At 34.8% G+C, this 280,226-nt stretch overlaps 38 protein-coding genes, 2 long non-coding RNA genes and 2 pseudogenes across 100 annotated transcripts; 17 read left to right on the top strand and 25 right to left on the bottom strand.

Moving 5' to 3' along the window:
* Positions 1–938: 938 nt before the first annotated feature.
* On the top strand, positions 939–2,180 carry LOC137572942 (rab-like protein 3). Its single transcript, XM_068284797.1, has 2 exons — positions 939–1,355; positions 1,422–2,180. The coding sequence occupies exons 1-2, from the start codon at positions 1,289–1,291 to the stop codon at positions 2,096–2,098; spliced, it is 744 nt and encodes a 247-aa protein (XP_068140898.1). The 5' UTR covers positions 939–1,288; the 3' UTR covers positions 2,099–2,180.
* On the bottom strand, positions 2,121–3,116 carry LOC137572943 (adenosine 5'-monophosphoramidase HINT1-like). Its single transcript, XM_068284798.1, has 3 exons — positions 3,040–3,116; positions 2,821–2,962; positions 2,121–2,496 (listed from the first exon to the last, which is right to left on the bottom strand). Exons 1-3 carry the CDS (start codon positions 3,081–3,083, stop codon positions 2,227–2,229), a joined length of 456 nt encoding a protein of 151 aa, XP_068140899.1. The 5' UTR covers positions 3,084–3,116; the 3' UTR covers positions 2,121–2,226.
* A 426-nt stretch (positions 3,117–3,542) lies between these two features.
* On the top strand, positions 3,543–4,289 carry osi (electron transfer flavoprotein regulatory factor orsai). Its single transcript, XM_068284644.1, has 2 exons — positions 3,543–3,715; positions 3,806–4,289. The coding sequence occupies exons 1-2, from the start codon at positions 3,671–3,673 to the stop codon at positions 4,019–4,021; spliced, it is 261 nt and encodes an 86-aa protein (XP_068140745.1). The 5' UTR covers positions 3,543–3,670; the 3' UTR covers positions 4,022–4,289.
* Positions 4,290–6,032: 1,743 nt separating this feature from the next.
* LOC137572940 (carbohydrate sulfotransferase 11) lies at positions 6,033–11,852 on the bottom strand. The gene is made up of 3 exons (XM_068284793.1): positions 11,413–11,852; positions 6,531–7,002; positions 6,033–6,467 (listed from the first exon to the last, which is right to left on the bottom strand). The coding sequence occupies exons 1-3, from the start codon at positions 11,710–11,712 to the stop codon at positions 6,238–6,240; spliced, it is 1,002 nt and encodes a 333-aa protein (XP_068140894.1). The 5' UTR covers positions 11,713–11,852; the 3' UTR covers positions 6,033–6,237.
* Positions 11,727–14,857, bottom strand: LOC137572941 (uncharacterized). Of its 3 annotated transcripts, none has more exons than XM_068284794.1 (4): positions 14,642–14,857; positions 13,366–13,681; positions 13,145–13,216; positions 11,727–12,149 (listed from the first exon to the last, which is right to left on the bottom strand). In XM_068284794.1, the coding sequence occupies exons 1-4, from the start codon at positions 14,680–14,682 to the stop codon at positions 11,727–11,729; spliced, it is 852 nt and encodes a 283-aa protein (XP_068140895.1). In that variant the 5' UTR covers positions 14,683–14,857. The 3 variants fall into 3 exon arrangements, with proteins under 3 accessions (XP_068140895.1, XP_068140896.1, XP_068140897.1); XM_068284795.1 differs by having other exon boundaries at positions 11,727–12,083; XM_068284796.1 differs by having other exon boundaries at positions 13,603–13,681.
* A 3,097-nt stretch (positions 14,858–17,954) lies between these two features.
* Positions 17,955–18,958, top strand: LOC137572676 (mitochondrial pyruvate carrier 2). The gene is made up of 4 exons (XM_068284438.1): positions 17,955–18,169; positions 18,243–18,283; positions 18,413–18,720; positions 18,874–18,958. Exons 1-3 carry the CDS (start codon positions 18,064–18,066, stop codon positions 18,635–18,637), a joined length of 372 nt encoding a protein of 123 aa, XP_068140539.1. The 5' UTR covers positions 17,955–18,063; the 3' UTR covers positions 18,638–18,720; positions 18,874–18,958.
* Positions 18,362–30,837, bottom strand: LOC137572677 (uncharacterized). Its single transcript, XR_011031726.1, has 2 exons — positions 29,595–30,837; positions 18,362–19,475 (listed from the first exon to the last, which is right to left on the bottom strand). It is a non-coding gene; the product is annotated as an uncharacterized lncRNA (long non-coding RNA).
* A 9,953-nt stretch (positions 30,838–40,790) lies between these two features.
* Positions 40,791–43,677, top strand: LOC137572847 (hydroxysteroid dehydrogenase-like protein 1). Its single transcript, XM_068284692.1, has 3 exons — positions 40,791–41,123; positions 42,800–42,910; positions 42,968–43,677. The coding sequence occupies exons 1-3, from the start codon at positions 40,838–40,840 to the stop codon at positions 43,504–43,506; spliced, it is 936 nt and encodes a 311-aa protein (XP_068140793.1). The 5' UTR covers positions 40,791–40,837; the 3' UTR covers positions 43,507–43,677.
* Positions 43,678–43,842: 165 nt separating this feature from the next.
* Positions 43,843–44,946, top strand: LOC137572932 (inactive hydroxysteroid dehydrogenase-like protein 1). Its single transcript, XM_068284784.1, has 3 exons — positions 43,843–44,157; positions 44,217–44,327; positions 44,392–44,946. Exons 1-3 carry the CDS (start codon positions 43,872–43,874, stop codon positions 44,925–44,927), a joined length of 933 nt encoding a protein of 310 aa, XP_068140885.1. The 5' UTR covers positions 43,843–43,871; the 3' UTR covers positions 44,928–44,946.
* Positions 44,947–45,052: 106 nt separating this feature from the next.
* LOC137572754 (inactive hydroxysteroid dehydrogenase-like protein 1) lies at positions 45,053–52,653 on the top strand. 3 transcript variants are annotated; one of them, XM_068284556.1, is made up of 6 exons: positions 45,053–45,099; positions 47,586–47,802; positions 50,435–50,557; positions 50,634–50,744; positions 51,925–52,373; positions 52,432–52,653. In XM_068284556.1, the coding sequence occupies exons 2-6, from the start codon at positions 47,625–47,627 to the stop codon at positions 52,546–52,548; spliced, it is 978 nt and encodes a 325-aa protein (XP_068140657.1). In that variant the 5' UTR covers positions 45,053–45,099; positions 47,586–47,624; the 3' UTR covers positions 52,549–52,653. The 3 variants fall into 3 exon arrangements, with proteins under 3 accessions (XP_068140657.1, XP_068140656.1, XP_068140655.1); XM_068284555.1 differs by lacking the exon at positions 45,053–45,099 and adding an exon at positions 46,179–46,308; XM_068284554.1 differs by lacking the exon at positions 45,053–45,099 and having other exon boundaries at positions 47,168–47,802.
* Positions 52,654–54,585: 1,932 nt separating this feature from the next.
* On the bottom strand, positions 54,586–59,153 carry LOC137572840 (uncharacterized). 3 transcript variants are annotated; one of them, XR_011031743.1, is made up of 5 exons: positions 59,066–59,153; positions 58,337–58,467; positions 56,683–57,009; positions 55,115–55,191; positions 54,586–55,047 (listed from the first exon to the last, which is right to left on the bottom strand). It is a non-coding gene; the product is annotated as an uncharacterized lncRNA (long non-coding RNA). The 3 variants fall into 3 exon arrangements; XR_011031745.1 differs by having other exon boundaries at positions 59,062–59,080; XR_011031744.1 differs by lacking the exons at positions 58,337–58,467; positions 59,066–59,153 and adding an exon at positions 57,101–57,219.
* Positions 59,154–61,252: 2,099 nt separating this feature from the next.
* Nepl9 (Neprilysin-like 9) lies at positions 61,253–63,167 on the top strand. The gene has a single exon (XM_068284665.1). It carries the CDS (start codon positions 61,262–61,264, stop codon positions 63,164–63,166), a length of 1,905 nt encoding a protein of 634 aa, XP_068140766.1. The 5' UTR covers positions 61,253–61,261; the 3' UTR covers position 63,167.
* A 1,956-nt stretch (positions 63,168–65,123) lies between these two features.
* Positions 65,124–66,742, top strand: LOC137572977 (phospholipase A1 member A). Its single transcript, XM_068284839.1, has 4 exons — positions 65,124–65,160; positions 65,235–65,585; positions 65,647–66,078; positions 66,147–66,742. Exons 1-4 carry the CDS (start codon positions 65,124–65,126, stop codon positions 66,740–66,742), a joined length of 1,416 nt encoding a protein of 471 aa, XP_068140940.1.
* Positions 66,743–66,842: 100 nt separating this feature from the next.
* On the bottom strand, positions 66,843–71,720 carry AspRS-m (aspartyl-tRNA synthetase, mitochondrial). Of its 2 annotated transcripts, XM_068284652.1 has the most exons (7): positions 71,561–71,720; positions 71,158–71,293; positions 70,907–71,090; positions 69,983–70,480; positions 69,743–69,921; positions 68,113–69,657; positions 66,843–68,053 (listed from the first exon to the last, which is right to left on the bottom strand). In XM_068284652.1, the coding sequence occupies exons 3-7, from the start codon at positions 71,085–71,087 to the stop codon at positions 67,232–67,234; spliced, it is 3,225 nt and encodes a 1,074-aa protein (XP_068140753.1). In that variant the 5' UTR covers positions 71,088–71,090; positions 71,158–71,293; positions 71,561–71,720; the 3' UTR covers positions 66,843–67,231. The 2 variants fall into 2 exon arrangements, with proteins under 2 accessions (XP_068140753.1, XP_068140752.1); XM_068284651.1 differs by lacking the exon at positions 71,561–71,720 and having other exon boundaries at positions 71,158–71,310.
* An 83-nt stretch (positions 71,721–71,803) lies between these two features.
* On the bottom strand, positions 71,804–82,722 carry mdy (midway). 3 transcript variants are annotated; one of them, XM_068284550.1, is made up of 10 exons: positions 82,407–82,722; positions 78,654–79,017; positions 78,304–78,432; positions 78,132–78,223; positions 78,013–78,065; positions 73,231–73,339; positions 73,033–73,176; positions 72,659–72,969; positions 72,318–72,590; positions 71,804–72,261 (listed from the first exon to the last, which is right to left on the bottom strand). In XM_068284550.1, exons 2-10 carry the CDS (start codon positions 79,004–79,006, stop codon positions 72,025–72,027), a joined length of 1,701 nt encoding a protein of 566 aa, XP_068140651.1. In that variant the 5' UTR covers positions 79,007–79,017; positions 82,407–82,722; the 3' UTR covers positions 71,804–72,024. The 3 variants fall into 3 exon arrangements, with proteins under 3 accessions (XP_068140651.1, XP_068140649.1, XP_068140650.1); XM_068284548.1 differs by having other exon boundaries at positions 82,496–82,722; XM_068284549.1 differs by having other exon boundaries at positions 82,523–82,722.
* On the top strand, positions 73,522–77,561 carry Cse1 (chromosome segregation 1). Its single transcript, XM_068284656.1, has 7 exons — positions 73,522–73,734; positions 73,964–74,823; positions 74,894–75,377; positions 75,440–75,742; positions 75,801–75,957; positions 76,028–76,331; positions 76,392–77,561. Exons 1-7 carry the CDS (start codon positions 73,650–73,652, stop codon positions 77,145–77,147), a joined length of 2,949 nt encoding a protein of 982 aa, XP_068140757.1. The 5' UTR covers positions 73,522–73,649; the 3' UTR covers positions 77,148–77,561.
* Positions 77,756–111,494, top strand: LOC137572751 (trans-1,2-dihydrobenzene-1,2-diol dehydrogenase). The gene is made up of 4 exons (XM_068284551.1): positions 77,756–77,983; positions 109,892–110,293; positions 110,358–110,884; positions 110,941–111,494. The coding sequence occupies exons 1-4, from the start codon at positions 77,920–77,922 to the stop codon at positions 111,406–111,408; spliced, it is 1,461 nt and encodes a 486-aa protein (XP_068140652.1). The 5' UTR covers positions 77,756–77,919; the 3' UTR covers positions 111,409–111,494.
* Positions 86,736–87,245, bottom strand: LOC137572967 (uncharacterized; the record flags this gene model as incomplete). The annotated part of the gene is made up of 3 exons (XM_068284830.1): positions 86,736–86,771; positions 86,872–87,119; positions 87,194–87,245. Coding segments are annotated over 3 exons (336 nt in total), but the record flags the coding sequence as incomplete, so codon positions are not given.
* LOC137572748 (uncharacterized) lies at positions 88,323–115,940 on the bottom strand. Of its 7 annotated transcripts, none has more exons than XM_068284547.1 (5): positions 115,925–115,936; positions 106,098–106,211; positions 101,698–101,962; positions 98,373–99,838; positions 97,010–98,213 (listed from the first exon to the last, which is right to left on the bottom strand). In XM_068284547.1, exons 2-5 carry the CDS (start codon positions 106,098–106,100, stop codon positions 97,218–97,220), a joined length of 2,730 nt encoding a protein of 909 aa, XP_068140648.1. In that variant the 5' UTR covers positions 106,101–106,211; positions 115,925–115,936; the 3' UTR covers positions 97,010–97,217. The 7 variants fall into 7 exon arrangements, 1 of the variants encoding a protein (XP_068140648.1); XR_011031733.1 differs by lacking the exons at positions 97,010–98,213; positions 98,373–99,838; positions 101,698–101,962; positions 106,098–106,211 and adding exons at positions 111,781–111,948; positions 112,004–112,634; positions 112,693–113,256; positions 113,318–113,535 and having other exon boundaries at positions 113,628–115,940; XR_011031734.1 differs by lacking the exons at positions 97,010–98,213; positions 98,373–99,838; positions 101,698–101,962; positions 106,098–106,211 and adding exons at positions 111,781–111,948; positions 112,004–112,634; positions 112,693–113,256; positions 113,318–114,265 and having other exon boundaries at positions 114,461–115,940.
* Positions 115,941–116,694: 754 nt separating this feature from the next.
* Ugt37D1 (UDP-glycosyltransferase family 37 member D1) lies at positions 116,695–119,032 on the bottom strand. Its single transcript, XM_068284404.1, has 4 exons — positions 118,893–119,032; positions 118,573–118,651; positions 117,774–118,504; positions 116,695–117,703 (listed from the first exon to the last, which is right to left on the bottom strand). Exons 3-4 carry the CDS (start codon positions 118,475–118,477, stop codon positions 116,797–116,799), a joined length of 1,611 nt encoding a protein of 536 aa, XP_068140505.1. The 5' UTR covers positions 118,478–118,504; positions 118,573–118,651; positions 118,893–119,032; the 3' UTR covers positions 116,695–116,796.
* A 1,307-nt stretch (positions 119,033–120,339) lies between these two features.
* Ugt37E1 (UDP-glycosyltransferase family 37 member E1) lies at positions 120,340–122,400 on the bottom strand. Its single transcript, XM_068284437.1, has 2 exons — positions 121,680–122,400; positions 120,340–121,615 (listed from the first exon to the last, which is right to left on the bottom strand). The coding sequence occupies exons 1-2, from the start codon at positions 122,381–122,383 to the stop codon at positions 120,691–120,693; spliced, it is 1,629 nt and encodes a 542-aa protein (XP_068140538.1). The 5' UTR covers positions 122,384–122,400; the 3' UTR covers positions 120,340–120,690.
* Positions 122,401–124,224: 1,824 nt separating this feature from the next.
* Positions 124,225–125,974, bottom strand: Ugt37C2 (UDP-glycosyltransferase family 37 member C2). Its single transcript, XM_068284959.1, has one exon. It carries the CDS (start codon positions 125,927–125,929, stop codon positions 124,325–124,327), a length of 1,605 nt encoding a protein of 534 aa, XP_068141060.1. The 5' UTR covers positions 125,930–125,974; the 3' UTR covers positions 124,225–124,324.
* Positions 125,975–126,782: 808 nt separating this feature from the next.
* Positions 126,783–128,517, bottom strand: LOC137573096 (cytochrome b5-related protein). Its single transcript, XM_068284960.1, has 4 exons — positions 128,266–128,517; positions 127,873–128,203; positions 127,432–127,814; positions 126,783–127,370 (listed from the first exon to the last, which is right to left on the bottom strand). Exons 1-4 carry the CDS (start codon positions 128,367–128,369, stop codon positions 126,857–126,859), a joined length of 1,332 nt encoding a protein of 443 aa, XP_068141061.1. The 5' UTR covers positions 128,370–128,517; the 3' UTR covers positions 126,783–126,856.
* A 1,877-nt stretch (positions 128,518–130,394) lies between these two features.
* On the top strand, positions 130,395–132,366 carry Cyt-b5-r (Cytochrome b5-related). The gene is made up of 3 exons (XM_068284961.1): positions 130,395–130,871; positions 131,257–131,639; positions 131,707–132,366. The coding sequence occupies exons 1-3, from the start codon at positions 130,458–130,460 to the stop codon at positions 132,212–132,214; spliced, it is 1,305 nt and encodes a 434-aa protein (XP_068141062.1). The 5' UTR covers positions 130,395–130,457; the 3' UTR covers positions 132,215–132,366.
* A 31-nt stretch (positions 132,367–132,397) lies between these two features.
* Mhc (myosin heavy chain) lies at positions 132,398–153,405 on the bottom strand. 42 transcript variants are annotated; one of them, XR_011031819.1, is made up of 19 exons: positions 153,275–153,397; positions 152,315–152,622; positions 151,609–151,752; positions 150,277–150,657; positions 150,126–150,189; positions 149,951–150,049; positions 147,767–147,870; positions 146,436–146,843; positions 145,344–145,514; positions 143,879–144,468; positions 142,624–142,741; positions 140,280–140,543; positions 138,591–138,800; positions 137,543–138,429; positions 137,333–137,411; positions 135,512–136,687; positions 134,536–135,441; positions 133,646–133,794; positions 132,398–133,156 (listed from the first exon to the last, which is right to left on the bottom strand). XR_011031819.1 is itself a non-coding variant. In XM_068284955.1 (18 exons), exons 2-18 carry the CDS (start codon positions 152,516–152,518, stop codon positions 133,073–133,075), a joined length of 5,889 nt encoding a protein of 1,962 aa, XP_068141056.1. In that variant the 5' UTR covers positions 152,519–152,622; positions 153,275–153,400; the 3' UTR covers positions 132,398–133,072. The 42 variants fall into 42 exon arrangements, 38 of the variants coding, with proteins under 38 accessions (XP_068141056.1, XP_068141055.1, XP_068141052.1 ...); XR_011031817.1 differs by lacking the exons at positions 137,333–137,411; positions 142,624–142,741; positions 147,767–147,870 and adding exons at positions 136,893–136,971; positions 141,739–141,856; positions 149,639–149,742 and having other exon boundaries at positions 153,275–153,396; XR_011031818.1 differs by lacking the exons at positions 137,333–137,411; positions 142,624–142,741; positions 147,767–147,870 and adding exons at positions 136,893–136,971; positions 141,190–141,307; positions 149,639–149,742 and having other exon boundaries at positions 153,275–153,396.
* A 5,690-nt stretch (positions 153,406–159,095) lies between these two features.
* On the top strand, positions 159,096–163,032 carry LOC137572976 (UDP-glucuronosyltransferase 1A1-like; annotated as a pseudogene).
* Positions 163,033–167,880: 4,848 nt separating this feature from the next.
* Positions 167,881–169,985, top strand: ppk17 (pickpocket 17). Its single transcript, XM_068284838.1, has 8 exons — positions 167,881–168,114; positions 168,175–168,328; positions 168,509–168,715; positions 168,776–168,924; positions 168,983–169,113; positions 169,428–169,578; positions 169,642–169,755; positions 169,818–169,985. Exons 1-8 carry the CDS (start codon positions 167,881–167,883, stop codon positions 169,983–169,985), a joined length of 1,308 nt encoding a protein of 435 aa, XP_068140939.1.
* A 58-nt stretch (positions 169,986–170,043) lies between these two features.
* Positions 170,044–173,912, bottom strand: yellow-b (L-dopachrome tautomerase yellow-b). Its single transcript, XM_068284963.1, has 3 exons — positions 173,885–173,912; positions 172,553–172,819; positions 170,044–171,147 (listed from the first exon to the last, which is right to left on the bottom strand). The coding sequence occupies exons 2-3, from the start codon at positions 172,815–172,817 to the stop codon at positions 170,069–170,071; spliced, it is 1,344 nt and encodes a 447-aa protein (XP_068141064.1). The 5' UTR covers positions 172,818–172,819; positions 173,885–173,912; the 3' UTR covers positions 170,044–170,068.
* Positions 173,913–179,415: 5,503 nt separating this feature from the next.
* Positions 179,416–189,784, bottom strand: BuGZ (Bub3 interacting GLEBS and Zinc finger domain protein). The gene is made up of 7 exons (XM_068284962.1): positions 189,630–189,784; positions 189,009–189,319; positions 188,630–188,948; positions 187,368–187,932; positions 185,774–186,100; positions 181,666–181,801; positions 179,416–180,905 (listed from the first exon to the last, which is right to left on the bottom strand). The coding sequence occupies exons 1-7, from the start codon at positions 189,668–189,670 to the stop codon at positions 180,766–180,768; spliced, it is 1,839 nt and encodes a 612-aa protein (XP_068141063.1). The 5' UTR covers positions 189,671–189,784; the 3' UTR covers positions 179,416–180,765.
* A 367-nt stretch (positions 189,785–190,151) lies between these two features.
* On the top strand, positions 190,152–190,785 carry LSm7 (U6 snRNA-associated Sm-like protein LSm7). The gene is made up of 2 exons (XM_068284628.1): positions 190,152–190,275; positions 190,341–190,785. Exons 1-2 carry the CDS (start codon positions 190,261–190,263, stop codon positions 190,656–190,658), a joined length of 333 nt encoding a protein of 110 aa, XP_068140729.1. The 5' UTR covers positions 190,152–190,260; the 3' UTR covers positions 190,659–190,785.
* A 30-nt stretch (positions 190,786–190,815) lies between these two features.
* On the bottom strand, positions 190,816–194,299 carry ChLD3 (Chitin and LDLR binding deacetylase 3). Its single transcript, XM_068284837.1, has 4 exons — positions 194,068–194,299; positions 191,833–192,616; positions 191,245–191,767; positions 190,816–191,181 (listed from the first exon to the last, which is right to left on the bottom strand). The coding sequence occupies exons 1-4, from the start codon at positions 194,297–194,299 to the stop codon at positions 190,903–190,905; spliced, it is 1,818 nt and encodes a 605-aa protein (XP_068140938.1). The 3' UTR covers positions 190,816–190,902.
* A 690-nt stretch (positions 194,300–194,989) lies between these two features.
* On the top strand, positions 194,990–196,090 carry LOC137572801 (mitochondrial inner membrane protease ATP23 homolog). The gene is made up of 2 exons (XM_068284637.1): positions 194,990–195,704; positions 195,790–196,090. The coding sequence occupies exons 1-2, from the start codon at positions 195,066–195,068 to the stop codon at positions 195,988–195,990; spliced, it is 840 nt and encodes a 279-aa protein (XP_068140738.1). The 5' UTR covers positions 194,990–195,065; the 3' UTR covers positions 195,991–196,090.
* A 1,190-nt stretch (positions 196,091–197,280) lies between these two features.
* LOC137572973 (uncharacterized) lies at positions 197,281–197,490 on the top strand. Its single transcript, XM_068284836.1, has 2 exons — positions 197,281–197,341; positions 197,438–197,490. The coding sequence occupies exons 1-2, from the start codon at positions 197,281–197,283 to the stop codon at positions 197,488–197,490; spliced, it is 114 nt and encodes a 37-aa protein (XP_068140937.1).
* A 926-nt stretch (positions 197,491–198,416) lies between these two features.
* qua (villin like protein quail) lies at positions 198,417–216,143 on the bottom strand. 3 transcript variants are annotated; one of them, XM_068284660.1, is made up of 7 exons: positions 215,643–216,143; positions 202,034–202,243; positions 201,744–201,946; positions 200,324–201,242; positions 199,226–200,260; positions 198,699–198,905; positions 198,417–198,630 (listed from the first exon to the last, which is right to left on the bottom strand). In XM_068284660.1, exons 1-7 carry the CDS (start codon positions 215,667–215,669, stop codon positions 198,517–198,519), a joined length of 2,715 nt encoding a protein of 904 aa, XP_068140761.1. In that variant the 5' UTR covers positions 215,670–216,143; the 3' UTR covers positions 198,417–198,516. The 3 variants fall into 3 exon arrangements, with proteins under 3 accessions (XP_068140761.1, XP_068140760.1, XP_068140762.1); XM_068284659.1 differs by lacking the exon at positions 215,643–216,143 and adding an exon at positions 205,387–205,677; XM_068284661.1 differs by lacking the exon at positions 215,643–216,143 and adding an exon at positions 202,297–202,433.
* Positions 206,822–209,082, bottom strand: LOC137572871 (dynein axonemal intermediate chain 2-like). The gene has a single exon (XM_068284715.1). The coding sequence runs from the start codon at positions 208,914–208,916 to the stop codon at positions 206,868–206,870; it is 2,049 nt and encodes a 682-aa protein (XP_068140816.1). The 5' UTR covers positions 208,917–209,082; the 3' UTR covers positions 206,822–206,867.
* Positions 216,144–217,097: 954 nt separating the features above from the next.
* LOC137573007 (uncharacterized) lies at positions 217,098–217,938 on the bottom strand. The gene is made up of 2 exons (XM_068284868.1): positions 217,448–217,938; positions 217,098–217,385 (listed from the first exon to the last, which is right to left on the bottom strand). The coding sequence occupies exons 1-2, from the start codon at positions 217,866–217,868 to the stop codon at positions 217,177–217,179; spliced, it is 630 nt and encodes a 209-aa protein (XP_068140969.1). The 5' UTR covers positions 217,869–217,938; the 3' UTR covers positions 217,098–217,176.
* Positions 217,939–219,062: 1,124 nt separating this feature from the next.
* Positions 219,063–221,427, bottom strand: mEFTs (elongation factor Ts, mitochondrial). Its single transcript, XM_068284378.1, has 4 exons — positions 221,326–221,427; positions 220,911–221,185; positions 219,856–220,104; positions 219,063–219,672 (listed from the first exon to the last, which is right to left on the bottom strand). The coding sequence occupies exons 2-4, from the start codon at positions 221,097–221,099 to the stop codon at positions 219,139–219,141; spliced, it is 972 nt and encodes a 323-aa protein (XP_068140479.1). The 5' UTR covers positions 221,100–221,185; positions 221,326–221,427; the 3' UTR covers positions 219,063–219,138.
* On the top strand, positions 220,978–278,268 carry Dhc36C (Dynein heavy chain at 36C). Of its 3 annotated transcripts, XR_011031719.1 has the most exons (24): positions 220,978–221,577; positions 221,638–222,188; positions 222,254–222,478; positions 251,806–251,968; positions 252,041–252,274; positions 252,369–253,948; positions 254,020–254,142; positions 254,808–254,961; positions 255,071–256,366; positions 256,428–256,874; positions 257,044–257,157; positions 257,219–258,732; positions 258,915–259,701; positions 259,819–260,001; positions 260,057–260,403; positions 260,468–261,307; positions 261,369–261,734; positions 266,581–267,284; positions 267,354–267,532; positions 269,605–270,981; positions 271,903–272,152; positions 276,735–276,886; positions 277,005–277,712; positions 277,800–278,268. XR_011031719.1 is itself a non-coding variant. In XM_068284376.1 (23 exons), the coding sequence occupies exons 2-23, from the start codon at positions 221,641–221,643 to the stop codon at positions 277,509–277,511; spliced, it is 12,090 nt and encodes a 4,029-aa protein (XP_068140477.1). In that variant the 5' UTR covers positions 220,978–221,577; positions 221,638–221,640; the 3' UTR covers positions 277,512–278,268. The 3 variants fall into 3 exon arrangements, 1 of the variants encoding a protein (XP_068140477.1); XM_068284376.1 differs by having other exon boundaries at positions 277,005–278,268; XR_011031720.1 differs by lacking the exons at positions 220,978–221,577; positions 221,638–222,188; positions 222,254–222,478; ... (4 more) ...; positions 254,808–254,961; positions 255,071–256,366 and having other exon boundaries at positions 256,801–256,874; positions 257,026–257,157.
* Positions 223,146–223,871, bottom strand: LOC137572966 (uncharacterized; annotated as a pseudogene).
* On the bottom strand, positions 224,364–225,338 carry LOC137572965 (uncharacterized). Its single transcript, XM_068284828.1, has 4 exons — positions 225,280–225,338; positions 224,804–224,948; positions 224,580–224,747; positions 224,364–224,519 (listed from the first exon to the last, which is right to left on the bottom strand). Exons 1-4 carry the CDS (start codon positions 225,336–225,338, stop codon positions 224,364–224,366), a joined length of 528 nt encoding a protein of 175 aa, XP_068140929.1.
* On the bottom strand, positions 242,494–246,146 carry LOC137572634 (uncharacterized). The gene is made up of 5 exons (XM_068284381.1): positions 246,123–246,146; positions 245,927–246,055; positions 242,932–243,087; positions 242,709–242,876; positions 242,494–242,649 (listed from the first exon to the last, which is right to left on the bottom strand). The coding sequence occupies exons 1-5, from the start codon at positions 246,144–246,146 to the stop codon at positions 242,494–242,496; spliced, it is 633 nt and encodes a 210-aa protein (XP_068140482.1).
* Positions 272,147–276,667, bottom strand: LOC137572630 (uncharacterized). The gene is made up of 4 exons (XM_068284377.1): positions 276,282–276,667; positions 275,686–275,923; positions 273,210–275,623; positions 272,147–273,010 (listed from the first exon to the last, which is right to left on the bottom strand). Exons 1-4 carry the CDS (start codon positions 276,535–276,537, stop codon positions 272,205–272,207), a joined length of 3,714 nt encoding a protein of 1,237 aa, XP_068140478.1. The 5' UTR covers positions 276,538–276,667; the 3' UTR covers positions 272,147–272,204.
* Positions 278,269–280,226: the final 1,958 nt, after the last annotated feature.

Raw genomic sequence — 280,226 nt, 5'->3', positions numbered from 1 at the left:
TGTGACAAAAAATGCCAAGGAAAAGCAACTTATTCGAACTAACCTTAATTTAATGAAGTTGTAATTTAATCAATTTTTAAAATATTTCAACCTGCATTAAAATCTCAAGAGCTCCATTAGGGAATCGATTTTCATTAGTGATGTAGGAAAATCGATACATTTGTTGTCAATTTTTCGTGCTGTTACCGTTGGTGTCGATTTTTGTGAAATCATCTCTTGTATTTACTATCACTTGCCACATTGCCAGGAAATGATGTAATGATGCCTAAGCCGATATTGGCCAAATTGAATGCTATATGTATCTATATAGAATATTGTTTTCATTCTAACAAACTTAAATTTGTGCTATAAAAGCATACAATTTTTTTCTTACATTCTAATTTATTAAGAATTGAAAACAATGCTTTGAAAACAAAATATTTGTTGATTTTTGTAGCTTTGTTTTTCAACTTTACAAATATGTAAATAAGTTTAAAAAGTTTGGACATACCCACGTACCCCCGACATACCCATTACCCAGTGGCGTAGCCAGAAAATTTTTTGGGGGGTTAACATGTTTTAGGATCAAAGATATTGAATTGGCTGAATCAATTTAATAAGAAATGAACCAATTTTCGGGGGGGTTTTATCCCCAAAACCCCCCGTTACTACGCCACTGCCATTACCCACACAGATTTCTATATTCTAAAAGAAAAAGAATTTGATAAGCTTTAGAAAAGTAATATGTAAATATTGTTTCTTAAAAAACTCGGCTCGACTCGAGTAAACAAGAAGCACATGATAAGCAAAAAGAGAAAGGGCTATAGAGAAAGACAGAGAGAGAGAGAGAGAGAGAACTCTGCTCAGCTTTTAAGCCTTTTAGTGTGACCGTATGAGCAATTCTCTCAGAAAAAAAAAATTGTAAACATTCAATCATTCGTTTCATTCGCTATCAACAAACCGAAAGGAACAGCTGTGAATTTGATCAAGTCTGTTGCTGTTGGCCTCGTTCCATTCAAAACTGAGCTTATCATTTATTAGAATGTGCTAACAATTACTGTGCTGTGAATACATTAGGATGCAGCAGAACAGCTGAAATTTGCCATCACTAAACTGATATCGAAATTAAAAACAAAAGAAACTAACTGCAGTAGGCAATGAAGTACGTGTGATTTGATCAGTTGCTCCACTCAGATACTTCTTCTAAACGGATACGAACAATTAAGGAGAAAAAGGAAAATTAAAAAAAGAATAAAATTCTTAAAAAAATCCGGAAATAGGAAATTAAATCTGAAAAGGAAAACTAAACATGAAGGAACAACAGCAACATTTCGATGATGTACCAACAGTGCGGATACTCTTAATGGGCGATAAGGGTAATTACATTAATGATTAATGCAGTGTAATTGGATAAATACTAATTTTATGGATACTTTGGATAGGTGTTGGTAAGACCAGCCTAACAAATCTTTTGGCAAGCAGTGTGAATACACCGACCCCTGAATCACGTACAGTTGGCGAGAATAGATATTGGAATATTCAGGTTCGCCTACATGAATATCCCAACTTTGAGGGTATGCCTCCATCGCCCAATTGGACTTCGTCTTCGTCGTCGTCATCACCATCATTATCATGGGCTGAATCAAATATTCGATTTCCGTCATTTCCCCGAAGTCCACAGCCGATAAGCGAAATCTTGTATTTTGTGGAATTCTATGATCTAAATACATCATTCAAAATGTCGCGTGAGAATCGCCAACGGCTATATCGTAATATTGATGGCATTATTTTAGTATATGATTGCTTAGATATGCTTTCGCACGATTCATTACACGATTGGCTTTATGAACCATTGCGTCAAATTGCAAAAAACAGAAAATGTCGCAATGTGCAGGATGTTCCCATCATGGTTGTAGGCACCAAAATGGATTTGATGAAAACCCGTAGATTACGTCGTAGTGGTAGCATTGCCAATCAATTGGATGCCGAAGAAATGCTGGTCAATTGTCTTGATGAGGATACATTTATGGACAAAACACGCAATGGCGGTAAATTGAGAAATTTTTTGAACAAAGTGGTTGATTTCAAAGAGCGTTATCCACGCAATAACATTCGTTGAATAGACTTATTCCCACTAATCCTTATCCGATTCAAAAACATTATATTTATATTTTATATATTGAATAAAATTCAAAAATATACATTTCTCTTGTTCTTTCCTCTTCAAACGAGTTTCCTGTATTTATATTAGCCAGGTGGCCATTGCATTTGACGACCACCAAGGAAATGCAAATGCAAATGGTAAACAGATTGAGCGCCGTCTTGTCCATTATTTATAACCACACGATAACCCTTCTCGAGGCCCAAATCTTTGGCCACTTTCTTTCCAACGACGAGGAGATGACCCAGTAGCTCGGCATCGCCATCTTCAGCCAGACTTAATTGAGCCAATGGCTGACGTGGTATCACTAGAAAATGCGTTGGAGCCTGTGGATTGACATCATTGAAGGCCACACACTGGAAGTGATATAAGAAGCATTAAAATAATTTCACTGTGAATGCATTTAATAGGCCTGCAATTGAGATTGTCAATTAGCAGTGATGACACTTAAGCGGTTTTTAAGCTAATTTGTTATCATTTCTCCTACTGTTAGGTTCTATTCTGATTTGTATTTAATATTGACTTGTAATAAACTGTTAACAATAACATTAATAATATTGTTAAAACTTTTTGATAATTCATTTTAATTTATGTGCCAAAGTAATTTTTTAAAAACTGCTCATCACTGCGAAATGCATCTCTTATCTTTCGGTCTACACTGCTTATTGACCGCTTCTTACCTTCTCATCTTCGTAAATGAACTTGCATGGAATTTCCTTGCGCAAAATCTTTCCAAAAATTGTATCTTCGCCTTTTGTGGCAGTTTGTGCTTTGTCCACTTCGCTCGCCATTCTAGCGCACGTTGTAGTCAGATAGCGATAACTGTAAAATTAATAACAATTTTCTACTGTATACATATATTCATTTTAATTTTTTTAGGGAAAAAGCACACCATTTACCTGCTAATATTGCGTACAAAGTTCCGGCCGGCTGACAAGAACATTGAGAACTAGCTATACGAACTGGTTCCGTGAACGATACTTTCAAATAGTGATGTGCACAGTCACGAGTATATCATTACGAGTATGTGAAAAATATGCAACGATGTTATATATTTACACATCCATTATGTGTACTTTTGTTAGACATCAAATTAAGTACATTAAATTATTATTTTATTAAATTATCATTAAATAAAATTAATTATTCAAAGAGATAGGCAATCGGTGCATGTAACATTTATGATCAACCAAAAGGAAATCAAGTGCTTAAAAGTTGCAATATGCTTAAAAAATAAAAAGAGCCGCAATTAATTAATAATTTTAAAAATTTTAACGATGATAAAACACTTCAAAGTTTTCACAACAAAATTAGTAGCAGTCGCAGTGATAGCTCACTACTGTTAATTGCCTCGCTAATTCCTACCTCTGGGGTGGGTAATAAATAAGATGGTCACACTAGTTTGAATTGTACCCCCAGAGAGGAATTTGTGAAGAGAAAAACGAAAAAAACGACAAAAGCAGCCTCAGTTGATAAATTGCATTTACCAATTCCAGAAATAACCCATAGCCACATAGACGTATACTGGTGATGTCTGCTGCGCTACGCTCTAAAGTTATAGCCCTCTACAAGCACGTGAGTGATTCTCGGCATTGCATCAGTTAGATAAAAATTGCGTAAACACCAAAAGTTATCTACACATATCCAATATCTTTGTTATTACAGTTGCAGTATTTGGGCCGGGAATATCCCGGCCTAAATGGACCCGAGAAGTTTCGCAAGCAAGTTCATGATGCCTTTATGAATCACAAGGATGAAAGCGATCCTAAAAAAATTGTGGCTCTATTAGCGCAGGGACGCTATTTGGCCAAAGAAGTGGAGGCACTATATTCGTTAAAAAAATACCGAAGTGTGAAGCAACGTTATAGCTACAATGACTAAGGCGGAAGCGATATAATGACCCAAAGTGGGAGTGAAGTGAAGGCGAAAGGCGGAATTTTAAATTGAAATTCAAGGACCGACAAGCATAAGAATAGAGAAGTGAAACAGCGATGAAGGAGGAGGAGAAGGAAACGCTTTTTGTTATAAACAAATTCGAATGTCTTGTCAAAAGTGAAACATGAAACCAGACTGAGCGAATAAATGTGAAAAGAGTAAAAAAATGAGAAAAAATACATAATTGTCATTGAGTAAGCCAAATATAACTAAACTCTAGTTTTTTAATGTTATTTGACCTTGAACGCAATTGTCCCTGGGGGCTTGTCATTAGATACCAGTAGGGTCGACTTTATAATACCCTTTACCTCTACTCGCTTTCAATACAAAGGCAAATCTGAAGCAAACATAAATTTTAGCCAGCTCTACGGGACAATTTCAATTGGAAATATGCATCTGTTGCATAGTTTTTATACATAGTGCAGTTCTGTATATTACTCTCATCATGGAACGATATATTTATATACCCTGATTTACCTGGGTCTAATTTACTATTAGAATCTTTACCTATATACATAGATGTCTGTTGTCTACATTTGACGATTTTGATGTGTGTATATATATCATATTTAGTATCATTTTATAATTGATCGTATGGGCACGAGTGTAGGGTATAAAAATATATTTCTGTTTTGTTTTTGGTTTTTTGTACTGCGTTTTAGCTTTTTTGTTGCTATTTTTGTTTGTTTTTGATGAATATTGCGTATTTAAATTATTCAGTTTGACCGTTGACCAAGTTATTTTTAATTTGCAGGAGCGGACTAGGAGTACTGAGGGAGTTTGGAGTTTAAATGATAAATCTAAGAGCTTACGATTTTTACTATTGGTATCAATTTATTAAACAAACCCTTTCCAGTAGTTTTTTCTGAAATGCAAGTTTTTAAAAATTACAAATAACATTGCATTGAAAACTGTCTAGTCTGTCGTCAATATTATCGCATAGTTTACTTATTATATAGTCATAGACCTGACTGATAAGCACCCGAAGAGTTCGGTAATGTCGAGTGTTATCAACATTCAATGGAAATGTGTAAAAATTAATTTTCGTTTGCGGCCATTGAGGCAAGTGAACTTCGTTTTTAATCTCCTATTGGTTTTCCCACTTGGTTAAGTTCATTTATGTTCCTTTCTAATTATGTTGAAATAATGAAATTCTGCCGATAATCTGTTGCCTTTAACGCATCGGGGAATAATTATAAAGCTTTTTGTTTACCAAATGGCTTAAAATCTTCATATTGTATAAAGGGGCCTATTAGTAAAGAAGTGGCTTATTTGCAAAATTATATTTTAAAATTGGATAAAAATCGTTGGTTATGACACACAGGGGACATAACTCAGTCCCAGAGTCAAAGAGTGGGTACACTAATTGAGATTGACTTTAATATCGTCAATATCGTAAGTTAAATGTGCAAAACTAATTTATAAAGTGATGAATCGAAATGTTGAGCAGTAAGTAAATTAATATCTGAATTTCTTTGCAGAACAAAAGCTGTTAATAATTTGTGTACTAGAAAGTTGTGGGCTAAAACTTTTGATCCATTTCATTTAAAAATGTTTTATGTACTACAAATATTATATTTTTTCATATGTCCACAGACTGTTTTTGAAGTTTCATTTATAATTTTAATGATGTCAGCCCTTTGATGATTGTATATTTAGATAATATACTATCAAATAATTTGATAAAAATGTATCTTAATTGTAGACATAGTCTATAACCAATTCTAGTTTAGTGCTAAAGTTTACAATTTTGCTCTTTAAGTTTGGAAAACTTGTCGCTATAATTCAACAGCAAGAAGCTTATTACTTCTGTCCACCCAAACTGAGTGAAAACAACTCTCGAAGTTTTTTTTATAGAGTTAATAAAAGCTTAAATGTTGTTAATAATATCCTTCCATATGATACTTGGCAATAATTTTCAATCTTCTAACAATTGTATCATAATGTACGGGAAATGTTTAACGATTTAAATATATTTTAACAATAGTATTACGAGTTTTGGTACAACAATTCGACAACTATTCAATAATATGTATTAATTAATATTCGCCTTGAGCTAGTTACAATTTGTTAAACTAAACTAAATAAGATGTAATGCCTAGTTCTAAATCACAAATGTTGTTTGTACGGTTTTATCGAAGAGTTAAATTTATAAGCGAGTTTTAGCCGAACTCAAAACCCAGAACATCATCCATCCCATAGTCAAATAGACGGAAATCTTCCTCATAGATCTCATATAGACGTCGTATGGCTCCGATTGGTAAGGGATCGAAATAATTACGCAAATTGGCACGAGTACTGGATGGCTTATGTCCAGTAGGGAATGTTAAATTTTGTGCTCCGGCCAGATATAAAGCCAAAGCGGAATCATCAAGTAATGTATCATATTTGCCTGGGAATAAACAAATTAGTTAGAGCAATTATACATAGTTAACAAATTCAATAGCCAACTCACCAACCACATTATACTTCATCACGCAAGGATTGCAGAGCTTAGCTATGACCTCCCAATGTTCATTGTATTCCGTTTGATTCGTTCTACTCAATTCGGGTGTAAGTAAATACTGCACAAACTCTCCGAATTGAACATCATCGCCCAGATTCAGTGATTCATTGGTCGCTCCCGGTCTCAGCTCTTTGATTATTTGCCTACCCACACGAGATTGAAAGTAACGTGCACTTGGTGCATCACCTTCCAATTTGTTCCTATATGCGGACAGTAATCGCTCGAACGGATGTCGCACCAAAATGAATCGCGTATAATCTTCACCAAGCACCTTCAGCCGCTCCTCTTCAGTTAGATCATAGAATTTGGTGAACATTCCAATCGAATGGGCCAGAGACCCGGGAATCTGTAATGGATCGGTGCCATTGTGCCATTTACCAGTGAGCAACATCAGAACACGTTTCCAGTTCGTACAGGCCACCTGAAAAAATGAAGAATTATATTGTTTAGATTTGCGGTAAATATATAAACAAATTTTTCGCAATGAATATTATTTTGTTTTTTTTTTTTTTTTTTTTTTCAATGTTTGCTCGTTTTGCCGTTGAATTATGGAGCAGAACGAAAACTATTTCATTATATTTTTTTGTACTGATTTTCGTTTGCTTTTAGATATATTAAATATCACATTGTGTACACTTTAAATTCTCGCAGTGTAGCAGTTTAACAAAAACAAAACAAAATTTCATAGGAATGATGAATGTTTATCGTTTGATTGAGGAATGTATTTGCAATCAGATTACCATTAGTTCCGGAGGAATTCAAATACATATACTTAGATCATTTTAAATCTTTATCTTTATATTGCTATGGACTAAGAAATTCATTCCTTGTGCGTCCTTGAAGCTAATTTACTTAGTCCTTGTTCTACTCGTGTGTTTCTCACGAGAGCTCCAAATAACTTAAGGCTTTGTTATGTGAAAATAGTAGAATCAATCTTTCGAGACTTAAAAGTTTGAAAATACGAAGATTGTTGAGAGAAGAATCTATAAGCAACTAAATTTCACCTTAGTTAGCAAGGACATTCTAAAAAAGATATATAAAGATAGATCAATCTATCTATCTGCATCTTCTAGACCATTAACGCATTCATATCAAGTAAGATATTTAAAAAGATTTAAAGTAAGAAGGGATCATGTATTTTAGAATACAATTAAGTGACAACAAAGCTTTACTTTTAAAATAAGTTTGTAACACAAAATATCATGAATTATCAATTAATATTAATCATTATCATAATTTAATAGTAATCATAAAATGGCGTAGTCATTAACAAGAAAAATAGACACAAAAGCTTGCTGGAACACGTACTTCTCACTTCAAAGACAATTCATCCAGGAAAACCATTTGATACCCTAAGGTCCCTTTCAAACTTCCATTCCAGTTTTTACCTTTTGTGACATAAGCTCTTTTAGTAATAAATTTTACCATGAATTTTGATAAACTAAAAACACAAGTGATGCGTCATAACCTGAATAAATACACTTTCAACGAAATGTTTGTAAAGAAAAACTAATTATGAAACATGAGTAAAAGTAAATCCCATTAAAACAATGTGACTTTTTACTCTATCTTTAACATTTTTAAAGCAATTTGCATTAGCATAAAAAAACCAAAATTTCTCTATTAAACGCTTTACCTTCTGCTTAATTGCAAACTGCAATAAATTTTAATTTCTTGAAAACAAAAATCTAGATTAATTGCCTAATGAATTACCTTAGACAAAAGTTGTACAACTACACAATACTATAGATAGCTAGATATATATACATAAGTATGAATAAACATTTAGTCAAGACCCGACAATGTCCAGCGCAATTAAATGCGGCAATAGCCCCAACAACCACAACAATAACAACAACTTAAATTACATAAGCAAATAGCTCTTTAGTTGTTGAAAGGTTAAAACCTGGGAAAAATCTCGGTGAAAATTACGAAAAAAAATTTCTTTAACAAATTAACTTTAAGATACTCTAATAATTTCTTCAGTTGATTAGTTACAACCTAGTAAAGATTTAATCTATTTAACCTTTTCACTTATGGACTTTAACAATAGTAAGCTTAAATGGCTCCTTTTTCCTTTTGTTTTAAAGCAACTTAGGAGTTGAATACTTGGAATAAAAACCTGTCTTTAAAAGTGAAGAGAACTATAAATTTTTTAAATGATGTTGCCAAAAACCATATATCATATGTTGGAACTTTCTTTGTCCATTTTAAGTTATCATATTTCAAACAATATTACCTTTCCTCTCCAAAAAAAACCGATCTATAGTCTTCAGACATATCACAACTTATGAAAATGGAAAATGAATGGTGTATGACAGCCTAATTAAATTTGGAGAACATTTAGATAGACCAATTGAAGTATAGAACAATTTCTATAAAGATGTATAAAAATTACTCTTTTAGTTGTAAGTTTTTTGATGAATTTCAGAAAATTATATAAAAAAAGGGAAAAGGATGTTAAAGACTTTCATTTTAGACACACTCAATTATTTGTACAGTATTAAACAGTATAAGGACTAACTTTTTCTTTTTTAGGATGACTTGACACAAGTTTACATCTTATGCAGCATAGGATATACGTAATGTAGGACTGCTTAGCACACTTTAGTATATTTGATATAATTCATTGATATAATGATTAAATTTCGGTGGTATTGCTTAAACTATGCTCAAAGGTGTGGAACTAAAACAAAAAATCATAAAATAGCACACGCAATGGTCGGTCACATAAAAACTCGAATGGCCACAGGTAAAGAGCCACATAAGTGTATACATAAATGTTTCACAATTTACGATTTCATGGAAGAACTGCAAAGTGTTTATGTGTGTGTGTGTGTGTGTGTGATGTGGCAAAATGAAAATTAAATTTTGTATACTCTGTATACACTATGAACGTATGTAGAGGTGGCCCCCCGCCTTCAAAGTGACGTCTCTGTCTCTCTGCAAGGGCTAGAAGATAAGAAATAACGTGTGGCACACACCTCCAACAATTAGGTGATTGGCACTTGGTGATCACTTATACATATATTTATGTATTTGTGTACATGAGGTGATATTTGACTTCTATGAGTGTTCAAATTACATTTTCTATATAAAAACATTGAAGACAACGAGTTATCTGTAAACTTTTTGTGTTATTGTAACCGGATTAGTTTTGTTCATAGATACATGAATAGAAGAATTCGGTACTTTGTCAAATGATATTGATTTATAAATATAAGTACTTAATTTGAAATCGAAAAATATATAATTATCCCCTATCCCCCCAAATCTCATATGTGTTTACGTTGTTCTCTTAAATTCATCCATCTTAGATGACAAATTTTTGCCTTATTGGCCAATAAGATAGCCCTAATTAATCTACAAGAACTTTACTTATTTTAACAATACGCACCTACCAACTAACTAAATCGACTTAAAAAAAAACTGATTGATTAGACCGCTATCATTCATTAGAAAAGGAAGGCAAACTTCTTACACGCTCATACAATAATGCTTTGAAAATGGTTCAAAGTTCGCCTATGAAACACAAAGTTATTTTTATATTTTCACACCTGAAGACTCATAGGGAAAGCAAAAAGGGGTAGGTGAGATTGAAACGGCTTTGGTAATCTAATCAAACGAGGGAAACAGAAAATAGTTTTTAATAAGTCATTGGTTCTTTTAGATAAGAAAGAATTTCCGCCTATAAGTTATAGGAGTTTTTCTATTTAATTTCCTAATTCAATTAAAAATGGTCTTCAATTTCAAAATATTTTGATTATCTCTTAATAATGGCTTTAGTAGGGGTACCGGGGAGTGTTTGATAAGCACTATGTATATGCAAATCATTCGAGTTCATTTCATCGGCTTATCAAATTATTTTTATAAATTATATATTCTCTATAGATTAAATATTCACTCAACGTATGCGAAATTTATGCAAATTGCTGGGCAATTATTCTTTAATAACAAATATTTTGATGAGCAGTTTGCTTGTTAATAATAATAACTATATAATTGCTGTACTGTGGCCTCAAAACTGCAACTTGAACTGCGATCTATGCAGCGGGTGTCTCAGCAAGAGTATTGAGTGCTTTGATTTCATTTACATCGAAAAAATAGAATAAAGTAACTGAGAGATCACCCTGTATGGGCAAATAGATAATGAATAGACATGCATTAATCAATTCGAGATAAGGTCCAAGTGGTGTAAGGTGGATTTATGATTATTATGCACTTTATATAGTCAGAAACTCAATCTCAAGGATATTCAATACAGACAGTAAGTGCATTGAGTGGCCATAACTAAGTCCGAAGGTTCTGAGGTTTTTTTTTACAAAAAGGGTTCAAAATAATGAACAATAATACATAAATGAAGCCTTATAATCTATCGATTATTTCTAAGATACATCTGAAAGAAACGCACAGAGTGGATAGGCGATCATGTCAGTATCATTTGTGGAATAAGCTTCAGTTAGTCGCTTGTGTATTTACAGTGTGGCACATTTCTTTGATTTTAACTAGATGGCCCATCAATTTGTTGATTTATTTGGCTTTCATGCCACAAATCGGACATACATACATATATACATTTATGTGTATATATGTGTATATGTATATAGAAATGTAACACATGTTGAAAGCTGATCAGTTGTCAGGCAACAGAGCAACAAGAGCAGTAAAAGAAGAAACAAGTTTTTAGTAAACAAGCACAAGAAAAAATAAAAAGAACGAAGGGAAAGAGCAAAGAAAATTTCAACAAACACTTCATTGAAATGTGCTGGGCCATCAATTTTTTTTTTTTTTTTTTGGTTTTGAGAACTTGGACTTAAAAGAATTTCATTACCTTGGGTACATAGCAATATAGTAATTTATGCTCCTGATCCACAATCATATGATCCATTTGGAATTCAGTCAAATCGTCCAGGGATTGTGATTTCTCCATATCATTTGACCAGAGATCGCATTGCCTTTGCAAATATTCCTGACGTTGTATATTGATGGTTTGTGTTAGCTCTAAACTTTGGCCATTTATCTTGACATTATTATTATTGCCGTCCTCGAATGGCAGGCATGTGGTAATTGCGGTAAGTAGACTCAAGTGAAAGTAGAGGATGCCCCAGAGCCAAACAAGTTTCATGCTCATGATGATGACAATTGTTATTGACGCCGTCTTCCAAAGTATTTAATTCGATGCACAAATTTCAATGTGGCCGCATTCTTAATACCCAATTCATGTAATTTGGTTCGGCCGTTTGCTTGATCATTGATCGGCTGATTGGTATCCACGTTGTATAAAACGAAACACCGCCATAGAAAACGCCAAGAAACGAATGCGCGATGATCGTGTCCGTTGCGCTGTCCCGAATGAACTAATTCGCCAGTGGAGCTATGTATGGCTCCATCATTCCGATCAACCTGTTGCTGCTCACGATCTTGCTGTCGCTCTTTTCCATGTGGTCTTCGTCCGCTCGAACATTGTTGTTCTGGGTGGCTCTCTTGCTGCTTCCGCTTGAGCTGAGTGAGAGAGAGTTCGGTTATAGCTTTCTTTAGCTGAGCAAGTGTGGGCTCACTTTGATGGAGCTAAAATTCAAAGGAATGATAAAGAGAGTAATGAAATGAAGAGACTGACTCTTGGAGAAATTAATTCGTGGATTAATTCGTTAAGCTATTATTGTTATTGTTCCTTTGTTCAAATAAAATCGCCTTAAAAATCTTTGAATTGCATTTATATATTCATTGCAGGAGAAATTGGAATATTTTAGTTCTAGTTTTTACAGGAGATCGAAAAGGATAATTGAAAATTAATATTTAATGGCTCATAAACCTGGAAACTAATAAAAAATTTCTTCGTGGCAATCTTAATTGGTAGATATCTAAATAGAACATGCACTTTCATAGATAGAAAATGCAATTAACGAATAAAACTAGTAGTGATTAATATATATGATATTCTACATCACAATACAAAAAATATGATTCCTAAGCTATTTATTTCTTAGTATAATGCAGAATATTTATGATTCAGTTAATGACCTGCTGCATGGAAACTTGTTGTTTTAAGGTGATCCTTGTATCCGTATTAATAAATACAGATCTTTTGCAAATTCTTTTTCATTTTCTTTCTTAACAGCGCCAACAATTTGGAAGCAAAGTTTATGATGATTTAATTAAATACTTAAAATGAGTTAGTTGATATATCGATTAGCAGAGTTAACTTTTTTCAAGATGTTAAAAAAATTAAAGACTTTTTCTATTGAAGTAATGACAAGAGAACAGATAGAAAATTCGAATGATGGATAAAGATTTCTATGATTTGTCAATATTCTAAAAAATAATGTTTGTGGAACCAAGGGAAAACATAAGAATGGTTTGATTTGACTATATCAAAGTTTTTCATAGAAAAATCTTTCTATATATCAACACCTAACGAAATATTTAAATTGTCATCAGAAAGTCTTTCCAAGCCATGATATGGACAGTAAATATAGAAAACATATATAGGCGTAAACGTTAAATAAATAAACAGAAGATTCTAGAATATATTTTGGTTAACAAAAACATTATAATTTACTTACAATTACTTTAAGTGTATCTAGACCATCGCGTTGTACATAAATCGTAGTGGCCTGACCCTTGACTAGGGCGATCTGTAGGAATTATGAAACAAAAATATAGTATCTGCATTAGCATATATCAATTAAGCTCCGTTTAACGGTAACAATTAGCATCAATATTGCCAGAGAGTAGGTCAATCCTCTTCTACAATAGGTGCTAATTGCTTAAGTAAATTTTTTACCTCGCCGAAAAGTTCCAATTGATTGCAATCGTGTGGTATATCCGAAAGTTCTTTACAATTCATCAATATATGACGTAGCTGCTCATTTGTGGCACTTAACATGGCATTATGTTCGGAACTATCGAAATCCGAATGCAAACAATTGGGCGAGGGTGTACGTGAATTGGTATTCTTTTTGGGTTGTCGTTTCTTGCGTTTCCCCAAAATCTGTTCACCGCGATTTCGAGCTTCACGTACGGCCTTTTTGCGCAAATTGAGAGGCATCTTTGACAGCATCTTGTAGGTCAGTTGAGATGTGGCAACACGTTGTTGTTGTCTGTGAATTGAAATTGGATGTCATTACATTTTTGGGCATATTCCGTTTCAGCAAAGTTTGAGGAAATTAGTACAAGAATACGAAAAGGTCTATCCTATTAAAGTCTTTTCCATTAAATTCTTTCAGTTAATCTTTTGCAAAAATATTTAAGGTTACAAGATAGGTTTTTTAATGCTACCTAAAAAAAAGCTGTCATCAATTTGTGATGACAAAAATGTAATATAAGGAGTTCCCTTTTCCCTAGTAAAGAAATAAATAAGTTATGATTGAGGTCGGAACCAGAAATTTGGCTATTCTGCGTCGATTGCTTTATCCTTGCAGCCAGTTTATAAAAAGTGGTTTCGAGAATAACGTTAAAAGCTTTTGAAAAGGTATAATATTTGTGATTTTTAAAAGAATGTGACAATAAGAGATCTGTAGCTATAATCCCATTAGATGAGCAGGTTATATGAAAAGGCTTAAATTCTGGACTAAAGAAGAGCTTTGTATATATTTGGTGATGAACAGTAGGAATTTGACTTTCTCGGCTCCCAAGTAATTTAAAGAAAACTGGGTTTAAGCGAAAATCTCCTCTTACCAGCTTGACAAAAGTTTAGCGCTGTCTTTCCAAAGTCTTAACTATTATAGTTTGACATTTGTATTCCTTGAAGAAGTTGCATATCTATTAATTCTAAGATAAACTAGTAGTTTGTAGTTCTTGGGGTCTTTTGGCTTAACGCCGTTTTATAACACCAATTTATACTAAAGTACTTTTTTCTTGATCTACATATAAAACTAAATTGAATTTCATATACATACATACATATACATATTTACATACATACATACATACAATTGGAAGTAAAAATAGTAATAAGGGCATCCATAAAAATGGATTTTGTAATTATATTATTATAGTTATTGCTACTGCGATTAAGTTCTTTTTTAAACTATTTCGAAAAAAAAGATTTGGTACATTACCCCGAATCTCTTGAATAAAGTCCACTTGTTGCACTGTCCATATTTATTTATTTTTTTATTTCAATTCATTTAATTTTATCTTGTTCGATTGGTTAACCTTCGTGAAACACGTTTTAAACGTAATTGTTGTACACAGGCACAAGGACTCTACAATGCAAGACGCGATTTTCCTATGGATACCGGTGCGAAATTTTCCTTTGTTTTGGTTTGTTTTGTTTTTTTGGCAGTGGCCAGTCGATAACCTTGTATCGGCTATCGGGAAAAATGTCTATTAAATATCGTTATCGGCGTTATCGATAACTGTGTGCCCCTTTGAAGTCCGCAATAGAAAAAATAACTGGTTCCGTTTATTTTGGCGCTTATTTTTAAAATGCTTAGCTAGAAGTTTTTCTGGTTTTTACATTGGCTAAGATACAAAGAGAATTTAATAATTTACCTATTTTAAAGCTTATTGTTAAGATAATAACTTCTCTTAAGATTGAGACAAACGATATCTCTACCATTATTGCGGAGATAGGTAAAAATAATCCAACGAACGTAAACTAAAAGATATATGTACATTTGAATAAGTTGCTTTAATTAACTACTTTTGACAGTGAAGACTTTCACAAGATTTTCCAGAAATTAATTGCATCTACAGCAAATATAGACTAAATTCCTGTAAGCATTTGCTTATAATACATAAATATTGGGAGTTGTTGTAATCTCTGAACATCCTCGAGTGGCAATTGAATTGTACAATCCAAAAGTTATTTTAAATTCTCTGGTGTACCATGTCGATCGTGACTAATATTTATAGAAAAAGATTAATAAAATTATTAAGTTATTTCCAAGAACTAAAATCGTCTTTTGAGCCGAATCAAAATTCTTTAAGGTGTAACTTGTTTCTATGTTTTCTATGCCAACAATGGAAAATTTCTCCATCTTCTTCACACTCAAATAATCGTCAAGTAATTCAGGTTTTACTTTCAAGATTGGCAAGTCTCCTTCAGTTTCGGACCTGTAATACATTTTTTGATTAGTTATAGTTCGTGATTTTATTAGTTTGCCTCAAATTTGTCGAGTCGCTTAAAACCAATGTTTGTACTCCAAAAGACACACAGCTTCGGATCAAATCATTTAAGCTATTGACATCGTCATTGCATGCAGATACCACAATAAGTTCCCCATTAGATTTAGCAGCTCTATTTTGTGGAGGAGGTCCTTGCTGGAGAGGAGTAATATTAGCTCTAGCAACAGGTTCATCATGGTTGATTGGCATTTTATTTGTTAACTTGAATTCCTCAACTCCTTCGTCTAATTGCTGTGCCGACTTGACAGCTTTTCGTTATTGACACGACAGTTTGAGTTTATCTTCATTAAAATAATAAACCGCAGTGTTTGACATGAAAGTCGCATAGGAAAGAGCTTTATAGTTATGTTTTGTATAATCCGATGAACTGTTGGCGCAATAAACCTCGGGTAAAATGTAACGAGCTTCTATATGAGGTGCCAAATTATCTTCATCCGATGTCGGCAGAGTATTTTTTAAGGGAAAATAGTTTCTAGAAATAAAATTAATTACAATTCTTTTTAATTTCTATCGATTAATTCTTCATATTTGGCCATTAGTTTTCCTACAACAAGAGCGGCGAACTGATGTACATCAAAGTTTTCCGCCTCGATAAGGGAGAAAATACATTCACAAATCATTTTAATTTCATCATCTGTGATTTCAGTATTCGTATATGCTTCGAAGATAGAATGAAGGAAAATATGAGTAACAGAAAGTAGGGACACTTGTTGATTTGGCTCCAGACCAGTTATGGACTGCAATCGCTCTATAAGGACTTTCGGATCTCGCAAAGTTTTAGATACAGTCATTTCATACAACAATGTTTTATTAAGTTGTTCATTTGGCGCAAATAATGCTGACCATAGCTGATACCTATGGGTATATTCTTGATCACCATCAACAGCCGTAACGATCATGTCCGTTCGTCCGTCCATATGAACCAGTAGATCTCGGAGACTATAAGAGCTACAGCCATCAAATTTGGTAAGTAGACTCGGAGTAGAAACACATAAAATGTATGTATAAAACTGTTTCACTAGGTGGTCCAAAAGGCCGAAGTTGGCCGTAGGCTAGTGGCGGCGCTAGAGTGCACGTGTGCTTGTAAGAGTGAGACAGCATATGGCATGATAAGACATGTAAAATAATTTAACAAACATACATTTGGTCTTCGAAATTTCAAATATTTGTTTTTCCTGGTGCATGGTATTCCAAAGTCGGCGAGATGACTTGTTTACTTCATTTTATTTTATTAAAAATCAATTCTAGTCAAAAGTAAATAGTCGGCTTGAATAGTAATGGGTAAAACGAGGTTTGTATAATCCTGAAAATTTCTCTTGCCTTAAATGTTTAAGGCGAAAAAAATTGGAAGTAAAAATTCGAATTTCTGCCAATGAACGAAAATATAACATACCAATTGATTGTATGTTTGTAAATTTTTGAAAATTTTCTGAACAAATATATTTGTAGGCCAATAGTTTCGCACGTTCGTAATATTGTCATATACTTACTAGTTATTTTTTTGACAATCGTTAAAAAATGTATCTGTTTGCAAACAATTTCTATTGAAAGAATATATGTAGATATTTTTGGTCTGGCTAAAGTCAATTCGTTTTCAAAGCTGAATGTAAATTTTATTTAAAGAATATGGTCGGCTATATTAGTTGGGTGTAAATTTTTCAAAACACACGAATTTCTCGAGAATACTTTAAATTTAAAATACAAAAGCGCAACTGTCACTTTTGAGTTAATGACAACATTTTCGATCTCTCTTATTCTTAGACAATTTTAAAACAATTTGCTAAGCTCGCTTCTTCTTTTGCTGCTGTGAAATAGAATATTGTAAATTTCTAAAACCAGAGCCAGAAATATATCCAAGTAAACATTAATTTCAAAATCCAGAATAGGTTAATCCAGTACTGTTGGTCGATGATAAGAAAAATGATTATTATTATTATTATTATGAGTATGGGGGATATAGTTGTAAACTATCAACCTAACTAATTACAAGCACTGGCAACTAAGGCCTTCGGCTTAGACTAAAAACTACATCCATACACTATCCTGGGATTTGAACCCGGATCCTCCTTGTTCAGTTGCCCGATTGACTGGGTCACTTAGACAACTCATCTACCAAGGACTGTGAAGAAAAATTAATATAACTTTATGAATTGAAAAATTTGTGTGTTTTGAGAATAACTCCTCCGCTTAGACAAGAGAATGGAGTAAGAGCAGTCTTTGCTTTCTCCGTCATCAAATTTTTAAGTCCCTTTGGAAAAAAATGTTGGAAAAATTATAACCCGTATACCAAACACATGGCACTTATGTGACAATCTAAGGAAAGCAACCAAAAAAATAAGAGATCACAAACATGTCGAAGAATCCGGGAATATTATCCAAAGTGTATAAAGGAGTTATAAGTTCAGTTGATAGATTTGTGCCTGGACTTGTAAGACCACTTTGGGAATCGCCAGCGGGTAGGTAAAACTCTATCAAGAGCACTCAATTTGTTTTCCTAGAGTATATAATTTCATCTCGAATTTTTTCAAGGACCACGTACCGTGTTCTTTTGGGCACCTATGTTCAAATGGGTAAGGTTATAAAAAGTTTCCAGTATTAGTCATCAGATATAAATAAACGGTTAAATATAACTATAAACAATTTATGGATTAGTTTTTTAATGTCAAATTGAATTTATTAATATTTGTACATCTTTTTAGGGTCTCGTCTTAGCTGGATTGGGTGACTCTTTAAGTCGTCCACCTCAAAATATATCGTTAAATCAATGCTGTGCGTTGGCTGCCACTGGAATGATTTGGTCTCGTTACTCACTTGTAATAAAACCAAAAAATTATAGTTTACTTGCGGTTAACTTAGCTGTGGCAATGATTCAACTATATTTGATCTTCAAGCATTTAAATTGGCGTGCACAAAATGCCATATAATGCTGTCTACAAGCATCCAAATTATTCCATTAGGATGGAAGATGACTAGTAGAACGATTGAAAAAGAAAAAATTCCAAAAATGGTAATCGGTTTCCTTTTTTTTTTTTTGCTGTGCCGCTGTGAAGCTTTACAAAACTTTTATTTCATTTTTTCGTTTTTTTTTTTCTAATGTTTTTGATATTTATCATATTGAAATTCTTAAATTAAGCCTCTTATTTCACTTTTTTTGATTTAGATGTTCACAAATTGAAATTAGAGGCATTGGCTTGGGCATGTGACTGAAAATAAAAGTTGAATAAACTATATAAACTAAATTACAATCAGCTTGAGGAATTTTGTTCATTTCGGCTAGGATAGTGCGCACAAACTTTGCTCTGATTGGTCGTCCTGTCGCTAGTCGGGCAAGTGTCCTGCCAATGCGACGCTTGCAAAAAGAAAGAAAAATTCCCATAATCATCGTTCGTATCCAATTCGGAAGCACCAGTTGGTTTTTTTTTGTTTTTTTGGCTGGGTCGTGCCAGCAATGCAGTTGGTAAACCTCTCATTCACACGTACAACTACATACATACAGTAGATATTTTGCTGGGCCAACAGGCGTATGCTTAATATTTCTCATGCGCATGTGAGCCAAGCAAGAAATAGTTGCCATATGCGTTGCAATTTGTTGAAAGAAGTTTACGAAATGCATTGGCTTCTTAGTCTCCTCCTTGTCATCTTGCCCAACTGGTTGCACTGCTCTACTACCATTGGTTGGTCAGGCCAAATAGGCAGAATGTTGCAGTTACTACTCCTCAATTGGCCAACGAGGCTTTCTTTTTCATCGCATTTTTTTGCAGTCTGCAATGATAAGAAGAGAAAAACGAAACAATTGAGTTATATATACAATACAATCTTTATATGGCTTAAGAGGCAAACCTTAATATATTTGACGTAAATAGTAAATGTTAAAAAATTTGACATAGTTTTGTTAATTTGTTTCATATTTTAGTTTTTGAAACAATTCAAAGGAGGTTTAATCTCCTTATTACCATTTCGTAGAGATAATATCTTTCCTACATCGTTCAACTATGATCAACAATACAAAAAAAACACTTCGAAACTATCTTTCCGAGGACTCTCAAAGTAAACATAACAACATCTTAACAAATTTCAGTACACAAAATTTTAAGATTCTACTTTTTTTATTAAATTCTTTTATATCCTAGCCTCATTTTAAAATGTGAACTTTTAATCTAGGCAAATCTTATCTAAATCTAACAAAGCATTAAAATCGAATGACTGGTTTATGTACCCATCTCATAAATTTCCTTATCTTAAAGAGAATTTTCTATTTATTTGAAAATCTTTCTACTAATTCTAATTCATATTTTAGACCACAGATGCCGCTAATTGGTGTCACATCGGTTGCTATTTAGATATATCAGTTGGGTTTTTTTAAGACTCTCATCTATCCATCAAGTTTTATAATTTAGAATTTCGATTAATATGCCTTCGTGTAGAATATGAAATCTTATAGAGACTTATTGATTACGTATAAAATCAATATACTCTTCATAAGGATGCTGTAAAGATCTGTATCATTATTATTCTAAGTTTTTAGTAATAACTTTAAGCTAGGCTTAAACGCATCATTAAGATGTTAACTATTCATTCAGATATTAATAATATCAACATAAATGTATAAAACTTGTCTAAAAATGTATTATAAAAAGTCTTTTCCAAATAGAGTAATATCTAATCGCGTTTTAAAATAATAATAACTGTTATTTAAAATTAAGAAAAATTTCATTTTGCTTTATTTTGATGTGATTGTTATTAATATTATTTTGAGTTAAGTTATGATAGATTTTCTTCTATTTACTTTTGTCCCACTGTGCCTATATAGTTCTAAGTGCTTTCGAGTTAAATGGTCTTTCTGGTCTACTGTGTTGAGGGTGAAAAAAGTGGGCCTCTGCCAAGATGATAGGTTGCCAAAATCTTGCCTTTTTTCTCACGCTCGCTTCCAAAAAGTAAAAAAAAAAAAAAAAATACGGAAAAAATCGAATAACGGCAATGAACTTTATATGTATTACGTAATGCAGCAAAATTCTTGGCAACCAGAGGGATTCCCCCGAGAAACCTAAAATATACCCATTTCCTCTTATACCGATTCTATACAAATAAAATGTAATTACCATAGCCACCTTAGTTCTTAAGGCATAAACAGAAAATTGGAAGCTGGGCCATATATGTACGTACGTACATACATATATATAATTTATGTTCCCATGGAGTTTTGCCAATAAGTTTTCCCCTGCCAGACAAACCGTCTGATCGTCAGCACTTAGTGACTACTCTTCGTCTTGGCCAGAAAGTAAGAGACAGAGATAGAGAGAGAAAGAGAGAAAGATGCAGGGGGCTATTTAAATTAACTGAGGTCAGTTTTGTGGGAAGAAACTGTGCCATTGAACGGCTGCCAATTTCAAATAAAATTTCAATTTCCAGACAATTTGCTTACGCATGTGTTAATTATGAGCATAAACGAAGAAAGAGGTGAAACATTTGGCCTTAATTGCCCATAGAACAGGCCTGACAATTTGATTTATACGGTTATTGGGAAAGTGTATTGCATCGAAAAATAATATCTATTTTGACCAACGAGTTATTTAACTCTGAAAATTCAATAAAATTTGATACGGCTGAATCCATGTTTTTACTTTTTGTTTTTACAAAAAGTTCAATATACTTACTCTAATGAAAATCCTAAAATTCGAGTAAATTATTGAAAGAGAATTTCCTAATACAATGGCAAAATTGACCTTAAAAGTATGCAATAATTGGCCCAAAAATGTGCCTTTGGAAACATTTAAAGAAATCGTCAAATGTATTGTGAATAATAAATAAATAAAATAATTAAATCTGCTAAGCAAACTTTGTTTATTGAGACTTATTAAAAATGTAAAATTTTGTTGTAAACTATAAATACTTTTTCAGTAGATTGCATACTTTAAGGGACAAACTTCTTCAGATCTGCCTACAAAATATATGGAAATAACCAAACTTCAATGAAAATAAGTTCATTACTTTGCAGATTCATTATTATTATAACTTTTTAATTCTGTGGCTTTGTCTCCATGAAAGATGCCATAAGGAAAGAGATATAATGAAAGACGATCAAAACAATGTTTGATTAAAAATTAAAAAAAAAAAATTAATCAATTTGTTGCTGCATGATCTCATGATCTTAATCTGACATCATGCATTAAATATGTCGTATAATACAAAATTTTTACCTATTACTATAGAGTCTCATAAATATCTATTTATGAATAAATAATTTTTTCATTTTCTCACCCAAACCACGGCCATAAAATGCAAAAAAAAAAAAAAAACATTTTTAATGTGTGAAAATTAAAATTGTTAAGATTATTAAATAGATTAATGTATAGGGTTTTATATACATATATAATAGGTATGTCTTTATATATAAGTAGCTTTCACGGACAACGCAAAAACTACGAAAAATCGTTTGACGTTTCGCCTTTTGGCTGCGCTCGGGCGTTTGAAAATTTTCATTTGGCTTTTATTTATTTGTTCTAGAAGCGGCTTTCGGCTATTCAGTCTTTGTTGATTTTTTCGAACACTTTTTTTTTGGGTTTTTATTTATTTATTGTATTTTTTTTTTTTTTTCGTTCATTTGCCCATTATACCTTGCTATTTTCGGACACACTTGACGCTGGTCCCCGAAGATCGACAAGCAGAAAAAATTGCGCAGAACTGTCGCCTGCCCTTATGTACAAGACATATATCTACAAAATATATATATACACCATGTACATATATGCATATAAATAGTATTTAGATCGGTCCTACATATATATGTATATATGTATGGGTATATGTAAGTCTTTTTTGACTAGCGTCTTTCGATGACGCGCAATTGACGCGGGCAAAGACGCGTTGAAAGCGTCGCCGCTGCGTCTATTTTTGTATTACAGATACAGATACGTCTGAAGATACAGACACAAATACAGATACAAATGCATCTGCTTTTGTATATTTTGTTTTCCATCTATTTCAGTTTTTTTTTTCATTTTCAAAGAAACAAGCGACTAAAAACTCTGTTCTCTTTCGATTCTATTCTATAGGGCGTATTGTAATTAGTTTTTAAGTTTTTCTTTTCTCTTAATTAGAATGTTTCACTTAATTTGTTTGCGCAAAAACCTTGAGACTAAATTAAGTGCGAAACATTTTCTTAGAAGGTTGCAAATAAGTAAATAAACTAAAGTTTCAGAAATGCTTGAAATCATTAATAACAGAATATAAAGCGACGATTTGTGAGGGCTCTCCTATGATCAATATAAATGTCTTTTAACATTTCATCCACATTAAAAAACTACATACAAATTATGAAACTGTTAATTCATTTTCAATATAATATTTCCTCATGTTATTACCAACAAATCTCTTTGAGTTTAATGTTGTTTTTCTTGAACATTAGCTGAGAATTGAAGATAACTTAAGATAAATATATGTAGCTTAACTTAATGTTAAGTTAATTTTATAAGTTCATTTATAAAATGCAATCAAACAAATAGGAAAAAACAAGCAAATTTTAAACTTTAATTATAAACTTAAAGTTTTACTTTACAATTGTTTACCTTTGTTATTCTGAAGGCCAAAATATTGACTATTATCCTTATGATTGAAAGATCACTGTTTAGGAAAGATATTTTTTCGGATCTTTTAAATTTTATGAAGTTGATTTAAAATATATGGAGGAATGTCTAAGTTTTATTTTCTTATTTATCACTTTTTATCTTTTTCTTTTTATCACAGAATAATATTTTCGTGGTGGATTTTAAAATTTGAGATTAACCTTTTACTTATAATTGATTTTTGAAATGATATTAATTAAAAAATTGGTATTAGGAATTAATTATTTTCTTATCACACAAATCAGCGAACTTTCCCTGATGAAACTTTGATGAAAACTGAAATGTCAATCAAAAAAACCGCCGAAAGAAAATTGTAAAAGAAAAAACATAAAATCAAAAACTGAAAGGAAATTGGCAAACAAAACTTTGAATATTAACTGGCTGCCAAAAAAGTACAACAAAAGCAAAACAAAAAAAATAAATACAAAAAAAAAAAAAAAAAAAAAACAACCGGCAAAAATGTTTGAATATTGGCCAATAAATTTTTACAAGACATTCAACCCCAGGAATGAAGCGGCCTTGCCAAAGGCCAATCAAACCGGGCAAAACGTGATGATAAACACATAATCATTAAATTAATAATGATAATTGGACACCTGTTGGAATGTCTGGCCAATAGAGCCCCCTCACCCACTCCTTCTCTCTCTCACTCTCTCTCTCTGTTAATCACTCTCTGTTTTGACCAATAAACAATCGACAATGTTGATGACGTCAAATTTCTTATTTGTTTCATTGGGTGCGTCAGCAATTAAAAATCATAATGAGAGTGCCAAGAGGTGGCGCCTCCACAATCGGTTGCCAGAATAGCAAAAAGGCCGATGCCACGCGACCCAGCCGGGGGCCCCTCCCATTGCCAACCCCATCCCGAATTCCACAGGATGCGTTGCCAACTTTTTGAGAAAAGTTGGCAAGCAATTCCAATCTGGCTGCGTTTGTTTATTATATGTTTATGCTTGGCTCATGCGATGACAGAGAGGAGACCAGTGAGTGCAGACCTTCCAGGCAAGTCTATAGGGGATGGGAGTGTGGAGGGGATGCTGGCACCGAGAGGTGCGTGTCTTTACTATGTGTGCCAAGAAACCAAAGGCCCGAGAGATTGAGATGAAAATGGAGGTAGAGAGTAAGAGTATTTGATGTTAAGGAAATGAATTGAAGACTAAGAAAATTCAAAGAGCAGCAATGAAAAATTGAATTTTCTAATACCCTAACAAGTTTGACTAAGAAATTTGCTATTAAACTAAAGATGTCTGCAAAGACGTTTATAATAATTATATACAAACCTAAACCTAAAACTTACGTTTCGAGTTCTAAAACTAGATATTTGCTTTTTAATTTTTCTTAGTTAGTTCTACAGACTAAATACTTAAGTGATTCTTAAAACAGACGTTTGTCGCAGTATATGATGACTATTTTATTCTCATTAGTGAGACTTCTTCATAAACCAAAGTTGTGTATCAATTTAAGGATTACAAATAGGAAGGTTGAAATCAGTCTTTAAAGATAAAAGTTTGATAAAACTTTTTTACTCTTCTGTATCTTATATCCATCAGTAATTCAGCTTAAATTTAGTTAGTTACTAACTATAGAGTAGCTAGGAGAGTACCATCTTTCTTAGGTGCTACATATATATATCAAAATTGTTGTATTCTTTTACAATATTTTGATCTCAAGACATATATGTTTTGCTGCATTAGACTTTTAGGCGCTGCCACAATGCAGCTAAAGACAACTCAAAACAAATAAGAGAGGGAGAGAGAGACGGAGAGATAGATAAAAAGAACGAAAAAAAACTCTTTGCCTCACATTAAGTATACGCGGCATGGGCATGGGACAAAAGTTGCCTGCCATGCATAACAAATAAATAACAAGGCGGCTGGCGGGACTGGACCATCGGCATCATCATTATAGAGAAGAAAGAAAAGGAAGCTGTATATATGTATATGTAAAGCTATTCCCATCAAAGGCTCGCCGGCACTAATAAGTTTTCGAGCACAAAATGAAAATGAAAAATCGTTTGTGCATTTTTATAAGTGCAAAAATATGCAAATCGAGTAAATCATTACTGCAAATACTGGACGACAAAAGGGGCAGATAAAGTTTTCTACCAATTTCTATATGTATTTTTTTTATTCTTTCTCCACCACTGAGACAGAAGGCAGAGCGAGATGAGGAAATAATAATTTGGCGATTTATTTGTTTGTTTGTTTTATATGCCATGTCTAGCTAGGTCTAGGCAAAAGAAATAACGAAAGAAAAATTATGGTTTTTGACTGAATTTGGCGGCCGAATATAATTTAACTTGACAGTGGCCAAAAGGATGATGATGATGAGGGCAAACAAGAGGGAAATAAAAACTTGAGGCACAAAGAAAAATAGTTTAAAGACAAATTGATGGCATTTTGAAAAAGATATTTTGACATTAAAACATAATTTTTTAATTGCATTCAAAACTAGAATGTTGCAGACTATTTAAACAATTGAAACAGATTTGTCACCACTTTCGAAAATATCTTAGATAATCAGAAGTGCGATTCGACTCTTTAGTCAAATGTTAGGAAAATTAATGGTTTTAAACGATCTTTAAAGCCTAAATTGGTTTTCTTTACAGCTGTTACCACAAGATAACTAATCATTTGTACCTCAAGCCCCTTAGAAATTGAAATAAAAATGTCATTCTACTAGGAAGAACCATTCAGGAACAGCCTGGCGCCACATAAATAATGTAAGAATGCACCAAACACCAAAATGACAAGAGATGTTGAAAGCTACAGCCTATGAGGGCGTTCCTACTTAACCGAAAGCCAAAAAAGCCATTCAACATACTTTCAAATACTAAATTCACACAGAATATAAGGAATTTATAGGCCGGCTCAGAGAAGATATGTTAAAGGCAGCACCCTCAAAACGCAGAGCAACAGACTCAGACATAGGCACACATCTTCTCATCTTTGCATTATCCTTTTAACCTTCAGCTCATCCTTTTTGTTGGCTTGTGGTTCATTTTGAATGGAGCTGGGGAAGGCATTTAGTCATTGCGTATGGGTCATGGTTCAATGCACAGACAACGTGGCTTTTGTTTGGGTTTCTTTCCATCCAGACACAACATTTGAAAATTATAGTAAAAATATGGCAAACATTATTATTGAGCAAAACGAAACGAGAAAAAAAAGTAAAATCACATCTTACATAGAAACATTAAGTCAATTCATTTTTTTTTTTTTTTTTGAAGGCTTTCTATTTGCTTTGTGCCGCCATAAAATTTTTGGAAATTTCAGATGTTTTCCTAATGCCTTTTAAATTTATGATCTCGGTCAAAAAGTACAACTACAAAAGTTGTTCAAAAATTAGTTTGCTACAGGCAAGAGGGTGAGAGGTACCCTGAGAGGTAGTTGGGTAATAATTTACGAGCCATTAAAACAATTAAAAATCTTTGTTCCTTTCTTGAGTTAATTGGCCAAAAAACTAAAAGAGACTACTTCCCCTTCTACAATAAGTTAAAGGAAAACTTTCGTTCAACGAAATGTGTATACTCTTACGAATTCTGTGTAAATAACCTTCAGCTCATAATAATAAATAAATCTGCTTTTATGAAAGGTTTTTGGACTTTATAAGTTAGCGAAGTTGAAAGTCTTTCTATCAAGTTTTACTTTAGAAACTATAAACTTTTAGCTATTCCAACAAGATCTGAACAACACTTACAAGAATTACAAAATATTCGATTAAATAAATGAGAATAATTATTCATTTTTATTTAAAAATCTAATCAATTCAAAACGTATAGAGTGATCTTCTCTCTCTATTCCCTTTGTTCAATGTATTGATTGAATATTTATTTCTATATAATTGAAATTTGTTCGTATTTTTATTACCTTCAATTGCTGTGATATGGTAGTCTGAACATTAGAAATTTACATGAAGATTTATGTTACTTAAACATTGCTTTACTGATCGTGTGGTATTCATTGCACAACCTCAGAAGCTGACCACCTTGTTCGCCATAAAGTGAATTTAGTATTATAAAAACTTAAAGATTTACAATTACAATTCACTTTACTATCCATGAAAGAGAGAATTTTCTTTGGTTAATGCACTTTCTGAATACAAATATGCATATATCCATATGAATATACTTATTCATATTTTTCCAGAAGGTATAAACATAAGATAAGGTTCTTAAAATAAAGCCAAATTTTATAAAACTTGTCGAAACCCGATTCCTTCATTGAGATCATCATCTTCTTTACTTAGAAATGTTTATAACATTTTTTGCAAGAGCATCAACATTAACACCAAATTTAATTGCTCGCATTTCAAGCATTGCTTAATGTTTTCACATTTATTTTCGCTTCTCCTCTTTGATTTGTTTTTTTCGTGTTTGTGTTTGTTGTCTTTTGGCGCTGAAAAGGAATTTTTTTTGTTGACACCAACAATGTTTCGGACATCCTGGCAAATAATTCTTTATCCTAGCAATTTTTCCTTTTACATTTTTTCAGGAAATTGGCAAAGGCCATTGTGTCCTTTCCTCTTGACTGGCTGCATATGTCCATGGTCAGTTTCCTTTTTCTTTCTTTCATTTAATCGCGTTTCTTTTTTCTATTTTTGTGAGTTTTTTTTTTTATCAGTTTTGCATTTGAACACGAACGGCTTGTAAGATTTATGGGGACCAGCATTGATTCTATTGATGGGCCAAAGAGAGATACAAATATCTCTGTGTATATATATTTTTTATTTAAAATAAATTAAAGTTGCCTGCCAATGCGCCAGGCAATTAAAACTAATTGATTTGCCTAAGAGAAATGTCCAAGACTAACAAAGAAAGAAACAAACAAAACTTTGTCATTTAAGATAAATTAATCTGCAGAATTGAGATAAGAAAAAATGTATTTAAAAGTTAAATGATTTATATAAGTACCCATTGATAAGAAAGATGAATTGAAAAATAAATTTTGAAATATTTTATTTATCTTTAAACAGACATTCACAATTCGCAATCTCGATCTTAAATGAATGCTCTCTTGTTCCATGCATATACATACGTTACAGTGAATTTTTAATAAGTTGGTTTTTATTTTTTAAATTTTTAAGTAAATTATGGTTTTTTTCGAATAGATATTAAATTTCATCAAAGGGTAAAGATCCAAATTATTTTAGATCAAGTTTTTTTGTTGGTAAATAAGAACAAAGTCGATGGATTTTAGTCCCCAGATATGACCCAGATTTGACCACTCTTTGATGGCATAAAATATTGACCTTCAACAGTATGTGAGTTTAATTTTTAAGGTAATCTTTTCGAAGTATATTAAAAAATTCACAAACCTTTTTTAGCGATTTTTTAAACCTATGAGGCTTTCATTTCAATTCAGGATTTTAAGACATTTTTTTAATGAAAAAATTAAGTGTTTAAATAAAGAAAGAAGAATGTTTTTTTAAAGGCCAAAGCCCAAGCGACCAAGCTTTAGCGACTTAGCTTTAGCGACTTAATTTAGGACACATATTACAATGACGTATACAAAAAAAAAGTCTGATTGAAATCACGTTCTTAGGGTTTCCATCTTGATGATAGGTTGTAGCCTATATTAACCAAATTCAAGAAGATTTATCCATAACAATTAATTTATTTCATTTACAACTGAGTACTCAAAATAAAAAAAAAAAAAAAACAGAATTTTTTTCTAAATTGAGTTGTTTGAAACGAATTCTTTAAGGTCAAGGTCATTCAAATGCATTGAAATTTGGATAGAGAAGTTTTTCAATTAGAAAACATAGGATATATATTTAGAAAAACATGTATCAACATTAATTTCTTTAATAAATAATATAGATTTAGTTCCATTTTTCAAATATTTTTGTATTTCATAAGGTTTCTCAATCTTTCTAGACGCGGAGTCGTAAACATCTTCAAAGGTCTAACTAGTTCTATAATATTTTCAGCAAGGTTATAAAAATTCAAATTTCTATCTAAACAGAAAGCATTAAATTATATAAATATATTTGGAGGCATTTAAGTTAAAATATATATTATTTTACCGATTTTACCTATAATTGAGTTGTATTTATCCAACTCAATAACACATAACTGGTAGAAAATCTATATATAAAAAAATTCATTTTATTTTCATTTCCCCATTCTGTTTATGTAGACATTTTGTTTATTATTAAAATTAAACTACATAATGTTTTGTTAGGAACTCTCAAGTTATCACTTAATGCGTATACAATTTCTGTTTAATTTATTTAATTTTTTAATTTTATGACTTACCAGTTTATAACACTTTTCCTCACTGCTGTTTTAACGGGTTGCATTTGCCTTCCATTCACTTGATTGTTGATTTAGTTGAACAAAAAATCAACTCGCGCCGATTGTGTATATAATTGTTGAATTTACGTTGAAACTAAATTGTCTACAAGTGCTTAGAATTAACACATGTATAGTATTGTAATTTATAGTGTGTTATTTAGATTATATTTAAATTTATATAACTTGTTTGCTAAATTGTTTTAAGCATTCTCAGTTATATATTTGTTTTTGATAATATTGCACTAAAAAGTTCTCATTGTTGGTTAATATTTTTGCGTAATATAAGTGATAGATATATATTTATATTGTGTATTATATTGGTTATTAGTTTCGATTATAATTGTAATTGATTTGATTAAGCACTATTAATTGTGTATTAATTAATTTCGTGGAGTTTTTATTTTTATTTTTATTTGATGCTGATCCTTTGAGGTTTGCCTAGCATGTGTCCAGTTGGTTCCAAAGCCAGAGAGTTTCCTCAACATTCTTGGCAGCTCACGTGGGGTCGGTTTGTGAGTGACCCAAACACGCACACTCACACACACACACACACACAATACACACACAGTATACAGCACACACACAACACAAAAATGGCCACTTGTTGTTGTTGATTTGCAGTTGAAATACGTTTTGTTTGTTTGTATAAAAGTTTTTTGCTGTATAATCGAGACGAACGTATCCTTCAGTTGATGTTAGTTGACTGCCAAGCTCCACTGTTTCCTGTTGCGTGTGACTGTCCCTGTGTGTTAGTGTGTGTGTGTATGTGTGTACGTTTAGCTGTCAATTGGTTTGATCTTGGCTCGCCATTTCTTTGACTTGGCTAATCAAACCAGAGTTGTTGGCCAAGAAAATTTTTGGTGTCCTGGCTGCGTTGTTGGACCTCTTCACCACCTCAAAATGATGTTGAAGTTGTTGTTTCTCTTTCTGTTGTTGTTGTTGTTGTTGCTGTTGCTGCTGTTACTGTTGGCTGGCCACTTTTCTTGGCTGGCTATGCGTCGCTCAAACTCAATTGCCAATCTGCTCGAAAAATGTAAAGAGCTTGCGGTAATGCGAAAAGAGGGGGGTGGGGTTTAGAGTTAGTGGCCAACCCGGACCCGGACACCCGGTCCGGTCCGGCTAACCGGTGACGGTTGCCAGCCTTTTGTTGGCTCCAAACACCAGACGCTACCAGTTTCTTGGCCAACTGACTGACGACTGCTCGTTTGTGCTGCCAAAAAGCGAACCAGAAGCCCTCGAAACGAAATTTGTCGTCGTCGTTGTCGTTGTCCGTCGTCGCTCCTCTGCTGGCACAACCATCGCCATAGTCATAGCCATAGCCACTGCTGCTGATGTTTCTGCTTTTTGTGTCGTCATCGTTTTGCCAGCCATTTCCCCCACCTTCACGATATGCTCATCTTTTGCTCCTCCTCCTCCTACTTCTCCACTTGTTATTTCTCCCCTTCATTGCAATTCCAACTGGCTGAGCTCCAATGTAGATCCCCCATTCTTCTCCTTTACATGGGCCAACATCCCCTTCCACTTCCACATGCACGACTCGTCTGTCGCTTCGTGTTCAATTCGTTTGCTAAGAGAGAATTTTCGCTTTGCTCTCTGTTATTTTTTATTTTCAGAGAATTTTCAGTTTTTCTTTTCATCTTTATTTTCAGTTCGCCCGCGAAAAATATTGAAAATTTCTATGGGATTTAGTATTATAGATTTATGATATCATATCGTTGAATACGTTTAGTTTGTTGTTGCCACAGACCACAGCAAATCATAATGGAAACAAAAACAAACTTAAGATTAACATTATTCTTTCGAAACTTAACGAAATTGGCCAAAATTGGATCAGATTTAAGAGAAGCAGAAAAGGAGAAAACTAAATTGGAATAGGTCTTTTTAGGAATTAAACTTTTCTAGTTTTATTTTGAGAAGTATATGTTGGTCTTGCATAAATATTTATGTATAATATATCTTAAGATTTTTCGAGATTTAAATCAAACATTCCACTTTAAACCAACCCGAAAAACTGTGTTTAACTCATATGCAGAACTTGAATTTAAAACTGAAATGAAACAAATTAAAGAACTTAAAAATGCTTCTCAAGAGCATCTTCTTCACTTAATTTATGTGTAATCCCTTGACAAATAACATTTACTTACCTTTCAGTAAGCCCCAAGACCCTTAATTGTCTAAGTCAGTCTTATCTTTAAACACTTTTTGTCAAGCACTTGAAATTGGTAACCCAAAAAAAAGAGAGGTTTTCCTAGTTGACTTTGCAATTTTCCTAAACGTTTGCCATTTATTTTAAATTTTTTTTTGGTGCCGGATTTGGTGTTAAGTTGATAATTTCCTAAACCCGCACAAAATTCTCACCCACATTATCGGAAAAGTTTTCAGGTCATTAAGTTTGCCGGCAGCAAACAGACACAGGCAGTGAGATGGCTAGCAGGCAGGACCATGTTAGACAGACATAAGGAAGAGAAAAGACACTCAGACATACACACTGAAAGGAAAGGAAAGGTAAATTAAGCCAAAGAAACCTCAAGAAGGAAGCCAATAGAAAAACAATTGAAAATTTTGTAAAGGGCAATTAAAGTCAGTTTGTTATACACTATCGACATAGTTGGATCTAATCCCTTGAACAAGAAGCAACCAACACTGGATCGGATGTTTTTATTACCTCAATCATTACTTCAAAAATCCCCAAAAAATGGTTTTAAAGAGTAGAACTCACAATTTATTATTCAATAAGTTGTTAGTTTGTTAATTGTTAAGTTCTCTAACTCGAAATTGTAAATAATTGACAGATATTAATTTAAATTGTAAACAAGACTTAAGATTTCAATGATAAACAATCCTTCTATTACTCCTTGTCAAAGGTAACATATTCTTTTGTGGAAAATATATTGAGTAGCTAAAATTTTGTAGTCTTAATATTGCTTTTAATGTGGGGACAATCGTCTAATATTCAGGCTCAACAGGAACAAAATCATATATTTATCTAGAAGATTTTACTCCTTATTCTCTGTTAATGTTAAAATTTTTTGTTTCTTCAATATTCTGAAATTTATTTTCTATTTCATCTATTATCTATAATAAATATTATCTCTTTATCCACAAAACTTACCGATCAAATTGCAAGGGTAAAAAAAACTGAGGCATAAACCCAAAGATATCTATTTCTTGTGTAAAGTTTTAGTTAAGGAAAAGATAATGCACATATGCTAAGATTTATGTTTTTCTGTGTGTTTTTTTTTTAGAAAGAATGTTGCCATTTAAATTCGGAAATTTGTCGTATCCTTTTCTTCTTCCTGTTCTCTGTTTTCTTCTTTTCATTTCCCTTGCAGGATGCCAACATTTGAATATTTTTCTGACATTTTTATTTGTTTTTCTTGTTTAGCGCCAGAAAAATGTCTGCTAAAATAAATATATCGGCCAACTAGGGGGCAAGAGAAACAAAAACGAAAGAATAAAACTAAACTTCAACTAACTCAGGTTAAATGAAACGCCGCTTGCATATTAATTTCAATTTTCTTTCAATTTGTATCTTCAATGCAATGTGCTTGTGGCCTTTGAATGCACAAAGCGTTTTTATGGCGAAAATACTTTTGCATTTTCTGCATTTGCATTCAGTGTACTGAACTGCACCTTGTTGTTGCCTTTGTTGTTGTGGAGATTTGATCAAGCTGTCCCCTTGGTCTATGGTGTTTTCCCCTCGCAGACCAGTGGCACCTTGCGAAAATCAGGGCAAATGCAAATTGAGAAAGTTTAACTGTTGCCAATGCTTTGATTTTGATTCAGTTACTGATTCTGGGGCCCTACCTTACCAACAAATTGATTGATGCAAATCCTGTTTGAAGATTTCTAGAACTTACTATAACTTACTTGATCAACCTGCAAAGAAATTTAAGAGTTAACCATTATACTCATGTATTTTCAAAATAATGTCTTCAAATATGGCTTTTTTTGTAATCTTCCATTGAAATGATCCATTGGAAAAACAGGGGTTTTAAGTTAAATGATAACTGATTATTATCTTAAAGATCGGTATTTTAAGATAAACATAGAGACAGTATGTTTTATAATACATCTGTTTAAATTTCATGATAAGAACCAAAGTAAATGATTCTGAGTGTCCTTAATAGTCCTTAGATCAATTGAATGAGAATTAAAATGACATTGCTTAGAACATTGTTTTAAATGAATATAATCTCACAATCGGGTAGAACGAAATGCTTTAGAAACGAAAGGGTATTAATTAGAAAGCTTGAATAAATATGTCCGACTGTTCCAACCAGATATCTTGATCCCTAGAATGCTAAATGATCATCAGGTCAATAATAACATGAATTACGACATTTTGTATTTCGTCCTGTCAGTTCTTTGTAAATTGTTTGCAAAACGTTTACAAATTGTATTAAGGTTAACATAATACAAATTCAAAATATTCCAACCCAACATTGAATAACTGCGTCCATACTTGGTTACTCTTCTTGAAATCTTGCGGTTATTTAGTTTCTTTTATAAGCAGAGCTAAACAAATCATTTCAATGCATTTTTTCCTGTCGTCTTTTTCCCCTTCAACTGTCCAGCAATTTGGCAAAAAGCAAGTAAAAAGCCACGTGACTAACATAACCAAATACAGTTATAGCCATGACCATTTCAGTCAGAAGCCTTGAAGGGAAGCAAGTGCTCGACAAAATGTTTTGTTTGGCAAAAATCAAGATGTGTTGCATCCTTTGGCATCGTCTCTTTTCCTTTTTTTTTTTTGTATTCGCTGGCATCAGACGAGAATGTGGATGAGAATGGAAGTGAGTGTGTGTGTTGGGGTCCTCGTATGTTTATCTTTGGCTTGGCCTTTGTCTAGTTGAAGTGGCACAGGAATTTTTTCATGTGTCTGCGGCAATGGGTGTGAGCAACGTTGTTGTCCTTTGGCGCTGTTTGAGCAATAAATAAACGTTTAGTTTTTGGAAACGGAAATACGGCGACAGCAACAGCAGTTCCTCCTAAAATGGCAACAAGAAGAAGCTTCAATCGGCTATATCAAAGGATGTGTGTGTGTGTGTGTGTGTGTAGCGGAGGAGAGGGAATGGAGGGCCGACTCTTGTTTTTTGACTGCTGGCAGCACGTGCAGCTGCGGTCAACGTGTGGCAATAGGAGCATTGTTGCCACAGTTTTTGGTTTTTGTTGTTGCTGTTGAAGGGGTTAACTAAATCCAACAACATGGCCCCATTAATGGCAACATAATCGCTAGTCAATTAACACGACTCAACGCTATGCACCTCCAAAACCGTCTACACTGTTAGAAAATTGTTAAGATGCATATGTTCAATCAAAATCGTACTGAAAAATTGTAATGGATGTTTTTTAGAGGTTTAGAAATAAATAGAAGTCAGGCGATAAAGATTCGAACTTTGGAAGTACATTTTGTAGAATTTATTCAGAACTAAGTCTGTTCTAAGACAGTTGCCTGGAATAAGGGCTTTTACAGTTATCCTTATCGAAAGTTATATACCTTTTAAAAAAAATACCCTTATAAATAAGAAAGAATGAAACTTTATAAAAAATTGTTTTCCTAATTAAACTAAGAAAAATGATTATTTCAATTATTTTTAATGCCCAATTTATCATATTGTTCAGGTCTTTATTTCGATTAATTATGAGATTTATTTGGATTATACTTAGATCGCATTTTGTTCAGTGTACTTTCAGCTTTTACATTGTGGCATTCTCTGTTTAACATGCATTTATTAGAAATTTATTAGCGCGGACGAACAAAAATTTTTACAACACAACAACATTTTTCCGCACAAAAATGCATAAAAATCATTTTTGTAAACTGGCGCCACCAGCGTTAGCAGGTCCATTGGCGGTTCCATTGGCGGCTCCACTAGCTCGACCATCGTTTCCATAACTCACACAAAGTAGTCAAGTGTTTAGTCAAGTTATGGAGCATTGGAGCACACAAGTAGTGGAAAAGTGCATCCACTTATTCTGATTGGCATCGAAACCTGTTGACCATTTGCATTCATTAGTTTTTGGTTCTCGTCCTTTTTACTGCCTCATTTGGATTCAAATTTTATGGGAACATTTATGCTTTTGTCGAAAGGAATCACATGCATATGTGCATATATAAAGGTTAAGTTATCTCACTAGATATATCTAAAGTGGCAAGGAGATTGAGCAAGTAAAGCAAGAAGATTGTCATCAGAAATAAAAAGAAAATACCTTAAATTGGATTGGTTTTTATGCATCGAAATGTCTTAGTCATGGGAATGGATAGAAATGAAAAGTATAGAATTTCCAGAGGAGACTGTTTAAATCTTAATGAAAATATTGCTTTCCTTTTTAGGAGTAATAATATTTTGTATAATTTTTATCACTTTCTGACTGAATTTATTACCAAGTCGTCCTAATCATTTTCAACTCAATGCAAAACTTTACTTTCCCCAATGCAAAGATGCGGTAACATTTTGCAACGACATATAACCAACAGGTGTAGACGCTATTTTCAAAACATGTCGCACCAGTTGGCTATATTTATATTAATAGGAAAAGGAAAGAAAAAGAAATTCAAATGACAAAAATTGCTAAAGTGAAGTGCAGCTGCATTTAAGATATACAAAGAATCATATAGCATTAGCCCAGAGTACCAAGAGGAGGAAATTTCTTCACCCCAAAATGGATAGAAAAAACCGCAACAATACTGCTACAGAGGAAAACACTTGACAGAGCAGGGAAACAAAGACAAGTGAGAGAGACAGAGAGAGAGAGAGAGAGAGCAGGGCACTTTTCCTCTTACTGGTTTTTGCTATTTGAGTTATTTTATGAGTTTTATTGGCTTTTATTGGCAACGAGAATTTGAATTTTTCAAAACGACACTTGCCTGCTGGTCCTTGTCCTCGTTAGTCATTCTTTATGGCATCCTTGGTATGATATGGCCCGTTTTTGTGTATGTTTTGCCTAAAGCTGTCTAACAGGTGTTCATAACTTTTCCCACTGATTGCAGTTTTATGGCCACAAAAAAAGTTAACTCCAGATAACAACAAACAAAACTGCTAATTAACTGTTGAATAAAAGAACCCTTTAATCCCAATTGCGAATCATCTCGCAGTTGCCATTCAAAGTGTGCCGCATAATAGCCATGGCCTCAACCGCAGACAGACAACTTGCTAATTTTCATGCACCATTTAAGGGGGGAGAACGAAAACCAAACGAAAAAAAGAAGTCCTTCTTGTCACGAATTCACTTGACAACTCTTTTTTTCACCATCTGCAGTTTTCTTAGTACATTTTTTTGCTATAGTGCCGCAGTCAGCCTCTACTTAAAATTCAGGGCCTGACGTAAACATCCTTAAGCCTCTTCCTAACCCCCAAACCTTCTAGTTGAGCACTCTTCAGTGTTCTCTTGGCAAGACAATGCCAAAAATGCGCTTTAACGATATGTCAGAGATTAGAGAGTAGTAAAAATGAATGCCCAAAAAGACAAGGGCAATTAATTCAAGTCATTAGCTAAAACGGAAAACAAAAACAGAGTCACTTGCTTAAATTTGGTTGTGCTAATGTTGCTATACTCTAAATTAGCCTCGGCTTATATTAGAGACTACTCGAAAGGAATATACCCTACCTTTTTAAGAATTAATCTATCTATTTGTTCGATTAATCTTAAAACCATATCTATCCTACATCAATTGCGCTTTAGGTTTTGTATAGTTATCCTTTGGGAATAAACTAAGACGTGTTTATATTTAACGGTAAATAACTTATTCTTAAGTTTAATTGTCTGCCTTAAAACCGACAAGTTTAGACCTCGAAATATATATGAGATCGCTCTGAGTAATAACTTAAAAGTACATTTTAAATAAGTAAGTACATAGACGTCACATAATACACATTGACTTTTTGCATTGCACACGTTTAAGAAAAATTAACATGCCCTTAAAAAGAGTACAGAAATTGGATGTGTTCCCAAAACAGATTTTTACAATTGCCTGATGAAAGAAAACTGAAAATGGAAAGTTTAGCAAATGTATAGAAAAAACGGATATAAGGAGATTTCTTAGTAGTCAAGTTTTACTGAAATTTGACACCGATTAGATATAACTATAGATATCGGGTTCAAAATCATTTTTAGCTTACAAAAAGACTCACTGATTAACAGATCATCTTTATCTGACCCTTAATGGCAAAGTCTTAATTGTTAACACTATAAAGTGTCATACCAACTATGACTTATATCTTTACCATTTAGTTATACTGATTAAATTCTAATAAGCCTAAAATACAAACCATTTTCCATAAATTTATTTTCCAGAACATCATTAAAAAGTTTGCCAAATGCAATAATAACCACAATAAAAACCGAATAATAATAAATACATACATATGTATGTACGTATATGAAATAAAGACTGCCAGAGGCATATCGAGCAAAACAAAGCAGCGAATAGCAAATAATTTCTCTCATATATATGAAAAAGAAAACAAGGACATCGTGTGGGTGGATGAGGAAGGATAAAGTCAAAACGGATGTACAAATTGCAAAACATAATTCAAATTGTTTGACTGTTGTGTGTTTTTTCTTGACAATGACTGCGCCAGTTTTGCAGTTGTTACACCCATCGAGCATCCACCTCCTCCGCCCACTTTTCTATATATATTTTTCTTGTTTTGTTTTTATTTATTTTTTGTCTTTTCTACTTGGCATATGTCTGAGTGTGTGTTTGTATGTGTGTGTGTGTGGCGCCACTTTGTATGCAATATATTTTTGCCTAGTCGCTTTATATACATATACGTATGTACTTAGTAATAGTATTTGTGGACAATTTAAGCTTTAATATCCGTCTAGGCGTGTTAGTCACATTAAAATTAAATCATTTGGTTGAAACAGTCGCGGGTAAAGTTAGCTTAAAAAGCAATTAAATGTGATTAGCATAAGTTGAAAATGAATTGCAGCCGCAGCCGCAGCAGCAGCTCTTCATATGCTCTTGCAAATGCCATTGCATACTTTTTGGCTACCAATTTTTGAGGTCCCATTTGACTTAATTAGTTGGCCAACACCAACAGGGCCAACAGCAAACCGCTGGCAACGCCCTCGCCTTGCAATGCCTCGCCTCTTCTCGTCTCGCCAGAAAACTATGAATTTATTTGACACTTGGAATAAATGCGGTTTTTATGTGTGGCCAAAGAAGGCCAAAAACTAGGAAAAATGGCAGCAAATATATTTTTCACAAAATCAACCAACAGAATTGGCGGGCGGGATTGAGCACCACACGAGGTGGAGACATTAAGTTTCAATCATATCGTCCAAGGCAAATATCCAGTAAGTATTAAGCACTGAAATATACGAAAACTTTCATTATTTCAAATTTTATTCTTATTTTCTCATTACGCTGCGCCTTTCCATAGAATCCTGTAAAAATTTATATAGGCTATATTTAATGGGTTTAATTCATCATAAAGTATAAAGAACTTAATGAAACTTTTGGCAAAAAAAATTTTTGCAAAGATCTGAAAATTAAGACAGAAGAAAGTCTTTCAACGTCAACCCAGAAGAAAGAGTAAAATCGTATATAGCTAGGCTATTTTTTTATCCGATTAGTTTGACTCAAAATATCTTATTCGACCGATAATTATCTATACTTTCTTATGCAGTAATAATAAATTAGACCGTCAAAACAAACTAGCAATGTAAAATGGCAACAAATCGATAAATTTGAAAAATAATAAGATTTTAAGTTCGTTTAGCTGTCGTTATGGCAGTTTTGGTTTATGGAATGAGCAATCCATCGTAGGATAGGACAATCTTTAATCTATCAAAATAAAAAAAAATAATAATGAAAAGCGTCTTAAGGGGTTTAATTTTTTTACTAATCCATTCTGTATCTCAAGAACTAGAGCTATAGCGAAAAAACTGAGTGCAGATTTGGGATCAGCACACTCAAATTAGTAATCATCATTAGAAAAACTCCATGCAACAGTGAACAAGCAAGATTTTGTTGTCCTGTGTAAGTAAATAATTTAATCAATCAATAAAAAACTTTATGGAAGTGTGGTTAATTAGAGTTAGAGTTTTTATTGTGTACATAGATTTTAGTAGGTACTTATCAGATAATATATTAAAAATCTCAGACACAACTAAACTATTTCAAAATGGCATCTTTGAGAGAGCATTCCAAAGATTTACAACTTTTCATTATCACCTCGCATATATATTGATATATGTATGCAGTGGCGTAGTAACGGGGGGGTTTTGGGGATAAAACCCCCCGAAAATTGGTTCATTTCTTATAAAATTGATTCAGCCAATTCAATATCTTTGATCCTAAAACATGTTAACCCCCCAAAATTTTCTGGCTACGCCACTGTATGTATGTGCTTTTGCGAGTCGTGTGTTTGCCTTTGCTGAAAAATTTCCGTTTCCTGATTTTCTTAGTTCCTGTCAGTTTATCCACCGAGGGGTGTGTGTGAGTGAGTATGTGCAAACGTGTGTGTGTGTGTTGTACTTAGCGTTTTGTAAAATCCTAAAATGGGTTTTCTGGCTCTATCTAATTTATGAATCCTGTCTTTCTAAGCATGTAAGCATGCTGTGTGTGGCTGTAATTTTGATATGTGACCATGTGTGGGGAGTGCATTTCTTTTCCTTTTTACTTTTTCGGCTGGCAAAATGACAAAAGGCAAAAGGCCATGATGTCATTGAGCCGCTAAAGTGGAATGAATTGTCTTATCGAGTAGAAGGGCGTTGAAGTTAGTTATGATTTAAATTAAAGATTTTTTAGTGCAGATTATAGTGATAACTTTAGGCGATTTTTCGTTTCACTTTTGGCTTGTTAATAAGTCAAATCATTCCTCGCTGACTTGAGCAATCGACCTTGCCACGATTCATATAGATAACTAGCACAATGTACCGATCAAACCACCCAAGTTCTGTCTATAATTTACACATTTTTATTCCAAGCACTAACAATAAACAAACCATTTCGAAAATTCCATAATAGAATATCCAAAATTAGTTGTCGCACTTCTCAATACGAATGTAATTGTCATTTAATTCATTTCGGTCGGTCTTCGGCGTCATGTCGAACACCTTTTAATTGAATTTGTGTAATTTATGCCGCGATACGTGACAAGCAAAAGTGGAAAAGTTCGATTAGCCAGAGCCCAAAGTGCCTTCATATCACACAGTTCGTTGCCGGCAGCCAAAGAAAGCAGAACTACAAAATGGTTTGCTGCGTATCAGGGTTTCTTACACTCATTGGGCTCTATGCTCTCGGTTGTTATCTCTACGAACAGCTAAGAACACCATATCGATTGCTTAAAGTACGTTGGTTTGATGATTCCCACAAAAGACAAAGTCTAAAAGACCGTTTTGGCTCATGGGCTGCCATAACCGGGAGTAGTGATGGCATAGGCAAGGAATATGCCAAGGAACTGGCCAGACAGGGCATCAATGTGGTTCTAATCGCTAGAAATGAAGAGAAACTGCAAAAGGTGGCTAAAGAAATTGGTAAGTGAGTCCAATTAATCAAGACATTGAACAAAAATAAAAGAAAAGTTAACAGTAAAGAGGTAGTTTTTAAAATCTAAGAGTGCCACTTAGGAGTCATTATGATCTGACCTGCTTAAAAATATCTTAGACCTTGGTAAACTGTTTACCTTCCTGTGATGTCTGCCATTCCACTTTATAAGACTTACCTTGAACTGGCAATGTTTATGGGACTAAAACATAATTTGTTGAGTAGTTTCTTAAACAAATGAAAATACCTTTGAGAATTCACTCTTGCAGTATTAGATTGCTAGCATTAAATTAAAAATTCAATTACTAAATTAGATAAAGCATTAAGTTATGCAGGACTAAAAAAAATGAAGTTGCAGTTGTTTAAATAAAAAAGAATTTATATATTAAACATTGTCATCATGATTTGCAAATTTATTATTATTGTTAGTTGGCTTTAGTCATAATAATTAGATTATTATTATATAATAAAACTAAAAACCAGAGGGCCGGGGCTAACTTTGACCGCGTCAAAGTTTATATACCCTTGCAACTTTTTTGGTAACTCTTTCCTTACCTATTAGCCATCAATGTGGAAGAACGTTTTATCTAAAAAGGCTTATATTTGCGAAAGAATGGCCTACAATCATAGGAAATAACGAAGATATAGATCAAAGTCACTGTTTTCCACCGATCGTTCCTATGGGAGCTATATGATATAGTCACCCGATCTTTATCAAATTCGACACAGTCATTAACAGATATATTAAATTAAGAAATGTTTAATTTGAAAACAATCACGTTAAAAGTAACGATGTTATTTACAAAAGTCACTGTTTTCGCCCGATCGTTCCTATGGGAGCTTTATGATATAGTCGCCCGATCTTGATCAAACTTTCCACAGTCATTAACAGATATACTAAACTAACAAATGTTTAATTTGAAAGCAATCGCGGTAAAAGTAACGAAGTTATTTACAAAAGTCACTGTTTTCGACCGATCGTTCCTATGGGAGCTATATGATATAGTCATCTGATCTTGATCAAATTTGGCACAATCGTTTATAAGCGTAATAAACTCTCTAATATTAAGTTTCACGATAATAACATAGAAAATAACGAAGTTATTGAGAAAAGTCACTGTTCGTGACTTTGGGGTTTGTATGGGAGCTATATGATATAGTGGTCCGATCCGGCTGAATCCGAGATATACAACGCCTGCAGTATATACAAGCCTATGTGCAAAATTCAGCTCTGTAGCTCTTACGGTCTAGGAGGAGTTTGCGTTGATCCAGACGGACGGACATGGCTAGTTGAACTCGTCTCGTCGTGCTGATCAAGAATATATATACTTTGTATGGTCGGAGATGCTTCGCTCTATGCGTTGCACACTTCTGACCAAAATTAATATACCCTTTTTGCAAGGGTATAATAATAATAGATATTTGGCAATTTTTAAATTATACTTGCAAGGACTGTGATCAATAAAAAATTACTGTAAACTTTAAAAAAAAATTCATTATAAAAGTCCTTTAATATTTGTCAAAAGAAATTTGTATAAATTATTTTTGATGTAGTAAAAAATTAAATGTTTATTTTCAGTTTTAGGTAAATCTAGATTAAGCTAAATAATTTTTTTTTTAATTTTTTTTATGTGCTAATTTTTAAAAAATTATTTTTCTATCCCAGAGAATGAATCTAAGGTGGAAACAAAGATCATAATAGCGGATTTCGCTAAGGGAATCGAAATATATGATCAATTGGAAAAGGAATTAGACCAAATTCCAATTAGCATATTTGGTAAGTAAATTTAGATCCAAAAATGTCCAGAACTTAGCATTTGATTTGTCTTTATAGTCAACAATGTGGGCATGGGCCAACCGGGTCCGGTTTTCAAATGGAATCGTGAGGATACCTCAGTAATTCTTAATACCAATGTTGTAGCTGTTTCCGAACTTTCTCGGTACTTCTTTCATCGCATGAAGGTGGCCAAAATCAAGGGAGCCATAGTGAACGTTAGCTCTGGAACAGAAAAGCAGCCAGCCCCATTTGCTGCCTTCTATGGTGCATCTAAAGCTTATACCCGTAGTTTTACAATTGCATTGCAATTCGAAGCTGCCAAATTTGGAATTCTAGTGCAATTGCTCTCCCCAAACTTTGTGGTTACCAAAATCAACAGCTACTCCAAGCGCATTATGAGAGGTGGACTCTTTATACCCTCCGCAGAGGAATATGCTCGCAGTGCAGTCAATCAATTGCGGGATGGAGTTGATGATACGCCTGGTTACATTTGGCATCATGTGCAGAATGCTGTAAGCGAGCTGTTCACATGGCGTATACGTGTTGTGGCTGCTGTGAAGGTTTTTGCTAATTTAGTAGATGCCAAAGACAAATAGATTGCCCACTTTTAGGCGCTTGCTATTTTCAAGTGAACTGTGCTAAGTTTGTAAAGAAAATAAGAATGCTAAATCTAATTAAAAATACGGATTGCCCATTATGTTGTGTTCGTTTTAATTTAATACATATATTGTAAGTAATAAATCAACTCATAATGTTTCCAAATCGAACTAAGCTTTAAGTGTGTACTCAAACTGTTTACGGATTACCTTGTCCATATATCGACGAGTCTTCCGATTCTCGAACTAATCGGAACTAAATGTTTTTCACGCTTTGTTTATACACAGCCAAAGCGTAAGTGTTTTCTGGAAATCAGTCCGATTCTGAAAGTCAAAGGCAGCAGAGCACTCTAATACAAAATAAAATGTTCGACGCCTTATCAACGATACTCTCGATCATCGGGCTTTACGCACTTGGTTGTTATCTCTACGAACAACTGAGAGCTCCATACCGACTACTCAAAATTCGTTGGTTGTCGGATCCCCAGAAAAGACTCAGTCTCAAAGAGCGTTTCGGCTCATGGGCTGCCATAACCGGGAGTAGTGATGGCATAGGCAAGGAGTATGCCAAGGAACTGGCCAGACAGGGCATCAATGTGGTTCTAATAGCTCGGAATGAGGAGAAACTACAGAAGGTGGCTAACGAAATTGGTGGGTAAAGCAAACATTATTCCTATAAGTATAAAGAAATATAATTTGTGTTTTTACAGAAAGTGAATTCAAAGTGGAAACCAAGATTATTATTACTGATTTTGCCAAAGGTTCAGAGGTGTATGATAAATTGGAAAACGAATTGGACCAATTGCCTATTGGCATATTTGGTGAGTATTCAAAAACTTAACCAAAAATAACCCTAACCAGGCTGAATTTTCTTTGCATTGATAGTCAACAATGTTGGCATGGGCCTGCCTGGTTTGGTTTGCGAGTGGACTCGTCAGGATACTTTGGAAATCCTAAATACCAATGTGGTAGCTGTATCCGAACTATCCCGCTACTTTTTTCATCGTATGAAGGTGGCCAAAATCAAGGGAGCCATAGTGAATGTTAGCTCTGGAACGGAACAACAACCGATACCGAATATTGCTTTCTATGCCGCCTCTAAAGCATATACCAGAAGCTTTACATTGGCCCTTCAATTAGAGGCAGCTCTTTTCGGAATTCAAGTCCAATTGCTGTCGCCCAATTTTGTGGTTACCAAAATCAACAGCTACTCCAAGCGCATTATGAGAGGTGGACTATTGATCCCCTCAGCGCAGGAATATGCTCGCAGTGCAGTCAATGAATTGAGAGATGGAGTTGACTGTACACCTGGTTACATTTGGCATCATGTGCAGAATGCTGCAAGTGCTTTGATACCCTGGCGCTTAAGAAGTAGAGTAGCTTTAAAAATATTTGCTAATCGAAATATTAAAGCCAAATAGCTTGCCTACTTTCAGGCGGTTCGAAACTTTGCTAAGCGAAAACATTTCGCCCTAAAAATCCGAAAAGCTTTCAAAAACTTTACAAAGAATAAAGTTTACTTACTGAATATTTTCGTTAGTCTGCAAATCAATATTGTGCTAGAAAGTCTTTCTAACAGCTGGAAGAAAATAAGTACGGAAAAATAACAAAAAATAAAAATTATTTCATCTTTGTAGGATTAAATTTCTAACTTGTTGTGTTTCCATTTTTTGTCCATGTTAATATTAGCATTTGAATAGTCAAAGTCTTTTTATTGAATGAACTTTATAATTCTCTTTCGCTGAATTTAGCTTGATTTGTATCGAAGTTTCAATTCGTCTAGTTGTTTTTTAAAGCCAAAAATAAATCCTATTCTAAAAAAATGCGCTCTATTTTAGATATATTTAAACGAAGTTAAAATATATATTCCTGCAGGAATTTTCGTTGCATTTTTTGATAAATTTGTGAAAATCGGTTGGCATTTTCAACAATCTCTATAATTGCCATTGTACATTATTGTATATTTAGTCAAATATTTACATTTTTCAAATAAATTAACTAAATTATTTGGCCTGAAGTGTCTATATGGTCTCCGAAATGACAGCTTAAAATAAATACAACTAAATGAAAATTAAGATTCAAGTCCAAGAGGAACTTAAAATAACTCAAATGTGTACAAACATTACCACAAATTGAATAAAATTAAAAATTTTTGTGCTGCCGGAAAGTGCTAATGACTTGAATAAAGTTATTGAATAATGACTAAAAGTCTATATTACATTATTTTCGAAACAAATAAACAGTTAAAGGTTGTGAATTCTAAATTTGATTAAAAAATTAAAAAAAAAAAAAATAAAAACAACGTTTTAAAAAAAAACCATAATGAGTAAAACAAATAATTGAATTGATCGTGAAAACCAACAATAAGCTGGAAAAAGGACTAACTTTCCTTCCTTAAATATTCGCAAAACAAAGATACCAATCATTAGTTTCGAATTCTTTTCAAAAGTATTGTGAAAATAAAAGACTCTTTAATAAACAAAAAATGGTTTCAACATTCATTTTTCTCACTTACTTTTAGTTCCGTGTTTTGGTCCATTACTATCATTTTTTCCGACTCATTATAGATCTTCAGTATAAATTTGCTTAATTCACTTTCGTAAATTTAAAATAAACACAGAGCACTTTGTTTAGATTGTCAAATTTAAATTTTGTAAAACAAAAAACAAAGTGAAAAATATTTATAACCGTTTTTTTGGCGTGTCAACACACAATTTCACGATTCATTTTCCCTTCGTTTCGACTTTGCTTGTACTTAATTAATTGTTTTAAATTAGTTCTACGCCATAATTTACAAAACAAGTGAGTTAATTATGCACTTAACACAGTACAAATACAGAAAGATGCCAACCACAAAGGGAGAGTAACTTGGGAAAAGTAGCATCAGCCATCATGGGGTATTAAAAATGTCAAATAAATGTTGAGATTTTGTAATTTTCACACCCAACTATTTCTTTTTTCCTAAACCTCAAGTTTATGAAATAATGAACCGTTACAGTGGACAAAAAAAATTACTACTCAGTTTGCATTAGGCGGAAGGGTCGACTTTGAAATACCCTTTAGAAACCTGAAAAACTTCGGTAAAGTCCTTAAGGTGTCGAGCGGAATATATTTTAATGGAATTGAATTTTTGAAGATTTTAAATGTTTAAATAAGGAACAATACTTAGGTTAAAAAGAATAATCAATATCCTGCCACATAGTAATAGGTAATATTTATTCCTTTTAAACGTCTGCAGAGACAAATTAATATATGCGACTTAAAAACTAAGCATTAATTTAAAAACTATACGAGTCCACAAAAGAGATCCAACTAATTTTAGTCATGTATTAGTATAATTATAAAATTAAACTACTTTAAAGTATTTCAAATGTTAACTAACGTGTAGAGTCTGCCATCTTGAGTCCAAGAAAGGTTTACCAAAAAAGATTGAGTTAAGATTCAAAGGATTGCTTTTGCCTTGTCTAGTTTACAAGCTGCTTGGATGGCATCTCTTGGGTATATACCCAGTTCTGGGTACTGGGTATAGAAACCACAACACCAACAACATCACCAACTTTTTACAATTGTTGCTTGTTGCGCTTGTTGTAAAGAAACTCGAATGAATGAAGGAGAAGAAAAATAAACGCAAAAAACGTTGTCCGAAATGGTGGCAGGCGGCTTTTGATGAAGCTCAGTTTCCCCCTTGAATGGTTCAGTCAGTGCGTGATCGACGCTCAAACTTGCAGCTTGTGCTGCCTCTGAAACCTCAAGTAAAAATACAACAAAAATAACCAGAGCGAGCGGGATAGTGTAAACGAAAAAAAGAGAGAGAAAGCTGTTACAATTAAAATATAAGAAAAAAAAAACCAAAACAATTATATGCAGAAAAGAGTGTCACTTTAGTGTAGTGTGTTTTTGAATGTTCGACTGAGTGATAAGCCGACAATCTATATATACATATAAATACATATGTATTATGTGCCTTATCAAGCAAATATAAAACAACAAAATTATAATACTCATAATCCACATATCGATATATATATACATACTTACATACTATATAAAGTGTCTAATTCGAATTCATAATCATGCAGCTAGAAAATTTGGAACTAAGCATTTATAATCTTCTACGCATGGCGTTCATATGGCAATTGATTTCTCTGGCCATCTACACGATCGGTTTATTGGCCATTCTCACATATCTCTATGACAATTTCAAGTCCTTAGTATGCATTATCAAGGCACTATTGGAACCATATTTTCAACCTAACCTGCCGCAAACTCTATTGGATAAATATGGCAAATGGGCAGGTAAGTGCAAATCAATACTCAAATTTTACAAAAAAAAAATTAACATAATTACCGCACACTTTCACATTAGTCGCAGTCATAACGAGCCTAAAACCGTGTGTGTTTTTTTTTTTTGTTAGTCTTTTATTTTATTTTGTTTTTGCGATATTTGCATATTATTTCGTTTTCCGTTTTGTGAACTTCAACGACCTGTAAACACTGTGAGTTTTGTGAGTGTTTCAAGCACGTTTTTTCGAGTGTCATTTGGAAATGTTTTAATATTGAAAAGAAGATACAGAAGCAAAGGCCAGGCTTTTGTCAACGCGTTTCGCAAAGTAAATAAAGTTAAAGCAACCAATTTAATATTATGTACAATTTACCAATTTTACATTTGAACCAGAAAACAAGTCGTTAAATAAGGGAATAAACAAGGCTATAATAAAAAGCCAAGAAAACAAATTGTTTTCAAATACATACAAATAATGCGATACATGTATATAGATTTTTTTATTTTTGGGAATATATTATTAGTCATTACCCATCTTTAATTTAGATTGACAATATATTTGATTGATATATGTATATAATATATCAAATTTCACAATGAAACAACAACTGCTGTCTGTATTTTCTTACATGTAAATAACATGTTTCATATATTATTAATAATTGATTTGCTAATATTTAATTTAGCATACAAAAAAGTCTCAAGACACTCAAAGTAAAGGTTGCCTTTATTATTTTGACCTTAAATGTAAAAATAAAATTTGATTTTCAACTTTAATTTTCGATTATTAAGCAGTAAGCAGTAAATGTAAATTTTTAGAAATTTTCACATGACTGCAAATTATTTTTAGTTTCTCTTTTTTTAAGAACAACAAGCAGTAATAATAATAGCATTAATTTGTCTTTTCACACCTCATTAGTTAGTTAATGACCAATGATTCCTTTTGCTGCACAATTATTTTATACTGCAATTACAAACTTATGCTAGATAATTTTGCAGTAAAAATGTTGGAAATTACATTTTCAATTTCGTGAGTAGTTTAAGAGAACCATTAAAGAAATTCTAAAAAAAAAAAAGAATTATAAAAATATATGATTTGGAAAGCAACTAGCTAAATGTCTTCTACATTTGATCTTTACGATAAAAACTCAACCAGACTTTGACTGATCGATCATCAAATTCATATGAAATTAAATAGGCTTTTTAGCCTGACTCATTAGTATAGAAAATTTGACCTCTAAAATTTAAAACGAAAGTCATCGTGATTACTTTAAAAAAAAATGTGCTATCAATAAGGAACGAAACATTGAGCCAATGTCTAACATATTTTTTATCAGACTGATAAGAGAAGCCTGCTTAACAATCAAAGACGCCAAAACAAACAAAACGCAACAAACATATTCTTAGCAACAGAAGAATTAAAAATATATATTTCGAAATGTTTACAAATGTCTAGGAAGTCGTTGCTTATCATAGAATGACTTGTCGCCAACAGGGTATATTCATTTTGTTAAGACTTTTGCAACCCAAAGATAGAAAATGGCTTTTAAAATCAAATTTTAAAGATAATAGATCATTTTATAGATATTGGAAAGGTTTTTAAATATATTTAGCACTATTCAAACCGACATAAGGATTGTTAGAGTATTAAAAACTTGTCATTTGCATAATTACTAAGCTCGCCTCACTGGTTTATTGCTTTGCGTTAGTAGAGCAAATATAAGTCATTCAACCCAAAGAGGGGCAAAAAACCGGCTTTCTGTTCTCTTTTCGTTTTCTATTTTTGTGTTTTTATGTTCGCCTCACTTTTGCTTTTTCTTGACCTTTAGAAATTATTACATAAATATTTGTTTCTGGTTTTCTTTTCTTAATTGAATAATGTACAAAGTTGTCATGCTTCAAATGATTGATTAAATCATTGAAATGAAAATATTTTGACTTTTTTTTTGGCAAATTTGCCACACATTCAATAATTATCGGTGAACACGCAAACAGTTGTTGACTCTTGCCAGTTGTTTGGCCAGGTTTCCGCTGCACAAATATTTGGTAACAACCAACTGGCACTTGGTTGCTTGTGGCCTATTGCAACAGAAGCAGCAGCAACAACAAAAGCCACAGAAAAAACGTCAATGAAGCAGGTTTTTCACTACTTCTACGTAAGTACCAACCAATGCTTCTTAATGGTCGTTTGGCTTTTGGGTGATTTAAACAGAGACTCGAAGAGAAGTAAATGCTTGGCTTGGTAATTAGCAAGGAAATGTTAATTTCGGTCTAAATAGCACCGGGAAGTTACCTCAAGTCATTTAACTAGCCAAACTAGCCAACTAGGTCAGAGGCATCTGCAGACAAAAAACCATAAAATAATGATTTCATTTAACCTCTTGGAAGTAGCCTATGACACCTCGAAAACTAAGATTAACTTAGTAAGATTCATAGATAGAATATAAAAGAGTTTGTGTAACTAGCAATAGTTACTAGTTTCAAAAAATTCAATAAGTATAAAAGTTCATCCTTCGCAGCGGGGGTTCATATCATTATATACCCATCATTTGACTTTTGCTTGAGTTGCTGTTGGGACAACAAGTTGTTGATCCATCCTGTTATTAAGTGTCTTACCCTTTCACTTTTTGTATTTTTCCTTTATAGTTGTCACCGGAGCTACCGATGGCATTGGCAAGGAATATGCGAGGGAGCTGGCACGTCAAGGTCTCAATCTGGTTCTGATTTCACGTACCAAGGAGAAGCTGATCCAAGTGACCAATGAGATAGGTAAAACTCTGATCTCTGATCTGCTATAATCACAATAAGCATACAAAAAAAAATCATCTTATAATTCCACATTTAGAGAGTGAATATAAAGTGAAAACAAAATGGATAGCTGTCGACTTTACCAAGGGCAGAGAGGCGTACGAAGAGGTGGAAAGGGAATTGGCTGGCATCGAAGTGGGCATATTGGGTGAGTAAATACAACATTTGTTTATATATGTAGTTGGATGGTTTGTGTGGAAGGCGTTGACTACAACTGCCAAATCGCTTACTCATTGTCAACAGTAGCCAAATGACCACATTTACCTAATGTTGTCAATGTCAGAAAGCCAACAACAATAATTGCTTGCAATTATAATGAACATTTTATACATTTTTTTTGGTCTATTGGCGAGACGAAGAGTAAGTTGTCGCTGATGGTCTATGGTTTTGGTCTATGCCGTTTTTCAAGTACAAAATATGTTTCATTTTTATTTCGGTTTGGGAGTTTTATTTGCCAAACTCATAAACGCTTTGACGCGCTTCAGCAATTTACATTTTAACCTTTGTGTGTGTTTACCTTGTTCGCTGGCTTCAAGGCATCGGCATCGGCATCGGCATCGGAGTCGTCATAGGCTATGGAATAATCATCAGCTGATAAGAGATGACATTGATCTTGAGGCAATTAAACGAGTACATAACTATTTCAATTTGTTAGCTGATAAGAATGTATACTAAAAGATCAGGAAAACGTTTCGTAGTTATATTATTATTTGCTGGGGACAAAGTCAAAACTATTTTTCATCACACTTTAACAAATAAGCATTTACTAAGGAAATAGTATGTATATTTTCTATTTTAGTTCAAAGTAATATAATTTACATGTTTAGTTAAACATTTATTTGTGTTATAAAGTATATAGTTTTCCCATTTGTTGTAAACCTAAAAACAAGTAAATACTTTGTCCAAAATGCAATTAGTAGCTATACTTAGTAGTTTTGTTTAGTAATTAGTAGTCTTGCTTAGGAATATTTTCCTTTTTTTTTTTGTTAGCTTTAAGAACACAACTTTTTATCGTCATTAATAGAATAGGTTCTTAGGTTTAATATAGATAGAGTATATTTACTCGTATAAATATAAACTAACTAAAAGATACCCAAAAGATTTTCTCATAGACAAGAACATATATGAATCATAAATTGTATTAGTAGATTGCTGATATTAGGATGACACTTTTTATAAGTTTTGAGTTAAAAGATAAAGAAATTTATATGGAAATATTACAAACCTAAGTATAACCAATTTAGTATTTGGTTATAGATATTTATGAAATTTATGAATATTCAGTCAAAGAAATTAAATTAAAAAGCATTTGAAATGTTTCTTTTTAGTTAACAATGTTGGCATGATGTATGAGCATCCCGATCATTTGGAATTAGTGCCCGAAGATGTCCTATGGAATCTGATTGTGGTGAATATTGGAGCTGTCACCATGTTGACCCGCAAAATAGTTGGACAAATGAAATCAGCCCGCAAAGGAGCCATTGTAAACATTGGCTCTGGTTCCGAACTCACTCCCTTGCCCAACATGACTGTCTATGCGGCAACTAAGAAATATGTAACCTTCTTTACGAAGGCATTGGAAATGGAATTGGCCGAACATAATGTGACAGTGCAACTGGTGATGCCAATGTTTGTGATAACCAAAATGAATGCCTACTCGAATACAGTGATGCAAGGTGGCTTCCTGATACCAAATGCCAAAAGCTATGCCAAGTGGACGGTATTCACGTTGGGTAAGACGAGCGAGACAAATGGTTTTTGGACGCATAGTTTGCAGGTGAGTGTAGAAGTGAGAAATGCATTTGACTTATTAAACTGATCATTCTTTCTTGTAGTATTTACTTATGAAATTGGTTCCGATGCGTCTGCGTATGCTGGTGGCTCACGAGATGTCAAAGCGACTGCGGATTGAGGGCCTTCAGAAGAAACAAATTGAACAGAAAATGGCGTAGTTCATAAGAAATCTTTATAAAGGGCCATAATAATTGGGGGTTACATTTGTACAAAATTATTGGTTCTAAGTTTGTATAATAAAATAAATAGTGTAACAAAGAAAAAGAAAAAACAGTTAAAACATTTCGTTGCGCTGTTTGAAAACCAGCTGAGAAAACAAAAAATCAATTTACCAACGGCATATTACATAATCTGCAAAAGAAACTGCAGTTTTTTTGGAGTCTGGTGAAGTGAAGTAACATTTTCGGTGCAGCAACTTGGAGCCGTGAAACCGGTTAGCCACAGCGCGCGAATTTAGTGACCCACAAATAATATGTACATACAATAAGCAGAAGATGAAGCAAAGTTCCTCCCTCCATTTTGGTTCGCTTCATTGCATTCACTTGGCCAAAATGCCAACTATCCATTGAAGTTTCCATTCATTCAAATGAACTTCAATAAATATGCTCGTACATACTTACCAGCACCCTTGCCTTACCGCCCCCCTTTTCCCACTCGTACAGTTCACTCACTCGTTCATATCTTGAAGAACTGCCCACAATTATGAAAAATGACATTACAATGGGGGTTTTCCTTATTTTCTTGTGCCCCATTCGTGACTCTACATTTTTGCATTTTTTGTTGGGCTTTCAGTTGGATTGTTAGTAAATCGGTTAACTTTAAACGTAACTTTGACAATAGAATTTGTTTGGCGGTCATTTGTTGATTATGCTAATTAGTTAGTGAAGCACTTGAAAAAGAAGTTAGAGACAATGGCAAAACATTTTTAACATGGGGTATCCTCCATTTTGGCCACAAATTTTGATTTATGTAGGACTTACATTTGATTTACTTTTTAGTTTCTATGTTTTAATTCTCCTTACCATTTCTCATAGGATATTTTAAAGTTTGCTATCCGGAAACAACTACAACAATTTAAAAAAATATTAATTGAGATTAAATCAAAAATTTGTTGTAATTGTTAAGGTAAAGCTACAAATTATATGTATACTTGGTGATATGGTACGAGGATCATCGAGGTGATTAGTTTCAGGTAAAAGATAGTATAACTTCCTTTTATAATATAGTTATAAAGCAAACATTTAAAGGGTTTACAATTATATAAATGATCCCAAAGGACCAAATTGATAACAAAAATTATGCCGGTCAAACTTGGGCGGAGCCATTAACAAAATATACAACTACTAAATGGGAATGGGATCCAATTGAACAATGCATAATCAAAAGACCATTTTTAATTTGATAATAACTTATGCGTAAGAGATTGTACAAAATCCATAAAAAAGAATGCCATGTTTGGGATTTATATTAAAAGACCGCATCCTACATCGAAGTTTAAATTTTTGAAGAGGTCCGAGTCCTCTGATCCGTTTTTCTGGGTGTTCGTTCGTCGACTCGAGAAATCAAACACAAATTTTTGGTGTATGAAAGAAATGGGTTGATTTTGTTCATTATCTAAGAATTAAACCGATCACGTTTAATTGACTTGCTTAAAGGACTTAGACAGACACAAATCAAGCAGACTCATATAGAGGAGGCCTCTGAATATTTGTCCATAATTTTTCAAAACTTGACAATTATTTGTGCGAATTTTCTTATAGATTGACATTCTTTTCGTAAAAATGTGCTGATAATTTTGTGGGACTTTTAATTTCAAGCTAAGAATCAAACACCAAACTTCGCTTAGAGCATATTCTTTATAATTTTCGTTCTTAGAGGCGAATACGTTTCCAGTATTATTATGGATAGTCGAAACCGTGAGTGTTTTCATAACAATGTTTGTCAGATTAGGCTAAAAATTAAAATTTTTGAAAATTTGGGATTAAAACATTTCCTTAGATTGTGCCAATTTATTACTAAGTTTTCTGCAACAGCTTGTAAACTTGTTAATTCATCTCTTCTAGGTAAATAAGAAAGGTAAATCAAAGAAATAAAATCGAACCCTTGGCAATCGATTTTAGGTTTTATTTAATAGATTTTTCAATTAAATTCATTCATTCATGGTTTTTTCTAAAATGAAACTAATTTTTTTGTGATTTGTTTTTCTTTTTGGTTTGTTTGTTGTTTTATTCCTGCAGTTTGTTTGTTGTTGTTGTTGTTAAGATAAGTTGATACATTTCTATAAATTGTTGTTGTTATTTACGAAAAATAAAATGCAGTTATTACATTAAATCCATCTTAGATATATGCATAACAAATGTCGAAAACGATTGAAATAATCTAAATCTCCAAAAATTATGACGCGTGCTGTACATCATGGTCTATATATGAGAGTTATGCAAAAATTTTGAGGTATTCGAAAATTTCATTGCAAGTCCGACAAAATATTAAAATAAAACGTAGATATATAGTATATATGTACATATATATACTTTAAGTGAAAAACAAAATTACAATTTATGATTAGAACAGATGACGGTCAGGAAGTTGCATCCATATGTATTCCAAGGAAAAGAAAACCCCGGACCGTGCACGAAATGGACAAGTGTGGCGAAATGCTAGAAAAATAAAATAGTTGAATGAGTAAAAATCAGATAATTCGTTTCCATAATTTATGAAACATACCAAATGGACCATTTGAGTTGTTTTTCGCTTGATTTGCAATCGAGCCCCCCATTTGGGGCAGCAGCCTCTGACGTCATCTGAATGAAAAGAAAAACAGAGAGAAACATTTTTTCTTAATATTTTGCAAAAATTATTCGAAAATTATCTACAAATGTGTATCATTAATTGCAAGTATTGGTTGTGCTAAAAATTGTTTTTAAAGGTAAGAAAATGGAATTGTATTTTTGTTCTTCTCTTTATTTGCATTAACAATAGACCACAATGAAAACATATTGTTTATACAGCGGTCAGGCAATAATCTCTCCGTTTTTTTGTGTTCTATTTTTAAGCGAAAAGTATTTTGGCCCCCATTGAGGGATTAGAGAATAGACAAACAAATTTATTTGCCAGTTAAAAGTGAAAGAAAAATAAATAGGACAGGCACACAAAGATTTCTAGAACTGATTATATATATGTATGTATTTGGCTTCATTCAGCCTTTTCGATATATAAGGGGGAATAGAGACCTTAACCCAGATCCATGCATATGTACATGAAAATTGTGAAGTTCAAATATTTTCGTATTCGAAACATTGTGAATGGTTTCTGTAATAATTTCGAGAAAGAATAATTATTTTTATGATTTACGTATTGGATTTATTCGTTTGAATTCTCAACCCAATTTCAATATAAATTGTTACTCCAACTTTTGTCTTTTATTGTCCTTTTTTGTAGATTTAAACAAGATGTTTTTGGAAGTGTATCAAATTCGAAAAGGGACCTACAAAAAGTTTTAGAGAAAAATGTATTTTTATCTCATTTGAAGATCTTTTCAGGATCAGTTAATATTTAGTAATAAAAACTGGAAAAATTATCAATTTGATTTTGTTAGAATATCAAAAAAAATAATTGCAAAGAAAAGTTTCATTAGTCGAAATATTTTTTATTGTGTTTATAAAACTAATTCGAATCCTTTTAATTGACAAGGTTGATTTGAAATTCAAATAGAACATCTTTCGCAAGTTCATCTGAACGAGTTTTGCACTCAAAAAAAAAAAATTCTATAAAAAACTAAATTTTTTAATCGATTTTTTTTCCATCTCTGCGTGACAAAAACCATTAATTCCAATCATTTCAGTTTGCAGCCCATAAATTAGAGCCATAAAAAATTTCTTTTTGAACTTATTTTTTTATGCTTTTTGCAACATAAAACAAGAATATTTTGTATAAGGAAAACTTTGACAAATTTCCAAAAACACAAAAACACAAAAATTATATACACATTTTTGCGTAAAACGATTTCGGATCGGTTAGTAGTGGGGGGAAGAAGGGGAGGGGCATTTAGTGGGCCATGTCGAAATGTTTGGGGTAAAAAATAGACAAAAATTTTGAAGAACAAAAAATCGAAAATCTTGGAAATTTGAAATTCTTTTTCAAATATTTTTGTTGCCACTAATTTAATTAATTAACTGACAGCCAGCCAAGGTCCAATTAAAAATAATTGCCGGCTATAATTTATAAATATAAACTATAAAAATCTATATAGTTGTATCTATGAATGTGTGTGTGTATATAGTTGTTGGACTCACCTGGCTTAGGTTACTAAATAGAAATCCATTAAATGCTAGCTGCTTAGCCTAATCAATTAATTTCATTTTTCTTCATTATTATTTGTTTTTGTATTGGAATTGAAATTCAACATGTAAGATAAATCTTTGAACAAATTTTTTTTTTAAAACATTTTATATTATTATTATATTTTTTTTTTTGTTATAATTTGCTGATGTTATCAGAAGGCGGCTTCGTAGAAGGCATAGAGCAGGAAGAGCAAAAAGGCCAGGATAAGGAAGGTGGTGAACAAACTTCTGGCCTCATTCATTTTGAATTAGTTGTTGTTGTTGGTGTTTGCTGGATTGCTATCAATTAGACAATTGAAAAATTTTGTGATATAAGTTTGATTAAGTACTATATAAGTATGTAGATTTGGCAAATTAACGTTTCACACACTTTTTGCTCGGTTTCCTTCTGGAGGCGCCAACCGTTCGTAGCTAAAGTCACGCAATAACTGAACTCGATAAAAACCTATGTTTTCTTCTCCATCGAATCAAAAGAAGAAAAAAATGGAAATCGGCCAGCAGCCAGCGAATGGAATTATGGCTATATATATGTTCCTCAAATGTATATACATAGATACATATGTATATAAATGTATTTTGTGGATATTTTTTTTGGTATTCGTGTCCAGTTGTTGTCTATATATTTGTTTTAGAACCGGCACACACTTTTCTGTAGCTCGTCAGCTATATAAATGTATATCTAGATACATTTAAAATATAGTAATATATATAAATATATATGCACCTACATATATGAATTCCATGAGATTTTCAATTCATATAAAAATACTGACTTCTCTTGTTCTCTTACTAGACAAATTGCTTTTGGACCTTGTCCATATCCGAGAGATTTATTTATGCTTGTTGTTCGCGGTTTTTGGTGTTTCTCATTTCTCCAGTTTGAAAATTGTTTATTTACTTTGGATAAAACACAAAAGCCAAAAACTCGGGATTTTCAAATATTCGAATATTACTTTTGGCCATTTAGACATTTTGCGGCACGTAGGCCATAGATCAAAACAATTTTGAATTGAACATTCTTTTTGGCATGCGCTTATACAACTTTTATTTGATGTTTTGAAAAACGATTCTTATGGTTTTTTTAATGAATATAAATCAAAAATTTATCTTGTTTATAATATTTGTAACAGAAATCTATTATCTCAATATATATGATTTGTATATCGATCAGTGGTTGTTGGTTAAATTTTCATTTAAAGTAAATATTTAAAATGATTTTTTAGTGACTTCTGTTCTTTCGGACTTTTTCTGCTGTATATGCTAATAACTGAACAATCATAGTTAAATTGAAAGCCACAACTGATATGAAGATCAGTTGAAAAATAAAGTAGAGTGTTTGTTCTGTTTGCATATAAGCTTTGACTTTCTAAGTTTCTGTTTTTCGTTGGAAAATTATAAGTCTTACAAAAGTTTCAATTATTCCTAAGCGAATATAGTTCGTTATTGTGACTTTAGCTTCAGTTGTATTCATTCACAATTTCAAAAAGCATTCTTAAATCTTTTTAAAAGTATCTCAAGAAATAAGTGGTAATGACTTAAAGTTAGTAGCTAGGTAAGTGACATAATAGTAATGTTATCAGCTCGTTAATTGCTTTAATATTCTTACCTCTTCCGCCGCGCCATGTTAGCTAGAAATCTACAATACTGCATAGATGATATACAGGGCGAATAACAAAACGGCCAAAATGCCGAAGGTGGTCATCAAATTCTTGGCTTCACTCATGGCGAATTAGTTTTCTAGAAGAACAAGTTCAAATCAAATGGAAGGATAATCAAAAAAATTGTATATGAAGATTAAGAATATCTCATATATTTAAAAAAAAAAAAAAAAATGCACAAAATATATTTTATTTTTCTTTTTTTTTTCATTTTTTGTCAGGGCGCGTGAGAAATAAAAAAATGATGGCCATAAATTTTATTAGCACATATCATTTTGTTTTAAAATTATACAACATGATTATAAAAAGAAGAAACATAATGAAAAACCAGATGGAAAATGTTTCATATTTTCTCTTTCAGTCAGACATCATAATCTGCAGCTGTAGATTGACTTTATATATATGTATATATATTTAAGATATATACGCACACATATCTATAAGTAAATATAGATGGATATATGTGGAAAATAATTCCAGGTTTTATAGATTGGAACCGATCCAAATAATTTTGAATTCTTTCTGTCGTTTTTTGTTGTTACGTGTTTGTTTTTTCTTTCTTTTTCTTTTTTTTTTTTTTTTTTTTGCACACAGACCACTCGAATGGAATCAATTTATGGAAAATGGTTTTTCAATTGATTGTAGATAACTTTTTAATATACATTTTTTTTACCTACTTTTATTTAGGGGGAGAGCGGGGTGAAAAATTTGGTTTTTGCTGCGACACAAATAATTTTTGTGCTATTAACTGGTGAAAGCCTTTGGCTCAACTAAAATGTTGAATATTCTGTTCTCGGGTTGGCCAAAAATCTTTCAAGAGGAATCACACAAACACACAAACACTTCCATATCTATGTATGTATGTATAAACACATACCATCACATCAACTGAGGCAAGAACTTGACAAGTGGCAAAAATATAGATACATGCATATATAATATTCATCTATGGATATATGGATATAACTATATGTCTACATATATATATGTATAAAAAGATATAGATGGGCTGCTGTTAGCCAAGATTTTTGGAAACTCTTGAAGAACCGCACAAAAAATCCATTGAAAATAAATAAAATAAAATAAAAGTTTTTCTACTCTGACAGTTTTCAAGCAGCCGGTGAACAGAACGAAAATTCATTTATGTGGAATATAAATATATATGTACACAGTATATTCGTATATAATCGAGATTGTACTTTAAAAAGATAATGGAACATGTTGCAGTCAAATTTATTGACAGTTTTCTTAATATTTTTGGAATCGAAACACTTTTTCTTAATTTTAGTACCTACACATAAATATATCTTGTATTGATTTATAGTATATAAAAAATGACAACGCCCTCATTTTGAGCAAAACAACTTTGCTCTTCATTCCAAAAGACAAAATGAAATTTTTCTTTAAGCTGACACTTGTCATTATCTAAAAATTTTTGGTATATGCACTGCGTAAATGCCTGGCAAATGAACTCGAAAACAAAACAATGTACGCATATATGTATCTAAGTATATATTTTGTATATAGAAGCAACTGAAACATAGCAGCAAATGGAGGATGTGACATTTCAAACATCTGCCAAACCTAATGACCAGCATAATTATCACTTCCAAAGAGAACAAAAAACAAAAACGAAACAGGGGGGCCGGGCATAAGAAAAAACTTTATCTATAATAAAATCTTGAAATTCTCTAATTCGGGCATCACTTAAAAGTTAATTTTAAAGCAAACAAAATCTCATCGATTACAATTTCCAATTTGACTTTAAACAAGAAAAAACTTTGCCCTAAATGAAATGTTCAAAATCCTTCAAAGTGTTGATTAAACATTCACTGAAATTTGATGGAACGTATAGAAACAGTTTGTTGATGAAATGTTTGTGCTTTCTATTGCAATGTGAACACCAGGCGTATGTGCAATAAAAATTACACATACGCAAGAAATAATAAAAATTTGAAATAGTTTGAACTCAAACAAGGCATTACTCAATACTTAAGTAAGTTTTGTTTGCCATTTTTAGCTGAAATCCAAACATTTCACTGTTTACAATTTGTGGATTATTCTGTTTGTTTGTGAGGAGAAAAATCAATAAAATGTTAAGTGCAAATAAGAAACGTAAATTAACAACAAAGCCATTATTGTTTGATGTTGCTCTAAGTAATATTCAAGTGATCATGTGTCTTTGTTTTGCAAATTGTCATTATCTAAACATTTCTTTTTAAATGTTTATACAATTTCTTTATGAAACCATAAAGAACATTTTATTATAATTGTTTAACAAAATGATCGTACGATTACCTCTATTTACATCAAATATTCATTTATTAGCTTTTTTTATTTATTTTTCTTTGAAAAATCTTTAAGACAAGAACTAGACGGGAAATTCCAAGGTCTGCGAGACTAATCTAGTATTATTCTAGTATTATTGTTATTATTGTAATAAGTTTCATTGGCTTTTGGCTTTCTTTGTATTATTCAAAATGATTTCTGATCCTTTTAGTATCTCATTTTATCCTTGAAGTATATTATTTTTCAGACTAGGCACCTGAAGTGGTGTTATTTACCCCAAAGCCCTGTCAATGTAAAACAAGAACTATTTGTATCAATAATTTCTATTTTCATTGAAGAAGTCTCTTATCGCAAAATATTATATTTAGTATATTGCGAAATTGCAAAATATATAAACAAGAAACAAAATGTTTAAGGTCAAGTCAATACTTCTCTCTTTCTCTCTCCATCTTTTTCTCTCTTTCTCTATCTTACTCTTCTCTCTAACCAACGACCTTATCAGCCTCTGTCTCGAGTGGGGTGGAGAAGATTTCGAAATATTTGCTCAGTTTTCACGCAACAAAACCAGGGCACACACGAAAACGATGCTCAGTGAACAAATTCTAATTTATTTATTTATACTAATACAATTAATTGTGGCACAAACCGATACGGAAAGCGATGCATTTACTTTACTTTATAAGAAAAATCTACAAGATGTTATAAAAATTCGTAATGTTTCTATTGATCCGTGTGATAATTTTTATAGACATGCTTGTGGAAATTATGAGACTAAAATTACTAATAGCAACAATAATGACGATGTTGATGAAGATGATGGCGATACTATACCACCGTTTCTATATAATAAACAAGATCGCATGGACTTCTTTCAAAGGCAAAGCATAAACTTCCAAACACTTCCTGGGCAGATGTTGTCCCAGTTGTACAAGGAATGTAGCCAAACAGAAAAGGATTATACATTCCTAGATCAAGTGCCAGGATTAAGGGAGCACAAGGAAGTTCTAGAGGCATGGCCATTCTTACGACATCAATGGGAGAGGAGGCACTTGAATGGCAAACTCAACTGGCTCTCGCTTTCAAGCCAATTGGCTAGTCAGGGTGTGCCGACATTACTGAATATATATTTTGCTGAACAAACTATATACATAACACCAATAGATAATTTACCCTGTCCCACAACACAAGAATTTCAATTGAGCTTAGTCGAGGACTTGGAGAATAGACATCATCATGTGAGTCAGGTAATAGGCAATGAAATGCGCATTCTCTGTCGCGGCATGAGAGGTGAATTACCCATGATAAGGAGTCAATTAAGAACTCTTGAAGAGAGAGTAAGCGATAATAAAGATCTCCATTTAGATGAGAATATGATGGCATATTTTGAGAATTTCTTCAGCCATTTACAATTCACCCACAGGGAGTTGCAGAGGGCCAAAAAGTTACCATTGGATGTGACAAAAATCGCACAAGCCTGGCTGGTATTAAAGGAAACGGAGCCCAGAATCATCTACAATTATATAATATGGCAGGTTAAACAGAAATTCAAAGAAATTCAGGAAAATTGCCATGATCTAACAACTGAATTTGAGAGACTTCTCTTTGCCGAATACTGGCAATGGCATATTTTTGAGCCCTACATTAAGAGAGATGTGGCCCTGGCCTCATATCATTTGCATACAACCAAGTTCTATCAGAAACGTCGTTCTCAACTGTCACGGCGTGATTGGTTGGGCTACCTCTGGCCAAAAACGATGGAAAAACAGGAATTACAATTGGCCAAAATTCTACAAACTTATGCCCAATCATATTTGAATATTAGCCAAATCAATCATCATTTTCAAGAGGTTAAATTTGAAAAGAACTCATTTTTCTACAATCTACTCCAACTTCGGCAGTCAACACTACGATTCAGTTTCCATTCACCGTATCTCGATGAGGAGGATCCTCAAATGCCAGCCTATTTTCTGCGACATTTCATGCATTTCGTCATATTGTCGCTGTATCGTCCAACATATCATTACTATGCCACACAAGGCTTGAGCTTGTGGCTACAATCTCGTCTGCTTGAGGATACAGATGGTTATTATTCGGCCCTAAATTGTCTGGAGCAGCAATCTCTACAACATTCAGATGACATGTACCGTCAATTGAGTACCAAAGAAGTTCAGAATATCTTCAATTTTTATCGTGGCTTTGTATACTCCCTAAAGGATTATCAATTTTGGTTGCAGGGCGAACGTTTTGCCTTTGCCGAGAATTTCATTCTGCAATATTTCAACTTAAATACAGAGAAAATCATGTTCTATGCAGTAGTCCAGCAGTTCTGTGGACGTCAAGATGATAGATTTTCAACGCAACTGAATCGTGTTTATATGAATATACCAGAATTTCAATATGCATTCAATTGTGACTCAAAACAAGCTATGAGTCCCAGTACAAAATGTATGATTAATCAATGTGAAATAAATGAAATTAAGAAAAAATGATTATAACAAAATTTTTGAAATTTGTTTTAGTTTTCCACTAGACGTAGTTGCCAATGGGCTATAAATAATTTTATTGGTTCTATACACACATGTCGCTCATTTTCTGTACATTTACTAATTCACATTTGTGTTTGACATTCCATAATCTGAATATCCACTTTATTTTTTATAGGGTGTTCTTAACAAAAATCTATGCTTGAATGGCATCTGATGACATTTAATAGTTTGGTGTTAATTCGATAAGGATAACTTTTCGGACCCTAAAATTCTTTTAAAGTCCTATAAAAATCATAATCTAGTTAAAGAACTTTTACGCTCACAAAATATATTTTATCAGCTCAGAAAATATGAGCGAATGTTTTAATTAGAATAACTAACGTAATAATCACAAAACTTTTCTTAGCGAGAATCAAGGATAACGCAATATAACAATCATCCAGTTGAATGGACTTGCAAATGCAGCCCAACAGCCAATTTCTTCATGAATATTTGTCATCAATTTAAATTTTCCGCTTAATTTAAAACACCCTTTAAATATAAAAATATATTTTCATCGATATATATGTATGTGGATGGAATGAATAGTTCCCCAGACACACGGTGAGGCTATAAATTTAAAAAGAATGAAGGTTGCCTTTCATCTTTCCTTCCTATAAGGTCAGTCACATGTTACTTGATTTTGGTTTGGTTTGGTTTAATTGAAACCCAGTAACCCCGATTCAACCCAAAACAAAACCCAAATCTTATTTTAGCCATCTCATCTTTATCTATGTGGAACTCTGTTGGCTTGGCCAAGTCAATAAACTGGCTATATGCAGCTTACCTATAAAAGAGCAAGATATATTTTGCCTTTGTCGCATACGTGATATACCAATCTCTTTGGCAGCAATAAAAGTACATACATACCTATATACAAAGAAAAGTTTTTCATTCAAAAAACGCAATTCGGTGACAAATTAAGGAAAACAGTCACGTTGTCAGAGAGATGAGAGAGTGCAAGTGTTTTGAGTGAGTGAGTGAATAATTGAGTGAGTGAATAATTCAATTGAATGCAATTATCAATTGTGTAAGCAAATCATCAACATGTTTGCCAAATGTTAAAAAAAAAAAGTATTTTAGTTTTAAATTATCTAATAGAACAATATTAATTGTTGATAAAGCTTTTACAAATTTTTAAAATATATGTATATATTTAAAAGTTTTACTTTTTTAAGTTCGAAAATTGATACTTTTTTTATATAGAAACGCCTATTCAAGAAATTAATAAATTAATTTGAAATGAAATGAAATCAATTCAAAATAGCAAAAATGATTATAATATAATCGAATCCATTAAAAATTATTACTTTTTCAATCAGTAATTAACATAATACAACAAATTCGTGTCTCTAAAGTCTTCCTGTATTATTTTCAAGTTCAAGTAAGATAACTACTTAACTAGATTAAATGAAAATAATTGAAATTACTCCAATCAAAATTATTAAATAGAATAATTTTCCAATTCTTATTCAGTTATTCACATGATACAAAACATTCATAGATCTGATAAGTATTTCCCAATATTTTTTACAAGTCCAAGTAATGTAAGTACTTAACAAGTTTTAGCGTATTCGGAAGTTGAATTAATTACAAACTACTTACGATTTATACATTTCTTACCCAAAGGTAATTTCCAATTCGTTCAAATCCATTTTTATTTAAATTAAATATTCTCATTACGGTTTCACTTTTCCGCTACCCCCTCGGCAACTCTCACTTTATGGGTCTCCCTCAAAGACTCACTCATTCACTTACTCACTTTGTCCACTCAGAGTACCTCATTCCATACCTACTTATTACATTTGGCCAAAAACTGTTGCGACTTGACCAGCCGGCGGCACTTCAGTTTCTCCAAGGTTTTCAAACAATTCGCTACATGCAAAATAGCTGAATGACAAATATTATTTACTAGGAAAAGATGCAGTTTAGTTGCCTATTAATAGGCCTACTAATTGGTAGGTGGTACCTTTAATTATTTGAAAACCAACAACGGAAAGAAAAGGAAAGTTTCAATGTCCAAAATTTGCAGTTGGCCCATGCCATGGAGACTCTATATTTGAATTTGTCACAGGGAAACCGTTGCCCTATCAAGATGACAATGAAACTACAACTACATTAGCTCCCATGGCTTCATCGAATCGTGATATAACCATCGGTCCCTGCAAATGGGCCATTGGACGGAAGTGTCCGGATCCGGACGTTAAATATTATATCTACACACGTCACAATCCAATGGATCGTCAATGCCTGCAGATCGATGAAACGGCCGAGAAGTCTAATTTGACTAACTCCTACTTTAATCCCAGATATCCCACAAAGATTATAATCCATGGTTATAACTCGGATATGTTCCTCCATCCCCTGCAGCAAATGAGAGATGGTAAGCTTGATGGTGACATTCAATTCAGTTGGAACTCAGTAGGGGTCTTTTTTTTCTGCAGAATATCTGGCCAAATCGGACTATAACATCATCTATGTGGATTGGAGTATTCTATCCCCAGGTCCTTGTTATATAAGTGCTGTGCATAATACACGTCACGCTGGCACTTGTACGGCCCAATTGGTGGAACGTTTGGTGGAAACAGGCAATACGGATATTCATATCATTGGCTTCTCCTTGGGCGCCCAATTGCCCAATTATATTGCAAGAAATTTAAATAATTATACTTTGCCCCGTATAACCGGCTTGGATCCAGCGATGCCTTTGTTTATCACAGCCGGAATCAATGATAAATTGGATCCAAGTGATGCCAATTATGTGGACGTGATACACACAAATGCCATGGTCCAGGGCAAGTTGGAAAGATGTGGGCATGCTGATTTCTATATGAATGGTGGCATTATGCAACCAGGCTGCAATGGACAAAAGATAAGTGAGTTGAATAGAACAATTCTTAGAGATTGAGTTGTTTGCTTGACGTTTGGTTTTTTTTTTTGTCAGATTCTTTTGCCTGCAGTCATCAACGTGCTCCGGCCTACTTTCTCGAATCGATACGCTCTTCCAAAGGCTTTTGGGGTTGGGCCTGCAGTGGTTATATTTCCTATCTACTTGGCATGTGTCCACCAACAAATTTTCTACTCGAAGCCGGCGATAACATACGTCCAAGTACACGTGGAATGTTTATGATCGATACGAATGATACGTCACCCTTTGCTTTGGGTAAATGGACAGATCTGCCCACTCTGGGTGCCAAATGGCAGACCCAACAACAGCTTAAGCGTCCGCATCACTATCAAAATGTTGATCCACTGATGCAACACATCGATCAGTTTGGTAAATTGGCTTCAAATTTTAATAATTTGGATACATTTGGCTATGATTCGGCAAATGCTTATGACAATTGGACTAGCTATAGTCCAGCTAGTACAGAACAGGATGATTCAGTGGAGGAGCAGGAGACGGAGGAATTTATTGATGGTGCAAGGGATGAGGAGTCTCATCATCAGACGACACATTTAAATTGGTGGGCATATAGACGAAATTTAACAAATGGTTATGTCGATAATGATATTTTTAGATTACCAAAAATGGATTAAAATAGAAAGCATTCCCTTGCCCAGCACTCCTCTCCTCCTTTATAAGTTTATCATCCTTTATGAAAATTCCATAAATTTTGTATTAAATTTAGTCTTTAAGTTTTGGTTTTAATATTTATATTATTTTTCAAGCATTTCGTTAATTTATATATGAAACAATTCTTGTGAATACAATTAGCACTTTTGTTTGTATGCAATGTGTAATTATATAAGTTATGGTAAAATGGTATATATATGTTTAATCAATAAATATATACCTATGTATACATATATATATTGAAATCGGGGTTTATGCGAGCTGTTGAAATAATTCAGAATTTCGATGCGTGACTTGATCCTTTGAGTTTTCTTTTGCTGCTAGCTGCCAACTGCAACTGCCACGCCTCCATTTTGCTCTCTGACCTTAATATTAAAATGTGTGTGTATTTATTTGTGTTTTACTGATCTTGTGGGGGTTTAACTATTTCCTGAGCATTCTTAACCATCTATTTAGATCTTCTTTTTGACAGTTCTTTTAGAGGGAGTCGCTGTAGCTGTTGGAGCAGTTTTAACATTGCCAGATTCATCATATTCCTGCTTAATTTCGATATCCATATCAGCACTGTGCTGCTGCTGCTGCTCCGTATCGCTAACGCCCGACATGGGTGAGGGTGGAGCTCTCTCAGCATCTGGATCATCGTCTTCCTGGCCATTATTCGTGCTGTTTGCCTCTGCTGCTCGCTCGGCTGCCTCCTCTTCTTCGGTAGCCTCGACAACAGCCAAATGATAGAGCTTCATTTCCTCATCGGAAATGGGTATGGGTGCATTTGACAACGGATCGCGTCCATTTAAGGATTTGGGGAATGCAATTACATCTCTTATGGATCGAGCCCGACACAATATGGCTATAAGCCGATCGAGTCCCAAAGCAATGCCACCGTGTGGTGGACAACCTGACTCGAGGGCGCTCAACAAATGTGACAAATGCTCGTGGGGTATTTTAAGGACTTGATCCAATATGAAATGCTGCATATCACGATCGTGTAGGCGTATAGAACCTCCGCCAACTTCTTGGCCATTTAACACCAAATCGTAGGCCTGAGACCGTATGCTCTCCAAATTGTCACACTGGTTGGCAAAATTATCCAAATCCTCAGGATGCGGTGCGGTAAATGGATGATGAACACTCTCCAGCTGATTGGTCTGACTATTTCGTTCGAAAAGTGGAAAATCGATGACCCAAAGGAAACGATATTCATGCGGTTTCTTTGTCTTTGCATTCTCAACCAGAAAGTCATGATAATCCAAGCGAATGCGTCCCAATAAACTGCGCTGTAGAGTTCAAGATACAAATGAGTTATATTCGAATAAAATTCAGACTAGAAACTTACCGTTTCCTCTTTGGGACCAATGCCCAAGAATAGTAAATCATTTTCCTCCAAATCAAATTTCTCAATGACCTCCTTTGCGACTTCTTCGCCCAGCAATTTAGTAAGACGCTCCTCCACATCCTTCGAATACATGAATTTTCGGACAAATAGTGTGCCCTTAAAGTCTTTTCCCAAGCCTTCATAGTGCTTACGAGCAGCCCCATTCCAGAAGGCTTCACTGGCTCGCACCACAATGGCATAGGCCCCAAAATCATCGTATTTCTCTTTGAATTCATCAGATTTTTCAATAATATCGGTGACATTGTTCAAGAGAAAACCGAATCGTGTATCTGGCTTATCGCAGCCATATTTTTCTAAAGCCTCCTCATAGGTAATCCGACGGAAAGGTGTCTGCAACTTGGATAAATGTTTGGGCCACGAGTATCTCAAAGTTTCCTCAATTAACTGCATTATATCATCACGGCTGGTAAATGATAATTCAATATCGAGCTGTGTGAATTCCGGTTGACGATCCGGTCTTGTGGACTCATCCCGATAGCAGCGAGCTACTTGGAAATAGCGATCCATGCCACCCGACATGAGCATCTGTTTGAATTGCTGTGGACTCTGGACCAGGGAATAGAAATGTCCTGCCTTACGAGTGGGCACTACAAACTCTTGCGCACCGCCAGGTGTGCGGCGAAATAGCGTGGGTGTCTCCACCTCAACGAATCCTAAATAATTAATAAGATATTCTCGCATTTTCATGATGACCGATGAACGCAGTCGTAAATTATGTTGCATATCATTAAACCTCAGATCAAGATAGCGATGAGTTAGACGTAAACGCTCGCCAGCTCGATTAAATTTACGTATTTCGAAAGGTAAATTCTTTTTAGCTGGATTCAAGACTGTGACATTATCAGCCTCGACTTCAACGTGACCGGTTTGCATTTTGGGATTGATGGTAGCTGCCGGTCGAGGTATAACTGTTCCCTCCACTCTTACAATCGACTCAATTGGCACTCCAGTATCCACATATTCCTCCAGTCCCTTGGTTTTGGGCGACAACAAGACCTGGGTCTGGCCATAGGCATCGCGTAAAATGAAAAACTTATTCATCCTTTGGAATTCAAGCCAACCGCAGATAACAACCTTATCGTTTATCTCATTGGAAGTGAGTTCCCCACAATTATGTGTACGATCGGCAAATTTATTAGTATCAGCGATTTTCTCAATCTGTCCTGAAGAGGTTGTACCATTTTTGGCGTCCGATTCGGTTTGATGTTCTGCATTCTCACCATTATTGCCCAAAGCTGAAGCCAAGCTAGACACAGCAGCCTCTTCATTTTCCAAATCATCAATCGATAACTTTTGCTGCTTTTCCTTGGCCTTAATGGGACCTTCGTAGGGATCATCGGGATTAAGAATTTTCACACTTGTCACACTAACTTCCACTTCGCCAGTATCATATTTTAAGTTAATGTTTGCCTTGGGCCTGCCCAGAACTTTGCCAACGATTTGGAGAACTGTTTGATCCGGCGTCGAAAGGAATGTGTCCATTAACTAAAGCAAATTAAATGTGTTATTATGGGTTCAGATTGTCTGGGTAATAGGTTTGTACTTGCTGACTTCATTGTCTTCTACTCACCGATTGATCTTCAATCATTAATTGTGTCTGGCCATAACCATCTTTAAGTTGTAGAAATTTGTTATTTTTTGTAGACGGTATCCAACCCACAAGTGTCACCGATTTACCCACATCGTCGCGTCTCAAATCGTTGCAGGTTAAATCCCGATTCTCAAAGTATTTCAAAATGTTCTCATTCTCTAGAAAATTGAATAAGTAGTAATCGAGGTTTTTAAATTGTTTTCATCCCATTTGACTTACTGGCTATCTTGTATTCGGTACTGGTGATGCCCAAAGTGCTCTGCTGTTGCACCATAGTGCTATAGGTCCGCTTATCTCCAGCTCGTTTTGTGCCGCTTGTGGGAAAATGTATGTTTAGAATATCCTGGACTTCCACTTCGATTTCACCAGTGGGCATGGTTTGATTGCACGAATTGTGTGGTCTGCGCATTACTTGACCCACAATGGTTAAGGTGGTATTTTCTGGCATATTGTTCATACGACGGGCCACACGTGGATGTTTATCCTCCAGAACGACCAGTTGACAGGCGCCTCCATTACGATCTCGCAGCTCGGCGAATCGATTGACACGTTTTTTAATCAATCGTCCGGACAATTCCACAAATAGGCCACAATGATGATTACGCAATTCACCACAGCTTTGGCGCATAGGTTGAGGTGGTTGAGAGTTCATACTAAAGTTACTGGCCATGGCACTCATCAATTGCATTAGATCGTTGCCTGAGATATTTGGACCCACTTAATAAAGAAATAAAAAAGTGATATAATACCAAAGACACTAATTATGGAATAATTTTCCAATTTTAAGGGTTATCATTGGTTTTAATTTCTGTTGAATAAGGAAAACTAGTCTAATATGTTTTAAGACTACACAGAATCGGACAAGATATCATAGATATATTTTAAGAAATCACAAGATTAATAAATTTCATAAACTTTGAATTAACTCAAAAGACAATATCAATTAATGAAAAAACAGGTTTTCCATGAAACTTCTACCCTGTTATCTATTGAGTATTTAAGTATTACATAAATAAAACAAGAAAAAAAAAGTAACATGGGAACAAACTAACAAGTAACAATTGTCCAACAGAAGCTCCATGTCAAACAGACAACATAATCTTTCGGAGAAATTCCCATCTGATCTCTATTTAAGCAACTTACTGTTAAAGGGATTTGGTCCTGGTCCTGGTCCATAATTATCATTATAGCCACCACCGCCTCGATAATTATCAAAGTCATTATAGCCACCACCACCGCCACCATAGCCTCCTCCGCCACCCGGGCCACCACTATAACGTCCGCCTCCACCACCGCCACCACTTCCACGATATCTTCCACTCATAATCTAAAAGGAATAAAAAAAAACCAATTAAATTATACTCGTTCATTCCAGGAAGACATTCATCACTTACGTGACCACAATCGGCCGCCGGCTGGCGCTCTGGGTTTTCACTTGGCAAACTGTGGGAACTCTTCTTCTTACTTACTACGGCAAATCCTTTGACCAATTGTTGTAGCTGCAATTGCTGCTGACTACGCCAAATGTTTCTAGAAATCAATAACATTATTTTTTATTTTAGCAATTTGCTCTACAATATTTCATGATTCAGTTAAAAAAAAAATATTTTTCTGGCGCACCACGAGCCCCATACAACACACACAAATGCACTGGCACACACACACACACACACACCCACACAGGCACAAAATTATATACATAAAACTTTTCCCTGTGTGTGTGAGTTAGTCTGCAATTGCCGGGCGTCGCGAAAAATGCCGACGATACAATGAACATAATTCTTATCGCCGATTTACCTTAGCAAGACAAGCGATTGAAGTGCCAGTATTCTCTTTTTGATTTTCGAATGCAAAACTACAAACTTTTTAAAACACAATAGGAAAATAACAACTTTATATTAAACAGATCCAAAATTATTTTTTCTGTTTTGGCTTGGTAAGTGTTTAGTGTGACCAGTAATTTTCCCAAGAAAAATCCCACAGTCAAATTTGTCAACTATTATCGATAACTTGACTATCGACATCGAATTAGACTACAAATACGTTATTTTCAAATTTCATAAAAATGTTTATTTTCATGTTGTACAAATATATTTACAATGTCTTCTTAAATTCATTAACAAATGCATGTTATAACAATTTTTGTTGTTGGTGTTTGTTTTTGATATTGGCAATCACAAGTTTTGCTTGCATTTTAGGGCAACTAAATTCTAATAGAGTGAAGGGAAGTTCTAAAAAAATTTAAATGTGATGGAAACATTTTAACTCTGATAGTCAGTAGTAGAATTGAGGGAGTTTTGGAAATGTGTAACCACATAGTCATGGTAATACATCATTATGCACAATGGTTGACCCAAAATAATCGATGCCCAGACAATAATATTGCCCATGCGAGGACCCAGATTACGTTCAACATATTTGGAAATGGCCGATAATGGAATCTGTCCCATCATGCCCAAAAAAGCCCAGATTTTGTACGTTTGCAACGGCACAGATACCTACAATGTTTTGAAAATTAATAAATGCGAAAGAACTGAAGTTAACTAAAACTCACCAAATATTCATGGAAAAATGCACTGAAAAGAAAAACTATGGTGGATGCCTGTCTAGACGAATAACCCATTTGAACTACTGGAATATATAGATGTCTCACACACCAACGGTGGACTGGCATATTCCACGTACGCCAAAAAGTATCAATATTATTGGCATTCCACCAATCACAATAAAAGTTGCGATCAGCAAAATTAAGCATCTCGCCAGCGGCATTCAAAAACGAATGGAACATTAGATAGAAAAAGCACAGCCAGCACAAGTGATTGGGTAGCTGAAGAAGGAACATACAATTATTGAATTCAATAATTAAAATTCTCGCGATTTTAGTTTTATACTTACCGCAAGCTTCAAGAGTCTTTCAGTGGCCAAAGCCACATCCATATTGGAGAAGGGTATCAAAGAGTTCCTTACCGATGGAATAATCCATTGTTGGAACAATGCCATTACCATATTTACGCCAATGATTACTTCCATCAGACGTTTGAGCAAGAAACGCTTGCGAACTCTTGTTGTTTTTGGGAAGTTCAATTCATAACATAAAGTTGGAGCACACAAAAAGTACAATAGATCGCGATAACTTAAATTATCTGGATATTGTACCAATTTGGGAATGGCCTCATCGTCGTCACCATCACCCAAATGCCCATTCTCTAAAAAATTAATTCAAATATTAACCTTTACATATATGTACTTGGTTAAATTAAAAAACTTACTTAATTCAGCTAAAGTAATGCTGGGACGACGTTCACGTGGATTTTTCTGATAGTAAGTCTGACGGCACCACATATTGGTTTGAACATAAGACCAAAGCTTTAAGAATAGTACCGAATAATAGAAACAAACTGTCATAGCTCCCACTAAAAAAGACAATAGTTTTTTATGAATATTTCTTGATTTTATTGTAGACTTACTTAAACTGAAGGCATGTCCTTTGAGATGAATAATTACTACAGGCAAACATACTAAGACAATTATGTTAACGATTTGTATAAACATTCCAAGAGCCTCGGAAATGATTTCCTATAAAGAAATAAGGAAAAACCAGAATTTCAATTACTATGAGAAACTATGAGAAAATTTAAAATGATACGTTATTCTTTTAACAGTTTTCCAAACTATCGATTTAAGTCATTCTGTTAGTTAACATAACAGAGTCTGAACAGAGAATCACGGTCTTATCGACTGCTTTGCCCATCTCTTATTCTAATTCTTCGTGTGCGAAAAAAGAGTAAAGACGCAGAAAATTTAATTCAATTTCGTTATTTGTTGTAAAAGTCGAATTTTCAAACTGTTGTGATATATATAAAACTTAGTTTATTAATTATCTAAAATGGAGGTCACCGAAGCAAATTTGCAATTACTGGCTGGTTATTTGCAACAGACGCTTAGCGCCGATCCCAATGTACGCCGGCCGGGTGAGTATGCAATGTGGTTGATCATGGGAAGGGAGGGAGGTTGAAAAGATTGGCAAAGAGGGTAAAGGGGGCGCTTGAAATGCATATGGCGTGTGCGTGTGATGCGCGGGAAATGTATGAGTCGAGGTATTTGCAACAATACATGAGATTGAGAAATACCGTAACAAGACTTAAATTAAATATTACTTTCCACATTCTTTTTAGTAATTAATTCATTTTATTTTCATAGCCGAAAAACTCTTGGAGTCCACGGAATTGCAACAGAATTACGCCGTTCTCTTGCTTAATCTGATCGATAAGGCGGAAATGGATATGACTATACGTATAGCGGGAGCCATTGCCTTTAAGAACTATGTGAAACGTAATTGGGCAGCCCATGAGGATAGCAATGAACCCGATCGCATACATGAAAGCGACAGGAATACAATTAAAACATTAATAGTCACCCTGATGCTGCATTCACCGATTGCTTTGCAAAAGCAATTGAGTGACACTGTGAGCATCATTGGCAAACATGATTTTCCCAAGAAATGGCCACAGTTGATCGTTGAAATGGTTAATAAATTTGCCTCGGGTGATTTTAATGTTATCAATGGAGTACTACAGACAGCTCATTCGTTATTCAAGCGTTATCGCTATGAATTTAAATCACAAGAATTGTGGGAAGAAATCAAATTTGTGCTGGATCGCATGTCAAAACCGTTGACGGATTTGCTACAGGCCACCATGGAATTGACGAAAGTACATGAACAGAATGCCGAGGCCCTGAAAGTAATCTATGGGTCACTGGTGCTGGTGAATAAAGTGTTTTATTCACTCAATGTCCAGGACTTACCCGAATTCTTTGAGGACAATATGAATATATGGATGGGTGCATTTATACAACAATTGGCTGCCGATGTACCACTGCTCACCTCGAATGACGATGAGGATGCTGGTGTATTGGAGCATTTGCGGTCGCAGGTCTGTGAAAATATATGTTTATATGCCCGCAAATACGATGAGGAATTCAAGCCATATATGGAACAATTTGTGACAGCCGTTTGGGAATTGTTGGTCAAAACCAGTCTGCATACCAAATACGATGCAGTAAGTGAGCACTAGAAATCCCTTCTCTATTGAGTCGTAAACATTATATTTCGCTGCCTTTTTCTTTTAGCTCGTCTCCAATGCATTACAGTTCCTTTCGGGGGTGGCTGAACGAAAGCATAATCAGAGTATTTTTGAAAATCCCGAAATACTGGCAAGAATTTGTGATAAAGTGGTCATACCCAATCTGGACATACGACCATCTGATGAAGAACTTTTCGAAGATAGTCCCGATGAGTATATAAAGCGTGATATTGAAGGATCCGACATAGATACCAGACGCCGAGCGGCATGTGATCTGGTCAAGACACTCTCAGTTAATTTCGAACAGAAAATATTTGGCATTTTTGGGCAATATTTGGAAATATTATTAAGTAAATATAAAGAGAATCCCGCTGCGAATTGGAGATCAAAAGATACGGCCATCTATTTGGTAACCTCATGGGCAGCACGTGGTGGCACTCAGAAACATGGAATCACTCAAACATCGGAGCTGGTGCCACTGCCGCAATTTTGTGCCCAACAAATTATACCCGAATTGGAGAGACCAAATGGTGAGAGAGAGACGATCCATCTATCAGTTGTTTGCACATTAATAATTAAAATTTATTTTCAGTCAATGAGTTGCCCGTATTAAAGGCAGCTGCCATCAAGTATGTGATGGTCTTTCGCACTCTTCTCGGACCGCAGATAGTGAACCAATGTTTGCCACAGTTGATTAGACATTTGCCAGCCGAGAGCATAGTGGTTCATAGCTATGCGGCCTGTGCATTGGAAAAAATTCTAACAATGCGGGATGCAGCTAGCAATGTTATGTTTGGACCTCAAATATTATCACAACATTCCAATGAATTGGTCAGTGGACTATTCTCTACCCTGTCCTTATCTGGATCCAATGAAAATGAATATGTTATGAAAGGTAATTGAAGACAATTTTTAAAATACTCGAAAAGTTTATTCAACTTTTCTCATTTCAGCTATAATGCGTTCATTCCATACTCTACAAGGAGCCGCTATGCCATACATGGGAGTGGCTCTACCACGACTCACTGAAATTCTTACCCAGGTGGCCAAGAATCCCTCAAGACCGAATTTTAATCACTATCTCTTCGAAACTCTGGCTATATCCATCAAGTAAGGAGACTAATACATAATAAGTACAAAAGTACCGTTGACTCTAAATTAATTTCCATTCCTATTTCAGAATTGTATGCCAAACGGATGCCTCGGCTGTTAGTTCCTTCGAGGAGGCTCTTTTCCCCGTATTCCAGGGAATTTTACAACAGGATATTGTTGAATTTGTGCCCTATGTATTCCAATTACTTTCGGTGTTGTTAGAAGTGCGTGAAACAAGTGGTTCACCCATACCGGAACCATATTGGGCATTATTTCCCTGCCTACTATCACCCGCTTTGTGGGATCGTTCGGGCAATGTGACGCCGTTAATACGTCTCTTATCCGCTTTTATTAAGCGAGGATCAGCACAGATACAGGCCACAGGAAAATTGGTATGCTATTTTCAAAATGGTCTCGTTTTCATTATTAATTTAAATACTTTCCATTTTCAGAATGGCATTTTGGGCATCTTTCAGAAAATGATCGCTTCCAAAGCTAATGATCACGAGGGTTTCTATTTGCTGCAAACTCTGATCTTTCATTATCCCACCCCTGAAATGCAGACGAGTATGCGTCAAATTTTTGGTCTGTTATTCCAACGTTTGTCGGTGGCAAAGACACCAAAATATTTGAGTGGCATAATTGTATTTTTCTCGTACTATATTGTCAAATTCGGTGGCAGTGCATTGGTGCAATTAATCGATGATATACAACCTGGAATGTTTGGCATGGTATTGGAGCGTGTTCTAATCACAGATCTGAATAAGGTTACCAAGGCCATAGAACGGAAAGCTGTTTCTGTGGGCATCACAAAACTACTAACCGAATGCCCAGAAATGTGTTCACCACACTACAATCAGTTCTGGCCAAGATTGTTACATGCTTTGATTGATGTTTTCGAGCGTCCCGCAGAGAAATTGGCACCCTTTGAAGGTGCTGCAACTGATACTGGCAATGTTTTCAGTCTGGAAGATGAAGGCGAGGGTGGTGGATATCAAGTGGCATTTGCTCAACTTAGCCATGCCCAGCCAACGCGACAAGATTATGTCGCCGAAGTGACCGATACCCGACAATTTTTAGCCACTTCATTAAGTAAATTTTCACAGAGTCGTCCCGGTGAGTTGGCCACACTTTTGGGATCTCTCCAACCGGACTATAAGCAAATGGTTCAGAAATATTGTGATCAAGCAGGAGTGGGTATTGTTTGAGAGGCACCTCCAAGCCATACATTCACACACACACAGACCTATGCTAATGCTCTAATACTTCTTCGTTGTCAATTTAAAAACTTGTTTATGTTTAAAGTAAAATATTTTTCTACATTTAAAAGACAATGCTGTTAAAAATTCATACATCACCTTGTTGATCATAATTGATAATCATTTGGAAATCATATATTACACACAATTTCTCTTAAGGTTAAACAAATATTAAACAAATTTTACTTCGTCTAACAGTTCAAAATGGCATGTAAAATCAAGAAAAACTAAGTAAAATATGTTGCAAAAAAAAGAAGCGAAATGCATTATACACTAACTATTTGTATTAAGAAATAAAGTTATAAAAAAAATTAATAAATCCGATTGTCTTAAGAAATAAAGTTATAAAAAAAGATTTGCAAATTTGATTGTTTTATATATGCGATTCAGTGTGTTAAAGTATAATAGATTTTGATTAATAATTTCAAAACCAATTACATTTTTTGAGAAAATTGAAATTGATAAAAATTGATTTGTTTTGCAAATCTACTAAGATTATTGTCAGACTAATATTTATGTTTTCTCAATCTTTCTATTCTGCTTATCTGGCTTTGTTTTACCTGTCCACAAAATTAATTTTTGGGTTCAATTTGTAAAGTAGTTTTTCTGGATATCGTAATAATATTTCAAAATTATACAGTAAAGTGATATATTTCTGAACAACTTCATATTCATTAAGCCAAAAACAAACTGCCTGGACGAACTATCTTGATCCTATAAAATGCTAAAACGCCTCCAACCCATTGATTTGCTGATGGCCAGATCTACTGCCAGGTATATTCAAAGTAAGTCACATTAATTTACATTGACTTACCATAGCGAGACCCTTTTCCACAGCCAAGCACAGAGATATATGAACCAGAGAGTCTGCAAAGATTTTTGTGTGTTCGTCTTATTATAAATAGACTTAAAAATTGATTTAAATAGACTTACATGTAATCAGTATGAGGGCATTGTGTCCCTCGCCCTCATTGCGACCGCTCAAAAAGAAAAACCAATCCAGGGGATTTATGCGTATGCCGTATCTAGAAACAAAAACAGAATATCACCAGAGTTAGTTTCATGAAATTATAGGATATACTTTCGCATATGTATGTATACACACTTGAGTAAGTTTTCCAGTCCCAAACGCAGGCCTCCAATGCAGAGTAGCAGAAAACCCCAATTCACGAGGCCCGAAAAGTTCGTGAAGCCTGAACTCCACGAGAACAATGAATCGCGGGGTCGATGGATACTAAACAGAAGAATGAAAGGGATAAATATTACTGACAACAAAGCCAACTTTAAGTCGGTATAACAAGGCATTTTCTAAACAGGTTAACATCTGATTTAGTTAATCAGCTTGTTTAGAAACATTGTGTTTGATCTTGAACCTCAGTTCTTACTATTAGTATTTCTATATTGGTGAAAGCTTTAAGCATTATCCAGATAGATATATTAATTTGGCATACTCACGGTCTACCTGGTTGAGCTTTGCGCTGTTTCTCCTCCTTTGTGGAGATCTCTTCAGCTCTGGTGACACTTTGTGTCCGTCTGTAGCGCATTTTCTTCTCAGAATTGCCATTCGATGTGCCATTACCATTTTCATCTTTATCCAATACTTTGCGATATTGACGTAAATCAATTGGATTGCCATGTTGGTCGAATAAATTCTGAGTGGATTTGCGATTTCTCAAGCTGCTCAAATTATGCTCGGTGGCCGAGGCAGAGCGTCTTAGACGTTTCATTATACCACCAGCCATGCCGCCATTACTTTTTTCCTGCGTTTCAGTTCCTCCTTTCCCTTTGGGATCTTTGGTTGTGGTCATGTTGATGGTAACTTTGGTGGAAGGAAAACAATAAGAAGGGGGGTAAAATAAGGTTCGCTTTTTATTAAGAGCCCATTTGTGGCAATCTTATCAAACATTTTTTGATTCGGGTGGCTCTAAAAATGCAATATGAATTTTTTTTTTGATAAGATTTGTTTTGGCCAATTTGTCTTGGTTATCAATTGGCTGGTGGCCCCCAAATGTGGTGAAGGAAATACCATAAAAATAGCTTTAACTGGGTGATTAGCATTGGAACAAGTGTTATTTATCAGTTTTTGTTTGCCTAATCCGACAGATTCGAAGCCACGATTGCATGTCATAACTTTTTTTGTTTTCTGATTTGAACGCACGCACTTTACTAGCCACCTTAGTAACTTCATTTATAAACTGAAAGTTCAGGTTTATGTGCTCAAAGTTCATTGCGGTTAACTGATATTTTTTGCATAGGTAAAAACCAGTTGCAAACTTGCGATGACAATCATCGTCAAGATCGTCTAGCATGTTAAATTGTTGATATTAAAATGCAATCAGACGGGAGGCGTCTACTATTAAGTACACTCGTAAAAATTGACTTAATTATAGATCACTGAGCGATATCAACAAATTGTTGCTGACCAAATTGCACTGCAAAGTTAGTACCTTAAGGAGCTACAAAATTTAATTCTTTTAGCTTATATTAAGTATTTAATAGGTTAAAAGGAACTCCTTTAGCTTATTTTAAAAATAATCATTTAGCAATGCCAAAATACCAGTTAAACGTTCGTTTGTTGCATACCTAAAGGAGCTAAAACCTCAAAACTTTAAAGCAAACAAGTTGTTTACTTAAATACTTTTAAATTTTTCTTGCCTTCCTTTTGAAATTCTAAAGTATGATTACATTTAACAACATTTTGTTGTGACTGTGAAAATATGTTAAATTATTGATTGTTTTTTCTCACAAAATTCTGAATTTCCTTAGGTTAACTTAAGGAATATCATTGAATGGATTAAAAAATTATATTTTCGCTTTCATTCTTTCAACTATTCTCATTTTTCAATTCGTCTGTAGCAATTTGTTTAAAATAAAAGACATTTCGTCAATTTGGTTTTTACATCACCTTCATATTTGATTCTTTATATGACGCATGCCGATTCCATTCATCTCTTAAAATTTTTTTTAATTATCATGCTATACTAGAAGTAATTCTATTTTAAATTTGGATTTTAGTTTTTGCATAACTTGTTGATGTGCGAAAAAAATAGCATATTTGATTAAACAAAGCAAGCAACAGCATCAGCAACAGAAACAAACAGATTCTATATAATGAAATTTCAGGGTTATCAAAAATGCTTGATTAACCTAACCTAAATACCTATATCTACGTCACATATTCCACATTTTTTGTTTTGTTATGAAACTACTTAATAATACTTATATTTACATACATATATATATGCACATACATACGTATATGCACGTTGAATTGGTAGTAATTCACTTTATCGATATCGTAATTATAAAATCAATAGTTGGCTTATCAAAGGCGACTAAAGCAGATAAGACCAGAGTTTCCGAGTTTATATAACTTGACTCTGTCCAGAGCATTGAACTACTACCCAACACTCTCCGATGTTTGCCTGGATTGATATGGCAGTATTTATTTCTCCATCTGTCTGATTGCAGTCCCTAAATGACGACTCATCATGATGCGACTGTCTACGTCATTAACAGCGAGGCAAAAGTAAATGAAGTGTATCAAAAGTAAGAGGAAGAACCCCCCCATCCATGACTCTGAGTAATATTTAATGAATGTGGGTGGGTGGTGATGACAAGCGGGAAAGTCTCCCGCATGAAGAACGTGTAGTTTAATGAACTTACTGACTGATACGTCTGTTTTCATCTTTATGCATATTATATTTGAGCTTCACTGTACCTACGGTGTGTAAATTAAAAATGCATTGTGTTGTATGACCTTTTTTGTAGAGTGAAACCGGTCGGTAAACTATTTATGCAGTCTAATTATAAGTAGAGACACCAAAGGAATCACCAAGTAAGTAGGTCAGTAATTCAAGTAATTTCATTTTTAAGTTTCTGTTGTTTTTTTTACAACAATTACGAAAATTCTCAATTTGTTATCAACAAAAAAAAAAAAAGAGCCAGACATGTCTGGACATCATAATAATTCCATTCGATCCTCTATCATTATGTTTGGCCTTTACATTGTAAGCGGATGTTCTATGTTTCGGCTCATAGAACATTTTTGCCGGCTCTTATCAAAAGTCGGTGAAGTGTTATCAGTGTCTGTCTCTCTGTCTCTGACTTTTGGCTGATAAACTCTGGTATACAACAAATGTTGTCCAACTAAATGAAAAAACACAAAAGTTTTGTGTTTGAAATTGTATCTCTCTTACTCTCTATCTCATACTTTCTCTCTCTCTCAAAAAATAAAACTATCTCTCAGTTTATATCTCTGTGTATATAGTAAAGACAAATATCGGCTCTCTGTTTTGGCTTTTGTCTGAACCGGTTTTTTATTTTGTTGGCATCAAAGTTTGTTTAGATTTTTGGAATAAGACGACGCCAAATAAAAATTTGCACACTCTTTTTCAATAGGAGTGTGTTTATTTTTCGATATACCTGTAAAATATTATTGATCATCATGACTAATTAAAAGATAAAGCCACTCTATATATGTATGTGGCTCCTTCTCTATGAGTCATCGAAACTTTATTAACTGACATAGTTTATAAGATTACTAAAATAGCAACGATTTATTATATAAGTTTTCCAGTTTTTCAGGATATATAGCTTTAATTTGATTATTATATATTGTTTCAAGTAAACTGCTTATATTGCATGATATTAATTCGATCCTTTTGCGTTTCTTTTATGAACTTTTTTGAATCCTTTCTTTTTTTTCTAGTAGGAGTTCTCATTCAATGATCCGAAACCTTCAAAAGTTTCCCAAAATCGTTTGTTTCTAATGTTTATTTTCATTAGTGTAAAAGTTGTTTAAAGTTGCAAGAGTATTAAATTTGCGGTGTTGTTGTTAGTCTGGCCTAAAACACCTTTTTGTCGTTGCTGTTTGAAAAATAAACAGTTTGTTTGCAATGTCAAACCTGAGCAGGCCAAGGTTAAAAGTTAATAAGGTTAATAATAACATATAGTAAATTTTCTATATAGTATATATGTATATACATATGATATATCGTCGGCTTATCACTTGGTTAACTTTTGAGTCATATAAACGCAATCTAATTGACAGTTATTCCAGTTGCACGTGTTTCATTCGGCTTTTGCAGTGAGAGAAACATTTGTCCGATGTGTTTTAAAATTCAAACAAAAGCGAAAGCGTAGTAAAAGAAGAATAACAAAAAATTATTATAAATAAACTAAAAACAAAAGGCTAAAAATTCTCACACTTTGTTTTTGTTTGTTTTGTGTTTCGAAGTTCACTAGACTTAATAAATTGCTTTATTTTGTTTTGTTTTTTTATCACATTTAATTACATTTTATTTACTCTTTCTCGCACTCACTCTCGTTCTCTCTTTGTGCTTGTCTCTCCGTATTAGACACCTTTCATTCACTTTAATTGAACTTTTTTATTTGATTTTTTTTCTGTTCCACCCACGAAAATGCTAAAGAGAGATCTTTATTTATATTCTTGGTTCCCGCGATCTTTGGATTTTGTCGCACTGGAAGCGATTCTTTTTTTACCATTCGCTTCAACGTCAAATTCTCAACTGCCGCTTGGAAAATCCAATCAGAAAAGAAAGAAACAAAAGCAACAGTGTATGAAATATACTGCCAATGAGAGTTAATTGCTCCACACCGAAGCATAAATACTCTTACTTTAAAACTAGAAGATGAAATATGACTTTTCTGTTAGTTTTTTATAGTTCGAAATACATATATAAAAATTATTTCCCAACTTAAATTTTTTTTTACTTGATTGACATAATCGTCTAGAAAAGTAGTTAAATTGCTATTTGTTTCAAGAAATTTAGATAATATATAATTGCATTATGTGTATCTATTGTACAAAAACAGAATTGCATTCTATTACAATTTGTAGACTAATAACCAACTAATAGACAACTTTAGAAACCTTGCAACATTATAAACGTGCGTTTTGTAAGTGTATAAATGACAAGCATAAAAGAGAAAAGTCAGAGAGAGAGAGAGCGAGTCAACGATCAGTTCGACACCAGAGATACCAGTTCTCTGCACTAGAGGGCTTCCGAACATAGGGGCGCTGAGCCGTTTTTTGAGCACTTAATTCAAAAATGTATGCTTAACAATAATTTTCAGTCTCATTGCATTGCGTGAGGTAATAAATATATTTTGCAATTATTTTTAGAGGAAATGGGCGTGGCATCTCACCTCCACGGTCAGAAAACCGTATTTTGCCCAAAAAAGTATGCAAAGTATTTTAATATACAACCGTTGTGATTTTAATAATTTCTTTAAATTTATTTGGAAGCTTTTTTCTAAGTAAATCAAGGGATCTGAATATCCATTTTTATGCGGAAAGTGTTTTCTTGGCGTGTAATATTACATATTACAAAAGCTATATACCTTACCTTACATTGTAATATACCTTACCGCTTTTAGTAGTTAACCTTGTTTTCTGATTCGTACTACTCTTCGTGGATGCATATTCGAAAGGTCGTATGCATCTGCCATCTAAAAGATTGAACTTAAAAACATTCAAACTGGTCCTATATGTTTTGGTGCTCACCAACTCACCTGGAGTAGAGTACACTACATGCGCCTGCAACCTATGAACATTAACTCGACTTTATTCCTAAATCGTTTTTCCCTGATATATTGAAATCTCGTCGATATGCAGGAATATGAGGTTATAAGCCTTTTATATTTTACAAAGAATTGATTATTCTATCCAATAGTAAAAGTCTTAGACTGGACACTGGGAGACTTTTTTTTTATAACTCTACTTAAAGTTGAGATTTCGTTAGAAGTTTTGTTTGTGAGAGTTGCTTAGAATGACACAAATTTTAAGGCACACACCTAAATATGTAACAATTTATACTTACCCATAGTAAATATCCTGCTTTTTCAATAGCATCTACAGTTTTATCAATAACGTTTTTCTTTTAAAAGTTATATACACTCAAAGTCAAGCAACAATTTGCAATAAACAGAAGGAACTTCATTTCATTCTGTTCTTAACACTGGTTTTCAACAACGATTTTCGCGCCATTGTTGGAAAAATTTGAAAAAGCAAGTATGCAGAAATGTGCATTGAAGTTTTATCTATAAACATTTCGATTTCATTAACTTTTAAAAATTGACTTAAGTGCTCAAAAAACGGCTCGGCACCCCTATGGGCTATGTGCAGTGGCGCCAGTCGTCTACGTTGACTTTAAGAATATTAAGCTAATTTTTATATTGCCTAATTTTAGGCGTTGGTTAGGAAACTAAGCAAATTGCAAAGTTTGAAAATTATAAAGGGGTCAAGAATACATTATCGGTAGGGTCGGATCAAAAAATTAAGTTTATTGGCTTTTTAATAAAAATTTAACAAATTAAAGGAATCGTTTTGCCAATTTAGCTCAATTTTCTACAAAAGTGAAATAATATTTAGCCACAAACGACAGTTCCCGATTGAAATACCACTTTGTCTCAACTAAATAGTCGCCGGTGGGATAAGGAAGTCGAACAATCTCAGGCCTTAAATACCAATCTTGTACGTACACAATACCCTAAAAAAAGATTAAACATGATTTTATACATTTATGACTGATTTAAGCTTTGTAACTTACCTTATACGGACATGAATGATTGAAATTGGAAAAATCCACAACATTGTTAAGTAAAACTATAGCTATTGGATTATAGGGTTTTTCAAGGTATCGACAGGCATCGATATCGATCTTATACAGCCATGGCTTATAGCCATTTGCTTTTTTGAATAGTTGCCCCTTTAGACGCATTGAATGGGTCGATTCTACTAATGTCGCATTGAAATTAAGGGTAACAATATCCCGCTTGACTGCCTTTAACCGACATTGGTGTACCTGAATGATACTTGTATTAAGGCTTTCGCAAACATAGTTGGTAAATTTCATAATGACAGCATTCTGTAAAAATAAGTATAATACAATTTTTATTTAAAGTCGTGTTTCAACTTACATTCAGGGGAGTATTATGGATTAGCCAAATTGCTACAAATACTTCAAAGAAAATGCCGAACCTTAGGCTGGTAATGTCCATTTTAGATTAGTTACTAAAAAACTAGTTGTAGTAAAACTTTTCGAACGTTTAATCGTAAATCATCTTCACGTTTGACTTAACAAATTTATTGAATTTTTATATAGTCAGTCATATTATAATACAATTAACAAAGCTGAATTCGTAAACATAACTGAATGAATATGAATACAAAAATAAATTACCACGAATGCTTTGAAAAACTAAAAACAAGTAGGCCCATAATATCCATCCTAAAAAAGGCCTGAAATTGCATATGTGCTTGGGTTAACTTATTAATTCTTTTTAAATTATGGTTCTATAAAATTATTTATTTATATATTTGGATTTCATACTAAAACTAGTGAAACATTTACCAATATGTATAAGTCATGAAGTAATAAATATAAAAATACGTATACGCCCCGCACTAAAATTAACGATAAAATAATAAAACTACTAAATTGTTAAATAAAATTTAATAATAAAATTTAATAATTCAGTTACCAACTATCGCATAAATAAGGCCTTAAGCTGTGTATCCACACTCAAATTTGTATGACAAACGTGTTGCGTTTGAAGCAAATTCGAACGTGGATAGTGTTGTTTGCAGTAATATTCGTGTTTGAATTGCGTGTTTGACGAAAATAAAAGTGGTTCTATCTTCGACGTGTTTGACATATTGTTTGACAATGGATAGTAGTGTTTGAACGAACATCATTTTTAAAAGCTAGTTGCAGAGAGAGCACGTGGACAAAATGGACAAGAAATTTCTGGAAGAGTTCATTGATTCTTATAGAAATGAGCCCACACTGTGGCAAAATAAATGTGAGGAGTATAAAAACAAAAATCTAAGGAATAAAGCGTGGGAAAATCTTCTCATGATGTATAAAAAATATGACGAAAGCGCCACTGTTGATATTGTGAAAAGAAAAGTGAATTCACTGCGCACTTCGTACCGGCGCGAGCTAGCAAAAATAAGAAGAAGCGAGAAGTCAGGTACGGATGATGTGTACAAGCCAAGCATTTGGTATTATAATTCACTGAGCTTCTTGCATGATCAAGAGTCAATGGTGGAGGGGCTCAATACTTACGACGATACGTCGGAATCATTTTTGGAACAAGAACCAGTAAGTATTAAGAGTAGAAAATTTTTATTTTTATTGTTTATATTTTTATTATTAAAGCTGTGTACCCACACTCAAATTTGTATGACAAACGTGTTGCGTTTGAAGCAAATTCGAACGTGGATAGTGTTGTTTGCAGAAATTTTCGTGTTTGAAGTGCGCGTTTGACGAAAATAGAACCGGTTTTATCTTCGACATGTTTGACGAAACTGATTTGTTTGTCATACAAATTTGAGTGTGGATACACAGCTTTAGTGGAATATAAAATATAAACGATCATTTTGCCAAGCAACTGCTCCACTTGTATTAAAATATTCACAAAATTTATTGCGAATATTTTTGGCATTTTCCGTAGAATTGCCTCTAGCAGGCTGTAAATTATCCAGACGCAGTTCAGACTGTGCGCCATCTAAATTGTCAGAATCAATGGAGCCTCGAAGATATACTGCAGAGTTTTTCTTCGATACATAATTGTGCAAATAACAACAACATAGCAGAATAATAGATGCTTTTTCTGGTTGTAAAGATATGGTGGTTAAAAGCACTCTAAATCTGTTGGCTAAAATGCCACGCCTTGTCCTTGAAAGACGATAATTAAATATTAACTCTTCTTTTGTTAAGTTACGGCGACTGAATGGCTTCATTAAGTTTGTTGAAAGAGGAAATGCATCGTCCTCTACCAACACATATGGGAGCTCGTACTCAGTCATAGTCAAAGATTCCTCATCGTATCTTTTTTTATACTCGGATTGAGCAAATACTTCCGAATCAGATGACCTTCCATTCGCTCCGACTTCCACACACATAAATTCATAATTTGAATTGAATTGAATTGAACTATTGCCATCCGAACAATGCTGAATGAACCCGAGCAATAGGGCTTCTTTATGTGCACATGTTTTCCATCAATTGCACCTATGCATTTGATGAAATTTTATTGTCTTTGAAAATCAAATGCTACATCTTTCCATTCAACCTCATGCGTTGGAAGCTGAAATACCAATTGACACATTTTTATTTCTTTCAATTCCAGGTGTCAAAGAAGTTTATGAAGAACGACAATAGTTTTTCCTCCCAAAAAGCTGTGCAGCATTTAGATAATGTTAGCAACAAAAAGAAAGACAATGCAGAAGTGTATGGAGAATCTTGGGCTGCAACGTTCAGGCAGCTGTCGGCGGAGCAGCAGATTTATGCCAAAATTAGCATTGAGCAAATTCTTGCTCAAGGTCAACTGGGGATGTTGACCTTAAATGCTGCACCGATATACGATCCAATGGTCCGGGCAGCACCCATAGTGCATGGGCGATTGAAGTTGGAAGAAGGTGAAATCTCTTCAAATTTTTGTAGTAATGACAATATAAACGTTTAGTAAATATAGACGGGCATTAATGTCGATTCATTACATAACCAAGGCTTAAATACATTTGTATTTTATATATGCTTTGGGTTGAGTTAGGGCATCCTTATTTATGACTTATGTGCATGAACAAGATTATTTTGTTTAAAAAAGACCTAAAGCTTTGGAAAATCCAAGCATTTTGTATATTTTATTTGACTATACATATAATTGTGAAAATAAAAGCATTATGTACATATATGCGTATTAGTAAGATCACAGAAAATACTTCAATCGAAAACAAACTGTAAGATCATAAATTTTATAATTGCTAAGTTCATAAACTGTTTGCATTTTGACAAAGTAATGTTAAAGAAGGTAACTTCTGTCATTCCATTTTGACCTTAAACCTTTGTATTTATCTTATTATGTTTAAAACTGTTTTTTCTGTAAGTCACTCATAGCCATTGAAAAACGAATATTGTCATTACTAATGAAGCAAGTAAGTCGACTCGTCGACTCGGGTATACCATACACCAGGTGAAACAAATTTTTTTAAATTTCGAAAACCAAATGTACATATGTATGTCTATTAAATTGTTTTTACATGTTTCATAGTATGTGCTATCTCGCTCACTCTACGAACACACGAGCACTCTAGCGCCGCTACTAGCCAACGGCCAATTCTGGCCTTGTGGACCGCGTAGTAAAATACGTTCATACGCATATTTTGCATGTTTCTAGTCCGATTTCAATAAAATTTGGTAGTTTTGTAGAAATAGATAAGATTAATTAGTCTGCCGAATTTGAATGCGATAGTCAAAAAACTACAGGAGAAAATCGGTTTTTTCTTAATTATGAAGGCGGAAGTGGGCGTGGCAAAATATGAAAATATATATACTCTGCGCGAATACTAAGCCAGTATACATACTAAATTTGGTGACTTTAGCTTTGTTTGTTTTTGATAAAATCAGTTTTGTTTGATTTGCGGGAGCGGAAGTGGGCGTGGCAAAATTTTTAAATAGCCAGTTTCTGCGCGTCTATTAAACTAGTCTGCATACCAAATTTGATGTCGGTAGCTGTCATAGTTTTTAAGAAAATCAGTTTTATGTAAATTCCGGGGGCGGAAGGGGGCGTGGCAAAAAGTTTAAACAATTAGTTTCTGCGCGCCAACTAAACGAGTATATAAACCAAATTTGATGTGTCTAGCTGTTATACTTTTTAAGAAAAACAGTTTTGTGTGATTCCTGGGGGCGTAAGGGGGCGTGGCAAAAAGTTTGAACAGTTAATTTCTGCGCACTAACTAATCGGGTATAGAAACTAAATTTGATGTCTCTAGCTGTCATACTTTTTAAGAAAAACAGCTTTATGTGATTCCTGGGGGCGTAAGGGGGCGTGGCCGAAATTCCAATTAACTCTGAACATGTGCATACTACACGAGTATACATACCAAATTTGGTGGCTCTAGCTCTTATAGTCTCCGAGATCTGCGTGTTCATACGGACGGACGGACGGACGGACGGACGGACGGACGGACGGACGGACGGACGGACGGACGGACGGACGGACGGACAGACGGACATGGCTAGATCGACTCGGCTATTCATCCTGATCAAGAATATATATACTTTATAGGGTCGGAGAAGCTTCCTTCTGCCTGTTACATACATTTTGGCGACTTTAATATACCATTTCACCCTATGGGTGTATGGTATAAAAAGTACAGTCAGTCTAATGACTAAACACACAAAACGTTTGAGATGAACATTCTATTCAAATTATGTATATAAACAATATATTAGTTTATTAAGTAATATGTAGTAAATGTTTACAACACTTTTGATTTGTATTGGATTTACAAATCCTCAACAACTGTAAAATAAAACTTTCCTATAATAGCAAATTTTTTATTGATATACCATTTTGTGTCAACTAAATAGTCACCAGTGGGAAAAGGCAATAGTCGGTAAGACTCGGGTTTTAAAAACCAACCTTGAACAAACATTAGTCCCTAGAAATGTAGTGATCTATTAGGATTTAATACTGAAGCTATCGATGCTCTTACCTTAAAGGGACATGAATGATTAAAACTTGAATATTGTAGAACATCGCCCAACAATACAATGGCAATTGGATTATAAGCTTTGCGTACAAATCGACAGAGTTCAATGTCGATTTTATAGAGCCATGGCTTATAACCATTCGCTTTCTTGAATAGTTGCGCTTCTAAGCGTACACTATGGGCCGGTTCGAGTAATGTTGAATTAAAATTTAGGGTAACAACATCTCGTTTTATAGCCTTCAGACGACATTGGTGTATCTCAACGATTTTTAAATCGATGTTCTCGCACTTATAATTTGTAAATTTCATAATGACAGCATCCTGGAAAATGTTCATGAATTATTTATAAATTTAACCCAATATATTTACCTACTGTAAGTGAAATATTATGCAAAACACAAACTACCTCCCATACTTGGAGAAGAAAAACCAACTTTAGAGCTTTAATGTCCATTATGAAATGCTAAAAGTTCAGAAAGCGGGGTTATTAAAAGAAATCGTAATCATCTTCTCGTTTCAGTTGACGAATTAATTGCATTTGGAAATAAACAATAGGCGAAATTCACAGAATGATGATGACACATTGAAATTTAGGGTAACCATTTCTAGTTTGGCTGCTTTTAACCCACAATAGTGTGCGATATTTATTTGGAGGCTTTATTTTCGGGAATATTTCGATGAGAATAGGCTTTTGGTATAGTTACTTATAGTTATAGTTGTAGTTAATATTCGAAAAGCTTAGTCGTAAATTTATTATTATTTTTTTTTTTGAAGGCCAACCGACAATTGACATAATTCGTAACAGATTTTTGAAAATTTGAATTCCAAGGCAGAGGTTTTTTGTATAATACAATTTACAATGTTTTTTTTAGATGAATTTTTGATACATTTTTTGGCGTACTTTTTACAGATCCTCCACAAATGTAAAATAGTATTTTGATATACCGGAAAATTTTTTTTTAATGTACCACGTTGCCTCAACCAAATAGTCGCCAGTGGGTAAAGGGAGTACAATATAAGACTCAGGTCTCAAATACCAACCTTGAAATAAGATTGGGCCCTAGAATTTTTTATAATGTATAATAATTTTTATACTGGAATTTGGTTTCTTACCTCATATGGACAGGAATGATTGAGGTTTGAAAATCGTAGGGCATCGCCCACTAAAGCTATAGCAATCGGATTATAAGCTTTTCGGAAAAATCGACAGACATCTACTTCTATTTTATATAGCCATGGCTTGTATCCATTTGCTCTCTTAAATAGAGCCAATTCGACTCGTATCTTTTGGGCCGACTCCAGTAAAGTCGCATTAAAATTTAGAGTAACAATATCCCTTTTCACTGCTTTTAGCCGACATTGGTGTACGTGTAGGATACTTGTATTCATATCCTCACACTTAAAATTGGTAAATTTCATAATTATGCCATCCTAAGAAAATTGTATTATATAGAACGATTTAAGTTTAATTAAAGTAAACAGAAATACTTACGGCTAATGAAACGTTTTTAATGAGCCAAATTGCCGAAAGTGTTTTGAACAGAAAAACCAACTTTAAATGCATGATCATTTTAGCATACTAGATATTTTTCTGAGTGCCACGTTTAAAATATTTTTTTAAATCGTAAATGAACTCATTTAAAGTGACTAACTAATTGCATTTTATTCAAAAATCAGAGGCCCGGGGCTAACTACGACCGCGTCAAAGTTTGTATACCCTTGCAACTGTTTTGGTAACTCTTTCCTTACCCGTAGCCATCAAAGTAGAAAAACTTTTTATCTAAAAAGGCTTATGTTTGCGAATGAATGGCCTACAATCGTAGCATAGGAAATAACGAAGATATTGAACCGATCGTTCCTATGAGAGCTATATGATATAGTCACCCGATCTTTATCAAATTTGGCGCAGTCTCTTGTAGGTGTAATTGACTCACCAATATTAAATTTTGATAATAGCTCAGAAAAAACGAAATTATTGAGAAAAGTCACTGGTCTTGACTTTGCTGTTTGTATGGGAGCTATATGACATCGTGTTCCGATCCGGCTAAATCCAAAGTATACAACACCTGCAGTATATATGTACAAGCCTACGTGCAAAAGTTCAACCCTGTAGCTCGATCCAGACGGACGCGCTATATGAACTCGTCTCGTCGTGCTGATCAAGAATATATATACTTTGTATGGTCGAAGATGCTTCCTTCTATGCGTTGCACACTTCTGACCAAAATTAGTATACCCTTTTTGTAAGGGTCTAAAAAAAAAAAAAATCAGCATTTTGTGATCTAAATGGTTTGGTACCGTTGTCACTTTATTTCATAAATTATAAATTTAACTGAACAAAGTATAAATTAGTTTTCACTACTGACACATAGAGATACATATGTCAAAAGTTTGCAACATATTTAAAGGTTTAAAATACTTTGGGATTTCATTTCAAAACAACAAAAAAATAAATTACCCTCAAAATCCATTCTAACTTTCACCGAGTCGCCGTTTGTATACACTTCCAAGTTTCGTATTCTCCATCGCTATCCATGAGTACGATGTCAAAATGGAAATGGAATTTTATCTTAAATTCAAACTTCTTTCAAAAAACAACCTACAATGATAACCCGATTTGGTTAATGGAATTTCAGCCGACTATATGTTCCTTTTAAGTTTGATTAAAACAAAAAATTAGTTTATTACTTTGCTATTAAACGAAATAGTTTAGTTACTAACATCTCACAAGGGCAAACCGACACTTGGAAAAAAGTTGACACAGAATGCGTGATATTTAGCCAAATCATAGCAGATCCTTTTTATAGATCACCCATAACCGTAAAATAGTACTCTCCAGTACCGGCAAGTTTTTGATTCACGTACCACTTTGCCACAACCAAATAGTCACCATAGGGAAAGGGCAATCGTAAATAGGCCTCCGGTCTTAGATACCAGCCTTGCACAAACACAATACCCTTGAAACAAATATAAACTTTGGTATGCTATAGTCTCGATTCTTACCTTATTATATGGGCATGAATGGTTAAAACTGGAATATCGTAGAACTTCGCCTATTAAAGCTAAAGCAATCGGATTATAGGCTCTTTTTAAAAATCGACAGACATCTATATCTATTTTATATAGCCATGGCTTATATCCATTCGCTTTCTTAAATAGAGCCAATTCGGCTCTTACCTTTTGGGCCGTCTCCAGTAATGTCGCATTAAAGTTTAAAGTAACAACATCCCGTTTCACTGCTTTTAACCGACATTGGTGTACCTGTACGATACTTGTATCCACCTTCTCACACTTATAATTTGTGAATTTTATAATTACACCGTCCTACAGAAAAAATGTAGAATGTTTAAAGTTAAATTAAAGTAAAAAGAAGTACTTACAGTAAATAAAGAATCTGGAATGAGCCAAATTGTTACAAAAATTTTGAGCACAAACCCCAACTTTAGGGATATCATGATGATTTTGATATACTGAAAATATGCAGAATGAGGTGTTTATAATAGTTTTTTTTTATCGCAAATGATCTTCTCAACTGAATTCACAAATTAATTGGACTAACTAAAATCTCCCTTTTGTTGATGTAAGCGGTTTTAGAGTATTTTATAAATGTTTTGTTAAATCTATTAGTTTTTGGTAGAGGTACGGTGTTTAAACTTATGATTATCATCTGTGATATTGTAAACGCTTATAGTTAATAGTGATTTGTATGTGGAGGTGACATGTTTTCATAAAAATTGAGAAAAACCTTTTGCTTTTTAAACTAATTTAAAAAATTGTTAAGTCGCTAGGAAAACGCCCTTTTTTTTGTAAACTTTTGCTGGGGTTCATTTTGATTTTCCATTTATAGTAGAATAACTCAAGGGAATCTAGCTCTGTTTGAAGAGTGGATTTGATGTCCACATATTATGCGCTTGCACAGTGTCATCCGCGAACAAGGACAGCTCACAATTGGGTGTTTTGGAGATATTATGAACATAGATATTAAGGATTGGTCCCAAAACTTAACTTTGGGGTTGCTCCAGCAGATACTTGTCGTTTTGAAGATTGACTACGATCCAGAACTGTGTAGAAAAAACGATAATTTAAAAGATTTGAGGGGTCTTAAGCTTATGGATAACTGCTGAATGCCAAACAGTGTCAAATGCAGCCTCGATGTCTAATAGAACTAAACCCACAGACTTCTTGTCTGCCAAAGAAGAACCTACAATCATAACCCGATTTGGTTAATGGAAATTCGGCCGACTTTATGTTCCTTTCCAGTTTGATTCGTTGCCGTTGAACGAAATAGTTTAGTCACTAACAACTCACAAGGGTAAACCGACACTTGGAAAAAAGTTGACACTAATTTTTGGAAAGTTATTTAACTTGGAATTTTCCAAGGTTAAATTTTGATTTTAGTTTGTCTCTTATTTGGCTAACAACAAACTCTTTATTCACTTTTATAAAATCTATAATATTTATGTAGTTTAAAAAAATAAAAAACTAGTTCAATACCAATACAGAGTAGATGCCTTTTATAGGTCCTCCACAACCGTAAAATAGTACTTTCCAATACCGGCAAGTTTTTGATTCACGTACCACTTTGCCACAACTAAATAGTCACCAGTGGGAAAAGGCATTCGTAAATAGGCCTCCGGTCTTAGATACCAGCCTTGCACAAACACAATACCCTTGAAACAAATATAAACTTTGGTATGCTATAGTCTCGATTCTTACCTTATTATATGGGCATGAATGGTTAAAACTGGAATATCGTAGAATTTCGCCAATTAAAGCTAAAGCGATCGGATTATAGGCTCTTTTTAAAAATCGACAGACATCTACATCTATTTTATATAGCCATGGCTTATATCCATTTGCTCTCTTGAAAAGTTCCGCTTCTACTCGTACCGCCTTGGCCGACTCGAGTAATGTCGCATTAAAATTTAGGGTAACAATATCCCTTTTGCTTTTAACCGACATTGGTATATCTGAACGATACTTGTGTTTATATCCTCGCATTTGTAATTTGTGAATTTCATAATTACACTGTCCTAGAGAACAAATTTAGAACGATTTAAGTTCAGTTAAAATAAAAAGAAGTACTTACAGTAAACAAAGAATCTGGAATGAGCCAAATAGCTACAAATATTTTAAGCACAAAACCCAACTTTAGGAATGTCATGACGGTTTTAATATACTGGACATATGCAGAATGAAGTGTTTAAAATATTTTTTATCGAAAATAATCTTTTCATTTGAATTCACAAAGTAATTGCAATTGATTGTAAAAATAAACGCCGAAATCGCCCTTTAGTGATGTAGTTATTTTTATATAATTTTAAGTTATTTTCATACCATGCACCGATAGGGTGAAATGGTATATTAAACTTGCCAAAATGTATGTAATCGGCAGAAGAAAGCTTTTCCACCCCCATATCAAGTATATACATACAATCGTCCGTCCATATGAACACATAGATCTTAGAGATATAGAGCCACCAAATTTAGTATATAGACTCGTGTAGTAAATTCAGTGATCGAGTTTATTTTTTTATTTTTTTCCCAAATTAAATAAAACCCATTTTCTCTAAAACTAACAAGGTTAAAGTCACAAAATTTGGTACTTTGATCTGTTTGATTATTTAAAATGTTTGCTACGCCCGCCTTCGCTTTGGCGGTTCATTAGTCTGGAGTTTACTTGAACAAGAACAAGTTCTTTAGTGTAGCTTCGAACCTTTTTTCACTTTTTGTTTATACCGAAAACTATGATATATATCTATTCGACCTTGTATGTAGTTTTTCTATTAAGACAAATTATTTTTAAGATTCTGTGATGTTGAAAATTTTCCAAAATACATGCATTGAAAAGCATTTTGGAAAATTTTCGATTAATCTAGTCTACGGTTTTTTGATGCAAGTTTCTCATATTTATTTCCAGGATAATTGCGTAGAATGATCTTAATTTTTTCGTTTAGCTCTTGTTTTCGAAATATTCAGAAAACCCTATTTTTTCAAGCAGCTACAGATAGCTTCAAAAATGTTTTCATTACATGCCACCAGAAACCCGAATGATTTGCATAGGTTTTCTGATTCCAAATTCAAAAAGGTGTTAATTGAAAACCCATAAAGTATTTATTATTACTTTGGTTTTTTATCGTTTGTGTTTTATTTATTATTTAACCTGCAAAAAGCTCACCAATTCGATTTATTTGTAATTTATAACAAACGCGTTTGCATTAATTTAAAAATTCTCCACAAACTCAAAATAATATTTGGCAACAACTGAGAGTTGCTTATTGAAATACCATTTTGAATCAATTAAATAGTCGCCAGTGAGAAAAGGAAGATATATTGTATCGGATCGCAAACTAAAATCTTGTATAAGTAAGAATCCCTGGAAAGAAAAATAGTATATAATTATCTTGTCATAGTTATTAACCAATATGAAATACCACCTCGAATGGACATGTATGGTTAAAGTTGGAAAACTTGGCAAATTGGTCAAAAAGTAATATAGCTAGTGGATTATATGCCTTCTCTAGAAATCGACAGCCATCGATATTGAATTTGTATTGCCATGGCTTGTAGATATTGTCTTTTTTAAAACATTTCCATTTCGACACGTAAATGATAGATCGGTTTCAGCAGTGTCGCATTGAAATTTAAGGTAGCCACATGCCTTCTGACTGCCTTCAGACGACATTGATGTATCTGGAGCATTGGCTTGTTCATATTCTCGCATATATAATTTGTGAATTTCATTATGACAGCATCCTGAAAGTATCTTTTAGATTATTTTTGGGCATTAAATCTTATTTTTACTTACAATGTGGCCAAGATTGTCTATTAGGCAAATTGCTGCAAATATTTCGATGAGAAGAATCAACTTCATGGCAACAAAGTTCAATTTGGCATTAACAATCTATATAAGTTAAAAATTGTTTTGTGCAAATGAATAAATTTTCTTAATGACTTCGAAATTAGTTTTAAAATCTCATATAATCATGTCATTAAAAATAAATTAACAGTACTAACCGAAAATATTTAATGTTGAAAGTGACAAAAATTGAAAAAAAAAATAACTGTACCGATATATTTTACAGCATTTGCTGGACTTGGCACCCCATTTGATATAGAGAATAGAGTATGAGAAAGCCGCTCTTTTGAAAATGTTATGTTTTAAATAATTAAAAACAGATTTATTTTACATTTTTAATAAACATTTTGTTTTGTTTTTGTTTTCTGTTTAATAAAATTACAATACATTATTTGATCGGTGTCTAGTCACATTGTGACCTTGCCACGGAGCATTCTAAAAACAATAAAATAAATACAAAAATATCTCCCTCACTTGCCCCATTGTTGTCTCTTTCTTCATTTCCTTTTCTTTTTTAAAGCTGACTTATTTACAACACAAATTTTTAAGTTTAAAGTTTAAATAAAAAAAGTTGTTTCTCTTTTGTGATAGATTTGGTATAGAGCGCAGTATAAGAAAAATATAATAACTTATGCTAATGCTGATGATGTCGTCTCTCGAGTGATGCGTCTGCCTCTTCATCTTCGTCCTCGTCTTGTTCGTCATCAAGGTTCTCGATAAGATCGTCTAAATCATCATCGCCATCATCTACATCATCGACAAATTGATCGATGCGTTTAAGTAAATTATGTTCACTGTCTTCGGCTTGTTCCCCATCCTCATTCTCATTCTCCGACTCTTCATCCACTTCATCGTCCTGTCCATCGTCCACCATACTGTCAGTGTCTAGATCTGCTTCACCCATTTCTTCAGCCTCCTCCAGCTCATCCATATAATCAACGGCTGCTGTGAGTCCATCCTTCTTGTCTTTGATTCGAGATTCGGGTAATTGATCATAGTCAAAGACCTGACGCGTTGCGCGTAGAGGCTGCTCAGTGCTGGTTATGATCTTTGACCTCTTATCATCTTCATCGTCATCATCATCTTGATCATCTTCGTCGTCTAGGCTGAATATACTATTTGCCGCCTGGCTTTTAATGCGTGGTTCAGGTTGTTGCGGCAACAATTTGGTGCTGCTGCTCACCGGTTTCAGTATGGTGCTCATCGTGCTGGTCACATAATTAATGGGGACCATTGTGCTGGACAGCGATTGCAATGTAGACGGAGACCCAGAGGCTGGAAAGGTATTTGGAGAGACAATTTCATGTGCATCCGCGAACATGTTGTCCAGTAGGCTGAGTAGATCATGTACACCACCAACGGTTGTTGCTGCTGTTGTTGTTGTTGTTAGTGTCGCTGGCGAGGGAGTTGTTGTTGATGTGGCTGATGTAGTCCTTGGGGTTGACCGGGTCGTGGAGCTAATTGACGGTTTAACGGTGGTTTTTGAAGGTTTCGATGTTGTTGTCGTTGCTGTTGTTGTTTTTGGCGAAGGTTTCGCCGTTGTCGTCGGTTTTTTCGTTGCTATTGTTGTTGTCGTCGTCGTCGTCGTCATCGTTGCCATTGGCGTTGTTTTGGTATGCAAATGCTTCACCTAAATGGTCATAAAGAGAAAATGTGAAAAATAATTCAATTGAAAGTTAATACAAACGATTGGAAGAAGTTTGTTAACCCATTATATCAATTGACTATTGCGATAATCAATCACTCGAAATGAAAAAATGAATAAATTTTCCTATTTCTCTCAACTTACCTCAAATGTTTCGACAGTTCCGCGTTTCGGTTCATTGGGATCGGCTCGTCGTACGACAGGTTCACGTTTCGATATGACTGGCACAATTTTCGGGCTATGTGGATCCAATTCATTTTGGCCATAGGTCTTAACCTTGGAATGTCCTTCGATAATCAGATATGCAGGACCAAGTAGAGCCTTTTGTGGCTGCTTATAATGCGAGAATAAGGAATCGGTGGTTTGGGTAGCTGCATCACTATCGAAGGCAGTGGCCACGGTGGGGCGTTCAGCTAGATTTGAGGTTTGTGGTATCAAGAGACGTGTGCCAGTGTAACCAGTGTTACTTGCTGTAGCCATGCTATTGGAGACAGTTGTCGGACGTTGATAGATGGGCATGGGAGTTGTTGTTGTCGTTGTCGTTGTTGTTGTTGTCGTCGTGGGTGTAGCAGTTATCATTGTCGATAACATCATGGGTCGAAATTCAGAGCCAACTTGATTTTCACTGGGACTAACCACGGTAGGACCAGCTATTGTCGGTGGTCCTGGCACAAAGCTAACCGGAGTGTATGCCATGGTAAATGGTTTAATAGTTCCCATTAGATATTTAGTAGCTGGCATAGTTGGTTTAACTTTCGGTTTAACAAGCTCCTTTTGCAAAAGTTCATGTAACCAAGGTTTTCGATGAGCACTACTCACTGGCTTTGAGTGATGTGTCTGCAGTGAGTTGGGTGAATAACTAACCGAATTGGTCTGTGGACGGGAATAACTGAATTGTTGCATAGATTCGTGATGATATGCATCCGGGGAGTAGGTCATCCGATGCGGAGTCACCCAATTGGAGGTTGAAGGACTTGAATAATAATGATGTGTTGCTGTCGAAGTCGAAGACATCGGCTGCTTAGATGACGAACTCGTGTGGCTCATACTCATGTGGTAAGGTGATGATGAACCAGAACCAGTGCGATATTCCAATCCCTTCATCATCATTGCCATCGGTGGTGGTGGCATTAAATGGGTATGAGGCATATATTGTTGTTGTTGCTGCTGTTGTTGTTGCAGTTGATGTTGAAGTTGCATTTGCTGCTGATGCTGTTGTTGCTGTGGAGCATAATAACTTCTTCTAATAGGTGGATATTTAGACTGCTGCTGCATTGCATTGGAATAACTGCTATGACGCTGCTGATAATGCTGTTGATGTTGCTGCTGTTGATGTAGCTGCTGGTGTTGTCCCGTTCTAGTAGCCCTTTCTCTCTCACTGGCCACACCCAAGAGCAATATCTCGCTTTTCGTTTTGTTACGCAAAACCTCTGGTGGCAATTCCTTTTTCCTTGCCTCTGGATTAGTCTGACCGCTGGCATTATTCTCCGCCCAATAACGTACTCTCTCCAATGCTGGCGGGCTATAGTCATAGGTGGGATCTTTCTGCAATGGATCACCATGGCCCAATGGTCGCCATTCGTTGTTGTTATTGGGATCCAGACGAGGTGCTGCAAGTAAATGAAATGATTAAGTGTCGTATCAATTTTTGTTGTTGGCCTTGGAACATGTGCAACTTTAATTGCTGCAACACCAAACAAAATGGCCTTCGGGCACAAGGCTCGAGACAGAGGCACGGGATGACCAGCTCTTTCAATTGGTTCCCCATCCCGCCTCTTCAGATCAAAACTCGTTAAAGTGATAACAAATGTTTTTCTTTTATATATATTGTCGACTTCTCCGGGTTGCCAATTAAACGAGGTGTGAATAAAAAGAAAAACCTTTTCTGTATGCACTTAACGAAATAACAGAAATCAATCTTTAAAAACAAATTTGGAAGTTCCAAACTTTAGAACTAATTAAGCAATGTTATCTTCATTTTCGGATAGGGCTATGATTTTTAAGGCTTTTTTATTCCATATTTCCCATCAAAAAGGCCGCAATTTTTGGTTTTAGGATTTTGTTATGAACACTAAAGTCAAAGAGTTACCAAAAGCATTTAAAATTAGTTAAATTCGGTGACCCTGTATGAGAATAGTCTTAAGACTTTTCTAGTTTCTAGTACATTCTCCTTTTCTTGTATTTTTCTCAAGAGAGAATGATTATGTCTTATGTGATACTAATTTTCTAAGCCAATCGACTAGCTAAGCATTACCTACACTCTAGATTTGTAATATTAAAAGTAGTTAGTTTGACTTAGTCGATAGACGGTTTATTCAAATAAGTTTAAATTAAGTGCTGACGAAAAGAATCAATGATCAATGAACATGTTTGCTTATCGGTTACTTAGAATGGATTACTTCTTAAGATAATCAAAGGTGCAATTGTTGGTAAGTTCAATTTATAAAGATCTGTGAAGTGTGCGAAAACTATTTGATAAGGAAATATGTACATGATTTGTAGAATTGAACCAATAAAAACAGTTTAAAATCAGCTTTCCTTATTTTTTTCGCGGAATATGCCAATAGCTTTCCCAAATCTCAACACACACATACACAGTCTAATTAAGCCAAGTCATCGAAAAGGCCAAACCGCAGACAACGAACCTAGCGCCCACCGTCTGACAGAGTTGGCTGGCGCAGGTAGAAAAAAAAACACTTTAAAGATCACCTGGAGGCCATGGCCAGGCAATCAACACAACAAACATTGTCGACTCCCCACTACCGGCGATACCCGCAATTTTCCTTTACTCCACTTGCCACTTGCCGCTTGCCACATCCCACTCCGCCTTATTGCACTCTTCGTTCATCGTTTGCTGCCTGAGATTGACTGATCAACATTGAGTTGAGGCTATACGGACACACGACGAATGCGAAGGCCCCGGATAAATTATTAGCTAAAACCAGACAAATCGCTTTCCATTTGCGCAAAACCAAAGGCAAAAACAAAAAGAAAAACATACTAAAATCTAGGAAAAAAGAGCAGCCAAAGATCAACGTGAGGACAAGTGAGCGGAAATGGCAAAAGCAGCGTTAGGCCAATTTAAGTTTTGGGTGGGCGCATGTATCCCATTCCCATTTATCCTTGCATAATTGCTTTTAGCCACGAATAGAAGTCCATATATGTATAAGAGTCCGAGACCAATTCCATGACCAAAGTCGTTTTCACTTTCATACACATTAAAATGCCTTGCATGATTGCGTTAAAATTGTTTGATCTCCTAATGCTGGCCATTAAAAAATAGCCAACTATACAAAAGACACGAAAGACACACAGGTGCCTGAATCTCCCCAATGCCCTCGTCACACCTCTCTCTCTCTCTTTTTATCTGCCTGCTCTTTCAATTATGTCGGCCGAAACAAAATCATATTTCTGTTTTTTTTTTTTTTTTTTTTTTCTTGCGGTTCATTTGTTGGCAGTATCAGCTCACCTGTTGTCACATCGGGCGTTAGTGCCAAGCCATTCACTTCATCCTGATTGGCATTTGTCTTCGTCGTGATCACCGTCGCCGACGCCGACGTCGCCGTTGCCGTTGTCGATGTCGATGTCGTTGTCCCATTCCCATTAGCCTGGCCCACCAGCAGACAGCACCAGAGACAGCAAAATAATGTAACCAAATTGTTACTTTTGTGGCGATCACTAATCATCATGATCGAAGCGATTAATGCAGGTCGATTGGTTTTCGTCTTTTTCATCTGGAATGTTTTGGTTTTGAAAATTGTTTTGAGGTTTGTTTAACTGGTTAGGCTTCAATGATTTAATATGTACAAGTTTAAAAATGGCATTATGTAAGAACTTGGCAATGACTCAAAGATATTGTATACAGGAGAAAATTAATATATTTCTTAAAATTCCCACAATATTATTATAAATCAACATATGTAATAATAATTAAAGTCTTAATAATTTTTGAATTCTTGCGTTAGTAATAAATTATTAAATAAATTGAAACCTTTTAATCATTTTTTTTCGATTTTAAAAGATGGAAATGAGGCTAATAAAACTAAATTTCCCTTTATGTTCTCAATCTTGAGATCCGATCGTGAAAAATCGAAATGTTAATGGATCATGAAATGCAGGTACTCATTGAAAAGCGGTCAGTCTAACAAAATAATGAGAAAACTCAGAACATTTTTAGTTTTCCTAAATGGTTGAACTTTCTGATAAGAACTCTTGATTTTTATACAACTTCATTAAATACCAAAATATAGGGTACCAAACCGTCTGATAGAGATCTGTTATCAATTCCTATTTTGTAATTTGGTTACTCAGAAACATCCAAAAGAAATCTTATAAAACTCTAAGAATCTAGAGTCTAGAGTCCAATAAATTTTAAAATAAAAAATAAATCAACAATAATATAATTTAAATCGGACTTTATCTACTGCTTTAGAACTCATTTGATGACTCATCTTTACATACATATGTATCTCTTAAAATCTTATTTTTATCATACTTTCGTTTATTTTTTCTTGCTATCAATTCAAGATGAAATCTGACAATTTTATTTCATAATTTTTTTTTTTTTTTTGGCCCAGATCAGCTGTGAATGAAACAGGTCTCCTTGTCCAGCAATTCAAAGGCAAAAACAATCTCTGGGTGGCCGGCCCTCTGCCTTCTTTTTGTATTTTTTCCTCATTCATGGACACATGTCCTAAGGGTCTACTCGTGGAGATTACATTTGGACCTTTTTTCGGCTCTGTCTTTCCTCTTTTCATCATGTCATGTTCCCATTGAAAGTGAAATTTTGTTGTACAAAAAAAAAAAATTTGCATTTATGTATTTTGCAGTGAGTTGTTGTCTCGTTGTTGTTGCTGTTGTCATTGTTGATTGGTTGGTTAGTTGTTTGTTGGCCTCAGTCGGCGGCGGCAATCGTAAAAATTAACTTGATTACTACACGCATAAATAAAGCCATTAAATAGCAACAAAATTAAGAAGAAGATAAAGAGAAGCAACGTCTTACTCGGACGGCAATTGAAGTCAAATAAAATGCAAAGAAATATTAGAAAATTTTCTAGCATAATGATAGATTAAATTTCCCTAGCTAAATTTATTCATAATCCCAATTTGCAATCAATAAAAACTGTCAACACAATTTATTATTTCTGTGATTTAATTACTTAATAATTATCTCTTCATTTTGCATAAGTTTTTATAGTTTATTTAATTCGAGTTTATTGAGTTTTATTGTGCTTACATGACAATATGAGGACATGTAATATGGCTCACTAGATTATGTAGATTATGAGTGTGTGAATACATAACTGGTTGGAGTAAAGTGGCTTTGATTAGTTTGTGTTTTTTTTACTTTAATTTTTGTATTTAATTTGTTCACACTTTCGATTGGGTTATCTAACTATTTATTTATTTATTTCCAAGTAATTTTAATTACAATTTAATTCAAGTCATAGCTTGATTTAATATATTTAGTTGTAGTTTTAAAAAAGTTGTTGAAAATGAATGTTTTATAGTATGTTCGACAAACTTTTAATATGATTCTATAAAGCCTCATAAAATACGAAAAATCGTATAAAACTTTTAATATAAAGTTCAGATAAGATGTATATCCCCTTTTTCCATATGGAAATGCTTTCAACTTAATATAACTTTTAAATCTGTGTAACCTTGTCAAATGAAACCAAAACATTCTATATTTCCTTAATATCGACTTAAATTTAACTCTTCTTCCTGATTCTAATAAGTATTATTATCTTAATTTATTAATTAAAGTCTTTTGTTTATTTCATCGCTAAATAAATTGCCAAAAAAGATTACTTTTACTTTAAATATTTTGTTAAATTATTCGACAATCGCACATTGCAATCGATTAAAAACTCACGAGGCTTTGCTAAGCTAAAATCTACATTTTACTAAATATAATGATTAACTCTTTTGTAATTCGATTTGAACTGCTTAAGTTAAAACAACAAATATTAAACCTAAGAAGTTTCAGATGTACATTAATTTTAGATGAATACTGGAATTGGAATTTAAGCTAATCTTATACAGTAAGATATTTTTCACAACTGCCTGTCACACTCTCTCTTTCCATTAAATAAGTACGAGTATCTCTAAATCATTTGGGTCTATTAAAATGCATCGAAACCCAAATGCCATATCAAACTATGTATATCATAAATGCATACCAAGCACTCTCAATACTCGTAACTATGCGCCTTAAAGTCACTTAAAAGCCTGCCCACCACTTGCACCAAATCCCAAAATCCCCTTGCAATCGACCGACAGCTGTTAAGTGGCATAGACAGAGACAGAAACAGAAACCGAGACAGAGGCAGCAAAAAAAAAAAAAAGTGGCCAAGTGAACAAACAGACCAATAAATAGACAAACAACCGAAGCAAAGGCTGAGGCAACAGAAGAAAAAAAAGAAACAAAACTTGCGATTCATTCAAGTGTGCGACACTTTTTATGCGTAAACTCGAAAACTGGTCAGCAGCAGCAGTGGCAGCTGAAGGAGATGCATACCAACATGGCAGCGTATTAGCCAAAGACAAATACTAATTGCAGCCAAAGCATCAACATCAACTGCAGCAGCAACAAAAGCAGCAGCGACTGCAACAAAGATGCTGCTGCCTCTCAGCACTTGTTGCTTGCAGTTGACTTTTTGTTGCCGGCAGTTAATTTCATTTAAAGAATGTCATCTTCACTTTAAGTGAAAGATAAATGCTCATAGCCAACACCAGAAGACTCACAAACTGACAGACAGACAGACGAGCTGACTCACTGGCTGTCTGACTGACTCCACCTTTGTGGTTCAAATGTTTTTTTTTTTGTTTGTGTCCCACCCAAGCCAAAGTTTATTCTATGCAATTGAATATTGAATTGATGTCTTTAACATCCGCGCAGTTTGATTGATTTGAAAAGTCTTGGAAATCGAGAAGAAGGCGGCATTTGTGGGGTGTTTTGAAGAGCTAGTCATGGGGAGAGTGTTTAATAGGTGTGGCTGAAACTGAAACTGACAAGTGAAATCTTTAGAAAAGATGATGCAACTCTCATTCTGATGAAATAGCCAAGAAATTTCTTGTTATTAAGAATTGTAGATGCAATACCGATATTAAGTGGATAAAAAAGTCAGCTGATATTTGATGTAAGGCACAAAGTGAGGCTGAATTTAAATTTTCAGTTAACTATTAAATATGAAATCGGTATTTGTCGATTATCATCTTAATAGGACGAAAGGCTTGAAATTCTAAAAATTATTACTCTTGATCAAAATAAAAAAAATTTTATAAAATTTTGTCGCTGAGGTTGAGCTTTCTGAGCTTCATGTCGAAACTAGTCAAAGGGTGATTATAGAGTTAACTTCAATAACCATAATAAAATAATGTTAGCCAACAAAACGAAGATTCAAGAAATTAACTTACATATGTAGTTTATAGCATTAAGAAAGTATAAATGTATTTGTTAAAAACAAAAATTATTAAAGGAACTAACAAAATACCGTATTACATTAAAATTATAAGTTTTTAAAAGAAGGATATTTAATTTCGACTACAAAAACTTTCATAAAACTTATTATAACTATTTTTTTTTTTTTTTTTTTTTGTAGTTTTGAGGCTTTGTGCGATAGTTGAAATTATCGATTCTTATCGTTAGAGAGATCATTTTTATTTATATTTATATTTTTTATATGTTTTTTTTTCAAAAACATATTAAATTTTTATGGTGTTTAATAAGTCATTACATTATTTCTTTCTTATACATATTTGTAGCTGGCTATTTACTATGTTTATTAGAATAACGAATTTTAACCTTTCACCAATTTCTTGATCAATAAATGATTGATATTACATCATCATTCTCAGACTTACCATTCAATGTAAACTGGAGCTTGGGAACAAATTTAATCCTGATTTGTCTTTAAAAGTTTGAATTTTTCAATATTGCCTTTTATTTTCTAAATAATTTGCTGTAATTTCCTTTTCCTGGTCAATAAATTGTTATAAATCATTTAAAGCTCACATATGTTTAAGCCACGATCATTCAATAATAATAATGCCAATGCATTATATGTCGTTTTATTTCATTCAGTAAATTTCACTTTTAAGGCGGCTCATCTTAAGGCACTTTTTCACATACAAATACACACACACGCACACAGACACACACGAAAGGGAGGAGGTTGGAGGAGTGCGAAATTTGTTTGTTGCTGCAGTATTGCATCCGTTTCAAAACGCGTCCGTTTGTTAACTGATTTCGCGTGGCCAAAACTCAAATTCGAAAACTGTTAAAAAGAGTCGGAGAGTCAGCACAACACTCGGTTAACGTCGCAGTTAACGGTGGCAGCGATTGCAGGTTTAACGAACCAGACGAAGACCTGCAGACAGAAATCCGAAGTCGCCGAGAAGACCTGCACACTTGCCTGGTCGTCATCGACAACATCGTCATCATCGCCATAGCCACCGACCAAAGCGAATCAATAAACATGCGTCGTCGTCACCAAAGCCAAAGCCTTAAGTTGTTGGCTTTTCGCTTTTGTTGTTTACAAAACTCACTTTTCACTAGCTTCGCGGCAACATGTTGCCAACAACATGTCTTATACATCAGCAACATGTTGCCTTAGAACAAGACGAAAAGTGATTTTTTTTTTTTTTGTTTTTGAGGTACATACTTTCGCTTTTGGTAAAAATATGTTAAAAGCTTTGGGCAACAGTTGGAACAACAAAAACAATTGCCAATTGTCATGACATGACAGACTGTCAATTGTTTGTTGTCGTTGTTGTTGTTGTCGCTGCTGGGCGTGTGCGTATTTGTATTTGAAAAAAAAAAAAAAAAAAAATGAAGAGACATGCATAAAACTTGTAAAGACCATTAAAAATGCTTACTTATCCGTTCCAACATCCTCACTTTTTACTCATCCCCCATCTAGTCTTATCGCCATTTTCTCTTACCTCAGTAACCCCTTTGTTGAAGGTACTAATTAAAGCGCAATGCTGCAAAAATTACAAAAACAACAGCAAAAAAAAAACAATTTCCATAAGCAAAAATCGAAAGACTTAGGCAACGAACTTGAGTTGGGTCATTACTTTCACAAATCAATAGAATCGACAAATATGTATGACAAACAAAATAATTGGTAAGCTATGTTTCCCTCAAACTTATTGTCATTCTACTACAACAATTAATAAAAAGATTTAAGGAATGATGTCGACTCAAAAAAAGGTTTTCGGTTTCGGATTCTTCTAAGTATTGAATCGGTTTCGAACATGTTCGGTTTTCGGCTAGTGACCAAAAAAATTCAAATTTCGATATCAAATTGTTAATCCAAAAATAATAAGCTTTAGGTGAAGGTCACTTTCAAATGTAAAAATTAGCACACGAGTGAAAAACAGTCAAGACGATTCGAAAAAGTGTTTCTTCCTCTTTATTTCGTTTTGTTTAATCACAATTTACTATATTTTAAAATATTGTAGCTTATATTAAGTTGTTATTTGTTATGGTGACACGTTTATCAATTTCCTGAAGTTTGGTGCTTTGTTAAGGGTTTTTAAAGTCTTTAAGGGCTTACTCGACCCATAGTAAATCGGGTTTTTGACAAAGGCCACGCCCACTTTACTACTGCTACTACTTGTCTTAATCGGTTAGGCAGTTAGTTGGTTGGTCGGTTACTTGGTTAACTTGTTTGAGCTTGCACTATGGCAAGGCCATCTCCATGAGCATTTCCACCCCACACCTCATCCGCAAAACACCCCACGCCCCCTCTTAATTAGTGCATGTTGCGTGTGTGTTGCATGTTGCAAGGCATCGCCATCGTTTTTCTGCTGTTGTCTTTCAGCTTTAGCTCCATCGCCTTGTAAATTGTATCAATAAATTTATTGATTTCAACTGTTGCTGCTGACTTGTTTAATATTTTGCCACGATTTATGTTGCAGTCATGCAAATTTTAGTATTTATTTGCTTTGTCGGTTGCTCGCCTGGCAAGTCTAATGAACATGTTGCTGGCTTTTGGCATTGCTGCTGCAAAAGAGAGTCATCAGCGACACACGCATGGCAAATTTGTTGGCAGCTGTTGCTGATGTTGCTGCTGCTGCTGCTGCTGAGCATTTGCTAAATGGCAACAAAATTAGGCAACCTTTCACTTGGGCATAATTTCACCCACATTTCAGAGACGACAAGTCAAGTCATCGACAGGCAAGCAGGCAGTCAGACTTCCGGCGAGAGAGTTTTTAAGCCACCCATAATACTCGTAGAACACTTTCGTTCATGACAGTTTTCTGTGTTGGTGTGCTTTGGTAAATTTTTTCTTTTTGTTTTTTACTACATTTGGGTTAGGGCAATTTCTATATGGCCATCGACTTGCCACCTGTTTGGCATGTTAAATCAAGTGAAAAGTTTTTTAAGCGTTTCCCGCATTGCATTCACAATTAGATAAACAAAGTGTTTTCTTGTTCGCTCAACTGACTACTTGGACTACCGCATTGTTGCACGCATATCAATTATTGGAAACGAGAGACAAGTATCTAGAACAATTTGGTAAATTTCACATACTCTTTAAATCTAATTTACCTATAAACTCTTTGTTTCTAAACTCATCAAAATTAACTCTGTTAAAGTTACACTTTTAAGCTTTAGAGGCAAATTTTAGTTATATTTAAATGGCCATAACAATTTAGTTATTTACTTTAAAAACGTATAGATATATTTATTAGAATATTTGTATTTTAATTTCAAATGATTAAAGACAATTACTCAATCGGGAAAAGTATTAACAATTATCATTGTCTCTTTGAAATCTTAATAATGTCCAGATCAAAGTAGGTTTTTCTTCGGTATTTAAATCCGAATTGAGAATTGAAGGCGACTTTCAAATCGGTTTTTAATTATATCTGAAATACTTAATACTTAAAATTGAAGCTGCTAAATTCCAATAATAAGATGTAGGTTTGTCGAATACTTTTGGAAGATTTTCAACCGTAAAGTTTTTCTTTTTTAATTATTCTTGATTTTGTTATTAATATAAAGGTTTATATGCTTCTAACTTGCTGACAAAGTCATAATACCTTAAAAAAAAAAAAAAGTTACAACAATTGTCAATATTCGTTTTCTAAAAAGAAAGTGAAACTGCGCACAGAACGCGGCATAAAGTTAGCTGCCTAATGGCCTATTGGTAAGCCAGTGAGCGAGTGTGTTGACCACCCTACTTGGCCAGGACCAGACCAGCGGAGACCAGACCAGACCAGGCTGAGACCGACCAGACTACGACTTCGTCGACGACGACCATGACAACTACGGCTCAAGTCATTCACAAGTTTTTGATGCTAAACAACTATGACTAATTATGGAGGAAACTGACGCACTAAACAGTGCCACATAATGCCAGCATCGTCTTGGTTTTGACATAGATGGTCTGCAACGTGGGCCAACCGGTTGACAACTTAAACAAATCCAAAAACAAAAACAAAAAATAAAAAAACAGACCCAAACCAACACCCGCAATTTCGCCAATTCGTGGAAAAATGGCAACTGGCCGATCGTATGAATGAAATGCATTTTACGCCACAATGTTGTTTGTTCATATTTTCGTCTCACTCTCCCGAGTAGTGTGTTTTCACTCAATAAGGTGGCTAATCCAAGTCTCTATACTCCATTCGTCCTCACCATGTAGATCTTGCCATTGCTTTTGCCTCGAAACAGCATTCGCCCATACAACATAAGCAACAGGAACAGCAAAAGAAGCTTATATCTAACGTTGTTAATGAAAATACGAAAATTCTTTGGACACGCAAGTTGCACATCAATCAATTTGTCGGCAACAACAACACAAAGAGCCTTGACGGCAATGGGGATGTGGATGACAAGGTGGAAACTACCTTACGTTGGGGCATTGCTCCGGTTAGCATTATGGCCTGTGATTTTGCTGCTGCATTAAGCATCCTGCCACCTCAACATCATCAAATTGTTTCTTGCGTGGCCGCCTATCGATCGCATGCTGAAGCTTTTGCCGATAGATACAATGTGGAGAATATTTACACAAGTTTTGAGGATCTGGCAAGGTGTCCCAATGTGGGTGAGTATGATCAATGATCAGCACTATAATTTCATCTACTAAACCCCACACTTCTGCGCTATAGATGTTGTCTACATTTCCCCACTCAATCCATTGCACGGTGAACTATGTCATTTAATGTTGAATCATGACAAGCATGTCCTATGTGAGAAACCACTATGCATGACCGAAGATCAGGTTTGTCAATTGATATCGAAGGCTCAGGCTCGAGGTCTATTCCTTATGGAAGGTATGTGGCCACGCTGTGTGCCCGCCTATCATTATTTGAGAAAACAAATTCTTCGCAATCGTTTGGGTGAGGTCAACCATGTCCATTGTACCTTGGGTCTACCCGTGTCTCAGTCAAAGTTGGCTCTGTATGGCGGGGTGGCCAGTGACTTCGGTATCTATGGTCTGCAATTGGCCTTGTGGGTATTTCGTGAGGCACCGCAAAGAGTTCGTGCCACGGGTAAACTCAATGAGGAGGATATTGACGTGACAGCTGATATTGTATTGGAGTTCTCCAGGGATCGTTGGGCCCACATACAGGTCAGTGCTGAGGAGAAGTTTGACAATAAGGCCACCATAACAGGCAAAGATGGTAGTATTAAAGTGAGTATATTAGATTCAGATATTTTGCCAGATATAGATATTTCTTTGCTTGGCAGATGACAAACTATTGGTGTCCCACACGTCTAACAACGGATAAAGGGAACATCGATTTCCCTTTGCCAGTTGATGATAGTTTCTTCACTCATTATCATAATCGCGTTAGCATATGCTATGAAGCCGAGGAGGTGAGAAAGTGTATACTGAATGGCAGCAATGAAAGCGAAATGTTCAATCACAAAGAGAGTATACTCTTGGCCAATCTAATGGACATTATTTATGACCAACTCGGCTTGGGTCGTGGAGTTGACATAAATCGACCGATTCAAGAGGACGAAAAATTTCAAGATCCTAGTGAGATTGTCAGTGAAGCTTTTCAGTCTTTAAGTTATGATAAAACTACAACCGACGAAGAAGAATCAACTATACCAGCCAGCAATAACAAGAAGCCAGAGGAAAGTGGTTCATCAAAACAATCTGGGCCAAAAGTATTGGAAGCACCCCAGAATGACAACCAAATTATTTAAGTATAGGCCAGCAGTATCATTTCGTTAGTTTTTAAATTTGTAAATTTTTGTTTTCAATACAGTGATTTTTTCACACTTAAGGTAAATACATTTGCCAGGAATAGTCTTTTATTGATATTGTTATACATGTACTTACATATATGGAATTTATCTGTTTCTTTACGCAAAGCTTCATTAAAATAATTGACCCGAAAATTGATGACTCAAGTTTTTACAGATTCAGAGATAAATCCAAGGGATAAAAAGGTTAATTTTATTTCAATTTCAATGACTTCTGGAATTTTTCTAACTATTTCCTGTTAACAGGTAAAAATGCCAAAATTCAACCTCCCTGTCAATATAAAAATATAAAATTCAAACTGCTATAAAGGATTTGCAGGAATTAGTAGTATATTAACTATAAATGTTCATTTTTCCAAAAATTGCTTGTAGTATTTAAAAATTAGCAGTTTTTGTGAATGTTCAAACTCATTTTGTGGTATCTCAACTGTGTTATCTAGAAAACATTTTAAATTATCCGGTATGCCATCTTGATCGTGTCTGTAAGTTAAAAACTTTAAAGTAGTAATGGCCATCATTTCTAGAATATACTTACCCCAATAGTAAAATAGTTCTCTCAGCGAAAGTAAAGTTTACAAAGTCCTCATTTCTAGCGGTATTTTGAGTGGCAACAATATTATAATTCGCAAATTTTTTCTCATACAAATATTCACTCAGGGATTCTAATTTTAGTTGCTTTATGTTAAATTTGTTAACACTTTTTGCACTGTCATGAAAAATTTATATATGTAACATTAGCGGAAGCCGATAGAATATCATAAAAGATTTATCTCAAATTTGTCAAGTCTCTGACTATCAAAGTGTGAACATGAAATGCAGAACATGTTTGAATCAAATCATCTAAACTGCTTAGATCAAGATCAACCAGGACAGCGATCACAATAAGATCAGCATTATTAATCGACATATTCTGTAACATAATTGGACATGCAGCCGTTGTTTGTTCAGATAAAGTGGATGCTGATTTGATAGCTCTTCGAAATTCAATGACCTTTGCGGTGTTATCTACCCAATCGGTCCATTCAATAGGTTGTATATTTATCATGTTGAAGACCCAAAATATTGAATCCACCCATTGTTGCGAATCAATTATTAATAGTCGCGCTTCTAATTCGGGGCTTTTTGCTTCGTCTGTCAAAATCATATCAACTGTAAAATTATCGAAACTAAAAACTATTCATTAATAAATTATGGAGTTAATTCTGTTTGCTAATAAATATTTACCCTTTGTTCTTGTATTTTTCAGTTAGTTTTTGCACAACAATTTTGGCGAATTGGCGAACTTGTGAATCTTTTTCCTTGGTTAGCAAGAGTAATAAGTCAATTATTTCTTTAGTTTGCTTTTGGTTTATCGGCTTGTAATGATGGTTCAGAAAAATGTGGGTAACAGAGAGCAGGGACATCTGCTGATTTGGGGCTAGTGAAACTATTGACTGTAAGCGTTCTAGAAGGATCTCAAGATTGGGTATAGTCTTGTATAATATTATTTCAAACAATAATGTAACATTTAGCTGATCATTTGAAGATAATAATGCCCGCCATAGCTGATCCGATTCATTATACTCTTTTTGACAAATCTTCAATGCTAAGGCTATATGAAATTTTAACCTGTGCACGATGGAGTTAGCAAGATAATGTGGATGTTTATCCGACAATTCCTTGTTCAAGCGCAACAATTCATTACAGACTTCATTCACACAACTCTCAGATTGCCTATGTGCATAGCCTAGAAGCCAATAACATATGTCCGAATACTTATAAAAGGATGGGCAGTATTGTGTCTCGATCCTGTGAAATAAAAATACTTATTCTTCGTTATGTCATGCAAATAAACTCTGGTAGCTCTTACCATTCATCCTCAGAAGGTGCTGCTGAATAATGAATAATCTCTTTTATTACTTGATATAAAGGCACTTTTACCTGAGACTGTAATATTCCACGAACAACACATAGGTCGTGATGAATATGATAGTTGATTATACCCAAAGAAAAACAATGTTGTTCTTCAGTCGTTAAATGTTTTGAAGCATAGTTTCCAAGACATTCAGCTCTGTGAAAATTTTAAAGCTGAGAAAAGTTATTATCGGGTACTATCAACTGCTGCTTTCGTTCTTATGCAGAATAATGTAATAAAACATGAATTTAGTAAATTAACTTACATTTCACGTTCCGGGAACTTTTTTAGCAAAGCGACAAATGTCGACAACACATTTTCGTCTTTCAATCGATTATTGTGTTTTGCCAAAAGCCTTCCCAAATGTATAAATGTTTTCCTTCCTCCCAGCTTAAGTAGATCCAGTGCATTCAAAGAAAACACATCGATGTGAAAAAAAGAAAGAACTCGTGTTGTGACAAAAAAATCTACAACAGTTCTCTCGCAAAGAAATATCTCATCCATGGTTTCACACCTTAGACTACGCAGAAAATATTTTTGCAAATCCTTTAAACCTTTGGAGGCATTAATACAGTAACTGTATATATTGTAGCTTTCGTAATAGAAGTCATTGACCTCTTTAGTAAATATTTCATCTATTAAAAAGAAACGAAGCCATCCATGCCTTGTTATTGGTAACTGGCTTAGCTTTTGAAATAAAATTGTCCATATAGAACTAATTACAGATTGGAATGAATAAGACAAGCGATTAAAGTTGAAATCGTTAATATCCGTTTTGAAATCAGAGCAATGAATTATTTTGTTTACTAAACAGTCATGATTATAAAAGATATAATTCTTTCCGTTGTATATAGTCTCAATAAAAATCAAGTAATCCTTCAGAGACAAAGATTCTATTGTATCCTATAAACCATAAAAAAAAAGAAGAAATACATGAAAAATGGCCCTTTGGTTCTTTCTTTTTATACCCTTGCAGAGGGTATTATAAAATTGGTCAGAAGTTTGTAACGCACACAAGCAATACCAACTACTGCAAGGGTATTTAAACTACGACATAGCCGAAGAAAGCTTCTTTGATATTTTAATTTAAAGACGTACGCGGATTTTGTTGAAAATACTGTCAACTGCCCATCTCTGAAATGCTTCATTTCTAAGGACCCTCAACCGATTGCCGAATTTAAGAAGCAATTCGATATCAATGCGGGATGAACCCTTCTGTTCTGTCGGCATACTTTTAATCCATTCGCATAATGGAACACTGTGCCATTTCCAAGGAACGTTAGTCAGGATTTCGATAATCTGATCTGATCTGACTTTGCTTCTGAATAGAAAGTTATAAAAGAACGAGATAGGTCGTTTCTCAAAGTCCAAGTTGTACAATTCTGTCTTATTGGTTGCTGCTAAGAACTCTTCCATCAGGTTTTGATCTGTCAAATCAATCATCTTCATATAGTTTATAACATATTTGACTGTTTCATAGACAATTGAAATATTCTCAGATTGAAACAGTCTTGCGAACAAAATGCGCAACCAAGAGGAAAGATCTTGGACGCATTTGAGATTGTCCAACAAATCATTTAAATTAACAGGCATCTGCTGCTTTTCCAAATGCATTAACGCAACGATGTAGTTATTCGGTATATTTTGAAAAACATTATTGATTGCATTTATTTCCACTTGTTTATGCATTAAAAAAATAGCTGTTTGACGATCCCTCTGATGCTTTGACTGAAGTAGTTGTTGAATAATCTTTAGCAAGTCTTCAAACCTTTCCAGTGCAAAATCAACAAAGTTATTTTCAAATAGAAAATTGAGGATCTGTCCAGCAGGAGAATGCAACTGATCGCCATTCAGTCTAACTGAACACATTTGATCCAGACACAGTTTAATCTCCGCACTTGGAAACTTTGTCAATTGAAGCTTTAAGCAAGCCAAGATATTATCCACCATCTGACGATGTTCCGTAGAAAAAGCAGCATCTTCATTTTCATCAAAAGCAGCAATCATCGTTGATATTAGTTTTTGAAATATCTTTGGAGACAAATTAACATTTTTATTCTTGAGCAAGTTATAGATACACAGCAATAACCGCTTCATGGCCAATCCGGTAATATCAGTTTCATGTATAACAATCAGATCGTACAGCACATCATTGAGATCGCATAAATCAATCGATGGACTTTGACTTTCACAATTCATTTTTATGTATTAGCTTAACTTTACTTATCACAGGCCCTGATCAAAAAGTCACAACCGTATTGGGCTAAGGAGTGATTAATTGCAAACAATACTTGAGATAAGAGTCAGTTTTTTTTTTTTAACAATAATACATAGATATCATGCGATGATCTGATTTTATATATCTATTCCGTTTCTTCTTCAGAGCGATTTAACTCTATGTTCATATCTTTGAGTCGACTGGATCGAACAGATTCTTAAAACGGAAAAACTTAAATATAAGTATTGTTTTCTTTTGTTTTTTGAGTTATTATCAGCTAAATAAATTAGTTATCAGTTAGTTATTTATAATATTGCAAAGTTTAAGCAGAATGCCGCGTATACGTTTGATCGGTGCCGTTTTACAGGTTCTACTGAAGAGGCAGACGAAATTTTAGCTGGGGTAAATAGTGTTCGATTGCGCTCATACATACTAGTTTCCAAATGATAAGGGATTCCTATAATTTTAGTTATAGATAAGAGTGTGTTCAATTCGACAGCTCTATCATATAATGGCTCCATCTGTATTTCGTATATTTAAGTACCTTGTTTGCTATTTTATTTTATTATTCGTCTCCATAATTGTGATGAAAAATTTCCAAACGCTTCCCAAAATATTTTGTTAATTATCATAAGTATGAACAATTTTGCAAGTAAATAACATTTGCCAAAGCATTTTCGATGTGTGACAAAAAATATCGCCTATTTTCCCATTGTGCAGAGGTTGCTAAATAGCCCGGTCAACAACCACTTTAAGATCCACTTAGCTGATACACTAACCTGCTGCGTTATTTATTAGCTAATATTGCAACCCAAAACGTAATTATGGGAAATTCGGTTTGCATTTCAAGTGGTTTCAAAAAACATCACCGCAAATGGATTATTTCAAATTGTAAACATTTAAAATTTTATTAAAATTTTATGGCGTGTCGAAGCAGCCGTTTAACCCGGATTGAAAAAGTGGAATAAAAATTCATAGATGTATTTTTTAAAAATCAATTACCAAGTCATAAAGATATAAATGGTTAGAATATTAACAATTTATATCATAACACAACAAAATTTAGCCTAAAATACTTACTTTAATTTGTATTATTAGTTATATAACAGAACAATTTTTTTTTTCTAAGTATTTTCAAATAAATTTTATTAATAAATATACAAATATACAGGTGTTAAGCTATTAAAAGTTGTCATATTTGCCTACCTATTGCTTCTTAACCTTCTTCTGAGTGACTTTTTTTCGATTTGCCGCAACATTTGCGCCACAAATATGTCCACACGACCTTATTAATAAGAATCACGATAACAAGAACAACTACCAAGAGGGCATAGATGTCCAAGTTATTGCTGGCAATGTAGCCCATGTGAACCAGTGGGCTTTGGATATGTGGAGCACCATGATGACGTAGCACATATTCTGTCCAATAGATGACCGATTCGCGAGCTGTCATTGGACGATCGCGATAAAGTTTGGAGAAATTTTCCAATTTGGCTGCATAGCTTGGATTATTGAGAATTTCTTTGATACCCGCTGTCAGAGTATCTTCCTCAATTGTCAAGAGATCCAATTTCAGACCGTATCCTGAATCGACAAGCTTGTCAGCATTTCCGGGTTGATCGGCAAAGACGGGTAGAGCCAACATAGGAACACCGTGGTATTGAGCCTCAGACACTCCACCCTTGCCCGCATGGGTGATGAACAATTTAATTTTGGGGTGAGCCAAAATGTCATCTTGTGGCAACCATTTCTTATAAAGTATGTTTGGAGAAGTGCCGGGTAAGTTCTTGAGATCATCCCATTTCCATACAACCTGCTGCTTTAATTTCGACAAGGCTTTAAAGATTTTGCCAATGACATCGGCGTTGATGTGGTCGCCTTTGAGATTGGAGCCCAAACTGAATAGAATGGCACCATGCTTCGACTTGTCAAGGAACTCCTGGATGTCTGTAGGTAGAGGATCGGGCTTATCCTTAACTTGAATGCCGCCGATTTCCACAACACCTGGAACATTTGGTCTGATTGGTCCCTCGCTGATGCCATGGCTATTGCAGAATACAAGGGAAACATTCTTTTTGGCTTCCTCATAGCTGGGAAGTGTGGGATCATCGCCGAAAACACGTCTAATCAAATGAGAAATAAAGATAATTATCGAATTGCAAATAGAAAATAGTTTTTTTTCAGTTTAATTACGTGTAATATCCTTTGAATTGACTTTCCAAGTACCAAGTAAGTGCGCCGAATGACAATCCACTCACATAGTTGGTCAAGCGCAACTTAAAGTCCATAATTTGGCCGGGCTGTACAGCCACATTCATGTTTGGCACACTTGCCGGCAACTCCGGATTTCCTACAATTCCATTCACCATCGCAGCCGGAGGTCCTGACCACGAAACAATTAGTGGAGCATTGAATCGAGCTCCTAGACCCACTTGATAGAGATTGAAAAAGAAACCATTGAACACCAAATCGAATTTGTTATCCTTGTTCAAATAGAGCTCCTTGAATTTTGGATGCTCCAGAACATCCACTTGCTTGGTCAGCAGCAGCGACAATGAGGACAACATTGTCTTCATGGTGGTTACAAAAGATGGCTTCTGTTTGGCCAATGCTGACATCCCATCGTTAAGCAACTTCTCATCCTCGGCACTGAGGGGTATCACAATATGTTTGATACTCTTGTGCGTGACTTTGGGTGGAACAGAACTGACTACGGTTATATTATGACCCTGCTCGGCCAGAGTTTGCATTATAGACATGTGGACTATGAAATGCGATGGACTGTGACTGGTAAAGACACCCAATATATTAGCTCCTTCGATGGTTGGAGGTCCCGAAAAGGTTAATGCCAATAGTAGCAAAAAGCCACCTAGGCTATAGTTCAGAATTTTCGTCATGGTTTATGCCGATGTCGTTAAGTACTTCTGTTTGCCACCAAAATGAAATGTTAACTGCCTGAAATCAACGAAATTCGTTCGTTACTTATACTCACCCTTCAACTGCACTGATAAGAACTGGTTAGATAAGTTATTCCAATCGTTTGCAAGCCGCTAACAAACAAAATATGAGCACTGTAGAGACAAAAACAAAAAATAAAAGAAATTCTCTTGTTATTTCTACATTTTTTATGCAATTTAAAGTTTTCTCTCTATCTCTCTTACGATTTGAACTTTGATTATTAACTACAGACGAATGTTCAGTTGAACAAGTGTGTGGGGGTTGGCAATAACCTAGCATAAGGTCAACTACTCAGCTATATACATACATACATACATGTATGCTCATATGTCTATGTATTTATAGTAAATATACCTCGTCGTATATGTAGAACACAAACAACAACAATTAATGACTAAATCGAAAATGAAACAACAATGAAACAATTCGAAATACAATGCGCGCCCGACACGCGTTAACAGCCGCTGGCTGCGATTTACTGAGAGATCGGAATTTGTTTTCCGACTGGGTGGACAGATGGCAATTTGTTTGACTTCTAGGGAATCTCTCGGAGAGTCATTCTATTTATATATACACACTCTCTCTTAATGGGTGTGTGTCGCTGTATCAACAACAACAACTTGTTAAAACAAATTATTAATTGTAAGTTACTTGGACTTGGTTTCATTCATTTAGTTTTCCTAATGACAGGTGCAAAAGGTTGAACACATTATCTGACCTCATGGCGAAATTGTATGGCGAAATATGTTTGTTGGGCGCCCCATTGATTTAACATAATGTTTTATGAAGATAGTGATAATCATAGGTTTATATTTGTACATATATGCTTCAGATAAGACTCTTTAACTTGGCAATTACAATCACTTGATGTGTATACATATAAATTCGCTCCATATTTTATTCACCAACTATGATACAATTGATTTTATATTGTCATAATCAAAATTATAAACAAAAGTTTCACAAATTATTAAATAAATGTATTACGTGGTGAAGTTTAACTAAGCTTTTTAACCTGTTGATAAAAAAGGACACGTATCACCAATGCCAAAACTCCACGAACTTTGAATATCAAGAAGATTACTATATAATCTTGGGGGGTATACTAAAAATAAACGACGAGGCTTTCTTCCAATTATTTCTTATCACTAGTATATAAGTGCTTACTATGTATAGCATCTTATTTTAGGAGGATAAGACATTTTATGCCTCAAAACATTTGAGTAAATCTCAAAGTTGCGTGTACTTAATTTCAAAGGATTTGTTATAGAAGGAACAGAACTATTCTATTAATATTATATCTTGTCTGTTTATTATATATAGTATTCCCCTTTCCCCATATATCAGTGGAAACAATCTGAAGTCAAAATGATAACAATTGAAAGAAAAAAACGTAACATCAAGATCAAACAAAAAGAAAGACAGCCAAACAATTTGCTTATGTTGCTAGCCTAGAAATACTTATTATTTCTGTCCTATGTATGCCGACTTTATCACTGATTAAAAAGCAAAGCGACTTGGCTCTTAAAATTTTAAAAATATTATTACTTTAGAACTGCATATTAAGAATGAATACATTTAATACCTAATACTAAAACATTACAGAACAAAAGTTCACTTTTTGATAAAGATAAGCTGCGTCATAATGGATTTCATAGTTCTAAGTGGCAATGAAATTTCACTTGAGTACTTTTCATTCTAAATAAATGAAAAGGTATCATGATTTAGCCATATTGTTTGAAATGAAGACCAGAAATCTATACACATACATATAGAAATATTTTTTAAAAAAAGGTTGTACTTAGGCTAAGAATCTTTATTACATTTAAATTTTACATTCGATCTAATGTTTGTCGTTTATACCAAGGTTCCTCATAAGCTTAAGGGTATGCGAAATTCAATGTACTCAAAATTTACTTTTGTTATGTTTGTTGACTTAGTTATAGCTAATAATTATTTGCTGATAATAAATTATGAATAGATAAGCCACATAGGAGCACTTCGATAGGAGTTACCCCAATATAATTCGGTCTTGTCTGTGGCCTTGATTGATCAAATTAAAAAATACGCTAAGCCGTCTTTATTTAATATACATAGTTTTTATTATTTACAGTCATTCAGTTAGTTTTATTTTATCACAAAACTTAAACTTCTAATTTGCTTTTACCTTCTGATAAGAATGGACTTTACCATGCAATAGTCTGGAAACTTTGCGAAATACAAAACGAAGTATTCGAGCCAGGAGCCATATCAATGCGATAATTACAAGTATGAACAATGAGTAGACATCAAGATTATGTCGTGCTATAAAACTCATATGTATCACAGGGCTTTGCAGGTGATAAGCTCCTTTGTGACGTAGCACATACTCGGTCCAGTATACGGCCGTTTGGCGTGCCGTCATTGGCCTATCACGATACAATAACGAGAATTCTCCCACTTTTTCCTTGTACGTCGAATTCTGTAATACCTCTTGAATGGATTTTTCGAAATTTTTCTCAGTCAGGGTCAGTAGTTCTAGAGAGAGGCCAAAACCAGAGGCCACCATAGATGCTGCATTTCCCGGTTGATCGGCAAAAATGGGTAAAGCTAACATTGGAACTCCATGAAACTGGGCTTCCGCCAGGCCACCTTTCCCGGCATGGGTTATGAATAGTTTGGTATTCGGATGGGCCAATATATCATCTTGGGGTAGCCAGTTGTGATAATAAATATTGGAAGCAGATCCTGGGGTCTTTGACAAATCACTCCATTTCCATATCACACGCTGCGGCAGACGTGATAGAACATTATAAATATGTTCAATGATCTCCTCCTTTACATAATCTGTGTCAATGTTAGAACCCAAGCTAAAGAATATAGCTCCATGTGTCGATGCATTGCCCAAGAATTCTGCCAGATCTTTTGGCAGAGGATCTGGTGTATCCTTGATTTGTATGCCACCCAATTCCACAGATTGTGGCACCGATGGTCGTATTGGTCCTTCACTATGGGAATGATAGTTCATGAACAGCATTGATATGCGACGCTTCATATCATTGTAAGTGGGGAAATCTGGATCAACGCCAAACGCTTGCCTGTGAAATACAAAAGAAAATTAATAGAATGATACATTTCGAAGTTAAATGTTTCTCAACTTACTTGTAATAATTATTCATGCGATAATTTAATATCATATTGAGGACTTTAAATAGTGAATAGGTCATTAAGTTTCTCACTCGCAAACGGAAACTCATAGTTTTTTGACCCTTTTCCAAGGCCATATTAAAGTTAGGGACATATGCCGGATCGTTGACATTACCCACCAGGGCATCCAACATCTCGAATGGCACTCCACACCAGTTGACAATAACGGGACAATTCAATTTTGCTGCTATGCCCAGTTGCAAATCGTTCATAAAATAACCAATTATAACTAAGTCAAATTTCACTTGAGGATTGTCATAGATGGACTTTAGTTTTGGATGCACGGCGAATTCATATTGAGAATGAAACATTGAATTTGATTGTGCAAAGCCCTTTGCAAGAGCTACTAGCACATTGGTCTTTTCTTTAGTAACCTTTGACACGCGCTCGTTGAACATTTTCTGGGCTTCCAGGCTTGGTGGCACTACGATCACTGTAATATTCGCATGTGGAGCTAGTTTTGGCTTCAATGCCGCCACCACTGTGATATTATGTCCCCGATCAGCTAAAGCCTTTATCAACGACATATGAACAATCAGATGTGAGGGACTCTCGCTGCCAAAGACGCCCAGAATATTGGCTCCATGACATCCGGGCAATGATGCGAACTGCATTAGCAATAAAGCGCAAAGTGTATACAGAACACCCATTCCGGTCATGATGTGCGTCGGAAGCATTTTCGTATTCAACTAAATATTCCAGTTGAAAAGCTTTTCGTTTTTATAGATATGGCTCGTGATCAGAATACAAAACAAGTCTTTTTATATTAAGAGAGTAAGCGGAGAGTGACTAGTTTACATTGAGACTGATGAAATATTCGCTTTGTGCTCTTTGTATACACTGCATTAAACGGGCATAATCATTTTAGTCAAGCGTTTACCCAAGCCAAAAGAGTAACTAATTTTGTATTTATGTGAGGACAAAAGTCGTCAAACTAGTTACATACTTATCTTGCTGTCATCAGTTCTTCCTTCTATGCGTGGCCAACTATTCATAGGTATGGACAATGTACATATACTTAAAAAAAAATTGTTATAGTTTTGCTATGCAAAGACTTACTAGATAAATAATTAATATTTAATTTTCTTTTGATACTTTATAACTAAATTCCAAAGACAATATCTAACAAAATCGGGTCAAATTAACAAATTTTCAAAGTCAATACTTTCTAAAGGAATTAAAAAAAAAAGGACTTAAAGAATTTGAATACCATTTAAGCTAAAACAACTTACTAAACTTCTCATCATAATTTTTCTAAAAATTTTCTTTGATTGAATTTTTTTTTTTTTTCAATTACTTTTTTACCTCTTAAATCGATTATTTTGGAATCCAATTCAAATTAGCATTTTATTTTTGAAAACTAATTCATAAATAAAATATTAATATTAATAATAGTTCTTAAATTCCAGACACAATCGAAAAAATATTTAAGATTTTTTGTTTATGCTATAAAAACAATCCATTATTATTTACAATAGTTTTCAGAACTTCCCCTCCCATATTTTATTTATAACAATCTCTCCTTAATTTTATCAAAAATCAAGTTTCTGATTTGTTGTTATTGTTTTGTGTTGATGATAAGAATGTTTGGGTGACGAAACAAATAATTTATTCTGCTCTTTCATTGCGGGCAATAAGCATACATTATTTTGAAATAAATAGATAATTGGCTGGAAACTTTCGGCAGTGACCCGCAAAATATTAACAATTGGTTACAATTGGTTTTGTGTATATACATATATGTACATATATTAAAATTTAGTTTTTCACTGATCCAGAATTTTATTCTTTTCTAGGTACAGACTAAAAGTAATAAATACGCTTCTCGTTAACGTATAATAAATGAAAACAAACTAGTAAAACTAATTACACTCGTAATCAATTTTGGAATAAAAAGATTTTTTATTTTACTTTTGCGGGATCAAGCTTAAAAAATCGAGTACATTTTTATTAGAATTTATAATGTAAATTTAAATATTAACACAAATCCAAATAACTCAAAATATTTTACTTTGAGGATAAAATTTTATTAGTCTTTTAAAAAATATTGCAAGTAAAGAAAAACTATTTTTTGTTTAACACAATTTCATTAAAATTTATTAAGTTTTTACTTTATCATTTTTACTTCAATAAAAAAACTCTACATAGTTGAGGAGATTATTTACAGAATTGGTCATTTTAGAGTCACATTTAAGAAATTCGAACAAATAATTTTAACAAACATAAATGCTTAATTTTATAGTTCCAATATGTGATATCTTAAATATATTCATATTATTTATGATCTATTCCACAAAAACAGAGTATATATGTACAATATTTTGATATTTTTGATATTATGTGACCTTCTTTTATGTTGATAAGAAAATTTTAACAATTGCAATTCCACTATCTTCGACGAAACATAGACACCTGTAAGTAGTTTGGGTTTAACTATTTTAATCTCTATCTTATCAACAAAAACTTGTTAAGAAAATGTGACTCATAACAATTTAATCAATTTTTTTTTTTTCATATTTACAATTTATTCCTTAGACTCATGCAGACTAGAATTTAACATACGAACTATACAGATAGAATACACAATATTTTCTCGCAATTCATTGTTTTTTCAGTTTCTTTGAATTCTTTTGTGACGACGCTTTGGCAAAAACTTTGCGTAATACAAATTTAAACGCCAAAGTAGTTAGCAACAAACTTATAATCAATACCGTTATCAGCAAGGCATAAACGTCCAGATTATAGGCAGCTATAGTATTCATGTGTACTCGCGGGCTCTGCAAGTGCGGGGCCCCTTTATGGCGTAGGATGTATTCAGTCCAGTAGACGACCTCCTGACTGGCAGTTAGAGGTCTATCTCTATAGAGGGCGGAGAATTGTCCAACTGCCTGAGCATATTTTTCATTCTCCAAGACCTCACGAAGAGCGACAGCAAAATTCTCCTCCGTTAGTGTCAAGAGATCCAAGCTTAAACCATAGCCAGAATTTTGCATTTTCTCAGCGTTACCCGGTTGGTCGCCGAAAATTGGTAGAGCTACCATGGGTACACCATGATATTGGGCTTCTGTGATGCCCCCTTTACCTGCATGGGTAATGAACAGCTTCGTGTTGGGATGGGCCAAGATATCGTCCTGAGGTAACCACTTTGTGTAGAAAATATTCGCCGACTTGCCTGGCAAATCATCCAAATTTTCCCATTTCCATATCACATTTTGTTTAAGTTTAGATAACACATTGAATATATTTTTATTCAGTTCTGGCTTCACTGCAGAACTCTTAATGTTAGAGCCCATTGAGAGCAGTATAGCGCCATGTTCAGACTTTGACAGAAACTCTTCAATATCTTTGGGTAGCGGATCTGGGGTATCCTTTATTTGTATGCCACCAATCTGTACAGTGGCTGGCACCAAGGGCCTTATAGGTCCCTCGCTGTTCAAATGACAATTTACAAAGACAAGTGATACATTTCGTCTCATTTCAGCCAGAGTGGGAAAATTGCTCTCCTTTCCAAATTGTTCGTTGTAATAGCGAGTTAGGCGTATGTCAAATACATGAAACAAGTAGCTGAATAACCAATCAGAGACATAATTTTGAAGTCTGTGACGGAAACCCATCACTTCACCCTTTGCAACCCCAGTAAATAAACTTGGCACATATGACAATTCTGATGGATTTGCCACATAGCCATCAATAACAGGCATGGGAGCATTCATCCAATCGATTATAACTGGCACTTTCAGTTTGGCTGCCACACCCAATTGGAAATCATTGATAAACCAACCCATTATCATTAGATCGAATTTTGTTTCGTAAATCTGTTGGAACTTCGGATGCGAAAGTAATTCATATTGCGATTCAATCATCACTGTCATGCCACTTAACAGCCGATTCATGGTGTCAAATATTGTATTCTTCTGAGAGGCCATCTCCTTCATTTGATCCTCCAAAATGGCTTCTTGTTCATCGGTAACTGGTATCACAATTACATGTATATCCTTGGACTTTACTTTGGGTTCTAGCATTGAGACCACTGTCACATTGTGACCTGCTTTGGCCAGAGCCTTTGCCACCGACATATGCAATATCAAATGGGATTGACTGTGACTGCTGAAAAGTCCCAGAATGTTTGCCCCCTCAGATGGCGTTGCAAGCACTGCTACTAGCGATAGCACCGCTAGAATCACTGGACGGAATTTCAAACGCATTGTCACACAACTTTTTCGTTCAATGTTTGAATGGAAACTAAGGGAGTGAGGTCTACTTGTGAGCTATTTATACTTCAAAAACGATGTTTACCAAACGCTTCTCTTTAAATGTTTGTCGCTTGGTCGCTCGGTCGATCGGTCGATTGGACGAATTTATTCATTTGTATACTCTTACACTCATAAGAGCACTTACATTTTCCTATTCAACCTAGGATAAAAGAGAATTTTATCCAGTTGGCCTAGAATTTCTCTTAGTCTCTTTAAGTACCTCTTAAAAATGCATTGAATTGTTAAGAACTTATAAGGAGAAAAGATAATATTAGATACTAGAAATATTAAACCTGGAAAATAAACATTTTAACTAAAAATTGTTAGAGCATTGTGAGTACGTCTTAAACTTTTCATTGAAATTTTTAATTTCATCATGATGTTTTTGCTGTATCATACTGATGAATAATTTTTAAATTCAAAAGCTTTTTTTGTTGACATATGTACACCATTTACATATATGTAGTAACTCTGTATATATTCTATAGATTAATCAGTTAAGACCTACCGAAATATTTAGTTCGGTATTTACATACATATATTGCATTAACTAAAGCAACAATTTTGTAATAAGTTTTAAAAATTACTTTTCAAATTAATTAAGGTAGTTTTAAACAATTTCAATTTAGAGACTTTAAATTGTGGAGTTTTTAAGGTTATAACCCTATATAATGACGGCATGAAAGTAATATTATCACATAAAACAAACTGAAAACATAAAAAGAAACATAAACTTGTATAAAAGCTTCACCAAATTAAGAGAGAGGGCAAGCTTTTAGCTTAAGAGTAAAACTTAAGAGAAATATAGAATAATTTATTTATTTGTTTGCCATTCCCTGTAGTCCGGAACCGATTATTAACCTTTTGTGTCTCTAAAACTTACTGAAACATTTTACTGCCTGGCGGCAATAAGTTGGCTTTTAGGCGCAACAATTGCTGACTTTGACCCTTAATATGACCCCAATGACTCATCTCTCGTAGCTCCGTTTTAAATTCCTTCAATGTTAACCTTAATTCTGGATACAGATGCTTAAGAACATTGTGGTCCAAGGTGGGAAAGAGATGATGCAACGCGTGTTCCCCAAATGAGACTAGAACCAAGAGATCTGACCATTTTATATCGGCACGATCAATTATCGTATCCAACTGATATAGACCCCAATCGGGATCCGATCTTTGAGTATCGCCATCATGTAAAATCCGAGGATCATGATGGGCAGCTGTAAGACCTATGAAACCAAAGAGAAAGCTTCCAATACTAACTATACTCAACCAATTAACAATTGCGGAACTGAAGCTCAAATCAGTTGAGATGTACAGGAAAATTGGCAAAGTTAGGCCAATCAGATCGTCCCAGTACATAATATTCACTTTGACTAGCGAATACACCATTCTGCAAGGAAGAATGTTAGAAATATTTATATGAAACTGAAGTCAAACATTTTGGACGTTACCTTTGTACAATTTGAACAAAACTCAATAGGGCATAGATCACTGGCGATATCAATACTGAGATCCAACGTTGAATGGGATTGGCATAGTGTACACTGGGCACCCAGCAAAGGAATGGCTCAAACAAAGACATTTCCAAGTCGTGCAATGAATTCGGATACACATGATGTGATAAGGCATGAGATATGCGCCAATTCCGAAAGTTCATAAGTGATAAGTTAAAGCAATACATTCGCCAATTATCACGCTGATGGAAATAATTATGTGACGCTGTGGCCATATAGCAAAGGGCCCAGCCAGCCAAGATTTTGAACACCAAAGAACCCCAAACGATGGCCAACCAACTAAAGAGAAATACACCGATCAAGATGCCAGTATGAAGTAGCTAAAATTCAAAAGAGTTGACCGTAAACAAAACTTATATCGGAGCTGAATTGACCTACATCTGTTTTCTTTGATGGTTTATAGTTGAGGGTTCTTAGTTTCTCTCGTACTCTCCGCTTGAGGGTCATGTAAAAACCATTCGGTTCAAAGGTAAATCTATAATTACGCGGCTTAGTGGCACTCTTGATTTCAAATTTACTAAGCATTTGTCGTGCTTTCTCGCTAATGTGATGCGATTCAAAGGGTTCGGTTATATCAGTGCCCCGGGTGGTCTCTATCCAGAATGCCCCACCCGGATGATTGGTGGCGAAATCACTTAAATCATAAAGCTTATCTCCAATGCGCCAAAGACCCTCGGCCTCATCGTCCAATTGTTTGCCCTCGAGCCAACTAAAATGAATGCACACACATATCAATTCATCTATAGATCAAGTGTTATGAGATGATCTTACCTCTCATGGCTAACAGGAATACGATTTCTGTAACTAGGATAATTTCTGGATATACCTGATTTCCGCCAAGTCTCTTTTTCCACTTTTTTCGCATTTGGTGCCATTATCACAGAGTTAACTGTCAGTTCTATATTTGTTGAAATCTTATACTATGTACGTGTATACTTATTTTTAAGGTCTCCAAGTCCAAGTTTGATATTTGATATAATTTATATATTATAGCGACCGCATTAAAATGAACCGTTGGCTTTGCTTGCGTATCGCCAAGTGAAGCATTTGCTCTGTTAAACTCAAATCTCAGTATCAAGAGCTTTCATTGTATTCAGCGTTCTCTATTTTGTTTACTCTATCTGTGATTAATTTAATCACTCTCTCTCTCTCTCTCTGCCTCTCTCTCTAGTTTCTCTTGTGTCGGTTATCAAAGTGTGGTTCAAAGTTGTAAGACCAAATACAAATGCGTAAAGGAGCCAAGTGCACTATGCATTATTGAAATGGTAAATAATCTGACCTTAACACATCCCAACTAAAAAATCATATTTACTCCCTCTGTTTTCTAATCAAATTATTTAGAAAAGAAAGGATCTTTGAATACTCTATCCAAAACAAGAACTTCAATATGTTAATAGCAGTTTATGACCCTTGTCCCTTTGTCAAACACCTTAATAATACGGATTGAACATAACTAACCCATTTCCCAAATTTTAGTTCTTAAGCAAACAATTTACTATGTTATAATATTAGGAGATATTTGCAATGCATAACTCAAAAATGCAATCATGTATACTAATGGAATAAGTGGATCATGGACACAAAAATATGTCTTACACAAAAAGATAACCATATCTACATATTTATAGAATTATAGAATTTATTTTTATTGCTATAGTATAAAAGTGTTTTTAACTCAATTCGATTTGTTAGTACTTTTTAGATTTAGTAGCTTATCAACTTTTAGGTGATTCGATCTGTTAGTATTAGAATTATTAGCTTATCACCTTTAAGCCTTCTTAATCAGTCAACTTAATACTGTTTATTTAAATATTTATTTTGTTTTGTTTAGAAAATTCTGTAATATTTTACTATTTATAAAGTTTAAAAAACTGTTAATAAGATATTTGATTTAAAACAAATAAAAAAAGTATTTCGATACCTTAAGTTTAAAATTTTTGAGACTGAAATAGTTAAACCAATTTGTTCACCGATGTAAGAAACTTACAATTAGTAAGTAATATTAGTTTAAAAATTATGGAATTGCTTAAAAAAGTTAAAAGTTAAATTTAACAGTTAATTTATATTTGTTAATAGAATAAACAAACAAATTAAAACACCTTTTGTTAAAATATTTTAAACTATCACGTTCAGTTATGAAAAGAAAATCTAAAAATGCTTTTAAAATTGTTCATCAAAGTTTACTATAAATTTAAAAAACTTGCAAAAATACTAAATGTTCTTAAAATTAATCTCATGGCAAATAAAATTCAGCAAAACAAAACTCATTTAAATTTTTTCAATTGTCATCATTCGACTGGTTTTTCTTAGGGCAAACAAGTTTTCAGCTCAATTAAGCGCCAAAGTGATTTGATTAAATGAGTATACATGCGAATACTCTACCTTTTTTTCCATTTACTTATCGACTACTTATGTCTGCCGATTAATTATGCTTCGGGTGTTGGCATTATCTCGCAGCCAAAGAAAACGCCTCCACCTCCACCTCTCTAGCGCATTGATAACTATATATTTACAAAGTTCCCCATCTGCCTCTGTTACTATTGACCCATTATCATGAAATTATCTCATCATGGGGTCTACATTGAGTGTCTCGGTTGACTTAGTTACTGATTAAATGGCCAGAGGAACCCCAACATATTAAGGCGTACCCTCGGCTCGGCCGACATGCTGCCTCCCTTGGCCACGTGCAAGAAATTTTAATCAACTTGAAAGATTTTTAGACGCAATATATTAAGTTGGCTCGACTGGACTCGGGTCGACTCGGCGGGGCTCGGCTGCTGGAATCAACCTTATCAAAATGGAAATGTTTTCAAATATTAATAATATAATCGATGATTTGTTTTTATTTTTATATAATATTTGCGTTTAAAATTCTCTAGCTAGTTGGGTTTGCAATTCAGTTTGTTTTTGAAGCCGGTGGCCGTTGGTTGTGTTGAGTAAAAGGAAACCAAAGCGCAAGGATAATGGTAATTGAGGATTGGAAACAAAGTGGCATTGCCACCAAATTCCCTACCTATCGCAATTCTCCTCTGGTAACAGTTCATAGCTGGCAGAAGGGTAAGCGACAGGACGATGAGGCTGAAGGACTTTGGCGTATCTATGATGGCATCTATGATTTCACTGAGTTCATTAACAAACATCCTGGCGGTCCTTTTTGGATAAAAGAAACACAAGGTACCGACATCACCGAAGCCTTTGAGGCACATCATTTGACCACAGCACCAGAGAAAATGATTGCCAAATATAAGGTACGAGATGCGGCCAAACCAAGGATCTATACATTAACCCTGTATGAGGATGGCTTCTATAAGACGCTCAAGAAGCGAGTCAGCGAGAAGCTGAAGACTGTCGATAAGTCTCCAAAGCGTAAAAGTGATGTGAGTCCAAAATGAACAATATGTAGAATGAAGATAATGGAATTTTCCACAATTTGTAGTATTTATTTGCCAAAAGTCAATTTCAAGTCAAGGGCGTATGAGCAGGGAAGGGCAGCTAGGGGGGTAGCTTGATTTGAGACAAAAAAAATTAAATTGAAATCGAGTTTAAACTTCAAATATTGAAGGAATTTTCTTATCAAGGAATCTAAAGAAAAATTTACTTTGATTGGCTTCGCTGTAGTTCCAAGAATAATTTTAAATTTTGTAGAGGAATTTTTTCATCGGCATTTAAATACGATACTACTAATCAGAATTTTATACCGATAAACTAAAAAGAATGTGAAATTTCAAATTTCTTTAATTTTGAAATATTCTTTTACCCCAGCTCATCCATTTTGGAATCCTGCTCTCCACTTATCTATTTGCCATAGCCAGTGCGAAATATGATAGCTTGTTGGCTTTGGTTCTGGCTGGTGTAGCTCTATGTTGGACTGTGATTGTGTCCCATAATTATTTCCATCGTCGGGACAATTGGCAAATGTACACCTTTAATTTGGGCCTGATGAACTTTTGCTCGTGGCGGATTTCCCATGCCATGTCCCATCACATCTATCCCAATTCGTATTTCGATTTGGAGTTATCGATGTTTGAGCCTCTTCTCTGTTGGATACCAAACACACATATCAAGAGTAAGGCTATGCGTTATGTATCATGGGTGACAGAACCATTGGCCTATGCGGTGGCCTTCTTCATACAAATGGGCACACGGTAAGAGCTAGATGATCAGAATGATTATTTGAACTATATGTTAATTAGATTCATCTGTCAATTGCAGCATTTTCTATTCGGTGCGCCACACAAACATTATGTATTGGCATGATCTGTTGCCCCTTACATTGCCCCTGGCCATGTTGGTGGGAACGGGTGGTACAGCTCCCGTGCTTTTGTGTATACGCCAATGGCTCGCGATGACGTCGATAGCTAGTTTTGCTTTCTGCGTTATCGGTTTGAATGCGGCCCATCATGACCCGGAAATCTATCATGAAGGTGATACGAATCGTGAGGATCGCGACTGGGGTCTGTTCCAGGTGGACACCATTATCGATCGTGGCGATTTGAAATGGTCACAGTTTTTGGTTCTAACCCATTTCGGTGATCATATATTGCATCATTTGTTCCCAACCCTGGACCATGGTCTATTGCCGGCTCTATATCCGATTTTATATGAGACCCTTGATCAATTTAAGGCCAAATTGAGGGAATGCAATCACATTGAACACATGATAGGTCAACATAAGCAATTGTTACGCACTGAACCTAATACCAGGGCGCCAGGCAAATAAAAAGTAATCTTTAAATGTTAAATTTTTTTTTTTAAATTGATTTACATTTATTTTGTTCCTTTTTTGTATACTTTTTGTTGTAGTTGTTGATCGTTTGTGTTGTTGTTGTTTTGTTTTTTTTTTCGAAAAAATAAAAACAAAAAGATTTAGTAGATGTTTCGTTTTGTTTTTAAACATAAGAACCCTGTGTGTTATACATATAATATAGATTTTACCTAGTTTTGCTTTTGTTTTGTGTATGGCAACATTATCAACTGATGGATGATCAACTCCAAACGAATGAACGAAACCCGAACGAACTTTCTATGATTATTATTAGTTTCTTTGGTTGGTTTGACGGGGCCTCTTTTGTTGTTGTTGTTGAATGCATTTATGGTTTTCTTTTTGGTTTTGGATTTTTTTTTTTTGTGTGTTTTTTTGTATAAAAAATATAAATACAAATACCCGGGTAACGCTGGAGTTAAGATCCAAAGTGAATATTTCTATTGCCCTAGGGACAAAAAAGTTACTTATGCTCCATTTCACCTTTTGTCTTTAGTTTTTTCGATATGATCTCACGATCTGTGGTTCGATCATTGCCATTTTAAGTGCATTTTTTGCCTCCCGTCTTCTTGAACGATGTTGATTGTTTTTTGTTCTGTTTTTTTCTTTTTGTTTTCTCGATTATTTCATATATATGTATATTTGTTATATAGTTTTATTTTTCCTTTTCTTCTTTGTTGTTGTTGTTTTTTTTTTTTGTAGTTGTTGTTGTTTTAAAAATTAAGAAATTAAATTAAAATCATAAACATAAGCATTATGAAATATCAATATTTAAATTAAAAAATTGTTTAAAATAAAAAATTGTTGAAATGGCATTTAGAATTCGTTTTCAGGAGCAAGGTCGAATCTGGGTGGGAAAGCCAAACCGTCGAATTGTGGCCTAACTGACGTCGCACGGGGCTAAATAAACAAAGAGAGAGAGAGAAGATAAGAAATATTAATAAGATTATTTAATAAATTAAAATAAAATAAATTACATGCTGTGGATTATCTGACGTCTGCTTACAAAAAAAGAAGGGGGGAATAAAACATATCAACTAAAAACAACACAATTTGAGCATTGTCTTGAGCTCTTTGCAAAAAAAAAAAAAGAAACAGGGTATAAACGGAAAAGAACGTACATTTTGTAACGAGTACGAGTAAAGGGGGAAAAACGACGAGTACCGGAAATGAACGAGAGTAGACGAAACGTTACATGTAAATGAAGTAGCGAGTTGAGAGAGAAAGAGAGCGAGAACGAGCATGAGAATTGACTATGATCTTTGACTTGTGACTGTACTTTTTTTCAGTTTGATGTGTGCTTTTGGAGGGAAATGGCAAATATTCGAACAAACGACAAGAACAACTAGTACAACAAAAGTACAGTCTCGTACCAATATATCCACTTACAAATGTTTCAAAAGATTTCTAGATGAGTTATACTTTGGTATTCTTTACATTTTTTTTTTTTTTTTGGCATTTATCTTGTGTTTTAACTGTTAAAATCTTACTCCAGCTCCAGCAGCGCGCCTTTTGCGGCCACCCTTTGACGCTGTCGGCTGTAGTATATATAGTAGGATATGATATTTTTGTTTCATATAGCGAAAGTATATAATATATAATGGTTGATTTTGGTAGAGAAAGCAAAGCTTTTTTTTTGCAAAAATGAACGCATTTTTGGTACCAGGTATCGATGATATTCCATATGTTTCGATTTCGTATTGTATTATATATGTATATATACTTTTTCATTCCGGTTTTTTCTGTATGTTTCTTTTCCCATTTCAGTTTTCTAGATGTGTGTTTTTTTCGAATGTCGTTTGATGGTTATATGTATATTATTATTTTATATTATATTATTATGATAGTATAATAATTCTTATAAGCTATAATTCTCTTTGCATGTTTTGTTCTCTCATTATTCAAAAATGTTTTTTTTTTTTTTGGTTTTAATTTTTTGATTTGAAAATTGATTGATTCATTTAAATCTGTTTTTTGATCGATTTCAATATATTGTAGAGGTGAGAAGTGGCGCAGGCGCAATATGAAAGGGAAAAATAATATATATATATATATTTTATATATGAACTGATTCAGTTTTTATCGGATTGGTGTAAGCAAAATGATTGCTTAAAGCATTCGTGTTTGAATTTGGGATTGGAATCGATTGGGGGGATAAAAAATCAGAATAAAAGAAAATAAGAAAACCTTTCGGAATCCAAGCATAAATATAATTTTTCTTTTTCCCTGATTTTCGAATTAGAGTAAGTATAGTTCGTATTTTAGGGAATGGAACTTACCGCTGGGCTAGCACCACGTCCAACCGAACCGGCACGTCCCTTGGCACGGAATTTGCTAATTGCCTGCTCAGCCAGATCGGCACGCTCCTCGGCTTCCTCGAGCTCCTGCTGGGCCTTGCGGAATTTGGCCAAGTTGAGGGCAGCGATTTCCTCGGCTTCCTCAATCTGCCTCTTGTATGTCTTGATCTTCTGTTGCAGTTTGTCGACCAGATCTTGCATGCGCTCGTGGTTCTTGCGGTCCTCCTCAGACTGGAAGCTCAATTCCTTGACGCGACGCTCGGACTTGCGCAGGTTCTTCTGGGCATCAGCATGACGGCGCTGCTCACCGTCCAATTCGTTCTCCAATTCGCGGACGCGTTGCTCCAACTTCTGAATAGCCTTCTTGCCACCCTTAAGGGCGTTGGCCTCAGCCTCATCCAGACGGACTTGCAATTCCTTGATTTGCTGTTCCAGGGCCTTTCTCAATTTCTCCTGGGTCTGGGCATGATCCTGCTCGGCACGGAGCTCATCAGCCAGGCGGGCGGCATCAACCATAGCCTTCTTGGCCTTCTCTTCGGAGTTCTTGGCTTCGTTCAGGAGCTCATCCAAGTCGGAGTGGAGGGTCTGGAGCTCAGACTCCAATTTCCTCTTGGCAGCGGAGATGGAAGCGTTCTGGGCAGAAACTTCGTTCAACTGCTCGTGGGCATCGGCCAATTCCTGTTCGGCTTGGCGACGGCCACGGTCGGCTTGCTCCAACAGAGTGCGGGACTCCTCGAGTTCGTTCTGCAGAGCATTGGCACGACGCTCAGAGATGCCCAACTGTTCACGGGCATCGTCGCGGGCACGCTGTTCTTCCTCCAGAGCGGTCTGGATGTCCTTCAGCTGCTGTTGGTAGCGCTTAATGTTCTTCTGGGCCTCGGCGTTAGCCTATAATATAAATTGGATAATGATGTAAGATCTCGATTCAAGATAGAGTAATTTAGATGATTTCGCTTACCTTGTTGGCATGATCCAGAGCAATCTCCAATTCGTTGATGTCGGCTTCCAACTTCTTCTTCATGCGCAGGGCCTCAGCCTTGCCCTTGGCTTCGGCTTCGAGGGAGGCCTGCATGGAATCGAGAGCGCGCTGGTGGTTCTTGCGGGTGTTCTCGAATTCCTCTTCCTTCTCCTGGATACGGCGATCGATTTCCTGGCGCACTTGGGACAGTTCCAATTGAGCGCGCAGAACCTTGTTCTCCTCCTGCTCAAGAGCGGCCTCAGCCTCTTCCAAAGCAGCCTGGAGTTCATCCTTTTCGGCTTCAAGACGCTTGCGAGCCTTCTCGATTTCATGGATGTTGCGGCCACCCTCACCGATCTGGTCGAGCAGGTCCTTGACTTCATCAGCCAAGTTCTTGTTCTCACGACGCACAGCCTCCAGCTGCTCCTGTCCCTCCTCATAGGCACCCTTGAGACGGAACAATTCAGTGGAGTAGTTGCGGCACTCCTTCTGGGAAGCATCCAACTCAGCAGCCAAATCATCGACCTTGAGTTTCCATTCGCCAATGATCTTGTCGAATGCCTTCTGCTTCTTCTCGGCGGCGTTGGCAATGGCGTTGGCACGGTCCACTTCCAATTGCAGATCCTCCACTTCGGTGGACAGGCGCTGCTTGGTCTTCTCCAGGCCAATGCACTTCTGGTTGAGGGACTCAATGGTCTCTTCAGCCTCAGCCAAACGGGCCTGCAACTTCCTCTTGGCTTCCTCCAACTCCTCGGAACGGGCAACACCGTCCGATTCGTACTTGCTACGCCAGACCTGGGCTTCGGCGTTAGCCTTGCTCAATTGACGCTGCAAATCGGCCTTACCCTCAGCCTCTTCCTCAACCTGTTCGCGCAGGTTGTCCAGGTCGTGCTCCAAGTTGCGGAACTTGCCCAACAAAGTGGCACGCTCGCGGGACTCCTCATCAGCCAGACGCTTGGTATCTTCCAACTGGGTGGTCAGGGAGATCTTGATCTTGGACAACTGCGAAACCTGGGATTCGGCTTCCTCCAGCTGGCGCAACAGATCGGAGTTCTCAATGGACAACTTCTTCTTGCTGGCATCGAAGTCGTTCAGAGTGCGGTTGGTCTCATCCAATTTGGATTGGACTTCGTTGAGGGTGTGCTGCAACTGCTTGGCAATCTTTTCTTGGGCAGCCTATACAAATAAGGAGAACAGCAAAATATTAGATCACCTCACACGAATAGATATCGGAAAACAGTGGTTTTTGTGGTGTAAGAACTTTGTACATATGTGTGTGCAACGTTAGTAACTTAGGGAAGCGAGGATTTTTTTACACGACAGCTTTAATAATTTACAGCAGCATCTCTAAGGATAAATCATAGTAAACATCTGATAGTACCTTCTCGTTGGTAATGTGGTCAACACCGGCACGCAGTTCGTTCAATTGGCCGTAGTACTCGTTCTTCTCCTTCTCAGCCCTGAGATTAAAACATAGAGAGAGTGTGTACATGGTGGTTAGAGGTGGGTTACACTTTTCTGGGTATGGGGAAAAACATAAGAAAGACAGCGAGAGAGCGAGAAGCGAGTAGCGGTAGATGATTTTTGTTTGAGACGTTCCTGGACGAGAGACACCTTTCCTATATTTTGTTGCTTTTTTTTTTTTTTTTTTTTTTTAAGGTTAGACGTAGTACAAGTACAAGTTAAACATGCGTACGTTTTGTATAAAGTTCAGTGTAGGTTTTTTTGGTGTTGTTGGTGTATATGTGTGGTACATATGCCCGCTGAACTCGCTTAGAGAAATCGTTCCCAGAGCGACGGGGCATATGACCGACATATTACCTTATCGCGACCCAATTGATCGCAAGCAGTGCGAGTCTGATTCAACTCGTTGTGGCAAGTCTGACGATCATGTTCAGCCCTATATATAGAAATAAATATAAGCATTTTGGCATAATTAACCCATGTCTCTCGTTAATAACATTTCCCGGCAACCTGTGAAAAAAGCTAGCGAAATTCAGCCAAGATATCCAGCCCGCCCGATCTACTTACTTAGCCTTCAGCTTGTTGAGCTGATCAACTTGCTCGGCCATCTCAGCAACAGCATCGTTGTGCTTCTTGCGCAGGTTGGCGAGGGTAGACTCATGCTGGATGTTGGCTTCCTCAAGATCACGACGCAATTTGCTGAGCTCAGCCTCACGCTTCTTGTTGAGCTCAATCTGGGCAGAGGTGGCACCGCCAGCCTCTTCCAGACGCTCGCCCAATTCCTCCAATTCGCGGGCCAAATCGGCACGCTGTTTCTCGGCCTTGGCGCGGGCTTGACGCTCAGCCTCAACCTCTTCCTCGAGCTCTTCGATGCGGGCTTGCAGTTCCTTGATCTGGCGCTGGTGCTTGCCAACAACAACTTGCTCATCCTCGAGCTTGGCAGTGATGGAAGACAATTCCTTGTCCTTGCGTTGGATGGTCTGTTCCAACTCCTTCTTGTTGCGCTCAAGATCAGCGACAGCCTCCTGAGTCAACTTAAGGTCACCCTCAACCTTGCGCTTAGACTTCTCAACATCGCCGCGCACCTTCTTCTCACGCTCCAGAGAGTCCTCGAGTTCATCAAGGGTCTGTTCGAGCTTGGCCTTAACCTTGTTCAAGTGGTTAATCTTGTCCTCAGCGGACTGGAGTTCCTCACCAGTCTTCTGGTTGGTCTCACCCTGCATTTTCTTCTCCTTGTTCAACTTGTTGATGAGCTCATCCTGGTGGGCGATCTCGTCGTTCAAGTTGCGGATCTGGTGATCCTTGGTGGCCTTATCTTGCTCGGCCTTCTGGATGTTCAATTCCAGATCTTCGATATCCTTCTTCAAGCCAGAGATCTCCTGATCGGCCTTCTTCTTCTGTTGGAACAGTTGGTTGCGGGCATCTTCCTCCTGAGTCAGGCGCTCTTGGATGTCCTATAGAGTGGCAAGAGGCGAAAAACGAAACGGAAGAAAAGATGATTAATTTTTTCGGGCTAATCTAATTATAGCCAAATGCGCAAATAGCACAAAAATAGCAACCGAGAGCAATTGTTATGCCTGATTGCAATCTATTTCAATTTACGACGAATACTTACGCGCAGCTGGTTCTCGAGGTCGTTCTTCTGGGCGGTCAACTTAGCGTTGCGCTCCTGGAAGTCCTGCAACTGACCCTTCTCGCCGGACAGAGAGTCCAAAAGGGCGGTCTTCTCAGCCAACAATTTGGCATTCAGAGCCTCCAACTCCTTGCGTACTTTCACTTCAGCGGCATGCAATTCCTCAGCCTTCTTTGCCTTTTCCTCCAGACGCTGTAAGTCGTTTGAATTGTTGATGGGATTAGAAAATGCAGATTTTGTGTCATCGACACTAGGTTCAACTGATTGCTGAGCTGGCAACGGAGCGTCGGCAACATCAGCAGCAGGTGCATTAGATTCACTAGCAGCAACTTCCGCAGAAGGTGCTGGATCTACTGCTGCTGCTGGTGCTGCTGTCGGTTCTTCCGTAGCACTAGGTGTGGTTGCTTCACTAGATTTTTTCGTTTTTTTCGATTTCTTTTCATCGGCCATTTTGTAATTTGAATTTTATATTAATTAATGATTAAAAACGCTCCTTATTTAACACTAGTTATCAAAAGGTACACTGAGTATGTTTTCCTTGAATTTGTTTAGTTCGTTGTTAATTCGTTTGGGTGCGCACCGCGACTGGAACTGTGTGTGGCTATTGCACTGAATATTTGCCCAATAAAATTAGCAACGCCCCACATAATGCCCAAAACCGAACACATACACATACACGCACACTCACTCACTCATATTTATTCATCGAATTTGAATTTGTGAATATTTTTTCTGGGCAGCTGCGGCGTTGTGTGGCATGTGTAATTGCCTCTTCCTCGGATAGTTTTTTTTTTTTTTGCGGGCCTTCGGAATGGCAGCAGGTGTAGTATAACCATCTCAACAAATTCCCCCCCGACCTTTCGGTGCCACCCAATGGTTAAGCTACCCAATGGCGCCCGATGACTGCTTTCGTTTTTTTATTATTTAATTAGCAAGCTAATTGGCAAACTAATTGTGCCCATCTCCCCTTCCATTCCCTTAGGTCGATTCTTCTAGCTCGTTCGTGTATTTTATTTTCTTTTCTTTTTTTTTCAAAAATAGCGCGTGAAGCCGGGCAAGTTATATGATAGATGTGGCATGTACCTAGCCATGGTAGGAGAGGCACAACATATGCAAAATGTTTCCAGTGAATTGTAAATATTTCCACTCGATTCTAAATCGAGTAAACAGCCATACCGAAATAAGAAACAAGGTGCTAGATTATGACAGCATCTATTTTTGGACAAACATATATCGCAATTGATTCGATACGAATTTAAATTCAAAAATCATTTTCGTAATGAGTGAATGAGTGGGTGACTGAGTGAGTGAGTGAGAGGCAGCTGGTGTGTAATCTCTTTGCTAAGTTATGGGCCTAGTCATATACAATATGCGTGGGTTGCATTTAGCTTCTCTTTCAGGGTGTGTCCATGTCAATGTTGAGGTATTATGTTTTGCGCTTAATTAAGGCGCAAGAATTTTTTGGCCATTTTGCATAAAACGAAATGCAGCTGCCCGAAATTCATCCAATTAAATGATTTTTATTTTTTCCCCCTTGATTGCTAACCACAAGTGCTAAGTGCCTCAAGCAAGTTCAGTATGAAACAATAGTCGACCATAAATATACACAAAGATGACCTAGCTGATCATCTTAGAATTTTTTTCTCTTGTCAGATATATGTAAATACTCACGGCAATTTCATCCTCAATACGGCTGACGTTGAGCAAAGGCTTGACCTTCTGCCACAGTTTGTACCATGGCCAGGTACGCAATTGCAAGTATTTGCGCAAGTTGCGTTGGACAACCTTGAGGGCAACACGCTGTTCTTGCAGCTTCTTGAAGCCCTTGCGGGACAAGTAACCACGAGCCCAGGCTTGCATCCAGGACATAATCTTGCCCAAACGCTCATCACGGAACTCTTCCATCTGACCCAGGACACCGGCACGGAAGAACACCTATTTATTTTACAAGTTGTGTTTAAGGTTTTTTTTTGTGAGGGGGAGGGATAGAAAATATAATAGGTTAGTTTTCTGGTATATTGGCTAAAAGATATTTTTGCGTGCACTAAGCGAATTTTTTTTCTTCTCTTTTTTTTTTTTTTGCTTAAGCATTTCTTCAAAAACACTTTTCGACAGGTTGAACTGGGATAGATAGAGTAGGATGGATACATACAGGTAACAGAGAACACACAAAAACATTAAACCAAGTGGAAACATTACACAAAACACAAGACAGAAGAATTATATCTAGTAAAATTAGTAAATATGAGATAATTCATATATGTGGGATTAAGACATTCAGATGCAACATATAGGCCTTAAAAACTAGCCAAGTAAGCAAAAGTGATATTTCATCTGTAACAAGGCTTAACCGAAATTTCTTTCTTAACCAAAATCTTTGACAAAAAGCTTTGTACTAAAACCTATTAACATCAGGATTTGGGTTAACAAGAGATTTGTATTGGCCAAGACCTCTTCGAGAGAAAGGCCATAAGCAACATCAAGTGTAGGTGAGCGAAATGTGAGGTGTGAAATTCGTGTGTGTGTGTGTGTGTGTGAGCGTGTGCACGGTGTGTGTAAAGTATATTGTCTCTCCATATACCTTTGTGTTACCCAAACGGTATTGATCTTCGGGCAAATCAATAAACTTAATGATTATATCAGTGGCCTTTTTGTCTTTGTCAACGCCCTGCAATTGCTTGGGGCACATGATTTTGTAGCTGTATATGGTATAAGGGTTTAATGTAGGTTAGTTAGATAAATTTTTGTTTTGTTGTTTTCATTTTCAGTTTTTGGTGGGTGTTAGTATATAGTAGAGTTACGTCTAAGTAAGTTACTACTACATTTTATTATATTTATTCAATAGATACCAATTCAATAGGGTTTTTTATTTGAGGTGGGTGCTTGAGGGGTTTACTACTTTTTTGTAAAGTGTTTTCATTTGATTTTGTGACCACTCTAAGTCTTTTTGCTTAGGTTGTGGCTTGTGTGGGGGTTGGTAGGTTGCTGGAGAGGGGTTTGTGGGTTGCATATGTGTGTGCTTGTAAGAGTTTTATGTCTGGACATCTGTATTTTGGAGCCATAAACGACGAAGTGTGTGTTTTGAAGTATATTTATATAGTATATAGTATAGTATGGTTTGTTCGTGCACCTTTGTGTTACCCAAACGGTATTGATCATCGTTCAATTCGGTCGATTCGATAAGGATCTTCGTGCATTTCTTGGGATCATCAAGACCCTTGATACCCTTGGGGTTCAGGATTTGGTAGCTACATGTTGTTTGTTGTTGTAGTTGTTGTAGTACGAGTTGAACATATAGGATGTAGGATGTATAATAATGATAAACTACAGTTTTATCGACAAAAAAAAAGGTTTTGTGCTCTTGTTCCAATTTTTTTTTCCGGATTAGTATACTCTAACTTATTCATCTAGGGTTATTTACATATTCATGTGATCTAACAAATAATTCGAACTACTTCCATTCTTAAAAAAAAGTAAATAGTAATTGAAAAACCCATGCTCCAAATAGGCTGGATTGGGTGTAGGGGTAGGTGTATGTTTGTGTGTATATATATGTATGTGTGTATATAGTATAGATATGTATATCATGGCTTGGGAAGGGCTAAGGGGTTTTGGGATTTTTTCATTTCCAAAATCAAATAACATTTCGATAAAAGCACCCCTATGCTAAGGTTTTAGTTCTGATTTGTTAACCAAAGGGGCGCCTGGGAAAACCAAGAAAACTCGTAAAGCCTTTCAGCTAGGCTAGTTTCACATACGAGTGGAAAAGATCAAGATCGAGTGATATAGATATATATAGTTTTGTTGTATGTATTTGTTGAGTTGTAATTCTGTAACTGAATGCCAGTTTGTGTGGTATTCGTCAAGTGTAATTTTTATATTTGTTGGGAGATAGATATAGAGAAAGATAGAGAGATCAAAAACTACTTTTGGTTTTGGGTACGCAAAATGCATGGAATTGGATAAAGAAAAAAAAAAAAACTTCAATTCATAATTGGAATATATCAATATGTGCCTTTGTGTGTCCAATACGATACATATCGGGATCCAATGCGGTGGATTCCAAAAGAATACTGCCACATTTCTTAGGATCGTCAACGCCAGTAATGCCGGCTGGATTGAGAATCTGATAGCTGTAAGGTTTGATTTCATATTTAAAATATATTATTTATGTTTTCCACTCGAAACAAAGTGTTTTCCTGTATGCAGTTGTGTATATGTGTTCGTGTGCTCGTGTGTGTGTGGGCTCACAAGTGCTTACGTCGTTTTCGGCGTTTTATCCAGCACCGGAACAAGAAGTATATAATAATTGTTTGATTATTGACTACACAAAGTGAGAATACAAAAAGAAATAAAATGTTTTTTTTTTTTTTGAGAGCCATCCTCTCTTCTGTTTTTGAGTAAAAGTGTAAATTTCGAATTTGAAATAGCCAAATTTATAAGCATAGAAATAATAATCTATTTGCCTTGGTATGACCCAGACGATAAAGATCGTCATTCAGCTCGGTGGATTCAATCAAAACCTTCGAGGCTTTCTTGGGATCATCGAGATCCTTAATGCCGCGTGGGTTCAAAATTTGGTACCTGTACAAAAAATTTCACATACATACACATAAAAACAAATTCGTTGATACATATACATATATAGAAAGAGATAAATGGATATACATATATAGACAAGGACTCGCATTTTTTGGAGGGCGTTCGGGGTGGTTTGGTGGTTGTACAGAAGGGCGAAGGGTGGTACACTAAGTGATACAATTGGAATATCTTATGGAGCATTCGCTTAACGAACTCAAAACTAAATCTTGGGAACTTTTTGTTTTTTTTTGGAATTTTTGCGTGCCTTAGTGTGACCAATGCGATACATATCGGGTTCCAGTCCAACAGCTTCCAAACATTTGGCGGCCGCATTCTTGAACACCTTTTCAGCGGCCATAATAGCCGGGGCCAAAATCATGTAACTAGGAGTAGTTAATTATTATGTAAGTAAGCATTTTAAATATAGAGATCGAAAAGAAAATCCCTCTGAGTGTATATATACAGTCTTTCTGTGCTAAACTCAAAAAAAAAAAAAAAAAAAGTTTTTCTATAACTAAACTAGAACACAGAGAAAACAGAACAGTTGAATGAGTAAGAATTTCGAAAAATTTTCAAATTTCGCAGCTATGTTTCCTCTATGCTTCTTATACTATGTATATTGTATTGTATATTGTATATTGAATGTTAAGAGATGTAAAAGATATAAGCTATATATCTATAATACTTACCGCATCTTGAAATCGGGGTAGACCATTCTGTTGGGGAAACCTTTACGGCAAATACGGATACCTTCAAGCACACCGTTACATGTCAGCTGGTGCATAACCAAGTGAGCATCAACAAGACCAGGCTGCTTCATTTCGTTGGGAATGATGCAACGGACGAAGTGAGGCTGTGTGGAACGCAGAGTGGTCATCAAGCTGTTCAACTGCTCCTTGTAGGCCGATGAGACAGTAGCGAAGCCACCGCCCTTCTTGCCACGACCGCCCTTAGCCTGTTCACCGCCACCAGACTGACCAGCATGATCAGCGAAGATTTCGATAAGCAGCTTGTTCTGCGACTTCTTGAACTGATCGACAACAGTGTCGTTCAAAGGATCCTTGTTCTTCTCCAACCAACCGGTGATGTTATAGGCGACAACACCAGCATAATGGCCAATGGCAAAGTGGGCAGCCTGCTGGCCGGGCTTTGGTGGCTTGGGCTTCTGGAATGGAGCTGATTTACCCAAATGGGTGTTGGTCAGCTTCTCCGAGAAGGTCTGATCGGTGGCCTTGGGGAACATAGACTCTTCTTCCAGGATGGACAAGATACCCATAGGCTATACGATTCAAACAAATAGATAATGTAAAATATATAAAGTTAGTTTTCATTTTGGCCATCATTTAGGAATTCACATTTAAGTAACAAGCTTGCATATTAGATATGCTTTTATGGTAACTAGACAAAAGCCACATAACGCAGAATACGTCTAAAAACTAGAAAAAAATTGTTTTCATTCATTATTAATTTTAGTACATAAAACTTACCCATCAGTTAGTTGGCATTAGCTACTTTTTTCTGGCGTTCTTACATAACTAGGTTAAAAATTTAGTTATTATTATTGAGATTATTATGATTATTATTACGATTATATTATTTTGGGTGCAGTTTAGTGCAATTAAAATATAGATTTTGTTGTTTTTTCTTCCGATTTTTTGTTGCAATTGTGTATTATCATGTTGGTCAGTTGGCTATCTGTTTTTGTTGAAGATATTTATACCTTTTCGATCAAATCAATACACAATTGCAGATCCATGCCAAAATCAATGAAGGTCCATTCGATGCCCTCACGTTGATATTCTTCTTGTTCCAAAACGAACATGTGATGATTGAAGAATTGTTGCAGTTTTTCGTTAGTGAAATTGATGCATAATTGTTCGAAACCGTTGTACTAGATTCGTAGGAACAATATAAACATGTATATAGTAAGATATAGGCGGGTTTTGTTAATTGGATGGTTTCATTTCTTTTCGATGGGTTAGTTACATTTTTTGTTTATTTTGGGTGGGTCAACACTCTTCCGCATGACTGCAACAATAATAAATATCTGGGGTCATCAGTTCTAGATGATTTAACCAGTTGATACAATTAAGTATAGGAACGAAAGGCATATAAAATAGAAGTAACAGCTTCATGTTGCTCTCGACGACGAACCTTTTCAATCAAATCGATACAGGCCAACAAGTCCATACCGAAATCAATGAAGGCCCAATCAATGCCTTCACGCTTGTATTCTTCTTGCTCCAAAACGAACATGTGATGGTTGAAGAATTGTTGCAACTTCTCGTTGGTGAAGTTAATACACAGTTGCTCGAAACCGTTGTACTATATTTGGTATATACACATGTACATATATTTTTTTGTGTGGAGGGAATAATAGGATTTTGGTTTAACGTTGGTTTCATACAAGTGACATTCAGTGCATTGTTATTATATTGACCTAAATTTGTTTACCTGTGAGTTTCACTGTTCATTTTAACCCCCCTCGAGGCTTGAGAATTTGCAAATACGTGACAAACATAAAACAGGAAGATAGAAATATATATTTCTGATCTGGTGCACAATAATTTAAAATTGGATTGACATGGACATTTTTCGAAAACAAAGGACCATTGGGTGAATGCTCTTCACGAACCTTTTCAATCAAATCGATACAGGCCAACAAATCCATACCGAAATCAATGAAGGCCCAATCGATACCTTCACGTTTGTATTCTTCTTGCTCCAGAACGAACATGGTATGGTTAAAGAACTGTTGCAATTTCTCATTGGTGAAATTAATACACAATTGTTCAAAGCCGTTGTACTAAATATCAATTAAAAATAAAACACATATTTGCTTTTAAAATTCAAATGAATTGAAAACCCCTGACAAACTAACTGAGAGAGATAAAAAGACCAAATGTTAGTGTTGTTTTTTTGGGTGTGTGCCACCGTGGAATATTGATCACTCAGATGTAGATAATTCTAAGTTGGATAATGCCAATTGAAATTGTAAAAATTTTGTTTCTCGTGATTCTCGTCAAATTTTCAATAAATTTTATGCAAGACTAATTTGTTCCGTTTAGGATCACTATTTCGCTTTTGAAAGCCAATCATTTCTTATTTTGGGCTTACCCATATCTAAATGAGCTACATTCCCAGTGTTTTGCTGCTAGCCAAATCGATAAATGTCCCCCGTTTGGAGGAATATTAACGATTCGGTAAGCAAACGCACAAGTGCCCAAATGCTCGTGCCATACTCACATCGAAGATTTCAAAACCAGCAATATCCAGCACACCAATGAAATGCTGACGCTTCTGCTGAGTATCCAGAGTCTCGTTACACTTCTTGACCAGCCATTTGAAGAGACGATCGAACACACCCTTGCAGAGGGCACCGATCGAGTTGGTGACCTGTTGGACGTTACGACCCTGGGTGACGAACTCGTTACCGACCTTGATGCGGGGCTTCAACAAGTTCTTGTACAACTCAGCGGTATCGCAACCGAACAATTTCGATACACGACCACCCTCCTCTTCACCATCCTGTTCAGCCTGCTCCTCGCGACCACGTTGCTTGAACTTCATGCCACCCATGTGCATGACAGCGGCGGTGATTCTGTACACATCCTCCTTCTCTTGCTTGGTGAAGCCCAAGATGTCGAAGGCTTGCTATAATTTTTTTTGGAGTAAATAAAAATATCATATATTAATTTAACGAATTTTGATCAAATCGTTTCTCATTATGGTTATTTGCATTTTTTTAAGCTGTTTATTAAATTAGAGTTTAATTTTTTTGTCATGCAAACATGCAGAAGATTAGTTAGACCTAAAGAAAAACTACAGGATTTTCACTTCGGATATTACCAAATACAGGTGGCTTAAGTATTCCGGAATCAATAGATAGCTTGGTGATATGGATTGCCGGTTGTATATATACATATATGTAAATATATATATATATATATAAATATGGCCTTATATACTAAAACAAGACTCTTAGACTATGAAAGAGAAAGGTTGTTTTTTGGTGGTTTGGGGATTTTGTGGGGAAATGAAGTTCTCGTGCTGAACCTAAGACAAAAAGGCACTCAGAGTCTGTTGAGAGGCCTGTTTAAGAACGGTCTATACAGTATTTTATACATACATACGTATTTATCTCTAATAGGGGGGATCATAAAGAAGGACTATCATATGAATTTGTACGCTTAACAGCGGTTTAACGCTTTTTTTTCGTTACAAATTATCACAAATATCTTCTTATTTTGTTTTTTTTTGTTTTGTTTGGTGGTCAAGGGTTCTAAAATTTAGAGGCATACACATTCCAAGGCAAACATAAAAGAATTGATCGTCGTATATATTTTTGTTTTTTAGATGCAAGGATTTCCGTCATTCCTCATTCGTAGCATTCCAAGTAACACACAGAGAGAAGGTGAAAGAAAAATATATAAAAACACACAAATGTTTTGTCGGTTTTTGTTTTTGGTTTTTGGTTTTTGTCAGACCAAAATCATCATCTTCAGTGTGTGTGTTGGTTTTTTTTTTTTTTTGTTTTTGGTTTTTGTTTTTTTTTTTTGTATGGTTGCGGCACTTACATCTGCAAGCTGGAATTCCTCACCATCATCCATGTTGGGTACAGTAACTTTACCCTGGGATACGTTATAGTAGTCGTAAATGTTATCAGAGAGGAAGCACATGTCTACATTGAAGTCGGAGAGAAGGTTTTGAAACAAAACAACAAAACGAGAGAAAGACTCTAAGACTATGTGGGGAGAGTGTCTGTGTGTGTGTGTATTTTTCTTGGTGGCAGGACAGGAGAAAGTTTATTGAAGTGTACTGTTGTTGTGTGTGCCGTGTTCTGTGTGTTTTGAGTTTGTGTGTGTGTGTGCAAAATCTTGAGATTGTGTTTAACCAGGAGCGGGCTTAACCTTTGAGTTAACTACAATTGAAACCCGGTGTCAAATTAAGCGAATGTTGAAAATCAAATGTAAGCTGAGGTCAAACCACCTGCTCCCAGCCAGGAATAGTGCAAGGGAGTTATATTGCAAGAAATAAAAGGACTTAGATAGAGAAAGTGAGAGAGATAGAGAGAGAGATAGATAATTCCGGAATAACATTTGGAAAAGTTATCAAATATATATACAAAAAGATGTTTTGTGAAGAGCTACAACAAGATACATAGAGAAAGAGAGAGAGAAAGAGTGAGAGTAATAAATATTTATAGAAAATATATTACAATAGTTTTTTTTTTACTTCAACTTCAACAACTTTTACGGGGGAGTTTTTTTTATGTCGGGAAATCAATCAGTCGCTTGCTCTCATCACTTACATCAGTTAATTCAAATTCTTCACCATCGTTGACACCGGGTATCCTTGTCTTACCCTGACATATGCCAGGATAATCACCAATATGTTGCGTTAGAAATACCATCTCTATTGATGGATTAATAGTTAAAGTTTCTATTTACTCAAAGTTAACATACATAGTTTCAAATAGTGTATATATTATATATGTATGTGTATGTATTCTATGTGTTGTGACCCTAATAATTATTAACTAACTTTTCTAACTAAGACTAATCAAATTGGTTGTTAAGGTTTAAGAATTAAGTGTTTAGTGTTATGAAATTTGGCATTTGGCTTAAAGGCATTAGGCTTTAGTTTAGTTTAGTTTTGTTTTCTTTTTTGGGACGACATGAAAGGACACACAACATAAAGTAATTTATTATCGTTATGGGCAAAAGTTTTTGTTTTTGGTATCGAAAATTGGTATTGAGGGAAAATTTTAAAGTTATACTTTTGCTCAATAATCATAGATCAAAAAGCATTGATTGAGTTGAGTTAAAACATTGAATTATGTTTGGATTTCTTTTGCTTTTTTTTTATACAATAGGTAGTTAGGCATGTTAAGTAACCATGTTCTGTATGGCCTTACATCCACTAGGACCCATTCTTCAGCATCGTTAACACTAGGTATAGTCGTTTTGCCTTGCGATACAATACGATAATCGTAAATGTTGTTCGATAGAAGACAGTAATCTAATATCCCAACATTTGACGATTTCGTAGAAGTTGTGTGTGTGTGTGGGTTTTTTTGCATATGTATATGATGTGTAGGAAGATATTTTTGGCATATATGGAAAAAGGTAAAAGGAAGTTTTTGGTTATAATAAATGTTTCTTTATCAAAAGGATATGGTACATGATATGGAATGGATTAGTTAAATATTTGTTTGATGATTATTAAAAGGAATCGATAGATAGGTAAAGCCTTCTACGTAAACCAAACCATCCGTTCTTTGGGATGTTTGTTGATAGGGTTTGGGATAATCATAGAGCTAAGCACAATATTGAATTCGGTGTGTTTTTTTTTTTGTTGGCCTACGAATTACTTAGCAAGAGTTAATAAATAAAAAAAACTTTTTTTTGGCTTTTGGGTTATTAGATAGAGAGTTTTGGGACAATTACATCTGTGAGGGAGAATTCCTCAGCATCATCGATACTGGGCACAGTAACCTTGCCCTGGGATACAATGTGGTAATCGTAGATGTTATCGGTCAACAGACAAATGTCTACACGGATATAGTAAGATAATATATAGAATTTGTATCAAGATTAAGTGTTTGTGGGTGTGTGTGAATGTTGTTGGTTTGATATATAAATTGAACCTAAACACATTATCCTAAAAAACAAAATAGTATTGATTCGATTTTTGGATGGATATATGTATGTGTTGTTGTTGTTGCTGTGAATATGTGTTTTTGTTTGATTTTTGTATACCTTTCACACCGGCCACGGAGCCAGACATGATCTGGTAGAAAATGTGGTAAGAACGCTCCAGAGATTGCTGAGAGATGACACGAGCCTTCTCCAACAGATCTGTAAGGGAGAGACAAATAAGTATATGGTTAGAGTTTCTTTTCCCCTTTCCAAGTTGATTTCAAGTGAAACTTACAAGTCTCAATATCAGCACCAGCCAGTTTACCAGTGGGACCGAAGTGAATACGGATGAATTTACCCTATATTAGAGAGAGAGAGAGAGAGAGTAAGAGAGAAGTTCATTTAATTTGATATTTGATTTCGTTTTTTTTTTTTTAAGTACTTACGAAACGGGAAGAGTTATCGTTACGCACGGTCTTAGCGTTACCGAAAGCCTCAAGCACAGGGTTAGTTTGCACAACCTGATCTTCCAGGGAACCCTTGTTCTTCTGTGACTCATCCTTCTTGGTCGATGCACCAACGGTGGCGAAGTAAGCAATTACCTTCTTGGTGTTCTCAGTCTTACCGGCACCAGACTCACCGGTAATCAACATAGATTGATTAACGTGATTGGTCAACATGTCCACGTAGGCACCATCAGAGATGGCGAAAATATGGGGTGGCACTTCATTACGGCGCTTGCCACGGTACATCTTAGCGCAACGGTTGGTATACACAGGGTAGCGCTTGTAAGGATTGATGGCAACGCAGAAAAGACCTGAGTAGGTCTACGTTGTCGAAATATGAAAAGTATGATAATACAAATATATATTAATAAAATGTAATTTTTCAATATTTTCGGTTAGATTGATTCGGAAAAGGGATTAGTCAAAATTTGTGTTGGGTTTTTCCATTTACTCTACAACGTATTTAGGCAACTTTGAGAGAGCATTGTCATTCAGTAGGTAACAATGCTGCTACTCTAAAGCCCTTTTTTTAAGAGTAAATTTCCAAACCCATCTAGATAGAAGGATAGAGGATAAAACGTATGTTTTTAGTAACCAGTCTGTTGGGTCTACCAGTTTTTTTGGTTTTTTGCTTTCTACTAACAACTACATTTTGGGGAATAAGAACAGTGTGTGGGTACATGATGATATTTGTAGGATTTGTTCAGCTCAATTTCCATTTTTGGTGGGTTTTCGAGTGTTTTTGTGTGTTGTGTGTATTGGCGGGTGGGTGTGTTGGTGTGTGGTGTGTGTGTGGTTGTGTGTAGTGTTTTGAACCACTTTTCATATATATTTTTGACTCCAGCGTAAAGTTCATCTTGACTGGGACGACAAAAACTCGGTTTTGATTCGTTTTATTTAGTAAAAGCTAAATATTAATGCAAATTCTACAAATGATATTAGCTTAAGTGGTTAGTGAGAAGTTGAAAAGATATCGTAGACTTTCATCTTTCAAATCTTTTCTTTCAGCAATGTGAGATAATGTATGTTCTTTGATTTTCCATGAGAGTTTTCTAAAAGATTTGATATTAGTTTACTACTTGAAAAAATATTGCATTAGTTTCAACTGAAGCTTTGGAATAGTTTGAGGTTTTTTTTTTTTTTTGGTTCATAATTTCAATTTTGTGTGGTTTTTTTGTATGATTTTAAACAAAAGCTTAGGAATTTCGTTTGGGATGATATGTAACATAGAACGCGTATTTAGATTGTCATACCGGTATGACAATTACTTACATAGATGAGCTTGTTGTAGTATCTCTGTCTCAAGTTATGGAGCACAGAGGCATCGTTAAGGTATGTCAAGTTAGACATATCCTCGGCTTTTTCGTATTTTGGAGGGTTCACTTGCTGGAGCTGATCTTTCTTGAAGTCTCTTGTCTATTTATTACAGTCACACCCACATTTTTAACCCATAATAATTTCACCAATCGTGATTTTCGGTCATAACCCCAAGAACCCAATTTAATGTTAGGAGTAAAAGAGAAAAAAAAAAGAGAACGCGACCCCGCGAAAAAAAGAAAAATTAGTGATATTCTAGTAAATATAAACTTACATAGATAAGCTTAGCATAATAACGTTGACGCAAATTGTGCAGGACACAGGGTGTGTTCAAGACAGTCATGTCGGCCATATCTTCAATTTTTTCGAATTTTGGTGGATTCACTTTTTCCACCTTCTCGGATTTGAAATCTTTTACCTATATATGGCAGGTAGGATGAGGTAGGCATGTAGGATTTGTATGTGATATATCATAATGAGTATTTGAACATTTATACAAAGATTTTCATTTATAGTTGTAGTACCAAATATAAAGAAAAATTTTTGAACAAAAACTTTCATTGTCTTCATTATGATTTACAAAATTGTTTTAAACGCGTATTGTTTTTTTTTCTCATTTTCTCATGTTTTTTTTTTTTGTTTTGGTACTTTATATCATTACCTCTCCACCAGGCAAGCCAACGGAGACGATATCACCCTTGGTGGCCTTGATCTCACCAAGGAGATAACCCTCCTTCTCATCGGGCACCCAGCAGTTCTTCTTCGAGTCATAGGGTTTCGATTGATCGATACGTCTTTGTTCCAAAGACACGAACAAGTAAGGGGTGGGATCTTCATCCTCCTGACTTGCGATTGGCTTCGGCATCTTGATTAAATTTCGCTTTTAAACTTAAAAACTCGAGAAATGTGTTTAAATATTTGGGACTTTTAAAATTTTTCTATCAATCGCGTCGTGAGCCCAAAACTTCCCTGTAAAATAGAATAGAAAAAAATATATATAAAAATTAAGTCGAGTTATCGTTTTTTTCTTCTTCAAATTTTTATGCTTATGACCCATTTTTGGCAGCAGACATATGGCACACATATACATATACATATGTATATATCTATTCTATATTTATGTAGATAAATGTGTGGGTGTTTGTGTGTGTTTCTTTCCAAATATGAACATATTTTCCCATTGATTTTCGAAAAATGCCGTAACCGGATATTTAGGATTTAATTTTCATTCTTTTTCTTTACACCTTTGAGCAGTTAATTAGGCCTTTGTATTGTTGTTGTAAACAGACAACAAGTGTATGTAGGTGTGTGTGTGCGACTGTGTGGGTTGTCGCCTAAATATAGATCCCTGATCCCACATATATATATATTTCAATACGTATATAGAGAGAGAGAGAGATCGCATGTGAATGAGCTAGAAAATTGCGTATATACGTATGTCGGCCTATGTGGGGCGTTGCTATTATTACGTAATTTAATTTTTCTGCTTTTATTTCGAATGAAAATTTGATTTTTTTTTTTTCTTTCGATTACATAAGGTCGAACCGGTTTAACCGCTCAACCGATTCAATCACTTTCTGTCATATTTCATTCACATTTTTATTAACTTTTCATCACTCACTTTAGCAGCACAAAAAAATGATGCATAAAATATTGGTTCGAAAAATTGTTCTAAAACACTTTGATTGCTCGATCGCACATTTACGTGTCTACACGTTGTGAAACGACGCGAACTTTTCAAGCGAATGCTTTATTTTAGAAATGATTCTCGATTCCCGAAACTAATTTCGAAACTCGTCTGCATACATATATATATGTATATATTTATATATATGTGTATGTGTATCGGTATTTTGATGAGCTTTTTGGCTGCTTTCCTCGTCTTTCGTTCAAACGTGGCCAACTACCGCATGCCTTGGGTCTTTTATTTTGGCATACATAGATACTTAGATATATATGTATATATATATATGTATCGCTCACTCTTTCTAATGTCTGTGGTTATTTTTAAAAACATCTACATATATATACGAAATGCTTCAATTTATTGGTCTCTGTCTCTCTCTCTTTCAGTTCGCATATCTCTGTCACAGGTATGGATGGTATTTTGTGTATGAAATCATCTAGTAAATTCGAAATTTGGCTATTACAGCATGATTTCCTGTTTTTGCTTTTCGATATCGAACTTTTTGCATATAGGATGAAGTAATATATAAAGCCATCTCTTTCTATTTGTTATAAATAGTTAAGGTTATATACATATTTATTCGGTGTATTTAGTCAAATTTTTTTAAAATATCATCAAAAATTTTACTTTAAATTGCGAAATTTTTAACTTGATGTTGATATTGATATTTGACACTGAATATTTTAAATGAATATGATATGACCAACGTATTTCAAATCGAGAAAGTTATTGGTAGGATTAAAAGGATGCGTTTGAAGAGAAAAACACTTGGCTTTAAGGATCAATAAATTTGTCCTGAAATTTTTTAGAAATTTCTTGATGAAAATTTTATTTTTGGGGAAATACTTTTGTGTCCTTTGAATAAAATTTTCATTAATGGAATTCTAAAATTATTTTTCAGACTTCTCAAACTATTTTTCACTTTTTAAAATGGCTTTAAATATTACTCAATGACTTTCATCGCATTTACTATTCTGTTCTTAAAGAGTTAACTATTGATTGATATATATATGTATATATTCATATTCAAGTCAAGTCCTTGGATTTGGTTACTTTGAAGTTTTCGTCTTGATTACACAAGATCTATTCGCATTCCCCGATATCGGTTTTTCTAAGAATTTTTAAAAGTTTTATCGGTATAATCCAGTTAAAAGATGAAGTTTTCAGTTGTTAATCCAGCGTAATCCAGGTCACTGTTCAAATGGGTCAGAATCAGATCCTTTGGTTTTAAAAAACACACACATTTACACTTTTCAAGTTTTTCTTGCTTTGTTTGTAAGTTTTTCTTGAGGATTTTTAGGTTTTTTTGTTCATTGTGATTTCACAAAAAGGTCAAAATTTGGTTCTTTGTGAATCTGTCTCTTTTTACACTATATAGATATTGATGATATATATAAATGTATATATCTGCTGATATTTTGCCATATGCTGATGAATCTGCTGCTGCCGATTTTGATTTTTCAATTTTTTTTTCTTTGATCAACAATTGTCTTAAAAACTCGAACACATCAAAGGTGTTGCACTTACGCGCTCGAAAGCCGTTCTGAACCGTGCAACCGGTAAACTTGCCTTTTATACGAGGCAATTTGATACCCCCCAAAAATCGGGGGAAGCTTTCGATTCGGCATTTTCCCTGCGAGTGTGTTAGTGTATCTATGTGGTATATGTGTGCGTGTGTGTGCGATATCTTATGCGATCGCATAGAATCGTGTGTGTGCGTGAGGTGGCTGTTTTTCATTACGTCTCGAGTTGTGTGTATAATTCGTTTTTTTTTTTTCTTGTTTTTCCTTGCTCCCTTTTTCGGGTCTAGCAGCAAGTGGGTATAGTCGCCACACAATGCGTTTGTATGAGTGAGTGTGATGCAATCGCCGTATAGCAGCAGGATCCGACAGATAATCAAAGAGATATATAAAGAGAGAAAATTTGGAGAGTGATTCAGAGGCAGAATACAGAGAACGTGAGCGTGAGCGAGCTTTGTATTCATGTGAGCAATTGTGGGATATATTGCTCTCTCAATGACACATGGAGGCAAATCCTTGTCATTTCTAATCTCTCTCGTTCTCTCTCTCTCTCTCTGCCGCTTTCTCTTTCTCTGTGTGTCTATGTCTGACGATTTCCCTAAATGAAAGCTTTCTTGCTTATTTTTTTCACATATCATTTCTTTAGGTAGACTTACATATGTATGTGTGTGTGACTGTGCCTACATACATACATATGTCTGTGGGTGTGGGTGAATTCTCTTGGTTAGTTTTTCTGGTCACCTCAATGCCAATTTGATCTTCTACTTTGGGCTTCTTCCTTCTAAAAATCAGCGATCATTTTACGATACGAAACGTTTTAGTTTAGTACAAGATGCCGACGAATAAACCTGACTGACTAACTATATAACAGCTGGTTCATTCCCCCATCCCATACTCCTCCCTATCCGCCAAAACATTTAGGCACATGTGTGTATTGAAATACCAAATCAAAATATGCCAATGAACTAGTTTAGTTAGTTTAGACCCAGATTTTGATCTACAGAAGATGATCGATCAAGTTTGCCAAAAATAAATGCTCATGTAAAATCAAATTCAATGCTAAGACAACAACAAATTGTCTGCAAAAATACACAAAATGATTTAGCTTCCACAGATATGCCAAAGGAATTTCGAAATATTTAACGAAAATTATCTCAAATTCGTTTACATTTTAGGGTTTTCATTTGTTTTTTTGTTTTTGCCTTTCTGTTTTTATAAAATTCTTTTCATAATGATTTGGAACTCTTGAAATATTCACAAGCAAAGTAGCAAACATTTCTCTATGAATATTTTTAGTTCAGTTGGGGGTGGAATATGTTTTTTTTTTTTTTTTTTTCTTTTTTCATAAAATCATTTTTGTTTTTCGCACATATAAAATTATTTCAATAATTTTGTTGTTATAGTTTTTTTTTGTGTTTTCTCTCTCTTCTCGTCTACTTGAAACAGAATCTGCGACAAGAATTTTTCGAAACAATTTCTGAAAGAAGAAAATTTTCGTTTCATTTTTGGTTTTTCTTATACATTTTTTCTTTTTTTTTTTTTTTTTGCAAACGTTTTATATGTTTTGACACAATATTTTTTTCTCAATTTATTCATATGGTCGTCGAGTCTATAGTATAAGCATTTAAAGATCATAAATTATCATAACCTCCCGTAAGAGATTTTGTTCTAGATAATTCGTTGTTATACTCCAAATTTTTGGTATCCTTTTTTCAATTTTTTTCAAACAATTTTGTTTTTAAGATTTCTACCATCAAGTTTTGAGTCATTGACGCAGAGAAATTTGTTTTTTTTTTTGCATTTTAGTGTCAAGATATTTTCTTTTTTGTTTTCTTGGCGGCCTCCCCGATTATCTTTGTAGGTTCCTAGTGGGATGGATAGCTATGCTGGGGTGAAGAGGTGAGAAGGGATGATGTGGGGTCTCTGCATTGCTACACGAGGCAGCAACAATAATTGCATTGCCATGGGGGCTATTTCAAAAGCTTCATTGCTCGACATCCACCATACATTGATGTCAGTGAGTGAGTGAATGATTCTTGCTTGCCTTGCCCAACAAACGAAAATTGAGAATGCCAGCACCTGAAAGGCAGATGCCAAAATAAAAATCAAGCAACAGCCAAAAAAAAAAAACAACAACCACTCACATTGAATGGCGATTCGGGAAGGGCAAGAATAGTTGAACAATAACTAGTGTTATGAACTAAAATCTTATTGTTAGACTAAAATCATTAGGACTCGGTAATTCAACCTTGCCAAGTCTAATTTCATTTAACGAATAGTTCAATTTTATAGACACAAAAATGTTGAGAACGTTTTATGAAAATAAACAAAGATATTATTCGAATGGCTAAACAATAAATATTAAATTAATAGTTGATCAATTAAATGCACGGATAAATATTATAATTATTTCTATTATCTGGGAAATATCTATACATCTATATATTTTTTCGATTTCTAATTTATTTATCAACAAATAAAACATTTAATTTTTACTTTTATTATCAAAATGAAAAATAAGAATTATTTATCAAACAATTTATAATTAAAAAAGGTTCATGGGTTAACTAAAATAATAAATTATTTAGATAGTTTTTTTTTTAATATACCTGTCGTTAAAAAATAAAATTCGATTGAAATTCTTCTAAATAAATAAGTTTCCCATAACATATTAAGAAGAATAATTTTTGTTTTTTACAACATTGTAACCCTGAAATTTTTAAACAAGTACGCTATCCCAATCCAATATCGCCAAAAAAAATAAATAGAAAAATCTACATCAAAATGGTACACAAAATATTTTAAAAACGGCAACCGTGACCAAAATACATACATATTCTATAGATAACTCTCGTCTAAATGCATTGGAACATATCCAAATTGTCGATATATAAATATCCATCGTCAGGCTGTCGTCGGTCAACATCTTTGTGGTCGTGCACTCGCACACTCGTTCGCCCCTATGCCCCAACCCAGTTGCATGGCCATATATCCCATCCTTCCCATGTTTCCAACCCCCTTATGCGGCCCATTCAATTGATACCTGCCCCAGGTCTTCCCTGTTTCTTTCCCCAATCCGCTCAATGTATCACATCCGAAGAATTCTTTCTTGCATTGCAAATAATCATCTTTAAGGTATACGACTTGCTCCGACTCGTAAATAATGCTTAAAAATGACAAAATGAATGAATGCTTCCTGTATTACGTATGGGTTATGTAAGATTTTAATGGCAAAGGGGGGAGGCAGATCTTTGTGACACATCCAAAACAAATTCCTATCTCTTGCTCGGTATTAGATTGTGGTGAAAACAAAGAATAAGGAGGACTCCGACAAGTCCCCATATACATACGTAATTGACAATTAGAGCATCTGTTATAGGATAGTTCTGACATTGGAATGTCGGGGCACTTCTGCAATTTGATTGATCGTTTCTGTGGACCAAATTCTAAATATTTTTAAGGAAATCTTTGTGTGTTCTTAATCATTTTCGTTATTTAAAAATTTTCTATTGTAGAGTGCAGAGAACAATTTAGATCTTATCAAATTTAATTTAGTTTAAACTGTATTTCATTTGGATCTCCAATATCTAACTCCAGAGAATTCCTTTTTTTATTCTTAATTCTAAAACAGAACCTTTCTTGCTTTTATTCTTTTCCAAGTAGAGATTCAAGACAAAAGAATAAAACTCAGGTACCTATCGGCTCATCCCACGCTGAGTCGATTTAGTCTTATCAATTTGGTGTCTCAGTTTCAATGCCCTTTATTTATCAGGCATAAACCATTATCATGCCTTAAGTTTCGACAAAAGACTATTTGTTCAGATTAACCGACAAGCTATAAAGACCTACAAATACCCTTTTTAACGGTGTAGACTGAAATACAAATTATTCAAAAATATTAAATAGGCCTTTTATATATTCTTAAAATATTTAAAATTTCATGATAAAATGCTGTTACTACAAAAAAAGTTCAAGAAAGGGTATTCGTCAACGGAATCTACCGACTAAACGCCGAAAAGATCATTGATAAGAAGCCAGTTATATATAAGGTGCATAGATTTTCCATGTCAAATAGTTTCAATTTCAACACTCACTTGAGAAGTTGTGTAAAAATGTGTTTAAAGTTTCGTTTTGTGATATTATTGCTGCTAGCAAGTTTCTTGTTGTCACCCTCGAATGGGGCCAACATTCTGGGTCTATACAGTGGACACAGTCCATCACATTTGATTTTGCATATGTCGGCGGCCAAGGCTCTGGCCGAAGCTGGCCACAATGTGACAGTGGTTTCCATGATGGAACCCAAAGTGAGGTGCAAGGACATACATCTGATTGTTATCCCAGTTTCTGACGAACAAGAACTTTTGATGGAAAGCAAAATGAAGCAAATTGCGATGAAAAAGAATACTCTATTTGATACTTTTCATCAACTGAGGAATGAAATGAAAGTGATGGTTGATACTCAATATGAACTGCTCTCTCATCCGAAGTTTCAACAGATATACGAGACAAAATTTGATCTCATGATCTTGGGTTGGTTTGTCAATGATTTCCAATTGGGTGTGGCAGCAAAGTTAAAGGTGCCAGTTATTGTAGACTGGGTGATGGGACCAACTCCGGGAACTGATGAACTGGTGGGAAATCCAGCTGAAATATCCTATGTACCTACTATGATGAATCCGGTTTCGAAAAGCAAAGTAATGGGCTTTGGCAAAAGATTAAGCAATTTAGCTACGCATTTTGTTTATATATATTTAAACGGACTCTTTGATAGACGTTTCAATGAATACTATTACGAGCACTTTGGAATGAAGAACAATTTGCCCACACTTAAGCAATTGAAACAAAATGTATCACTTCTCTTTGTCAACTGTCATCTGATAAGTGAAGGGCCAATAAGGCCTTTGGTGCCAGCAATCATTCAGATCGGAGGAATACAAATAAAGGATACACCCGATCCACTACCCAATGATATTGAAGAGTTTCTTTCAAGCTCTAAGCATGGTGCTATATTTCTTTCCTTGGGTTCCAATATCAAGAGTTCTTCGGTAAAACCAGAATTAATCAAAATTATATACAAAGTTTTATCAACTATGAAACAAAATGTCATATGGAAATGGGAAGATCTTGATAATTTACCAGGCAACTCAACAAATATTCTCTTTAAGAAATGGTTGCCGCAGAATGATATCTTGGCGCATCCCAAGATGAAACTTTTCATTACCCACGCAGGCAAAGGCAGCATCACAGAAGCCCAATATCATGCCGTTCCTATGGTAGCTCTACCAGTTTTTGCAGATCAACCAAGTAATGCTGAAAAAATGCAAAACTCTGGCTATGGATTGAGCTTAGACCTTTTGACATTGACTGAGGATACGTTTGAAGCTGCTCTTCGCGAAGTTTTGGAGAATAAGAAATATTCCACCGCAATTGGACAATTTTCCACCCTCTATAGAGATAGACCTCTAACTGCCCGTCAGGAGGTTGTCTACTGGACTGAATATATCTTACGCCATAAAGGGGCGCCACATTTACAAAGTCCTTTGGTTCATATGGACACTATAGCTGCCCATAATTTGGACGTTTATGCTCTGCTGATAGTGATTTTGACCATAACTTTGTTAATGACTCGCTTTTTGCTCAAATATTTTGTACATAAAGTCTTCAGCAGAGGTGAATTAAAAGCCAAAGATACTAAAAAGTTAAAATGACTATAAATAATAAGTTTTAACCAGAAAAAAACCATTAAGCCTTTTTGTTTTATTGTTTTGAATTCGAGCACAACCTGAATAGAACACTTTTCTTTATTCTCTTTTTTCTGTTTTCTATTGTAAGATATCAGTTGACCGATTTGTAAAAAGTTAACATTCTTAACTAATTTTGTCTGAACGTGAAAAAAAGCATTATTAACATCTTAGTGATATGAAGCCGATAAGAACATATCTAAGTGTTAGCATTCGTTTTTATGATTCGTCTAGGAACTTAGTAGACAACGTATGAGCAATATGCTTATCACTTTAAGTCTTTATCTTAACAAATTAAGAAACAAAAAAGAATTCCCTAAAATATACGATAACTTAACCGATTGGTATTTCATCTAAAAAATAGTTTTGGTAAACTTAAATTTACGTAAACTTTCCATAATAGAAGTAGTGTTAATTTAGTATCTACTTTGAAGTTACTAAAGAGCCATTTAATATTTATAAATACAAGGTATGGAGAGATTGATATAAGTATAAGTCCTGGGTCAACATACATAGTTTGACCATCTCATGACCTTTCATTTTATCAGTGGAAAAAAAAATTATGACACCAAAAATTTCCACAAAACTATCTTAGTTCTGATTAAACCACATCTGACAATAGATGGCTAAAGAAGTTGAAATACACTTTCGAGTAATATAAAAATATTTAAGGAGTTTATATCCACACATCTAACTAATTCACTTTTTTAAATGGTAAGGGTATTCGCTAAGAGATTATCCAATGAAAAACAGTCGAGAAGATTAATGATAAGAAGCTACATATAAGGTGCACAGTTTTCAGGTGTCAAATAGTTTATCTTCCAACACTCAAACGAGAAGTTCTGTAAGAATGTGGTTAAAGTTTTATAAAATCAGATTATGGCTGAATTTGCTACTGGCAACAATATTTTTATCAGTGTTTTCTGAAGGAGCAAACATTTTGGGTCTGTATAGTGGTTACACTCCATCCCACTTGATTTTGCATATGTCGGTGGCGAAGACTCTGGCTGAAGCCGGTCACAATGTGACAGTAGTTTCAATGCTGGAACCCAAAGTGAGGTGCAAGGATATACACCTGATTATTATTCCGGTTCCCGAAGAACAAGAACATATAATAGAGAATAAAATGAAGGAATACGCCACACAAGAAAATACAATATATGATGCTTTCGATCACTTATTGAATGATCTAAAAGTGATGATAGACTCGCAATCTGAACTGCTTTCTCATCCAAAATTCCAACAGGTATACCAAACAAAATTTGACTTAATGATTTTGGGTTGGTTTTTCAATGAGTTCCAACTGGGTGTGGCAGCCAAATTAAAGGTGCCAGTTATTGTGGATTCGGTGATGGGACCAACTGCGAGTACTTTTCAGCTAAGTATCCTATGTAGCCAACCCGTTGAATGCTGTTCAGAAAGATGAAGGCACGAGTTTTGGCAAAAGATTGAAAAATTATGCCACGAACTGGGTCTATGCAAATCTAATGAGGCAGTTTGATAAACGATACAATGAATTCTACAATGACCACTTTGGAAAGGAGAGAAACTTTCCCACTTTCAATCAAATGTGTCCCTTGTTTTTACAAGTTGTCATTTCATCAGCGAGGAACGAATACGACCTCTGGTGCCAGCCACTATTCAGATTGGTGGCATACAAATAAAGGATACCCCCGATCCGCTACCCAATGATATTGAAGAGTTTCTATCAAGCTCTAAACATGGTACTATATTGTTCTCAATGGGTACCAATATCAAAAGTTCTTCATTGAATCCAGAAGTTATTCAAAAAATATTCAATGTCTTATCCAAGCTGAAACAGAATGTGATATGGAAATGGGAGGATTTTGAAAAATTACCTGGGAAGTCACCGAATATCTTATACAGGAAATGGCTACCACAGGCCGATATTTTGGCCCATACTAAGACGAAGCTGTTCATCACCCACGCAGGAAAAGGAGGCATAACAGAAGCCCAATATCATGGTGTACCCATGGTGGCTTTACCAGTTTTTGTTGATCAACCAAGTAATGCTGAAAAAATGCAAAACTCTGGCTATGGATTAAGCTTAGATCTTTTGACACTAACTGAGGAGACGTTTGAAGCTGCTCTTCGTGAAGTCTTGGAGAATAAGCAATATGCCACGGCAATTGGACAATTTTCCACCCTCTATAAAGATAGACCTCTAACTGCCCGTCAGGAGGTTGTCTACTGGACTGAATATATCTTACGCCATAGAGGGGCGCCACATTTACAAAGTCCTTTGGTTCATATGGATACTATAGCTGCCTATAATCTCGACGTCTATGCCCTGCTGATAGTGATTTTGATCATAAGTTTGTTAATAACGCGATTGGTCGTTAAATTTGTACTACTTGGAGTCTACAAAAGATTTGAACTCTACTCCAATATTTCAAAAAAAGTTAAATAATACGAATTCGTTGCACTAAGTTTGCTCTTTTGTCTTCTACCTGCGATCACATCTTAGGAAAGAAGTCGATAAAAAATATCAATAAGTTGTTTAAAATTTTACCCTAACATTTTTCACTTTTTTTTACAAGTTATATTTTTTGAATATATGTAAAAAATAATTAAAAATAATTATTTGAATTTTTTTGTTGAATTTCAGGGTACTTTAAAAACAAATTCTTTTTTATGACATGTTAAATATTTTAGAAAATTTTCCTTGTCTATTAATCTGTTCAATTATCCAGAATTATCCATGTGTGTGGTCGAATTTGATTAATTGCTCTGGCTCAATTGAAAATCGCACACGCATAAGGAAAATCTGTGCTAGCGAAATGAAAATCCTCTCTCTCTCTCTCGCTCGCTCTCCACAAATGCCATCTATCGTTAATTAATTAGCCAATAAAACCGAATCATTTAGAATTAGTCATTGAAAAAGTGCTGCAAGAACACAAACAAAAATCAAGAAGAAATTATGCGAATGAAATTATTTTCGTTGAGCATTTTGTCAGCGATCTAAATTGACTGCAGACGGTGAAAAAGTGCAGCGGCCAGCAGCCAGTAGAAAAATGCAATGAAATCATAATCAAAGTCTATATAATGTCGAGACTATTATTAATGATGAGTGAAAATAAGAAATGAAAATGTTTCCACACTGCCACCTAGCCCCCGCTCTGCTGTGGGATGCCTCCATACCCTGCTTTTGCCACACTGTAAAAGGCATTGATTAATCATAAGCGAAATCAACGGCAAAGGTAAATACCGAAGTTTTTATACTCTTTCTAGCGAAATGAGAGTACTGACAATTGATAAAAGTTCGAATTTGACAAAAGCATTTGAGTCTCTGATTAAACTTTTCAAACGAAAACTAAAAATTGCTTGATTTACCTGAAGTTTTTTAAGTTTATAACAATCAAAATTAGACTATAAATATCTGATTAAAGATGCCCAGCTCTGTGAGGTTCCTTAAATATCATAATATAGCTATATCGTATTATGATTATTGTCAATTAAGCTTTAAGGACATTTCTACGTTTGGAACTTTAAGATGGGTTTTTAAATTTAATAAGTACATAGATAAAAAAGGAAGTTAAAGCTTCCACATTATCAATAATAAGATAAATAACAAATAAAATTTCTAACTAAAATAGGTCCAGATTGTGAGAAAACTAACAGTAAATTGACCAATATTCTAACTCAAGCTAAAATTTAAAAAATATATATATATAGTAAAATATTTAGCTATAATCATTGCAAACATTAAAAACAAATTGACCATTTGGCTAGAGTATTTAAATTGGAAAATCTAATGAAAAGCCATGATATGACTCAGTACACAAAGTAGAAATAAAGACAGATATAGAAAATTGTAAAAATAAAAAAATAAAAACAAAATTAAAAAATTTATGAGCTACAAGCTAAATATATTTTTAAAACATTTCTCATATCTACTCCTTCTGAATCAAGTGAAAATACATTATACATACATTCAAACCAACAACAAACAAACAAGAAAAACAAAAAAAAAAAAAAGGAAACTAAAAATGAGAAAATCAATAAAGAAAATTATGGGTCATAGCCTAGTCAAAGCCTAAGCATTGACTAGGTAAAAATGATCAGAGCGATTTCCAACAAGAAAATCTGCTCCCCTATATACTAACTTTTGAATACCTATACAATATACACTACAAATACAAATATCTAAGACCAACATTTGCGTTTAATATAGCCAGCGGCGCTGATATTCTAAATTTAAAACAAAAGCTATTCAGTTGCAAAGAAGTTCAACACGACAAAATAACAAAAACCAATGAAAACCAAAAGAAAATTTTCATTTAGCTCTGCAGTTTTTGTGTCTTTGTTTCCTTCACATTAAGACAGAGACAGACAAGTCAAGAAAGAGATAGTAATCGAGAGAAGGTGATAGAAAGATAAAGAGAGGGAGATGGATAGCTAAAAATTTACTAGATACACATACACACACAAACACATACACATACACAGATACAGGCAAAATGTTGCGTCCTATGAACGCATACGCCGTGTGGTCCGTGGTCAACATATACTAAACTAGTCGAGGGGAAATCATGCTATACTATTTGAAAAAAAAAAAATATATATATATATATATACATATATGAGAAAAGAAAACTTTTCATTTTCTTTGCTCGTGTTCGTCAGCACGTTGTGTGTGTTGTTGGTTGTTTTCAAATGTTTCAATTTGTCTATTTTTAGGTGGCAAAGTTTCTTTTTGTTTATTAGTTTTTTTTATTCTCCTTCTCTGTCTCTCTCACGCTCTATCTGAACTCAACTCTGCTTCTGCTTCTTAGTATGTATTTGGTATATAGAAATCATTAGATATATAGCACGATTTTCGACTGATGTTTCTCTATTCTATTCGGTTCTGCTCTGATTTGAACGTCACATCTAAGGAATGCTTCTATTTTACTGCTGGATTTGTTTTTGTTTTCGTTGAAAATAAAAGCTTCTTCTCATTATAATACATACAGAATAGTATAATCCATTTATCTAGGTGTTCTTTTTTGTACCTACATATGTATATATCTATATGTATATGTAGTATATATAGATATTGTTTAAATGTCTGTAAGGTCAAGTGAAGACAGCCGACAGCTAAAGGTGTTATAACTTGTACAAGATTTTATGTAAGCGAAAAGAGAAAGAGAAAAAACTATCATGAAAGCAAACTATAACCAGATTGTCTCGGAAGAGATAAGAGTTTCAGGAATCAGTTTGATATATGTATATTGAAATTAAATATTAGGTTTCTAATGACAAGTAGAGAATATTTGGATGGATACCAAACCAACATACATTTATCATCTCCAGTGCCGCATTAGCCATATTGCAGGTTTGCTACGGACCCCCGCCTTTAGAGGCCCCCTTTTTCACAGCGCTCTCAAAAGATTTTAGATCACTGAATGGTTAATTCGTAATTCATTAATTTAGCCAAATACAGTCTAAGAAAAACAGTCGAATTGACTAAAATTTAATTCAACTCCTAAACTTGCGAATCTCTAACTTAACCAAATTTTAACAGATTTTCGAAAGCGATATGTCATGCTGTCGCGATTTTTTTGAAGCTCTCTTTTTAAGAGACAATAAGAGCTCTATTTTTTGAGTATTTAAATAATTCTTATCTTTATTTTATAGTTAGTATAATGTCTTTTTATCTGCATTAATATATCAAGCACTGTAAATTGATCAAATTTGCTAAAAAAATTGCAACCGAATAGGAATTTAAAAAAAAAATAAATTTCGATTTAACTAAAATAGAATTTTTTGAAATCGGTTAGAAGTCAAAAAAAAACGAGAAACACGAATTCATGTTTTAAATTATAAAAAAAAAAATTTTTTTAAATATTGTTTTAACTTAACAATCTGTTACAACATTTTTTAGCGAATCGTTTTTGACCAATTTTCATTCATTTTCCATCTTTTACGTCACCCACTTCACCTGCCATTTAAACCAGAGACGGACAGGTGATTCCACCCCCTTTTTTATTATTACCTTTGACACAGATTGATCATAAAAAAAATAAAAAATGTAGAAAAAAAACCATGGAAAATGATATTCTTATTTTTACCATGACTAAACCTAAGATTTTTGCTTTTTTTGATTACCACAGGACCTGGAGGCTTAGTCCGGCAAAACTTTTACCAATTATGTGATTTATTGATACATATTTGAATTGTGTTTAGAACCACTAAGTTTTGGAAATAATATAATACTTGCGGTAACCAAGGGAATTGTTTTGTTTCTTTATATTCAAGGACATTTTTTTTTTTTTTTTTTTGAGGCTTTGAATGCCTCGGTTGTTTATGCTGGACAATAAGACGAATCCTTCATGTGATCGCAAATTCTTTCTCTGCCTGTTATATATATTTTAACTTTTAAGCATTCATGTATTTAGAAAATATTGTCATAAAATTATTGCTTAACAAATAAATTATATAAAAAAATTTATTGAATAAGTGAAAGTTTTTAAAATTTTTATTGAATTTAGGTTCCCAAAATCAAGTTTTGAGTCCTGATAGGCACCATCTTCGATGAAAGAAAGTGTTGACAAAACTTCGCCAAGGCTCAAATTTTAAGAATAAACAGCTTTAAAAATATATATAATAAAAAAATCCTCTGATAAATATTAATGACGTTCTTCGTATTTGAAGCCCACAAATCTAAAGAAGACAATTGTCTCTGTCACTTAATTCTATATAAACGAAAGAGCATAAACAATTCTTTATTACTTTGTGCATTTAAGTTGACGAATTAGTGGAATTTGCCACACTTTTTGCACATGCAGAAACATTACTAAAATAAACACATAAAACCATAAAATGCCTACCAAAAATGTGCGGTGATTTGAGCTGCAGATATCAGATGAATAACTTTGTCCCATTTTTTGTTTTTTGTTTTTTTTTTTTTTTTTTTTTTTTTGGTTTTGTTTTGTCTCTGTATCTTCTGCTCGCTCGCCCATAAACAATTATAAACAACATGTTTTGGTAATGTTACGGTTAAACCTTTCAGTACCACAAACAAGAACAACAAATCCAAAAGCCTGAACAATACATAGATACGTGTACACACTAATAATAAACGTGCCTCGCCGATTTGGGGGGAACTTTATCGCATCCACCATGGGGCATAAATCAATATTAACAGTATTTATCTTGACCGGCTGTGAGAATTTTTGCAGGTTGTCCCCAACGATATTGCAAAATGTCCATGACAGCAAGGCAATGACATTCACTTGAGTTTCACTTTTACTCGACGAACGGGCAAAACAACAATATGGGTTATTGGACAGATCTAAAGGCCTGGCTGCTACGCGATCCTGCCAAATTAATACGTTACCTGGTTCTATTTGTTTGCTGCATTGTGGTGATTGTTCAGTTATACGAATGTTTTGCAAAATTATGTGATCCTCCGATATCAACGCATTCGTATTATAATTTAAATGAAACCATTGAAATGCCAGCTATAACAATATGTCGTGAACCACCATATCGAGAGGATGTTTTAACTGTAGGTTTTTTTGAAAGTCATTCGAAGAAGTGAATATTTTGAGACAATTGTTTCTTTTAGAATCTCTCTCAAAACTATTGCCCACATCCGAAATATGCCACCTGCTGGATGGATTTTCCTTTTGGCGAAATCCCACTAGATGAATTCTTCGAGAATGGCACCTACAGTGAAAAGGAAACTTTTTATTCGCCTGGGTTGGATGGCAGTTCTGATAGTGAGTAAAGTTAACAAAAAAAGAAGACCTATAACAGGTTAAGTAAATGAAAAAGAGAGCCCGAAAATACGTAAAAGTTTTGCAATGAAAAGAAAAATTGGGCAAAAGGGCACAATTTTCCGGGTCACTGTTCACCATTTTCGTATACCAACTTTTCATCTCATCTATTCATTTCATTAGATCTAGAAATCGATAGCAGTCTACACTTCTATTCGGGTCGTTGTTACACTGTTCGACCCAAGAAACTGATGAAAAGGGTTTCCAGAGCCGTGGGTTATTCACTGACTTTGGATCACACCCCTTCGACAACGTCCACAAGTAATGCGGATACAAGTACCGGAGCAGGTTGGCATGTTTTTATACATGACAAACGTGAAAATTTCACAGGTGAGTATAAGAAAGACTGACAAAACTTTTTCATAATTCTTTGATAAATATTACGTTTAGAGATTAACATGAAGGGCTCCGGTCGAGTGGAATATGTTTTTGTCAATGTCAATGAAGAAATTGAGATTAAATTGCAAAGTCAATATTTTTCTAATGTTGAAACTAAAGATGATCCTTGTTCCGATGACGAGAACTATAGTGATTTGAAAGTAAGTTTTTTTACTCAAAAAAAAAGTTTTTATTTTAAAAACCTTTTCTGCCTTTTAGTGTGGTGAAATTTGCATTTGGCAGGATTTGGCAGATGAAACTAATTGTACGGGTCCCTGGATGAACGAGATAGTACATCAACCCTGCAATGACTCCACTTCAATGCGAAAACTTATATCGGACTACAAAGCGTAAGAATTGGAATTTTTAAAAACTTTAACCTTGGTATTAATATAAGTACTTATATTTAGCAGTTGACTAGTTAAATTTAAGAGAGCAGAAAAAAAAAAATATAATAAAAAAAAATGTAGAAGGAATGTGGATAATTAATAGTAATTTTTTTGTGTAATCTGTCTAATATTTCTATATAACACTTTCCTCTCACAATTTGAAATTTATAAAATTCATCTTGGGTCAATGGCTCCTAAAAGTATGCCAAGTATTTTTTAAGCTTAAGCCCTCTAATGATAGTTTTCAAATGCTTTGTTTTATTTTCTTATTTAAGTGTTTACGAAAGTGAAGACGATTTCGATTGTGATTGCTTGCAGCCTTGCCGAAGTCGCATATATACGACTTATATACAAAATCGGAAAACTTTTACGCAGCCTGAACCACGCAGCTTAATATATATATACTATACGACAAAATTGATTTCGGTATGAATGAAACGGAGCAAATTTTATTGAAAAAATATTTGTAATCCCCATTTGTTTTAGCAGATGATCGAGGAACGTGTTTCATATGATACTACACAGTTTATAGCCGATATAGGTGGATCTTTAGGATTTCTATTGGGTATATCTGTATTGGGTTTAATTGGCATACTCGAGCATGTAAGTTTCCAAATCTTTTCATTCAAGAAAAGTTAATTAATTGATTGCTTATTCTTCATTAGATGACTTTGTTTTTCTGTGGCGGCTTCATCAAGCGCATGCAAATCCAATACGAGAAACGCAAACGCGAGGATCCAACCTCAGTGGATGACCAATCACAGGCTAGCGATGAGACCATTGATATAGCCACCGTTTATAAGACCGAGATCAAAGACCTACCGAAATATTAACCAAAGATAAGACCAAGCTGGCTTGGCTGAATATTATACAAATTCTAAATATTTACAATTTAATCAAAAAAAGAAAATACGATTTATAATACAAAACTTAAGACTAATAGAATCAATAGTGAACTTATTGTTTCTGCTGCTGCACCTGAAGTTGTCTTTGTATTTAGAATATCATCCAGACGATTAATAATATCTGGTATAATTTTTCTTGTACTCGAACAACCTGTATCGGCTATAGCTTCTTCGACAGATGCCTTAAAGATGCGGAAGTTAATGGAACCTGGATAGAGTTCATCATAGATATAGCTCTGCAATTGATTTGATAGGACCCAGAGACGCTGTTCCTGATCAACTTTAATATCACTGGGGAATATCAACTTGTCATTGCTGACAAAGACACGGCTTTGGGCATTATGATTATATTCCGTATTTGAGGTCTTCCAGCAAGCCACTTCATTCAGATTGGGTAAACTATAGAATAATACGCCAGACTCTTGATCTAAGAACTCAGCTCCCGCTTGAGTATTGACACCACGAGATCCGAGGACTTTAAATTCTCTATAAATATCCATGGATGTGGCCAACGTTTTATTCCTCAGCACAGAAGTATTCACCGAAAATTCCATGGTAGAGCACAATGGATGGAAGTAGAGGGTGGAGAAGCCATTGGGTTCCGCTTTCGAAAGAGCCAGACCATAGAGACCATCATCCCATTGGAATTCAATGCCATTGATGCTAAAGTTTCCTGCCATGGGATCGGGATGGAAGTAATGATGATGCACTCGCCATGATTCATGCTGACGCCATGAGTAAACTACGAGACCGGGACTACCCAAATCTCCAGCATAGGCATAGGTATTTTCACAGTCAGCATCCTCGACAGCCAAATTGGCAAAGAAAGAACCCTGTTTCACCTGCGAATCCGGCAGAATTTGACGACGCAAGAGATTATCATTATGCAAGTCGTAGACCAACAATTGTGCAGTTCCATACAACTTGGATTGCTCTAGAACGCCTGCAATTCGTGAGTCCAATACCCAAAGTCGTCCACAGCGATCGGCACGAATGCGAAAAGGTGACACCAGCTCTGGTTCTGGTTCCAAAAGGCTGTGTGCCTCCCAGCTGGGAAAGGGTGTCAGGGCGGGCATATTTGTCGAGTTATCTGGAAATATTCGAAAAGATGTTAATTAGCAACAAACAAATCAAATGACAAATGAAAATTTGAGTGACTATGTCTGAGTCATCATACATACGCCATATTGACACCTTGTTCAAGACTGGTTAATTGAATGTTTCCCCATAAACGGAGCTCAATTAGCCAAACAACTGTGCCAGGTACCTGAGTTTGAATGTAAATGTTTGTAAATTGAACTCTATATGGAGTATATATTTAAGTAGCATGAACAATTAGTCCAAATGTGCACAGTGAAAAATGGCATTCAAGTATAAAGTTTTCGGACTAAAAGTTCTGAATCTCTTAGAGCCTGCAACATTCAATTTGATTTCTCAAAATGTTCTTTTATTTGATACATAAGTGAAAGATTTTTCTTCTGCTTTGAAAGGAAGAAAAGGAGTTTTTGTACTTCGTTCTTATACTCAAAAGAAGATTGAGACTGAAGTCTAAGTCTAAGTCCAAGTATAGAGTTTTATAATCAATGTTTATAATCAATTTTGAATAGTCAATTTCCACTATCCTTTTTAATTAGAATACATCATCTTCAAAATATTTAAAATACTTTCAAAAGCATTTGCCAATCTATTAAAATGTATTTGGATTTTATAAATTTATTTAACTAATTTAAACATAATTTGTTTTATAAAACCAAAATGTTTAAAAGAAATGTTTTTTAGAATTTGTAGTTGTATGGAGAAATCAAATATATTGCCATGATATATTTTTATATATAGTATTGGCTATTTGATAAACATATTTCGCCAGGCCGACAAAAAGAAAACGCACCTCTCACTAATTAGAATCTAAAAATACTTTTCAAGCAACAAACTAAAAAAGAAACGATTGTATAAAAACTTATACATATAGACATGAATATCGTGTTATTGTAGTCCTATACCCTATACAGAAATAGGAGAGTAAGGAATGATATATACATATAAGTGTTAAAGCTGGCATAAATCAATTCAAATAACAATCTATCAGAAATTGAAAAAATATTTAAAAAAGTCAAATTAAATTTAATTTAATTGATAATCCAATTTCATGGTCTCTTGTAGAGGGTATATCAAAGGTTTATGCCATATGTAGATTAGTTTGAATTTGAACTTTTCAATCGGCTCCCATAATGGTCACACTCAACTTGTGTTAATGAAGCCAAGGGGAAGTGTGGGCCGAGACAGGCCAGGAAGTTATTTGAATTGTTTAGACTGTTGGCCATAAAATGAGCCCAAGTGCTGATCAAATCTAGCCATAAATTCTACCTGCCTGCAATCCAGACAATGCAAATTGTCTGTGAGAGATTTTTACAGAGCAATTCTTTGTGCAATTGCAACTGAAGACCGAACACACAATCAGCAATTAAATTCAAATGCAACTCATTTTATGTACTCACCATTAAGATCAAGGTAGGCCAATGTGGCTGGCACACCATCACGCCATCTGGGCAATGTTAGAAACAAACGATGACGATAGATTTCCATGCCAAATGGTAGAACATTAGCCGGTTTGAATGCTCCCTTCTCGATGGCTGACCAACGCTGCTCGGCATTGGGATATTTAAAGTCTATTTCACGCCATTCATAGGCCAATTGCAGATTGTCCTTTGCCAGGGTTGACGCCACCAGCAGGATTAAGCCAACAAAACTAGTCGATAACATGGCTAAAACATAAACAAGAACGATTCAAATTAACATCATATTTCCTCTCTTACTGCCTCTGTCATTCTTATATATTCAGTAATTTGAAAGTAGTGTAGCCTTCGTTGTCTGTGTTTTGGCCAACAAATTCTTATATAAAAGCCGCTAAAAACTTGTTCCGTTGCCAAGCCCCAAAAACAACAAAAACCAAAGAAAAATAAACACTACCTAAGCGTGGCTCTTTTATACTTGGTTATCTAACCAACTAGATCAAAACATGTCTGCATAGTAGGTGAAATCAAAAGTTCAAATACTTGAAAAACTTAAAAAGGGATCGGACTTTTAGGAGAATATTGAAACATTTATGTCTAAAAATCTTAACTTTAAATGGAAATGATGTTCTAATATTTTAATATTTCATTCAAACGAAGCTACTTAAAATTTAATGAAAGGTGCTAGAGGGCGTATGAGTAATTTTTTAAGTTATAGTTAGGCCTCCTCTTTCCGTTTACATGTTCCACATTAATTTTTTGGTTTTTTACATTTCACATATTCAATATACGTAGATGACCCTCAATCAACAATCTCATCAAGCCGTTTCGGTCGCAGTCTTTCAATTCAGTCACTTGACCTCATCTCTTGAATTGAAACTTACACAAGCCGTTCTTTGGCTCGTCATCGTCAGCAACGTTATAATTATCATTAACCTAATACTCATTAACACCGTAATCACAATTAACATTGACCATTAGGTATTTAAATAAACAATTTTTTTCGGACCTGTCAGCCCGTCGAATTCCTATGATGTGAATGTGTACTGTAGTTTGTATGTCTTTTATTTACGATCTTAACCACTTTGTTTTATGGCCTGAATCACTGTGTCTCAAATACATTTGGCTTAACAAGTTTTTCGCATTTTTTTTTTGTGTCAGTTGATGAAATGACAAACAAGTGACACAGTTGTTTTCCAATTAAAAGCAAAGCTTGGCAAAGGGTTTCGGTTAGGTTTAGTTGGCCAAATGTGTCACAGTTTAACTTAAAAACTTGATATACTTATATATATTTCTTATTTTAGATATAATATTCACCTTAACTGAAATCGTCAACACACAACCGTCTTGTTCGAAGCCCGAAATGAAACTAAAAGTTAGCTCAGTGGACACTTTGAGAAGGAGAAACGAAATAAAAAACAAGTTATCGCCTCAGCTCTGGAGTTGGCTTCATTGAGCATTGTTTGTGGTTGTAATCGCTCGCACAGTTCCACTGAACTTGAATTAGTCAATGTTTCAGAGACACGCTTCAAACAGAAATTCAATTAAAAGACTAAATATCTGACATATTTGATGATGGAGCTAAACTCCCACGGCATTTAGCATATAATCTCGAAACAAATTTTTGCATTAGGGACAAGCCCCTGAAAATACTCCCACAAAGCTTAGGGTTAAGTAGGCCTAGATATGGATACCCCGACCCACTTATTAAATACAATTTTATATCTAAACAGTGATTATAATGACTTGGGATATGACAGTCTCTCTTTATCTGCACTCTCTCGCTGTCTCTCTCTCTCTCTCTCTCTCTCTTTCTGAATGGGGCTAGCCCCATGAGTCAGACAGAGCTGTGTCATATTCTCTTTTCGGGGGCTTTCATAGGAGATTTGATTAACTGATTCAGCAGTGGCCAGAATTATTAACGAAAAGTCTGGATAAAAAATTTGGAAAAACCAATTAAATTTATATTCCTTAATTGTTTTTATTATTCGACTTGCCAGTATTTTTGATGAGAAGTTTTTATCTGTTAAACATTCTACTCATTAATTTATTTATTAATTTATGTAAGTTGGAATATATAAATATTTAATTTATGAACGTGATATTCTAAAATATAAAGTAATTTACTAGATATTGGTGCTTAAAGATGATATTTTAATTCGGGAGATAATTTTATTTAAAAATCGAATTTCAAGAATCTCTAAAATTAATTTTTTTTAATACTAATCTTTTCATAATATAAATAAAATTCGGTGTGACCGATTTACCTTTTTATGAATTTAAACTTGAGTAATTAAATCAAAAGCAATCTGTTAAAAAAGTCACTTTGCTCACTGTTCGATTTTACTTTTGGTCCGTTGTTTTATTCATCCGAATTTATGATGGAAAACTTAAACAAAAAATTATTTGATCAGGAATGTTTTATTTTCTACGTTTTCTTTATCCGACAGGAAGCTTTCAGCTAATTCTAGAAAAAATATAATAATTTTTTTATTTAAATTTTAAAATTGAAAATGAGAGTTTGCATAGATTTCAAATATGTACCTATATTGAAATAGTTTTAGTAAATTTATTCACTTATAATTAAACTTAATCGATCACTGCATATTTTTTCTGGAATAATGTTATATTATATACGTCATATAGTTAAATATTTTGTAGGCACTGTATCAATCGTAGATTGAAATACCCCCTGGACTCCGCCCTCCTGTATCTTTAAGGATTTATTTTCAATTCATTTTTTAAATTTTTTACTTACTTTTTTCATTTAAAGCCAATAATTTAAAGAGCTGTTTGTTTTTGTTGTTGTATTTATTAAAATTCAATAAATTAATTTAAAAATAATAGAACAATGAAAACATTAAACTAGAAATATTATATGATTAGAAATTTGTTGTTGTTGTTGTTTTTGTTTTGCCTTCATTTATGTTTTGTGTTTAAAAACAAATTGTTTAAACAATTGCTTATAACGTTGCTCATGTTGCTGTTGCTATTTGTTGTGTGTATTTGTTGATTGTTTTTTCGTTTTTGTTTTTTTTTTTTCTGGTAAAAACATTTTTCGTACAAAGGCTAAATTTAATTTTTCCGTTCATTGTTTTTTTTTTACTTTGCTTTACAACATTAAACATTTTGTATATTTTTGTTTTTGTTTTTTGATTTTATGCATTTGCACTAATTATTATAAATATAAAGTATGTATTAGCTAAGTTAATTTGTGTAGATTAATTGTTAAGAGAAATAAATGTTTTTGAAGCTTTTTTTTTATATATAAATCTTTTTTAAATGCAACAAAAATGTTTATTTAAAGCTTGTGGATAAGAAGAAGAAGAAGACGAAAAACTAAAAGTTAAATAGTTAAAATAGTTAAACCTTTTTTGTTTTTGTTTGCTGCTCTTTCCATTTAGTGGGGAAAATTTCAAATGTCTTTGGTAAAAACTGAGGAAAAAACACCTTGCAGAACCAGGAAGAAAATTTCCCCACCAACAAGAAGAAAGAAAATCGTGACAGGCTAAGTATAAGCATATTAAATTAACATTAACAAAAATAGTTAAACAAATATTTATATATATATTGACTTTGTTGTTGTTGTTGTTGTTGATTGTTACTTTGACAAGTCAAGAAAATGGAGACATAATTTATGTGGTTGTTGGTTGCCTCCATTGGTTATTTTATCGTGTGTGGTGTGTGCTTGTATGTGTGTGTGTGTGTTTTATAAATTGGGATTTGGTATAGAAAAAAAGAAGAATATATTTATAATCATTTCAATATAAATAGCAAGACAAGGACCGAAAAATCCAACAGTTAATAGAAATTAACTGTGATGTGCCTTTTATTTAAAATCAATTTTTGATCTTGGCACTTCGCCTGCATTCCCCCCTAAACTGATGTACTCAAGGCATACTCTTTCACAGGGCATGCAAAATATATAGAATATATATATATATAGATATATAAGTTTGTAAGTAATTAGGTCAAGTAAGAGGAATCAAATACTATATAGATAGTTGTGAAAGGGAATGCAGGGAACTTTTCGCTCAGCAAAATTAATGTGACACGATTTCACTTGATTCGCACTCTGTAAGTAGACATTTACATGGGGTCAGGGATCTGAGGTGTGGTAAATCGGTTTAGTATTACTATATATTTATGTATATATATATATATATGTGTGTGTATGCATATTTGTATGTATGTAGGTATATCAAAAGTCTACTTTTTGTCGGGTTTGGTACTCAAGCTACTATCGTGTCGCCCAGCGCAAAGACAGACATATATTTATATAGAATTTATTTTGGTGACTTGTTGTTGTTGTTGTTGTGGTTTGTTTTGTTTTAGCGGTGATATAATTTTTGATTTTCGATTTGGACATAACGTAAACACCTAAAGCTCCAACGAGTAGTGAGCAGAGAACATAAACAAAAACAAAAAACCAAATTTCAAATCAATGAATCAAATAATGCGTGCATGTACGATAATCAAGTTTAAACATAAAGAGATAGATATCAAATGATCACCACCATATCACACATTATATATATAGGATATAGACTGAATACTACATTTAGAAAATGAATTAATCGAAGAAAAGTGCCAAGCGGTTCAGTTTATGAAATTTCCTTAAACTTTTATAGCTAAAATTTAGTTTGAAATCAAAAAATTTGTTACAGACGAATAACTTTAATCTTGTTGAACATTATTCAGTTACAAGTATTATTAAATTGAAACAAAAATTCATTTAAATTAGTATTTTTGAGAGAAGAAATATGTACTTCCAAGTAATATATGTTATTCAAACTTGGGAAAGCAAATTAATATAAACTTATTATGATTTAAATTCTTATTTCTTAATGAATAAATGAGCAAATATTTCGTCAAAAACCCTTTATAAGTTTTTTTTATGAGTATTTCCAATCTATTTGTAACCAATTTGGGTAACTAAATGTTTCAAATTTAAAAAATATTTCTTTTTTACGATTTTTGTAAGAACATTTCCAGAATTTTTAACTCAAGACAAAAATTTCATAATTATTACCATTTAAATTCATTAAAATTCGTTTCATTGCAAAATTTTTGTTATATATTTCTGAACCGTTTGACATATTCAAAGAAATTGAAAAAATAAACAATACAAAGTATGAAAAGAATTCTGCCAAAAATATTAGTATTTACATCCCATGTCTTGTCGTCTTAAATAGAATACAAAATTATTAAAGAGATAGATTAGAGTTTGCATGAATTTTAATAATACAATATAAAGAGAATGTATGCGTGTGTTTGTGTGTGTGAGTTGTGAATGTAGGTAAATGTGAATGTTTAACAATTTGTAAACTGTCACCAAAATTTTAGACAAATATTCTTAGAGTAGGGTGTCTTGTCTGTTTTGCATTGAGGTACTTTCGTCTGAAGCATGCCGTTCTAACACCGTTTCCAAGTTATACTCAAAAACACCCAAAACAGCAAAATGGTTATTCGGGATGCTGGCATAATTGGAATTTCATACGGTGCGGCAAATTTGCCAGACTCAAAAGTCCAACATTAATTTTGCGCTAAACCAAACCAGAATTGATGGAGAAATTCCACTGGCTGGTTTTTTCACTTGTCAATTGCTTTAAAATATTACACAATATGTATTTTGTATACAGATCTAGTATTATTATAGATATAGATGGTTATATATTTATACATAGATGTTACTCAAACACGTTCAGGGTTTCTTATGGTTACTATTATTTGAAGGGGGTTAGTGAGTGCTTTTGTTCCTTTTGAAAACGTTATAATTTTTTGTTTTTTTTTTTTTTTTTGGTGCAAACATTTTTACTAGCCTAAGCTACACTGAGGGGAGAAGTGAGTTGTTTTTTTTTACTTTTTAAAGAGTATTTTTTTCTATTATTGATTGAAAGAAGTTCGTTCCATGCTGCTTTCATTTTGCCAATTCATTTTTTTTTTCACTACTTATACTAAAGAAGCTAAACAAAATATTCTATAAATGTTTATATATTTATTATAAAGATCATATTAACAAAAGCCTGAGAGCCTATTCATGATGGAGGAGTTGTACGAGTATTATTTACTATTTCTATTATTATTATAACTATTGTTTTTTTTTTTATTACTTTTGATCAACTTTTTATTTTGTGTACGGTTCAAAGAGGAAGCTAAAGTTTTCGGAAGATCGCTACGTTTTAACAATACTAAAATTGTTGATGCCTATTACATAAAGCAAGTGTGAAAATTTAAGAAAATTGTTCATAAAATGAAATTAAAAGGTTTTCTCTAAATGATTTTTAAAAAATTTCCTGTTTATTTCTTTCGAGGACCTTTACCTTCGTTAATTATAAATTGCCAACAAACAAACTTGTAATTTAAACATTTTAGTTTTAATAATAGAAATTCAAAATCGTAGACAATAATATTGAGAAAAAAAAAAAAAAAGATCTTTATAGCAATTAACATCAACAATTCTAGCAGACAACGATGAAAAGTATTTAGGATCAAGATCAAGATCAATTTGAAGTAGTATTAGGTTTATATAGGTATATATATATAGATATAAGCAGAATGTACTTACTAACAAAGTGTCGATTTGTAACTAGATGCGTGGGTGTATCGATTTCAGTTGACCGGGCTATACAAGAAACATCTATAGCTAATATAACAATTATTGTTCTGTTTTTTGTTTTTTTAGTAACCAACCATACCATAACCAAAAAATTACAAAAAAAAAAGAGGATAAGATGAATAAAATACCTGCTCGTATTGTGTGGATAAGATTGAAGATCCACAATTTCCATGAACGAACAAAACGGAAAAAAAAATAGATGAAAACTTACGGTTGCTTTCTGTCTCTCTTTCTGTTTATCTCTGATTCAGGGGATTATTGTTCACTATTGTTGGCAGCCGGAACTGTGTTTAAGAAGCTCAATTACACAAAAAAAAAAATGGATATAGTAGGTATTGGTTTGATAGTTATACGCACAAGTATATATCCAGACATTTGTATATGAAACGTGTGACAAAATAAGATGGATAGAAATGAAAAAGAACAAAAATAATAATCATAAGAATGCACAGTAATACAAATAGGTTAACACGGTGACAGAATAATAACGAGACTGATTACTTTTAAACACACAATATTTTGCATTTGCCTTTAACGCTCTGAATGTTTGAAACAGCCATCGATTAGATAATAGATAATATATGAGTTTTATGCATAAATTACAGAGTCCAAATAGAAGCTAAAAAACATAACTAGCGCGTCCTTTGAATTCTTTTAAAAGTTTTATGTGAAAATTCACAACCTAAAAGAAAACTTTGGTCTGCCATATTAAATTTCTAAAGCATCAGTCTCATTATTCAATATCTACACCTTGTATATATAGAAACATATATATGCATATATATATATATATATATATATGAATATATGCGAGAGAGCCTACAGATACAGTGTATTTTGTTTGTTTCTTGACGACATTTTAAGGCTAAAGAATAACATTTTTGTTTTAGGTAAATGAAATTATCAACAAATATTGGTTTAAGCAGATATTTGAATATTTGGAAACTCTACAATAATGATTACTATGTATATGGTTGTTATATGCTTGTGTATGTGTGTGTTTGTGTTAGCAGAAGTTATACAAAAAGCAGTCCACAATTAAATTAGTGGAAAAACTAAACTCAAAATCAAAAGAGAACAATCTAAAGAAATTGTATAATATAGGCAATGTGCATGATTAACAATATGACATGGACTGGATTAGTTTTTTACTGGATAATGTGGATGAGGAATACATATTTTCTTTAATATATATATATATATATATATAGGTGAGCAGGTGTAGGGATGTGGGGTGTATTTTGTGTCTCAAAAACTGTTATACATTTGTAAGAAAAAATAGAATAGGCTTAGCTTGTCTTGGCTTTGCTTGGCTTTGGTTTCATTCGGTTTTCAACGGGTATTTGTTGCTTTCAAGTCAATTGTAATTTTCAACTTGCTTGCTCTCGAGCTCCCATCTCCACACTCGTTTTCACTCATGAAACAGCAATGGCAACGGCAGACCCAACAATGGAGCTGCCTGTGTCTGTGGCGCCGGCAACTGGGCCCTGGTAAACGCTCTTGCATGCACTTGAGGTGGCGGCTGGGGCTGAGGCTGCGGCGCATGTGTGGTCGGCGCCTGCAACAATCCTGGCAAACATCATCTAAATCTTGGCTGCATTACCTGCAACATATTTGGAGGTCCTGGTAACATAACTCCCATGCCAGGCATAGGCATGGCACCAGCTGGCAAAGCACCAGGTAAACCAGGTAATCCTATTGCTTGCATAGGTAGTAAGCCTGTAAGAAATGAAACAAATACAGCTCAAAATCAACTCGTCTTCAAATGTTGCAAAAGTTTTAAAAATATCTTATAGAAAGGGGCTTCATGTTTTCAGAAACCCACATAAATTTCTGACATATTTTGATAATCTAAGATGGTAGATTTATATTTTACAGACTATCCACAGGAGAGGTTTTTCTTCCATAAATAACTTTTCACATCGTTAAAGCTGCCAAAATGTTGGTTTGCTCTCGCGGACCGCCTAAACGACAAAAAAAAAAAATTATTGGGAACGGCTATCTTTATCTCATAGAGCAAATTCTAGCCAAAAAATCGTTTAAGTCCCCATAAATTCCCCATCTGGGATGTCGCCCACACTTATATAAAAAATCTTTTAAGGCTCCGTAACTTATCCAAACTATTCTAATACAATTTATTAAGTCAAACAAATTCAGTAATTTTTTTTCCTTTTTTTCCAATTAGTAACGAAAAACTTATTTAATCAGAAGATATAAAGCTTGAACGAAATGTTTCAGGAGGTGGTGCTAATCGGCTGTCCGGGAGTATACAAGAAACTATTAGAAGTGACCAAGAGCTTCTCGTTGAAAAGGAATCGATTCGAAACATCATTTTAATAAGGTTGGCAATATAATATTGGATTGGAATTGTTAAAAATATTGTATTAGGAAGCAAAATTTATGTTTGTTTTGATTTGCCAATGAGCCTTCAAGGAAGTTTAAAAAGTTTTAGGAAGAGAATTCCTTTCTTTTAACTTACCCGCCGGCAAGCCTGGTATTCCAGGTGCTGCTGCTGCTCTTAGCATATTCCCTCCAATCAAGGCACCATGTGGTCCTATGGTCATAGCTGGTCGTAACATCGGCTGCATCAATTGCATATGACCAGGCAATGGCATCTGAGGTTATGGATTGAATTTGTATTGTTTTTTTGTGGTTTGGTTTGGTTTTTTCGGTAGATGAGAGAAGAAAAGATACAGAAGAAGCGTGGGAAAAAAGTAATAGAAATAAGATTTAATAAAATTTGGTTTACTTAAAAACTTAATTAAAAGTTTTCCATATATATCGAAGCCATTGTACACAAAAATTAGCTAAGTTTTATATTATATTAAATTATGTTTTATGTTTGGTTTGTTTTTATTCTTTTTTGTAGAATATTAATAGTTTTTTGGTTTAGATGTGTGAGTGAGTGAGTGTTTGTGTTAGTATTAGTGTAGGATAAATGTTTTTGTGTGTGTGTGTGTGTGTGTGTGGGGTGTAGTTCATAAACTTTTTGTTGCATCGCATTACACAATAAAGATAGAGTAGGTATGTTTATATTTATATATAAATATAAATATATATATATATAGATAGGACTTCTCTTTTTCTTGTTGATGTTGTTGTTGTTCTTGTGGTGGTTCGGCAATACAAAAAAAAAAAAAAACAACGGAAAAAAGGATAAACGATGAAACGAATACATAAAAGGAAACGTACTTACAATTCGGAAACTGAACTGACGACCACTTTAGGAGGGATTTATGTTTCGATGTAACAATATTCAAAATATATTTACTATACATATACATATATACATACTTGTATATATATAAATATATGCATGTATGCTTAAAATTTTGTTTGTGTGCTTATGTGTGTATGTGTGAGGCAACTTAAACTAAAAAACATATTAAAAATTATATATATAGTATAAAGTAAGATTTGAATTAATATGGATTTTCCATTTTACTAACCGATCGACGACAAATGGAGTCAAACAAGTCGAGAGAAAGACAAGATGTACGAGACTTTTGATTTTCAATTTTCTTACGGTTAAAAAAGTTTGTTTATTTTTTTGGTTTTACTTCACTAATTGTAACTTTTGATTGAATTCACATTCATGTATATTGGTTAGGTGTATGTATGTATGTGTGTGATATAATGAGTGCTTTATAGACGGGAACAATTGGACAAGAAGGTACGAAATGTGTGTTATATAAAGGGATAGGTCCATGTACATATCAGTTGAATATAGATAATTTTATAATTGAGTCATAACATTCTAAGGATTTAAAGCAAGTTAGGAGCATTTCTTTTTAAAGAAAATTTCAAAATTTGATTTCTTAAGCATTTGTATACATCTTAAAGAAACTTTTAAGAGTATTACGACATTTTTATGCAGAATATTCGTCGAAAAGCGAGGTTTTTGTGTCTAATGTATCTCTGCTTACTTATCTGGTATCTGGAAAAATGGAAGATTCAAACGGGATTCATCAAAGAAATACAATATAGTTCAGAAGCCTGGCCATGCATTTTAAACCAATCGATTGGAATCGGTTTAGTTGTTTCCAAGAAATATTTCTCACTAACTTAAAAATTTCAACTTGATCTTTTAAAAAAAATGTGGGTTAAGTCAGAAATTTGTCTCAACACTCCAAATAATTCAAATTAAAATTAAGCGCAATCCTTTAGGACGAACTAAACATATTGGCGTGAGATACAAAAAGAGAAATTTATGAAATATTAAAATACTCCATATGGAAACCTCTTTTTAAAAGTTTCGACATGCAAAACTAATACCGATTACTAACATTCTTCAACTGATATGAACTTAACCCTTTAATGTGTGTGGAAGCGGTTATTTATACTGCGTACGGGAAACTAAATTAAACAAAATTAAAAAGGAAACCATAGTTAGAAAATTTTCGAGAAATAAAAGGATTGTAACGAACAATGCATACAGAATGTGTATGTATGTATGTATATATACGAAAACATAAAATATGGAATAATGACAGATATTATACGTAATACCATTTATATAGAGATTAAGAGAAAACATTTAGATTATGTTTTTAGGTTTACTTATGTATTACATAAATGCGGTGTATGTATGTGTGTACTTTTTTATGGTGGTTTTTTTGTTTTGGGTGTATATTGTGAAATATGGAATTAATCAATCAACCAATCAATCAATCATCAATCAATTAACCAACCAACGCAGCAACCATTACGACAAATTCAAATTTGTTTTTTTTTTTTTTTTTTGTTTTTTAGAAAATTATTGGAAATGTACTTACATGACTTGCAATACATAGATTTTTCACGATATTTTTAATTTTATTGTATAATTATAATTCTTTTTTTTTAAAGGCAGTACGTACTATATATATATGTATGTATATAAGGAACTTTTCTTCATAAAGAAATTATGTATATGTAGGTATAAATAAGGAGGATAGAGAGAGAGAGTAGTAGTAGTTGTTGTAGTAATAGTAGTAAAGTAGTAGGAGTAGAGAGGAGGAGCATGTGAAGGAGGAACAGACTTAAACTACATTTAATTTACTTGCATAGGAAGATTGTTGTTTTTGGACTTTAATTTGGCATTTACTTATCTTGATGGTTGTTTTTTTTTTACTTTTTGTGTAAATTTGTATATAAATATATGGATAGTTTTGAACTAATGTGAGAGAAAGAAAAACTGTACAAAAAATACATACTGTAGTAACAGACCTGTCACTGCAATTTGGTTTTACCAACACTGAAAACTGCACACTTCTCTGTACTGCAATTGTAACGGGGGTGTTATATAACTTGTTCAATTAATTTTGGTCTCGTTTTCGGTTGTTTTTTTCAAAGGTTTTTCTAACTACCAAAGTGATTAGGTGAAATGTGATTGTAGCGCTCAATTGAGATCAGTTATGACAGGGAAAGAATTTGATTTTTGTGTTATAAGAGTTTTGTTAACAATTTTTTCAAAAGTACAAATAGAAAATGACCGTTATTGTAATAGACCAATCTAATAATTTAACAAAGAAACTAAGAAGTCTGTAATGTATTCTTTAGACTAAACATATTTGGTGACCCCGACGTTTTTAGTTTAAATCTGTGCTAAAAGTTGTATTCTTTAAAATTTCAAGAACATTTTAACTTTTAAGTTTGAACGGATGTAAAATTCATTTATGTACATGTTTTTGTAGTGAACTGTTTTGTTGTAGTTAAAAAGTTTTAAAATTTCTCAAGTTTTGGTGACCCCGACGCATAATATGTTATGTAAATTGGCTTATACATGCTTGAAAAAGGAAATATTTCGATTTCCTATTAGATTTCTTAGTATATAGCATTGAAAATTCTCTAGTTGCTCAAGAAAGGCTTATTTTCATTTAAAATTGATTAGTGAATTGAATATTTGACAAGTTTGGTAAACGAACAGAATCCGAGAATCAGAATCAAGGCAAAAGTTTAAAAAATAAGTTCTAACGCTCTAATAATTTAGCCTTGGAAGGATCTTATAATTCACAACTATAATTGAAGCAATAACATAATAGATCGGTTGTTTTCTATTTGTACTTGCTATGGTAGTCACATTTGGTCATACATAATTTCAGTATTTCCACTAAGTTTTATTTGTTGATGATTTTCCTTGCGCTTTTGGTGAAAAGTGATTTATTTTTTTTAGTGTTTAACGTTATTTAAAGCTAGCTTGAATAGAAGCTAAAGCTAAAAGTCAGTGTATTTATATAGACTAACCGTTGGCTAAAATGTATGCATTTTTAAGCATGAACTAAATGATAAGATGATGAACGTGATAAAGCAGAAAAGTTCTAGTCTACAAAATCACCTATTTTTTTTTTAAATCTTTTCAACTAGGTTTTTTGGCTGGTCGTTGGGTTTTGTTCGATTTCATTTCATTTTAAGATTTTTCTTTGTCATTTTCCTCTCTATTTTGGGGGGAGACAACAAAATGCAGTTGGTTGCTCTGCATTAAGTTAAGATTTTTCTTCTTTCATTTTTTCTTTTTATATCTTTGGTTGGAAATTGTTGGATATAGGCAATGTTTATATATATATATATATATATATGTAGGTATATCGATTAAATTAGAAACTTACCATGCCCAATGCAGCTGCTGCAGCAGCGCCAGGATTTCCGGGCTGCCTCACAGCCTGTAAACGTTGAAACATTACAGCCCGATTAAGATCTTCCAATTGTTTGGCTTGCTGCTGTTGCTGTTGACTAATTGCCACTTGTTGTTGTTGCTGCTGGTGATGTTGTTGTTGCTGCTGCTGTTGTTGTTGCTGCTGTTGCTGGGCGGCCACTGCTTGAGCCACCTGGGCGGCTGCCTGCACCTGGGCATGAACTGCCTGTGCTTGAGCCTGGGCTTGATGAACTGCCTGCGCCTGTGCCTGGGCTTGGGCAACGGCCACTAAGGCGGCAGTCTGTAACAAAGAAGAAAACAAAAAGGAAAACAAAAATTGTTTGGGTTTGCACAAATATATATTTTGCTTTTTAAAGTAAATAAACTAGTAGCAGTCCACACCAAACGACACACACACACAACAAAATGAAAGACTTTACTAACTTTTAAAAATCATTCCTTCAATTCATTCAAACATCAAAAACGTTTAAAATAGGAAAAACAAAATAAATTTTAATGTCTCTGTTAAAGATTCTTAAATGCTTTGAATATGCCTTTTGGAAGTGAATTAGAAGTATTATCCCAAAAGTTTATTGTTAAGGTGACCCTGAAGTATACATTTAAAAATAACTTCAAATTCCTGACTTTTCCCAGAACTTAAACTTGTTGTATTGCCTTTTTTTTTGCGTTTCAAATAAAAAATATATCCTTGAATTTACAATTTAATCTTTAAGCTGATTTAAAAGACATTAAATTTAGGAAATTTTTGAAACTTATGATGATTCATATGAATTTGCAGTAAATAAAGAATTTCTTTTAATCACATCTATCTCATCTTTATCTAAAGATTTCCTACATTCTCATCCAAGAGAATGTTTGAGTGTGTGTGTGTGTGTTTGTGTGTGTAGAAAACTTTCTATATAAATCAAATTAAGACAGAAGATGCAGAATGAGGTGGAGAAGAAGGACAAGCAGCAGCAGGAGGATGAAAGGATCACTTGACGGACCTTTTTTGAGTCTTCGTTTCTAAATTTTTGGTTTTTTGTTTTGTATTAAATTGAAAACCGCTGTGTTTCGTTTTTGTTGCCATTATTATTATTATTATTCTTTTGTAAGTATTTTTCTTTTTTAATTAATTAAAAAAATTGTACAGACATATAATCAATACTATATGCTAAAAAATTGGATTCAATGGATTCTTATAAAAATGGTTTTCCTTGTGGTTTCCGTTTTCTCTGATTCTTTCTTAATTTCTTTCTAAATTGTATCTGTGGGATATCTCATTTTGCTCATGGTAAATAATAAAAATGTTTGCCCAGAAAACAAAAAAAATCTGTAGTTCATTGAATATATATATAAGTGTATATAAAATGGAATTCTTGTCGTTTTTCTCATTTCTTGGGGGCAAAAAACAAAAAATGCAAATAGAAACGTAAATCTGTTCTGTTTTTTTTTCGTCTTGTTTTGTCCAAGTCCGAGTCCTTATTCTGTCCTTTTGTCCTTCTCTTTTCTCTTTCGTCTGCTCATTTATATTGACTATGGTTTCTATAACTATGATAAGAACTCACTTCCTGGGCCTTGGAGATGGCTGATGATACGGCTATCGCATTTGCGGCAGCCGCAGCAGCAGCTGCCGCAGCCGCATTGCTACTGCTGCTTGTGCTGCCCGTGGGTGATGACAATAGTCCTGTGGATAGTGATGGAGGCGGCGGTGTTAGAGGCATCGTCGTTGTTGAGCCAACAGCAGTAATGGCTCCATTGTTGGTCGGACTATTCGCCGATGTTGCATCCTTGTTGCCGCTCGCTGCAGTTGCAGCTGCTGCCGTTGCTATAGCGTTAGCGGCCGCTGCCGCCGCCAAAGCAGCCGCTACACGTGCCTGATACTTAGGCTGACGTGCACGCAACTCCTCTAAACTGGCATCATCCGGGGGATGCATTATTTTTGTGCTTATCGCTGCAGCAGCCACACCGCCAGCGGCTGGGGCTGGCGGTCTACCACCGCCGCCTTGTTGCTGCTGTTGATGTGGATTCTGCTGATGTTGCTGCTGGGCATCAAGTGGGCCATTTGGTGGTGCATTTAATGCACCGCCTCCTGCCTGGTTGGTAGTGGGTGGAGCACTTATTGTGGCATTACTGTAAGATTAAAAGAATGGGGAATATTAAATCATCATGTAGGGAATGCTGTACTATAAAAAGACACAAAAATATAACCCATTAAAAATAATATATAAATACTAATCACACCAAAAATGATAAGCCCTTATCTAACTAACGTTTTTCAAATCGTTTTCACTACAAGTAAAGCTTGTAAAAACATGGTTAAAAAAACTAAAGACAACGTTTGCCAGGAGTTGTTTGGTTATAAAAGGAAACATAACATTATAAATAATTAATTATATATTAACGAACTAGTTAAGCTGTAGTTATTTTTTGAAAGAATCTATAAATTTCAAAAGAATGAAGTCTATTTTTTCATATTTTTTTGGAGAGTACTTAAATACTCTCAAAGTATTCAATTAAGATATTTTACGTGGATTAACATACTACTTCACTCATTCTAAACTACATAAATACTCAGAATTTTCATGAGAACTAAGGCCCATATCGTATGATGGATATGGCATGTTGAAGATATTAAACTGAATTACTTTGCTAAAAGAGTTTCTTACTCAGAAAATGGTATTAAAAAGTATTTTTTGTGTAGAGAAGAAAAATAGCTAAGAAAAGGACCAAAAAAAGCTAACGAAGAATAATCGATTGCTGAATATTCTCATCAATTTGGAACTTGTTTTAGAGAATGAACCCCCGTAAAACCCCTTGCGAAGCGCACCTGTATGCCGGAAACGTGGGCTTTTGTTGTTGCTGCTGTTGTTGTTGCTGCTGCTGCTGCTGTTGGGCCATATGCGCAGCGGCAGCAGCGGCGTGATGATGATGAGCAGCTGCTGCAGCCGCTGCTGAGGTAGTTGCCATTGCAGCCGGGAATAGAGGTCGTGGTGGCATCATATGTGGCGGCATCATTTGTACCGGATACGGAGGCAACGGTGGCATAAGTCCATGCATCATGCCCATGCCACCATATTGTCCAAGCATATGCGGCGGTGGCATCATATTGGGAGGCATCATCATAGGAGGAGGCACTGACATGGAATCTGAAAAGTACAAAATTGTACACAAGCTCGTTCCAGTTTACTCTACTCAAATATACTTACAATCAATTTTCTTGCTTTTGGCTGCTGGCTCATCATCATCGGAATCAGATTTGCCACCATTTTTCTGTTTCTCATGATCCCGCAAATCTTCTGCGGGTATGCCATCCATACCAAAGATTTCGATTTCAATGTTGGATCGATTCGGTAAGGAATTTGGCACTTTGTCCACCGTTTCCTTATGCACCTGCATACAATGAATGGACAATCCGGGACCCGTATACAATTTCTTATGGCATATGTGGCATTTGAAGTGCTTGGCCTTTTGATGTTGTACCAAAATTTTCTCATCATCGAATTCTCGATTGCAATACCTAAAAGTGGCGCAAAACAAATAAAAGAGGCACGAAAACGCGGCAAAATTGATCGAGTTAAGGGGAAAATCAACATTTGCATTATTTAAATATTTTTCCCTCTCAAAATTATATAAAATTCTAATTCATGCCCTGCTTGATGTGTAGATACTTTTTTTCTCTTCGTCTGCTTCTTCTTCCACACTATTATCCACTCCGCACCGCCGACCCCACACCAATATTAAGAAGCAGAGGCAGCGGCTGCGGCGGCACATGCTAAAATTTTATATTAATTGCGTTTCGCTTTTTGTTTTGTTTTTGAAAAGGATACCAGCACCAGGGTTTAGAGGCCTTCTTCTTCTTGCGTCCCATATTTAGAATTAAGTTTTATCACTTGAATTTGATAACTAAACAAAATTTTACAAATTTTTTTACTCGAGCAGCAATGAAAATTTTTTTGTTCTGTAACGTGAGCGTCGTGAGAAAACAAAATGGAGAATCACGACTAGAGAGGAGACATTAGTGTAACTAACAAAATATGAATATATATCGATAGTTGAAAAAAGGGCTGCAAGAAATATTAACACTGGTAACAATTGTTGTTAAAAATTTGAATCGTATCTAAAAGTGTTCCAACTAAGCTTAAATTAAGTTACCAAATTTAAATTACTGTTTTGATTACTCTCCATTTTCGTTTTCTCAAATATTTTACATAGATATTGCAATTTGTTTAACCTTTTTAAACTGTTGTATGGCACTTTTAATTTATCATATATTAATTTCGTAATTTCTAGTATTTTTAGTATTAGTGTTTTGGTATTTTTTTAATACTCGATATTACTTTTTGTCTGAATGTCACTAAAGTCGGAATTGTCATCTCTAATGAACAGTGTTGCCACACTTGTTTTGTTCCATTCTAAACTCCAATTTGACCGGCATTTAATAAGTGAAAATAACTACAAATGGCAGATAAAAAAGTAAATAATTGAACCTCAAACAAGAATCCAAACAACTACAACATTTTCTGTTACACATTCAACAGGTTGGCGGAAATGACGGAAACAAGGAGAAGCGTCGCAAAGAATCCATTTTGGATCTATCCAAATATTTGGAGAAACAGATTCGCGTGAAATTCGCTGGAGGTCGTGAAGCATCCGGAATTCTCAAGGGATACGATGCGTTGTTGAATCTGGTACTGGACAATACTGTGGAATATCTACGCGATTCAGATGAACCCTACAAACTAACCGAGGACTCTACACGGAGTCTGGGCTTGGTTGTATGTCGTGGCACTGCTTTGGTCTTGATATGTCCCCAAGATGGTGTGGAAAGCATTGCCAATCCGTTTATAACGCAGTGAGGTGACGATCTTTTAGGCTAAGATTTTTGATTTAAATATATTATTTTTTAAAAATGGAAAACAAATGTTGGGAGTACAAATAAATCAAAGAAAAATCGCCGTTTTGCGCCAATTTCAATTACCAGAACCCTAAAGACTTCTTGTCCATCCATGGCCAATATACTAAACGACGCTTTTTCCCTTTGTACACCTAATACACATAACATATACATATATATAAATACATTTAATTTAGTTTCTAAGCTCAGTCCAGGCCAAATTCGTTGCGTATCCAAGGATATTGTGCCGGACACGTCATGCAGGTATAGAAATAACGATCTTCCTGCAGCACACGACTCCGAACTTTGCACACGTTGGGAATCTGACAGACTTGCTCCTGGACATCCAATTGCTTTGGTTCACATTGCCAAGGAGCAAAATGGTGCAATTGATTACTTGGTGTAGGCTGACGCATCCATTCAATGGCCTGTTGATTTGTCACAAAATAAACATCCGGCACTTTTTGTAGATCCTCCATGAATTTCTGAAACATGGATACAATGGAATTTAGCATTGCAAGGCAACGACCTCAAGACTCTCCACTCACCAGGAAGGCATTGAGATAATCAATTTTCTTAAACCATGTCGAATGGAAATATAAACCGAATGGCGCCCGATTGCTAAGATAATGTCTTTTGAAGTTATGCGTCAACATGCGATAGACATCCTCGCCGCTTAAGTGGGGTGGACAACTATCTACCATACCGCACATATATTCACCGGCTTCCAATTGATTCATTACCAATTCCCATATACCCGGATAACTACGCGATGGACAATTCTGATTCACTCCAGTGCAACTATGTGGCATTTTGTAGTCCAACGTATATGGCCAGAGGGGAGGATTTGAGTGTGGTGCCATCATGGATGCATCATAGGTGAATCCAAATTCTTTCATCATCAAGAATTGACGATTCCAGCCAACACGCAAGAAGGGAACTCGCATTCCACGTATCTCTTCCATGCGTACGGCTGCAAACTTATTAATTATATTCGCCTGCCCCACCATTTCGTCGAACCAATCCTCAATGGTGGCATTCTTGGACCACCACATCTCGGGACCGCGATGACTAGAAGGGGAAGAAGCAGATTTAACGAATTTACTATTCCAAATAATGAATTTTCAAACACTCACGTAACAGAATGCACCGCAATCTCGTGTCCATCGTTCCATAGCTTCTGCACATATTGATAATTAGTATAAGGATGTGATACATAAAATGTTCCTTTGATCGGACAGCCGTTTGGATTGCGTCGATTTTGCGTGAATAGGACTTTGGAAAACAATTCCCAATTATTATGATTGATGGCATCATCGAAGGTCAGTAGAATCATCTGGGGCACAGTTTGGGTCTGCAGATTGCCAGGAATCTGCGTGCCATCCTTCGAGCAAAAACAATGCGGTAATTGACATTTTCTTGGATCACAAGCACCAGCTGCATTTGGATCATGCTCGACATCACACCAGCCCTCATCGGAACCATCAGGACAGTCGACTGAACCATCACAGAAATACTCTTGGGGCAGACAAGTGCCATCGGCACAACCCAATTGCAGATCGTCGGCACAATCAGCCATTTCCAGTAAGGGTTTAGGTGCTGCCGTCTCGGCACTCACATCACAATTATCCACATTTGCCTTGAAGTCGCATATCTGACGCACAACATCGAAGAGCAGACCCTCAGAGCACTTGAATTCAAAAACTTCACCGTCCAAACATAGGAAATATTTCGCACATTCACTATTCGTCCAGATCTTGTGGACCGGTCGATTGGGATTGCGATAGAAACGCGAATCTTGAATGCAGGCGGCATCAGTCGACGTTGAGCGACGATGACGACGACTGCGAATGCTGTGACCATGTTGGTATGCCGTTGGCGCTGTCTGGTTTTGGCCGACTCCGAATCCAACGTTATTGTCTGCAAGTTAGAGGCAGGTCGGGTAATTAACAGAAAAACTTAATTAAGGCGTTGACCCAAAAATACAACTGAAAAATGCACATGTCAACCCGAAATTAAATATTGTTGGATTGCGCCAAAACTCTAAGAAAAACACGCATGACTAGAGGAAACTTCAGGGACGGGATCTAGGTGAAGACTTGTGGGGGTGAAATCTGTCAAGGGAAAAATCCGTCCTGTGTATGATTTCCAATCATATAAATACTCCGAGGGCGATGTTTTTCAGATGGGGTCCATATCCTTAACAGGATGAATTTTGGAAAGAATTTTTCACAAAATTAACCACAGAATTGATCACAGATCTTTGCTCAGACCTATTTCTTATATTCGTTAGTAGTTGTTTTTCAAAAGGACAACTTAAGGTTTATCCTATGACTTGATATTCTTTTCAATCACTTTATTAATTATTTTGATTCACTTTTTTTTATAGTCACAAGTTTTTATGGTTTCATTCCTAGTTTCTATCTAAGCAAGAGGCTAATTTTGATTAATAAGTGGCTCAATAGTTTACGTAGGTTTTAGGTTTATCATTTACCTAGTTAATTTAACTTTTTTAATTAAACTTTAATGACTAACTGATTTTAAGTTAATAAATTTGAATTAACTTTGTTTTAAATTAAGGGATCTACCATAACGTTTATCTCAAATAGATGATCTGCTTAAACGTATTTGTCGTAAGCTTGTCTAACGGGTTTTCGGCTAGTGATTGTGTTTACGTTAACGTTATTCTTACTCGACGATCTTCAATAACGTTATTGTCACTAGAAGATCAATATTTAAAGGATAATTACGGAAAGCTTGTCTTAAGGGTCTTTTTAAAGAACTTGGCCAATTAAAATCTTCTAATAAATAATAGTTAATGACATTCCCTTGGCTACGCCCCTGAGCACCCTGTGTGTGTGTGTTTGTTTCTGTGTACCACATTTTGTGGCAGCGTAAAAATTCAATTGAGTTTGCATCACTTTTTGAATTGGTCGTAACTCAAACGATTGGGCAAGTCCAAAAAAAAAACAGGGAGAAAAAAAACGCGCGTGTGCAAGATGAGAGATCAGATCTTAAGATATGTCTGAAGAGATTGCGTGTATATCTCCATCTCTAGTGTGAGTTGTCGTCGTTGTTGTGGTGGCGGTTGTTGTTGTTGCATTTAGAAAGTAAATTTATTATTTTTCCAAGTTTCAGCAGGTCAGGAAAATTTCAGCAACTGTCATTGGCGGGTTCAATGCACACATAGTCTTTTAAAAAGTCTACAGCTTGACGTTTTGTTTTTTTTTTGGAAGGCTCGAACCTGGTCTATTATATAACAGATCAACACAACTTTCACACCCAACAAGACAAGACACGCACCCAATTGACAGAAAACCGAAAATAAAAGAAATATATACGAACACATTGTCAACTGTGAGAGAAATTACCAATGCTAAAAGCATCCAACGAAGAAGCCGACATAATCGCCAACATGACAGCCATAATAATGAGTTGACCAAAATTTTGCACTGATAACGACCATGGCCAAGCTGCAGAAAGAGGAGGAGGAGTAGGAGGTGGTGATGGTCGCAGATAATGATGGTTTAGCTTGCCGGAAGCCGCGACCTTGACTGTGAAACCAGTTTGATGGCAATTATAATTTTCCCTGGGGCAAAGCATTTTTCTTTTGCCCGATTTCCAGTTTGCGTGTCGCAACGTTTAAATTCGAAGTTGGAAGTCGGAAGAAGAAGTCGTCGATTTGAAATTTTCGCGTTAACCGCACCGAGCTGAAGACAATTGGTAACTGAGGTCCGAGCCAAGATGCATAGACGTCTATATATGTACATTGTCTAAAAGAAAAAGAGAGAGCCGCTGCATTAGAGAAAGCTTTTAAGAGACGTTTTGTTGGAGAAAAGTTAGAGTCTCTAAAACTATTAGGAAAATTATTATTACTTCCACTTAAACTTTTAAAATGAAGAATAATGATAATATACTACTACTTGATCAAGAAATACACAATAAAATTTTTATAAATTGCAATTTGCAATTGTTTTATCATAATTTATAAATATTTTCCTAAAAGGACTTTTCATTGAAAAATGTAAACTCAATTTAATATTCATTTTTCAAATTAGTTTATATAAATTGGCGAAGAATAGTTTCTATTTAAACCTTGAAGCTTTAAAACAATTTACTTTGATACAACAGTTTTCGTTTCTTCAGAACAAAGTTCTAGTTCCTTTTGCATATTCATTTTTAAATGAAAGTGTTGGCGCGTAAAAGTGTGAACGGCTCTGGTACTCTATGTATCATCTCTAATAACTATCGCCAATTACAATTTCAACCAGGTGGCAACTCCTGGGCACGCACAGCTGGTAAGCCAGCCGGTTCGGTTTGTTATTCAACCGAAAATACAAAAAAAAAAAAAAAGAATACTTTGAAAATCATGGATTTTCTAACCAAAGTGTGGGCCAAAGAGGCAGCCACAACAACTGAGAAACCACCCTTAGAAGCACCTATACCCGTAGAGGCTAAGAAGAATGCACCAACTGAAGATCAGGAGAAAAATATCCCACCGAAAGAGACCAAGGATTGGGGTTATGATCTGTACCCAGAGCGTCGTGGTGAAAGCTTTAAACCCAAATGGACACGCGTCCTGTTTGGCATGGAGGGTCAGGAGAATATCGATCGCTTCAAGTGCGAACAGAATGTCTATTGGTGTGTCAAAAATGGTCCACTTGTCAAACTAATGATGGGCGCTCTTAAGAGTTCCGGTTGTCCCATCGATTTACGGCGTCACATCTCGTGCGAAGTGTGCGATCCAAGTGTCACTGGTGGCTATGATCCGACACTTAATCAAATTGTTGTCTGTCAGAATATGGCGAAAAACAAAAGCATGGTTCATGGCGTCCTAACCCACGAAATGATACACATGTTTGATTATTGCAATAACGAATTAGATTTTCGTAATGTCGATCATTTGGCCTGCACAGAGATAAGAGCAGCAAATTTGGCTCATTGTTCATTTTTAAGTGCCATGTTCCAGGGCGATGCGTCGCCATTTAATATCAAAGAGGCCCATCAGGTTAGTAATAGTAGTAGTAATTGCCCCCCCATCATAATACGATCTATTGATCTAATCAAAAAACATTTCATAAATATTTTTTTAGAATTGTGTCAAGAGCAAGGCCTTGGCCTCTGTGCTAGCTGTGCGTAATATTAGCAAAGAGGATGCCATTGCAGCCGTGGAGCGTGTCTTTCCCAAATGCTATGCCGATTTAGAACCAATTGGTCGAAGAATTCGTCGAAATTCCACAGATCAACAGAAGGCCTATATGGAGGCACCCATGTATGGCTACGATGTTTATTAGCAATTGTTTTTATCCTTTTTTTTCTATTTGGTTATTTAGGTTTAAATTAAAACAATTAAAACCAACAAAGTCCAAGTATTTGACACATTTTAAAACACAACTCCAAGGTTTTTTAATTAAACCGTGTTTAATATGCATCATGAACAACAATTGTTATTGCGGATTGTAATGCGTTGTATCTTTTCTGATTTATGGCTTTTTATCGTATCATTTGTATGAACAAATATGTTTTAATTTAAAACCTTTAAATGTCATTAAAAACTTGTGTTTAATTAGCTAAAAATTGGATACTAATTTATCAAAAGGTTGTAAATTCAGATAAAGCTAGATCTAAGATTCTAAGGAGAACGTTTTCTAGCATAACCAAAGATTCTTTAAGGGAACAAATATTACGATATTGAATATGATTTTTACGAAATTGAAGACAAGTTTAACATTAATATTATTGGATGTTCATCGTTCATTTGTAAGCTTCTACTAGCGTAAGGAACAAATGATTCGAAAACCCGAACAGGGCTTGGTATTCAGGTTTTTTGCATTCAAATAATAAATATGTAAACAACATTGTCTATTGAAACATTTTGTAAACTGTCTTAAAGAACGATACTCCGAGGATCTGGGTTCAAATTCTAGGCTAGTGTATGAATGTAATTAATGTCTAAATTTAGTGGATAATAGTTCCTATACTGAGGATAATAATAATATTTATTTATATATTAAGTATTTCTTGAGAAATCATATTCCCGAATACGAGAACTTGGTTTCGTATAAGAATGAGTTGAACTACATATATTCTATTCGTTTGACTACCAAATTCCAGGATCATGACATGCTTTTTATCAATTGAATACAATTTAGAGTTCATGGAGTTATTTGCTTTATGAATATATTCATGCCTTTGGTATACATCCTTACCACAAGATCCATGAATGTGTAAGAAAATACATGCAGATATAACTAATTTGCATTTATTTGATAACATAAATTGTAGAATATGATTTTAAACGATCATTGTTTTTTTACTTAATCGAAACGAATAATAATAATCCAGATATTACTTCTAATTTTTATATATTTTGATATGTATGAAAATCGACTCTTTTATTTCATCATGACAAATAAGTGTGTTTAATTAATTATAACAAATGACTTGGACATTAATTAAATTAAGTTTGTCATTTCCTACGGAAATTTACCAGTTTTATATCAAAATGTTTATATATTTTGAATTTCCTATAAAAGAACTAAATTATATAGAGTTCTGTTTAGTTTAGTTTAAACTTTAGCATCATGGAGGATTGTGAAATTCTTGGCATTATACTGGATTTCATTGGCGATGTGCTATTTGGCTGTAAGTTAGAGGATATAGGAGAAGAAGAATTGGACAAGTAACCGAAAAAAATGGAAAAAATTATTCATATTTAATAAAAATTACATATTTATATAGCTGACAGCTCAGATTATGATTATGATTCAACGAGCAGCTCAAACTATGGCTAATAAGGCAAAGGAAACAATGCCAAAACCAAGTTAAATTCAAATTTTCAAATGGGATATGGATTTTTGTTGCAATTTGTAAGTACGTGAGATTCTTGTGCAAAACATTATTTTACATTTTATCTTTTTACAGCTTAAAATCAAAATCTAAAACTTAAAGTTTTCTTTCGTAATTCAATAAAAATGATGATATGACATGAGCATCAATACTTCTTCAATAGACTTTGGAATTTGTATTTTTTAACAATTACAAACTGATGTAATCGAGTCATTTTTTTTTTTTTTTATAATGAGGGTGTTTTTAAAAGCTTTTCAATAGGTTTTGGCTATTTGACCCAGTTCATATTTCAGTTGTGTCGTTTTTGTCATGGCTCATTAAGTGAGATAAATAAAAAGAAGATAAAGTGTCAACATTTCGATACCCTATGGAAGATGTGAACTTTAGTTGAGATAACTAAAGACAAGTTAAATATTAATATAGAGAATGGAGTCACTGGAATAGAAAACAGATTTATAATCTTGTATTTCTCATCTGCAGTTGAGTTAAGAAATTTAATTTTGAAAAGTTGACAATTATTTCACTATTATAAACTTCATGGGTATCTCATAGTTGATGCCCAAGCTTGAAAAAGTAACTGCCTTTAAAACCATTTTCGATGCGTTTCGGCCATTTCTATGGAGTAGTTAGCCATTGAGCTTGTCAGTTGAGTACAAAACGAACAAAGGCAATAATGTTTTGGGATCTATTGGGTGGCATTTTTGAATTTATAGTTGGTCTACTGTTTCCCAGTAAGTTGCAAGTCATATGAAATTTTCCTAACAAAAAAAAAGGCATACTAAATCTTTATCTTATTTAGGTGGCGGCGGTGATGATGATGCTGACTCTGATGAGGTGGAAACTGCACCATAAAATGATTGTTATTCATTGATTTAATATAAATTTTTTCTTTATTCTCTGCATAAATCCAAAATATATAGTATATGTTCATTTTAAAACTGGCTATTTACAGTGCGGTGAAAAATTCTTATTTAAAACAATTTGTAGAGCTTTTTGAGTTCGGTCTTTTTCCACTTTGGCAGATCATCGAATTCGTAAAAAGACATTTTGAAAATCGATACAAAATCGTCATGGGTCAGATGTACCTAAGAGGAATAGAACAAGATGAGATGAGAATTGAAAACTTGTTGTGGACAAGCTGAGCGTAACTTACCTCCCTTTTAAGGGGATTGACTTCAGTTGGTAACATATCCATTTCCTGGGTAAGTACTGTTACGGGATATTTTTTATGGCCATCAAAGTCCTTTTGTTGATTGTTACGCATCAATGCTGCAGATCCATTTACGATATTGCCATTCATTTTGGGAGCCGCCTCAGTGGCAGATCGATCTCTGCGCATTTCTTCGTAGGAGGTGAAATTCTAGAATGAAGAGAATATAATTGTCACTCTTAATTGAAGTTGCCAGAAAAAGTCGAGTATCTTAGATTGATCAAAATATGATTTAGAACTAGTTAAAGATGTCTAATTTATCTAAATCCGAAAACACTGACGGGAAAACACTGAAAATTGTGAATGAGACGTTTTTCGTGCTCAAACCTTATCTATTAACCTTTAGTCTTAAGAATTTTAGGCGAAATTTAGCAAATATTTAATTTAATTTCTTAACTACAAACAGAAAATACTGTAAAGTATGTTTAGGATCCAATGTTTATCACCAAATGTTATACTCATTAACTTACCTTGCCGTAATCATCTTTCCATGACTCAAAGAATCCCTTAAACACATTCGGTTCATTGTATTGACGGACAATGGCCAAAGCAGTTGCCGAGCGACGACCAAATGGTGCATTTTGTATATAACACTGAGCAATGGCTGTGTATTTCTCCTGATTCAAAGCCTGTGAGCCCAGCCAAACGTATGTTATCAATCCAGTATCCAATATATAAGTGCAATCTGCACAGAGATCCTCCTGATCGAAACCAAGTATCTCCTCGGTATTTAGGGTATTTGAGTTCGCTTGCCACCATACCATGAAAAGCTGAACTGGTGGTCGTGGTTTGATTGGAACAGTCGTATTCAAATAACAATTGTTACTCAGAGTTGGCGAAATGTTGCCACCGTTGCACATGCTACCGGCTCCAGAAGTGCTGCTGCTAGTGCTACTGCTGCCACAGGAATTGCAATTGTTACTGGTACTGTTGCCATTGATAACGAGCGTTTGATTGAAATATAAAGCCACCGATTGCCAAAACTCTTTAGTCTCCTTGCCCTCCAGAATGAGAGAACTTTCACCCAGGAGAGTGCCCACCGATTTGGCCATTTCACGAGCATCACCCGTACTACTTTGACCACACCAGACCCACACATGACTCGTCTTGATCACATAACAATCTTTGGAGGTTATCGATGATAAGGGAAGTTCTTCCACAGCTTTGGCATTATACGAGGCATCGCCGTAGATTTTCAGCAGGAATGTCTCTAGCATTATGTTGGTCTTGAAATCGTTGTTGTTATTGAGTATGGCGCTTCGTTGTCCATGCATTATAATCAATTTGCCTTCAAAGATTTGTAAAAAGTGCGGAGTCTCATCAAACTCGTAGAGTTGTACGAACATCGAGGCAGTTTGTCCTTTCTTTTGCAGATCCTCAAAACTTTTCAATGCAAATTTGTCCGCCTTGGCAATGGTTTCCCCAGAGGCCTCAGAACCGTTCCACTGATAGACAATGGTTTTAATGCCCACAGCGGCCAGATCAGCTGGTACTATGGTAGCACACTAAGGAATAGAAAAATACGATATTCAAATTATTTGAAGCTTGTTCGACTTTGTATAACCTACCTGTACACTATAAATAACCACATAGCTGGCATTTGTGGTAAAGACAACAGGCTTTGTGCTTGAGATTTCTTGCATTTCATCACCAATTATACGATATAGGATACGTTCACCTCGCCCATCATCAACTAGTTGAGTATCGGCAGCCATTTTGGGTCGTTCGCACAGCGAAACGGCATCTAATTTACCAAATTTCGTTGACACTGGCTTATGACCACGCGAATTCTCTTGACTCCAAACGCTTAACCAATTGGCGAATAGACGTTTAAATTCCATCGGTTCGTGACCTTCTAGAACTCGCACGACCAGAGTATGATCTGGATATTTCTTCTTTTTAACAAAGGCACGTCCATTGCCCATGGCTGCGAGGGCATCTGCTTGAGGGGCTTGAGCTCCAACCCATAACCATATGGTTTGGGCATAGTTATCCAACAGATATACACCATGAGCATCGCTAAGGTCATCCTTTGCAGGCAAGCCCACATCCAGTTGATCGAGATGCAAACGTCCTCGTTGATTGCATTTATAAATACGAAATTTATTACTCTCCGAATCCTTGAAACTGGAACTTTGCTTTTGATTTGCCTGGCACACGAGACGTTTCTGCAATGGCAGCACACTGTTCCATAAGTGCTTCTCCTCCGAAGTCATTGCCTGCTCATAGCCATCATCAACTATGGTTGTATTTGAATTTGGCGACTGTTTGGTCACCCATGCGAGGGCACTGCGTCTCTCAATACCAGAACTAGAACGTCCTATCCATATGAAAGTAATGGCCTCCATTTTGAGTATCATAATATAATCTGAATTGAAATGAGACCACTCAATGGTTGGCAATTCAATTGAACGTAGCCATTTGCGACCGCTTAACTGATATAGACGTGATTGTTGTGGCGTATTAATCAAAGCCCCCGATAGTATGCTACACAAAGGTGAAATGAAAAGAAAATTGGAGTAATGTTATTAAAAATTTTAAACGAGTATTGAAAAGTGTAGATGATGAGTTACTTATGTAAGTACAAGTTAGTCTAGTCGGAGCAAAAGTTTGCTTTGAGTTTTTATCGTTTTTTCTTAAAACTAAAGTGAACTTTATATCGGGTTGAGGTAAAGTACATCAACTTCAGTTTAAATTTGAATTGCAAAAGCGGAAAACCAGAACAAATTAAGAATGAAAAGAAGCATTAACTTTTAAGACGTGCCTTTTATGAATCATAATATTCATAGATTTAGGTTAAGTTTAAAAAACGTTTAATGCAAACCAAATGACCATTTGTTGGCTTAGTAAAATGAAAAATGGAAGAACAAGTATTCACCGTTACAGATAAACACTTATCCATATAAGAACATAATGCCTATAAGAATCCATCAAAGATTTAGTTCCTCGAAGAATCCTTCCAAGTTTATGAATGTGATTAAAACTTACTCATATCCCTTTTTAAAATACGATAGGAATCTAGCGCTCTCATGATTCTGTGTCTCTCGATAAATAGCCGCCACATTGCCCAAATATGAGTCCAGCTCTTGTATTTTATGCACAACATTCGACCGATTCTGTTCGCTCACATTGCTGCCCAGCCAATAGTGTATATAGCGTTCCAATAATACATTTGACTTTTGTTCGCGTGTCTAAGATAAATGACCGAAAAAAAAAACATGTTAATTAAATGCCCCGCTAAGTGGAAACAGGTGTGATAAAAAAAAAAAAAAACTTACAATCGTCTCATGCGTGGCATAATGTCCCACCAAAGACGAGGCATATATTATGTAGGCGCAGTTATCATAAAATATTCCATATTGGGGACGTGACACGGCCTCCAAACGATCCTCGTCGATTTTCCATAAGGCAAAAGTTATCGCATTTTTGGCCACTTTACGAAAAGTTGCATCGACTTTTAAATCGGGGATGGTGTCGGGACGGACCTCCTAAAAAGAAAAACCGAAAATAATTAGGTATTAACTATTACCTCTTGACTTACAGCTCGATGTAAATTGTATTGAAACATTAAAATAAAATTTGAAGTTTTGTGTGAGTGGAAAAGAGTTCTCTCTCTAAAGTAAATAGATTTGAATTAAGGTATGTACTTTGATTTATGTTACAATTTGAAAACCATTTTTTGTAGTTTTTCTTTTTGGTGAAATTTCAAATTGTGTTTGACATTTTCAACTCCTACCCAACAAATGATTTATAGCTGTCTCGTCAGACACTACATTAGAAATAAATTTACAGCCAAAAGAAATGAGAAACGCCAACACCTTTCCCCAAATGTTCAACAATTGTCAAACCAATCATTTTGGAAACAGGCTTCAGTCGGCCCAAGGATGTCACAGAAAAATGAAAAAAAAAAAAAAAAACAAGTATTTGAAACGACTTTGACTTCGGTATTGGCCGCGAATAAGTTGATGATAGAATGGGGAGGAGGTGCAGATGTGGGGCATATAGGTGCTCTGCATCTTGGCTGGTTGCGTCTGGTTAAGTGATAGTGAAAACTATACCGCAGCCAGTTTTTGTTTTCTTCTTCTTTCTCTCTGTTTTTCTGTGTTTTTGTTTTTATCATACAATTAATTTTTCTCTTCTTTTTCAATTTATTTATGGAACGTGCACGTTGCCTGCTGCTGGAAAGTCGTTCAAACTGTTGTTTTGAAGCTAATGGAGCAACAACAACAACAACAACAGAAAGGGGCGGGAACTATCAATAAATGATATATGCAACTCAATCTTTATCGATCGTGTAACGGCAACGTTGAGGTCATTAGTGGTAACTTTGTTTTGATATTTGAAACATTTCGTTTTCATCTACATATTCATTTTCATTTACATTTCAAGTCACCCAAACCAAAACTAGTTCATGCTTCGCCTGTCATTCAAAAAGTGTATGAAAACTGCGACGAACTGTGAATACTCTAATATATACACTATTAGTTTGATGAGTATACGGAAAGTAACTTAACATTAACAAGTTGAAGGAAATTGTTATTGATTATTTTAGCTTCTAAATCCTGAAAGTCAAGATAAGAAATTTTAATAACCATACATACAAAAAATATCTATTAAGTATAAAATAGAATCTAAAGTTTAATAGATTCTAAAATAAGTTGCTCTTAAAAGGCTTTAAGGATAAATTTCTGCAACTTTATTATTTGGTTCCCTTTTTTTTTTTTTTGTTGGGAGATTTTAAAACAGAAGGACAAACTTTGTTTTCTATTCACAACTGATTTATCAGTTTTTGTTAGTGTATATTAATGCATTTTTTGTAATTACTTTTTTATTTGAATTGTTTGTTTATGCGTTACATGAAAACATTTTAATTACATATCTGTAAACGGGCATATGGAGCAACATTAGTTTTTCCTCTTGATCGGAACCAAAGTCATGGTTAATGATTGATTGAACCAGTCTTTAATATTTTTTTCTTTGTCTGCTGACAGCTAAACTACATTTGTCATTTCAAAACAAACAACGCCACAAAACAGAAAAAAACACAATGCGGTAAAAATATACAAAAAAAAGTGGCACAAAACAAAAGAGGAAAGAAAAAAATGTAAAAAATATTTAGCCTCAAGAGACTTTCACAGTTTAACGTTTATGTCAATTAACATTCATCAATTACTACATTAAAGTTGCCTCCAAGAAAGGTTCTAAACAAAAAACGAAGAACAAGAATATAAAAAACGATGGAAAAAGTTTTGTATTCAAAGAAATTTTATAGAAGAGGGCTCCAAAGATAATGAACAGAAACTTTACTCAAAGAATACCGGAAGCTTAACTAAGAGAGCCGAATATAATATACACTTCTGTATCATAATAATGTTATTTTAGGTTACAATTTTAAATCTGAACAAAATATTCCAATATTCGACAAATTCGAAAAAATTAAAGGTGAGCGAACTAAAAGAATTAATAGAGGGGTAATTTTTCGACAATGTTTTAATAATATCTTTACATAATTCTTATTTTAATTTTTATTTGAATTCTTAGTTTAATTTTTAATAAATTTTTGAATTCTTATAGTAGGTAGTCAAACTTTTTTAGATCCTGAATCTGTTGCACAATTGTAGTACATTTTAAAAATAAATAGCTGAATCTCTAAACATTATATTGTCTAATGTAAACCAAAAAATATAAAAAAACAACGACAAAACCCTTAAGCCATTTAGGCCAAATAGCAAAAAAAAAAACAATTTTATTTTTTTCAAAAATTTTAACTGTTAAAATTCGCATTACTGGCCTTCATATGCATTTAAAGGCTCTATAATTTGATTAATTTAATTTCATTTGATTAAATTTAATTCCATTTAATAAACTATCTATTTAAAAACTTATTGTTAAACTCACATTTTTTAAATTCTTAGTTTATTTTCAAGAAAATAAAAACTAAGAGAATTGTAAGCGAAAAACAAAATTATTTGGATATGAAAGTGACTGAGGATATATCAAATTCGATTCGGAAAAATTTTAAATGTATATTTATTACTTATATTTTGAATATGTGATTTTTCCTCAAATATGAAAAGTTAAGCTTAAGTTATTTTAAGCACACAAATATTTTAAAAACACTCAAACTTCCATTACTCTTAGAATCAAGATGAAGTATATCGAGTTTAACAAAAGAGGGCGGATCGTGCATTCAGATGCACATAATTCTAAAACTTTGTCAGCAAAGAAAAAAATTATGATAAGATTATTTAATTGAGCCGAATAATAACAGAAAATATTCAAAAACATGTCTAAAAATGATTCATTAGTATATTTAAGCATTATGTTCGATCTCCTTTCTATTTGTATGGCTTCTGTTTTTGTTTCTTTACATCTTCAAATTGATATTGACCTATAAACTACACCTAGCAAGTGTCCACAATGTAGTTTAATTAACACCAAAAACAAAACTCCTTTCAAGTGCTAAATAAGCAGACAAATAGATCCATTCAGCCTCAATAAATATTAACTGGATAAACAAATGTTTAGTGGACTCTTAATTAGCGCCAAAGAGAGAAGAGATATCTATATATTTGTATATATACAATGTACACATAGACAGATCTCTGCTGTGTTTCGTCTCTATAATTACCGTTTCTTTTGGCGACAGTGATAGCTCCATGCTGATGAGATCTTGAGGCTATATAAGATAGTTGACAAGGATATAGCGGATGATGATGACGATGCTGATGGAGGGGAGAGTGCGGTCAGCAGGCAGCCTTGAACTAGTTTCAAATGTATGACCGGCGCGCAACTCAACCCAAAAGTGAAAATCTGGATTCGTGTTTTATTGAATTTCACGCGCACACACCACACTATATTTACATATGTATGTACTTAAAATTTTGTTAACAATTCTGTAAAAAATTTACTAAAATAATTTCGAACTTTATACGACGACGAAATATCTGGAGTAATGTGAATAAAATGATTTTAACTTCTAGGGCAAATTTGATCTTCTTTAACTTCTTCAACTCTCACAAATCCAAAAGAGAGGAGGCGCGTTAAATGGCGTTGTGTTTGCCACAAGAGCCGATTGCAGACTGGTCCGTGGCAAAATGCTGCAAACCAAGTTTATGGTTCACCAAAGAGACAACTGTCGGAGTCGTGGAGTCGGCTTCGCAGTCGAAGTTTGGAGTCGAAGTCAGAGTGGGAAGCGTTGTTGCGTTCACTATTACTAATACTACTACTAAGACCACGACTAAGACTTCTGTTCGTGAGTCAGAGGAAAATCAACTTGAATGAAAATTATCAGTTATGTGTCTTGTGGTCCCCACTGTCTGGCTGTGTGTCTTTTCAAGTTTAGCGGTAAAGAAGAAAACGCAGAAAGCGCAGCGCGCATTTTGTTATGCTTTTGTAAATAGTTGGCAAAGAAGGCGGTTCAACCAGAAGACGGGTGAGCGGGAAAATGGAGAGGGAAAAGTTGAAAAGCAAAGCACTTTGTTTAATTTAAAAATTCATAACAATTTCATAAAACTATTTTGAGACTCTTGATCTTAACTTAAACGAAATCAAGTTATGAAATTTTATTCTGCAGATAGAGCTTTGATATAAAATACATACTATACATATTAAGATTTGTTCCCAGCCCTAAGAAATAACTGTTTTACAGCGGTTAAAATTCCATTAATTTAGTTTGAATAGTTCAAACACATTTCAGTCTGGTTTATAAAAAGAATTTTTAATTCAATTCACGACTATTTTACAGATGGACAACTATTTTTCTGATATTTTTTATGATTTAAGCTATATGATTAACTATAGAATATGAGTTTTCTAATTGTTATATCAATTCAGCCAAATTCTTATATCAAACATATAAAACTTTTAAAACTGTTATACTATATTTAATGTTTTTCAGTGATTGTAAGAAATTAAATTTATCTAAAAAGGATGAGCTATAGAACTAATCTGGAGACTTTCTAACATAGTTCTTAAGTACATATTTAAAAATATATAAAATATTTGAAAATTAAAACAAGTATCATAATGATGTATCCCGATATTTTAAAAAAATAGAATTTAACGTAATATAAATTTTAATGCATATGAATTTCCTTTCTATAAAATATTTTAAAAAGGATCCTCCGCTAATGTGGAAAGATCTGCAGCTGGCGCAACAAAGTCGACTGCTTCCATTGGGACAGCATCTGTTTCAGGAGGAGGAACAATCTCAGGTTCCGGCTTAATCTCTGGCTCTTGCAAGGTTAATTGTTCTTCTGGCTTGGTTTCTGTGTTCAATTTCGTAAATGATTGGTACCCTGCCTCAAAAACGGTCAGTTCATTGGAAAAGTGTCGTTTTGAACGCTTCTTCGATACATCATAGACTATCTCATGAAAATCACCCAAAGCTTTACGAAAATCAGTATCAATTTCTATTAGCCTTAGAAAGTCCTCTGCGTTATCGGGATCAATTTGAAGGGAAAGGGCACGTGCCGTTTCTAAATGTTTTTCCTCTTCAGCTATACGTTCAGCTGCCTCAGCCTGCAATGCAGTGTTGCGTTGCTTCAGCTTAATCTCTTCTTCGCGGGACTCCAACAGCTTGCCCCGTGAGATCTCTCGCTCGAAAAGTGCTGCAATCAAAGCCTTCTCCTTGACAGTTGCCGTTATCATACCTTCCTCTAGTCTCATCACTTCAACATCTCCAGTGACCAAGCCGATGGTGAGATATTCCCCGTCCGGATGGAAAGCAATATTGGTAATAGGTTGTCGAAATGGTTTGGACAGAATAGGAGTGCGATGGCTCATTAAAAGATCCCAAAACTCCAAATTACCAACACTATCCCCAGTGACAAAAAGTGAACAGCGTCCAGTGCTCCAGACACCGCATGTCAACTGATGCTGCCTTTTTATATACATAGTACTGGGCGCGTTTTTACACTCCTCCGACCAGATGCGTGCTCGCCAATCGCCAATAACTAAGAAATTCTTCACAAAGAAGGGATTACGAACAATGCTACGAATGGGACCGGCAAATAACTGATACTGACTGAGAATCGTTTCGGATGGGATCACACCTTTGCGATTACCCACAAACACATAGCCCATATCGCTGCCCAATATATAGCGCACAGGTATCGTATACTCAAACTCCAAGACGGTAACACCATGGGAATTCTGACGATTCTGTATATCAGAAGTATTCGGTTCGAGCAGCAGTTCCTGTGTTGGCATCTTCAGATCGCGAGTATCCCAATACTTGACCGAACCATCTAGTGATCCAGAATAGAATTCAGTGTTGGATTTCGAATGGACCCAACAAAGTGCCGAGGTGACCTCACGATGGGCTGCCTCTAGCGGACAAATTCGTTTGGGAGAACCATAATCGGCAATACTCCATAGACAAACTTGGCCGGAATACAAACCACCGATTATTGCGTTCTCATCCTTTATACACAGCTTGGCCAAAGAAACGACCTCTCTGTTGTCAAAAAAAGCCAATGGTCTGATAGGATCATAAATATCCCATATATAAAATGAATTGTCATTGCCGAAGTCTGGCATAAGATTGATCAAACGTTTATAGGGTTTCTTTAAACGCTTCAAATTGGAGTATACGGTCAGAAACTCTGTTGGATTGCTCGGCAGCCATTCACACATTGCCAAATGTCTTTGAGGTCGCCACAAGTCGCGAAACATATTGATTGCTCGTCCCGATATTTTCATTTTAATGCCCGATCCCAATTCTTCGGGCAGATCCTCAAAATAATTTTGATAAATATGAATGGCATTATTTTGCTGCGCTATGGATATTGCATCCCGCAATAAATGCCCCACCTCAACGCCCCAGTTATCCTCGCGTTCAACTTTTTTGCGATAGCGTGTCGTGGACTCTTCATCGTTAACATTCACTTCTTTGATATTCCAACCGCCCTCAAAGTGATTCATTCCATGTTGATCGAATGTCACATTTTCCGTCTCAATGGTCGATGCTGCACTTTGATAGCTCAATTGGGTAGCCTGGTTCACCGGACTGGCTAAAACGTATTTCATGCGCAACTTGGCGCTCGGATTCACACTCAAGAGTAGCTCATTACGATCCGAGAATAAACATTGCCGTCCAAATCGGCGTCGTTCTCGCGAAAATATAAACTGATTTACATGCCCTGGGGATAAAGCCATGATAGCTTTTATTTCTCAAAACAAACTATGAAAAAGTATTAAATTGGTTCATTAAATTTAATGTCTTAACTACTTCTTTACTACGCCAAGTTTTATTTATTACTAATATTTTATGAATCTGTTTGACAAATATTCAATATTATTTCTTTGACTTATGAACCTAAGGTTGGGAAATTTTTTTTTTTTTTTTAGATATTTACGAATAATCTATAACAAAGTGTTAGAAAAGTCGATTATTTAGAACCGACTTTTAACCTTACACAACTGAGAGTTATCACAAATGGAGAGAGGCTTGAAAGGATACAGAAGGATCGGCATCTTACTTCGATCTACCATGCTTAGATATAAAATATTGGTTTCCATTTAAACTTCGTCCAAATACAACGGACGGATTTTAGAAAGAAAGTTAGAACAAATTACTCTGCGAGAATCAGAATCAGAATAAATATTATTACCTTTGCGGTATCCTTTCAGAAGGAGAGCCCGCGTCTTTGTCATGATTTCCATATTGTCAAAATGATAATTTCAAACATAAGCTTTGTTCAAGAAAACAAATATTAATTAGTCAATACAATAATTTACATTGTTTTGTTTGAAAACTAGTATTTGTTCCGGAAAAGTTGGTTAAAATTTTGTTGTCAACTATGTTAATTGCCTGTGTGTAACAAATATGGTTTATCCAAGACTCTCACTAGACATTTTTCATATGCAATCAAGCAGATATTAAAAAGAGAGTGAGAAAGAGGGCGGGAAGTCTAATAGATAATTTGCATGGATTTTCCTTTTCTTTTTTCTTTCATTTTCTTTTTCAAAAAGTTTTGTCAACTGTTTCGCTTGACTTGATTTGCAATGCTTTTCTTCCACATTTTGCTCTTCACAACATTTTCTTATGATTTATGTCTATACGCCTGCCATGAACATTAACTAGTCGAAATTATCTGTAGATACGTTTGCATACGCAGCAGTTTACCGAACTCTCCTGGAGTTTGGTAATACCTTTGTGTAATGTGAGTTCATGGGGGACAGTAAAGTTGGGAGTTGGGAGTCGGGAGACCTCTTGAGCCCAAGGAGAACTGAAGTAGGTGGGTATATGTATATACATACATACATACATATGTATACTATGGTATGTAGAGGGTAAAACAACATAAGACAACAATGCAAAGCCTTTCAAAATCTCTAACAACTGCCAACTCTCTTTTGTTGTAGTAGAGTAACTCAAAACTCTGACAAGTTCAATCAACCGTTGAGTGAAGCTTGGTTGCTTTGGTTCAGTTCGGTTCAAGGCGTGAAAACTAAGAAAGAAAGAAAACTGAACAAAAAAAATATGAAATGAAAAATGAAAGCACAAATTGTTAAATTGTAAAATGCAAAACAAACCAAAATGTGCGACTTTTAGCCATCGAGAGATGAAGCAATGCAATTTTTTGTTTCGCTACAATTTACCAATTTATGATAATTGACTTTTCCTTTTCACAAAAAAAACCAAAATAAACAGTTTGCATTGTTTGATTTTCTGGTACAAGGGGGAAGTACTAAAACACGCGACATTTACGTAAAGTTTAACATGCAGTTTTGTGGCATTTGCCACAGCTTCATCGGCAAACATTCAACATGCAACACCAACAACAAAAACAACCTCCTCCTCTGGCAAAAAAGTAAACGGGAAACGGAGCAGCAGCAGCAGCATCAGCAGTCGCTATAAATGTACCGCTTTGACTTCTCGAGTGTGGTTTTTTCTTTCAGTATTTCACCTCATATTTATCTCTCTCTTCGGTTTGATCCCCTCTAGCGGTGATTGTGCCTTCTTGTGCCGATTTTATGCTCTTTTACTGTCTTTTCATTAGCCAGAGAATTCATCCAGTCAGCCAGCCAGCTGAAGATGGGCAAAACTATGCACAAGATCGACTTGAAAAAGATGGGAGAAGCAGCATCCAGCCGCAGCCGCCGCTAGTCAACATTAATTGCCATCGTTTCTAGGCTAGACGACCAGCTGACTACAACAACAACATTCTCAAGAATTGAGCTTCATTTATTCTATTGATCATCAGATAAGAAGAATTAGCTAAATCGTTCGCTTTGTTGCATTATCTTTATGGAAAAGTGCTTTGCACGTTCAAGTGAAAATTGAGAATTATTAAATAAATACAATTTTGAAACTACTCTAAAATTTTGGCAGTACCTATTAATAGACGGTATAACAACTTTTGTGGTTCTTTCTATATCTATAGTTTAATAATAATATCTATACGATTGTTGCAGTCAGTGCAAAACCTTCTAAAACTGGTAGAGAAAGACGTTATACGACTGATCCATAACTATTATAGTGTATACAACTAAACAACTGTTATACATTTTATTTATATACATTTGTTATACATTTTATTGTAGAAATCAGTTATACAACATTAATAATTCAGTTACACAATTATTTTAAATCTATAAGAAAGCTCATCTTTAACCAATGCTGATGGAAATCTGTTATACAAGTGGTAAAATTTGCTACACAATTGAAATATCTATGTAAATAAGTTATATGTACAACTGCTAATAAATCTACTAGTTACAGTCCAAATAACCAATTATAAATGCTATATTTTTAACTTGTCTACGATCTGAAATCCATCACCTGAATCTATTATTATTATTTTCTTGTCTTTTGGGAAGCTTTGTGTAACGTTAATCAAGTAAATTTGATTAATAAATCTTACTTTTAGATAAACTCTTTTAAAGAGGAGATTTATTTATTTAAATGCCAGGTTCGACATAATTTTTGTTCGTTATGAATGAGATTTCCATCCAAAAAAAAATCAATCATTTCGAAGAGTATATCAATATCGATGTGGTCTTTCTATTTCTTTCTCCATTTCTTTGTCTCACCTTCTTACCGAACCAGTCACAAAGCAACTGTATAACACAATCACAAACCCCCACCCTCCACACCCAATAGCATCAATAACAGGTGTTTTGACTTACCAAACAAAAGTGCATTTATCACAGAAAACTTAGCATTTATAATGGTTAATTAGTTTTTGTGGTTAAGATTGGGAAACCAAAAATGGAATGGTAACAACTATCGGGACAAAGCGTCATTAATCAAATGCGATTTCGAAAGGTGAGACTAAGAGACCACCAATTTTGGATTTTCTTTGCAATTGATTATTGAGATTGCATTTCATTTCATGTTTGTGTCTTCTTCTTCCTCTTTTGTCTATGCATTGAAATTGCTACCGTAACAAATAATTTCAATAATTGAGAGACGCTACTTCATTTCTTCCCACGCTCAACAAAACAAAATAAAAACTATAAGTAGTTGAACCTGAAGTCGAAAGGTGTCTGCTTATTTTTTGTTTCTTTTTTTCGTTGTGTGGGCGAAAAGTTCAAAAATAATTTCTTCATTCGAAATTACAAAAGGTGAAAAGGCGAACTCTGCGCGTACTGTGAACAAAGAGGTAAAACAATTGCACAAACAATGTATACCCGAAATAACCGTTATTTAACAGTTATTTAACATGCAATTAACCTCTATGATAACTACATATTAAACTAAACTAAAAACAAGAAAATGAAATGCAAATATATTAAGCAGCCAAAAGTTCAACATGGAGTTAAGATAATATATTTACCTGAAAACTGCCTTTCTACCCCGAAAAAGAAAAACCAAAAAAAAAACACAACTTACATCTTTCGAATGGCATAGAGTGTGGTGCAATAACTTTCACAGTTAGAGATGTGAACGTGATTTTGAATAAGAAACTAGAGTAGACGGAATGTTAAAAATTAAATCAACTTATATGCTTTTCATTGGCGATAGTTAAGTCAACTGATCTTAACTAAATATACCAGAAAGTATCTATAGTCATATAATAAATAATCGGACCATTAAAAGAATCATTAGCAAAAAGGAAATTTCGCGTGATTCTATATCCTTTATCCACACATTAATCGTGGTTCTCTATTTTTAGAAAATTATCAGAAATATTGGGATATAAGCCAATATGATTTAGTCTTTTAAAACGGCATCAAAGGCAAAAATCTTTGTCATTGAATCGAAAGTTCTGATTTTGAGACCTTTCAGCTGTCGCTTTATCAGAAAAAATAAGTAATACATTGTTTGATGAGGCTATATTTTGTCTATTCAATCAATAAGAAAATAAGGAACATTGCTTTATATTAATTATATTCTAAATGCAGCTTACAAGAACTGCATCAAAAAGAAAGTAGAAGATCCACAAGCTTTCTTGATAATTAAGGTGAATGACCCACGAAAGAAAATCAAATCGGTTTTTGAATGAAAAAAAAACCTTGATGTAATTAAAATTCTCACCAAACAAAACTTAGTCCGATAATGTAATTCAATTTACTTTCGATGATGCTCTGTGTAACTCTCATCACTAACAAGAAGAGATGTTATTATTTGATTTTCTTTCGGGGTCATTCATCTTAATTATCACACAAGCTCAGATCCATTCGTTGTTGGACAAAGAGGAAAAACTTTACCAACAAAAATTAAACAAAATGAGGCTTTAATGTGCTTCTAAAAAATTCATTAGGTAGTCCCCAACACACACACACACATCTATTTATAATCATACCAACTGAAATTAAAAAAAAAAACTAGCCTCCTAAAACACTGTCCATTGACCCATTTGCATTGTAAAACCAAGCCAACAATCTTACAATTTTTTTTTTGGAAAGAAATCTCTAGTTTTGGTTTTTTTTTTTTTTTTTTTTGGGCGTGGAAATTGTTTCCACCTTTTTATGGCTAGCCTTTCTTTCTTTCTTTTTTTTGAGTATTTCTGTTTTTTGTGTTTCTTTTTGCTATTCAATTCTTTTGGTTTTTTTTTTTTGTTTTTGAGACAACATTTAATCACCGGAAGCTATCAGATGAAGCATCTTCAGAGGCACCCAAAAAAAGAAAAATTTGAGACACGCTTAATTACAGCGCCACTTCTCCAGCTGTGTGTTCTCATTCCCTCCTCACCAAATTGAGATAAATCTATTCAAATTGCTTTTCAGTTCAGTTTTTTGTTATGTTTGGAATCATATTCATTCATTTGGTTTTTGCCAATTAGACACGTTTGTCGGTTTCTTGTCAACTGATATGGTTATATGAGAAATCATGTTGAAAAACGCAGACATTTGTGGTAATATCGTCGTTGCCAATGTTTTTTATGCCCTTTCTTAAAAATTCACTTCAAAACCAATTAAACAGAATCTTGTTTTTGAAACTGACTATGGACATCCCAAAAATCATTATATAATCGCTGGAATATGGCAGATAATTCTTTTTTGATGAAATCTGATAAAATGTGTCACCTTTGGTAGGTAAACATACTATTGTAATTAATTAAAAAGGTAATTGCATGACGATATCATATTTTCCTGTCAATTTTAAGATAAAACGAAATATGACTGTAAGATGAATCATCATGTTTTGTTTCTAAAAAACGATATAAATCCCTTGCCTTGCCATTTAGACCAGAGGCAAACTGGTGATTCGTCTCCGAAGGGTGGAGAATAACCAGAACCTTTGATAATATTTTGGTCTAATTAGGATAGATTGCAAAGAAAAAACAAAGGTACAATTTTTGTTTTTTTAAGTTTTTTCAATCGTGACATTATAACCCTTTTAAATAGTATTTACCTAAAGACTTTTTGTAATATTTTGCAACTTACATATATTAACTCTTAAATTGAAACTGCTCCAAGAAAAACACTAAGTTTTTCTTTTAATTTGTAAACCTCAACCAGCAACAAGTTTTAAAACAGTCGGTGACGGGTTCATATGGAATTATATTTGTTCAAATATTTTGATTCTGAGAGTAAATGGATTGTTCATTCATCTTATACCCGTAAACTAAGAATAAATAGTAGTACATAGTTAGTTTTCAAAACCACTCAATTACATTATTAGTGTATATTTTATAGCCAAAATGTAAAATATACATAATTTGTTTCAAAATATGGTTCTTTGGCCAACAGGTCGACTTGGCTTTACATTTTTTTGAGTTAGTCATGACTTTTTGTATCATAGGCAGAGCAATTATTATATTCGTAAGTCAAGTAAGTATTTTTAGCATAATAACTAGATCTAACGGATCGAGAAACTGTACAAAACGCAAAACTACTGGAATATCTAGAAATTTTTGTGTTCAATTTAAAATCTTTCAAGAAATTTAATATATCTTTAGTTCGTGTAAAACTTTTTTGGATGACAAACAATCTATGTATAAAGTTGAAGGACTTATTGAATTTTGATCACGATTATTAACTCCGAATTCGATGGTTTCTTTTGCATAAAATCTTGTAACTTCTTTGATTCCTCGTAAAAGAATATGTATCCTTAATTGGTCTTCAACCAATGCAACTCGGATTTTTATACTTAAATTATAGCAAAATTGGGTTTTATATGTAATTTATTTTTTAATCGAAGCATACAACATAATTAAAAAAATTTTAAAAAGCAAAGCCCAACGTAAACGCCTTTTTTGCCCCGCACCCTCGGAACTTTACCCATATGGGTATGGCTCTGAGTTAGAGCGAGATGGCAATATTAAAATATTATCTCTTAACTAATTGTGAAAAGTTCTGCAACTTTAATAGCCACGAAAAATTTCCAAACACACCCACACAATTATAATAATGACAATGTAATTGTCATGCATAATTTGTTTAACAATGCAATAAATATTACAAATTGTTGATTTTCTCATTTGCACTCACCTGTTTGATAAAATTAAATGGCGGCATTTTTTTCTGTATGGTTGTCGTTTTTGTGACAGCAGCAAAGAAAATGAGGGGGAAAAAGGAAGGGGAAAACAAAAGTGCAGCTGCTGCGCCGGCGCTTAAAAGTTGTTTGCAATTGTTGTTTATTTTAATTGGTCTCAAACGATTTAAATTTGTTCACACTTTGACTTTTTTTCTTTTTTTCCTTTTATTAAATGTTGTCACCCGATTCCGTTTTGTTCACTATTGTCTTTTACCGTTACTCCTTACGAACAGAGCAAGCAAGATAGACAAACTGAAATACATGTGTATTGTTGTTTCTATTGGTTTCGTTTCTTTTTGTTTATAGTTTTTGCAGGAAATTGATACACAAAACAAATTAACCCAAATTATGCACAAATCGAATTACAAAACGGAAGCGTTAACAAAATATTGGCGAGAATCATGCGTAAGCCCGAAACTCCGCTTCAAGCTGGAAAGCCGCAAATGAATCAACCTGAAACACGAAACGAAAAACTTCAATTGAAGCGTGCGCGCCCAGGCACAGGGGCATGACTGAGCAGAGCAGAGCGGCGTACAGTGGGGCCTTTTGGCCTTTTACATTTCAAAAATCGTAGCTTCTAAACCGATAAAGCGATTTAAAAAATTTAAAAAGCGTATGATAATAAATTTGCCAAGAGTGCTGAGGGTTCGTGGTGCTGAAATATTCAAGCCAGAAAATATTTCCAAGCATGTTTTTCTTCACACATTTTAATGAAAAACGTTTATATTTTCATTCCAAATTTTTTTATTATTATTAAAAGACAATATAACGTTTTTTAATGTTTTTATTAGATTTTTAAACATAATAAAAATCCAAGATCGATTGTTAAAATCGGATTCATAATTTTTGAAATATTCCCTATCGATTGCATATATGTACATACATACATATGTATGTATGTATAATGAAAAATTGATTTTTGCAATGCTATCCGGGCAGAGGCCCAACTGTGCGGCGCAGCTGACTTAGGCTTCGGTTTTTGCTTTTGCTCTTTCGTGTTTTTGACCCTTTACCTAAGTGGAGGCCTGCCATATCAATGGGCAGCAAGGTATAATGGGATGGAGTAAATTTTATTCCCATTTCAACAAACATTAAAATTTGAAAAGCTTGCAATTAACAAAAGTAAATTGCAAAATTTAAATAAATAATAATATATGTATGCACATACAATGTAAAGGGAAAGATTGAAAAATAAAAATGTCTGTTAAATAACTTTTTTTCCTTTTAAATGCATGGTATCAATGAGTCGACAATGTTGTATACAACTTTTGCTGCGCTTCGCTGACTGCAAGTGTCAAAATATGACTAGAAAGAGAGAGAGAGAGAGAGACAGAGGTAGTTCTAAGAACTGTGTTCTCTTTTACAGTTTTTTTTTTTTTTCTTTTTATGCTTTTATTATGCATCGTAAACAAATGGAATGGAATTGAAACCTAAGTGCTGCTTCTTTCTTTTCCTTTCTCCCCTTTTCTTCGTCTGACGTCATTCGGTTTATAGTTGCTGCTCTTCTTGCTGTTGATCCCGATCAATTAGCATGATACACTCCTTTATCAAAATTCGGGCTTGGGCAATATCACGTAACAAACGCTCCCTAGGCCCACGAGCTCCCATTAAAGTGGGAGAGATTTCCATTTTCATGCTCGCCAGAGTAACCAAAATATTCGAATACTTATCCACTATATTCGCAGTGGGATCAACAGCTAGAAAATGAAACAACTTTATGCAATAACATAAAAGAGGCATCCAAATATGAGTTACTTACAGATTCCCGAAGATATTAGATCAAGGAGACTGTTGTCCAAAACTCTACCTCCATTGGATAGGGTCAACAATTGCAATTGAGCCTGCATGTAACGGATATGCTCCAATTTATCCATGACCTGTTTATATTCAATTGCATAGGCAGTGGCGGCATTTTTCAAATCTATTTCATTGGATGTCTGTGTAGGTGGAACACCACCGTGGCCACCTCCATTTGACCCTCCTACAGTAGTAGTAGTGGAAGTATCCACACAAGTGATTTCCACACGAGGCGGTTCTTCTTCGAGTAGTGTTTCGTCCATCGACGCATCCCCATCCTTGTTTTCATTACAGTTCGTCGATGAATTGTTGCTTGTAGGTACAGCTGTAACAGTTATATCACTGTATTTAGAGCGAAAAGATTCGATATCCATAAAGTCCATATTTTTGTAAAACAATTTGCAATTCTCTTTTGCTTTAAGTCAAATCGAATGACAATCTAGTTTAGATGATTTGCCAGGGTTACTATTTTCATGGCCGATACAAATGTGTCATTCATGTCATACCATGTTCAAGACACTTATAATACATAAAATAATGTAAAATAAAATAAAAAAAAGTCAAAAAGTTGCTTAATTTAAAATAATTTTATATATTATACATATGTATATCTCTTTTCTCGTTCTTACATCATATTTTGCGCTTTTTCAATATGATTTGTGACACTGTGCCAAGAATTCCTGTGTTTTGTTTCATTTTCTGTTCCCGTTTCTATTTCACTTCGCATGTGTATGAAGCTCGACCTTCCTTGTGCTAGCTAGTTGTCCCTTTCGTGCACACGTGTTCCTATTGTTTATGCAGAGTGACCGTTTTCTTTTCGATTTCCGCTTCTGTGTGTGTTTAATTGTTCAGAAGTGCAAATTTAGGATGCAAAAAAACGTTAAATGTGCTTGAAATCGGCGAAAAATTCCAAAACTAATGGAAATATAATATTTATAATACTATAAATCGGGAAACATCAGTTAGATTATGTCTTAATAAAGACACAACGATTAAATTCTGATCTTGTAGCTACATCTTCGAACATGTACCATGTAAACAGAGTGATTATATGTACATATGTATGTATGTACATACATACATACATAAATAATTTAATTCCCAAGAGTATTACAGAATTAGAAAGTCTTCACAAATCTAAACCAATTCTCATACAAGCTCATCTGCATTTGCCGCATTCGCTGGCTATAAAAGAATGACCAATTATTTTAAATTCACACCAGCCACTAGAGGGTGGGACTTTCAACTACAAACAAAAAAAGAAAAGATAAAACTGGATCCGGTCAAGGCAGTTTATTACAGCACCTAACTACCACCTGTTTGGGTCTGAATGTGTACTACCAAGAGATATTGCATGACATGCGGGCTTTTAGAACAACAAACACATATTCCATAAACAGTTCATTCTACTCCGAATGTGGTAAGTACATATACATATGTATGTACATATGTCAGTATATTCTTTTTTTTTTTTTTTATTATTATGTTGCCTGTTGCTGCCACCACCAGACTGAAAGGCGGTCAAGCGTGATTCCCTGTGTTCAGGTATGTACAATTTTGAAACATGACTCATTGCGTTTATATTGTTCTTGGGGGTTTAACATGCAAATTTTTTGTTTTATTTCGACCGAAATTATTGTTTAGATAATGTTTCTAATTGCTACTTTGTTGCTCTTTAGCCTTGGTAATCTCATCGAGATGTCGTTCCGTTTGCTCGCCACACTCAAATCGATGATAGTCAATAATATCTATGGCTTGTTCTTTAAGAACTTCTCCCACTGTCTTGTCGGCATCTAGTAGATATTCCTGATGGATTAAACATGGCTCCTCATCCTTATTTTCAGATGGCTTATCCTTATCGTATTCACCAATTTTTTTGGGCTTCATGCCGACAATTTGCTGACAAATGCTTTTATTGAATTCAATATCCTGCAGTCTGTGCTCCGAACGATAGGCCATAATGGCACCATATTTTCCCACTTGTGTGATATCTTCGGTGGTGCTGACATTTGTGGGTGCCGGATGGGCATAGCCGGCCAAACGTACACCGTTGTCCACCTTAAAGCAAAGGGCACGACGTATTGAGGCATTCTCCCCAACGGCCCCGATCAACAGGGCCAAATGATCGGCCAAAATTCGACCCTCGACTGTGGGAAGATTCTTTAGGGCATCTGCCTCGAAGCCAAGCTGAAAAATATACATCAAAAGAGAACATTTAGTTGTATATCTTAAGGATTATAAAGCGAAACTAAAAGAATGGCATAATTGGCAGCAGTTTACATACAAATGTTGTCTATTAAACTGACCTCGACTATATCTATTACAACGAACTTGATAGAGCCTAAAACATTTCGGTTATTTTGTACTCACCTTCCACAAATCACCATCGAATTCAGTCATCTCTGTATAACACAAACATATACGAGCAACATGATCGACAAAACGTTTGAATGTGTCATTGCGTGCCACAAAATCTGTTTCACAATTCAATTCGACCATGGCACCGCGATTTCCCCGGATCAGAACACCAATCAGACCCTGAGTTGTGACTCGATCGGCAACTTTGGTAGCCTTTGTCCAGCCCATCGTTTGAGCTTCCTCATTTAACCATTTTTCAGCCTGAAAATATTAGAATGAACATTTTCTTTAGAGAATTGTTATAGAATTTGCATGATCGAAACCTGACCAGTAGCTTTCAATCGCTTTGAAAGTGATTTTAAATGTGATGACTGTAAGTCTTTCATCCATAAGAGTTTCCCCTTTTTTTCCAATAGCTTCCTCATCCAAAAGTTCTAATGTAAGCTATTGGGGACACCTTAAAAGGTATAAGCTTGTAGTTCCCTATTTTAAAAGGTCTTAGCTAGTTACAAGATAAGTCAGTAGTTTAAAGTTTACAGTCATTATCAATCTGCGTGAACCATTTTCCTCTTTTGAAAGGTCTAAGTCTAAGTGGTTGCCTTCTCCAGAAAGCCTGTCGTTCCTTCTTTCACCATAATGTTTAAGCCATTCATTTCCACTTTAAGGGTCAGTCAGAAATTTATTTAACCAGAAGAAAGGGGTCTTTCCGTGCTAGTTTCTTTCTCTAAAAGGGCTAAGCCCACCTCACCTTCTCTGGAAAGGTCGACACCAGTTGCTGACTCTTCTAGAAGTTTTAAACTAGTATTTTCCTCCTTTAAAATATTTTTTGTCTTGGTGGAAGTCAAGTTGTCAATAAATATATTTTGGCCATGGTTCTTCCACTTTAAAAATAGAACATTGCCAATTTTAAAAATAACTAATAAGGAACTATTTAATTTGTGAGTAAATTACACCAGAAAATGTCAAATAAGATCCTTAATTTCAGTCCTTAACCTACCGAATTTTGTTCAAATTTAGTTAAAGATGAATTTTAAGAATCTCATCCATATGATTATCACGGCACTTACCGCATCGACGTCGTTCTGATGCAATTCCAAAGCCTTTTTACAATTGGCAAAGGTGTAACCTGTCTTCTTGCGCAACGCAGCCAAAGCGCTCTTCTCCAGGCCACCGCCACCCGATCCCGCTGCAGTGACCGCCATCAGCTGTTTGGTGGTCGTGTGCAACCGGCGCATGCCAAGCTTTTGTAGAAACATTGTGATTTATGGGAAAATTTGGAATTTTTTTTTATTTAGTTTTGTCGGATTGCTTCTCGAGTGCTAGGCAACTGTGAATGTTGTTTCTGATACGTAAACAATGTGGAAATATTTAGTATTGGAATAGAATTGAACAACGACTGGTAACAACGAACGGTAAGTCAGAAATTTAAGATTTATAATATTAAGGAAACTTAGGAAACATTGTCAACTTTTTTATACATACATTTATGTATAAACTTCAATATTTCTTCTTTTTTTTTTTTGTTGCACAATATATGAGAACAGCCGGCGTCAGCGTTGCCAGAGTGAGAGAATTTCAAGCAGCTGCTTACTTTAGGGCAACACTACATGTGTGCGCCACTAGTGTTGTATAACTAATAAAGCAGCACAGTGGCGCTCTAGGCTGGCAAACGGTTATTAGCCAATACAACAACCATTACTGTTGCTAACCGTTAGGCACACAAAAAACAACCGCGTATGTTTGAATATTTGCAAATGAACTGTTTCACTTATTCTCTTCTGTGTTTACCTTCAGATCATGCAGAATCGTCAAAATCCCAATCGGGATATGAGTATACCCAGTTTTTCATCCGCTTGCGGCTCTCGTCGCATCTGCGAGAAATCAAAAATGCTTTATAATCGTCCCAAACCGGATGTCCTTCAAAGTATTCTTCAATCGAAAGCAAATCCAGAATACAAATCGCGTCGTCTTTGGTATGAACTGAACATGCCCGAATGTGCCAGCCGTTTATTAGATGGTAGAATGCTATCCGATCTGCCAGATAATATACTCTATTCGAAAAAGGCCCGCATTGCCAAGCGAAAAAAAGGAGCATCCAATTTAGATGACGATCGCAAGGGTAAAGGTAATTACATGGTCATGCGCATGGAACGTGAACATTTCCGAGCCAAATTGGTCGAGCTAATACTTCATATGGATGATGATCAGGATGTTGAGGTGAACGTTCAATGTGAAGTTCCGTTTCCCGATAAGGATGAGAAGGAAACATTGCGCTATTATTACTACATTAAACATGGCATCGATACCATACACGTCTCATCGCTTAACAATAAGATCTTAAAGAGGTAAGATATAACGAAAAGAATCAAGTGATACAATCAACTCATCGGGAATTTTCGCTTTTATAAAGGATTACCAATTTGGTGCCTGCATTTCTTAACAAATGGGAAGCTGCTTTGAGTGAAAACATTGCTGAAATACGAGCCGATTATGTTTTTGCCATGAAGAAGGCCGTTGTGGATTTTGTTTTGCGTAATACCAAACTGGATCACCTGACCAAAGAAGGTTCGAGTCACAAAATCGAGACGCCTGCTCGAAAGGAAGTCGAACTACTCGCAAATCATTGGCGATATCGGTAAGTTGAAGAACTTATCTGGGGGTGGTCTATCTCTCATTTAAGTTTACTTTGCAATACCTTTTTAAGTTGGCAAAACCATGCTGACAACCATATAAAGATGATTCAGACAAAAACTAAAATCATAAAGCATTAGCTGCAAAGTATGCAACACTAAAATTGGCGCTTTCTCTGCAGATTTCACTTGTCAAATCGAAGTGAAAATGTTATGAATACCATTAATCTATACCAACGATGGTAGACAGAATTATATCTCTCATGATTGTTCCTGTTAGTAGACTATTAAAAAACTCTTTCGTCACCCTGTTAAAATGGGACTTTAAATGGACTTTCACTGGAGTTAGCGATATGTCTTATGATCTTACCGAAACATTTGTTGTAGGAACTTTATATAGATTTACTTTCAAAGTCAACTACTTGTATGTTCGATTTAGAGTTACTTACGAAGCGGTTTTCTCCAAAATCAGTGTAATCTAATTCCATAGCACAAACGTAAAGTGTGCTATGTATTACTTTGAGCTTAAAATTTTTTTAATTTCATTTGTTTAAATTATAATTTTATGAAAGTAGTGTCTGCAGTTTAGTATTCTTTATTTGATTCCCAAAACCAATTAGACATAACTTTATAATTATAAATTTAGTAAATAATGTCTTTAGTAAATGACTTTCAAGTTATGGTCACATATGCTCGGACATCAGCTCGATTCTTGCCATATGCATACCAACTAGTGTAGCCAGCATAATCTCCCTCAGGAAACGGCAAAATCTCAGTTAATTGCTGATTCATAAATTCAATTGATATCTTATCCACAATAATATCGTGCTGGAAATTAATGAGTTTTATACACATTTTAGTTGGGTTTTTTGCTCCAATTGAAAAAAACTTACACTGTACGGACAACTGTGGTTCATATTGGAATGACCAGAGATGAAACTGTAGAAATATTTGATCAAAGGATTATTATTTCTCGAGGACAAATACTTGCATGCATCTACAGTTATATTGTACAGAAACGGTTTATAGCCATTTAATCGTTTCAGTAGAGATACGTTGACCTACAATGGAGACTTTTACTTAATTGAATATATTCTATGTTTAATATGAACACAACTTAGACCTTACAGAAATATTTGTTATAGGAACTTTAAAAGATTAACTTTTAAAGCCATGTACTTGTAGCTTCGATTAACTGCCTTTATTCGACAGTATTCAAAGTCGGCAAACGATTTGTCGAGTGGAATGCATTTCAAATTCGTAAATTCGACCCGCGAAGTGATCTTGAAGAATAAATAAAATCTCTTTCACCTGAGCAGTACAAATTTGAATAGTTACCTGTACAATTCGATAGGCAGCAAGGACAAATGCGATAACAACCGGATATTTCAAATACATTTTCACTTCTATGGGCAATAAACCATAAGCCATGAGCTTTTAACTCTGAATCAAAATAATTATACGAGCAAATGGCTTTAATACACAAAAATATGAATATAATGGCAATATAATGTCCAGCAACAAATGACTATTGAAGCGAGACTTCCTTAATTATTGAATAAACTAATCATTGGTAGCCAAAAAGGAAATTATTTGAAATTTTTTTGATTTTATTTCAACTTATGCAAATTTTAAAGATGACAAGAGGTATCCAGAAGTATCCTGTCCGATGAGGTCTAAAGAAGACCACCAAACACCACATCAATTCCGTTAAACTGGAGATCCCATTTTGATGAAAAAGATCAGACTCACTTTAGCAACTAAATTGATTAACAATTGGTTACACCGTAGTATGCTGACAGGACACTTTCTGTAGTTAGGTCTGGCAAAACATAAGGTGAAATTTTAAAAAACATTTTATTTTAAAATGTAACTTTAACTCCTAATCATCTAACTTATGGTGACAAATACTCGGACATCAGCTCGATTCTTGCCGTATGCATACCAACTAGTGTAGGCGGCATAATCTCCCTCAGGAAACGGCAAAATTTCAGTTAATTGATGATTCAAAAAATCAATTGATACCTTATCAACAATAAGATCGTGCTGGAAATGAAGTTTTATAATCATTTAAATTAAGTTTTTTCTCCAATTCATAAAACTTACACTGTATGGACAACTGTGGTTCATATTGGAATGATCAGAGATGAAACTGTAGAAATATTTGATCAAAGGATTCTTATTTTTCGAGGACAAGAACTTGCATGCATCGAAAGTTACATTGTACAGAAACGGCTTATAGCCATTTAATCGTTTCAGTAGAGATACGTTTACCTGCAAAGGACAAAAACTTAAGAAATATTGTTAAATTTTAATACGATTTGGCTTACCGTAACATTTGTAATTGGTACTTGGAACAGTTTTATTTTTAATGATACATATTTGAAAGACCGATTGACAGACTTGATCCGACAGTAATCAAAGTCTGCAAATTTTTCGTCTAGAGGAATGCATTTCAAATTCGTAAGTTCGACCCTGGAAGTGATCTTTAAAAATGGCTTAGATTTGTTTAAATTTGTAAATTTCAATAGTTACCTGAACAATTTGATACGCAGTAAGAATAATTGCCACCAGAACCGAATACTTGAAACACATTTTTTCTACTGCCAGAAGTCATTAACCTTCCATTCATTGGTCGAGCTATATCGTTCAAGTGCTTTTTAATGAAGATTACATTTTAATTAAAGTTATAATGCAAAATAAACGACCAAATCGATTTTTAGGAAGTGCCAGTTTTATCATATCATTTGTCATAGTTATCTAACCTTCAAAGAATACCTGCTAGTTCCCAACCCAATTGGGTTACTGGTTCTTTTTCAAGCTGTGTAAGGTGACCTGGTTAACCTGAGAACGACTCCAAGTCATGTCAGCTTGGACATATAAATCTGGTTTGGCAGAGATAGTGCCACTCGAACTTTGGATATCCGGAGGGAGACAGTTCCGATTAGCAAAAAATTTTTAACTCACATACTTTTGGCCTATTAAGAAATGGAATATGTTTGTAAAGCACAGAATGAGACGATTCAGATCCCATAAAGTATATGTGTTCTTGATTAGCATGAGTAGCTGAGTCGATATAGCCATGTCTGTCTGTTCGTCCGTCGGTGCGTATGCGTTTTACTTAGCCATCTTAAGAGCACTTATAACCCAGGTAAGATAAAGTATAAAAATCATCAAGATCGGACCACTATATAAAATAGTTTTTTTATATTATCACTTTGAAATTTCCTTTGCGTCATTATTGGATATCCCAAAATTTGAATCTGATCGGATAAATAGAAGCATGAGACTTTTAAAACGCATTGGTTGGACTAAGAGGATTGCTTAAGGGCTTAATGGGCCGTTTGAAACTGTTATATGCATTACATATTAATTTAACAGATAATCCATTACTTACCTTATATATATTTTTCCAGTATATTTTCTTTTTGTATTAATTTGTATTACGTTTTTCCTCAAACCGCAAAACAAAATTCTCTTACTCTTAAATATTGCTGTATTTTATTTTCTATTTTATTTTATATTTTGATAATAATACATAGATGTTATCAATTTATTCTCTTCCCCGATCTTCCTCGATTAGAATTTCTACACTTTTATAGACTTACCTTACAATTAGTGTCAAAGCAACATTGATGATATGACGCAAAATACATGGGAATAAATATGTTAATATTGTATTTAACGTATTAAGATTTTATAAATTAAAAAGAAACTTTTAAGAATTTAAAAATAACATCGAATTGATCCAACTTTTCTGAGAGTTCCCTCTCCCCATGACAGCACCAAATGCACTAGTGATGGGCTATACAAATCACTTGAATGAAAACTTTTACTGTCTTCCTTTTTATTGAGTAAAGTAAGTTCATTTACTAGGTTTTTCACTTAATAACTTAATTGTTAATTATTTTCTAAGGTGTCTAAATTAAATATACACATATCCAGCATAATAGAATTCAGAAATCATGGTGAAATCAACTGGTTAGTCATTTCAGTTTAGCTTTTTATCTAGATGTTAGCTTAACTTTGATTGCAGTGTGAGCAAAAGTAAACTCCGAAATTAATGAATAAGTGATTCAGTGAGCTAGTGAGTGAGTCCAAAAAGAACATATTCACTCACAAAAGGGAGTCGTTCACTTTTCTTAAATTTAGTGATGTTACAAGCGAAACAACATTCATACACAGCTTCCTATGAAGCTTATATTACCGCAAGAGGCATTGCCCGAACAGTGAAAAATAGTACTACCTTGAAAAAATATATCAGACAGACCTCATTAATGCAGAGGTCGTAACCGATTGGAACAATAAAAAGCAACACCAGCAACTACAAATGTATGTACATAAATTCAAAAACTTGAAGTAATTGATAAGAAGGCTTTTAGCCACATTAGGAGACAGAAAAAGACAATTTTTTTAAGTATTAGTTATAGCATGAAAATAGCATTTTAAAATTCAATTAGAATTGCTTATTGGTTATAACCTGAATGGGTTACAAAGATATTTCTTTGATTAGGGTTAATCATCTAACTTATGGTCACAAATACTCGGACATCAGCTCGTTTCTTGCCATATGCATACCAACTAGTGTAGCCAGCATAATCCCCCTCAGGAAACGGCAAAGTCTCAGTTAATTGACGATTTAGAAATTCAATTGATAAGTTATCCACAATCAGATCGTGCTGAAAAATAGAAAGGATGAGTGTTTTTTTGTGTTTTCCTTTTCTTTAGCTATTTACTCACGTTATATGGACAAGTGTGATTTATATTGGAAACATCAGAAATGAAACCATAGAAATATTTAATTAGAGGATTATTAAAATTCGTAGCCATCTTGCATCCATCGAAGGTGACGTTATACAGAAATGGTTTATAGCCATTTAATCGTTTTAGTATTGACACATTAATCTAAGATTCATAGGCATTAGCAATGTTTCTATAAATATTATTGTGTTACGATCTTACCGAAACATTTGTTATAGGGACTTTGAACAAATTAACTTTTAAAGTCATGTACTTGTAAGTTCGATTCACTGCCTTTATTCGACAGTATTCAAAGTCTGCAAACGATTTGTCGAGAGGAATGCATTTCAAATTCGTAAGTTCGACACGCGAAGTGATCTTGACAAATAAATAAAATCTCTTTCACGTAAGAAGTACAAGTTTGAATAGTTACCTGAACAATTCGATAGGCAGCAAAGACAAATGCGAGTATAACCGAATACTTGAAATCCATTTTCACTACTGTGGGCAATCAAAGACTTTTCATTTATTCGTTGAACCATAAACTTTTTAATTTTATACAAAACAGATAATGACATTTCCGTAAAAAAAGCAATTATCGACAAATACGCACTTTGAGCTCTTGTTGAAGCAATTGCTTTAGTCATTGTGTGATCTAATCATAGCAAGTTTCAAATTACAATATTTAATGGACAAGTGTGACTTAAATTGGAATGATTGGAAACAAAACTGTAGAAATAATTAATCAAAGGATTCTTATTTCTCGACAACATAAACTTGCATCCATCGAAAGTGATGTTGTTTATAAAGGATTTGTGTCCATTCAATCGTCTTTTAATCAAAGTAATTATCTGAGCTAATGGCTTTAATTCCTAACAATAATGATATAATAATATACCACAACGAAATGGTAATACCTGCATATCCATTAATGGTAACTAATGAATCGTTTTTATTTTTTCACAATAAGTAAGTTACATATATGAATCCGAAAAGTAAGCTATGTACATATGTTAGATGTTGGGATTTTTATACCCTTGCAAAAAGGGTATATTAATTTTGGTCAGAAGTGTGCAACGCATAGAACGAAGCATCTCCGACCATACAAAGTATATATTCTTGATCAGCACGACGAGACGAGTTCAACTAGCCATGTCCGTCCGTCCGTCCGTCCGTCCGTCCGTCCGTCTGGATCAACGCAAACTCCTCCTAGACCGTAAGAGCTACAGAGCTGAAATTTTGCACGTAGGCTTGTATATACTGCAGGCGTTGTATATCTCGGATTCAGCCGGATCGGACCACTATATCATATAGCTCCCATACAAACCCCAAAGTCACGAACAGTGACTTTTCTCAATAACTTCGTTATTTTCTATGCTATTATCGTGAAACTTAATATTAGAGAGTTTACTACGCCTATAAGCGACTATGCCAAATTTGATCAAGATCGGGTGACTATATCATATAGCTTCCATACAAACGGCCAAGTCACAAACAGTGACTTTCTCAATAACTTCGTTATTTTCTATGCTATTATCGTGAAACTTAATATTAGAGAGTTTACTACGCCTATAAGCGACTATGCCAAATTTGATCAAGATCGGGTGACTATATCATATAGCTCCCATACAAACGGCCAAGTCACGAACAGTGACTTTCTCAATAACTTCGTTATTTTCTGAGCTATTGTCGTGAAACTTAATATTAGAGAGTTTACTACGCCTATAAGCGACTATGCCAAATTTGATCAAGATCGGGTGACTATATAATATAGCTCCCATACAAACGGCCAAGTCACGAACAGTGACTTTCTCAATACCTTCGTTATTTTCTGAGCTATTGTCGTGAAACTTAATATTAGAGAGTTTACTACGCCTATAAGCGACTATGCCAAATTTGATCAAGATCAGGTGACTATATCATATAGCTCCCATAGGAACGATTGGTCGAAAACAGTGACTTTTGTAAATAACTTCGTTACTTTTAACGCGATTGCTTTTAAATTAAACATTTCTTAATTTAATATATATGTTAATGACTGTGCCGAATTTGATAAAGATCGGGTGACTATATCATATAGCTCCCATAGGAACGATCGGTGGAAAACAGTGACTTTGATCAATATCTTCGTTATTTCCTATGATTGTAGGCCTTTCTTTCTCAAGCTTAAGCCTTTTTAGATAAAACGTTCTTCCACATTGATGGCTAATAGGTAAGGATGGAGTTACCAAAAAAGTTGGTATACAAACTTTGACGCGGTCGAAGTTAGCCCCGGCCCTCTGGTTTTTGGATAAGTTTTATTTGTACAGATTTTTAATAAGACAAATTTAAAGTTAGACGAAAATATTAATGTAGCAACTGCCAATTATAATTTCTTAAGAAATGGTCGCATAGACTCGGACATCAGCTCGATTCTTGCCATATGCGTACCAACTAGTGTAGACAGCATAATCTCCCTCAGGAAACGGCAAAATTTCCGTCAATTGATGATTCAAGAATCCCGTTGATACTTTGTCCACAATTAGATCGTGCTAAAAAATAGTGAGGATACATCATTTTTTGATTTCGTTCTTCTGCCTACTAAAAATTACTTACATTATATGGGCAAGTGTGATTAATATTGGAATGATTAGCAATAAAACTGTAGAAATATTGAATAAGAGGATTGTTAAATCTCGAAACCATCTTGCATCCATCGAAGGTGACGTTATACAGAAATGGCTTATAGCCATTTAATCGTTTTAGTATTGATACATTTAACTAAAATTGAGACATGCACTTAGTATTTACGTTACATAAATGTGTTCAAATCTCACCGAAAAATTTGTTATGGGAACTTTAAAAAGATTGACTTTTAAAGTCAAGTACTTGTAAGTTCGATTCACTGCCTTTATTCGACAGTATTCAAAGTCTGCAAACGATTTGTCGAGTGGAATGCATTTCAAATTCGTAAGTTCGACCCGCGAAGTGATCTTTAAGAATTATTGAGGTTTTTGATTTAGCTGGGTACTAATTATAAGGACTCGACTGTATTTACCTGAACAAATTGAAAGGCAATAAGGAGAAATGCGAATACAACCGAATACTTGAAATACATTTCACCTTCTGTTACCAATAAATTACATGTCATTCACTCGTTCAGACGTCAACTGTTTAGATTAAAATAATTACTTTGATTATGTTGCTTTTAAGCCTAACTATGCGAATCGATTAATGGTTCAATATTCTGGTCCAAAATGGAAATATCTGCATACCCATTTAGGGTAACTATTGAAGCGATATTTTCTTAATTATATGCGATCTATTTATGGAAAGCCGTAAAGTATGCAACGATGAATATCGAGCGTTCGTTTAGGTTAGGTTTAGGTTAAGTTGTTAAGTATTATGATCAAATATATATGTACATATTTCTTGTCTTGACAAAGTTTAAACGGGACGTTTTATTATAAATTAAAATTTTGATCTCTTGAGATGTAGAATTTATAACTTTTTATTTTAAATTTAGTATAAATTTCAAATAGTTTTTTTCATGAGACCCAATTTCTAATGCGATAAGTTATCAAAATAGCTCTTCCTATAGATCCTCCACAAATGAAAAATAGTGCTTTGAAATAGCTGCAAATTTTTGATTGATATACCACTTGGCCTCAACTAAATAATCTCCAGTGGGAAGGGGAAATCTTAGGTAAGCCTCGGGTCTTAAATTCCAGCCTTGGACAAACACAATTCCCTAGAAGTCAAAATAATATAAAATATTACCCAAGCTATAGTCTTGATTCTTACCTCATAAGGACATGAATGATTGAGGTTCGTAAAACGTAGGACATCGCCTAATAAAACGAAAGCAATCGGATTATAAGCCTTTCGTAAATATCGACAAATATCAATATCTATTTTATATAGCCATGGCTTATATCCATTTGCTCTCTTAAACAGTTCCATTTCTACTCGCATCATTTTGGCCGTCTCGACTAAAGTTGCGTTAAAATTTAGGGTAACAACATCCCTTTTAACTGCTTTTAAACGACATTGGTGTATCTGAATAATACTTAGATTGATATCCTCGCACTTGTAATTCGTAAATTTTATAATAACGGCATCCTAAATAAATTAGAGAGTTATGTATATACTTATTGATTTATTTATACATATTTTATATATTTACATTTAATGAAATATTTTGAACAAACCAAATTGTTTTAAATATTTTCAAGAGAAAAAATGAACTTTGAAATCATCATGACCATTTTGACTGACTAGAAGTTGTGTAAAAATAAGTGCATAAAATGTTTTTCATACTAAGTGAACTTTTCGCTTGATTGCATTTTAATTGGATTTGATTGCTTAAAGCAGAGATTTTAAATGGCTTTGTCATGTAAATTACCAACCAAAATTTTAATTGACAACATTTAAATGTACAACTCAAACGAACTGATCGACAGTTTAAGGTACGACTAGTAAATATTATCCAAAAGTTGTTTGCTTTGTTTTATTTTCCTTTACTTCAAATATTAAGTCTAATCCACTAAAATTAAAAAATAGTACAAACAAATGGCCCATTTGACAGCAAGCCCGGGCCTGTTACAAATAACCCTAAGTAAAGTTCGTGTGTACCCCAACCCACTTCGGCCTAATGGCAAAGGCATATGACATATATAAACAAAAATTAACTTAACGAAATAAAAAAATATCAAAGTAATAAGAAAAAAACTGTTTTTGTACAGATTCTTATTTGTTTTGATAAAACTCATATAGAGGAGACCAAACACAAGATCCATACTACAATATTGGGCGGACTAATGAAGTATAAAGTACTTTGGTAGTGTATGGATCCTTGAACTCCTTCGACCAACACTTTATACAGCCAAGAACACTCTTAGCCCTACTAACAGTAGTCGATATATGCTGATTAAAACTAAGTTAGTGGTATATTAAGATCCCCAAATCTTTAACAACCAAAGAAGTGTTATTAATTCTTAATTGTTTAACAAGTATCTAGCTAATCTACAAATAGACATTTATTTAGAACATTTTGGCAATAAGTTAGCATTCAGGTCTGCTTGCATGGTGTGGTATGAAAGAGAGTCTTCAATGCGATTAGCAATTTTTACATCATCAGCATACATAAGAATTTGAAAAGTAAAGGACCAAGGTAACTGCCCTGTGAGACTCCCGATTCAACACAAATGAACTTAGAAACAGGGGACCTAAAAAAAGAACCATCTGCATCCTATTGCTTCTATTGCTTACTTAACCGAACCCTTAAAAATTATTAAGTATATCTGTTATTATTTTTTTATTTGTATTTTTATATTTTATCTTTAATCCCTTTTACCATTTTTAATAAGAAAAAAGAATCCAAAATAGATCGATCTTATAAATCCTCCACAAAAGAAAAATAATATTTTGAAATAATTGTAAGTTTTTGATTGATATACCACTTGACTTCAACTAAATATTCGCCAGTGGGAAAAGGAAATCGTAAGTAAGTTTCTGGTTTTAGATACCAGCCTTGCACAAACACAAGTCCCTAGGAACAAAAATTATTTATAATATTAGAATTTACATGTGATGTAGCCCCGATTCTTACCTCATATGGACATGAGTGATTAAAATTGGAATATCGTAAGACATCACCAACTAAAAAAGTAAACATTGGATTATAAGATTTTCGTAAATATCGACAGGCATCTATGTCGATTTTGTATAGCCATGGCTTGTATCCATTTGCTCTCTTGAATAGTTCGACTTCTATTCGAATCTTTTGGAATGACTTCAGTAATGTTGCATTGAAATTTAGGGCAACAACATCCCTTTTCATTGCTTTTAATCGACATTGGTGTATTTGAAGCATACTTGTATTGAGATTCTCACACTTGAGATTTGTAAATTTCATAATTACTGCGTCCTGCAACAATTATTGAATGATTTAAGATGAATTAAAGTAAGTAGAAATACTTACAGTTAATGCAGCATTTTGAATTAGCCAAATAGCCAACGATGTTTTGAACAGAAAACTCAACTTTAAGGCCATGATTGTTTCGACATACTAGAAATTATGCGAAATGAAGTTTACAAAAACTTTTTGAACGCTAATCATCGTCTCGTATGGGTTGGCAAACTAATTGTAGTATAATTTGTGGTTTAAATGGCTTAGTTATGTTTCGGGAATTTAAAATAGTTTTCAAGTTGGCTAGTTTTAAAAATGTCTGCCTTTAAATTGGAAACACGTGAAATTTAACTATAAACCCAGATATAAATATCCCAAAGAGTTTCAACTGTTTGATGAATTCCAAAAGTTGTAAATTTAAATGTATCTGAATGCCTTCGGAAATTCTCCCCCTTAAAACTATGCTCTCATGTTATTAATTTACTTATCACGTTTCAAATGATACCTTCATCTTACAAACTAGAGCTGATGCATAACGAGGTCGGGCTAACTTTTACAGCTCCGGATGTTGAATACCATTGCAATTTTCGTTTGGTTTTTCCTTACTGGAAAAAACATTTTATATAAAAAGACTGAACGGCCTACAATCTTAGGCTGCAGTATTGCGACGCATGTGGCATGCTACTTAAGCGTTTGTTTATATGACAGCTATATAATATAGTTATCCGATCTTGATCAAAGTTGACACAGTCATTAGTTGACAACAGCTTAGAAAATACCGAAGTTATACATATATATATCTTACATATATATATCTTAATCAAATTGGGGACAGACAAATAGAGGAATTTTAAACTGACAAATGTTAAATTTCATGACAAAAGCTCAGTCACTGTTCGTGACTTTGCCGTTGTATGAGAGCTATATGATATAGTGGTCCGATCCGGCTGAGTCCGAGATATACATACAAACCGTGTAGTATTCAAGCCTTCATGCAATACTCAACTCTGTAGCTTTAACGATCGAGGATGAGTTCCCGTCGATCCAGAAGCAAATATGTAGGACCGTTACTGGCAATCCCACTTTTCTCTTTTAAATTTTTTTAAACATTATTTAGTATGCATTTGTCACATAATTATTCGATTAGTATAGTTTTCGAGCAGCAACGAGGAACACACCCTGTGGTCACAACTTGACGCCAAAAAACTCTCGTTAATGACCTCAATTGTTTGTCATCGATATCAATAATAACTTTTAAATTGTGAACCTCAGCACTGGTTTAATATAATCGACCGCTTTTCGTCTCTTGATCCATTCCCTCATATATATGTGAGGTTAACATTATATTTGTAGTAGTTTATTGTACATAATAATATTAACTGAAATGTTTAAATTGAGGTGTAGTACATATTTCTTTTAGAATAATAATTGATTTCATAACTGCCGAACGCTCTCGTAACCCGTTTATCTCTTGCCCGTTCTCGACGACGACTTTCCTTCGACTCACTCTCTTCGATGCCTCTGCCTCTCAGCTGCTACACGACTCGAAAATAGGGGCAATCTCAGATCAGTGTGCCCATCTCGTCTTTACACTCGGCCCTCCTGATAATCGTCTTCTGACTCAGAAGACAGCAACTCGTCGTTCTCAGCCACATATCGCCAAAGTCTCATATAGTCCACGCTCGTAGTTGTCATCCTTGGCCCTTCACCATTGGTCGCTTTCTTTACATCGTACCGGCCGTTGCGCTTAGCTTTGATCACTTCATAGGGTCCCAAAAACTGACTTGCCAATTTACGGCCCGCTACAAACTGCGTTCTCTTTATAGCTACCAAATCGCCAACTTGGTAGATAGCTTCGCCTTTCCTGTTCTTATCATAGTTCCTCTTGTAAGTCGCCTGCGCCTTCTCTATATTAATCTTAGCCTCTTGTCTTAGCTTTTGACGCTCGTCGTTGAACTGATCTACTTGTTCCTCCTGTAATATATCCAGCAAACGGTCATCTATATGGTTACGCATTTTCGTTCCAAACAGGACTTCAAAAGGTGACATTTTCGTTGAAGAATGCATCGTTGTATTAATAGCCTTCTGTACTTGAGAAACCGCTTTATACCATTTCGTGGGTTCATCTGCTGATATTTTTGCGATAATAGACAGGATACAACGGTTAACTCGTTCGATTTGGCCATTGCCCCTTGCTACTCCTGTGGTTGACAGTACATGCTCTACATCGTTTGATCGAAGGAATTCTTTAAAAGCGTTTGATGTGAAGGCCACCCCTCTGTCACTTATGATCCTCTCGGGAAATCCAAAAATGTCTGTCCATTCGTTGAGTCTTTTAATTACTTCTTCCTGACCTGTGGACTTCGTTGGAAACAACCATACAAATTTCGAAAAACCATCTACCATTGCCAAAATGAATTTGTACTGCTTGGAGGTGCTGTCCATGGGTCCTAGATGATCCAAATGTAAAGTATGTAGCGGTGTGTCTCCTTTGGTTATACAATGCAAATATCCTTCTTTTTTACCCAGCTGTTTATTATGAACTATACATTTTATGCAGTTTGCAACCAATCTTGATACTTTACTTTCTAAATGCGGTATCCAGTACTGTTGGTCGATAGCGTGCATTGTCTTGCGCGTCGAAAAATGTCCAACCTCGTGCGATCGTTGTATTATCTCACGTTCCATTAGCTTTGGAACAACCAATAACTCATTACCTTCAACTTCTTTGAATAGCAAACCACCTTTCACGTTGAAGCTTTTGTATGGTTGCTGCTTTAGTAACTCTATAATCGCGATAATATGATCATCTGTCTGCTGTGCCTTCTTTAAACGCGCTGTTATTTCATCTTTTACTACTAAGCACGACTGCGGGTAACGGCTTAAACAGTCCACGTGCTGCATCTTTACTGCTGATCGGTGCTCCACGTTCAAATTGAAATACAATATCCACTGCGCAACCTCCCTTGGGATGTCCAGCTTTGACGTAGTTTGCTTAAATGCAATGCAGTCTGTCACCAATTTCACCGGGATCCCTAGCAAATAATGTCGAAATTTTTTTAACGCCATATATGCTGCCTTGACTTCAAGAATGTAGCTATGCCTCTTCGAATCTGCTTCAGATGCTTTCTTACTCCAAAAATAAATCGGATGTAAATTGTTGTCAAATAGCTGAAGTAGTACTGCTCCAAATCCGTCTTTTGAAGCATCCGTGTGCAACTCGGTTGGTGCCTCGCGAGAATAGAGGTGTAACACTGGTTCGTTTATTATCGCCGTCTTCAATTGCTGCAACGCCTGAAGCTCGCTTGGACCCATAATAAACTTAACATCTTTTTTTCAGCAACTTGGTAAGAGGTCTTGCTATCTGCGCATACTGAGGAATAAACTTTCTGAAGAATCCGGTTAAACCAAGAAATGCCTGAATCGATTTGACGTTTGTGGGAATTCCGAAACGACTGATCGCCATCGTCTTATCTTTACCGGGCCAAATCTTTCCATCTTCAATTTCGTGACCTAGAAAGCTTATGCGTTTTTGCAAAAAACTACATTTTCCCCATTTTATTTTTAAATCATACTTTGCTGCAGTTTTTAATACCAATTTGGTTTTGTTTAGACACTCGTTTGCTGACTTAGCATATACTATAATGTCATCCATATATAATTGCATTATATTCTTGTTAATCAGATCCTGAAATATGTGGTTAACGAAACGAATGAATGAAGCAGGAGAATTACGAAATCCAAATGGCGCTCTATTAAACTCGTATAATCCTTCTCTAGTAATAAACGCTGTATATGATTTGCTAGATTCCTCTATGGGCACATGGAAGAATCCATTTTCCAAATCCATAATCGTATAAAAGCTTGCAGTCTGCAATTTCTCAAGCACTTCATCCATTAAAGGAACTGGAAAGCAGTCTTCCAAGACCATGCTATTTAGCTTCCTGTAATCTACACAAACCCGCAAAGTATTGTCTTTCTTCTTTACGACTACAACTCTGCTAGCAACATTCGAAGTGGATTTGCGCACTATTCCGTTTTCTTCCCACTCATCAACTTGATTTTTAACCGCTTCCGCTTCTGGTGCCGACAAACGACTGGGTGACTGCCTAAATGGGATTATTGCGCCATCTGGTACAATTTTCAACTCAATAGGACAATTTACCTTCTCTGCATCATTCAGCTCAAAGCTATCCTGTATCAACGCTTCGACTTGCTTTTGATATTGCGGTGGGGCCGAATAACTACATGAGATGTCAAAAACATTGTACCAATTGTCAGCATATTCTTCTTGCGATTTGGTGTCTTCAACCAGGCTCATAAATGTATATCCACGCTCATCGATCGATACTCTAAACTTCTCCACAAAGTCGTATCCCAAAATAACGTCACAGTCCATAGTGTTGCTCTCCACTACCAAGAATTTTTGCTGCGTCTTTAGGTTATCCACGATGACTTCTGTCTCGAAAAAGCTTTTTGCTTTTGTTTGGCTTCTGCCTAGGCCGCAGAGCATTAAGAAACTTTCTTTTAAATCAATCTTACCCAAGTATTTTAGAAAAGAGTTCTTTACAATAGTGACATCTGAGCCCGTATCGATCAAACCGTCAACATTTACGCCATTCAACGACACCGACTTGACGCGTTTTTGTATATTTATTTTACGAACAGCTGATAACTTTCTGGGGCAATTAGTTGAAATATGTCCACTTTCATTACAACTAAAACATTTTCTATCCGCGCTATTACAGTCTTTACGCTTGTGCTCACTGGAACCGCAATTAAAACAATATTCTTTCTTTTTAATGTTTTCCACTTTTGCAATAGACGTGATTTTTCGATTGTTTTTCTCAATATTATCAAATTTTTTTACATGCTCGAATACACCATATTGCTCTTTTAATTCTTTTAGCGATTTGCAATTGTACATTGAGAACTTGAACTCGCTTTTAATATTAAGCCCATCAACTATGTACCGTATAACCGCCGCGTCTTCGATTTTTCCAGCACTAGCAATTTTTCTCATATTCAGCATATATTCGTGAAACGATTCACCACTGTGCATTTTACGATCGCGTAGCTGTTGATGTAGGTCAGCGCTACTCAAATTTGACTCGAACTCATAACACAACATTTGTCTCAAACTCTGAAAATCACTCACTGTTTCTGACTCGAGATATAACTGTGCCGCACCACTCATTTTATTTCTCGCTTGCACATACATCTGCTTGTCTGTGAGCTCGTAAGCTTCGGCATTCTGTTCAAAGTTCTCAAACCATTTCTCTACCGGTACATTGTAACCGTCAAACACACATACAACTTTTTCGAAATGCTCAGGGTTTATTTTGACTTCTGCATACTTTCTCTCATCTGCTTCGATTTTAAGAGAAAACATTTGTATTAACTGTTGCATCTTTATATCTAGATCTCTGGGATCACTTTTTTCTACGTCACTAACTTCTTTCACTTCCATATTATTTTTTATCGATTCTTCATCTTCCACTAAACCGAACGTTTCGTTCAAGGTCTTCTTTTCAACAATCTTCTTTTCGTTTTTCGACTTCGCTGGTGTGCGCAATGGTGGCGACATTTCGGTTTTTCGCGACTTCGTGGCGCCGACTGATCGACTATTCGAGAACGATTTCTTAGAAAAAGCTACCGCGCACTACTGGAATTTTCACAACTGTACAACTTTTATTTGGATGTTTTGTACCAACTTTTACAAAATCAACCGCAACTTTACAACTTTATTGTTTTTTTTTTTTTTAAATTCCAGCACAACCGCATTTACATTTTTCTAAGAACTTTCTCCACATTACACATGCACTAACACACACAAAACCGGCGAGCCCCCAAATGTGAGGTTAACATTATATTTGTAGTAGTTTATTGTACATAATAATATTAACTGAAATGTTTAAATTGAGGTGTAGTACATATTTCTTTTAGAATAATAATTGATTTCATAACTGCCGAACGCTCTCGTAACCCGTTTATCTCTTGCCCGTTCTCGACGACGACTTTCCTTCGACTCACTCTCTTCGATGCCTCTGCCTCTCAGCTGCTACACGACTCGAAAATAGGGGCAATCTCAGATCAGTGTGCCCATCTCGTCTTTACATATATATGAATGTATTATTTTATATGGTCGGAGATGCTTTCGTCTTTTTGTAAGGGTATAAAAACTATAGCAGCAAACATGAAACAAACAATTCGAGCCTGAGTTTTTGAGAATTTTCTTTTGTTTCAGACCCAAATTAGGTTCAAGTTGCTCTTTTAAAATGATTTTTTTTTTTATTCAATCCCATTCACCTTTAAAAATATCATTGAATTAAAAAACGGTGATAATCCAATATGTACTCTTACTATAGTAGATCCTCCACAAACGTGAAATAGGCTTTGGCAATCCCTCCCAATTTTTGATTGACATACCATTTTAGCTCAGCTAAATAGTCGCCAGTGGGAAAAGGAAACCGTAAGTAAGCCTCTGGTCGTAGATACCAGCCTTGCACAAAAACAAGTCCCTAGGAACAAAAATTATTATTATAATATTACAATTTCCATCTGCATAGTTCCAATTCTTACCTCATATGGACATGAGTGATTAAAATTTGAATATCGTAGAATTTCGCCAACTAAAGCTAAAGCAATCGGATTATAACCTTTTCGGAAAAATCGACAGACATCTATATCTATTTTATATAGCCAGGGCTTGTATCCATTTGCCCTCTTAAATAGTGCCGCTTCTACTCGTATCTTTTTGGCCGACTCCAGTAGTGTTGCATTGAAATTGAGGGTGACAACATCCCTTTTCACTGCCTTTAAACGACATTGGTGCATTTGAACGATACTTGGATTGATATCCTCGCATTTATAATTTGTAAATTTCATAATTACACCTTCCTACAGAAATTTTAAAATTATTTAAGTTGAATTAATTGAATAATTAAACTGTAAATACTTACAGTAAATGAATCATTTTTAAGAAGCCAAAAAGCCACAAATATTTCAATGAGAAAAACAAACTTTAGGGTCATCATGACTCCTTTGACATACTAGAAGTTTTGCAAAACAAAATCAATAAAACATTTTTAATCTCAAATTATCTTCTCATATGAATTGGCAAACTAAACGAGCAAAATAAAAGCAGGAAAGCAGCATTTTGCGATTTAAATCACCTTTAATGGTTTAGGAAGTTCAAAAAAGTAAATAATTTTAAAAGGCTCAATTCATAGCTTTTAGTTCCTAATACATATATAGGAATATCTCAGAAGCTATAACAAATTAATGGAATCTAAAACTGTCCCTTTTGGATTGCAGCTTCAGATTTCAGCTAAAAGCCCTTATGACTTCTGTAAACTCTGCGTTTTGTAAGTTTAAATTTGTGATTTCAAAAGCCATTTCTAGATTCGTTAACAATTATTCTGGATTTTCTTACTGATCAACGTCAACTCTTAAGGCCCACCTAGTGACTTTTAACTAGGGGTAGACTCTATCTGAGTATATACTAAGTCTACAAAAGGTAGCTCTATTTCGTATAGTCTTTGGAAAGTAGATTGTGAGTATGTGTCGCCACTTGCTATTGCCATTTTCCATATTCTCTAAAGTATATGTATATAAAGTAATACTAATTATGCAATACGCTTGCACGAATGGAACCAAACGTTAATAGACTTTATTATCTGATTTTAGTAGTTTCCGTTCGTACAGGAATTTTAGTTCATTATAATCAGTGGCGGACGCTGATTTTAAAGTCAGTTGGAGTTACAATATGAATCAACACGAAGTAACATAGGTAAGTTGTTAATATGTTTCGCTTTTTAGTGGAACGAAAATAACGTCTTAAATTTGTGATACATCATTGGACTTTTTACGGCGTTTAAATGAGAGTTTATGGTGGGCCCATGTATCCAATTCAACTTTACCAGCGGCTGAAACGTTGCCTAGTCTTTTTCTAGGCTTTAATTTGTTTCTGACAGTTTAGCCTAACTAAGATGGTAGAATCTTGGAAAATGTGGATTTAAAAATGTTGCATAGCTATAGCCATTACGATTAAGTATTCATTTTATCAAACTGCTTGAGCAAAATAATCGATTATTGCGTATCAAATGATTAATAGTGCCATTAAATCAGTTTGTATTTGTTATAAAACTCTGTGCTGTTTTTTTCAGCTAGTTTACTAATAGTTTGTAGGAAAAATATGTGATACGAAAGTAAATTTTTTGTCCATGTCGCGACAAATTTTAATTGAAATTTTTCTTTTAAAAGGTTTTTTTCTTTAATGTGCTTTTAGATCTTCCACAAATGTAAAATAGTATTTTGCAATAGCTGCAAATTTTTGATTGACATACCACTTTGATTCAATTAAATAGTCGCCAGTGGGAAAGGGTAGTAGTAGATAAGCCTCGGGCCTCAAAACCCAGTCTTGCAGAAAGACTAGTCCCTAGAAACAAAAATATACTGAAATATTTCTGTTGCTAATGTCTGGATTGTTACCTGATATGGACAAGAATGGTTTAAGTTGGTAAATCGAAAGCCTTCGCCGATTAAAGCTATAGCAATTGGATTGTAAGCCTTTAGTCAACGTCAACTTTATACAGCCATGGCTTATATCCATTTGCCTTCTTCAATAGTGCCGCTTCTACTCGTATCTTTTGGGCCAAGACGAGTAAAGTTGCATTAAAATGCAGGGTAACAACATCTCTTTTCAATGCTTTTAAGCGACATTGGTGTACCTGAAGGATGGTTGGATTGATATCCTCGCACTTGTAATTCGTAAATTTCATAATTGCAGCGTCCTTAAAAAATTTACCAACGATTAAAATTTACTTAAAATAAATGCTAAATTACTTACATTGAATGAAGTCTTTTGAGCAAGCCAAATTGCCCCAAATATTTTGAACAGAAAAACGACCTTTAGAACCAACATAGCTCTTATAACAAGCTACAAGTTATGCAAACTGGGGTTATTTGAAAATGTTTAATCGTAAATGATCTTTTCGTTTGAGCTAACACACTAAACGAACAAAATAAAAGCAGGAAATCATCACTTTGTAATTAAAGTAACTTTTAATGTGGGTTTTCAGTTTGAAAATACTGAATGAAATTATACATTTTACATACCGTAAAAAAAATTAAAAGAAATCGCGTAATAGTTTCTAATATATTTTTTAAAATTAACAAAATTGGCATTAACACTAACTAGATGACAGAGGGGACTCTATCATCTGAAGAAAAAACCCGTATGCTACATGTCCAATCATTTTACATATTACCTTTTGTCACCTTTGTTTTGACTTCCTTTTCTATTCTATCTATGTGAAGCCATTCGCGATTTCTACTAAGCTACAATCTTTAATTTTTTTTATTGAAGCATTTTCCACGCAACTTGATCTAAGATATTGTAGCATAGACTCGAACGTCGGCGCGTTGCCTACCATATGCATACCAGGTAGTGTAGACGGCATGATCTCCAGGGGGAATTGGTAAAACATCGACAACAAGATGATTAATATATCCTATGGCCACCTTCTCCACAATCAGATCGTGCTGCAAAAATATTGTGTTTTCATATTGCTGGCAATATTTTCACTAAGGAGAATACTCACATCATATGGGCAAGTATGATTCATATTGGTATACCCAGTAATAAATCCGTAGAAATAATTATACAAAGGATTTTTAGATTTAGACGACATAAACTTGCATGCGTCGGCAGTGAAATTGTACAGAGTCGGCTTATAACCATTATATCGTTTATAAGTGGCTAGATTTATCTAAAATTGTTAACATTGTGACACCATTTTGTTGTTTTTAATTTGTGCTACTTACCGTAACATTCGAAACTGGAACTTGGAATAGTTTAACTCTAACCGATACATACTTAAACGATCGATTAATTGACTTAATGCGACAATATTCAAAATCTGCAAAATTCTTATCGAGTGAGACGCATTTCAAATTTGTCAATTCAATTCTCGAAGTGATCTTAAATAAGAGTTAGGAAATATATTTTAAATTTAGCCATTATTTAAATTGAATACCTGAACAATTTGATGTGCCAGAAGTACAGCTCCGATTATAATTGAATATTTTAAGCTCATGGTTGCTACTGAACTTTTTGAAAAGTCTTTTTCGATTTTCAACTGTCAACGTTTATCATAATTTCAGATTTGAACACGCAATGCTTTAATGACTTAATTATCTATCGATCGATTATCGGTTTTTTAAAATGACTTTATGACACATCCCGCTTCCACATTGAGCAACAGCGATATCTGTATTTCCTACACTGTTTTGAAACTATACCAATTTTTTAAACTCTCAAACTATTTATCTTTCCTGTGAACTGAAGAATTATGAGCTTCTATGGAAAATTATAAAAGCATAGCTGTAACAGATAAATGAAATATCTTTGAGCTAATATGTAGTTATAGAGGACTATTTTGAGATTTGGATTCTGGATTTAAAATATTTAAGTTCACACATTTAAGTTAGAGAAACATAGAACAAACTCATGATATAATGTTTTGTTAATTTTCACTGATAAATACTTCTTTTGAATACGGAAGTATGTAGTTTTGAACCTCGACTCTTTGGATTTCATATGTAAGTTGAAATAGCTGTAGTAAGAAATAGATAAACCCCAAACTTGGCCCATTCTTATTTTAAAGCAAATATTTTAATTTTTCAAATTATTTTCAAACTTCAAAACATTTCAATTTATTGAATGTTACAAATTTAAAGCGCTTATGATAGGGTAACATAAACTCGCACTTCGGCTCGTTTCTTTCCATATGCATACCAGTTAGAGTAGACGGCATGATATCCCTTAGGAACTGGTAAAACATTCACTAGTTGATGATTGAAAAAGTCAATTGTCACTCGATCAACAATCAGATCGTGCTGAAATAAATTTGATTAAAATGGGCGACTATACATTAAACAATAAAACTTACATCATATGGACATGTATGATTCATATTGGAGTGGGACGAAAAAAAACTGTAGAAATAATTAATCAAAGGATTTTTATTTGTAGACGCGAGAAATTTGCAGGCATCGACAGTGAAGTTATACATAGACGGTCTGTAGCCATTCCATCTTCTATAAGTGACTACATTTACCTAAAATGAAAGATTTTCATAGCCCTTTTTCAATATAATCAACTTAACAATCTCACCGAAGCATTTGTCACTGGCACTTGGAGTAGACTAATATTTAGAGAGGCATACTTGTAGGTTCGATTCACAGATTTAATCCTACAGTAGTCAAATGAAACAAACTCTTTATCGAATGACATGCACTTCAAATTTGTAAGTTCGACTCTTGAAGTGATCTTAAAGTAAAGTTACAGATTATTTCCCCTACAGTAGCCAAATATTTTACTAAGATTACCTGAACAACTTGATATGCCATTAGAATAGCTCCTATAGGAATCATATATTTGAGACACATTTTAACTGCAAATCAAACGCCCACTAAATGTTAACTAAAATAAATATTTTGTTTTTATATTTATTAACTGTTACCAACTCGTTCAACCGTACCATTTTAATTATCAATAGGAAACAGATCAAAGTTTTTGACAATACTAGATTTAAAATAGAATTGAAAACTGTTGTATATTTTTTTTTTTGCATAATTGAAGTTTGTTATTATCAGCTTACCACACCCCGCTGAAAACTATTCAATACGATTTCTAAGGTATACTTTTTGGCTTGCTTTTTAAATGTTGTCAGAATGGATTTGTTAAGAAGCTCCTATTACACAGGCCGACATGATTTTTGCTGACGTTAACTTGAGAGGTGTTCCTTACTAATTCGGGTACGCTGATTCTAACTGCATACTTGGTTTTTGTCCATCACGTCTAGATTTTGTGAAATCTGGAGATCTTTGGTTGGAAAATAGGCACCCAAAAGTATACTATTTAAAGTTTAAACAAAAAATTTCAACTTTTTTACGGATTTTAGAATATTTTGTGTAAGAAAATTAGTTCTTGTTTGCACATATAACTAATATACAATTTGTAAGACGCAGCAAATTCCCACAATTCTTTAAAATTTAAAAGCAGACAATTCTTGAAATCTCTATAGCATACTTTTTGGTTGAAATTTTACTCATTATAGAACTATATCCGGAGTGTAAGATATTATCCATTATAACAAAGAAATAACTCTTTGATATTTTGTAAATTCATTTTCAATCAAGCCTAATATATTAATAGGATAAAATAATAATGTTTTTAGTACAATATTATGCTTATATCATGGAAAAATATATTGCAAATTAGGTCATTTTGAATAATTTGAACGCATTTTTTTCGAAATCCTGACGTGATGGAGAAAAACTAAGTACAGGGCCGTGATTAGCAGCCCCCAATTACTATAGGAGACCTATTGAACTTCAAACACTTTTTCATGACCTCAAAAATGTCGGCCTGTGTTATTCGAAAAAATATTTCAAGTGGATCATAATTATCATAATGGTATTAGCAGCAGGTTGCAATCAGAGAGTTAAAGCCAAGTAACGTGGCCGAGTCACATTTTAAAGAGTAGATTGATGGTATCAATGCCAGGAGAACTCAATCGCAATTGGGCACACAAATTTATTAACTAATAAATAACTAAGAACTAACTTATCACGGAATATTGAAATAATAATAATTACTATCATCATAATTCCTTATTTAGTATTCCTCTGTTTTTAGTTATGGTCGAATAGGTCTAGTTAATAATAGTCAAGACTTTATTAGTTTAAACTTTAAAGCATAGTCGATTCTCAAACGATTCACTTTATTTCAAGATAGTGTAGCATAAACTCGAACATCGGCTCTTAGCTTTCCATATGCATACCAACTGGTGAATACGGCATAGTCTCCCTTGGGAATCGGTAAAACTGCCGTAGCCTGATGATTTAAAAATCCAATTGTCACCTTGTCTACAATCAAATCGTGCTGAAATTGAATTTAAAGTTAAAAGCGATTGATCTTTTTTTTAGTTAACTCAATTAAAAACACTCACGTCAAACGGACAGGTATGATTCATATTAGAGTGTTGAGAAATGAAACCATAGAAATAATTATGCAGAATGTTTTTATTTTTAGACGCCATAAACTTGCATGCATCGAAGGTAAAATTATACAGGGACGGTTTGTAGCCATTATATCGTTTATAAGTGCCTACATTTACCTAAAATAGAAATTTTTAAAAGCGTTTATAAAGATCAGTAAGAATAATTATTGGCTCTTACCGTAACATTTGTCACTGGAACTTGATGAAGTTTAATGTTTACAGAAAAATACTTGTAACTTCGATTCACTGACTTAATACGACAATATTCAAATGTTGCAAATGTTTCATCGTATGGAATGCAAATTATGTTCGTTAGTTCGATCCTTGACGAGATCTTTAAATAGTGTAAGGGGTTAATTTCTATGTGAGTTTAATTTTTATCTGACAATGAGTACCTCAAAAATTTGATATGCCACAAGAAGAGATCCTATTAAAAATGAATACTTAAGCGACATGCTGGCTTCGAAATGACTCGACCTTATCTCTTATACTCAGATTGAACATTTCAACCAAATTATTTTTACTTGAAATTATTGAACAGACAAATCAAGGTAATAACTTGTTGTACTTTAGCTGCCACAAACGATCTCCAATTATATTAATTGCGCCTTGCATTCTTTATCAAAAAAACACAATAATTGTTTCCAATTTCATTTTAAAATTATAAAATCGATTGAAAATTGAAGGCCTGAAGTCGAAATTCAAAAAAGGTATACATAAAAGGTATTGAACTCTCTTTTAGCACTTTCTAAACAAAGGCATTCTTAGCAAAGACCTCATTGGCGTAAGATCACAAAAAAAACCAAATGATCGGTAAATGATAATTCCTAATTTCAATACTCGCATTTTTGGGATATTATTTGCCGATTTAGAAAGATTTATCGAAAAGCCATATTGGCCAAATTCGATAAGTGGAACAGATATTGCCAACAGACTTGTCTTATACTTGACCTACGGCTCTGCCTAAGATCGAAAACTTAATGGATCGGAATAAATACAAAGTTAATTCTGTTTATTTTTAGCACGAATAAACAACACACTGGACAAGAATAAAACATTATGATAGAATAATAAAATTGTAAAAGTAGTTGTACAGGAGATTTTTATTTTTAGACGCCATAAACTTGCAAGCATCCAGTGTGAAATTATATAGAGACGGCTTGTAGCCATTATATCTCTTATAAGTTGCTATATTTATCTAAATTGTGAAGTGTTTAAAGATGCTATTATATTATAAATATCCTCACTAACTTGAACAATCTTACTGTGAAAGTACTTGTAGGTTCGAGTCACTGATTTAATACGACAGTATTCGAATTGAAAAAAGTTTTCATCGTGTGGTATGCATTTTGAATTAGTAAGTTCGACCCTTGAAGAGATCTTTAATCAGGCAATAAAATTGTTTTCTGAGTTGAGCGGTCATTTAATTATTTACCTCTAGTATTTGATGCGCCAATAGTAGAACTGCAATTACAATTAAATACTGGAAACCCATGATGCTGAAATTTTTGTTTAATTTTTAATTTAAAATATGTAGGTACATATGTATATTGTTATTGTCAAAAATTTATATTTTAGGAAAAAATTTGAATATTTTTAATGACTCATTTATTATTATTGTTATTTTGTCGAAATTTTATTTGAAAACCTCACTCCTAAAGACAAAAGAAGTAAACTTGATTAGCATACTAAATATCTCTCCCCCTTTGTTCTATATTTGTTAAATATAATGTTCACTGCTAACATTTAAATAATTACAACATTTTTGCAAAAACTTTTATAAAAAAGCTAAAACCCCAACTTTCTTATAGTTTCTATTTCATAGATACTAAACTTTGTGTTTTATAAACCACTGAGTTTTCCTAGTTATCAACAATGACTGACTTAATAACATAATACAAACTACATATATTGAATTTCGTGTCTAATCTTGGTTTTTGGTGATGTAGTTTTACTCATCATTACTCATTGTAACTAGGTACCATTTGCTTTGCCCTGTTCAGTTTTATTTGTTTTAACTTATTCAACCATATTATTGAAATTGCGTTGGATAAAAAAATATAATTTATGTGGTCCCTTAACACGGTTGCTGTTTATGCCAAAGTCTAACTTCTATAAATGTATGTATATACATATATATCAATTTATGTCTAGTCAATGGAAAGTCAAAAGCCGCCATTAATTAAAGATAAAAATTCTTTTCAGTCTGCTGAACATTATTCTCTACATTCAAAAAAAAAAAAATAATTTTATTCTTATAATTAGGATATGCATCTTTAAAAAATAATCATTGTACGTGAATTTATTCTTTTAGTTTTAAAACATTTTGAAGCCAAAATGAATTATTAATTCCCACAATTTACTTAGCACCTTAGAGTTTTCATTAAAACTAATTATTCTTCAGCTTTATCGGTTTAATTAGATAGTTTTATTTGGATACTAAGCGGTGAATTAGACTGTGAAATATTAAGATTTGTATTTTTTTTTTAAGATGATTTATTTATTATTTATGTTAAGGTAGCGTAGACTCGGACATCGGCTCGTTTCTTACCATTTAAATACCAGCTAGTATAGACGGCATGGTCTCCTTTTGAGATCGGTAGAACATTTGTTGTATAATGATTCAAATATCCAATTGACACTTTATCTACGATCACATCGTGCTGTAATAAGATCTCAATAAAATGAGGGGATTATGTTCCACTGTTTGGGAAAAAACTTACATTATATGGACAAGTGTGATTCATGTTTGAGTGTTGAGCAAAAAAATTGAAGAAATAACTATGCAAAGGATTTTTGTTTTTAGATGCCATATATTTGCAGGCATCGAATGTGAAATTGTAAAGAGATGGTTTGTAGCCGTTATGTCTTTTATAAGTAACCATATTCAACTAAAATGTAGAATCGTAAATTCATTATTATGGGTAAATTAGTATAATATAACAGATCTTACATCAACCTTTGTCACCGTTTGAAGAAGTTTAATTCTTACAGAAAAGTACTTGTATGTTCGATTCACCGATTTAATCCGACAATAATCAAATGTCAAAAAATTGTCATCATATGGAATGCATTTCAAGTTCGTAAGCTCAAATAAGGAAGTGGTCTTTAATTGGAGTTCGAATATGTAATAATTAATATTTAATATGTTAAGACTGGTAATTGGTGGCTTTACCTGCAATATTTGATTTGCTATCACAAAGATTCCAAAGAGGATTGAATAGTTCAAATACATTTTTACTGCTTCTAAATCTGAACTGAAATTCATTTTTGTTTGTCATATCAATGAAGGGTTATTTATTTGGTGAACCATAGCATTTTGATTGTTTTTAATGAACAAGAGAGAGCATATTTGTTAAAATTACGCTATTTTATTCTGGATCGAGAATTTGATAAAAAAAGACTAGAGTAAATATTTAGTGTCTGGATCAAGAGCTTCAATAAAGAAGATAATTAAGTATCAATGACAGGTCAAGGTTATCGTTAAATTACATAGGCTGACATCATTTTTGGTGACCTATAATAAAGATTTTGTGAGATTTTCTTTGAATCTTTATAGCATACTTGGACCCAAGAAGAACCTCTTTGATATGTTGTAAATTTCTTTTAAACTATACCTAAAATGTTAATAGCTTAAAATAATATTGTTTTAGAATAATAATATGCTTATATTATGCAATAAAATATTGTAACGTGATGTAAAATCATGTGTTTCAAATATATAAGAGAATATTTTCAATGTTACTGTAGAACAACCTTATAGTGTCCTCTGAAGTTACAAATTGATATTCAGCTTTTGCCCGCTGACCAGATTCATCCCCGAAAGTATGCAATGTGAAATATTGTGTTTTTGTTACCCTAAAAGTAAGCTAAACTTTTGCCGCATAAAAATGAAAATATTTTTTAATTAAAATAATTTATGGCACCGCAAAAAAGGAAAAAGAATGTTGGCATAATTGAATGCGAATATGTTATGCTGGGACCCCGTAAACCGGGAACCATCTCCCACTCATGATTCGTTACTCTTTGCCCATGAAGCGTGCAATTGACATGCAATTACGTCCCTACATACATACACATGATTCCTGTTGCTCCTGGGTTGCTGGGTGCTGGTTCCAATGTAAATGGAAAAAAAGCAACAACAACATAAAGCCAAGCAAACCAAAATCGGTTTCGTTTTTTTTTTTTTTTTTTTTTTTACGTTTTTTTTATGAAATGAATTGGCATTCGCGTCCTTTGTGAAAAGCGCGAGAAAATCTTATAAAATAACTTTGCAGCGGTTGTGAAAGACGCAGAAAGTCAACAACAAAGTTGCATAAAAGAGGAAAAATAACGAAAGTCGTGCGACATTATTAAAAGCTGCTTGGCATGGTGAATGAGTGTATGGAGGACTGGGATTGCTTCGTGGTAAAATCGCTTTGCGGCATGCCGAAAAAAGTTTTTTTTTTCCAACCGCACTTTCTTCAACTACAATGCCAAGGAAATGGAAAAGCATCAACCGCAGCAGCGGGCTGACTGAAAGTTTAAATCCTCCAGTGTATTGGTTTGACATTTGATGAGCGAGCGGAACTGTGGAGCTTAAAAAAGGCTAGGAAGTAGAAAGAGGATAAGTTCTCTGGAGGCGATAGGGAGAGACAGTGCATAAGTTGTAAAAAGGATATGCTCAAAAATGAATTGAACTTGTTTCTGACACAACGCTGCACACAGCAAAGGAAGTTGGTGGTTGGGTGTACGAGGGGATTGGGAGGATACTCTACAAAGTAGTAAAGCCAAAGTTCTCACTGAAACCAGTTGGGAATTGTATGTGGAGATAATGTCTTCTTGTTGTGTCTGCTAAAGTGGGAAAGAAAGAAGGTGTTAATGCTTAGCGTGACACGAGGGAAATAATCAAAAATGTTGATGGGTATTGTATTTCATTTTGAAACAAATACGCTTTAAAGTTTCGTATCTTTTTAACCGATCACGTCGGTGCCACCATAATATTAAAGTTTTGCTCCCACTGATTGCAGAGTAGTTTTTAAGTTTTGTTAAAGCAATGTGGGGAATCTCAAGCAATTCATGTGCTAAATTCCTGCTGTATATGGGTCTTGGATATGCTTTGAATACCATCAGAACCATTTCAACTTCAACGCCACAAAAAAAGAGAGAGTATACGATTGAAAACTACTGCGTATTGTTGTCGTGTTTTTCCATCTCTAAATGGCCACCTTGGTGCCAATCCATTCCCCAAAATGCGGTTGAGTGGTGTTCCCCATTTTAAATGGGCTCAGAGTTTGGCATTCTGGCAAATTGGTCGTCGTCGTCGTCGTTTGCCGCTGCTGATGTCAAGCCTATATATCGATAAACGTGTGAGTGAGTTTTTGGTGTTTTTTTTCCCTTTTCTGGGTAATTTATAGTCCTAAGAGCATTTGGCATCATTAAGAGCTGGGCAAATGGTGGAATGGATGGATAAATGAGTGGTAGATGGTTGCGGTTCCCTGCACTGCCTAATGGGCTGTGACAAAATGGCTCAAGTGAAAAGTTTCTTCCTTCTTTTTGGGCCTCAGTGTCGCAGAATGAGATAATTTGCATGGCAAAGGCCTAAATAACTTTTTTCACCAACTTGCCTTCTTCTTTGTTTCTTTTGACTTAGCTACGATGAGAATCGAAGCCGTCTGATGAAAACGCTTTTCTCCATACACCGCAGTGTGGCTAGCATATTGGAAGTCTGGAGCATGAAATATCTCAATAAGACTCTGGTCAATATCGAAGAACTTAAGCAGGTTGAGCAACCGTTTGCCTTATTCAATTTTGTGGTAAGTTAAACAGGAGAAAGGCTTATTTACTAATTTATTGATTCAAATAATCTGTTTATGTTGTTTGTTTAGTATCTTTGCAGCTCTCAAATAGATGCAGGAAAAACTATGCTGGAGGACACTTGGTATGGTGAGATTCATACGACTTTATTGAAGGCCAGTAGAAAAGGACAATTACCAGATATACGTAGAGTTACATTGGTGAAACGTTTCTTCAATTGTGTTGCTGCTCTGATGACCCAACAATTGGAGGATATTTGTATAAGAAGTTTAAAGGCATTTGCAGATTTTGTTTGTGATTTTGGGGCAAGTATAGAAAATAGTTCTGATTTGACCTATAAAAGTATTGATGAGTTTAGTTTAGTGAAAGGTAATTTATAATCTTTATTTGTTTTTATAGCATTCAAACCCCGGTTTTGAAATCTCTGTAATGCTTGGCGAAGAGGACACTATTAGCTTTAATCCGGGGTTTTCGAAAATCCAAAGTGAACTAATGCGTGTTATCGATTCCATTGTGATGGGTGTTCAAATGTTACCACGCATTGAGGGCAAACTCTATACGGATTTGAAAATTTCGAATAAAATATTTCTAACACCTGCCGTACCTGAATCCATAGTGCAGGATACAAAAAATCGTATATGCGCCATGTTGGAAGAACAGCGCATTGGACCCGAGTTACGTTTACAGGACTTCGATGCCTTTATTGATCTAATCAATGGCATTGATGCCGAACGTGTGGCATTTTTTATGGAGAGTAATGCCACATTCGAGCAATATGCCGAAATGGTCTATGAGTATCGAGAGAAGGAGGATCGCATAGCCAAAGAGGTATGGGGCGTTATTCGCATGGGTCTCTATGAGTTTCATCGGGATAAATTCATTAAACATTTGGAGACATTGGCCAGACAATTGCAATACGATCTCCTAGCACGCATGGTGGCCGATCAACAGTCGAGAATATCGCGTTTGGGTAAGGAATACGATGCTATAGCCAAGAAGGCGCTGACTATACCCAAAGATACGGCTGAGTTAATGGAACTGAAGGCCTATGTAGTACATGCCGAAGAGAATTTAGTTCCCGAAATGGAGGCACGTCTCAAAATCAATATGGGTGAAATTCTATGGTTAATGGATCATACAATCTATTCACCATTGGAAATTAAGAACAATAGCAATTCCTTTCAATGGTACTTACGTTTACCCTCAGTATTTGAACAGCATCGTGCTATTATAGCTGAAAAGATGATTGAATATCAGGAATTATTGAAGAAACGCATTGAACTGTTTCGACGCGAACTACAGAATTATTATGAACAGGTTCAGGCTTATGATACTTGGGGTGACATCAAACAATTGCAGAGATATAAGAAACGCGCCACGGTGCTGGATCAGCGTCTGGTGCAGGCCATGGAGACCATCGATCAGATTAATGAAGAGGAAACAGCCTATGGCTGGGATCTTTCACAATATCCAATGCGTAAAAAGGCCCACGATCAGTTGAAACCGTATAAGAATCTGTTCGATGCTGGGCAAGATTTCATGGATAAGTATGACTTGTGGATGCATTCACAAGTTGGCAGCTTTGACCCAGATGAGATAGATCAAGATGTTTCCAATTTTTATCGCATCATACAAAAATTGGAAAAACAAATGGGCGATCATCCGACCACAATGCAATTGATTTTAGATGTTAAAGAACAAATTGAGGCATTCCGCGAACACATGCCAATCATTAACACTTTGGGCAATCCGGGCATGAAGGCTCGCCATTGGGAACAAGTATCCGAGATAATTGGCTTCCCTATTAAAGTGTCACCTGAGTTGACCTTAGAGAAAATTATTGAATATCAATTGGATGAATATGTGCCCAAATTCGAGGCCATTTCGGAGAGTGCCACCAAGGAAAATAATTTGGAAAAGGCCATGGCCAAAATGGTCAACGAATGGGAAGGTGTCGAATTTACCATCTCTCCTTACAGGTAAGAGACAAAGAGCAAGCGTGCGGGCAGAGGAGTTGAGTGTGCTCATGTAATTGAAATGTCTCCCACAGGGATTCCGGTACGTTCAAACTGTCGGCTGTGGATGACATACAAATACTGTTGGACGATCAAATCATCAAGACTCAGACAATGAAGAGTTCACCCTATATCAAACCGTTTGAAGCGGACATACTGTAAGTAGTATTAGTTAGGGTAAATGTATATATACCACTGAATTTTGTGATTATGTTTGATTAGTTTGGTATCTGTGTAAAGAACTCGATGCTTCCGACTTAATAGATTCTTTAAATTTACATGGGCTGCAATGTTTCGTTAGGATTAATATATTACTGCTGAACATTTCTTTTCTTATCTTCTTTCTTTACATTTAATTATCAAAAGTTTTATACTAAAAACTCCATCAATCCAATGACCTTTCGACTTCTTCAAAGCTAAAACTACTTGAGAATTATAACTAAATGTAAATTATAAGAGTAATAATTGATTATTTTATTAAATACTAAAGCAAAATAGCTTAGCATGGAATTTTTGAACTTTCAGGTGAAAAATATGAAAGAATTTGCCACTGAGCTGCTATAGTTATTTATAAACCACCTTAAATTACTAAGATAATACTTTAAATTCCCAAAGATAAACTATGGGTAATGCAGTAATTAGTAATCATAGTTTCCTTTAAATTATTGTAAAGGATTTGGAATTCGGTGCAATGGTCGAGAGTATTGTCATCATTTTGCCGTTATGTGTTTAGGGCTGTCAGTGTCAAATACATACACAAAACCAACCAACAACCCACACGAGAATATAACTCATCCATGTACCCATTGTTGTTCTTTTGCAGCAAGTGGGAAGCCAAACTCATGCTGTTGCAAGAGATATTAGATGAATGGTTACGAGTACAGGCCACCTGGATGTATTTGGAGCCCATATTCAGTAGCCCGGACATACAGCAACAAATGCCCGAGGAGGGTCGTCGTTTCAGTGCTGTGGACAAGGTTATGACCCATGCCCCACCCCCCACATTACCATTTACTTTCCGCTTGTATGAAATTGGTTTTGCCTAATGTTGATTTGTTGTTTTTTTTTTTTTTTTTTCTGGGACAGATTTGGAAAGAGCTGATGAAACAGGTGGCCTCAGATCCACGTGTGATGACTGTGGTGCAAATCGATAAAATGAATGACAAATTGAAGAAGGCCTACAGTCTGCTGGAAATCATTCAAAAAGGTCTCAATGCGTATTTGGAAAAGAAACGTTTATATTTCCCTCGTTTCTTCTTCCTGTCGAACGACGAGCTACTGGAAATTCTATCGGAGACCAAGGATCCGACTCGTGTGCAACCTCATTTAAAGAAATGTTTCGAGGGCATAGCCACATTGAATTTCACCGAGGATCTCGATGTGACCGCCATGCGTTCATCGGAACGTGAAGAAGTCGCTCTAGTTGACGTGATATCAACGGCCAAAGCTCGTGGTCAAGTGGAGAAATGGTTACTGGAATTGGAAATTGATATGAAGAAATCAATTCATCATAAGATATCGGAAGCTTTTTATAGTTATTTGAATATGCAACGACACGTGTGGGTCTTAACGTGGCCAGGGCAGTGTGTTCAGTCAATTTCATTGACCTACTGGACTCTAGAGATCACCGAATGCTTTGAGAGTCCCACGCCTAAAGAAAATCTAGCCAAATATCTACAGAAATGCATACAACAGATCAATAAGATAGTAGATCTAGTGCGTGGTGACTTGAATGCTCAAAATCGCATAACCCTGGGTGCTCTGGTAGTCCTGGATGTGCATGCACGTGATGTGCTTGCCGAAATAGTCGCAAAGGAGGTGGAGGATTTGCAAGACTTCCAATGGTTATGCCAATTGCGTTACTATTGGGAGGATAATAATCTGGATACTCGCATGATCAATTGCTCATTGCCATATGGCTACGAGTATTTGGGTAATACCACTCGGTTGGTTGTCACTCCACTGACCGATCGTTGTTATCGGACTTTGTTTGCTGCCCTCAATTTACATTTGGGCGGTGCTCCCGAGGGACCGGCCGGCACTGGAAAAACAGAGACCACCAAAGATTTGGCTAAGGCAGTGGCCAAACAATGTGTTGTCTTCAATTGTTCAGATGGTTTGGATTATTTGGCTTTGGGTAAATTCTTCAAGGGATTAGCCTCATGTGGAGCCTGGTCATGCTTCGATGAGTTCAATCGCATCGATTTGGAGGTGTTGTCTGTGGTGGCCCAACAAATTATGACCATTCAGCGAGGCATTAATTCGGGTAGTCCCACTTTGGTATTCGAAGGCACCACCTTGACTTTGGATCCCACATGTGCAGTATTTATCACTATGAATCCTGGCTATGCAGGGCGCTCAGAATTGCCTGATAATCTCAAGGTGAGTCAGTATTACTTTTAACTGTTTCAGGCATTACTATATATCTTTATTTCTCTTGTAGGCCCTGTTCCGTTCTGTTGCTATGATGGTGCCGGATTATGCTCTTATTTCTGAGATTGAACTTTATTCTTATGGCTTCTTGACTGCTAAGCCATTGTCCGTAAAAATTGTGGCCACATATCGCTTGTGCTCGGAACAGTTGAGCACACAATGTCATTATGATTATGGCATGAGAGCTGTCAAATCAGTATTGAAAGCAGCTGGCGCCCTAAAGTTGCGCTATCGTGATGAGAACGAGGATATCCTTGTCCTACGTTCCATTAAAGATGTCAATTTACCCAAGTTTTTGAATCAGGATATTCCTCTATTCCAAGGTATTACCTCGGATCTGTTTCCTGGTGTCACTTTACCAGAAGCCGATTATGTGGTCTTTAACGAATGCACTCGATGGGCTTGTGAACGACAAAATAAGCAATGCACTCCGTTTGTGCTGGAGAAAGTACAGCAGGTGAGTGTAAATATACCTACATATGTATTTAAATCTCGAGGTTCAAATCAATAAGTGAGATCCTCTATGTACCTCAGTCCAAAAGAAAAAATGTAAAATTTTATTCAAAGCTTATATTTCTAAAAGTATGGAAATCTTTTAACCAAAATAGTTGAAATCTTTCGTTTAGCTTTATGAAATGATTGTGGTACGACATGGTCTTATGCTTGTGGGTTATCCATTCGGTGGAAAATCGAGTACATATCGTATACTGGCCGAGGCTCTTGAATGCATGGAAAAGAAGGTAAGCGAAGCATCTGATTTTGTCACTATGAAACGTCTAAGAACCTTCAATATTTTTTTAGGATGGCTCAGAGAACCGAGCTATATACACCGTTATTAATCCGAAGGCTATTACCATGGGACAACTTTATGGACAATTTGATGCAGTTTCCCATGAATGGAGTGATGGCATTTTGGCGGTGAATTATCGTATTTTCGCTGTATCAGATACACCGGATCGGAAATGGTTGATATTCGATGGACCCGTCGATGCTATATGGATTGAAAATATGAATACTGTGCTGGATGACAATAAGAAATTGTGTTTGATGTCGGGCGAGATAATACAATTGTCCAATACAACGAATTTGATATTCGAACCAATGGACTTGGAGGTTGCCTCACCGGCCACAGTATCACGATGTGGCATGATCTATTTGGAGCCCAGCTCCTTGGGTTGGGAGCCATTGGTGGCCTCGTGGAAAAATACCTTACCCCCTGCTTTTCATAGTGTGAGCAAGCAATTGATCTCCACGATGATCGGTCGTTTCTGTCCAATTCTTATTTTTGTTGTGCGAAAGAGTTTGAAAGAGATTTCCCCTACATCGGATGCCAATTTAATGGTTAGCCTAATGAATTTCTTTGAATGCTTCATCGATGACTTTAGGGATGAGAAATATGTGGCGAACATATCCGATTTGGATTTCCGTGCACAAATTGAAGGAATATTTTTATTTTCAGCCATTTGGTCTCTGGGTGGCTCGTTGGATGCACCAAGTCGAGAGAAATTCAACATCATCTTTCGTGCTCTAATGGAGAAGACGTTTCCACCCAGTTTATATGAAACCTATGGCATACCCGAGGATCTTCATGTCGATCTGCTGACGAAACCTTTTATATTTCCCATCCCAAAGAACGGTTCAGTTTTCGATTATCGTTATATTAAAGAAGGCAAAGGCAAGTGGAAGCCCTGGCAAGATGATGTCAATTCAGCTCCAGCTATTCCCCGAGATATTCCAGTCAATCAGATCATAATTCAGACCAATGAGAGTGTACGTATTGCTGCCATTCTGGATCTTTTAGTTCGTCATGGTAAACCGTTGATGTTGGTGGGTCCAACGGGCACAGGAAAGAGTGTCTATGTCATCGATTACATGCTTAAACGCATGGATTTGAATACATATAAGCCACTGCTCATCAACTTCTCAGCCCAAACATCGGCGAATCAGACCCAGGACATTATAATGTCCAAATTGGATAAACGACGAAAGGGCGTCTTTGGTCCACCATTAAATAAACGTTTCGTCATTTTTGTCGATGATGTCTCCATGCCATTGAAGGAGAATTATGGAGCTCAACCGCCAATCGAATTGCTGCGTATGATGCTTGATCACATGATGTGGTATGATCGTAAGAATATAGTACCCATGAAATTGATCGATTTACAAATGATAGCGGCTATGGGTCCACCGTCTACCGGAAATACTGTAACACCACGCTTCCAACGTTTCTTCAATGTCGTAGCCATAGATGATTTCAACAATGAGATTATGACCACGATCTTTAGTAAGATTGTCTTGTGGCACTTGGATACGCGGTGAGCTTAAATTGAAACCATTAGACCAAGTAGGGGCCTCTAGATGAAGTCCAACCTATTAGCGAGCTACTTCTATGAATTGAATTATGATTTTTGTTTATTTCTCTTCATATGCTCACTTCGGAGTACCGAAGTTTGTTAACTCCCTTTATTAAACTCATACTAATATTTACATTTTTTAGAGGCTTTTCGAAGGAATTTGATCCGTGCATAGATGAAATAGTTGTCGCAACGCTTACCATTTACAATGATGCCAAATTGAATCTGTTGCCCACGCCAGCTAAATCGCATTATCTCTTCAACTTGCGTGATTTTTCGAGAGTGATACAGGGTGTTTTACTCTCCGTGCCGGAGGCCACTGAAGATATGAATTCAATGCGTCGTTTGTGGGTTCACGAAGTGCTACGAGTCTATGGTGATCGCTTAGTTGAGGATGGTGATCGTAGTTGGCTTTTCGAAAACGTTTGTACAACTGTGGAGACTGCTTTTAATACCGATCCAACGCGTCTTTTTAGCCGTCTGGTTGCCAAGGATAAGAAACTGGAGGAAGCTGATTTTCGTCAATTGATTTATTGTGATTTTACCAATCCAAAGGCTGATACTAAGAACTATGTGGAAGTACAGGATCTTGAGGAGTTGCGCAGTGTGGTTGAAGCATATTTGGTTGAATATAATAATATGTCAAAGAAACCAATGAATCTAGTGCTTTTCCGCTTTGCCATTGAACATTTATCGCGCATATGTCGCATCATAAAGCAGCCACGTAGTCATGCTCTACTCATTGGGGTCGGTGGCTCCGGACGTCAGAGCTTGACTCGTTTGGCTTCGCATATATGCGACTATGAGCTATTTCAAGTGGAAATAACACGAACGTATGGTCCCTACGAGTATCATGAGGATATTAAAATGATATTGCGCAAAATTGGGGCATCCGAAATGCATGGAGTGTTCCTCTTTACGGATGTACAGGTGCATAAATTGGCCACAACAAAAACACATCACACACTCAAACCCACAAAAAAAAAAAGAGAATCATTATTATTTTGTTTGGGTGGGTTTTAATTACTAAGTTAATTTTGCTTACAGATCAAAGATGAATCATTCCTGGAGGATATTAACAATTTACTTAATTCGGGCGAGGTGCCCAATCTGTTTTCCAATGAGGAGAAAATCGAAGTTGTAGAAAAAATGGCACAAATTGACAAGCAACGTGATAAGGCAGTTCAAACTGATGGCAGTCCAGTGGCTCTATTTAATTTCTTTGTTACGGTGGGCATCGTTTATTTCGTTTATATAGTTTTATAATCATTATTTCTCTTTTAAGACTTGCAAAGATCAACTTCACATTGTGCTGGCCATGTCCCCCATTGGCGAGGCTTTGCGTAATCGTATTCGTAAATTTCCATCAATTGTCAATTGTTGTACCATCGATTGGTTTCAATCATGGCCCGAAGATGCTCTATTGGCGGTCTCCACACGATTCTTGGCCACCGAAGATCTCACGGATTTGGAACGTTCGACAGCTATTGATATGTGCATGGAGTTTCATACATCAACACAAAGTTTATCTGAGAAATTCTTTTCAAGATTGCATCGATATAATTATGTGACACCAACATCGTATTTGGAATTGATACAGACATTCAAAGCTTTGCTATCTCAAAAGAGAAAGTAAGTGAAATCTTTGTGACCTTATTGACCTTAAAGCAGGAATCATTACCCATCTCACTTCTAGGAACATTACCACAAATCGTAATCGATATTTGACTGGCATCTCCCAATTGGATATTGCCGCGCAGCAGGTGGGCGTTATGCAGGAACAATTACAAGCTTTGGAACCCAAATTGAAGGAGGCCTCCGAAATTGTGGCCGAACAGGTGGCCAAAGTCACAGCAGATAGTAAAATCGCCGAAGAGCAGAGGGAAGTTGTCAAGCAGGATGAGGAGGCTGCCAAAGAGCAGGCAGCCGTGGCTCAAGAGATTAAAGATGAATGCGATGCTAAATTGGGTGAAGCGTTGCCCATTTTGGATGCAGCATTGGCCGCTTTGAATACGCTTACCACAGCGGATATAGCTGTCGTTAAGACCATGAAGAGTCCACCGATTGGTGTGCGCATCGTAATGGAGGCCGTTTGCATTTTGAAGGATGTTAAACCGGATAGGGTACCAAATCCCAGTGGTGTCGGCACCGTGGAAGACTATTGGGGTCCCTCTAAGCGCGTCCTAAGTGATATGAAATTTCTGGACAGTCTTTTGAATTTCGATAAGGATAATATTCCGCCTGAGGTGATGAAGAAATTGGCTCAACGCATATTAAACAATGAGGCCTTTGATCCGGATAAAATTAAGACGGCTTCCACAGCTTGTGAAGGTTTATGTCGTTGGGTGATAGCCCTCTCGAAATATGATGTTGTCGCCAAGGTTGTGGCTCCCAAGAAAATTGCCTTGGCCGAGGCGGAGGCCACATATAATTCTGCAATGAAAACTCTAAATGAAAAGTTGGCTCAATTGGCACGAGTTGAGGCTAACTTGGCTGCCATACAGAAGATTTTAGATGAACAGTTGCGACAATATGGGTATGTTAACAATTTCTGTCTATATATTCCTTTTTGAACTCACCTCTTTTTTTTTTTTTAGCATACTCTTGGCTGAGCACGAGGCCTGTACGAAAAAGTTACAACGCGCCCAGGAACTTATCTCTGGGTTGGGCGGCGAACGCACACGTTGGTCCGAAACGGCTAAAATGCTTCAGGCCAGCTTTAAGAGCGTAACCGGTGATGTTCTAATCTCTTCTGGCGTCGTCGCCTATTTGGGTCCTTTCACCATTGATTTTCGCGTGGATCAAATACGAAAATGGGTGGTCAAGTGTAATAATTATGGTGTAACTTGCACTCCCGATTTCCAATTGGCCATCGTTTTGGGTGAACCTGTGGAGATTCGTTTTTGGAATATATGCGGATTGCCAACGGATGCATTCTCCATTGAGAGTGCCATAATGATGAAGTAAGTAAATATTTTCTTAATTTAAATTCAGAATAGTCCTCGGTTCAGTCTTTGCTGTAGGCCAAATGGAAGTATAAGTAGGATTCGTTTTATATTTTTTAAATATATTTCTGGTAAAATTATATTAAATCGAGGAAAAATATCGTTTTTAGGACTTAAAAAAGTAATTTAAATATGCTTTATATACATATTTTCTGATAGAATACATTTTTTTTTTTGATTTCGATGGTTAATTAAGTGTCAAAGAAAATGTTTGTGTTTATTTTACAAATTTAAAATAGTTAAGTAAAATCCAAACAGAATTTTCCTTTATGCAAATGTTTTCCTAATTTTTATGAGGTCAAACTAATTGAAAATCAATCATTTAGTTCACGTTATGCACAATTCAATTTGCTTTAATTGGTTTTCTTGTTTTTTTTTTGTTTGTGTGTTTTTGCTTTGGTCAACAGCTGCTCTTGGAGCACAGATCCTTCGCCCATCAATTAACTAACCTGACACGGTAATTATGGGCCTCGTGGCTAGCCTGTCAGAAGCACACACATACACACACACACACACACAAACACATATACACACATTTTGGTATTTTGTTTCATCGTGTTTTCTTTGTGATGTTATTACTGTTGTTGTTGTTGTTTCTAATTACAAAACATAAAATGTTGGAAATTCACGCATATTAGGAAAATTAAAGATACGACACAAAGAAAGAAAAGTGTGAGAACAGCACCGGATGCTGCACAGAAGCCGCGAATTAAACATGATGGAAAGGGGGGGAAGGGATCGGTTGTTACTCATAGACAAAGAAAGAAGGGTGTGTGGGGGGTGTAGAGGGTGTTGGTAGTGGAGTGGGTTATACATAGATGAGAATGGGGTGCACACGCGCATTAACACAGACAGAATCACCCGCATGTGGCCCAGAATATTGGTGGTGGGCAATAGCTAGCTCAAGGTACCAAAAAAGTTAGGAATGAGAAATGCTGTGACAGTAGGCAAGGGGGTGTGCGGGATGGTGGTGTGGGTGGAGGTGGAACGGAAGGTTAGAAGTAAGAATTTTCATGTTTGATGCGTGTATTACGCATCTGCTGAATTTCACTGAGAGTGTGAAGAGGAGTGAGGGCTGGTCCTTCGATTTAATAAAGGAAATTCCACACTACTGCTGTTGTTTTCCACGAAAGTCTTCAAAATAATTCGGTGGAGCAGACCCAAAAAATACCTGAGAGTATGGAGTGGATGGTAAATTGTATGCGGGTCTCTCTAAGCAATTGATTAATGTTCACCCAGGGCGGATTACGTTTAATTTTTATAGGCATTGAAGGGAAAATGAATGGACAACCGTTAGGGGATTCCTTCTCTAGCATCACAGAGAGATACTTGCTGCACACATGTAAAAGAGGGGTCCATGGATGAATTCGTATTTGTATTTGGCAAACAAACCCACACACACACACACACACATGTCAGTGTATTTGTTACCGTCGTTTACTATTAACATTCATTTGCCTAATATTTTGGGTTGACACATGGCGCATCTGGTGACGAGCGACCTCGAGCCGTTTCTCTATTCTGCATCGTGAATTATTTGGGCTATGTGTGCCTAGCTCGAGGGGTAACAGGTGCGCGGTTTAGGGGTTGAGATACATTTTAGTAGATATAGGACTTAAGGGTCTTATATGTATGTTGGGCGCGCATACCTTTGATTAAATAATGTTGTTGTTTTTTTCATTTCGTTGAGGAAAAATAAAACAATTTGCTTATGGTAATTTTTCTTTTGAGACAAATTTGGCTCTCACTAAAGCAAATGTTTAAACCCCTATGCATTCATGCATTAAAATGCAGGAAATCTATATTGATTTTCTTGATGTAGAGAAAGTTACCTATTTAATATAACATTTTTATGAATCCAAGCAGCACAATTGTTTTACGTTTAGAATACAAAATCGAGTTGCTTCCAAAAAAAAATCGGTAATTAGCTAACTCTAATCATGATAATTGGCGGAAATTTTCGAGTACGTGCTTAATTAGAGCTCTGTTCCTTTGTCGTTTATAGTATTGCAAGAGTGTGAGACAATTGAGCCGTAGTGACGAAATATTTTAATCCAATTTTGTGTGTCTTGCTTTTATGCCAAGATTTGAATGAATTTACTATATGTTAAACTTAACTTACTAGATTTCTATGGGTTATGTATAACCTATAAACTTCTATCGATGTATGTTTCAACAAAGGGCTTCACCAATTCCTATAAAACGGGCAGGAGATACCATTTGAGTACTCAAAAGTATCATGTTCAGATTATCAAAGACTGTTTAAGCTCATTTGATGCAGTTGAATTTCTAGAAACCTTAAACCAACGAATCTGATTAAAATTTTTTATGAAACGAAAGGAAAAAGGAAAATTTAAAGTGTGGTATCAAAATTTTAGTCAACATGGAGTGTTTGAGTGTTTCCTAACCATTTGTTATTTATTTTATTCATTTAAGTCGTGGTCCTTAACACTTCGATGTATTATGGATATAAAATGTCGTTTTATGTAAGCGGTTATTCCTTGAAATTAAAAAATTTCAATAATTTTTTTGTGGCTTCATATAACTTTTACTTATTTACTAATTTCCATATATTTAAAGATTTCAACAAAGTTGTTACTTTTGACTTGATATATACAATTTAATTCTTAACGAGTATAACATAAAAAGTAGTAAAAATGTTTTTTTTTTTTAACCAAATTTTCACAGCGAAAGGTCAAACATGTTTTTTTTTTATCTTTTCAAACTAAACACAAAAATAAAATCCGCCCGGGGGAAAAAAATTAAAAAAAAAAAAAAAAAAACTTATATTCAAATTTGCATAACCTTAAATTAGTTTTGCAAATTTATTTTTGCCTCATTTGTTGACAAAGAAATTTGTGACAAAAAGTTTATCGAATGAAATCAAACAAAGTAACATCAGCAACAAGATGACACGAAAGCAAACTAGATTCGAGTTTTGTGCACACATAGTATATGAGGCTACAAAACGGATAAGTGTATTTATTTATGCAAACAATTTTGAATGAATGCCAAACTCACACCCAATCAACAATGTACCATACTTAATGCACAAAATCTCATACCCAAAATGAATTGAACATTTATTTATATTTTTTTTCTTCAAAGGTTGGGTGAATATTAAAAACGAAAATGCCGCATAAATACACATTCAATATTTACGTCAATAATTCATAAGCGTGAATAATGCTATAGAAATGGTATTTGCTCTCCTGGTGCAGAGCACATTATGTATCCTGATATATATACTTCTATATGATGTATGTATGTATATGTGTGTGTGTATATAGTTCTTTATATTATATAGCGACAGAATCATGTTTGAACATATATGACTGTGGTTGTTTGCTCGTTTGCTGCAATAACTCACAAAGTCTCCGGCAAAAAAAAAAAAAAGAAACACAGAGTTGCGGTTAAAGTTTTATGGTGACGAAGTTTTTATACTCTACTCGTGTTACTCTTAGACAGCCAAATAAAAACTGTCTTTTGGGCCATATTCAATATGTTTTTTTTTTATCAAAAAACAAACTTTTCTAATCTCATGCGAAACAAAATGCGAAATACAGGTTTAAGTAATTAATAAAGTGCTTAGTATAAGGTTATATACCCTTTTGAAAAGTGTACATAAATACACAATATAAAAATACCAAATAATACCAACAAAGAGGCAACTGTAAAAGAGACTTTCCAACACACATGACAAATTCACACCGAATACAAATTGCTCGTGCGAATGAATGAGCATTTTTCTCCTCCTTCCTTTTTTGTTTTTGGTTTTTTTGTAAATTGAAAACTTGATGAATGAAAAATATTTGATGGAAAAACAAAAGAGCAATTCCTGCCGTTGCTAACATTCAAAAACGAAACTAGCAAAAATGGAAAACCAAAACGAGATATACATACAATAAAACGAGCAAAATTCCATGAAAAATGGGAGGAAAAATATGCAGTTGTTGGCGAAAGTTCAAAGCACTATGCAGTCATAGAGAGCGCGGGAAGATAGAATTTTTGTCTAACTGTTTCGCTAGCAAATAACTAAAAGTCCACAAGGATGTAGATATTTCGGTAGACACTATGTCACGTTAAGCATACCCTTTAAAAGGTTTATAACTATTTTATCAGTTTATAGTCCCAAAATAAGTAGAATCATAGACAGAGACGGTAAATGAGGCGAATTCTTTCCTCAAAAGGCGATATTCGAAATTTTAAAGTCCAAGGTCAGATTTCAATCCCTAAAATCTTCATCTATATAAGCCACTGTCTGGAAGTGTATTTTAAGAACTAAATGTTGGACCCTTTGCTGATATCAAAATAAATGTTCATTAGTTAATTTTTACTTAAAATAATTTGGCTTCAAATCCAAACAAGCATTTGTTTCAAAATCTTGATATTGGGAAATGTTTCCATCTTATTGTTTGACATTAACAATATGAGTAAAATTAATAAATTACATTACTTAAGCTAATGGTAAAATTTTTCTACATAAATTGTATAACTATTTTATGCTTCTGGACTTTTTCTCAGTTAACTCAAATAACAAAGTACATGTATCCTCTTATGAGAGAGAGTCTAGAAAAGGAAGTCATGGGAACGCAATATATGAATCTGTTGCAAATCTGTTGAATGAATGGAGTTTTGTTGGGATATGGTTTCTCTATATTTTGTTTTCTTTGTTTTATTTTTGGTGGAGGTGGGAATAAATATTCATGACAAAATGTTCATTGAGATGGAATTTTGCGAGTTTTCGCTAAACCTTTAATCTAGATCAATATAGTTTTAATTCTGCTCTTCTTATTCTTTATAGAAATGCTCGTCGTTGGCCTCTAATGATAGATCCACAGGGTCAGGCGAATAAATGGATTAAAAACTATGAGAAAAATAATAAACTATGTGTAATACGATTGAATCAGGCCGATTATACCCGAGTTCTAGAGAATGCCATACAATTTGGTTTGCCTGTTCTATTGGAGAATATTGGCGAAGAATTGGATCCCATATTGGAATCCATATTGCTGAAGCAATTGTTTAAACAGGGTGGAACTTTATGCATTAAATTGGGCGATTCGGTTATTGAATATAATCACAGTTTCCGTTTTTATATGACCACCAAATTGCGCAATCCTCACTATCTACCGGAAGTTGCTGTCAAAGTGACACTATTGAACTTTATGATCACCACTCAGGGTCTGCAGGATCAATTGCTGGGCATTACAGTGGCTCGTGAACGACCCGATTTGGAGGCTGAGAAGAATAATTTAATTGTTCAGGGAGCTGAAAATAAACGCATGTTAAAGGAGACCGAAGATCAAATATTGGAAGTTCTTTCATCGGCTGAAAACATATTGGAGGATGAAACTGCTGTACAAATTCTGAGTTCAGCCAAAGCATTGGCCAATGATATCAGTGAGAAACAGGTTATTACCGAGGCCACTGAAAAGCAAATTGATATAGCACGTTTGAGCTATGTGCCAATTGCGGAGCACTCAACCATTTTATTCTTTACCATTGGTGAGAGACAAGTGATTGAAATGTATTATAATCATATTGACATTAATTCATTCTCTTTTGCATTTATAGTGGAATTGGCCAACATTGATCCCATGTATCAGTACAGTTTGGTTTGGTTTGTCAATTTATATATGGCTTCCATTGATAACACGGAGAAAGTTGATGATATTGCGGCTCGTTTAAGCATTTTACGTACACATTTCACCTACAGCCTCTATGTCAACATCTGTCGCAGTCTCTTCGAGCGTGTGAGTACCCAATCAATTTACGGGCAGGACCTCAATTATCGTTAAGTTAGGGATTTGGGGGTAATAAGTTTGAGAGCTCATAATTGCTCATAATCTCATCATATGACATTTCATTCGCTTTGAGGTCGTCTCAACGTCGCTTAAATTGTGATTGTCAGGGGTGTTCGAAGCAAAGGGATAAATCGTTTTTCCAAAAGAAAAAAACTCTCAGAATATAATAACTGGTTGGACAAGTTTAGTTATATCTTCCTCTATTTAAAAAATTAATTAAATTTATAATTAATCATCAAAGGTGAAAAACCCGTAAGTAGAGAATTGTGTGAAACAAATAAAGACAGATACGGACTTTAAAAAAAACTGTATTTACGGGTCCTTTTTAAACAATTTTTATCTATCTTTTAATAAGGTTTTGATTGCAAAATATCAAAAAAAAAGAGAGAAAAAAAATTTGAATATTTGAAATTTTGGAAGCAAACTTATACATAGAGACATTTTAAGTTACAAAAGATAAAACAAGTTATATATTATTAAAAAAGAATCCATACTTTTCCTCCAGATTGTTTACTTTGTGAGGTAGAATTGTAGTATTTCGTAGCCCTAGATCCGACTCTGGCTAAATTAGTGAAACAAATACTTTTGGGTCTATACAAATTTCATTCAGTTTCTGTTAATCGGATCAGATCAAGATACTTCTGATCAGAAAGCAAGTTAATTCACGAATTTTACTATCCTTACTAGTAGGAATTTAGAATTTGTCAGATTTTGGGAATTTGTACTCACGGATTTCAAAAGTAATCAACAAATTACCGAAGTTCAGTCTGAGAATTGTAATATAATTATAATTTCAACACTCAATTATCAGTTAAGCCGATCATTATTGTTGTTTTCCCTTTCCACACTGTTTTATCCTTTCCTTTCCAAATATTGATAGTCTAGGAATGATATTAAAAGTAAAATTCAAAGTTAAATTTCTTGATATCAGTGATCATATCTACATTGAATTTTGATCGACATGAGTTTTTAATAGTGTTTAGTTCTTCATCTCTTTGCTACTCTTTAATAAACTTCGATTAAGAAAAAACTGTGAATATTAGAGAAAAAGAACTGAGTTATACTTAGTGGGTTCAAAGTTATTTTTACCCTTTCCATGCTTTTTTCATGGTGTACGCCTGTGTGGGCCATTATCAGACTGTCCGCATCACTGGGCTTAAATAATTTCTAAGCGTTTTACTCGTTCTTTATGGCTCTTGGTCTCTAGGTAAGTACCTTGGCTAGTTAGTTGCGTTACCTTTGACTGTCACTTCAATTGAGATTACTGTGGTTGATGCCCTGCTGGAATTGAATTTGTTAAACAATTCAAGTGTGTTAGAATTTTGAGTTGCTGTTGCCAATTTATGTGGGCTGCTTGGGGGATGGTTGGAGTCATATTTATTATGATAGCTCACTCTACGTTTTGGCAAAACTCATATTTTAACTTTATCTAACAACCACTGTGCCCCTCTTTGTGTGCTCGTTTTACGAATAATATTATTAGGTTTTCGTTTTTTTTTTCCGTATATTTTTTATCCTGCAATCAAAAGGATGAAACTCAGAGTGAAAAATGTAATAGGTAGAAAGAGAGAGAGAGATGTATAGAGAGAAAATCCTCTAACAAGTCCTTGGTATATATAGCTTTATGATGTTTTTCAGTCAATTATGCCATGCCCTTTACCCCCATAAGCTGTATGCTGGAGGACCCTTTGATCCTTGGCTTGGCTTTTAATTTTCTTCTGGTGAACAAAAATGAGAAAGAAGGAGAAAAAAAAAAAACATCAACCCAAACGAACCAGCGAACGAGGCGAATTACTGAAACATCCATCGCTTGAATTGCTTTGATTTTCAACCTTTTTTTCTCCTTTGCTTTTTCTCTGTATCTCTGTGTGTTGTAACCCATTTAATGCGTGAGTGAGCCCTGCGACCCTGGCCCTCAGACATCACCCCCCTCTTTCAATATATGTATGTTATCAACATCCCCCTCTGTATCCATCAAACTTGTTTTAATCAAATGGTCTTGCCCTTTACTTTATATACAGGATAAACTCTTGTTCTCTCTAATATTGAACATCAACCTGATGAAGCACGACAACTTGATTGACAATGCCGAATGGATGTTTCTACTAACCGGGGGCATTGGCCTCGAGAATCCGCATAAGAATCCAACTACATGGCTGGGTATACAGAATTGGGATGAAGTGTGTCGTCTAACCAATTTGGCAAATTTCAAAGGACTCCGAGAGGATATGAGTGCGAGTGCGGCCAGTTGGAAAATGTATTTTGATTCGAAAACACCGCAGGATAATCAGAGTATACCCAAGGAATGGTCGAAACGTTTGTCCGTATTTCAGAAACTGTTGCTTTTACGTTGCTTTAGACCGGATAAACTGGTGCCGGCTGTACTTAATTTTGTGTCCGGTGAATTGGGACCAAACTTTGTTGACCCACCACAATTCGATTTGATGGCTTCGTTCGCTGATTCGCACTGTTGTGTCCCTTTGATATTTATATTGACACCGGGTTCAGATCCAACGGCAACTCTCTTGAAATTTGCCGAAGATCAGGGCTTCGGCACAAATCGTTTATTCTCATTGTCATTGGGTCAGGGTCAGGGGCCAATTGCCATGAAAATGATCGATGAGGGTGTTAAATTGGGTAATTGGGTCGTATTACAAAATTGCCATTTGGCCGCAAGTTTTATGCCATCATTGGAGAAGATATGTGAGAATCTATTACCCGATTCAACCCATCCAGATTTTCGTCTATGGCTGACTTCATATCCCGCAGAACATTTCCCTGTGGTGGTTCTACAAAATGGTATTAAAATGACCAATGAACCTCCAAAGGGATTGCGTTCGAATATTTTACGTTCAATGTTAAGTGATCCGATCAGCGATCCCGAGTGGTATGAGTCCTGTACACAGCCTCGTGTGTTTAAGCAATTGATCTATTCCTTGTGCTTTTTCCATGCTGTGATACAAGAACGTCGTTATTTCGGTCCAATCGGTTGGAATATTCCCTATGAGTTTAACGAAACCGACTTACGTATTTCCCTAATGCAATTGCGAATGTTCCTGAATCAATATGAATCTGTCAACTATGATGCCCTACGTTATCTAACCGGTGAATGTAATTATGGTGGTCGCGTTACCGATGACTGGGATCGTCGTTCTCTAAAAACTATTCTCGATCAGTATTATTGTCCCGAGATTATCGATATAGAAAAACCATACTTTTTGGATGAATCCGAAATTTATTATGTCCCAGTGTTTAAGGAGGTTGAATTCTATCTTAATTATACACGTGAGTTACCGCAAATATCAGCGCCAGCTATATTTGGTTTTCATGCCAATGCCGATATTATGAAGGATCAAAAGGAAACCGATATGTTGCTATCCCACACACTGTTGACACAGGTGAGTTGAAATAATGTACGATGTAAAAATTATGTAAGTATCTAGTTTGGAATTTATAACTATTTTCAATTGTTTATACATCCTTAGAGCTGAAGCTCTATTATTTTGGTTAGCATTTTTATGTATTTACATATTTTTGGATATTTGATTTGTGTCTTCTAAGATAAAGTCAAACTTAAAAGTAGACTTTAATTGTTAATCAAAGAATTTTTTCTAATCTACATTAGTTACTTATAATCACAGAAAAGGAAAATCATATTCTAGTGCTAAAAGTTTTAATGTACAGTCAAATAATTAAAGTAAGAACAACAAGTAAGAAGAAAGATCTTAGAGAACAAAACCTATTGTCCGTACAACTTACCACTGTGTGGTTCTTAAAAAATTCATTAGAAAGTTTTGAAGAATACTTTTACCAAAAGAAAAGTATGATTCTTTATGTTACCAATTTTTTTTTCTAGTCTAAATGTCTTATGAGTAAGTTTAGCTCTTTAAGTTTATAAAAACCTTTCTTTACTAAATTTTTTACACTCTTTTCCCTCGCATTCGTTTGCAACAAAAAAATAAAAAGGATCGATGGGTAAGATACAATTTCAGAGCATAATATTAAAAACAGTTACTTAAACTAAAACTTTCTATTTAATGCGTTCAATTAAATGCAGGATATATATGAAAGACGCGTAAGTTGGGTGTTATAAGTTTGCCTTTTCAGAATGATTTAATTTGAAATTTGAAATCTATTTGCTGACATGCTGCTTGCTGCTAACATTCACACACACACGCACACACATACACATATAGAAATTGGAAAAAGGTCAAAAAATCTACACTCAAGTGATTAGTCAACGTTTTCCCGAAAACCTTAATCTACCTACCTATCCCACATGTCCACCATTTCTTAAAAAATATCGGATACCTCTGAAGGATACAAGTGCCTCGCACGATGATAGCGAAGGCTCAAAGGTTCTGACACCAGAAGAGGTTGTGACAAATGTCGCCACAGATATATTGGATAAATTACCCAAATTATTTGATCGTGATGCTGTATTATTGAAGTATCCAACGATCTATCATCAGAGTATGAATACTGTTTTGGTGCAGGAAATGGTTCGTTTCAATGTCTTGCTATCGACAATTAAAAATAGTCTGATCACATTAAAGAAAGGCATTAAGGGTAAGTTAACATTTAATTTTTACTGAACTTAGCAATTCATATACATTTTAAACTATTCTCGTTGAGATTCATTTGAAATTTTCTTGGGTGTTTTGCTGTGATCTTTGACATGATCTTTGCGCGAGATTTCATCTTCCTCTTCGACTGGTGTTTGTAATACCACAGCATTATATTCACTGGTTTTTTGACTCTTAGTTCCACTTAGTTTGGCGGAAAAATACGCTAAACTAGGCTGAGATAAAGGATTTGCTGGTACATCTGTGGCCGGTTCAAGCAGACTAAAATGCGATTTGTCAGATTGATTGGTTAAAAGTGTCGAACGTCCCGAATTTGACGTATTGAGTGAACCAGATATGCGACCTTTATTTATAACTTGACTTGACTCTTTAGAGGGATGTTTGACCCTTCCAGAAGGTGAAGTCAATTCAATGTTGTCTTTACTTGCATTTCTTTTACCCGTTTTTTGTTTACTTGATTTTGGTTGGACTGACTTATTTTTATCAGACTGTCTTAAATTGAAATCTGATTTAATATGGGAATCTCTAAATGATTCATCCAATACCGACTCTTTAACAAATTCCTCTATTGCCTTTTTATGCAATTCAGCAACTGAATTTATGGTCATTATTGAATCTGACCTTAAATCATCTTTGAAGCCCAGTGTGTGGGATGAAACTTGATGTGTTGGTCGTGGACTAAGCCTCGATGTAAGCTGTGCTTCTATCGATGTACCAAGATCACTAAGATGCTTAACCTTGAAATCTTTGAGTTGATGCTGTGCCATTAAGTTATCATCTTCCAGGTCATTTGTCTCCGATGTTGATGTTGTTGTCTCATCTTTGTTCTTCTGGGGAACATCTGATAAGAACGAAATAAACAAAATAAAAAAAAAATTTTTTTTTTTGATTTAATAAATATTTAAAAAATTGTGGGATAAAAATTATTACTCTACCAATTATTTTGTGTCATCTGTTGAGCATCAAATACGAATAACAAAAATTATTTATTAACTATTCAAGTAATGAATGACTGTAAAGTCAGTGATTTTTTAACTTACCTTCTTCATCGATCTCCTGTTCATCAGAGCTATGAATAATATTTTTCAAAATACTCGTTATTAAATCGTCACTGGCCTCGACAGTTGGTTCTTTGGGAGTTTTTTGTACTTTTGGACCAAAATTGATGGGAATGTCCGATAACGAACTTGATTCGGCTTTTTCTACGTGCGCGTGCTTCAAACTTGTTAGATTTGGCTCTTTGCCAATATCCAGAGTACTAAGTATACTAAACATTTCGTCGTTATCTACCGTTCTATATAAATCAGCTGCCTTGTATGTTTCGGTATGTATGAGATAATCGGTGGCTTCATCATGTTGATCGTCACCATGATAATGATCAAGTGTTTCCAAATTTCTTGTGATTTTATCCTTTTTCAATTTCTTGAGCAAATTTAACATTTGCACACGTATGACTTCAGTGTCGGTTAAAGAAGATCCTTCCATTTCGGATATTTGTTTGTGTTCTGTTTGCATTACTCGCAAGTTATCAGTGTCTCTAAACAATGATTGCGAGTAAATGGAATGAACCATCATTAAATCCGATGGCGGTACAACTGGTGGATTATGGATTTTAAATAGAATGTCGAGAAAGATGTCACTAAAAAGATCATTGTAGATCTCATGACAAATCCGTTCTGTCTCATCTTTCCATCGTTGACCGGACACAGCTTGTCGTATTAGTTTTCTTATAATGGCCCTAGACTCTAGCCAAGATGTAGGTGCTGGTTTCCCATCCTCTGGCTCACTATCGCTAGAGAACATATAAAGATCGTTGTCAATTAAACGATCAATAAGGTCACTGACCAGAGTAGTGACTATATCATAGGGTTCTAATTCCAGCCACACTCTTGCCATAAGCACATCTTCAATAATATATTTGGCCATTAGAGACTTCTCATGATGCTCCACCAGGGCATTCACATCGGGTGCAACCATATCGCGTAGCATTTCCCTTAAAGAAACATAGTTGAGAGGAGTTTGTATCAGTTTGAAACTTTCCAACCATCTCTTGATATCGTGATCAATTTGTTTGGCCATTGTCGTTACCGTTTCATCTGCCTCACAATTGGCTATGTGTGACATATCGGTTGATAATATATTATTGACATATTCTTTGGTGACATCGCTATGAACTTGGTTCGTTTGTTGGTAGATCTCCTCATAAAGCATACGCATATCGTTTTCTTTCTGGCGTAGACCCGCTTCAGCGGCCTCACGACGCCAACGTTCTTTTTGTGCCAATATCGAAAAGAAGTGCAATTTGCGCTGTTCCTTCAAACGATCCATTTCCTCTGATAAGAACTGCATTATCCAACCGATAAAACTACCTTCATATTGATTTAAAACATTCTCCAAAGCTTCCTGACGACGCTCCGCCAGCAATTTACTTGCCATTTCTGGATCAATGAAACGTTTTTGGTCACGCATATGTTGCAAGTAGTCGCATTTTTTATCGACAGCATTTTCACGAATTTCGGTTTGAGACTGCTGGTGGACAGGCTTTTCTATTAATTGGTTCTCATATTCATAGGTCAAACGCATGATTGAGCTTCTCTTTTCCACAGGTTGGGGCCTATGTTTGAGGCATTTTGGTATCGTTTTTGATTTAGTTGCCTGCGTTCGTAGGCCCTTCAGTGATTCGTATAGTTTCTGTAGGTTATTATCAGAGCAGAAGTTTTGCTCGTACTCCTTCACATATTCCTTGGGCTTGGACCATTCCCTGAGCTTGGTAAATGGACATTGTAATTTCGTCATATCCACACGATTCTCTAGCTCATCGATGCGCATATCGAAAGTCTTTTGTCCTATTCCCACGAAATGTCGACGTGCTGGATCCACACCGTGACGTATAAGGGGACCATAGAACTCCGAACATGGTGAGCCCAGAGCATAAGTAGGATTTTGTTTATGCCATTTGCGTGAAGTCTTTGTTAACTTGGCCTCAAGACGCCGCATGCCACGTTGGTATTCGATTTCGTTCTTCTGTAAACCAATGCGACGTTTTTTCTCAATGCGTTCGCAAGCCATTTCGATGCGCGTCTTTGAGGCTTCATGCATTTCCTTTTCCCGCTTGTCGAACATTCGTATCACAATCTCTAAACGCATCATTTGACATTCTTGTATGTATTCTTCACGCTCGATCCAGTGTTGCCATTCAAAGGCCTCAAAAATGCTCCGGTATTTACTATTCTTGGCCTCTTCTCGTGCATCTTGCATTTTTCGACTGAAATTGATTTTTAGAGCCTCATTGAAAGCCCAACGTTTGCGGGCACGTTCCAGAACTTCCACCTCATATAATCCGGGTGGCTTATCTCCAGGCAATAGGCCAGAAAGATTGAACAGCTCTAGGCCATCTACCACCTCTTTATCCATAACATCGGGTAAATAGGCCACTGTCTGAGCCGAAGATTCTCTGTATACAAAAAATGAGAACATCAATAAATTTTGTAAAGTTCTAAATGACTTTCTACTTGCCTGTAAAGGGTTTGAGTGGTCTGATCCTTAAACGGTCGCGGATCAACAAATTTGGGAAAGTAATCACATTTTGTTTTCATATTTTTTATTACTGGCGCAGAGGGATTCATCTTAATCTCATGTGTTGTTACTGAAGTATCGTGGAATGTTAGAAAATCAATTCCTGGTGCGTTGTACCGGCATTCACTGTCGGTGCGTGCTAGATTCGACACTTTGCGTTCATTGGGATTGTTGGCTCCTGAAAACGAATATAGAAAATTAATTTTAAAAAATGCAAATCACATGAAACAAAACTGGATTAGTTGTAATATAATGGCAAACATTGCGCCAAACAATAAAGTAGAATAAGAAATTATAGACAGGCCCAAAGGCATAATACAGTTGGCGTTATCTCCCCTTTTTGCCAACGTTTGAACTAATGTCGCACTTTGCATAATCTTATCAAGATTGATATTCCATTTATCCATATCAGGAAAGACCTTACTAGGAGATCCATAAGAAAAGGTTAGAGATAAATAGAGCATCTCAATTCTAAATAATTAGTCAACTAATCTTTAAGAAGGGGGGTTTCTAATAACAAGTCTCCTTTCACTTACCTCCGAATTGTCGTTGTTCTGCGGTAGAACTAGTAATTAGACATGATGTTAAACCACATTGCATTTCACTGTCCTTGATGGGTGGCTGGGCTGGCTTACTGAATGTCACACGTTTCGTATGTCTGGGAGGCTGCTCCTTGAATCGGCCATTTTTGTTGAAGTTTGTCACCGAACTACTACTCTGTCGCATCTCGTGTGCTTCATGGACCACACGTATGCCACGCTCCTTGGTGGGGCGTCGCGTCTGGGCAGGCATTTTAGTATACTGTGCTTAAAACTAAACGAAACTAATTAAGAAAGGCAGTTTTCTCATTTAATAATTCTAATTGTTTAAAATAATAATTTGATTTAATTGCTTGAAGTTCAATTTACTAATTGACGTAATATTTTTCGATAACTTTTGTAATTAATTTATGGCCTACTTGATTCTCCAATTTCTACTTAATTGTATAGGTCTGGTTGTGATGTCTGCCGCTGTAGAGGCTGTTTACAAGTCCGTTTTGATAGCGAAAATTCCACAAATGTGGGCTAGCAAATCGTATCCAAGTCTGAAGCCCCTTGGAAGTTATGTGACGGATTTTCTGCGTCGTTTGGAATTTCTGCAGGTGAGTTTGATTCGTCAACAATTGGAAAATTGTGCTAGGCAACCGATGGATGGTTATGTTTCTATTGCTTGCATCTAGGACAAATCGATAATTCATTGTTTACTTTTTCGTTTTCTAGCGCTGGTATGAACAAGGAGCACCATCGACATTCTGGCTTTCGGGTTTCTTCTTCACTCAGGCTTTCCTAACAGGCGCACAACAGAATTATGCACGAAAATATGTTATATCTATTGATCTACTTGCATTCGATTATGAAGTCCTCTCGGTGGAGGAAAATCAGGCCGCAGGGATTTCGGCCCCTGCCGATGGTGTCTATGTGTATGGCATTTTCCTTGAAGGTGCGCGTTGGGATCGTCAGTCAAAGTATTTGGCTGAATCTCGTCCAAGGGAGCTATTCGACACCATGCCCTTGATATGGCTTAAGCCAATTAAACGCAGTGATATGCCCGAACGTCACAATTATATATGTCCGTTGTATAAAACAGCTGAAAGACGTGGCGTTCTCTCGACCACGGGACATAGTACCAATTTCGTTGTCGCCATGCTACTAAAATGCAATCCAAATACTCCAACATCCCACTGGATTATACGTGGCACAGCATTGTTGTGTCAATTGAGTTTCTAATCTGAGAAAAGTCTTCGACATTTATGTCCAGTTTTTAAAGTGTATATTTTTTACGAGTCTAAAATCTAAAAGTGTTTTGGAAGTTCATTCTGACGATCGCACTCAAAGGAGATCAATAAATAGCTTAGATTATACGAAACTGATTTTGAATATGTTGTTATTTAAACAAGGTATTTGGAAATGGAAAGAAGTCTCGATTTGGTAATAAAAATCATTTACTTTCCATTGTTCTATCCGAGCTTGATACTTAAGCACAACCAATTTTCTGTTATCACTTTTTTTTCCAAGCAATTTATGACCTGAACTTTTTTGATGTATTTTGTTAAATTAATCTCCGATTACGCAATCGGTCATTTCCGAGAGGGTATAAAAGTGCAGAGATTCATTCTCGGACATCAACAGTCGTATCGAAACAAAACTCAGCTATAACTACACATTTTCCTCCACATGATGAAGTACTTCGTATTAATTGCCATCCTGACGCTTAGCCTACTGGATCTAGGAGAAGGCTCTACAATTGTGGGACCCGCCTGGGGTTGTGCTGACGAAGGCGAATGCCACAACGGACAATGTCGGGCACAGTGTGGTGTATTACCTCTACAGTGGTGTTACACCACTAAGAGTGGCAATAGTGGTGGTCCGGTGGCTAAGTGTGGAAAGAATTCCGACTGTGGTTCTTGCTGGAAATGTCATTCACCCTGTAGCTGGCAGTGATAATTTAAAATCTTAATAAAATAAATACTCGATTTTTGAAAAACTTGTTTTGCGTGTGGTATTTGAATATTTATATTTCAAATTCAATTTACATTAAATTGTCTATGGAGACGTCACAAAAATGAAATGCTGCAATAAAACACAATTTCATTGACACAATAAATTTAGTTTATTTAGTTATCACAATGATCCTTACAGTTTTATTAATAGTCATCATCTTTCTCTGTCATACCGAAATGAAGACAAAATTCGTAAATATGAGCACACATGCATCCATATGAATTAAAGGGCCGGGGCTAACTTCGACCCCGTCAAAGTTTGTATACCCTTGCAACTTTTTGGTAACTCTTTCCTTACCTATTAGCCATCAATGTGGAAGAAAGTTTTATCTAAAAAGGCTTATGCTTGCGAAAGAAAGGCCTACAATCATAGGAAATAACGAAGATATTGATCAAAGTCACTGTTTTCCACCGATCGTTCCTATGGGAGCTATATGACATAGTCACCCGATCTTTATCAAATTCGGCACAGTCATTAACATATATATTAAATTAAGAAATGTTTAATTTAAAAGCAATCGCGTTAAAAGTAACGAAGTTATTTACAAAAGTCACTGTTTTCGACCAATCGTTCCTATGGTAGCTATATGATATAGTCACCTGATCTTGATCAAATTTGGCATAGTCGCTTATAGGCGTAGTAAACTCTCTAATATTAAGTTTCACGACAATAGCTCAGAAAATAACGAAGTTATTGAGAAAGTCACTGTTCGTGACTTGGCCGTTTGTATGGGAGCTATATGATATAGTCACCCGATCTTGATCAAATTTGGCACAGTAGTTTGTAGGCGTAATAAACTCTCTAATATTAAGTTTCACGATAATAGCACAGAAAATAACGAAGTTATTGAGAAAAGTCACTGTTCGTGACTTTGGGGTTTGTATGGGAGCTATATGATATAGTGGTCCGATCCGGCTGAATCCGAGATATACAACGTATGCAAAATTTCAGCTCTGTAGCTCTTACGGTCTAGGAGGAGTTTGCGTTGATCCAGACGGACGGATGGACGGACGGACATGGCTAGTTGAACTCGTCTCGTCGTGCTGATCAAGAATATATATACTTTGTATGGTCGGAGATGCTTCGTTCTATGCGTTGCACACTTCTGACCAAAATTAATGTACCCTTTTTGCAAGGGTATAATTAATTGATGGAAGTGTTCGATTATCAGTAAAACAGCTAAAGCAATATTCAAAACGAATTCTGATTATCATTAGCCCCCGGAAAAAACAGATAAGGTCAGAGACTTAATATAGAAATTTTAAATCATTTACTTTTTATTGTTAAGATGGGAGATTTTCAATTATCACTTTATTTTGCAGGAAATGTAATTGTTGTGATCTGAACAGAATTGGAATTAATCTCCGATTAATCAACAATCGTAATCACTTTTTCTTCAGAGAGTATAAGAGAGCACATCTTTCCTCAAGCAACAACAGTCGTCTTGAGTCTGTCGAAACGGCTGCTCATCATGATCAAGTACTACGTATTTTTCGCTTTTCTGGCACTAAGTTTATTAAATCCAGGAGATGGTTCTAAAATTGCAAAAGTGGGAACAGCTCTGACGGCGATTGAAGTGGGCTCCAAGGTTGTAGGACCCGCTTGGGGTTGTGCCGACGAAGCCAAATGCCACAATGGACAATGTTGGGCACTGTGTGGTGTATTACCTCGTCAATGGTGTTATACAACTAGAAGTGGCACAAATGGGGGTCCTGTGGCTGCTTGCGGAAAGGATTCTGATTGTGACCGCTGTTGGAAATGCCATTCACCATGCGGCTGGCAGTGATCCTATTCATTTCTGTTGAAATAAAAACTCCTCGAGAGTGTATTTTTATTGTAATTTTAATGTTGTAGCTTTTTTAATGCTTCTGACCAAGCTCTGTCAGCAAAAATGAAGTTTTTCTATGCCTACCCACCCTGTAAACTCATCGAAAGTTTATA

Source organism: Drosophila tropicalis, unplaced genomic scaffold, assembly GCF_018151085.1.
Source record: "Drosophila tropicalis isolate 14030-0801.00 unplaced genomic scaffold, ASM1815108v1 contig_393, whole genome shotgun sequence".
Taxonomy (NCBI): Eukaryota; Metazoa; Arthropoda; class Insecta; order Diptera; family Drosophilidae; genus Drosophila; species Drosophila tropicalis.
The sequence above is the reverse complement of the archived record's forward strand: the minus strand, read 5'-3'. Positions and strand labels throughout refer to the sequence as shown.

Excerpts from the sequence above, each read along its gene's own strand:
- LOC137572942 (XM_068284797.1), top strand. The coding sequence starts at position 1,289 with ATGAAGGAACAACAGCAACATTTCGATGATGTACCAACAGTGCGGATA. Across the intron at positions 1,356-1,421 it reads ACTCTTAATGGGCGATAAGG|GTGTTGGTAAGACCAGCCTA; the intron begins GTAATTACATTA and ends TACTTTGGATAG.
- LOC137572943 (XM_068284798.1), bottom strand. The coding sequence starts at position 3,083 with ATGTTCTTGTCAGCCGGCCGGAACTTTGTACGCAATATTAGCAG. Across the intron at positions 2,963-3,039 it reads TTTGTACGCAATATTAGCAG|TTATCGCTATCTGACTACAA; the intron begins GTAAATGGTGTG and ends TTAATTTTACAG. Across the intron at positions 2,497-2,820 it reads TCATTTACGAAGATGAGAAG|TGTGTGGCCTTCAATGATGT; the intron begins GTAAGAAGCGGT and ends TATCACTTCCAG.
- osi (XM_068284644.1), top strand. The coding sequence starts at position 3,671 with ATGTCTGCTGCGCTACGCTCTAAAGTTATAGCCCTCTACAAGCAC. Across the intron at positions 3,716-3,805 it reads TTATAGCCCTCTACAAGCAC|TTGCAGTATTTGGGCCGGGA; the intron begins GTGAGTGATTCT and ends TTGTTATTACAG.
- LOC137572940 (XM_068284793.1), bottom strand. The coding sequence starts at position 11,712 with ATGAGCATGAAACTTGTTTGGCTCTGGGGCATCCTCTACTTTCACTTG. Across the intron at positions 7,003-11,412 it reads TATATTGCTATGTACCCAAG|GTGGCCTGTACGAACTGGAA; the intron begins GTAATGAAATTC and ends TCATTTTTTCAG. Across the intron at positions 6,468-6,530 it reads GATGAAGTATAATGTGGTTG|GCAAATATGATACATTACTT; the intron begins GTGAGTTGGCTA and ends GTTTATTCCCAG.
- LOC137572941 (XM_068284794.1), bottom strand. The coding sequence starts at position 14,682 with ATGGACAGTGCAACAAGTGGACTTTATTCAAGAGATTCGGG. Across the intron at positions 13,682-14,641 it reads CTTTATTCAAGAGATTCGGG|ACAACAACAACGTGTTGCCA; the intron begins GTAATGTACCAA and ends TTCAATTCACAG. Across the intron at positions 12,150-13,144 it reads TAGATACACTTAAAGTAATT|CTCCATCAAAGTGAGCCCAC; the intron begins GTAAGTAAATTA and ends TTTGAATTTTAG.
- LOC137572676 (XM_068284438.1), top strand. The coding sequence starts at position 18,064 with ATGTCGAAGAATCCGGGAATATTATCCAAAGTGTATAAAGGAGTTATA. Across the intron at positions 18,170-18,242 it reads ACTTTGGGAATCGCCAGCGG|GACCACGTACCGTGTTCTTT; the intron begins GTAGGTAAAACT and ends AATTTTTTCAAG. Across the intron at positions 18,284-18,412 it reads GGGCACCTATGTTCAAATGG|GGTCTCGTCTTAGCTGGATT; the intron begins GTAAGGTTATAA and ends ACATCTTTTTAG.
- LOC137572847 (XM_068284692.1), top strand. The coding sequence starts at position 40,838 with ATGGTTTGCTGCGTATCAGGGTTTCTTACACTCATTGGGCTCTATGCT. Across the intron at positions 41,124-42,799 it reads AAAGGTGGCTAAAGAAATTG|AGAATGAATCTAAGGTGGAA; the intron begins GTAAGTGAGTCC and ends TTTCTATCCCAG. Across the intron at positions 42,911-42,967 it reads AATTCCAATTAGCATATTTG|TCAACAATGTGGGCATGGGC; the intron begins GTAAGTAAATTT and ends TTGTCTTTATAG.
- LOC137572932 (XM_068284784.1), top strand. The coding sequence starts at position 43,872 with ATGTTCGACGCCTTATCAACGATACTCTCGATCATCGGGCTTTACGCA. Across the intron at positions 44,158-44,216 it reads GAAGGTGGCTAACGAAATTG|AAAGTGAATTCAAAGTGGAA; the intron begins GTGGGTAAAGCA and ends GTGTTTTTACAG. Across the intron at positions 44,328-44,391 it reads ATTGCCTATTGGCATATTTG|TCAACAATGTTGGCATGGGC; the intron begins GTGAGTATTCAA and ends TTGCATTGATAG.
- LOC137572754 (XM_068284554.1), top strand. The coding sequence starts at position 47,580 with ATGCAGCTAGAAAATTTGGAACTAAGCATTTATAATCTTCTACGCATG. Across the intron at positions 50,745-51,924 it reads CATCGAAGTGGGCATATTGG|TTAACAATGTTGGCATGATG; the intron begins GTGAGTAAATAC and ends GTTTCTTTTTAG. Across the intron at positions 52,374-52,431 it reads TTTGGACGCATAGTTTGCAG|TATTTACTTATGAAATTGGT; the intron begins GTGAGTGTAGAA and ends TCTTTCTTGTAG.
- Nepl9 (XM_068284665.1), top strand. The coding sequence starts at position 61,262 with ATGCTCAGTGAACAAATTCTAATTTATTTATTTATACTAATACAATTA.
- LOC137572977 (XM_068284839.1), top strand. The coding sequence starts at position 65,124 with ATGCAGTTTAGTTGCCTATTAATAGGCCTACTAATTG. Across the intron at positions 65,161-65,234 it reads ATTAATAGGCCTACTAATTG|TTGGCCCATGCCATGGAGAC; the intron begins GTAGGTGGTACC and ends CAAAATTTGCAG. Across the intron at positions 66,079-66,146 it reads CTGCAATGGACAAAAGATAA|ATTCTTTTGCCTGCAGTCAT; the intron begins GTGAGTTGAATA and ends TTTTTTTGTCAG.
- AspRS-m (XM_068284651.1), bottom strand. The coding sequence starts at position 71,310 with ATGTTATTGATTTCTAGAAACATTTGGCGTAGTCAGCAGCAATTGCAG. Across the intron at positions 69,922-69,982 it reads TACCGAATACAAGATAGCCA|AGAATGAGAACATTTTGAAA; the intron begins GTAAGTCAAATG and ends TCAATTTTCTAG. Across the intron at positions 68,054-68,112 it reads TTGGTCCCAAAGAGGAAACG|CGCAGTTTATTGGGACGCAT; the intron begins GTAAGTTTCTAG and ends TGAACTCTACAG.
- Cse1 (XM_068284656.1), top strand. The coding sequence starts at position 73,650 with ATGGAGGTCACCGAAGCAAATTTGCAATTACTGGCTGGTTATTTGCAA. Across the intron at positions 74,824-74,893 it reads TGCATACCAAATACGATGCA|CTCGTCTCCAATGCATTACA; the intron begins GTAAGTGAGCAC and ends TTTTTCTTTTAG. Across the intron at positions 75,743-75,800 it reads AAATGAATATGTTATGAAAG|CTATAATGCGTTCATTCCAT; the intron begins GTAATTGAAGAC and ends TTCTCATTTCAG.
- LOC137572751 (XM_068284551.1), top strand. The coding sequence starts at position 77,920 with ATGCTAAAACGCCTCCAACCCATTGATTTGCTGATGGCCAGATCTACT. Across the intron at positions 110,294-110,357 it reads GGCAAGGTGTCCCAATGTGG|ATGTTGTCTACATTTCCCCA; the intron begins GTGAGTATGATC and ends TCTGCGCTATAG. Across the intron at positions 110,885-110,940 it reads GCAAAGATGGTAGTATTAAA|ATGACAAACTATTGGTGTCC; the intron begins GTGAGTATATTA and ends TTTGCTTGGCAG.
- mdy (XM_068284550.1), bottom strand. The coding sequence starts at position 79,006 with ATGACCACAACCAAAGATCCCAAAGGGAAAGGAGGAACTGAAACGCAG. Across the intron at positions 78,066-78,131 it reads TGCCCTCATACTGATTACAT|ACTCTCTGGTTCATATATCT; the intron begins GTAAGTCTATTT and ends AAATCTTTGCAG. Across the intron at positions 72,262-72,317 it reads CATTTTTCCATGAATATTTG|GTATCTGTGCCGTTGCAAAC; the intron begins GTGAGTTTTAGT and ends AAAACATTGTAG.
- LOC137572748 (XM_068284547.1), bottom strand. Across the intron at positions 99,839-101,697 it reads AACGCCCGATGTGACAACAG|CACCTCGTCTGGATCCCAAT; the intron begins GTGAGCTGATAC and ends ATTTACTTGCAG. Across the intron at positions 98,214-98,372 it reads GAACTGTCGAAACATTTGAG|GTGAAGCATTTGCATACCAA; the intron begins GTAAGTTGAGAG and ends ATGACCATTTAG.
- Ugt37D1 (XM_068284404.1), bottom strand. The coding sequence starts at position 118,477 with ATGACGAAAATTCTGAACTATAGCCTAGGTGGCTTTTTGCTACTATTG. Across the intron at positions 117,704-117,773 it reads CAATTCAAAGGATATTACAC|ACGTGTTTTCGGCGATGATC; the intron begins GTAATTAAACTG and ends TCATTTGATTAG.
- Ugt37E1 (XM_068284437.1), bottom strand. The coding sequence starts at position 122,383 with ATGACCGGAATGGGTGTTCTGTATACACTTTGCGCTTTATTGCTAATG. Across the intron at positions 121,616-121,679 it reads CGCATGAATAATTATTACAA|GCAAGCGTTTGGCGTTGATC; the intron begins GTAAGTTGAGAA and ends TGTATTTCACAG.
- Ugt37C2 (XM_068284959.1), bottom strand. The coding sequence starts at position 125,929 with ATGCGTTTGAAATTCCGTCCAGTGATTCTAGCGGTGCTATCGCTAGTA.
- LOC137573096 (XM_068284960.1), bottom strand. The coding sequence starts at position 128,369 with ATGGCACCAAATGCGAAAAAAGTGGAAAAAGAGACTTGGCGGAAATCA. Across the intron at positions 128,204-128,265 it reads ATTCCTGTTAGCCATGAGAG|TTGGCTCGAGGGCAAACAAT; the intron begins GTAAGATCATCT and ends CATTCATTTTAG. Across the intron at positions 127,371-127,431 it reads TTTGTTCAAATTGTACAAAG|AATGGTGTATTCGCTAGTCA; the intron begins GTAACGTCCAAA and ends TCTTCCTTGCAG.
- Cyt-b5-r (XM_068284961.1), top strand. The coding sequence starts at position 130,458 with ATGGTAATTGAGGATTGGAAACAAAGTGGCATTGCCACCAAATTCCCT. Across the intron at positions 130,872-131,256 it reads CTCCAAAGCGTAAAAGTGAT|CTCATCCATTTTGGAATCCT; the intron begins GTGAGTCCAAAA and ends CTTTTACCCCAG. Across the intron at positions 131,640-131,706 it reads TTCATACAAATGGGCACACG|CATTTTCTATTCGGTGCGCC; the intron begins GTAAGAGCTAGA and ends TGTCAATTGCAG.
- Mhc (XM_068284955.1), bottom strand. The coding sequence starts at position 152,518 with ATGCCGAAGCCAATCGCAAGTCAGGAGGATGAAGATCCCACCCCTTAC. Across the intron at positions 150,050-150,125 it reads TGGTGCTGATATTGAGACTT|ATCTGTTGGAGAAGGCTCGT; the intron begins GTAAGTTTCACT and ends TCTCCCTTACAG. Across the intron at positions 136,688-137,332 it reads ATCAATTGGGTCGCGATAAG|GCTGCCCAAGAAAAGATTGC; the intron begins GTAATATGTCGG and ends TTATTTGTATAG.
- ppk17 (XM_068284838.1), top strand. The coding sequence starts at position 167,881 with ATGGGTTATTGGACAGATCTAAAGGCCTGGCTGCTACGCGATCCTGCC. Across the intron at positions 168,115-168,174 it reads ATCGAGAGGATGTTTTAACT|AATCTCTCTCAAAACTATTG; the intron begins GTAGGTTTTTTT and ends TGTTTCTTTTAG. Across the intron at positions 169,756-169,817 it reads TAATTGGCATACTCGAGCAT|ATGACTTTGTTTTTCTGTGG; the intron begins GTAAGTTTCCAA and ends ATTCTTCATTAG.
- yellow-b (XM_068284963.1), bottom strand. The coding sequence starts at position 172,817 with ATGTTATCGACTAGTTTTGTTGGCTTAATCCTGCTGGTGGCGTCAACC. Across the intron at positions 171,148-172,552 it reads GGCCTACCTTGATCTTAATG|ATAACTCGACAAATATGCCC; the intron begins GTGAGTACATAA and ends GAATATTTCCAG.
- BuGZ (XM_068284962.1), bottom strand. The coding sequence starts at position 189,670 with ATGGGACGCAAGAAGAAGAAGGCCTCTAAACCCTGGTGCTG. Across the intron at positions 189,320-189,629 it reads GCCTCTAAACCCTGGTGCTG|GTATTGCAATCGAGAATTCG; the intron begins GTATCCTTTTCA and ends CGCCACTTTTAG. Across the intron at positions 188,949-189,008 it reads CAAAAGCAAGAAAATTGATT|ATTCCATGTCAGTGCCTCCT; the intron begins GTAAGTATATTT and ends TGTACTTTTCAG.
- ChLD3 (XM_068284837.1), bottom strand. The coding sequence starts at position 194,299 with ATGCTTTGCCCCAGGGAAAATTATAATTGCCATCAAACTGGTTTCACA. Across the intron at positions 192,617-194,067 it reads GTTGGATGCTTTTAGCATTG|ACAATAACGTTGGATTCGGA; the intron begins GTAATTTCTCTC and ends TCTAACTTGCAG. Across the intron at positions 191,768-191,832 it reads ATTGCGGTGCATTCTGTTAC|TCATCGCGGTCCCGAGATGT; the intron begins GTGAGTGTTTGA and ends TTCCCCTTCTAG.
- LOC137572801 (XM_068284637.1), top strand. The coding sequence starts at position 195,066 with ATGGATTTTCTAACCAAAGTGTGGGCCAAAGAGGCAGCCACAACAACT. Across the intron at positions 195,705-195,789 it reads ATATCAAAGAGGCCCATCAG|AATTGTGTCAAGAGCAAGGC; the intron begins GTTAGTAATAGT and ends ATATTTTTTTAG.
- LOC137572973 (XM_068284836.1), top strand. The coding sequence starts at position 197,281 with ATGGAGGATTGTGAAATTCTTGGCATTATACTGGATTTCATTGGCGAT. Across the intron at positions 197,342-197,437 it reads TGGCGATGTGCTATTTGGCT|CTGACAGCTCAGATTATGAT; the intron begins GTAAGTTAGAGG and ends ATATTTATATAG.
- qua (XM_068284659.1), bottom strand. The coding sequence starts at position 205,416 with ATGGAGCTATCACTGTCGCCAAAAGAAACG. Across the intron at positions 201,243-201,743 it reads TATTTTAAAAAGGGATATGA|CATACTATCGGGGGCTTTGA; the intron begins GTAAGTTTTAAT and ends ACCTTTGTGTAG. Across the intron at positions 198,906-199,225 it reads GGAAAGATGATTACGGCAAG|AATTTCACCTCCTACGAAGA; the intron begins GTAAGTTAATGA and ends TCTTCATTCTAG.
- LOC137572871 (XM_068284715.1), bottom strand. The coding sequence starts at position 208,916 with ATGGCTTTATCCCCAGGGCATGTAAATCAGTTTATATTTTCGCGAGAA.
- LOC137573007 (XM_068284868.1), bottom strand. The coding sequence starts at position 217,868 with ATGGACTTTATGGATATCGAATCTTTTCGCTCTAAATACAGTGATATA. Across the intron at positions 217,386-217,447 it reads TCTAATATCTTCGGGAATCT|CTGTTGATCCCACTGCGAAT; the intron begins GTAAGTAACTCA and ends TTCATTTTCTAG.
- mEFTs (XM_068284378.1), bottom strand. The coding sequence starts at position 221,099 with ATGTTTCTACAAAAGCTTGGCATGCGCCGGTTGCACACGACCACCAAA. Across the intron at positions 220,105-220,910 it reads ATCAGAACGACGTCGATGCG|GCTGAAAAATGGTTAAATGA; the intron begins GTAAGTGCCGTG and ends TAATATTTTCAG. Across the intron at positions 219,673-219,855 it reads TCGATGGTGATTTGTGGAAG|CTTGGCTTCGAGGCAGATGC; the intron begins GTGAGTACAAAA and ends TATATTTTTCAG.
- Dhc36C (XM_068284376.1), top strand. The coding sequence starts at position 221,641 with ATGCAGAATCGTCAAAATCCCAATCGGGATATGAGTATACCCAGTTTT. Across the intron at positions 252,275-252,368 it reads ATTTTGTTTGTGATTTTGGG|CATTCAAACCCCGGTTTTGA; the intron begins GCAAGTATAGAA and ends TTGTTTTTATAG. Across the intron at positions 270,982-271,902 it reads CCCACACACTGTTGACACAG|GATACAAGTGCCTCGCACGA; the intron begins GTGAGTTGAAAT and ends ATACCTCTGAAG.
- LOC137572965 (XM_068284828.1), bottom strand. The coding sequence starts at position 225,338 with ATGACTTGGAGTCGTTCTCAGGTTAACCAGGTCACCTTACACAGCTTG. Across the intron at positions 224,748-224,803 it reads TACCAATTACAAATGTTACG|GTAAACGTATCTCTACTGAA; the intron begins GTAAGCCAAATC and ends TGTCCTTTGCAG. Across the intron at positions 224,520-224,579 it reads ACCACAGTTGTCCATACAGT|CACGATCTTATTGTTGATAA; the intron begins GTAAGTTTTATG and ends CTTCATTTCCAG.
- LOC137572634 (XM_068284381.1), bottom strand. The coding sequence starts at position 246,146 with ATGAATCATACCTGTCCGTTTGAC. Across the intron at positions 242,877-242,931 it reads TTCCAGTTTCGAATGTTACG|ATAAATCTAGCCACTTATAA; the intron begins GTAAGTAGCACA and ends TAACAATTTTAG. Across the intron at positions 242,650-242,708 it reads ATCATACTTGCCCATATGAT|CACGATCTGATTGTGGAGAA; the intron begins GTGAGTATTCTC and ends ATATTTTTGCAG.
- LOC137572630 (XM_068284377.1), bottom strand. The coding sequence starts at position 276,537 with ATGCCTGCCCAGACGCGACGCCCCACCAAGGAGCGTGGCATACGTGTG. Across the intron at positions 275,924-276,281 it reads AGAACAACGACAATTCGGAG|GAGCCAACAATCCCAATGAA; the intron begins GTAAGTGAAAGG and ends ATTCGTTTTCAG. Across the intron at positions 273,011-273,209 it reads ACAGGAGATCGATGAAGAAG|ATGTTCCCCAGAAGAACAAA; the intron begins GTAAGTTAAAAA and ends CGTTCTTATCAG.